Here is a 288358-nt window from a genome sequence, read left to right on the forward strand (position 1 = left end):
TCTTGACCTGGGAAATGACATGATGCTTTATATACAAAAATATTAAGAGAGGATTATGTCACTGGTAAAAATGTGCTGAAATGAGGCCTTTCCCTTTTGCAAGCCTTTAAAGGAGCTTTCCAAGCTTACCAAAACTGTGCAGTCATGCTGCTGACAGGCAGCCAAGTTCACATAAGAACGATTACAAGGGCACCTTCAAAGCCAGCACACTGATGGACCTCTCATATAAACTGCAAGGTGTGTCAGACTTCATATTACCAACTCAAAGCCCAGAAAGAATTATCATCCTTCATTCTTGTATTGCAAGGTGAATCTCAAAATAGCTATAAACCAGGACTCCAGGAAACGTGGAGATGATTAGAGAAAGTGAAGCCATCAAGAAAAGGCACTGGACGAAGATCAACAAGATATAGGCCAAGATCCACATAGGTATTTAGATTCCTATCATTCATCTGTTTCCCAGTGAGCATTGGTGCCTGAAAAAGAGTTACAGTCTTAAATTCTTTTATAGATTTTTGCCCTCTGTTTTATTCCCAGGCTTATTCAGCTGACAAAACAATTCACCTCTCAGTGGAGAGTTCACATTTCCTAACTTGCAAAACATGTGCATAGCACATATGTATCAAAAGTGTATTTTCACAGACTCAGTGTCATGATGAGAAGGATGACAGAATATCCCCAGGCAAAAAACCATTTTGGTCCAACAATTGAATACTTGTTTTGCTCATGCTGCAGGAAGTATTAATGTTTCATCGGGTTCTTCCAATGAAACAAGGTACCAGAGTTTTCAGTTCAACTGCAGCTGTAAGTGATAGATGAGACAGGGAACCTTACTTAAGAGGAGGATAAATTTATTTGAATACTATCTCTTTGGAGATATTCCTTTCATCCCTCTATACAGCAAACACCTAACTTAAATTGATTCTGCGTTATTCAGAGTTCCTGGGTAGAATCTTTATCACCTGAGATCTTAGGACGACAAAAAAAAACCCAAAAACAAACAAACCACCAAACAAAAACAACAAATAAAAACCTACTGAAACCATTGTATATTAAAAATGTGGTGACCCTAAAAGGAGTAAAGAATGACAAATAAAAAATGAAAAATTTATAATCCTCTTCAGCTTTGCAGTTTGTTTCTGCAGAGTAATTTATTAATTATTTTAAGTTTTAGGAATGTCTTACCTAAAGCACGCTCAGAGCCAAAAGACAGTGCTATTTTTAGAGTGATATTTCTCAGCTTGTTTTGGCAGGGTAAAACCAATGTATCTGAAAGACTTGCATCCTCCAAGATTATAAACTTTGAGAACACACAGGTCAGACCCTGTCTTCAGGCGAGTTTGGCAGACATCTACTCACAAGACAAAGCTTTCCAGAGGGAAACTTAGTAGAATAACATATTTGCTATGAATGGAGTAAGTATCCAGGACAAAGGGATACTCACCATTGCTCAGGGTTCTGTAAAACAGGCCATTAGTATAGCATCTTCTAGATTACTCCATCCTTTTCAGTGCTTCCTGAGTCAGTTGCTAGAGCAACCCATCCCCTTAGACATTAAAACAAATAATGTTGGAGATCTATTTTCTTCCACTAGTACCACAGAACTCTTTCTGGATCTCAACAGGAACTGTAAAAATCTGCTCTGGTTTCAAATTCAGTGCAATTGCAGAGGAAGGGATTATTAAGTGAAAAAGGATCTCTCAATCACAGATAATTGTCCCACATACAAACGAGATAGATGGCAACAGGAAATGTTCTTCACTATATATGCTGAAACTGCATCTAGCACATCTTCTCCTACTTCTAGCAGGAGCCATGGGACCATGCAGCGCCCTCAGCATGAAGATTAGAAGCACCCATTGGGACATAATTCCCACCTTCATTTGTAATCAGAAATCACCTAGTCACATTAGAAGCCACCCAGCCTTCTACAGGGCCTTTGCTTCCACGCACTGCTTTGTGGTAGTTGGCAAATCTTTGAGTCCACTTAGGAGTTCAGAGAGTAACAAGGGATGAAGTGGCTTAGTCAGTGTGGCAGCTAGCAGACCTTTGTTTTTAAGAAGCAGAATTCTAATCCTGATTTTACTGTGAACTGTACTAGAACAACAAAACTTTTGTTTTGATTTTTTTTTTTTTAATACTAGAAGAGACATTTTCTAAAACAAACATAGCTGCAGACAGGAATCTGGACAAGGTATGGTAGAATTACACAAGCAGATTGACTTACTCTACATCAAACTTACAGAACTGCTCCCAAAATGTGTACACACCCATTATGCTTGAAAGTGCTGGACATTGATCTCCACTTCAATTTAAACCACAGCCAGGGTCTAATTTCCCTTTCTTCACATTTTACATTTTCAAAACCAACTCAGCAAGTTCTCATCCACCCTCGCACCTGGGGAGAAAAAAGCCAAAAAGGCAAGAGAACCAGCCAAAGGGAAACAGGAGTGTTCCTGGGCTGCTAAATGACCTTGCTCCAATGGGGGATGAAAAGGTTCACCTACCCCTAGAAGGTGCTGCCACTCCAACTCCCACTTACTTTCATATGTTTAGGATGCTAAGCTGAGAATTAATACCCTCTGAGAGTACAACATGCTGACATGGACATGCTATATAGTCCTTTGTTAGTGAGGATCTGACAGAATACTCTTTTTAATATCTTGGGATGTCTTCACATGCAACTCTTCTTGGCCACATAGTAGAGGGTCCTCTGACCAACCATGCCCTTTTGGAGTTCTTAAGCTTGTTATGAATCTCATAAAATAAGTTTTTGAAACATTATTAGAAGAAATACTCACACTGTTTCTTTGCTTTTATTGTTGTTTATTCAATTTCAGAATTTGCATTTTTAACATACAAAGAAATAGGAAATAGCTAGAGATGGGTGCAGCCTTTTGTGTGTCTGTTCCATGACTCCAAAACAGATATAAACCAGATGTAGTCTGGGAGTTGAGCAATTTCAGAAGTACAGGAGTAAATTCAAACCAGCATATCAGCTGGTAACGTTAATTACCTTTAGGTCAGCCTAGTATTAATGCAGTCAAAGCTTCCTTTAGTTTTGTATATATTCTTCTCTTCAGAGTACTCAGACAGGATAAAGACTCTTAATCTTAGCTGTAGTTTCCAAAGATTTTATTGCATCTCCATTTTATCAAAGCAGAATATGCTAAAGGATGTTCATGAAATGAAGGTTTGGCTATTGCACTTGCCAACTTCAAAGGCAAAAACTGGGCAAATTTTACTTAATTTAATGAATTGCCAATTAAAAGAAATTTTCAATCACTGATGCAGTTATCAAAAAAAAAAAGGGATAACATAAACAATTAAACACTCAAGTAAACATCTTTTCCTCTCATTCCTCAGTCTCACCTTAAGTCAAACACCTATCCTCCTTAATTCTTAGTCTCAATTTCCCTTATTCTTGCTGCAGGATATACTCAGTCCACCCCAATTCCTGCAGTGAAGCAGTGGGTGGTCCTGGAAGTTGGATTGTGTTCATAACATCTGCTGCCTGTTGCTCTGTGCTCTTTGCTTCTTTCTTCTCCATGGTGCTTCTCACTGTTTTTCTCCAATTGTGCTGATGCTTCTTACTGGTTTTCCAGGATCACCTCCTCCAATATCAAGAACCGCCCATTCTGAAATGAAAGAAATCATGAAAGTTGACAGGAGGCCTGGATGGATGAACAAGAATATCCTGATCAGCCTCAAATATAAGAAGAGAGCAAATATAAAAGAGGTCAAGGCAGGGAGAGGTGACACAGAGGGAGCACAGAGACATTGCTGTATTGTTCAGGGATGGGATTTGTAAAGCCAAAGCCCACCTGGAGTTGATTGTGGTGAGAGGCATGAAGACAACAAAAAAACACTATGGAAAATGTGGATCTGCTGTTGAATATGACACCTGCCCTTTGCTGAATGACACAGAAAAGTGTCTTGACACATAGTGTTCAGGTCTTCTTCACTTTGGTCTTTACTGGTAAAAGCAGCCTTCAGGAATCCCAGGCTCCTGAGATCAGTGAGAAAGTCTACTGCAAAGAAGACTTCCCCTTGGAGGACGAGGATCAAATCATGGAACTTCTAAACAAACTGGATAAGTGTAACTCCACAGAACCTAACAGGATACACCCACAAATGCTGAGGGAGCTATGCAGAGTCAATGCACGGGTACTTGCCCTTTACAGATCTTGGTGACTAGGGAAGGTTTCTCATGATTAGAGGAAAGGATATTTCAATTTTATCATGTCTCTGAGTGGCATATCACTCCAGGGGAGTCTTCTTTGGCCTGGGTCTGGAAGAGCTTCCTTTATTGATTTTATTAAAAAAAAAAAAAAGAAAATATATACATATATATATAGATATATGTATATATAATGTATATAAAGAAGAAGCTGATGGGCTGGAGTCCCAGTGATTAGACTCCAATCAGGACCTGAGCTTCAATGCAGTTGTGGATTGTTGGAAGGCTAAGAGTGTTGCCTGCTCTCTGTTGCATAACTGAACTGTGTGAACAACAGTCTTGCACTCTCTACAAAGAATCAGAGTAAGAATTGTCTTTTCTTTCTCCAGAATAAATCTAGTCTGAAAAGTCAGTAAATTGCACAAAGTGGAAGCAGCATCTGTCACTTTTGTAATCCTTATCAAGTTTCCACCTGAATCACAGATGGAGGAAAAGGAATAAACATTTACTTGGAAATTTGTGTAAACTTTTCAGTAAAACCATTTCAATTGATCATGAAAAGAATATATGGAATTAAAATAGTTAAGGACTGAGGAAAATCACATTTGTTTCACATAAAATGAAATTAGCAAATGGGGTAGGAAGACATTTCTTAACACTATAAGAATGCTATTACGACTGACTACCCACATTTAGAAGTGGTAAACACTGTAGAGTGAGAAGAATTGCATATAACTGCAAGCAATGTTATGACATTGAGCAATGCACAATGTTGGCTACATATCTGGAAAACAACCCTCTTCATCAGAAAATCTGCTGGAGAGCAGCAGACCTAACTCCACCTTAGTTTTCTGTATGTGTTCCAGTGTCAGGCTAAAGAGAGTTTTGGGTGATGTGCCATACCCAGGATACACTACTGGCAGAAGGATATTCTTGTTCCTGAGGACTAGCAATGTCACCTGTTCAATGTCTGTATAATTGATCCCTGTCTCCTGATACTGCATACATCTAACCATACAATTCCATTCAGCAAGATGTGTCTTAAAACCAGTTTGGTTCCTTGCTCCAGACTCATCATAGTCTGCTAAAACTTTGCAGTACTGCCAGTTCTTTCAGTTTCTAACCCAGAGTGATTCAGAGTCATATTAAAAAAAAAAAAATCAGTGCAACATGGTCTTTAATCTCAGAGTGTTCTTTCCCCTGCTTTCCTTTACTCACCAATGTACCTAGGAAGTGTAACCCATGCTTTCATTCACTGTCCTTCTCAGTCTCTACCTTGCAAGACAGAACTGTCATCCACTGGCTATTTCAATCATCCTCTCCACATGCTTTGTTTAAATAAACTTTGCTGAACAAACTGCATTAGGAAAGGTATTTAACCAGTGGTTAAATTCCCAGTGATGCTTTGGACTCATCTCCATTCTATGCTGAAAATATCATATCTGATAAATCTTAGGATGACGTGTGACTTGTTCAGGACTGGTCCTGTCTGTGTTTCACAGTCATCCACTGACTGGCTAATACCTTAATCTGCTGTAGCATACACTGTATTTTGATTTGCAACAAATGAACCCCCAGTTTCCAATGGAAAATTTTACCATATACTTCTAGGTGTTTAACTCCTGCACTTTGATGATTTAAATTCAGGACAGAGATCTAAATAACCTAATAAACAGAACTCTACTGCTGGTATATTTCTCTCCTCCTTGAGAATGGTTAGTTCTTTCCTTTTTATGGAGAAAAATAACGACCTAAACAGAAATACAAAGCATTGCATGTGTGCATGACTTCACCCTAGTCTCGTCTCTTTGGAAAGTACCCTACACTTGACATGCATTCCAAGTATACACTGCTTTGCAAATGTTTTTTTATTCCCTCTTCCCAGAACTTATTTTAAGCCACTAGTTCATAAACAAAGGTCACAACCTTACTTTTATGCACAAGCTTGCCAGTATAATTGAAAGTGGGGTCATGACCCCAGAAGTGGGTCTTGACAGACAGATGTTCTGAGATTCAAAACCCCTTCTGACCTCTTTTAACATCATTAAAGTCTCTAGTAGTGTGAAGCACATCATGAATGCAATGGAAGAAGATGAACCTCCACTTACCATTACTCGAGCAGTTCTGATGAACTCTGAAGCTCTCAGCCTGAGAGTAGTCATTTTGCTGGGCTCAAGACATAACTCCTAAGTGCTTGCCCAATGTGCAATTAAAAATAAAATCTTCTTTGTTTCCATACAGGGTGTTTTTAAGCAAGTGCAATGAAAATAACATAGGAAAGCTCTCAGTAATACACACGCATCTCATAAGTCTATTCTAGGCCCGTCTACTTATGCTGTGAAATTATTCTGACATGCTGATAAAAGTCTTTCCAGGTTTCCATTGGGATCACATACATAATTCCTCTCAGATAAATTTCACTCAGTTATTCCTGTGAGCTAAAATAGTTTGGTTTAATTACAGAACTGCTCATGTCCAGATAGTGCTCTGGAAGGAATTCAGGAGCCAACATAGCCATTTTCCATTGAAAAGGGGCAGAAGAAAAATAGATGCAGACAAAGACCTGCTGCCACAAACATTAAGTAGGTCTAGGACTGGCACAAAATGAAGAAATACCTTCTAATATAAGAAGTCACTCTAATAAGAGTGACTGTGACCAATGATGAAATGTGTGCCAGAGCACTCTAGTCCCACAGTTGTCTGGATAGTCAGTCACCCTTCTCACTTGTGTACTCAAGTCTCCTTCCCAAGAGTGTGAAATTGGCTTTCTCTCACTTCAGAACATCATTGGGAGGCAAAGGAACCTGTATCCAGATCAGAGTTGAGAAGCTCCCTGGAGTAAACAACTTCAGACAGTGAGGCTATGCCTGTGTTAGCAAATTACACAGTGCCCAGAACAGTCCTGTACACTGCAATGCAATTGTCTCTACAGCTCCTCTTAGAGGGCTCCCAGGTATGCTTTAGGTCTCTGCCAGCCAGCACCCCCAAATAATTCCTAGATACAATCTGTGGTCTGAACATTCCTAGGATCATTCTCAGTGGGGACTTTGCATGCAAATCCTCTATTTTGCCATCTGAAAGAGTTTATTAGAATGGAGATAGACTATCCAATCCAGTAAACTGGTTTCAATGATATATGTAGAATGTTTAATGTTCCATCAGCATCAGTAAAGTTATTCATGTTCTGAAATCCTCTGAGCAAGAAGCAAGACTGTGAACCACTTTCAGTGGACCTGAAGGAGGCAGAAGTATTCACTTTGCTCTTTTTCTTGTTGTGTATATGCTCATCATCAATCCTATCTGCTCCAGAGCACAGAGACAGAGGCAGCAGTAGTGCTTGGGGGAGGATATGCCAGCCAAAAGCATAAACTCCTGCTGGTGGTGGATCCTCTGTGACAAGTGGCACCCACAGTGCAGCTTAGCCCTTTCTCTGTTCTGACTGGCAAAGGCAGTAACCATCACGTCCACTGGTCTCAGCCAGAAGTTTAGCAGACTAATGCTTCAATGTAATAAGAAATTTTCCATCTCTGTGACTAAAGTCTCCACTTTAAGTGTCAATACTTCCTTTCATTCCATCATTTATTTTATTTCTTTCCTGCAGAATGGCTTATGCCCAATAGATACTTTCTTCTGTCATGATGATACTACCTGTTTTTCTTTTTTCTCCTTATGAACATTTTTCTCCTTATGAAAGGATACCCTTTCTTTCTTTTGATGCTGTATTCTTCTCTTTTAGTCTAGGCCTATGTTTTATCTCAGTGGTCCTTCTGAATTTCAAGTAGTTTTGCCACAGTTCCTGCTTATTGTCCCAAATTTGCCAAAAGGAAACCAGCATGCCTCCAGAGGCTAATACTTACATCTTTACTTGCATCTTTTGATACTTAACATCTTTAAATAATTGTGCAAATGTCTACGTTCAGGACTTAAGAAAAATAAATCATCCTCTGCTCTGATACTGATATTTTGAGGTCTGTGGCTCCAAGCCCAGGTGTTTTGTTGTATCCAAACCCCAGAAGAGAGCAGGCAAGACTATGCATCAGCAACCAGTTTAAATACAGCAACCTTGCCATTGCTGTATTTAAACTTCTCTAGACACTGGGCACATTTGCTAGTATTTTTTCCACTGAGCTTCAGCACATATGTTCAGCTACAAAAAGTTCTTGAACAATGGGAGTCTTTTGTAGTTGTTTCTGAATTTATTAAAATCTAGATAACAGTGCATAATGTGTGCTGCCCCAGGCTTTTTCAGTCAAAATGACTGAAAAAACACCTTCTCAGGTGGCACAAGTTTTCACTACAGCTTTTATCACCTTAAAAAAAAAAAAAAAAAAAAAAACCAAAATCAAGAAAGCTGATAATGAATATTCATGACCACTTGAGTATACAGGTCTGGTGGCAAGAGGTACACTTGTAATCATATGGAGAGAGCTTAGATAGTGGGTCACAAAAACAGCACACACCTCTGACAAGGCCTGTATGACTATGCAGTGGAATATAGAGATTGGGTCATATGAGAACTAGAACTCCAGGATCCTTCCTAGTGCATTTTACAAGCCAGTCCAGACTCCTAGGGAGATCTGCCACCTCTGCATGCCTCCCTAGCCTGCTCCTAGCTTCTGGTCACACCTGCGTCCCAGAGGCAGCATGGAACCCCAGCTCTGCTGTGGCTTTGCATGTGCACCCACTCCCCAGTCCAAATCTTCAGGATCCAAAGCTTTGTACAAAGGTCCCAAATACTGGAGTCGCTGTGATGGCAACAGTCCAAAAAGTCTGCTTTGTAAGAAGGGAAAAGTTTAGCAAAGTTCTTTTTCCTTAGCCAGCCTGGAGACCCCATGAACTCTCCCCAATGCCCACAGAGCGGCCTGCACCATTAGCAAGGAGCAGCCAACCCAATTAGTTCCTTCTCTTTCAAAAAGGACACAGACCCTCGAGCCATGCCAGACGCGAGACACTGGGCCCTGTAAGAGCTGGAGCATAGACAGGTCCAAGATGGCTTGCTTCCTTTTAATTACTTACAGTTATAAATCTGAGAGTATAAACTCTGCAAGGCTAAACAATATCTTTTCCCATGACTTATTAAAGTTGAATGGCATGCAGCCTTGTTCTTTTGCCATGCTGTTTCACAGAGCTCCGTCTCAGACCGGCTGGCGAAAACTCACTTTAAGATGAAAAGCTTTTGGAAAGAGAACAGCACACTCTGAGCACATAACAAGTACTCTGAGAAAGAAAAGTTTCTCTTATTTTAAAAGATAAGCTCATTAGGGATTGGGCTTTTGTTTTGTAAGTGATGTTGTAATGGCAACAAACTGGCTCCTTAAACCTCCTAGATGAAAAAGACTCACCTTCTCACATCTCCTGCATGCTTCTCTCCCTGCCCAGACACTCTGCTCCTCTTACCTTCCAACCCACTGAAAAAAATGCAGGTTATGCATTCTCCTTTACTCTGCCTAGGAGAGTTGTGTTTGACTGATTGGCTGATGACTGTGGGCCACTTCTAGTCTCTCTCACTGAATGTAAGATGGTCTTTTGCTGAAGCAAAGAAGCAAATAAATCATGTTCTAGAAGCTGTTTGCAGCTGCATCCTACATATCTGCAGCTGTGTTTCTCATAATCTCTGCTTCCACTGCTTTCTAGTACTGAAACATTCTGGTTCACAAAAAGCAAAACCATTAAGAAAAAATCTGATCATATTCTGTCTACTGGATTTCCTTCTTTTCCTGCAGCAGGATAACAGTTCTTGTCCTTTTCTCCAAGGCCAACCCTCCTGCATCACAAGTCACAGCTTTACTATTTGCCCACTTCAGGTTAATCACTCTCCCTTCCCCAAAGCACTTCTTAAAATCCACAGATCTCATCTTCTTCCGACTTCTCAAGTCTGACATTTGTCTCAAACCCTAGGAAAGAACAAGCAGATCATGACAACTTCACAAGGGTGAGTAAAGTCATATCAAATCATCTTGGGCCCCCTTGAAAGAAATAGTACAAGTGACCATTGTGTGATGCATGTTGTCAGTCCTTGTTTTCCTGCTTCACTTCAAAGGTGCAGTTTTGAGAGTGCGTCTGCTCCAGCATTTCTGGGTAGATCCCAAGATGAACACTGGAGGCTTTTCTCCAGCAGTAGTATTTTCTCTGAATTGTTTCACCTTGTTCTGCTATTTCCATGCAGAATGACAACTGTAACACTGTTATGGTCTGCATTACATTTGTACATAGTTAATTGCTACTTGTGTATTTTCCAGTGAAATGGGGGAGTCTCCCCCCTTATTATAGTAAATAAAAAGAAATGATAGAGTAATTTGACAACTTTGTCTTCTTTCTCTCAGACAGAGGGCTAGCTTTCACAAAAACTTTCACAGAGGGCTAGTTTTACAAAAACTCAAGTTTTTTTGGTCATTAAACTCACAAAGCATATGAGGAGCCAATTGCTTTTCTTGACCTTGGTGTCTGAGATGTAGCTTTTCAAAGCTCTTCTTTGGCTGCATCATCACAACTTTTACAAGGCTGTGAATAATAATGATAAAAATATAGAGTATTATTAGGGGAAAATACTGACTGAGGTGTCAAAAGGGATATTAACTTTGGACCCAAAAGGGACATTGACTGTGTCATCATAAGAAAAACATTCTTAAACATTGTGTTCCAAGCAAGAAAAATTAAGAAATCTTGGCTTGAACTGATGGTAAATACTGTCTTGCTGAAGCAATTTGGTTTTGTCCATGCTACTGTTAATTATGTGTATTTATACATGCCTATATAAATGTTCCCATGAGAATTTTTTTTTCTAATGACAAAGTAGTAGCATCATATTTCATTCCAGATTAAAATATTTTACATTATCCAGATCAAAGTAAAAATTTCAATAACAACTGACAAATTATTTCCTTCAGTTGGGCAGAAGAGAATGAGAAGAAAAACAAAAAAGGGAAGAAGAAAGCCACAGAGACAATTAAAAGTAGAAGAGGAGCAGGAGGCAGCCAAAACAGAGCACAGATTTTATCAGATGGGCATACAGAGAAGCTGGCTGGCATGACAGTGCATTAGAGGCTGGAGAACAAAAGTGATGCTGTGAACACTCTGCTTTGCTTTGATGCAGTGACTAGCCTCATACCTAAGATGAGAAAAGACACTGTGTACAAGTGCCACACCATTTTATGAGCACTTGACTTATGACATTAATCATTTTTCCTCACCAGAAGCAGCTTGCCAAGTATTGTTCTCTGTTCTGGGAGTGCATTCAATGAGCACTGCACCTACCTAATAGAGACTGAAAGCTGGCCTAGAGTTTCACTTTGAAGGTATTTTGCAGGAGCTTTCCTGTCATAATGCATTCATTTCTATAGGATTCAAAATCTTTAGCTCTTTAAGAGCTGCATGGGGACACAGGTATGTGGGGGTCACTTCATGCAGTTCAAGTGTCCTGATTCCAACAGACTCCATTTACCATCACTCTGGGGAAAGATGGAAACCACCCAGACAACGGCATAAAGCTCTCGTGGTGGGAAATGCCTTCCTGGTTCCTGTGGAGATCAGCATGTGCCCTGAAGCATGAGATTTGATTACCTTACTCCAGAACATAAAACTTTTAATGCTATTAGAAAGCCTTTAGGCTCTTAGACATTTTCTTGCAATACAGCTACCATGTCTAGCTTGATGACCCCCTACAGAACAGGCCATGTGCCTGGCATTTCCTTCTACTAATCATCAATCATTAATATCATCACATGAGCCCTGTACATAACTTTGCTTTTCAAGAAGCTAAAGGCCACCTGGTCTTAGATTCCACCAGAAAACAAAAAAGTCAGTCTCAAATTCAGGGCGAATAGGACGACTTGCTTACAAGGTCTATTCCTCTACTTCCCATGAGCAGCTGTACACACACACCACTTGGAGAGCCCAGACCTTCCCTGTAACAGGGACGGCCTCAGAGGAAGCCCACATCTGTGCAAAGCAGGTTCAGCCTGACCATTAGCATTTTGCCCAGAGGCTTACTCTCAGCCTTGTGCTACACCTGCTGTTTGGCCCAGGGGCTTGGGTAAAACAACACCTTGTGAAGTAACCATGGTTTGGAGAACCTCAGGTCTGAGCTATTCGGGAAGGAAAGGAAAAAGAAAGAAAGGCAAAGTGAGGTAGTTTACTGTAGCTAAACCTGTGATCCTCTGCAGTAAAACTGACAGGCAAAAAAATGTTATGTCGTTTTCTTGATCTGCAACATAACTACAGATGACTGCAAATAGTCTAGGGGAAAATTTGGCTTGTTATTTTTTTGTCTCTAGCCCCACATCCCACATATCATTCAGCTGTGGAGAGTTCTTACGTTCCCCTAGATGAGAAAAAAAATGCTCTTCTTTAGACCTGTTGATACCCAAAAGTTTGCTGGAAGGAAGAGCCCTGCATCTCACCTGAAAAGGTATACCTGGTAGCATCACTAGCAAAATCCTTGCTGCCTTAAAGGAAACCAGGAACTCATTCCCTGGCTTTACAAAAGCTCCAGGTTCTGCAATTTCTTTACAATAATACCCATGATTCTCAGAAAGCTTAGCTTTAGGGTTACCCTCTAGGCACTTTTCTACCAGTATCTTAACAGGTTTTACAGGCAGTACAGTCAGATGGATTATACCAAATCCTGCCAGAGCAACTCACACAGTGGCCCTTCCAGCAGACTCCTCTTTACCTTCATGAAGCTCTTTAATAGCACAGTGGTGTGCAGAATGCTCTGACCTTCCCCTCCTACAGGGATCAAGGGACATAGATACAAAGATATTTATATATCTAAAGTCACTGAAATATATGAAAATGAAAACAAAAAGTATTACTTCCATATTGAATACCTGTATAGATCATACAGAAGAGATGACAGAAGACAATATAGCAATAATTGCCTTCCAATATATACCATATAGCAATTACCTTATTACAATATAGCAATAATTACCTTCCTCTCTATTTAGACATATAGCTGACTAGGGATTGAAAGCCTTCCAATTGCCAGGAAGAATATGACATATCTATAAAGTTATGCTGGAAGGTGTCAATATATAAATATATTTGAAATAATAAAAGTACAGCCGAACATATATTGCTCTACATAAATATCTCACATTTTCAGAAAAAGCATAAATAATTGAGATTGAAATGACCAGCATTGCATGGGTGATTCACTGGTATGAGAGTGAGAGAGGGAAAAGTCCATCTCACAAAATGACTGGAATTAGAATAAGGGAAGGATAGCTTTTCTTCCAAGGCTTTTGTTGACTAAATTCTTTATGTTATCAAATCTTAATTTGATTTTAATTTTGTTTTAAAATAAAGGCAAGAACTCAAAATTAAATTAAGCTAGAATGGCAAGTTTTTATTTTAAAATGACATCACCTGTTTTTACAGGGCTTCTACCTGAAAGCACTTTTCACCCATGACTTAGAAAACGAAGAAGGTTGACTGAGCTACAAAACTGAGATCTGGAGTTTTAAATTTCCTTTTGTCTTCAAATTTCAAGAAAATTTGTAGCAAGACTTGTTTTGACACAACCAATTTAAATGGCTGCAGTTTTTTGTGAGTCCTTGAATGAATCTGCACTAGAACATTTTCCCTGACATGACACTAGACAAATTTTGATCTGCCTCCAGTCTTTGGAAAGGCCACTCTGAACCTTTTAGGCCTCAATCAGCTGTAACTAGTCTCAGGGTAGAATTTTGTCTTTCAGAAAACTTGTATCTGTTCACATGCAGTTGCTCTCTGTACGAACCACAGAGGTGCACCTTTTTTTTCTGACTTTTTTTTTTCCTGACACCTTATTTATGCAGTTTCTATATTAAACTGGGGCAATCTGTGAGAAAGTAATATCTGCTAAGAGGAGATCTGGAAAAAGCCAAATTAGAAACATTTCTTATGCCTATGTAATAATCGGTTTTTCATTGAATTAGAGAAGAAAGTACAGGATAAGCAGGGAAATTATAGTACTTTAAAATAAGCATCTTATGAGGATTCTGTGACTTGAATTCCTGGCTATACATACAGAGTGAACTGACTGATTGTTGAAGGCATGTTTGTTTGAGGATTAGCCTACATGTAAAGGATGCATGCTTCCTAAGCCTCAGAAAATCTGTTTTTAATGTTCAACTGGCATAAAACAAACCAAGAATAATGAACCCTTAAAATCTATATTGAAAGTGTATTGGAGACTTTTGTTTCAAACTGTCACTAAAATATTTCTTAACTAATGGCATCAACATTTTATTTCAGAAATACAGAAATAATCACAGGCTCTCATTTTTATTGCTTTTCACTGAAGAAGGCATGATTTGGGTAATTAAGTATGCCATTTTAGATTAATCCCTTCTGTTTCTTAAAAGATGAGAAAGGGTTCCTCCCCACATTTGCATACATTAAAACCTGTAACTATTGTCTACGGTTCATGCCAGCATTCTAATGACTTCCTAAATTGAACAACATTAAGGCTTGGGAAGAAAATCATTGATTAAAATAACTCTCATAAGTTTTCTTACTGCAGTAGCTCAGTAAAAACTTTGCAGGTGGCATTGGTGAGTGGGAAATAGGCATCACTCTGAAGCTGTCACCACTGCAAAAGGGTTCATTGCTGCACTGCACTGACAAAACTGAGAATTACTTTTTTAAGGCAAGCAACTGAAGATTAACTTGTCCTCTTGAAATATTATTTCTCTTTGCAGAGGATGTTGCAGAGCTTGGGTCAAGCCATGGGAAATTTGGAGTGGGTTCTGTTCCGCTGTTCACACTCTGTTGGTGCTGGCCTCTGTAGCCCTTACCTTCAGCCCTAGATCACAGACAACAGTCCCACAACAGCAGTGCACTTATATTACATAATTTCCAGCTGATCCTTGTGCTGGTTCACTCAAAAAGACCTCTGACCTCAGTTCTTGGGTATGTTTGGTTATTTGTAAAAGTGCACTGTCTTAACTCTGACTACAGGCAATCATTTTCTTTCCTACCTCAGTGGGCCCAGGATTGAGACTTTTATTTATCAGTTTCTTGATAGATTTGGATAGGTACTTGGCAAGAAGAAAGTAAAATAATTGTATAAATAAAATAAACTGTTTATCATTCTCATGTATTTTAAATTATATTTCATATCAATAGACTCTAAATCACACAAAACAAACAAAACTAGTCAGAAAATTATCATTGGTGAATTCTTGGGGCAATAAATATACTTCCACAGGCATGTCACATAATGTTAATAGATACTTCATTAGTCTTCTGTGCTAACTAATGTGTAGATTCTTTTTTTTTTTTTTAAGATTCTGCAGCTCTTTGCTTCCTGAGAAACAATAGAGTCTTGGATTGCTCAACAGGAAACCATATTTTTTTCAAAAGAAAAAAAATATTTCAGCCATTCTTTTACACTTATTCTTCTGGAAAACTCACCAGAGGAGCAGTTTCTCCCAAAAAGGTTGCAAGGGTTTGTTCATCTGTTCCCGATGAAGAAATCCTCTTCTGCAGTTCCACAACATTTATTTTTAAGCTTCCTCATGATGAGAATAAACAAATAGGTAAAAGCAAGTCCTCTTGTTATATATCTTAATTATCCCTTTCAAAATCCTTAGTTTAAAAAGCAATGTGGCACCATGACAGCAAATACTCAGAAACTCCACAATCAGAATTTAAATAAGCTCATGCTACAGAAATCCTATGCTTCATGTTTGACAGATGTGAAATTGAAGTACAGAGTTTGAGGAAAACTAAGTCTGTTGTGGCCCAGTGACTTGTCAAAGATAACACAAGAAGTATGTGACAGAGATTTTAATTTAGGTTTCCTAAATTTGTGGCTATCATCCTAACCATCATCCTACCTTTTTCCTCTCCTCAGTATTATCACCACAGTGATCTTTACCAAGCATCAAACACATATTTTGAGAGGAAGTGGGAGGTAGCTGCTAAGGCTAAAAAGAAAGTCTATGTTTTAGAAAGAAAACAAGCCCTGTACTTGCCAGCTGGCATCCACAGTTAGAAAATGAGCTTTGCTTTCTGTTCTGGGTGCAATTATAAATGCTCTTCCTTGTGGACATGTGCAAAATATGCAAAGAGGAGAACTGCCACAAGTTGGGCAATAAAGTAACCAAGCAGCCAACACCACTGACACTTCAATACCCTGAGAACTGCTTTCTCTGTGGAAAATGTCTGAGGAAGTCTGAGATCATTCCCACTGCTGTCAATTCTCTCCTTTTTTCTCTGTGCACAAAGGAGAAGGCCTTGCTCTGGTCCTGGTCTTGAGACTTAACTGAGAGAGAAACCATCCTTGTGTAAGTGGCATTATGACTGGTCTTCAGAACATAAAGCTTTCTGCATAAAACATCCATATTAACTTTATAACAGAGAATTGCTGTGGAGAAGCATCCTGAGATTGGAAGTTGTGCTTATGAAGTAGCCTCACATTCCTGTGCATCTCTGGCATGCCATATCCCTAGGAAGTCTGCTGCCTCCAGCAAAAGAAGGCTTCTTTAATAGAAAAGGCTTTTAGCCATGACTGCAGCTGAGGGTCTGTTATGGAGTAAGCCTAAGCATGGGCCACATCCATCCACAGAACACAGGAGAGTTTATCCTCTTTATTATCTCCTCCAGAGAGAAGGAAAGCATGTGAGAAGGTAAAACTGTACAGTCACCACTGATAAATATACAGTAAAGGGGAAAGTCTGTTGTAAAACTGCATTTCTTCTCAGCGGTGGAATTAAATAGTGAGATAAGTCTGAGAAAAGTAATTCTCTGAAACTTTTTAGGAAGTGATTGTTGGGTATTTTTGTTGTCACACAGAGATGACTTTGCCAGAACCGTGAGAATTCAAGTGAACTCAGTGTCCCCATTTGGGCTGAAAACGGCCATAACAAACAACTGGAGGGTGCTGATAGCTTATTATCCTACATTAATTCTCCACAATATCCTTGCACTGTTCATTTTAAAAGAAGAAAAACATTTCCTGCCTGGATACATTACAGCAGAGGGCAAATGCTCTGGAATGACCCGAGACAAAGGCAGGGTTTTGTTTTGTTTTCTTTTGTTTTAATGAGACTCAGAGAATAATAATTCCTCAAGATATCAACAAATAGACCAATTGGGCTTTTGCTCTAGTTCTCAGAAGGAAGAAAAACAACCTCCCTGGACTGCAGACAATTTTTCCTTATATTTATCTTACATCTCATCCAGGAAGGTGTCCTAATTATGGGAGGCTGGTATTGCTTGTGTTAGACTGTACATTAAAAGGCTTTCAAGTATTCAAATTTCTTCCTTATATTAAGGGTGATACAGCTGCTTTTTCTCAAGTTGTTTCTCTTCCATTGCTGTAGTTGTAGCAGCAATGATAATGACTATTAGTAGCCAGATATAGAACTGACTCATTCATCAGCACTGAAACAAACACAGAAATGGAAAAATACTCCTTATACTCATATTTTTTCTAATAATTTTTAATAATTTCACAGAAGAAGCTAACCAGAATTTAAAGATGGACTATTTATTCAACTAATGTACTTTAAAATATCTTAACATATTAAGTCCCTAAAGTCAGAATCAGAGAAAGACAAGACTTGGAGAATCTGATTCATTTTCCCATCAGAAGCAAGACATATGGGTTTGAACTTTGACTGGTGTTTTCATTACTTTTGCTCATCTGGCTTGCAGAGAACCCTTAACACTACTGTTTAATGCAATAGGATCCAGGGCCAATGTTTTGATTACATTCAAAAATAATTTCTTGTGTAACAGAAGAATATATACAAAGATATTCAACTCCTGCTTCTCAGCCCATCCTTCTGTAAGGTATAATATCAACACTCACAAGAAGTTTCCACTTTCCTCAGCTCTTAGTTCAAAGGAGAAGTAAAAGAGGCACATGTGGATGATTCTGCTTTCACATCACTGAAAATCAGGACAAGATCCAGAAAGATCAAGTGAGCTGTACTAGCACAATGTTACCACAAGCAGGAATAGAAGTGATATGCAATACTGCTGTAACTGCTGGCAGACAGAGTTCTGCCCTCTTGTGTATTTGTTCTTGTCATTTTGATTCTCTGCCTAGAACCTTTTCACATGCTGAATTTTATAGTTATGCTAGCCCCTGTTTATTTCTTTTTCCCTGGTGACACCCACTCTCAGACATTTTCTTTGAAGCTCTCCTGATAAGGTTAGGAAATCTTGGTAGATCATGAACTTTGAATAGGGTTTTAATGCTGAAAGAAGACTAACATTAGTTCTTTTTTTAAGCCAGAATTGCAATCTTTGCTATAAATCTATGGATTATTTAATTTTAAAAGTCTTGATAAACCAATTTGAATTCTAAGAGTAATTTGTTTTTCTCATTTCAACTCTCTACTTAAATTGTCAGGAGTCTCTTTGCTCCTCACCTTTTTATAGCACAGAGAGCACTTAGCAAAGTGTTCATTATTAGCAACAGCTAATATATTATAACTGGCAGCTTTAGGTATGCCCCCTCTTTCTTATAAATGGAATTGGTAACATGCAGCATTATCTTTTCCCTCAAGCCTTTTTGCATCATTGCATCTCTAATATATTTGACTATGAATATACCTGAATATGTGCACTTGTTAATATAAATGCTAATAATGGAGTAGGACTCAAATCACATAACCATCACAAAGTTATGCTGTGTGGTCAAGTCAGTTCCTCTGGATCCTTCTGTAGTTAAAGGAGAGAAACCATTACTTCTAGACACCAGTCTTTCCACCTTCAGATCAGTGAACTGAATTGCCTCACTCCAGTCAGAGCCCTACCCTAGAGAGACAGCATGGACTAGATGTCAGCTTTCAAGTGGCAGTGTCTAAGTGAGGTGAATATAAATTCTGGTTACAGGAGATGACATCCCTAAGCACACAGTGAATGGAAAAGGATAAGACAAGAAATAGTGTTTTCAACATGAGAGATGACAAATTTCATCTCTCCAGATTCTTACCATACTGTTTGAAAATGTTAGCGTGATAAGACTGAGGGCAGCAGAAGTTTTATTAAAACATCTTTTCCCAATGTAGACAGGCAAGATTCTGAATTTAATGTGTACAGGTAAAGTCACTCGTATAGGTATAATGACCAATATTCTAGGGAAGGTGAAGTACAAGAAAACTTCTCAAAAGATCAGGAGTGCTAAAAATTTACACAGAAGGTAAGTTAGGCTGGTATAATTGGTTTGGCAAGACAATGAAGAAGGGTATTTTTCCCTTTCTACAAATACAATGCAGGGGGAAAAAAACCAACACAAGGAAGTTTTAAATGAAAGCACAGCACTGAGAGAAGACTAGGTGGGAACACAGAGACCGCAGACACGAGATGGTTGTCAGGATGGAGCAGTGCAGCAGCATGTCTTTCTGGATGTGTGATTAATTTTGGCTTTCTGTGTGACCCCAGGAGAGAGGCTGAGAGCCCTCCATTCAACAGAAATGGAGAGTGCCAGGTCTTTTGAAAGAGATATAGCAGATGCTTCCATTTACAAAGGACTCAAGCCCTTCTGTGGTGCTGACAAAACACATATCACTGCTAAAAACAGATTTCTTACAATAGTTAAAGGGGTGGGAAAAAATACTGTTTGTCCTTCTGTACTCTATGGTTCCTTCTTTTTAAAGTGAACATTTTGCTAGCTGCTTCCACATGTCATTTTAATACATGAACACATGTCTCAGAAAAGTACCTAAAAAATATTAACAGTTATTTTAGTTTTCAATTTAAATCCAATATCACTCTTCCAAGATAGGAAAAGACACTTTCACAACAACCTTCTGCTCAAACTACTGTTATGAAGGTTATAACCCCTTGAAAAAGATGTGTGAAACTGAAAATACTGGCAACCAGTTCAGCAGAAGATCCCCATTCTACACTGCTATAAGAAGGATTTGGAAAGAATGACACTTATGACATCAGCTATCACTTTCTTCAAGAGCTTACAATTTTTTCTATAAAGTTTTTTTTACCATCTTACCAATGTTGTAAAAAATGTTGTTGCATCCCTAAATGTGGGCCAGATTAGGCAGTCACAAAAGGAATTAAATTACCATTACTTTAAACAGAACTTGCTGGTGCAAGTAACGACTTTTTTGATGCAGCCAGTGCTGTGGACTCTAACCCAGGTATTAATAGACACTAGTAAAATGGTCTCCAGTTACAACCTTATGATCAGTTTAGAATAAACTGCACTAATGAGGAATGGTTTTAAGTATACAAATGCTGTGGAGAAGTGTTTATTCTGCACCAGTGCCCCAGGACCAAAACTACATTTGGTACTAGTAGATATTTTACCCTTCAAGTGACAACTTAAGGGGAAGAGACCTTAGAGAGAATTACAAATTCTGTAAAAAAGGAAAAGACATTTTGATACAGAACTCAGTTCAGCCAAAAATATTTGTGTGCTAAAGGCTATAGGCCTAAATAAAAATAATCCTGTAAGGGAGCAAGCGTCGAAAGGTTGGAGATAAAGAAATACACACAGATGAATACTAAGACACAGGACACATGCAGTGTGCATGGATCAGAGTGGACATTAGATACAAAAGCAAAATGAAGGTTTTGAAGTACAGGTATTGTTGCAACACTAGATTTTTCTGGCTGTGCTCAAAAACTTACATCTCCAGTTTCCTTTCACTAGGCCTCAGCAGAACCAGGCACCTAAGAACTGAACACCAAACCATGTGTTCACCATCACTCACAGCTGCCTAGAGCAAGTCAGATGGTGCAGGCTGAGCTTTGGTACCTGCTTTCCTCAAGATTTTGCTTGATGCCAAAAGAAGAGTGAGTCACTTTTTGCAAACATTGGGTAAAATATAGAAACTGAATCCTGCTAACCCTTCAGTGTCATGCTCCCTCTCCCTCTCCCTCTCTTTCTGGCCCAGTGAGTGCTGGATTCCTCATTGCATAAGGTTTCCCCTTTAACAGAAGCTGTGGAAAACAAGTTTTCCAAAAGCCAGATGATTAAGAAATTCTTCAAGGACATCTGAAAGCAGACTTCCCACGAACTCGGCAATTCTATTAGGATGAAGTAACTTGTTCAGAACTAGGGCAGGATAAATCTTACCCTAAATGTCCATGAAAGTATAAGCTATGATTTAAAATCAGAACTGAATATCACACTCCTGATACAGAACTAGTTGGCATTCTTCTGAAGCTCAGAAATAACTAGATTTGAAATGCTTTAAATTAGCTACTTGTTTGTTTGTTTGTTTTTATGAACAGTGATCTCTACTCAGGGATCAGGAAAAGTAACAGCACAGCACTTTGAGCCTGCTCACACCCATTCACCACAGGAACAGGTCAATATTTTGTTCTTTTTATAAGACACTTTTTATATTATGTCTTTTTGTATCTGGAGCCTAGAAACAGAGATACTACCTCAGGCCATGAACTGTATATTCCTGTTGAAGAGTCTGTATCCACAGAAAGGCCAAAAGCAAACAAGCAACAGACCCTCACTGCCAAGTTAGCCTCAGTGCTGGGGGCCAACCTGCTGGAAAGTGGTGAAGGACTGTCCATGAGCCAGCAGTGTGCCCTTGTGGCCAAGAAGGCCAACAGAACCTTGGGATGTGTTAGAAAAATCGCTGCCAGCAGGACAAGGGAGGGGATCCTGCCCCTACACTCAGCTCTGTTGAGGCCACATCTGGAGTTCTAGTCTCCACTGTACAAAAGAGGCATGGAGCCCCTGGAGCTGGTCCAGCAGAGGGCAACAAGGATACTTAAGGGTCTGGAACATCTTTCTTGTGAGTGGAGTCTATCCCACTGGAGATTATTCAAGAACTTCCCGGACACAACCCTGTGTCATGTGCTGCAGCATGACCCTGACTGAGCATGGAAGCTGGACAAGATGGCCCACTTCTACTTGAACCTGTGATTCTGGAATCTTTCTACAGGCTACCAGTGAACCCTGGGTGTATTTTCCCTGGGCAGGATGAACTTGCCACCTCAGGAAGCTGTTCTCACAGCCACATGAGGAGCCTTGAGCACCAGATGTAGAAGGGCCGTCCCTTTTTCCTTGGGTATGTCCAAGTTGCAGCCCAAATTTATTTCTTATGGTATCCATCATGCACATGAGGACTCCAAAGATAAGTGTATGCTTGAGAATTTCACATCCTCATGAGTCTCAGGAAGTTAAGTTCCTTAGAACTCAACCCAGCTGTATTCTGGACAACTAGAATTTTCCCATTGGCCCCAGTCAGGACTGAACTGACAGAGATGTTTTCTGCCAAGCAGCTTCTGAGAAAATCCAACACTATATTGATCACACTTTTCCATGGCCTACCCCCTGTCCTGCATTAAGCAAACAAACAAACAGAGAAAGCATCTAGAGCTGCCTCAAGAACTGGGATTGAAGAAGACAGCAAAATTTTTTGACAGAAAATTTGGTGACAAATTAACAAAAAATATAAATATTAAAATACTCCATACCTCACTGAAAACATGGCAACATAATACCAGCATGCTGGGGGCCTTTGTGCTCTTATCTCCCCCTTTAGGCTGAGTTCTCTGGTTAAACACATTTTCCAGGGCACAACACAGCCTTCCTACCTGGGGAGGAGATCTGTTTTATTACAACAGCCAGAGTGTGCCATTTCATCAGGAAATTTGAACACAAACCTACAAGTACACTTCTGCCCCAAAACTAATTTATTCTGACTACTGGCATTCTACCTTTCTACAGCTAGCAATATTCAGAATAGTAGATAAACAGACAAGCACATAGACAGGCAGACAGACAGGCAGATTTTGTACCGAAGACGAGCATTTTCTCATGCACTGTTTGAAAATACAAAGACCTATTAAAAAAACTGATTCTGATAGAATAACCAAACATTGAAATTGGTAGCAATTAAAAGTCAAATTGCAATGTACAGAATCATAAGCCACCTACAGCTCCATGGTTCTGGCATAAAGAGACATCTGTCTCTTTATGATGAAATTAGGAAATGCACTGTAAGCTCAAGTCATGGTCCTGCAAGGCTAAGAAGAAGCTGGATGTTGTTTTCCACAGAAGTGGCAGACGTGCCTGAATTCATAGTCCTCAATTTGATATGGAAAGTCTTGCTATGGAAAAGTTTTTCTGATCCACACTAACAATAAAAAAAATGGTGTGCCACATGCCATTCTCCTTGGCTAATTGCACTGATAGTTGAGTCCTATTGTGACATTTTCACAGGACATGTTTGAACACTATATTACATTGTCATCATGTCTTTACAGTTTTTAGATCAGAAATGGCTGGGCAGCTTGGAGGAGTGAAACTAGTAGTCATTCAACCTGTACCCATTTAGAAAGTGAAGCCCTTGAAAAATTCGCCATATCATTCCTGGATGTTTTATGCAGGCAACCTCTGAAGTGACGCAGAATAAATTATGTGGAAAGAAAGGATAATTTCACTTCAGAGCTCAAACTCTCAGCTAATGGGAATAAGTCCTTTTTTTCTTGTCTCTTTAATTTGTATTTTGAAAATGTAGTTATTGTCTGGGAAATCTGACTCCCGTTAGCCACCTGCCAAGTACTGACTCACATCTGTGTACAGGATGTTCCCAGCTCTTGTGCATGTATTTTTATCTATTTGCAAAATGTATCCCATTGGCCACTTTCTAAAGGCACAGAAAGAAATGGAAAAGGACCCCCAGCATAACCAAAAGGTCAGCTTCTGGGGGCTGGGGGTTCTTTCCCTCTTACTTGCTCCTGTTTACTTCTTTCCACTTTTGATGTCTTTTGACAGAACTGCTCTATATGGCTCAGAAGCAATCATGGACTCTCAAGCACCGCTAAGAAAGGGCAAATCTCCTGTCCCTGTTTTTTAATAAGATGCTGATGAGCTAGTCTACAGTGAATATATGGTATCTTGATAACAAGCTGGCTAAAATGGTTTAATTCCCATTCCTGAATTACCAGGTTAGAGCATTTCTCTAATGATGGCAGCATTCAAATGCAGTATCAGCCTTGCATTGATGCCATTTTCCAGCACCTTCAGTGACATTTGGGCACTCCTGAAATTAATTTCAGCTCTTCCACATATGTGTGTGAGTGTGTGTGTGTGTACATACTAAGAAATAGGAAGAAAGTGAGACTTGCTCGTTTACAATGTGTATGGGTCCTGAAAAGTCTTTACTGCTAATAAGCACTAAGTATCACTTATAATCAATCACCTAGACAGTCATTGCACTCAAATTTGGTTCAATCTCCCATCAAGACATTTAATGTTGGAGGGATACACTAAGGGGAAGAGAAGCGTTGCAGGCAGAGGAGCACTCTTGGGTGCAAATGGAGCAGGTCAGTCATTGCACCCAGAACCTTGACATCTACCAATGGATACCAGTCCAGCAACTGCTCTTTAATGCTACACTAGTGCATCAGTAATTTATGCAGCCTAGGAAAGAAATTACAGTAGGAGTTGCAATTTATTTCCTGTTAGTCTGTTGCTGACTTCCTGCAGGCTGTTCTTGCAGTACAGCACTCAAGGAAACCTGAAGTCACACTGTCAAGACTTGCAGCCTTCAATCTGGTGAGCTGCAAAAGAGCCTGGAATTTTTGTAAGCTGGAAATAGCTGGAAACTTGTATTAAGACAGTCTGGGACAGCACCTCTGATCTCCCTGAAGTGAACTGGTACCCATCTGGATGTTCATCAGAAATGTACTGGGACAATACGGTTGTGACTCTGTTGAAAAAGCAATTGCTATGTAAATAAGATTGTCCAAATCACTCAATGAATACAGCCATTGGTTCTCAATATCCCTCTTCAAAATGGTACAGACCAACAGGATGAACCCAAGTGCTGCTGAAAAAAAGACTAAAGTCCCTTCTGCTAAATTCTACTAAGTCCTGTAGGTTTGATGTTTTGGGGTGACTCAAAGGAGGTTTCTTCAGAGTAATGCAGTATGGTAGCAAACATAGGGTGTACTCAGGTAGGTAGGTTTGCTCTCAAGGAGAAGTAGATGCACCCATCTCCCTGTCATTCTTCCTTGTCCCGTGGTGGCCAACTGTGCCTGAGGGAAAGTACAAGGACAAGATATGCAGAGTGATGCATTCATCTGGAAGAAATGGCTGCTGTTTCCTAGCTATAGGTCAGCATTGCCTAACTTTCTCAACGAGTATTTGGTTTTGAAATTCAGACTTCTTAAATGATTCAAAGGATGGAATGCTGAAAGCAGAAAAGAATGGAAAAATCAGAGAAAACAAAATCTGCTGTCTCCTGAAGAGCAACTTGAGACTCTGGCTGTCACTTCAGCCACTGAATCCATTTGGCAGAAGTCAACCACATAATATCTCCACAGCACATGCAACCGCTTCAAAGCACCTTCCGGTTGCTCCCATGCTGTGTTCTACAGAGTGCAGAGTGTATTCTTTACTGTCTTCTATCCTGACCACCTTCAACCATAGCTATTTCTTTAGGAGAAATACAGAAAATAATCAAAAGCCTTCCTGCCAACAAACAAAATAAATTCCTATTAAGTAAAGAGTAACATATAGACTTTGCTTCCATAAAACAAAACAACTTTGTTTAGGCATCTGTATCTGAAAGGGGTGTGCTAGGACTGGGCAAAAAAAAAAAGTTAAATGTGAAATTTTCCACAGTAAATAATGTCACAGGTACAAAGCTCCAGTGAACTTTCTACCTGTGACAGCTTTGTGAGACTGACAAACATTATCAACCAAGATAATGATGCCTTAAATGATGTATCATTATAATGACAGCAATAGTATTATTTGTTGGGGTTTTCTTGGATTCCTGAGTACGACTGACATGACCTCAGGGAACTACTCCAGGATGTCAGTAATCATCTCATTGCCTTCTGGAACAGTTTGAACTTACCATGCAAGTGTTGCAGTACCAATCATCAGCAGTTCCAGACTTACCACATTGGCCAGCCAGATTTCGGCAGCAGCTGCAGGGGCAACATGGCTGGAACTGCTCCTGTGTGCCTTGAAGATAAAAAAAGAACACCCTATCTGACTCACTGAGTTAATACCTATCAGCTCTGCCAACACTGTGTTCAGTGTCTGGGAAGCTGATATAGTAAATTTCTGCCCATATTGGTAATGGCAGTGATTCACTGAAGCACTTGGAAAGATGTTTAAGATCATGTAACAGGCTTAGGATTTCTCTACCTGGCAAAAGAAAGAGGGATTTAAACTACCATAAATTCTCCCTGAAATATTTTTTTGCATTCATTTTCTTTTCCAATTTTAGCTGGCCTTCTGTTCTCGACCACATTCTTTTTCTCTTTCTTTCTTTCTTTCTTTCTTTCTTTCTTTCTTTCTTTCTTTCTTTCTTTTCCTTCCTTCCTTCCTTCCTTCCTGCCTGCCTTCCTGCCTGCCTGCCTGCCTGCCTGCCTTCCTGCTTTCCTTTCCTCTCTCTCTCTCTCTCTGTATTTCTTTTTTTTCCTTCCCTTTTTCATGCTCTATTTTTGTCCACCCTCAAAAGTGTATATGTGGGCAGCCCAGGAGTAACTGTTACAGCTCAGATATAAAATTCATGTGCTTCTTCATAATATTTCTCAGATCTTTATTTTTTCTTGTTGCAAATGAAAGGTTTGTGTTTCAATTTTAGAAGAATGGGCTGAGTTACAAGAAACATATTGATTATACCAAAGTGTATGGTCTTGCATTATAATCTGTTGATACTGATTATTGCTGTGAGCCTGAGGTTTGGCCAACACAACTGTACAGAAAGTTTGGATCCTGAAGTTTCCATAGGACATACCTAAACCCATTCCCCTCCTACGAATTCATATTAATTTGCCAATGACTGATTTAACACACCAGGAGAATTACTGGTGTATAGAAATACGGTATTAGATGAGAAGAAACAAGAAGAGAGACTCTAAAGTGTTAAAGGTGAAGGTCAGGGAAAGAAAGTTGCAAGGTTCAGAATAACAAACAAACACAGTGGTTTTATTTTGGGAATATGGGAAAATGGCTCTTTGGGAAGGAAGGAGTCTGAAGGGTAGAAGACAATGGAGTTGAACTGAAATTGAATTTAAGTGCTCCAGGGAAGTAGCAGAAGAGCCTCACTGAGCAGCTGCCACAGAATCGGTAGAAACTGAATTCCTGCAACTCTTCATGGGGAAGCTGGACTTTCAAGGAGGAAAACTTATCCTTTACCAGTCATTTCTTCCTCTGTCCTCCTCACTCCCAGGAACAGCTCTGGATATCAAGTATGGTAGGATATTGAAGTACACAGAGGCCCAGGGATGAGTTGTCAGTGAAGTCTATCTAGCATTCATTAACTTCCAGTAACTTTGTTAGTTCTGTCTTCAGCAGAACCTCTGAAAAGAGTACTATATTTGGCAGGGCCTAAACAAAACCCTGGCTTATTCTGGTGCAAATTAGCACAAGTCAAATTTTACTGATTTAGGTGAGACATGAGACTCTGCCTAGGACTTATTTTTGTCAAGTGAAAACCCAAACCTAAATGTTCTTAAGGACCTAGCAGTGGGGGAAAGAAAGGGGGATTAGTTGTTTTCTTGGCTGGTTAGGTTTTTATAAAAATCAGGTGGAAAGAACCAAAACAAAGTATGCAGCTCAGTTCATTTGAGGTGGGATGAGAGCAACAGACAAGACTGATGCCTCACAACAGCATACCAGCTTGGAGAGTACTCAGTACATAGCATTCTTCAAATATTGAAACAGAACAGTGTTTAGAACCTGAGTTTGCTCAAAAACACTGGAATGAGAAAAATACTAAAAGAAAATAGTTGGCTACCACTTACATGGCTTCTGTTTCCTTGGAGTTGGCAGAAAATATGTTGCTAGAAGCAGTAATTAGTGAAATTATAGAAAGGGACAAACTGAGGTCTAGGTTAGTTAGACATACCTATTGCCTGCCAGCTGTAAGGAAAAATGAAAAGGTGTACTTTTCTGGTTTGCTGGTTTTTTGTGTTGGTTTTTTGTTTTGGTTTGGTTTTTTTTGGTTTTTCCTTTTGCAAAAAGTACCCTGTGGCTTCACTGAGGAACTAGAAAACCCCCTCATATTGGCACATCCATGGCATATGGTGCTCCATGTTTTTTCCCATGTGTCTTACTTAGACTTTTGACCATGTAATCAAATCTTGTAAACCTAAAAAAAGAAAGGAAACAAAACCCAAGATCTATGGGCAAAATGTAGTACCAAATAATATTTGAGGCTGATGTGGTAGAAGAAGAAAATGGATCAACAATTTGTGAATTATAGCTTTGACACTAATGGGGGAAAATGCTGTAACACACTTCACACCCTAAAATATTTGCTGTTTTCCTGTCTTTGCATGGGTCCAAGTTCTTCAGCTCCTGTATGCACCTACTCATTATAGTTCAACAGCATCAAATGCCAGTGTAGAATGACATTGACCAGTTCCCTTTTAAGTCACTTTACAGGGAAATGAGACTATTTGCACATTAACTGGAGGCTAATCATTGAACTTCCTTAGTGAAAGAGAAAACTTGGGTCACATTTTCCTTTTTTGACTTTTTTTCTTTTTCTTTTTTTGGGGGGCAGGGGGATGGGAGGGAGATTGAAAACATTTGATTTGGCCTGAAGTAAAAGTGCATACTTCACACATATTTCTAACCAACCCCCAAAAACAGTCTCTGGCTTTGAACGTGTTGAACAGGAAGCCATTTAGTGTTGGAATGCTTGCTTTGCTGGTCCAAGAAACACACGTACTTATTACTCCTGGGCTATCTAAAAAGTTTGAGGGTGAAAAAGTCCAATTTATATGTAGAAACTTGTTTCCTGTTTTGTTTTTTCCCCTTGTGTGCCAAGTCTGTTTTTTAAACTCTGTGATAGGAAACACATTTCCCTTTTTCTCCCTCTCGTCCCACTTTATTTACCCAGCTGTATAATTCACTTCAATTTATAGCTCATACTCTTCCCTGGACCAAAGTCCAAAGACACAGTCAGAGAGAGGAAAAGATGGATGTTGTGTTTTCATGGTTACTGAGGAAAGGGAAGAATCTGGGTGGATGTGAAGCTGCCTTTATATCAATATCAAGGGAGTGGTGGTGGGAGACTTCTCTTTCAGGATGTGCCACAGCATATGTTGAAGAAAGGTGAGGAAAAGGGCACAAGGAAAGCTGTGCCAATGTAGAATGTCCCATGATTATTGAACCAAGCTATGCATATTTTAAGTCTACTTACTTTCTCTGAATGAGATACCCATCTCAGCAACTTTACTCACTTTGGAAGTACTTACAGGTAGAAGCATGAGCAGCTAAAAATAAAATTAAATAAAACAATATAACAATAATTAATAGTAGTAGTAGTGAAAAAAACAAACAACCCATTCGCAGATCTTGAAGTACACAGAAGTGTTTATGCATGAACTCTGCAAAGGAATTAGTTGCTCAAAAAGGAAGAAAAGCCTTTCTGAACAAAAGCTGTAAGATCTTATAATAAAATTTTGCATATTAAACTAAGATTTCTACAATTAAAACAAAACTGGGGAGTGGTTGTAGAATTGTTTTTTATTATCATTAATTTAGGGTCATTATTGCAACCAGACTTTTAGTAAATGGAGGGGCTTTGTGGAGGTAAAATGATGGCTAACAATATCCATTGTACTCAAAATTATAAATGTCTATCACAGCTAAAGAGAACTGCCAAACACAATACTTTATTTACTTTAGGAATTAAATTTATAAGACTATAACAGCCTATGGAACAGTTTCAGTCTTTTTTTTTTCCTGTCTCAGCATTTCAATATTATCCATTACAACAACAACAAAAAAAACTTTCCAAGCTAGTAAGCAGAGCAATTGCACCAAGAAGAAATCTGACATGATTCTCCTTGTGTACTCTCCTGGGAGTGAAGGCATGCAAAAAAACTATTTTTCTCTTTTGCACTGCCCTTCTTATACAGGTCAAATGCTGTATGTAAATAGCCTCCAAATAAGTTTAGAGCAAATGCACATGATTTCTTCTGTAACTGCAACAGATCCTTTAGTTCCTTATACCTCTATTGCTAAGAAAGAAGTCAATAAAATAGTGAGTACACCCACTAATCCTGCCCAAACCAATCCCCTTTCCTTCCAGACTATGTGACTGAGGCAGACAGGTTGCCAAGCACCATTACCTGCAAACACCACATCGCCTCCACATGGGTTGCTAGAAGACCACGCATGGGACTGAAGAGATTTCACATTTCTGCCAATATTCCTGGCCAGACTGCCTGCCACACTCCAGCTGATGCTGAAGCAGGATTGTCAAATTTCTCTGGGAAGCAGAAATTCTTGAAAAAGACCATCGCATTTGTAGCACATTCTTCATTTTCACATAGGTTGCTTCCTATAATTGGTGGCATATCCAAGATGGTGGCATATGTGCTGGACGCACATAAAGTTCAAGATCTTTCATCTCCTGGTACATGTCTTTTCCTGAATAGAAGGTTCAACAACAGAAAGAATAATTGTTCTTCATTTCTGCCACAGTCCTTCCTACAGTGTCTCTGAAGCAAAGCCTCATGCTGGCTTGAGGAACTGTTCTGCCTCTTCTCTCTCCAAGGATCTGGGATATGGGAAGGAAGGAGGGCTGAGCCTTCAGTGCACATCACCCTGCTCAAGGAGAAAAGATGCTGCATTTAACACTCAAGTGTTCAGATGCCAAATGTTCTACAAGGGACTCACCCAACCGCTGGACAGCAAAATAAAGAAAGCCTTCCTTGGTCTGTCAGAATACTTGCAAAACAAAGTTAAATTATGACTTTTTCTGACTAAATAATATAAAAATGAGGCACTTAGTGCACCATTTCAAAGGCTGGCTGCTAACCACCAGCAATAAATATATTTCAATGGTAAGTGAATGCAGGAATTATGGTAGAGCACATCTCTATTTGGGGCCTGGTTGAGGCATATTACAATGAAGAATTGGCAGAAGTACAATGAGCTTCTTTGCAACTGGTGTGCTTTTCATTCATCATCCCTTTGATTGTCTGAATAGATTGTAAATATTTTTTCTCTTAAGATCTTACTAATTCATCTGAGGATCCTTTAAAATTCCTCTCTTCCTTCCCTGGCTAAGGAACTCTCAATTTTATCTCCGTGGCAATAGCTACAGCCATATTACTAGACTTCCCCTCAGGGAGCAATCCTACACCAGGTGGCACAGGGTGACTCACATCCATACTACTCAGGGTTATGCTCACCTACTGTCTCCCCTGGAGTCCACAGGAAGCCCCCACAGCCTAAGACATAATTATTTTATTTTGTGACCTTTCAGAACATTTCAGCCTGCTGCAGTGGTGTCTTTATAGCTTGATGTGTAAGTAATGCGCACCATGGAGCATGTTATGAGTTAGTGAGGGGGTAGTCAAAAGAATGACCTTGCTAGAATTACACAGAAAAACTGCATAGAGCTAAACAAGCTGAACTAGTGTTTTCTGAAAATAAATTATCCCCAAAATAATTAGTGGATTTCATCCTAGGGAAAACTTGATTTCTTCCAAAGGGCAGCTCAAACCTCTGGTTTCCATGGGAGAAAATGAACAGAGGTCAGAGTATGAAAGCAGGGTTAGCACCTGAACTACAGTGTAGACTTATCCATAGCCTCTGACATTTCTAACTAACAGCTAGCTTCTCAACTCCTCTTCCTAATTAGCTATAGGTGGTCCTGTAAATGACAACTGAGCACATCCCTGTCTGCTGAAGAGCTCTGCATGATTTCTGAAAGTTTCCAAAAGGTTGACTGGTTCAGAATATTCTCCTTACCAACACAAAAATGAAAACTTTTCATTTTTCCATAGATTTAAAAAAAGAGCTGATCAGAATTTGGTGTGACAATGAGCTCCTGCCTTTAGTTTTTGTTTGATCCCAGTAGGTTATTCCAATCTTGGTCATTAGTCTGCAAGCAAGTCTAGGTACCTGCTCTGGTGAGAGGGAGTTGGAAGTCCAGGAACAATGTTCTGACAGGTCTTCAGCTACCTCTGCCACTCTTGGCCTGATGGTTTCAAAACTCCTAGTGCCTGACTATTCTCAGCAAAGTTGGTACTAACTGTCCCATTGATTTCCACATTGTCTTGATCTGTGTCAAAGTACACACTTCATCAGGAAGTTACTGGTGGGTTGTGAAAAAAATTATTTAGAGAAACAGTGCCCAAAACCAGGTTTCTGGAGATTCCTTAAATCAGCCTTGTGAAAGACGTATTAAAACTTAAGTTTTCCCTGGCTGCACTGAAAGTGGGAAAAGGCAGTCACACAGGGCTTTTGGAAATCAGCTCAGGTGTAAAGCCTAAACACATACTCAGGAGTAGGCATTTGTTGATAAAGCCTAGAGAAGCAAAATTTTTAGTTAAGTGTCATGAGTTTTCCATGCCGATATTAGAAAACTTACTGATAAGGATGTAAAAAAACTGGTAAACACTCTGCAAACTTCCTAGGCCAAATACTTCAAGCTAAGTCTCATCATCTTCTCTATTCTGTTGGTACTAGCCTTAGAAATGGTGCCTTTATACCCATTTTTATGAAAGTCTGCAAATGTATCAATGCATAAACACACGCTGTCTGATCTGTGATTCTTGACACACAGCCTGCCGCTTCCAGAATCTACATCTCTTATCTAACCCCCTGAGTAGTAGTGGTCCACTGAAAAACAAAATACACCTTTCCAAAGCCTTTCCAGTAGGCCTTCCTTCAAGCAGAATATATAATACCAGCAGGAAAAAAAAGAAGAATGTTCTCATTCTGCATAGCTCTCAGTGACTGGAAGTGTTCTTCAGCCTTATATATACTATATAAAGAAAGATACAGTTTATATTTCCTTTTTCAAGTTAGGCAGAAATGGAATGCCTGAGTTCTACTGGTATTTAATGAAAATCATGTGGAATTTTTTAATGCGTTTTATTATTTCCTGCCAACATTGTGGGAAGTGTAAGAAATATAAGCATTCCAGGTCATTCACTTCAGCTTTCTCAAATCCCACATCAAACCTTATTGATTCTACTAAAATTATCTTCACTTTTCAAATCTTGCTTTATCTCTATATTTGGTGACTCCCTCACCAGTGTATTAAAAAAAAAAAAAGTAATTATACTATTACCATAAATACATTAGGATGTATACAAGGAAAATAGACTTTTGTTAATCCTGTGTCTCTGGAGAGAAGCCTAATGAAACTTTTTGCATTACCCCTTTATCGGTTGTAATTTACTTTGAAGATTAGAAATGGAAACATTTACATTTTATAGGAAGTAGATTCTGGGGAAAAGAAAGTGTCTTTTGCATTGAATCCAAAGAACTTAGAAGCATCTCCATTAGTGTTGGGTGAACTGTCAAAAATAATCTTGAGGAAAATTAAGAATCAAAATATGTAATTCCCTCAGCATCCTCAAACACTTCAGGCTGATATTTTTCAACTTCAATTTAACAAGAGTCACCTTTCTACTATATATGATAATGAGGTCACATTTTTTAGTGAAGATTTTATGTTTTGGGTGAGTGAGCAAGAATACATAGATATTCATGTGGACAATTTCTTACATGTAGTTTTACACTATGTTTCTGTCTGAAAGGCTGTATTTTATGAATAATTTTATCTCTAGAAAATGTTATCTGAGTGGTTTTGTGCCTTTCTTGGACCTAACTCAGTCTCTTAAGAAACTCTAGTTGTGAACCCAAGAAACCAGTCCCTTTCTGTAAAACCTTTGACTGTTTCCTGTTTGTAGTATTTTGGGAAATGGAACTCGATAAACATTTTCATTTTCTCTGTGTTTTGCATGCATATATGAGTATATCAAGGACTTCATTGTTTATTAAGGGAAAAAAATCAACCAATCCATGTATTAATTATCTTGTTTGTTCCTACTCCTTTTTGACTTGTGATCCTGGTGGGACTTGGGTTTCTTTACTGTTTTATTTATAAATTATGTAAACATTACAATTTTCATTGTATTTGCACCAACTCTGCAGAAGCCCTGTAAGTCCCAAAATAAATAGTTTTCTTTGTGTTGTCAAAGCACCATTTAAAGCTAGGTTGGAATTTAAAAGTAGCTCACATTTACTGTCTCTCAGTGACTTCCCATCACTTTTCCTCAGTTTAAAAGCAAAAGGTGGTTTTAGCTGTCAGGTCATTGAGTTCTTTCTTGGTTTGAAAATAAGGAGCCCTTCCTGGCTCATGTATCATCACCTCTAAACCAGTCCTAGTTGCAGTAAAATATTAATGTAGAGAAGTGGGGAGATCTTTAGAAGCCCAAATAGCAGGAAAGCACCACAAGGTGACAATCATTTATAACAATGAGGTAAGTTATTTGTGGTTGGGAAGGCAATAGTGAGCAGGGATAAGATACTAGCTTCTACTTATCAACCATACTCATAGCCCATAGGATTGAAAGAAAAACAATATTTAATGATATTTTTATCTATAAATGCATTAAATATTTTTAAGACAGAAGGAAAAAAAAAGCATGGCTTAGATGAGCATTTTCACAGAAACACTTCAGTAGACAGAACTCAGTGTATCCATAAATACATTGGTCAGAGAGAAGGGCTCCTCTCATTCCCCATGAGTATCTACCACTATAAAATTCATTATCCTTGATAATACAGTTGACCATTATTTTCCATTTGCTAATACATATTCCATTAGACATCATTATATGTGTCTTTGTTCATCTAAGAGGTCTGCCTTTCAATATCTTGAAATTTCCTGACCAATGCTGAGGTGAAGAAGGGAAAAGTAGTTGAAGCAAAATTAAAGGTCTTTGTTTATTCTTAGAGTCACTACTGCCTAAAGCTTGCCTCACTTCCTAAAATGTTGGTCTTTTTTTACAAATGTTGGTCTTTTTTTACAAATGTTGGTCTTTTTCTACAAGTGTTTTGGACTTCCTCTCTTCCAGATATGGGTTAGACAGGGAAATAAATGCCAATATTACAAAATAAAAACTAAAACTGTGGTAGTGGCAACTGGGACCAGAAATATTGGAAACTTGTCCTAGAATTCTTATATTCAAATAGCTTCCTCTCCAATCTTGAATATCAAGACATTTGACTTATTTAGATAAGGTCTGCATAAGAGGCTAGGCTCTCCTGCATGTGAAACTAAACTGAAAGTGAACTGGAAGTTCCCACCTTTGGGACAAAAATATTTGGGCACTAGTTCAATTTAAATATTATAGGAAGAGTATTCTAAAAGCTCCAGTAGCCATCTGCTGTACAAAACACTGATTATTTGAAATCTCATTGTCGGTCAACTTTGTGTTAAATGGTGGAATAAAACCTGAATATGAAAAAGAATCTCATTAACTAGGTCCCTGTACCTACTCTGGGAGCAACTACTGAAATATTAGTAGTAAATTAGGGGTAAAAGATCTGCTCAGAGCATAAGGGGGATAGAATGAAGCTTAGCTAGGAGTCTTCCTCGTGAGCTTGCTGAATTTTGGATCAGCCTCTAAGATGTCAGGTTATGTCATGTTATTCCTTTGGAAAAGGAATGCTATATAAATGCATGTGTACACTATGCCTTGTGATCTGCTAAAGCACAAATCAAAAATATGAGACAAATCTGATGGTAATTAGGTCATATGAAACAAATCTATTTTGTAGCTACAGTTAAGAGCTGTTAAGCAAATGGTGGTTACATATTTTCATCTTTGTCCCAGGGAAATGCAAGTATTTTATAGTGTTGGAAAACAACCTTTATAAACCATATTGTCAAAGTATGAGCAATCAATTTTTACTTTATTTTTCCCAAGATTCTGTCTTTTCACAGTAACATAATGGTTCTTTGGGCAGGGGGGGAGGGGGATGGAAAGGGGTTTAGATTGTTCAGCTAATAATGATAGTTTAGATATAAAATAATGCTTCATAATTATAGACAGAGAATGCAGTTCCTATGTTAACTTACTTTGTGAAGTCAACAAAACTATCAACATTAAGTTCAAGGAAATAAACTGAAGCCAGAACTTTGAAAAACTGGGTTTTGTAAATTAATCTCTCTTATTATTTGCTAGTTCATGATAAATCTAATGCACATCCCTATTACTACTGTTGTTTCAAATACCAGCTTTCAAGATCTTATATTCTGTTAGTTAAAACTGTGTCAAATTGAAGTTTTGCATATGGCATATCTTCCTCAAGATGAATGTTTCTGAAATGTTTCGGCCAAATCTATAGGGATATTCCTGGGAATGTGTAAGAAAACAGAGATTCAGTGCTTTGTTTTCCTGACCAAACTCATTTCACAACTTGGTCATGCTCTAGCTGGAAGTAGCTATGACTGCCCAGCTCAGTGCTGTGGGCATGTGCTAACCATACTAAGCTCTAGCTTAAAATATTGCTTCCTCAGAAGACAGGCACAGATTGCTCAGACAGCAACATGTCTCCATCCTACCTTAGATGACATTTAATTCCTTTTTTTGCATCTGAGATGTGAATAAAGATGTGCAATAAACAAATATCAAATTGTTTCTTCTTTAGTGAGCACCAGTCAATCTATGCCTCAAATGGAACAGGACCTCTGTTGCATGACAGCATGTGAATGTGGGCTGCATCAAAATGTGAACATGACAAGGTGCTGAACTTAAAAAGAGTGTCTGGATACTTAGTGTCATGGCCTCAACTTTGCAACTTTTGCATAATAACAAATTGTCACATTGTTGGTGTTTCTGGGGTGGTTGATGTCACAATTCACTTCCTTGTTTAATCTTTTCTGTGCTATTTTGCTTTAAATAATAGGAAAGTCTACAGTTATACCATAATTACTTGATAGAACATGAAATGAAAGTAAACAAACTGAATTGTCAGCGTTGTGTGTCCTTTCTTTGAATGCAGTGAGGGCAGCAACCTTTCTGTCAGACTGAGTAGAAAGTAGGCAAATCATCTTTCCCTTGCACTGCTGTAAATTATCTCAACAACTTGAAGCTTATTCACAGAGATTGGCTGAAATGTGAGGCATGTGTTGAACACCTGAAGATACAGCTAGGTCTGATTATCAACCTGCCTCTGTTCTGAGTAAAAGCATATTAATATCAGCATCAAGTCTGTTGAACAAACTGCAAAAGGGTTCTAGGACACATCTCTCCTTTCATGAACAGTTCTAAGACCTTTGTTACGACCCTAGGAACTGCAGGAACTGCATCAGGTATAAAAAGACATATTACACCCATCAGGTCCTGTATTATCCTGTTACAGTCCATGAATTGCCGCTTTACAATTGTCAAGCAATTCCGATAACTTGAGTCATTTAGAAAGAAAAATATTCCAGAAAATGCTTACTTTCTTTTCCCTACATGCAGCAAACTGTACCCATGTTAGAGTCATATGAATATCCTGCAAAAACAAGTTGTCTTCAGCATGCAGCAAGTCTCTGACACACCAACATAAGCAGAAAGGTGATCTGGCATTTCACTTTTTGTTAGACTTCAGTTTTAAAAAGAAGCCCTTTACTCTTCTCCCAATTAATTATTTCTTCTTCCAATTAATGTCTCTCACTAGGAAAATGTGATGACTCACCTACATCTTCCCTTTTGCTACAGTAAGATAAAAGAGGTTGGCAAGCAGCTGCAGAGCAAGATGAAGTCGAGGAGAAGCCCATTCTCCCATCCTATCACAGGCAGCATCTAGCAACTGCTGTCTCTGCAGACCTTTTCTTCAGGTGATTCAATCTCTCAAATTGACTGTGATCCTGGAAAAAGGGCTCATGCCAAATAACCATCTGGATAATGCTGCAAATTCCAAGCTAATCAGAGAAATTGCCTATTCACTTGAACAACAGTCACAGGCCTGGGAGGCGCCAGTCTCCAACTGCAGTCATGCCTTGGCTCATTAGTCCTATGTGCCCCCGAAACCAAACTGTCAAAGGGGTGTTGAGTGCACAAAGACTGGGCAGCAGCTGAATTAAATTCCTGTGCAGAACCAAAAATAGAACACTTTGAGCCCCTTCTCTGTTGTGAAGAAAAAAATTCCTTGACAAAAAAAAATGCTTTTCTTGGTATTATTTAGTGTGTTTTTCTGTCTAAAAAGCTAAAGATTTTTGGCCTCAAGGGGTGCTAGCCTGTTACCTTAGAGACTGTTTCTTTTAGAGGCAGTGGAGTGGCAGAGGGCATGCCTTTGTTGCTTACCTTGGCAACCATGAATTGCTAAATGCTGTTCCCATGAATGCAAGCCTTTCACTGCCATTAGTGCCTGCCCACAGGTATAAACATTCCTTCATGAAAAGGTCCAGGGGAATGTACACTACCTCGATAAAAATCAAGACGACAAACAAAAGCATATTATATAACACAGCAGTTATATAAAATTAGATTTTAAAATAAGATGTGTCTTTAATGACATTGATCCTGGATGCGGTCAAATTTCCTGTTCCATTTATATTCCCTACAGTCATACCAAGCGGTGGCAGTGGGGAAGGGAGGAAAGTGAGAAAGCTTGTCAGGATATTCTTGTTTCTGTAATTGCAAAATGGAAGACCACTCTGTCTGTACTCAGAATAAACCTGCTGGAGAGTTTCAGAGGAATAGGACAACTCTGGCAGTTTCCCTCCCTGGCAGTAGGGCAGGTAGAGGCAGGAGGAAAGTAGAGGCTGCCAGGGCTGGGCAATGGCACTAGATCCCTTCTGCTACCAGGAATTCTTTATGGTCTAGCTGGGCAAACACTACAGGCAGCATTCTCAACATGTTTACCTGTATAAAGGCCTTGTGCTGCAAAAACAAGAGATTTGTTGTATTCTTCCTGTAAATGAGCCTGTTGAGTGTGGAGGAATTAAGTTCTAAACTTAATTCTCCCCTCCCTCCCTGCTCAACGGTCTCCATTTTGTAAACTGATTTTTTAAAAATACAACAAGATTTTCATTCGATTATCAAGTCAATTCACTTTCTTAGATCTGATAGTCAGTACGTCTGAGAAAATCTTGGCCCATCTGGATTTTTAGATTGTAATGTGGCATATTTAGGAGAACAATCTCTTGGGAAAAGCGATCCACTACAAGATATGTCTCTACATGTCTGTCAAAGGGGATCAGAAAGAAACTCGTGGCTCATGTGGACTGAAAAGCTCAGACAACAGCAAGGGGACTATGGTCTTGAACTGCCATACAAGAGCAACTTTGTACAATGAGATTGGGGTAAAAGCCTGTAGGAGGTTTGTTGGGCCAGGAGAAGATCTCTCTTGCCTTGAGAAAATCCATGTGGTAATGGTGCTTGGCACTTCCCATGTAACCCTCCCTGAGTGGGTTGGCCTTGCATCCACCATGCCAGGACACCCAGCAGTCAAATAAGCTCTTGAAAGCTGAGCCAAATGCAAGGGCAGTGTTGCAGACCTTCAGCTGATGGCCATATAGCTGCACCCAGTTATCCAGGTGTGCACACAGACAGACAGATGCCTGCCCCTGAAACATTCACATGCACCCAGGAGATGACAGTGAAACAGGAGCCCTTATAAATCTTGTGGTAAAGCATATGCGTGGTCCAAACCCCTGAAGAACCCTACTAAAACCAGAAGAATGACCAAACTATCCGTGTGGCCCCTATTTGCACAAAGGGGAAGTGCTCATTGCTAAAAAAAATTTAAAATGTGAGCATGGCCAGCAGGTCAAGAGAGGTGACTCTGGCCCTCTGCTCCATTCTGATGAGACTCTACCTGGAGTACTGCATCCAGCTCTGAAGTCTTCAGCACAGGAAATATATTGAGCCAAGCCCAGAGGAAGACCATAAAGATGATCAGAGGGCTGGAGTACCTCTCCTGTGAAGAGAATTGGGGCTGTTCAGCCTGGGGAAGAGAAGACTCTGGGGAAACATTGTTGCTGCTTTCCAGTACCTAAAGGGTGTAAACAAGAAACGTGGGCACAGATTTTTGGTAGGTCTGTAGTGATAGGACAATGGGTAATGATTTCAAATTAAAAGAGGGTGAATTCAGAGTAGATATAGGGAAGAAATTCTCTTATGATGAGGGTGGTAAAACACTGGAAAACACAGACTTCCCGGTGAGGTGGTGGTTGCCCCATCCCTGGAAGCATTCAAGGTCAGGCTGGATGGGGCTCTGAGCAACATAATCTAGCTGAAATTGTCTCTGCTTATGGCAGGGGGGTTGGAACTAGACGACCTTTAAAGGTCCCTTCCAACCCAAACTATTTGACAATTCTATAAAAACAAGGAGAACATTTCAGCCGGCATTAGCAAGGGCCACACACCAGGCAAGCACACAGAGGGACAGCTGTGATCAGAAGAACCTGGCCTGTTGGCCATGCTCTGCCCTTCCTGGCTCCCAACAGGGGAGCTGGAGACCAAGCAGAGAGAACACGCAGAACAGGAGACCCAAGCCTGACCTGGAAACCTGAGTGGCCTTTTCTCTTACTCCTGAAACCTCTGGGTTTGACTTTTCTCTCTCAAAAGAAGAAATGTTATACTGACAGGAAAAATATTTACAGATTTCACTTTTTAAGATACTTCTTTCTTTCCCCTCTTGAGCTCCAATCCAGTGATTCTCAATCTTTGCTAGTAAAGCAGCAAAATTTTTATTTCCCTCATGTTGTAGCACTGTGAGAAGGTGAAGAATGTGGTAGAGGCCTAGTGAGGTTAACCAGCCATCCCTGGAGGTCCTCCTCAGCATCTCCTCTCGCTCTCCAACTTTCCTATTTCCCCTCATGAGGTCTGACAGCTGCAACTGAGCCATGGATGCTCCCAGCACTCGACAACTCAGTATCCTCGCCCATAGCTGCTGTGGCACAAGCTTCATGCCTTCTGACCAGCTACTGCTATCACTTTGGGCTCGTGCTGGTGTCACTGGGGGAGCAGCTTTGTGCTTCTTTCTGATAATCACAATGCTCATCACACCATCACTGTTGCCTTGTAGGAATGGGGTTTTACAGACTTATACTATGTTCTTCTGTTCTAAACACACCTTTGTTAACTTTTCCACTCCTAGTGCAACATCAGGAGAATGACAAATCTTCTGGTTTGTTGCAATGGGCAGTGCCTATGGGATGCACAGCCTTAGGGATGTGGAAAAGGTTTAAATACCTCACTGTTAGAGGTTTCCTCCAGGAAGGAAACAAAAAAAAACTTGCAGAGTGCAGAACTCACTCCTGCTCCTGCTAGATTTCAAATTTTATGAAAGATTACCAGTCTCTGTCTCTATGTATGCAAAAATACCATGAAACAAAGAACAGGGTAAGTCCACCAGGAAAAAATAGGCATTAAAAAGGATAAAAAAATATGCACACTTCGGTGCCCAAAAGAGTGAATGTTCTTTTCAGGAGCACTAAATCCTAAAACAACAACAAAAAATTAGATCTGTCCTTGGTTTCTTGATCAAAACAACCTTCTGTCATGAAACAAATAGTATCGCTTTTCTGGTGTTTGTCAAGCTAGAGACAATGGTAATTATGGGACATTTCAAAAGACATTTGATATATGATACATGAGATAATTATAAAGCAATACATCTGTGAAATCCATTAAGGCAAACATCTTAAAAGGAATGTTAAAACACTGGGAACATGCAGAGGAAGTTCAGCAAGCTTCTAAGCTTTACACACTTAGAATGTTTGCTGTGTAAAGTTGTGCATTGCAAAAAACCAAAAAATATTTCTTCATGATATCTTTTCCTTGTTTTTCCTTATCATCTAAGTATGCCAAAATGTTCCAAGAAGCAGGATATTTGCTTTGCACAGTTCAAAGTAGCAGAATATATATGCAAATTGAAGAGATTAAGTAAACTAAGTCATAAACAATTCTGAACTCAATATGCACTTCACAAAAATATGCTGTCTTACAGTTCTGTGTTCAAAAACTGTTGCTTGAGTTTATTTCTGAAGTTCTTACTGTATTGAGGTGACATAAATTCTGGCATCTCCTTCAGGAAAAATGAAAAAAAGGAAGGAAAACGACCAGGAGGGCTGGAGGATCTGTGAGCATCCACCATCTGTTGGCTGGTAACAAGAAGACTTTAGTATTTAGAGGCAATTAAATTAGAATCCCATTTCCTTTCAAAGGATGGATGGTCCAAACTTAGAGTCCCTTCCTTCCTCTACCCCAGAGGAACCCTCACCTCCCTTCTTTGGCTGACTCTGTTATGGAAGTGCAGGCCAATGGCTGCCACTCTTTCTTTCCTGGCATGGACTAACAATAACCACTTACATCAATGAAACATAAATCCGGGAGCATAATGGCATTACATATCAATCAAAACAAGCCAGATACTGAACAAACCTGAAGACTGATAGGGGAATAAAGACAGGATCAAAGGCTACGGTTCTCAACTCAATGCAAGCTTTTCCACTGCTTCCCACTTGTGCTATTACTGCTCAACCAAATGACAACACACCACTGCATTTCAGTTATCAAAGAAAATTCCACTATAGGAAACACACAGAATAAGGTCAGATACTTCATTATTTTAGTTTTCCAGTAGCCATATCAGGTCACATTTAGATTTGGTCAGCTGAATTTCCTGCATCTGAACTGTAAATTCTTGACATATTTAGCAGTTCCTCCGTAACGACAGCTCCCAGAAGAAATTATTCTTGCCTTGCCTTGCCTTGCTTTCCTTCTCTTCCCACAAAAACTCTCCTCCTTCTCAAAGGCTTTGGTGTGTCTTGGTCACCAAGTTTTGTCACTTCAGGTTATGGAGGGTGGCTTTCCCCAGTCCACCCTGACCTCAGCCCCTGTGCAGCCAGCCAGCAGGTGAGCCTGGAGTGCAGCACAGCCCCAGCCTTGACCCAAGATCTATGTGATCACTGGGTCTGGTATCCCTCCCAGTGACATATAGAGTATGTCCAGGGTGAAATCACATAAACTGATATAATTTCAGGGGAAGCAAGTAGCAGTGGTTTTGGTTCACTACACTGAATGTGTTAAAGGCCAAGAGTTGCAAGGAAAAGGAGCATGCAAATTAAGGGATATTTTTTTCTGTAACATGGGGGGTCAAAGAAAAGCTAAAGTTAGTATTCTAATACTAGCCTCACATGTCCCAGCTCTGCCACTACTGAATAAATGTGCTGAAATGTGAGGGGACTTACTTCTGTCAGGGAGCTCTGGAATGCTCTGATTATGAAGAAGTAGTGGAAAGTTTCCTGGAATTATCTAGTGAACATGTCTCAGGCTGTTTCAATTCATACCTGAACTCATAGCTACTGTGAGCATACCAAGAAAGGAGTGCTCACCTCTCCTTCTCCAGATTTTGCCTGTGGGTTGGATAGTGCTGATCATTCTCTTCCTCTGCTTACAGCAAACACGCTGAAATTCACTCACCAATGTAACTTCTGTTGTAAAACAGTGGTCACAGTTTGAGGTACCAGTACACATGGCCCACAGGGACCCTCCTATATTGCTGTACCAAAGTCACCACAAAATATTCCTCGTTTCAAAGCAACCAGCTTATGACATTAATCAGCTAATTATATTGCTGATTAATGTCATAAGTTATTGTACTTCCTCGTCAGGGTTAAAAACACCTTCATCTGGAAGATTTGGATTAACAAGTATTTTGGATGGTAAATTCCATGAGAATATGCTCCTAATTTTGTTTATCTGGTGTCTTACTTCAATCACTGCCTTCATATACGAAGTCACTGCTGGGATGGTGGACAGCAAATATTTAACAGTAGTCGATAATGCTATGCAAAAGTGTAGGGAAAAAACTAAGGAGGAACACCATATCCAATTGAAGTGGCAGAGGAATGCAGTAGGCAGAATGTAATTACTTGTGTGAGAATTTGCCTAGGAAACTGAAGCAAATGCCTCTGCTCCTTTGAAAAATGTACTTTTTAGCATATAATGATCTGCCTCTACTAGGTGAACATTGCATTATTAAAGTGCTGGCAAAAAAAGTGAAAAAGTAAGTACAACATGGTGTACTTAAATGGTGCTTGAATGTTCATTAATTTTAATATGATATAAGGAAAAAATGACATAACTGCTTAAGAAAAGCAAAATGGAAATCAAGGGTTAGTATGGCTAGTTTTAAGCTTCACACATCTAGAAGCCAGGGACAGAGGCAGAAAGAATAAGAGTATTTCAGACCCAGGAAATGTTAAACTTCATATAAATGCTTTTTTTCCCCCATAGGATTTAAGACCTGGAGCTACACTTACATTTGGAAACTTTTGAAAATGGTTTGGCAATTTATTATGGTTTTGATGACAGCCCTCAAATCTTTTTTAAAAAGGCCTGGGATCTTTTGAATGCTTTCAAGTTTTGCAAGGAAGATCCAAAGTCTATGCTCATTAGTAAAAGCAAAAGTCTACACCCAGAAAGTGATCCAAAGGTGGGATGCAAGAATATGTTTGGAAAAACAGCACCCAGCCTGGTGATTCTGGAGATGGCTACGGGGAATCCACTCCATGCACTGCTGAGAATCTGAGCAAAGAGTTCTCCAGCAGCAAATGGGGAAACTTTGAGGACAGGCACAGATTTTTAACTCCACCCTCAAGGCATCATGTGTTGTACTCAGTGTTATTGGAAGGTGCTGTCCTCCCTTCAAGTCAAAGTCTCAGTCTGTAGAAAAACTGCCTAAATTATAGCACAAAGCAGAGGTGTCCAGCCATGTTTTGGAAAAATGACCTCAGCACAGTGTACAGTGGCCTAGTTGACATCTGTGGTTCCATGGGAAGTGGCTGACTGCTACTCCCTCTGGTCCTCCAAAACTGTGAGAAATCCCATTCCTTTGGAAAGCTCCCAAACCAGCCAGTAACAGGCATGTGCCCTCCTGCCTGCTCAGACATCCTGTGCAACAGAAGGACAGATGCTCTCAGACAAAGTGAGTGCAAGTGGCAACTTAAACACTGCACAGAGGAAGAAAAGGGGTAGCTTTTCATATCACCCTTAATCCCCTGAGCCCTGCCCTGCAACCAGCACAGATGGAAAATCTGATTAGTTGAAGCACAGCACCATGCAGAGGAAGCAGTATTCCCTCTCATCCAAAAGCTAACTTGGGTGAGCAGGGTCTATGTGTGTGCTGTACACTGAGAGAGAGGTGACAGGAATACTTATCACTCCTTCAGTCACTGCTCTGGTCATCAGTTTGTTATGATGTCTGATTTTCCACAGGTGATAAAAATGGGATATTCTGTTATCTCTGCATGTTAAAGACAAACATTATCCATTGAAACAGCTGCAGCAAGAGAGAACAGAAGAGACTGGGGAGAAAAACTTCAAGTATAAAATTCAATTTAGTAGCATATCATATTTTTAGGCCAGCGTCCTTCACAATGTTCCACAAAACCAGTTTTACAGAGACATTTACAAGCATGGAGTATAGATTTGGAAGAAGTTAAGACTCCTTTTATTCCAGGAAATTGAGAGAAACTTTCCATGCAAACATACACACCCGTGCAATCAAAAAATCTTCTCGAGTGTAACTTTAAGAGACACAGCAGATTTGCTAGTCAGATCAGCCAGAACCACTTCAGTTTGACTGAAGAGAGGAAAAACAACAACAGTAAAACCACTGGGTTCAAGATTTTAGGCCAAGTCCTAAAAATAGAACTGCTTTCTTATGGAAAGGGATAAAAAAATAGAAAAAAAAATCTAAAACAAAACAAAAGCAAAAAAAATCAAAACAAAAAAAACCCACCACCCTCCAGAAGGTCTGAAATGTTCTCAAAATTGTCTGAATTTGGTGCCAAGCACACAGGGGCAGCCTAATGCTTAAGAGGCTGCCTGTGCCAGCTCTGAATCCCTCCAGTAACTAGAGACTGTATATCCAAGACTGGGAAGTGACGATGGAAAAAAAGACCCTGTTTTCTAGTGGGCAAGCTGTCCAGCCATTTAACCCTTGCCTGAATATTTGCCTTGAGACCTCATGATGCACAGTTTCCTCAGCCAGCAAGACACTGCAGTGGGACCAGTCTTGGTGACCCATTCTCCAGCAGTGCCTGGGGTGAAACAGCAGCTTTGTTTCTGTGAGGAAAGGGCTCAGCCCTGCTGGAGAGGATGGCAGCTCCAGCCTTCCTGCTGCCCAGTGTGGTTCCCTGGTCTGCCCCAGGTTCCAACCAGCCTGCTCCTGCGCAGACTCACCCCCTCCATGACCCCTGGGCAAAGAGCAGCCCTGCAGCTGCCTCCTAGCAGGGAACAGAGCGCCACTGGCAGAGGATGGATCTTCTTTTGCACAAAAAAATCACTACTCTGAATGAGTTACCTGAAATTATCATCTTGGAGCAAGTCCTTGCAGTGCTGTACAAACTCAGAAGTATCTGTGTAGAACTGGAAAGGCACAAGGGGAATGTGCTGTTCCTTTCATGCAAAATAACTGAAGAGGAAAGGCAGTTTTCTGTTTGCCTGCCTGCACCTTTCAGAAAGGGCAAAACATAAAAAATAATGTTAAGAAAATAAGTAACAAAGCAGCTTACGTTTATCCCCTGTGAGACTCCCTATTATCTTACTAAGAACAAGGCAGAAATACAGCTCCTCATGATTTTGCTTTCATGCTTTGCCCAATCTCAAAATGTACAGTACTAAGACAATGTATCCCCTTCAGGGACAGAATAAAGGAATAAACACTTTCTGCGTATTGTACTGGCAAGAAATACTGGTCTTCTTTATACACAAAGAAAGGCAGGATTCTGGATTTTCACAAATCAACTGAGAGCTTCAAGCTAAAAAAACTGAAATGTCAGTATCAACATCTGACAAAAGAGTTGTCAAGAGTTATCAAAACTTTCTGTCTAGACCAATGGCCTAACAGCTGTTTGTCCAGAACACCTGAAGATGCTGCTTGAAAAGACTCTGGGAGGGCAACTCCACCACCTCCCTCTAAAATGCTCCTCAGACCCTGCTGCTTCTATGAAGAACTTCACTGGTATTCCAAGGCAATCTTTGTATTTTTACTTTTGCCTATGGTATAAAAAGTTATTTTTAAATATTATATAAAAGATTTTTAGTATTTAAAAATTTAGCTAATCCTCATCAGTTTAACTGTTGCTAAGCAGGTTCCAGTGTAGCTCCATCAGTTTTCACATAAACTCCAGACCCTGCCCTTGCTTCAGTTTCCTGAAAACCTTAGCTAAAGTGGCAGGATAAGCTAGTTTCTTCCTTTCCACACGGCTGAAATTGGCATAAGGACCAAGAGAGGTCAGGAAATTTAAGGAAGAAAGGTCACTTTTCATGCAAAAAGGGTTTTTAAGAAGCCAGGGTCACAGCTGAATTTTCATATGCCAACTTCAAGAAATATAATATGACAGAAACAGAAGTGCTATTTTGGGTCGCATAAGTATCATATTCTGAATAATCCTTTTATTAGCAGGCTGCCCTTTCCTACCTCATCTTTCTTGCCAGCAGTTACAGACCTCAGGCTCATACATTTCCATCAATGCTATGAGAAGGGCATTTATCAAATTCCTGTTGCTCAAAAAATACAACTAAATCTGAAATTGAACTTACTAAGAAGCACATAACAAAGCACAGAGCAGCAGCTCTCAAAGTTGTTCAAAAATGTGTTTTCAAGGAGAAGGTCAATATTTTTTATATGATATTTATCTTCTTTCTAAATGTCTGACCCAAATAAGTAATCAAAGAGAATGAAAGCCTAAAGCAATCAGTTTAAATTCCGTCATGTGATTCTGGCCTGGTGTGTAAGAAAACACTCTTTGAATTTAACAAACAAAGTGTGCATAGGGAATATTATTCTAAGCATTTAATGGAGTTGCACAACTCTTGTGTGTTTGCTAAAGATAGCAAAAATAGTCAAGAAACATTTTTTCAATAAAAAAATGCCCTTTTATTTAAAAAAAAAAGTTGTTTATGCTTTATACAGACATTTAGTATCAAAGTGCATCTAATAAACATTTATCAAGGCTCTGGGTGACATGTTTAACAAAAATACTCACAGAGAATAGTTATCTTTTAACATGCTAAAGTCAGAATTGAAATTTTTTTGTGCAAACATTTGCTTTGCAAACAGCTATCACGAATACTTATACTTCGGAGTACAGTGTGGTTAAATTGTTTATTCAAGATGATTATGTTTCAATATGAAACATTGGTGCATTTTCTCCCATCCTGTTTTTTTAAAAGTTTAACATTAAGTATAAGTTTTAAAGCTTTCATATGATTTGGACAATTACAGAAGCCCCTGGGAACCAAAGCTCTGCCTGTAGTAGGCATGCTCCGAGGCCAACTGAGGGAGTCCAGGAGCATTTTTAATTACAGCACCACCCTATGCATTTATGATTACTTAAGTGTACTTGACCCCACCAGTTGTCTAATCCTTCCTTTTAACTTCTCCACGGTCTATTAAACATCCCCATTTACAAGACTCTCTGCTGGAATCAAACCCTTGATGGCTGCAATGTCTGCCTTTCCTGCTTACAGCGTTCTGACAGCCCTAAACATATTCCAGTCCAGATCTGACCTCTCAAGGGAATGTGTCTAAATTGAATCGATCTCATTGACAAAGATCAAACCACTACTTAAAAAGTCTCGTGGCTGGATTTCCTTCCCAGCAGACCCACAACTCCAAGCTGAAGCAAACATGAAAGGCTGCATGCAGCTGCAAGCAGTATTAGGTAGGAGAACAGTGCAAGCCTCACATGATCTGAGCAGCAAGTGCTCCTGCGGCAGCAGTACAGGGAGAAGGGAGGGGAAACGGGCAACAGGCTCCTGACCCTTGAGTAAATCCATGCCTAGAAAGCATGATGGGGATACTCATCCATGCACAACAGGGATACTCACTCACTGCACACTACCCATGCACAATGACGATACAGTCAGCGCTGGATAAATGACTTCTCTGAGTAGAAATGAAAGATTTTATGCTATTTCCCTTCTTTGTAGTGTTGCTTGATTCATTTATACTTATGGCTCAGAACTTTTCACAAACACCATCTGGAAAACCAGCTTTCCTACAAGTCCAGGCAATCCAGCAATACAATATACAGTATAGGCATTTTGCATGGAAAAAAGAATTGCTGCTCTCAAGTACATAGAGTAATTTATGAATGCTGTTCTTAAGGTGATCACCAGCTCATATCAAAATAGAATAGAAAATACAATTCCTATTATTTTCCACTGACGAGTCACAATGTAGACAAAATCATTGTTTTTGCAGGAAGATGAAGAGGCTAAGCAAAGAGCTATAGCATCTTCAGTTTTACCTGTGATTTAATTATTTACTTTCAACCCAGGCATTTCATTTTCCCTTTAAGTTACAACCTTTTTGGACAAGTATTCTAGCAAGGAGTAAGAAGAAAGGTCTTGATTTAAATTTCTTGAAACGGCTATTTTGCCACTAATAAACGGGAACCAGGCAACAACTATGTTCCTGCAGGCCCACAGAAACAGAACTGGTACAGAAAAAAAAGGGGGTTGAACTAATGCCAATGTAAAAGAAAGTCATGTTCTGGCCAGACAAGTTCTTCAGGTCAAGTACAGCCAGAAGGTGCACTTTGAAAAAGAGAATGTGTTTTCCAGAAAATAATGTCCTTTGGAAAGAATTCCATTCTCCTAGAAATTGGTCTGTGAAGTTTATGTTCTGGCTATATAGGTGGAGGAACACAGATCCAGGAAATATACTTACAATTCTCAGTTTATTGGAAACGTTAATGCCTGTCTTACACAAATCTTTCAACTTTCCTTGATCCTCTCCTTAGCTTCTTACCCATCATTTTCTAGCAATGTCCTATAGTAACACTGACCTCACTGAATGCAAATTTCTTTATCTCTATCGCATTCTTAAAGAAATGCATTCCAAACCTTCTTCTAATCAGACCAAACACCCACGAAAACAAAAGCAGAGTGCTTGATAAGATCTCACTCTGTGATTGTGAGAGGTTGAGACAACTAAGGAAAAAGATATGTCTTATTGTTCTGGCAATGGAAGGGAGAAATCAGTTAAACTGGAGGTCTCAGAAAGCAACCCACACAGATTACTTCAGATTTTGTGCTTATAAAGCAAAAATTAAACAAAGAAATTAACAACATACCAACTATCCTGGGGTAAATTGGTGGATAATTGATCAGTACTATATCTTAGCAGTGAGAAAACCACTATTTTATTTCAAAACTATGTATGTAGGGAAGAGCAACTGACATCATCTACTTAGACATTTGACACTGTCCTGAACAACATGGATTCGACATAGGAACCACTCGATGGATAAGAAATTTTCTGCATAGTCACACTGTGAGAGTTGTGGTCAATGGTTCAATGTCCCAGTGGAAGCCAGTGAGGAGTGGCCTTCCTCAGGGTCAGCACAGGGACCAGCACTGCTGGACATTTTGTCAGTGACATGGACAGCAGGATCAAGGCGCCCTCAGCAAGTTTGCCAATGACACCAAGCTGTGTGGTGCCATCAACTGGAGGGAAGGGATTGCCATCCAGAGGGGCCTGGGCAAGCTTGAGAGGTGGGACTGTGCAAAGGCCAAGTGGGTGCTCCTGCAGGAGGGTCAGGACAATCCCAAGCACAAATATAGACTGGGCAGAGAATTGTTTGAGAGTCCTCTCTCCCTGCAGGGAAGGACTTGGGGGTGCTGGTAGATGAAAAGCTGGGCACAGGCTGTTAATGTGCACTCACAGCCCAGAAGGCCAACTGCATCCTGGGCTGTATTAAAAACAGCATGACCAGTAGGGCAAGGGAGGTGATTCTACTGCACCTTTCTGAGATCCCAGCTGGAGTGCTGCATCCAGCTCTGGGGGCCTCAAAATAAGAAGGATGTGGACTTCTTGGAGTGAGTCCAGAGAATGGCCAAGCAAATCTCCTGTGAAGACAGGCTGAGAGAGTTGAGGTTGTTTACCCTGAAGAAAAGAAAGCTCCAGAGACACCTTACAGCAGCCTTCCTGTACAAAGGAGTCCTCCAAGAGAACTTGAGAGAGAGGTTTTAGCAGGAGCACGTAGTAACAGGACAAGGTTAATGGCTTTAAAGTGGAAGAGGGCAGGTTTAGTTTAGATATCAGGAAGAAATCCTTTACTGTGAGGGTGGTGAGGGACTGGAAAAGGTTGCTCTGAGTTGTGGCTGCCCCACTCCTGGAAGCATTCAAGGCCAGGTTGGATAAGCAACCTGGTCTACTGCAAGGTGACCCTTCCCATGGCAGAAGGGTGGGAATGAAATGATTTTTTGGGTCCCTTCCAATCCAAATGATTCTACAGTTCTGTGGTATGTAGCTATATATAGTAACCACTGGTATTTTATAGTCCCTAGGAAATATTTCCTAGTTTACATATTATACAACAGACTGAAGAGTTTTAATTATACCCTCCCAACTTTGTACTTGTTCTCCTCCCTGCCAGGAGGAAAAACCTTGCAGTGTTTCAATTCCACTCTGCAGCTGAGCATTCTCAGTACACACTGCATGTTTCTTATCTTGAGATAGCAAAACAAATTTGTTAATTTGGTTGTTAATTCAGGTGGAGAGGAGTAGAGCTTCTGGGCTTCTTCATAATTCTCAGTCCCTTAACTATGTCTGGTTTTCTTCCAAATATACTGCAGAGTTTGGAATTTGTAGTAAAAATAAGAAATTATTCTAGGATTTGCTTTCCCATTTAAAAGATATTTAAATTAAGGTATCTGGGTAGAAATTATTACTTAGAGAACAGCTTCTTGATAAATCCTGTGTTGCACCTGGTGCAATACCCTCAGTCACTGTGCCAAAGGAAAGTGAGAGTACTCCTGGGGATTCCACATTTCGACAGCGTCTTTCCAACCTGCTATAAGATGGCACAGGGTTTAATGAGAGTTAGCACTTCCCTTTCCCACATGATTAAAGGTGATGGCATCTCTCTATAAGAACACACATAAAACCCCTGGAATTGCCTATTATGAAACATTTGAGGCAAGATGTCTGATAACTGTAGTATGGGAATATTATGCTCTAAAACTAAATGCAGAATAGGTTAAGGGTATCTAAAACGCTTAATAGCTCAGAATCTAGGCAGATGTGAATGCACATGCAAAGATTTCTTTGAACCAAGTATGACTGAGTCTTTGACTAATTTAAGCATTTGATGTGTATCTCATAATTCCAGGAACACAGCAAGCCTTTTGCTGCTTGGATGTTTTAAGTGGTGAATCTTGTAGGCCAGGTAAGCATCTGCTTTCATTATGGTTGTTCTGCTTCCTAAGAAACAAAGCACTCTGGCTTTTAAAGTTTCCTCTAGTTCCTTTTCAATTCTATTATCAAAACTTGTGGAATATATTTCATTTGAATAAAAATATCGCATACATTTTTCTGCAACTTATTCCTGGGATCATTATTTTTTGTTTTTTGCAAAAGCAAAACATTTCTAAATCACAGTACTAACACAAACTGTCAACAATAACCAGTCAGGCTCTGATCTGACCTGCTGTCAAAAACAGGACAAAAATGTAAAACTCCACTACTGAACTGATTTTCAGGTACTTCATTAATTCTTTACTGGGCTCCTGGATAAGAAATAAATAATAATTAATACCCATCACAAGAGATGCTTTAATTGTTTTGACAGTTAGACCCAATGAGGGTGAGGTTTTCTGACTTGAACTTACAGATCTTATCTGAGCCTGCTTTATCGCATTTGTAGACTGAAGAATCTTCATGAATCCATGAAGCAAGACCTTCATTGACTGAAGTTTTCTTAATTCCTCCCATAGATCTTACCTCTTATAATAAAGTGTTTATGGAAATCTCTATTCAATACCTTTCTGTTCCTCTTATTAAATGAGCATTCAGGTAGTTGATCAGAGTTGAAAACAGAAATTACATAGAACAGTACAAAAGCTTACTACTTTCTATTTAGATAAATATTATACATATTCCTTGCAGAAAAAGAATATTGTAAAATTTCCAGGGCCTTTGGCCAATTCAATTTGCTGTCATTAAACTCTCTGATGACATTATTTGTCTTCTCTCCTTCCAGCCTTTTTGTTCTGTTTCAGGGGCCTGTGCTGTTTTGCTTCAATAATGTTCTCCTCTGAGGAACTCAGTTTTACCACAGCTGCTGAAGCACAAATCAAGACAACAAAAAATTTTTCTTGGTTGCTTCATATTTTCTTCCCATTCTCCTAATTTTCTCTTCAAGACTCTTCCTCCATATCAAAACAACTGAACTATTCTCTTTTCCATGTCACAGACCCCAAGAAACCCTTTTTCTTCCAAAACCCCTTCTCCAAGTCCCTAAATACCTTCTTTCTTTTGGTACAATATTCTCCTTGAGCCTCCTGTCTATCTGTTCTTTACTGAGACTGGCAACCAAAGTTGCATTCTGCTCAACTCTGTGGTGTCTTCTGCTCCAGCAGAGGTCCTACTCAGCTCCAGTAGTGTCTCCCCACCAAAAATGTTCCGTTTAACTCTTTGGCCAGAAAAAATCCCTAGTATATTACCAGGCATTTTTCCTTCAGGGCTCCATTTCAGCACAAAAGCATTGAGGAATCACCAGTCCTGCCTGAAGGATGAACCTCCAATATCCACATTTTTACTGGAACTTTCTTTCATTTTGCAAGTATTTTTTTAAACATTTTCCTATTTTCATGTCTGTCTAGGTTTCAAGTTTAGGATTTCACTGAAATAAAGTAGATTCAATTAATGAAGAATTTGCTACCATGTGTCTCACAGTCATTCTCAAAAAACCAAATAAAAAATCTCTCAAACTTCTGTCAGCATGTTCTCTGTAGACATAAGAAAGTAATTTGGACTAGGTGATTCACTGTTTGTTCCTTTCCAGATGTAGTTTTCACTAAGAAAAAAATAAATTTCTTTGTTTTAAATGCCCTGAAAAACAACAGTAGCTGTTTTCACAGACTAAATTCTCTACTCCTTAGGAAATATTGATAAAGGAATCAAATTACCGAGACTCTTGTATCTCAGCTTCTTGTATCACATGCACAAAACTTTAGTAAGTTCAAAGTTCACCATTTGAATACAGAACAGTATTTAAAATGAGGCACATGCAAAAGGAGCTCAACTGACTAAGTCTGCAGTTTTGAAGAACAGCCCTGCTTTAATGGAGACTGCCTCTCTCTTTCCTAATTATTGCTAAACAATTAATTGCTGCAGCTTGTAAGATAAAAGCAGAACATTAAGTCAAAACATGATCATATTACATTTACAAATCTCAGGCACCACCCTGACTTTCTTATTTCCAGTTTCACAGGACCTTGGTTGTTTTTGGTAATCCTGATATATCTATACCTGACTTCAGAAGTGACCCTTACTGGACAGCTTCTCAGGGAAGACCTTAGCGGGAAGAATGCAACACTAAAATATCCAAAAAAAGGTTTCTCACTTCAAGTAGGGTTGTTACATGAGACTTTCTTCTGGGATGGGATACAGATCTAAAGCAGTCTGGTTCTTAACAGCCAGGCTAATCTAAGAACAGTACAAACCATGGTATTTAAATTAAGTAAACAGCAATTCTGAGTCATGCTGTTGCTCCCTTCTAACATGCTGTATATTGTGGCTGAACCATCCAACATCTGGACTGTGAATATAATACTGCCAAAGCTGTACTCTGTGGTTGCCAAACTGTTGAGCCCACGTGTGGCTTCACAGCTTGATATCCAGGGGGCCCAACTATGATTCAAATTCTGAAAAATCACCAGGTCTATGGTTGAAATATGATTCAGCAGTTTGGAGGCCAGCCTTCTTAAGTTAAAAAAAGAAAAAAAAAAAAAAAAAACAGCAGCAAAAAACCCCACAGCTGACTATATATGGCATACAACTCCTAGCCAAGAAGTAAACTTCTTGAACACCTTCACTTCACAACAGAGCTCCATACCTGGACTGGATGGTACAAAATATGGCTTATCACAAGCACTGGGCTAAATTCTGCCCCCTTAACAACTGTGTAAACTCAGATGAACTCCACTAATTTCAGCTGTTTTGCAGAAACAGCCTGTTTAAATATGAATGTACAGGAGTTCCTCCTGTACATGCCTCTTGCTGGCGCTCTTTGAAATAACCTTGAAGTCATTAACTAGGTAGAGAGTAGCATCCTTACAGAAGAAAGCCTCCAGTGGTATTCTATGAATGTAGCTACAGAGGTAGACTCATTCCCTACCACAAAGATATACTTGATTTGTAAATGAATTAAGCCTTGTGAATTGACCAGAAACAAAAGCCAGGTTATGCACACATAGAGTATACACTGGGAACACCAGTTCTTACACTGATTGCTCTGAGTCCTCCAGGATCATTTACACACACACCTAAAAGATGACCATATCTTGCCAAAATGAGGTGTCTACTAGCCTGGTACATGGAGGAGCTTAGCTGCTGATTCACATTACAAAGTCTATTTCTCAAACTTATATCCTTGCCTTCTAGCAGATATAAATAGATAAAACATTAATTTTTTTCTTCATTTATTGATTATTTGGGCAGACCAGCACTGCACCAAGGCATGAGAGTGACAGTCCTCAACCCTCATCCTGTGCTGCTCAGCCCTGCCTAGTCAGACAGATGACACACCGTCCTTCCATGTGTACTGCCCTCACTTCTTCTGGCATTGATGCTTACTCTTGCTTTGCCAAGCAAAGTGGCTTAACTAATATCCTCTACTGCCTGCAAAATACATGCTCAGTCATTTGGGAAACTGAAAAAAAAAAGGTGAAATAAATGCTGCTCCATTTGAAGTTGAATGATTTGTTCAACAGTACAAAAAGTTGCTTTAAGAAAGCTCCCTTTTAATATAGTAAATGAGACAAATGGAGTCCCCTTTTTTCTCATTCCCTTCTCTTTAATAGCAATTGAATGAAGTGGAGATTGTGAGGTAAAACCAAGCACATCTGGGTCAATTAGCATGGAAAGTCAATTCTTTAAAACCTGATGGATGCCTCTGGGAATCGCGCACTTCTCAGCACGAATCTCAGCGCAGCGCTGCACTCTCAGCAACTCAACTCAATTAAGCCATTACGTGGTTCTTTAAATCTGGGGATGTGGGGGAATTGCTTAATTGTCTGCTTGTCATAGTTCCTCCTCAGGGAGCATGTAAACGTCTTCTGTTTCTCCTATAGATGTGTGGTGCACATAAGAACAATCCATTTTAGCTGACTTATTCAAAGCTTATTTCTCCCGTGGGAAAATTAATCTTCCACCTCAAACACAGAACAAAGCTCTCCAGTGGAAACAAACCATGCCATCAGTGTGGAATAGGTATTCAATGACTACAGTCAAGTTAATATTTCCTTTTCCTTACCAGGCTCAACTATTTCTCCCTGCTTTCACTTGTTCCTAACTTTCACAACCAAACTGCTCAGGCCTGTAATAGAGTTTCACCATTCTCTGCAGCTATGGGCAGCTCTGGCACACCTAATGCACCGTAAGTCGCCCACTGACTTTACAGTCAACAGAGCCCAAGCAAGCCATCTAAACATTTATGAAGTGCTTAATTCTATGGATAGGGCTGAGCACCTCCAGAGGATAACTCATCCCACATCCAGAGAGGTGGGCAGGATGGTACATGAGGGGATGCTCATCTGTCCTGATTGAGAGCTGTTCCAGATTCACTGAACTAAGGGATCTACTAAAGAGATCTTGAACAGCCAGCAGGCTGTTCAAGGCAGACATTCCACTTTTAGACAACAAAATTTGCAAGCTTAATCCCACCTACATCTCCCCACTGCTGTGACTGTGACAACCACTCAGGAAAGACAGACTGCTGTCCCTGTTTTACCACACCACATCAGTGAGTTCCACCTCATGTGCACACAAGCAGCTGCTTTCACTCTTCTTTAGCTCCATGTTTCAGACTGCTGAACACCCAAAATCTCTAGCTGGTCTCAGCAGGAGACAGTTGCTGGGTGCTCAGGATTATGGAAACAAGTCATCCCATTTAGCCCCTAAATATGGATTTAGAAGGCTAACTTTAGCTTCAGATTTTTTTAAACTTGGCATGGTATTAAAATGCATCCATGGGGTGAGTTAATTTTTTACCATCAAAGAGTAGTAAAACAACTTCTCCAAGGTCATACAGCAGGACGACTAGGATTAGAATGCCACAAATTCCATGTGCTATAACCAGAAAATTATTCTGTTTCCTAAATGTAACATAATTGGGACACAGTCTGATAAATGGAGACTGAGTAAGCCACACTAAATCTACTGATGTGTTCTGCAATGTCTGGATGCATCCCCAACCCTAGCTATGAAAGGAAATGTAATTATGGTAATGAGAAAGTACAGTCCACCCATCATTAGGGTTACCACACGCATACGTAACCAATTCCAAATATAGAACTGCAGTAACTTCTCCTACACTCTTATCTCCCATTGGATCCCTTTTCCTTAAGTTACACACTTGCCATCTTTTCCTCTGACAGGAGAAACAACCTATTTTGGTGCGTGCACAGCAGCCAAAGGACTATCACGTCTGTCAGGACACGGAGAACAGCTGCTGGATGTTCACCAGAGTGCTGACACTGGGGGCAGACGCCGTCCCTGGCCCACACAGATGTAACCAGGGTGTTTGCTAAGGAGCAATGCTGGGGTCGAAGGAGGGAAACTAAGTCTGAGGAAGAATGTTCAAGGAGGAGAGGAAGATCAAGAAGCCAGAAATTTTTATAAAGCACCCTTGTGTGTTGGAATCTATGCCAATTTTAAAAATGAGGTATAAGTCTCTTAGTGCAGTCTTAAGCCATGAATGCAAGGCAGTGTAGCGATTCAGAAGCCTTATTTAAACACCCTAGTTTGGTTCCAGAGAAGCAGAACAGCATAGCACACAGTCCAGGCTAACTTACACAGCTCTGCCATGGCAGTTTAGACCAGTCAGTGCCTTGGGTGTATAAAGGTCTCTGTGCAGCAGTGACCTCAGCATGCATCACTCACTTGGTTTACATCATCTGGAGGACACGTCTTCACGCTGGTGCAATGTGTGTGTGGAACTTAAAAATTTCAGCTGTGGCTCCAGAGTACGTGCAAGGGATCCTGATGACAAACATTCTGTCTCTCCTGCCTGTCTGCAATCCAAAGACACAATGCCAGACACTTTTCTTCCTGCGGTGGACTGGTATGCAATTATTTTTGTGCACCTCAGCTTGTCTTGGTTACAAAAAAGAGAGGAAATATTTTAGTAACTTTCATCTGCTAAACCAGAGTGTGGCAGATAGCTAGACTTCCAGTTTCACCAAGTTTCTGCAGGCAAAGGAGAAATGGGTCATTGACAGGTGTTTATAAAGGTATTCAGTGGTATCCAAAGCTGAAAAAGAGTTCTGAGTCTAACCTGAAAATGTTAGCACTTTAGGCTGTCATGTCTAGACATTTACCATGAGTTACAGGAGTAGAATCAGCTATAGGAGAGGCAGCAGTATTAGAGAAGTGGATTGTGACCTGCACATCCCCACATTAGGCTTCTTGGAAGTGCCTTGGTTTTGTGCTGAACAACAGTATGCCACAGCAAAGGAATCCCAGACACAGCAGGGGCAGCCAGTTACAGTGCCTTGGTTACAGCTCCTTCAGTGCTTTTGGGCAGTCACACATCAGGGCTTCCATTGAAGGGACTCTCTGTCCTCTGTACACTCAGAATGTAAGCACCACCACAGCTCTGTTCTCAGTAAAGTAACACTAAATGTATGTGCATCTGGACCAGCTGTCAGGGTGTTGTAAATTCAAGAGACTTCAATTTCTGGTTTAGAAAACAAAGGAAGAGAAAAATCAGCAGACTACCTTCTATACCCTCTGTCTTCTTTATTGCCTGGAATTAACAAAGATTATGCCTGATGAGGCATGGATGGAAGATGAAAAATAGAGAAGGACTAGAGCAATCCCAGTAAATTCATTCCAACCAAATCAACAGCAGCTCTAAGGCTTTCTGGATGCTCCACAACCCACATGCAAGAGTTCCTCCAGTCCACCTTCTGCTACAAATGTATCTGCATCCCAAAATTAATACACACAGAGGCCAGTAGCAGCTGAATTGCTTCCTGACATAAGGTAGCATAGCCTCTACAGTTGAGTATACACCCTATACATGCTGAGGAAAGGATTAAATATTGAATGGAAACTGCATGCAGAGTAACCAGGGCCTGACTGCCCTGCATGTCCTTTGCTGTAACCTGCTATCATGGTTCAGAGATTATGTGAGATGCTGCTACCATGTTTATGTTGGCTTCACTTTGATGCAAGGGACTACATTAAATGTCACACACCCACACCCCAAAGACAGGCCTTCTTCCAGAGCTGTCAGCAGCATCTTTGAAAAAAAAAAGCAAGCCATGTTGAAGAACTTTTTCTTACCTTTCTTCAGAAACAGCTCTAGCAGCCTCCAACACTCAGGCTAGCACAAAACCTAGTATGTTCATGTTGGTATTTCAAGCACATACACAGACATGTACATCATACATATACCTATGCAGACCCAAAACTCCTTCCCCAGGAACATGGCCTTCCCTTTTCAGGTACATACCAGTAGGAATGCACACACTGAAGAAACAGAGGAAGAAAAAACCTGTTTTTCACACAGCCGTTTTATTCTGCTTGCAGGAGTTCCTTTTCTAGCCACAGGCAAGGGGTGAATCCAAAGAAACCAAAGGCAGTTGAGGTGGGATGTAAATGAGACCACACCTTCCAGACACATTCCAATCATAAGGGAAGAGCATGGATGTAAATAAAACCACACCTTTGCTGGACTAGCCATCTCTTCTTAGGTAAAACAGTTTCCAAATAAGGCCACTCCCTCAGATGGGTACCTATTTCCATTTGTGATCAGAGGCATATAGGCAAGGCCAAGCCCTTTCACAAACTCATAGGGAAAACTTTGAGAGGATTGTAAGTTTTACCCTTCTCTGGCTCAGAGAAGACTAGTTCCTTCTTTGGAAAGCACTCAATTGCTCTGCATGGGATCTGATGAGCCAGCACATATCTTTCCTCAGTCTTCCTGTCAGGCACTGAAGATTGCTTTATGCAAAACTGCTCATAGAACATGGACACACATTTTAACATGCAACTTTTACCTTGCACTGACAAGCCTTTACACTGACATCAGATGGGTGCCTTCCTTTCAGCTGGGCAGAATTAAAAAATACAACAATGGAAATATGAGATCGTTCTGAATTTTCTCCATTTGCTCTTATATCCTTCTTTCCACATGCACATCCAAATCTGATTTTGAGATTTCCAACCCAGATCAAATGCAAAAGGCTTGTCCCAAAAGGTAAAGAACTAAACTGCAGTATAACTTTTTCCAGATGTTAGAGCTCACTTAGAATCATGATCAATTTTGGTTTGGGTCAACAAACAACATAAGTATCAGTAAAACCTTGCTATCACTGAGAGTCTTTAACTACTTGGAAACACTTCACATGTCTAGGTTAGGAAGACAAACAACTTGAAGGCATTCTGAGAGAAAAAAAAAACACAGTTCTCATCTCTACTTCTCACATGAAGAAAGTCCTGGAGGAATGAAAAAAGCAGACTTAGTTTCCTAGAACAAGATACATGAGGCAGAGTGAAAGTGCATACAATGACACACACTTTATCCAAAAAAGGTGTTTTTTAATAAAATTGGGAATTCTGTGCATTCCCATAGAATTAGGATGTTCACAAATGTTACCCAAGTTTAGGAGAACAAAATTGTCCACATTTTTGATGTTTGCACCAAAGGAAAAAATGCTGCTTTGAGCATTTGATGAAAGACAGCTAGAGGAAATCAATATTATTGTGGCAATTGTACCAGTGATACAAGAGGCCAGGAACTGTCAACATTTTCCTTATAAATCTGTATTTCAGGAGAGTCTAAATATGCTTTAAATGACTATAGTTGGGACCAAAATTTGGATTGTGAGATCCCTGGAAACAAATCTGCAACAAGCAGCTTACAGAACTTAGAGAGACCATGAGAGCAGAAGAGGGATAATTTTTAGTGGTTAAAGGTATCTATCTTGTTTGTGCTGCTAATCAGTGATCAGAAACTGAACAGGATGTTTGGAATCAGGGCTGATGAACACACAGAAGTCTGCATGCACATTTAGCTGTCTCCTCCCAGCATTTTCTTCTTCAACACAGAGCTGCCACACAACACAGGCTGTCTTGTGATATATCTGGAGCTCACATTTCCAGAGACATCCTGGACAAAACTCAGCAAGAACCACAGCAGGAAAAGAAAGATTCACAAACAATCTTGATTTTTAGAAAGATATTATTTCATGTCCAGGCTTAAAACTAAGCTATGTCTAAAACACAGTTATTATAATTATTATAATAGTTTAATGAGCCAGTTCATTAGGCTTAAAGGGTAACACTCAAACCAAACCATAGATGCAGTTTTCCTTTTCTGAGGCAGTCCCCCAAAAGTTCCCACCTACCCCAGAGCTGTACACTTTAATGAGAGACAGAAAGGAAGTAAAATGAGAAACAGAGTTATAGAACAGGTCTGATTTGGCAGATTTTTAATTTAATGGACTGATTATACCAGTTTCCATCCACTTTTCCTGCCTCTTTGCACTGTTCAGCGGCCCCGGCCCTCTCACACACTTGTAGCACATTCCAGCTATTTGCTTCTACAGCTTCCTTCCACACTTCAGGTTACATAGCTGTAAAAATGAAAAAAAGTCAATGGTGAAGTTCATTAATGTTTTGCTTTACCAGGCTAATTAGGTGTTGGGCAGAACAGCAATGGGTTCTGGTGCAAAACCCACCATGTTCTACTCTTTCAGTAACTCCTCCATGTTTTTCTGCTCTACAGTTTGTTGAACTTCCCCCTCAACATTTTACTTTCTTGCTCTTTCTGGTCCAGTTTATGCCATGTACCTCTTCTTCCTCAGTCTTCCTTTCCACTGCAACAGCCCTAAAGCAAACCACCTTACCTGCACCCTGGGAAAACACTCATCATATGTTATTGGTTCTCCCCTGTTTTACCACATCTTACAAGCTCTTTTGCACAAACCTGCTCTTAATCTGTGCAGCATAATTGGCAAAATCTGGACCCAATAATGGCCTCTTCACACAGAAGCTGTTTTACTGTGCATTCCTGAAACACTGCACACAACTGGTATCCTTTGCCCATTAGTCTACTAATAAAAATGTCTTACCCCATCAACTATGTCTCAAACCTACCAGTTCAACAAATTTTATAAATTCCTTATATTTTAATTAGCTTATTAGCTAGATCTTTTAGGAAGACGGTCTCTTAAGCTCCTAGGCTTACCACAGAAATATTTTGTGAACCAAATCTATATAACAGTATCTGAGAGAAACTTTGAAACAAACTATTACAAGACAGAAACTTCAGTTGGTGAGAGACCAATAAACACACTGTAAATTCTGAGGGTTTTCACAAGAAACACTGAGTCGTGAATGACTATTCCAGAAATGGAAAAATAGAAAGTCTCTTGACATCTGAATAGGGTGAGCAGGCAGTGGTCCAACAAACAAACCAGAAGTGGAAAGAGAAAAAAATGTCTTTTTGGATCCAAATAGTTTCAAAAACGAAAACAAGGATTAAAAAACAAGAATTAAAACATGGGAAGCTGAAGTCTGTTCCCATATTTTATTGCACCACTTAAAAGAAAGCTAAATGCAGGCTCTGTCCTGATGAAAAGCAACATCCTCTGTTTCTCTGCCAATTTTAGATAAGACTCACTGTCAAAAATGGGGTTTAAAATAGAATGAGATTTAAATCAGTGGACAGATAGAGATGTCATGCTACTTCTTCTTTCTTTAAATGCAGGGGTGAATTTCCTAGCCTGTGTACTCTAGAGGTGGCAGACCAGGTAGATAAGGCTCTCCCCTCAGCTCTTCCCCATGCCACTCTGCAAAGCAGGTAGTCCACAAAGGCAGCTGCTGGTCCCACTGACAAGTGCTGAATGCTGCTGCCTTGGCTGTGAAAGGCAGGAAAACCCCTGAAGGAATAACCTGCACCAGCCCTCTGCCCTGCAGGCACTGGCAACACAGTCCATAATTGAGCCCTCTGAAAGTGTCCCTGGCACATCGCCCTTCTGGGACATGCTTGAGGGCTTAGGGCAAAAACCCAACTACTACTAGGGTGGAGAGCTGTTCTGAGTTAGAGGACCTAGACTAAACTCAAGAAACACAAAATGTTCCTGAAGCAGCTGTGAGGGGAGATAAGGTCCTTGTGTGCAAGTGTCATCAGAGAAAAGTTTGGTACCCTCAGGTCTCCAAAGAAGATCTCACAGCTCAATCCCTGCAGCTGTGCCTCAGAAACTCCCCCCGCAACTCCAGCAGAGAAAAAGCATGACAAACAGCTACCATTTCTTTATATGTAGCAAAGCTTCCACCCACACTCCCAGCTATACTGCACACTCAAGCACAGGCTCACACAAAAGCAGAGAAAATGCAGAATGATGGCTGAAGGTCTCCAAGGTCTTCATCAGTGAGTGATCCCTACCTGCCAGACTCACTGGCCTATACCCAACATTGACCTTTTAACCACCTAACCCAAGGCTCCATACCACAGACACTCAAAATGGGATTTGGTTTAGGAACAACTACAGTGACAGAAAATGGCAAAACTGCATTGCCAAATTTGCTTTTACATAACAGGCTTTCATGACTCTAAACAAATCATAGGATGTTTTTAAGTGTTCCCTGATGTGAACCAGAAAATGTTTTTTCTTCTCTTTGAAGAAGACTGGGTTTCCAAACATGACATCAGCTCTGCTTACAGTGATAGACATTAAAAAAATGTCACTCAAAGTGAAAATTTTAAAAGTGTTTTTCAGGACAATCAAGACCAGTAGGTCCTTGACACAAAGAGGACTTGAAATAAATTCCTCCAGCATTTCTCTCTTTCAAAATCAAACCAAATCATTGACATGTTTCAGAACAAAAGAATTCCAATTTTTTTCTCAGCTTCATTTTGCTGAAAATCAACACAAGCAATGCACAGGGTCTATTTCATCAGGATTTCTCTTTCTAATGAAAAAAAATCTTCAGTCAAAGGTCTCCAGTTGTCCTAGAAATTTAGGAAAAAAGACTAGAAATGTTCCTGGTGTCTTTGTCTCTCAGTTGAAAAAATATAGGCTCTATAAAAAGCAGAAGACAGATTAACAGATAGGCAAGCAGATGCTCACAACTTTGAAGACACACCAAAAAAACAGTCCTGGAATTCTGAAGGGGATTTTCATAGCTTGTCTGTAGCTCTGACTGGTTCCCCAGCAGGAAAACAAATATATAATTGCTTTATATACTCTTAGGAAAAAAAAAATACCTGTCATAATTTTAAAGTGTGTTGATCACAGTTTATTTTTAGATCTGACAAACCACAGAAACATCTCCAAAAATATTCTAAAGAAGCAGTGACCTTTCCAGCTTGGAAAGCAGAGTTGTTTTAAAAACATCCTCCAAGCTACAGGCTAAACAAATCTATAAGACCCCTCAATGGCCTTCCCAAAAGCCTTCCACATTCACCTATATATTGTTTTATAAAACCTTCTCACCTAGGCTAGCAAAGGTAGTCTTACTGTCAACTCATACTCAGAAGCAAACCAAGGAGTCACCTCCTGAGAAGGAGAGCATTGCTCTGAAGACAGAAAGGGCTACTTGTGGGAACGTGGGCAGCAGTGGTGAGGAGCAACAGCAGCTTCATCTCTGTGCTAGAGAAGATACAGTTCACTGAAGACACAAGGGAAATGAGGAAAGGTGGTGAAAAGTGGGGAAAAGGTGGGAGTCCAGGAAAATGATGGTTAGGAAAAGGAGAAAGCTTCCAAAAGGAAGAAGGATTTGATGCACAAATGATGCAAAAGTGAATATTTTGCAAGGTGCAAAGGGCAAAGGCAGGCAAGGAAGAAAGTTTTACCCCTCATGCTCTGGGGATGACATGCTACAGCTGGTGAGGCAGAGCGTCACCACTGCCCCATGGTCAAGCTGCTGAAGCTACCTACAGCTGGGTACTCTATGATGGCTAACAATTATCTCACACTTACAAATTCAAAACTTCCTTCCAAGCAAGAGGAGTCATTAAGCAAAAGGATCACCCTGGGTCTATTCTCATCAGAAGTATCCCAGTATCAAATCTGCACAAAAATTCTGGGCACTCTACTGTCTTAATCTTGTGAGATGTTTTTCTCTACAGCTTTCCTGTTATTCCCATCTTAGTTCTCCCCAAAATTCTAATGCATTTGTTCAGTTAGTTCAGGATTATCAAATATGTTTTGAGTCCTGCAATTATGTTCCTGCTCGGCTCTCTTGGTAAATATCTGTAGAGGAGAACTTCTTGTTACCTTGGTGGGGTTTTTCTGTTTTCTTTTTTTTTCACTTATAGGATTAAATAATGAGAATGTACTGTTCTGTGTTGGTCTGAAGCAAAAGCAGGAAAAATTAAGGAATTTTGAGTAAAAACATAACTTTGGCAAGATTTGCTCTGGTGGCCTTCAAGAAATAAAAATTAGACGCCTCATTTATTCAACTAATTTGACTTGAAATACAGCATATGCGTTTTTCTTGCTGCAATTACATAATAAAATGTCAAAAGTGCATAGGGAATCAGCTCTGGACACAATGTAAAACCAAGTCTCTGCAGGAACAAACCTGTGACCTCTAGCAACAGAAACACACATCTATACCTTTTCAAGGAGAAGAATGATTCAATTACACTACAGTAACTATGCTGCCCATTCATCCTCAGCTATGATGAAGAGTCTAAACAGAAAGGCTGACACATAAAGTAAAAGTGTTGGACTCAAAAACGATTGCTGCAATTTCCCTCAGACTTACTCTCTTTTTCTTTTCCTTCCTGAAAAGAGTAAAGTGATGAAAATGGAAAACCCAAAGAAACTGGAATTACAAACGATGTAATGCTGGTTTTGCTCTTGGTGTTGATTTTGTACATGTATTGATTCTTCAAATGTTAGGAAAGATTTGTAACAAAACATTTTATGTCCAGAATTAATATCTTCATCCTGTGCTTCTTTGTAAAAGCACTCCAGCAGGGTCTAGGTATTGTGACAGTGTGACACTGACGCAGGTCAGCATGCTCTAGGGCTTTATCATGGCAAGAGTTCAGGTGAGTACAGTAAACTGTGGTACAAGCTTCACTATGCTTCTGACTTTAACCTCATCTATAATTTATGTACAACTACAACTAAGGAAAAAATTAAAAGTTGCTCTGAATGTATTTAATTTTATTGTTTTCTGTTTGTATTTTTATGTTCGGTTAACTTCCTGAATTTGCAACAACCACCCTAATTAAGAAACCTGAGGTTTAGGCACAAGTTTGAAAAATGTATATGTATTTTTTTAATCTTAGATGTTTACTGTGGAGCTAAACCAGCCTTGCATTCCTTGAGAATTTCTTTATACTTAACAAAGTTCCATTCAAACTTAGGTATATTACCTCCCAAAAGCATAAACAAATTCCTTATGTCTTATTTGGAAATTGGACCAATAATTCTCTCTTTTTTGTGTCTGTTAAGAACAAGGTTGTGCAGCAAGAACTGAATTTATCAATGTGCTAAACATAAAGAATGTGGATTTTGCCCAGGCTCCTTTTGATGATAGTTCAAAAGTCCAGGAATCACAGATATACAAAATGCATAAACAAATGCTACCCAAAGAATGGTTTTCCTTCCCAGTCTTCCCAATCAATTTTCACCATTAAAACCAAAAGCAAAGACTTACCTGCCACATTCTCCTCTGCATTCTAAAATAACACATTTAGCCATTGTTATTGTTATTTCTCATTATAGGTAACAGAAGCATAAATGTGTTTTTCCTTTAATTCTTCCTTTATTCTCACCTACTCTAACTCATTACAGATCTGTGCAATCAGATCTTGAGGACTTAGAAAATGATCCTGATTCACTCCTTTCAGTTGTTTTCCTGATCATTAACAAGTTCCTAAAAATTATTTCATTCTTTCCCAAAAATTGTTGACTAGGTTGTCCAGTGATAAAATTCCCTAATGCAGACCCAAAAAGTGAGAAACTTGTAGTATCTCCACTGTGCACCTCAATGCAGCTTGTTCCTGAGTGCAGCAGAGCAAGAGAAAACAGAGACTGGCTACCAAAGGTGTGGAGAAGAGGAACACCCAAACTTTGCCGCAGACACCTCTCTCTTCTCCTGGCAAGTGAGTTTTCCCATGGTTGAACTGACCTGAGCACAATTTCTTGGTGGTGAAATGCTGTGAAGGCAGTGGGAAGGAAGCTGCCAAGCCCACCTCATCCTTGGCTGGCTCACCTACACCACTCTCCTCACACACCAATTTCTCCACTTCCTCCATTCCACCCCACTGCACCGCAACCCTTCCCACACAAACACATATGTGCACCTTTCTCTCCAGCCCTGTTTAGCCTTTCCCACTCAGGACCTTGGCTGCTTTTCTCTGGGAACATGCTCAAATAGGGCACATGGGTGGGAAGCTAACAGGAGGGGTAAGTCCCTTTTCCACCCTCTTGTCATACTGCACCACTTCAAAATCTGAGCCCAGTCCTTCAACATCCACTCTAACAACCTCTTCTGTGCCCACATGCCTCCTCTGCAGCAAACCCAGTGGCAGGGCAGGATGGTGGCTGACAGCCACACTGCTGCTTCAGACCGTGCCTTGCAAGAGAAGTTGTGGTCACAGAAGGGACGAGACAGCAACCTCACAGCCAGGGCCAAGGCGTGAGGAACGCGTCCTGCCTGCCTAGGACCCACAGAGTCCAGTTACTCATCGTGAAGCAGACAGCGTGGATTTCACCAACACTAACAGTCCCACAAAAACAACCCTTTTCTATCAAGTTAGCAAAACTTTTCCTCTCTGTGTCCTCTGCCTTGCCTCTGCCTAGCATTTTTTCTTCATTAGCCAATAGCACTAATGTGGGAAAAGCCTTTTGTCAGACAGGCAGGGATTTTGCAAGTGCTTTACAACTCCCACATGTCATCTTCCCTCCTGAGGCAGGAAAACAATTCAGTCACATTCTCCTTACATCTGGACAGAAAAGCTAGTAGGAATGAATAAGAAAAACAGTGTGGTTTTGCAAAGCAGTGAACCATTCAGCTTGTTCCAGCTGTAGAAACCCCCCGGCTCCTTTCTCCGACCAACCTTTTCATTCCTAGAACACCCACTCCTCTTTTGCCCTCGCTTTTCTCTCCGTGAGAGACTGGCCGGGGTACACACAAATACAGCACTTGCCTCGGCGACTTTTTGGGAAGCACAGTCCTTTCCAAACTTCTACTCCCCCCTGTGGCAGCTTGACGGCAAAAAAGAAATAGAAAGTGCACTTCCCAAGTCATGCACTCTACCGGCACTCTTTGCAAGCCATTTACCAAGAAAAATAAAGATATGTGAAGGCCTGGGTGAGTTATCACTGAATTTGAGAAGATAAAATGAGAAAACTGTTCCCAAGGAATTTGAAAATCAACCCTCAGTATCTTGTAAGTGACAGAAGGAGAAAGGTCAGTTTTAGAACTCACCTGAAATTTTTATTGCACAGTTTGTAACTCACACAGGAACACTGTTAGGACAGATTTAAGATTTTCAAATACCTTGTAAAGCTTAGGCAATACAAAAAGGCAGTTGATGAACTGTCTTTTCATCCTATGTCATAATTGAATCTCAAATAATCATACAGATCTACCATGCTATTAAGGTTACACTTTTCCACAAGATCCATCACGGATAACTTCCCCACAAGAAATGCACCACAAATAACTTCTTAGGCTCAATCTTCACAAAAACCCCGTTGTCCAAAATGGTCAAAACAAACACCATACAGTAAAACCTAACCTTGATTTCTATTTAAAACCTATTAATAAAAGGGTTATAAATGGATTAATATGCTCAGGATTAATATGTGCTGTTAGTGAGAGTCCTGCCACTTTTACAACATCATGCTTATTACTTAAAAGCCACCCATCAATAAGACATCTGTAGCAACATGGTTGTAAACACTGGACCTGAGAGCATTGATGTTTAAAACAACTAGGTTTCTTCAATTAGTTCCTGCAGGAAATCAAAATACTTTAAACATGTCTCCACTTCCCTAACAATGCACATTTCTTGGAGTATCTGCCTTTTTCGTCTCCATGTAAAAAATGGTCTGACAGAGAATTTCCCACCAACACCAGAGGGATCAGCAGTCTGAGATGTTTTTCAGACCTGGCCCAGTAGTTGCTAAATTTCACACACATCCGTGGGTCAATAAGGAAGCCACCTTGGCCGTTGTAGGTTACATCCCGGTTTCCCTGCCTGCGTCACTTGTACAGATGTATTTACACAGGTCACATACCACACATCACTTGCTGAAAAAACAGACAGCCAAGCTGGCACCTGAACCATGGGGAACATAGATCAAATTCTATTATTTTTTCCTGAAAAATCAGAATCTCTAGATTCTGGTGCCAATGCATCAAGGATAGTATGTTCTTTTGCAGGTCAGCTGATGCAGTGTGCTTATGAAGCCCTCCAGACACATTACAGACCTATACAATAAGCCAACTCCTCCACTTCCTCTGGAAGGACTGTATAAACAGAAAAGCCCACTACACCAAGGTCAGTGAACTAAGGTTGTATCAAAAATGGGGGAGACATTTCTCTCTTTTCATTTATGCTCAAAGAAACCATGCTGTCACCCACACATGTACTATCCTATCAGACAGCATGGAAAATGTATCCCACAGGATTCTCCCCAGGCCTCTACTCCACAGCAGCTACAATATAAATTAAGATAGCCCATAGTTTATGGCAAAGAAAATTGCATTTGTTAATGGAAGTCCTTAATTTCGTCAAATATTAATTAAACACTGGTGTCTCAGCTTGGGGGAAAAAAAAAGCCCACAAACCCTCAAAACTTACCCTAACAGTTCCTGAAAGAAGCAGGTTGAAAAACTGAAAACAAGATCACATGCATTGTAGACTAAGCAGATCTGATTCTTTCCTGCCCACATAATCCATGACAGAGTGGGAGGAAGTGTTCATCCAGCTGTTTTCCACGTGGTTCCTCTGAGAATCTCAAAAGGATTTCTGGTGTATGTTCTGAGTCAATCCCTGGCCACATTTCCTCTCCAGCCAGCAACAGCAACTTTTTATGAATTGTTAACCATTTATGGGACAATTGTCAAAGGAATGGTTAGTGACAAACTGCAGCCCTACACTGGTTGACTTCCTACAGCAAGAGGTTGCAAATCTCAGTCAAACCTGAGAAATAAACTGAGAGCCTCTCCCTCCTTACTCACCTTTGCAAGCCGTGGAAGGACTCTACACTTCCCCAGAAAAACCCAGGACACAGCCAGCACCCTCACAGAAGTAGTGAATGCTGCTCCTACAGTGCTTCTAAGACCAGATCTGTGGCAAATTTTTCAGAATAAAATAAGATAAATTGAATCTAAGGCTGAGTAGGTAAAAGACATTTAGCTTCACAGTACTCATAATCTCACTTTTGTACAAATAGTTTACATGTGCTTTGAATACCCATTTAGATTACTCTATTTCCAGTAATCACTTTGCTGGTTTAAGACCACACACATTCACAAAAACTCCAGTTACTTTTTAAGAATAAAGCCAAGAGCTTAAAGCAGCATTCTCAGGGACTCTAGAAATAACAAAATATTTGCATGTTAACACATAAAGAATGACATTATGGAAAACAACAAAAATCAGGTCTGCTAATGGGAATTGCACCTGATGATTTTGCTTTAGCCCAATGGACTTGGACTTTTTAAATCCCAATATTTCGATAGCCAACAGCGCATTTAGTGAACTACCCAACTGATGCTAGCAGAGAATCTGAACCAGTATCTTGAGGAATTTGGACTAGATCCACCATTTCAGCCACAAACATGTCCATAGCCTATGCCATCCACTGCCCTTCCCTGCCTTCTAATTCTGGTTCACTTTGGAGAAGAGCTAATGGCTCTCATTAGTAAGATTAGCTGATGTGAATTGTCATAGCTACAAGGTAAAAGGCTTTGTACCACTAACCACTCTACAAATTGCACCACACAGATAAGTTGCTTGATAGATCCTGGGAAATGTGGTCTTTTCTTTGCCTTTGTTGCTTGATGAGATCAAACATCTCCCCAGAAAAGGATGAGTAAAAGTTCAGCAAGTGATCTACTTCAGAGCCCTTTCTATGCCTACAGATACATAGAATAAGCTACCAGATGACTTCTAAGAAAGAGAAATACCAGGCAACCACATTCATGATGGAATAAATCTCTTTATTTTTACTCTGTGTCTATTTCTGAGCTAGCAGAGTAAGTCTTTCTTGGAATCTGCCTTTTAAGCAAAAGCCTACTAACGTAACTTTAACCAGACCTCTCTGAATTTTGAGATGCATTTATTACAATTTTAGCGAAATATCCTGGTGAGCATTTTGGGAAAGGAACTAATTGGCACACTAAACCTGAGGCAAGCCAGAAATGTCTGAAGCCAGCTACAAGCCTATCGTGATGATAAACAGCTCAGGGTCCAGATGTCCATATATGGCAAGACTTCCTATAAGACTGACAGTACTGTATGTGCATTGCGTATGGTTGTTGGATCAGATTCACATTCCTCGGGTATGTTTCTCTGGGAGCTTTTGATTTCCGCTTTGAGGGCTGGCTCAGACCTCCAATTGCTCTTATAAAAAAATATCTGTGACTGAAAGTTGAAAATGTGCAAGATTCTTTCTTTAAGTACACAAACACTCCAAGTCTAGCCACTTTCCTGTAGTCTTGCCAGGTTTTCACTATGTCTGATACCCGATCAAGTGACTTTTTGGGGGGAAGCAGGGAAAAAAAAAAAAAAAGAAGGAAAAACACAAGAGAGGAATGTAGCAATCCACACCTGTACATTTTACAAGACTTCACCAACTGAAGCTGATGTAGACACACACATACCGTATATAGCTGTGTAAACACGTCTGCAAGGCTGGTGTAGTGAATTCCTAGTTTCAGCAGAAAAAATATACTATCTTAAAAGCATGTGCTGTATAAACACCTGCATGGAAGTCAAAATTAGTGCATTTTAACCATTTTATGCATCAATTCCAGGATGTACTTGTCCAACCTGTGGCATACTCAAGAGGCACTTGGATGTGGCATCCAGGGATACTGTTTAGGGGTGATTATGGTGGGGTGACATTGCTGGCTGGACTAAATGATCTTGAAGGTCTCTTCCAACCTTGAGGATTCCGTGGTTGCCATCAGAAAGGATAGGCTGAAGACAGACTGGAGTCTGCAGGAACTGCCTTTGCTTCCAAGTTCCCTTTGCCCCTGTATGTACATACACACGCACCAATGAGGTACCCATTGTTAGACACATCTAACAACATGGAAACCAAGATGACCAAAAGGCACCCCTGGGGACTCTGATTCTAACCTACCTGCATGTGCTGATACAACTTGTAATTTAGTGAGCTAATGCCTGATCCACAGTGGTGCAAAACCAGAATTAGTTCTGAATTCAAGTAACTATTCAAGCCATTTTTCTCAGGGCAGCAAGTGTATGGGGCTTGCTGTACTTGGCCTGCAGTGGGAGGACTTAGGACAGATTTATCCTTTAATTTTGGATTTCCTGGCTTTCTGGTAGTTTGTTACTTTTAAACATACTTTTTCTGTCAGTGAGATTCTTAGGTTTTGTTTAATAAAATTGTATCTCTGAAAAAACCTCTTACATGGAAAGTTATAAAACATGTCTAGAGCCTCTCTCTCTCTCTCTGATGTTCTACCATATTTAGGCATTTAAAAAAGGCATTCTGTTTACCTGGTTACATTTGCATTTTGGTATGCATGTCATACATATTTTGGTACACATACTATTTACCCAGCACTGAGGCCACTGGAGTCCTTCAAGTAAATACAGATTTTAGGAGACTTCATGGTTTTGGGAACATACATTATTTACCATAACTGTTCCTCTGGGGTCCATTTTTTCTTTCAAAGACAATCTAATTTCTTTTAATGGAGAATTTCAAGAAGAAGAAATGACATCCAAATGACTTTACCAGACGCAGTACAATGCTGGCAGAATATAAGTAGCAGTTTTACAGCACAATAGTCCTATTGGGGCATTACATGGAAGACCTTCTTTTCCCTCATGAATCTTGTTTTATTATCACAGCATCATAGCATGGAAGTAAGCCTACATATGGAGGGATGGAAAGAAGTGGGGAGCAAGGGAGAAGGGCAGTGGGGGAAAGCCTGCATACAAAAGATGAAATCTCTTAAGGTACGACCAGATTTTAGATTGCTTATTGCAATGCATTAAGCTGGTCTCTCTTACTAAACACTAACATACTTCCACAGGTCAAAAGCCAAAACATTGGCATTCCTTGCGTTAAAGCAGAGGTCAAACAACATGACATCACTGAATATTCAAATTATACACAGGAGGCGGGGGAAGAGCCATCCTCCTGGTTAAAAAAAGAAAAAAAAAGAAACACAACAATAATCATAGCAGTTATCTGCAATGACTTAATACAAGCCACAATGCTTACGTCCTGGGTTCAGTCAAATACGAACCACAGGGCTAAGGTTTTGGCTGAATGAGGTGGCATGCCATTCTCTTCTTGTTGTAATCCTGGGGCGGACCATCAGGAAGGCTGGAAGCAGGGATGTACGAGGAACGAGGAACGTGTTGCTCAGAAATGACAGCTGCACACAGGCAGTGGGAAAATAATAGCCACTTCTTCCATGCTTCAGACTCCACTCACTGTGCCAAGTATTTCAGAGTAAATAGGCACTCTCTCTATTCATAGAGAGCATCTATTAGGGAAGGAGCACATTACAAATATTCAGTATGATTCAGTGGTACGCAGAGTCAATTTATACCCGGTAGCGTAATTATACCTTTTTTCGGTGGTACCAAAGCCCCGGACCGTTCGCCGCCGGACACCGGGTACCCCGCGCCACCCCCGATCCACCCGCCCCACGTCCCCTGTGCCCGGGGGAGGGACGAGGGACGAGCGTGGAGCACAAGGGAAGGGAAATAGCGGATTCCCCCGAACGCCCCTGGCAACCGCCCCGCCGCCCCTTCCCGCCGGACCCTCCGCCCGCCTCGAAATAACGCGCTGCCGGGGGCGGGGGGGCGGCCGGGAGCGCTGGCAGCGATGGGGACTCACACTTAAAACACATCAGGACGAAAAATAAAAAACCGTGATTGGGGGGGGGGGGTAAGAATGTGCGCTGGGGGGGCGCAGCCGGAGGAATGCGGGAGTCAGGGGTCAGGGCCGCTCCGGGGCGGCGGCGGCGGCGCGGGGCGGGGCGGGCGGCGCGGCGCGGCGCGCAGGAATGCGCGGAATGTCGCTGTTTGTCCGCGGCCCCATTCAGCCCATTGGCGAGGCCGCGCCGCCGCCGCCTATAAAGGGGCGTCCGTCCCGGCACTCAGCAGTCACACAGCCACTCTCCCGCCGCACTCGGACGGAGCGGAGCGGAGGAGAGCGGAGCCCAGCAACAGCCGGCAGCAGCCACCCTCCGGCACAGCGCCCACGGCCCGCCGCAGCCCCGTCCGCGCCGCCGAGGAGATCCGCCCTGCGGGAAGCTCTCGGTTTACCTCGGCTCCCCTCGCCGTCCGGCAGCCCGACGCCGACGCCGCCGCCTCGTCACCCACAAGCCGCTGACCGCTGCAGGATGGTCCCCAACACCCTCGCCCCGTTCGCCCTAGCGCTGCTGCTCGCCCTCCTCAGCCCGGTAAGTGCTGTCGCCCGCGGCGCCGCCGCGCCTGCCCCGTCCGGCCGGTCCCGGCGGCGGCTCTGACGCTCCCCCTTTCTCTCTCTCTCTGTCCCCCCCGGCAATTTCAGGAGGCTCAGGGCCAGGAGTGCAGCGGGCAGTGCCAGTGCGGAGCCAGTCCCACCTGCCCCGCCGGCGTCTCCCTGGTGCTCGACGGCTGCGGCTGCTGCCGCGTGTGCGCCAAGCAGCTGGGCGAGCTCTGCACCGAGCGCGACCCCTGCGACCACCACAAGGGGCTCTTCTGCGATTTCGGCTCCCCCGCCAACCGCAGAATCGGCGTCTGCACCGGTGAGTGGGGGCCAGGGCTGCCGCGGGAACGGGAACAGGGTCCTGCCGGGCAGGGAGTGAGGAAAGTGGGAACCTCCGCGACTCACGCTCTGCCTCCTGCCCCTCGCAGCTCGGGACGGCGCCCCGTGCGTGTTCAGCGGCATGGTGTACCGGAGCGGAGAGTCCTTCCAGAGCAGCTGCAAGTACCAGTGCACCTGCCTGGACGGCGCCGTGGGCTGCGTGCCCCTCTGCAGCATGGACGTCCGTCTGCCCAGCCCCGACTGCCCCTACCCGCGCCGGGTGAAGCTCCCTGGAAAGTGCTGCGAGGAGTGGGTCTGCGATGAGGCCAAGGAGCAGACTGCCGTGGGACCCGCACTTGCCGGTGAGTGGGGGGCTCTCTGCAGATGGCAGCCGGGGGAGGGGGCACCCTGCATGATGGAGGCAGTGGACTAGATGGACACAGGCAGAGGCTGGAGGGCTGCAGTTAGTGGAATCACCCCACGTATTTTAGCTGCCTGAATTTCTCAAGGAAAAGGAAGGAGCATTTAGAGGGCTGAGGTTAGGCATTGGTCTCATTTTGGTTTTCTGTCTCCTGCAGCTTACAGACTGGAAGACACTTATGGTCCAGACCCAACAATGATGCGTGCCAACTGCCTGGTACAGACCACGGAATGGAGTGCTTGCTCCAAGACCTGTGGCATGGGTATCTCTACCAGGGTCACCAATGATAATGCCTTCTGCAGACTGGAGAAACAGAGTAGACTCTGCATGGTCAGACCTTGTGAAGCAGACCTGGAGGAGAACATCAAGGTAAATATTACTATCTTTATGTATGCTGCACTAGGTTGCTTCCATCCACTAGCAAAAGGACAGTGACCAAAAGTGCAGAGCTGACAGGTAGTCAGTTTCAAGTGGTTTACTTGGAAATTTGAGTTTTACCCTAGTGGTGATCACTATTTACAGTTAAATGTCCTTAGTTTTCTCTCATGCTGTGTTATGGCACTATATAAGACAATCTTGCCTAATGATAACACAGTAGAATTAGCACGGCTGCTCACCACTAACTTGCAAGCTTAGTGTGCTTTGTGAAAGCCTACCTTCTAAACATCTTGTATTCACTTCTATCCTGACAGAAAGGCAAAAAGTGCATTCGCACCCCCAAAATCTCCAAGCCTGTCAAGTTTGAGCTGTCTGGCTGCACCAGCGTGAAGACCTACAGAGCTAAGTTCTGTGGTGTTTGCACTGACGGGCGCTGCTGCACACCCCACAGAACAGCCACCCTCCCTGTGGAGTTCAAGTGCCCTGATGGGGAGATCATGAAAAGGAAAATGATGTTCATCAAGACCTGCGCGTGCCACTACAACTGCCCTGGAGACAATGACATCTTTGAGTCTCTGTACTACAGGAAGATGTATGGAGACATGGCATAAAGCCAGAAGGAGACGCTAAATGCATTCTCAACTTGAACTGATTTGCATCTCATTTTGTAAACATGATTCAATAGCACAAGGTATTTAAATCAGTTTTTTTTTTAATTTCAACAAACTGCTCCATGTGACTTAAGACAATTTTTCTACTGACCCCAAATGGTGATTTGAAGAAGAACGTAAAATGGACAGTGGGACCACAGCGAGACACAGCTTCAGAACATGTTCCTGAGGTGGTGTGATGGGGTTAAGGGAAACAGGCAGGAAAAGCAGATTCAAGCAAATGTTCCCTTAATGTGGTACAGCGTGCTTCATCTAGTAGTGCAATTGAGAAGAGACCATTAGCATGTTTGCTGGCGCTGGCTTAGAGACAGCAACAGCTGGAATGCAAACACCCAGCAAAGTGCTAAGTAGAAGGTGTTCTGTTAGTCAGGACAGTAATGTTTCAGCTCTGACACTCTGATTCAGATGGCTTGGCCAACAAGAATCAGAATCATGTCAATTAGACTGGACAGCTTGTGGCAGTTAATTTACCTGTAACAAGCTACTTTTTATGAATATTGTAAATACTGTGTGTATATATATTTGTACAGTTATCTAAATTAATTTAAAATTTTGTGCTTTTGTTTAATGCTTTGAAAGTTCAATGATAGCCTTCTTTTTTGGAACAAGATAGGTAAGATTTAAAGCTTGTTTGACAATGCATTCAAAGCATGAAATAGATACTCTAGTGGAAATTGTTCAGATAGGGCCAAATGGTGAGTTGAAGTCAAGATGAAGCTGAGGTGCCTGTAATGTTACAAAGCATTCGTCTGGCAAAATATGTTTACTTACTACTTTATTAGACAAGTGGCTTTAAGAGAAATGGCTGTTCTGTAGCTCATCAGTCTTTCCACTTGAGCATTTGTTTCTTTCTTTGACTATGGCTCTTTTTGGACAGTTTATTTGTTGAGAAGTGTGACCAAAAGTTACATGTTTGCACCTTTTTAGTTGAAAATAAAGTATTTATATTTTTTATATAAATGGCTTGGTATTTCATTTACCTTTAGTCTCCACTATTCCTTTTCATGTTTCTAAAAGGGTTGCCTTTTCGCTATATGAAAATGAAGTAATGTGTGGTGGGTTCTTCAGAATCACATACACTTGGGAATAAGCTAAAGATTTACTTATTCTGTTACTAGTGAACCAACTGTAACTGTTTGTTACTCTTCTGAATTTAGAATTCTGAATTTTGGGAAGGGCCAGGCTTGCTTTGCCAAGCCCAGTATGGCATGAGACTGGAAGCAGGTATCCTCATGCATCACATGTAGTTTGAAAGGAGTCACCATGGTATTCAGCGGCTGCTGTAATACACCACACAACATGCTTAATTTCATTGAGGTGTTCCACTGGTTAAGATTTGTTTTCAACTAAGGCAAGGAAAATATTTTTAATTGCTAAAAGCATTGAAGTGGTTCTTGACTCTAGACTCAAATGCAGAAGTCCAAAACTTGGTGCAATTCTCGGGGAATAGCTAATGAGTTGTATCATAAAAATCACAGAATACGACAGGCTGGAAGGGACCTCTAAAAAACTTCTAGTTTAACCTTCATGCAGTGTAAGGCTAATTTAGATGTTGCTTTACTTGAATTAACACCTAAGTGTGGTATGATAGAGCACTGGACTCTGGTGGCAGTTATGCAGATTATATTCCTTCTTGCTGACAAGGCCAAACTATTACATGTGACAGTTCTGTGCAGAGTGTCCATGGGTTCAAACTCCTGCAGGGCCACAGATGAGAAGTATTGTAAGAGCTACACATCTGAAAATGGTCCAAACATTCATCTTAGATAAGCAAGAACTATTTGTGAGGACAGTTGTGAGTCAACTCCCTCATCCTCCTGAAGCTAAAAGAAAAGCTTCAGTCCTGTGCTTGGACCTACATCAATAACAGACTTTTTTCATCCCTTTATTAAGACAAGGGGATTCTTTGAATTCAAAATTAACCTTTGCACTAGAAGCATTAGTTCTTGTTTTCAGAAAAAAACATGCTCTCCAACAAGAATCCTTTTCAGGCAAACAAGTTCAATCTGGAATTTCCTGGTGCTGAAAGAGTGTTAGCTTACAAAAATGTCCATCCTTCCTGAGCACCTTCCAATCCCATTGATTTCAGCTAGCATTAGCAGCAAATCAGTGTAACACCAGCTTTGACTAATGATGAACAACAGAGCCCTAAACTAATGGGAAGTCAATGGGAGTCTTGCCAATGGCTTCACCAGGCTTTGCTCAAGGACATAGAAGCATTTTTCCTTCCTCTGAAAAATAAAAGGAATTTTCCTGGCATGAGGAAGTGGCTTTCTATGTCCCATACAAAATACTTTTGGGTAGCCTCTGGCTCTTATGCTCCCTGAGACTCTCCGGCATTTTTTCACAATGTTTTTTTTTCAGATTATGAATATTGTGCAGCCATTCAGCTCACCCTGGAAACGCTTCAAACACTCGTACAACCCTGAGGACTGGTTGCCTGACCGCTACTGTGGCTCCACCCCCAAATAAGAAGAAAACTCTCATTTCTAGTTCCAGAAAGGACAGGATGTACATGGACTTCATTCATAACCATCACTATAGAAGCTCTCAGGATTAGCAGAACAGAAAGAAGCACAATGTACCTGGCAGGTTGGGATTAATTCCTGTGAGAAATGGGGTGCTTATGACACTGCTTAAGCGCTTTGATGAACAGCTCTGCTCTGCAGTCTTTTGTCAGTTAGTATCAGATATTATAATGAATGACATTTCCTAATACCATCATTCCCATGAGCCTCACAACCACAAGAGTCGCTCATGTTCTGCTCCCAGCTCTCTGCAGTGTGGGCTGTATCTCCAACACCTAATCCACACTGTGGCCTCCCCTGGCACTGTCGTCCAGCTGTGCCTGGCAAACAAGGCTGGAGGGTCAGAGAGCAGCAGCAGGGCTCTGGTTGAGGAAGGGTTGTCTGAAAGACACCTGCAATGGGGTTCCCCCAAAGCAGCCCAGGACCACTACCTGTCCTTTCCCAGATTGTGTGATGATGAAACTGCCTTGCCTTCCATCTGCCACATTATTGCACTGTTTCACAGGGCAGCAGAGAACAGAAGAGGCCTGTCAGAATATTTTGGTAGTGGGTTGCTGTTGCCACTGTGAATTAAAATAAGGGAGTATGCTACATATGCAAATCTGTTAAGCATTGTTGCTCTCCCCTGAGCATATCAGGGATCATAAATCTCAGGTATGCATTATAATGAATTGCACTCCTTTTTTCCAGAAATGTGTGTAGTCTTCTGACAGAAGCATACATTTACACCATTTCACAGGTGTTAGACCTCTGAAGGTTTTATCTCTGAAGGTAAAGAAATTAAAATATTTTGTTGTAAGCTCTCCTAGAGGTATAGGTAGGCATCATACTGTTTGCAAGGCTTTCTTTCAAAGGTATCCCAGGAAAAAGGAGCCCTTGTGTGGAATTTATGGCATCTTAAATGATGGCTACAATGTGGGCCTTTCAACCGTAAAGAAGTTTCCTGATTTCATTCTTTGTGCCTAAGATGCATAGATGGAAGAATAAAAACCTGAGTTCAAAAGTCCAAAGTCACTTACATGGGGGAGAATATTGGTTCATGTTCCTTTCAAAATACCTTGTTTTGAAAGTCTGCTTTTGGTTGCTTGCATCCTTAGAAAATCCTACTGAGCAAGTTTGCTACTGTACTTTAAAAATATTTTATTCATATATGAAAGCATATTCATTCTAATTACTACCTCCTTTAAATGGATCTCCAGCTATATTAATAATACAGTTGGTAAAGAATCTCTGTAAAGTCAATACTAATTTGATAAAAGATATTCAATTAAATATTAAACAGAAATTCAAGGTGGCTGTAGACCAGAGTATCAAATACTTTGAAATAGTTCTAAACCATTGTATTTCAGATTTTTGTACCATAACACTTTTGCATGGATTTGCAGCTTAGCTTTCTAACACAATACAGATGTGAACAACAGACAGGGATTATAGCCCTTTCATATGAAATAGGCTCTACTCTCCAGATGGAAATTTGTCAGATTCCTCAGAGCTGAGACACATCCAAAAGACACTAGTTAAAAAAGTCCTCAAGAATGAGCCACTTTTAATGATCTGCAACCACACAGGAACAAATAAGTCTTTGAACAGTATCCAGTTGTTTGTCTCACAAAGACGAGGACTCAGCTGAGAAAACTGACTTTTGGACACCACTAGAAATAGCATATTTTTTACTAGATCATTTGTATTTTTCTCATGTAGCATAGTTTTTCAGACCTCGCACTTGAAGAAAGCTTTCATTTCATTATACTGAAAAGGACATTAAATATAAGAAGGAACAGTAATATTTTTACCTGAATATATAATAATTCAACCATTCTGACTTTGTATCCTACCACCAAAAACCCAAGTTCTTTAAAAACAGTGCTTAAATGTGGCTTTAACTGATGTTATACTATGCCTACATATGGAAGTAGTTAGCAAGGAGAAGCTGGGATGAAATACCACTGTAAGGCTTTGCCCAAAACCCAAGAAGAATCTGAGAGAGGAAGTAGTTCAGTTAACTTATTTTTCCTCTCACTTTCCACTTTTTTTCCTCCCTGCAGTTCCTTTGATTCATGTCCATAAATGGACATACCAAAAGCCACTACATTCTCACAGTGTTTTTCAGCCTGCCTGGAACCAGGAAATACCAGGAATTTCTTCAAGGAACCTGTTCCCAAACTGTACTAAAGCCTTCAACACATTTAGTGTTTGAACAGAGTTTAGAAGCATGACTAAGGTCCCATCTCCACTGCACGATTCAGCATTGCTGCTGCATCAGAGAAGAGCTGTTTACAGTCCTTAGTGCTTGCCCTGGCTTTTTCAGCTCTTCTCTGTTCTACTCCAAGCCCACATCCCCAGAGTAGTGAACATGGGCCCATTCTGAAATGTCCCACCCTGAAACATCTGGCTGCATATTGTGGCAGCATTCCTCAGCTCCTGTCTGTTATTGGGGCAGTGCCAATTGCAGGACTGTGTACATTTGTTTAATGGTAAGTAAATTCAACCCTGGTAGGAGTATAATGGTGTTTATGTTGTGAGGAACAAAGCATTTTACAGCCTCCTGAGCAGGACCAAAAGGCTGCTAACACAGTACTGCAGTGCTAATACAATCCAGTGGTGCCTCCATTCATTACTCAGCCCCGTTAATTGAGCCACTGAAAGAAATGTGCAATCCAAATAAATGTTTGTTGGTTTAAATTAGACCTATTAAAAGCAGGTATTTAGCGGCTTTCAGCAGCTACAAAATATGTTTTCCTGCTCCTGAGCTGAATGCTAAGAACCAGCTTTTCAGCCAGTTTTCAGGACTCTGGTCAGCCTAGCTAACCAACATAACTGCAGTCAGACTGGTTTGGACTACCTGTGACCCAAAATCCTAAGGCTGTACAATTTTAGGGGAACTGCATGGGACTGTATGCCTTGGAGGTCTCCTGGGAGGACACAGGCTGGCTCCTGTGGCATTTGCTGGGCAATAAGCACTTCCAGCACCACAAACTGCACAAAATAGTGTTCTGCAAACAGCTAAAATTACAACCTAGTATCAACCTACTAGGGAAGTGATAAGCCAGTGAATCTGGTAAATGAAAGAGAAAGACAAGGATTCAAATTAGATCTGAAATATTATTCAAACTTTAGACAATGTAACATGTGGGAAGGTACTTGATATAATCTTAATACACTGTGATATGGTGTTATGTATGCTTTTTTAATTAACAGAGCAATGGAAATAAGTAAGAAGTCATATTTGGCCTTTTCCATTCATACATGCTGTTCTAATTCTAAGCTTGTTGTGAGGTTAGAAAGTCCAAGATAGTAAGCTAATCAAGATTCTGAAATCTAATGTGCTAGGAGTTAATGAAAAAAGCCAGCTCATCTTACCTTGGGAGCTGCCACAAGTGTCTCTCAGTGGGCTTCCCCATCAGCCTCTTAGCTGCAGTTACTCATCTGGGGGAATCTTCTCAGCTGAGGTTTTTCTTCATCTGTGACTCAAAGGATTTTCATATGATGACAAAGAAATTAAGTATGTCTTTCCTTCCATTGATTCTTCCAGCCACAGCTCCATAGCCACTAAGTAGTCACCTTGGAAAGAACTGCATAGATAAGAATATGCCCTAGCCAGTGATCTTGAATGGATCCCAGCATGGCTAATGCCTGTGAGAAGTCACCTGGGATCAGTATTTTCAAGGGAAAGCAACATTTGTTTTTTCTTTCAATAAGCATTGCTGCTTATCCTTATGATCCACAGAAGTCCTAAAGAGCACTCTAGAAAGTGCCATTTTACAGTCATTTTTATTACAGACACCAGGAAATGCTGTTAGAGAAGAATTGGCAATGCCATCCCACTTCACAAGAAGGTGCCTGACTTATCTCTAAGTCCACATGGAAAACACCTTGAGTAAGGATATTCTGTGAAGTTTAACCTTACACACGCACAAGCACTTACAAATGCAGACATCCCCATTGTAGCTGCCTGTATCATCTAGCTATTCTCATGAAGATGCAGTTATAATATAAATGTGTCACCTTATGCAATATTCTACTCTACAGATGTGAGTATGCTTGTGTTATCCTTTGGATAACTGGATGCAATGGGGATTTTTAGTTCTGGCTTTTCTGACTTCTACAAGCATATAATAAGCATGGCAAATCTTGTAAGTACAACCAGCCTTAAGAGTGCAAGGATTATCTGGGTAAAAGCTTGGGTTTTGTGTGAAGAAAAAGTGGACTTTCTACATGCAGAAATGAAGCAAGACTCTTCTGTCCTTATGAGTGCTTTAATTTTAAACAGTTGAAAAGCAAATTAGACGCTATTTATGTAATGTTTTCTTTGGCTTCTCTCTGTCATTCTCCACAGACCTTATCATAAAACAATTTATTAGAAACAATATGTATATTTGTTAACAACCACACACAGACAAATACAATGGCCCTCTCAACACAAGTCAGAGAAAAACAAGCAAAAGGCTGATAAAATCTCTTTGTGCTGTATGGTTACTTCTGATTGTGAGAGGCAGCAGGATCCTCTTCCAAAAATAGTTTACAGTTATGCCTAAAATCTTTCTAAGATTATTTATTAGACTTCATTAAACCAGTCTTCAAATATTTTTTGCTCTGTACATCCACACCAGGACAAGTTGTGGGCTAGTAGGATTGCACAAAAACATCCTGTCCTTTAGACAGAAGATAAAGAAACACCGGCACCTGTATTTTGTCTGTCTGCTTTCCCAAAACAAGGAATAGACAAAAGTTGGTCGATCATTTTATTTCATGCATTCATTCAGATAAAAGTGGCTTCATTGATGAGGCGACTATGAAGCATATGATTTCTGGTAGATTATGCTGTTTATGGATAGTGTAGGGGGTACAGCAATATATTCCATATTTTTCCTAGCTAGCACTTAATACCCCACGTGAGCCCCTATCAGACTATCAACTCCCGAAACAGCAAATTACTACAAACACCCTGTCAGGTCCTGGTCTCTCCAGACTCCAGGCCGGAGCAGAGGAACGAGACCGGGCTCTTTCTCTGCATCACACTGACACCGCGTGGCAGCTCTGCGGCCGCCTTTTGCTCCGGCTACAAACTTTGCCTCCCTGCGAATGAAGCTAAACGAGCTCCTGCTCTTTTTGGTGGAAGGTATTTGATTACTCACTTGAAACAATTCGTGCTATTTTGTTACGAGGGATGATGTAAACATAGACTTGTTTGAAATACAGGAAATCTTTCTCATTTTCTCAAAGTGAATTAAAGTGACAGCTACACAGTTCTGCCCAAGCACCATGCTGTACTTAGATATCATTGCAGCATTGTTATCTATATTGAAAATATAGAAAATTAAACCCCCAGAGTGCATGCCACCCACCCTGAAGGAACAAATCACTACAATATGCCACAACACATCACAATAGTTTTCACTAGCAGGTACCTGGAAAAATACACAGAAAAAGGGGTTTATTTATTAAAGGTTATATTAAAGGAGAGTATGTTTTAATTGTCTTGCTTTTTATCTTGCATGCTTCTTAAAAACTAATCCAAGGTTCAACTTTTAGGATGAGCAGGACTTGCTTCTCCTCCTTAGGCAGATACAGATTCACATGTAGGCTTTGGGTATCTGTCAGAGAATCATAAAATTATCTTATGTAATTACATCTCCTTTTTTCCAGATGACTAATTATGTTACAATAAGTTTTTGAGTTAAATTGTTGAAAGGGAAAATTTCCCTCCTGACTTTTTCAACATGCATAGACAATGAATCACATCCATTTTGTGCAGATTTGGTCTGCTAAATAGGTCTTTGACTCTGATGCTCTGGATCTAACCCAAACCTACTGTAAAAAAAAACTCTGATCCAGCTCCCTACTAGAGACCCATTAATATGAAATGGATTTGGACATACAAATGGGCCAGAGGGCTGCTGTGCCTTTTTCTCTGGATTGTGTCTGCTGCAGCTGTCAACTGCCCAACAGAATGGAGCAGGGTCTGACACACGGACTGCTACACTACTGAGACTGTGGTAAGAAATGTGTATGTTTTTAAGGCCCATAATCTTCCTTCAGAAGTTAATATGTTTGGTACAACTCCTTTGAATAACAACTTTAGTCAATAGTAACAGTGATGGACTGGCCATTCTTAGTCACTCAGAACCAGAGATTCACCTGAGATTTACTTTCCTTACTCTGCTCCTTAACAGCACTCTGCATTTCATCTGCATGAGCAAAGAACTGAGGCTTTCCTCAGATCATCTTCCCCAGGTGAAAAACTTTTAACAAGAGGTCTTCTTCAGACCTTTTTCAATGCTTTTTTCAACTAACCTGACTGTAAATGTTCAGTGAATCTCAGGCCCAGCACAGAAGACAGAGACCTTGAGGTATAGAGACCTTGAGGTATCAGTACCACTCAGTCAGGCAGATGTAGAAAAATCTCTTCAGTCTCCTAGAGTCACCCCCCTCCTTGGAAAGGAGGCAGTCTTATGGATAGCCCAATTTTGTGCTCACCATCAGCCTGCTCCTAACTGACCCATTTCTTCAGCTTCTAAATCCCTACCAAGAGTTACATCCCATAACTACCTGTGCACAAGTACTGCTGTCATGTTCCTGCTTTGAGAACCCAGGTTGGGCAAACATTTGCTTACACAGTTTGCTTTACACAGAAATCCTTCTGCTTCTTTTTTTATATAAAAGGTAGTGACTCAGCCAAACAGGTCTAAGAACATATTCACGTTCACTTCTCTTCTGAGGACTACATTCCCCATATATGTATTTTGCATTGTGATTCAGTATTAACACTGATGTTCTAGTTGTTTTCAGGATGATTTTGAAATTTTTATTATACACACCCTCCAACAAAATCATTATCTTCATGAAGTGTCACGTCTTATACCATCAAAATATGCTATCTATTATGTATCTGAAAAAAAAACATCTTCTGAGGAGAAGGCTAAAATCAATGCATGTCTTGTTTCTAAGGTAAGGCCTTAGGAAAGTGTTTGCCATCAACCAACTCAAAATTTCTCTTATTAACAGTGGAAATTGTTTCTGTCACATGTTTATCTAAGTCCTCTGGGCCAAAACAGCCTTTTGGTTATTGCTTTTTCTCTTTAAGGAAGCTGTAGGCTTGTTCTTTTTGATAGACCTATTCCCTCCAACACCCAAACATTGCCCTTTTTTGATATCCTTTTAGTAATGGAGCATTTGCACTCTTGCTGAAATAACTATAGCTCTGTAATTTTTGTGGACTCTGATACTAAATTCCACATGGCTTCTTCTTGCATGTAGGGGTTCTTCTTGTAATACTTCAGTTTCAACATCATGTTTTTCATAACAAAATTCTTCATTTTTCCTAAGCTTTATTTTGGTATGGACTATCCTTTGGCAAATTATCATTGTGAAGGAGTCATTATGGATGTTGTGGGAATCCCCATACTTTCTGTATTTAAGGAAGCTACATGTCAAGGAAGTACATAAAACCTAGTGCTGAATTTGAAAAGACATCAATATGTTCTGAGCTTGCAGCATATGGGGGCTGGGAGTCTGAGGTCGTGCTTTAGTCTTCTTGGGTTGTTTTTGTTTGGCTTATTTTTGGTTACTTGGGGGTTTTTGAAAGCTGTGGACAACCTGGTTTATAATACATAATCTCCAAGATGAAATCCATTTCTGCAAGACTTCACAAGAATAATTGAAATTAAGAAATTAAATGGTTGATACACAGTCACAATCCACTTCTGCTCTGTTGAAGCCAGCAGTGGGAGATGGCAACACACAATTTAAGTGATTTTAGTTCACTTGTACAAGGAAGTTCCACTGGCATGTTCCATAAACAGGATATACAGTAATTTATATGAAAATAAAAACTTCCTCGGTTATGGGAAATGATAGCATAACCTTCTTCTGCAGAATTTTGATTATTTGCACCTTAGTAATTCAAGCTTCCCCATGCTCTCATCTCTAAAAATTCTACTAGTTGTGTTAGCTAATTACAAGAATGAAAGTACCTCATAAAGAGCCTATTATTTTCAGGTGGTTTGCCTGGATTTCTACTGTCCTGGGGCCATGTTTCCTTGGAAAATTACACTGAGTGTTAACAGATCATTTCCCAGTTATTCCAGATCAGGCCAGAAGAGGGCCAGATATCACCAGCAAATGATCTGTGTTCACTATTCATTCAAAGTATAATGTATCTATATGTCCATAAACAATTTATTTTGAACAACAGAATCAATTCCTTACATCATTTCCTTCTCCATGTAAAGGGACTAAATACAGTTTTAGACCTAGTTACAGGACTGTGACAAAGAGCATAATTAATTTTTATAGTAGACTTTGCCATCTTCTGCAGCCAGCAGAAGACTTAGAAGTCAAGCCACAAGACTTAAAAATTAATTCATTGCCCTCAAGCAGTGTGCTTTCTGCCACAGAGAAATTCAAAGCTCTGGCATAGATGCAGGATGGCAGAGGTGAGGCCTCCAGAAGAGACATTTGAAGAGACATAAAGAAATTCCCTGTCAAGTTTCAGACTGAGGCTGGAGCTAAAGCATGGCTTTGCCAGAGTGCCACAAATGCAGAGACTCATAACAACTTGATGGGAAGTTAACAAATGTGACATACATCTGCAAGAAGGGCTGGAAGGTGATCTGGGGAACTACACATCCATCTGACCTTGGTTCCAGGGAAGGTCATGGAGCAGATCATCTTGAATGCAATGACATGACATGTACAAGAAAACCAAGGGATCATCCCAATCAGCATGAGCTTTAAAAAGGCAGATCCTGCTTGACCAGTCTCCCTTTATGAAAGGTGTGGATGTTGTGTACCTAGACTTTAGTAAAGCCTTTGACACCATTTCCCACAGCATTCTCCCAGAAAACCTGGCTGCTCATGGCTTGGGTGGGTGGGTGCATAGTTTGCTGGGTAAGAAAGTGTGTGGATGGCTGAGTCCAGAGAGTGGTGGTGAATGGATTTACATCCAGCTGGTGGCTAGTCATTAATGGTGTTCCCCAAGACTTAGTACTGGGACCATTCTGTTTAACATCTTCACTGATAACTTGCATGAGGGGATCAAGTGCACCCTCAGTCAGTTCACAGATGACACCAAGTTAGGTGGGAATGTTGATCTGCTGTAGGGGCAGGAAGGCTCTGCAGAGGGATCTGAATGGGCTGGATTGATGGACCAAGGCCAATAACAATACAGTGAAGTTCTGAATCTGGCACCTGGGTCACAGCAACCCCATGTAACCCTTCAGGTTTAGGGCAGGGTGCCTGGGAAGATGCCTGATGGAAAGCACCTGGGGGTGCTGGTCAACAGCAGCTGAACATGAGCCAGCTGTGCCCAGGTAGCCAAGAAGGCTGATGGCATCCTGGCCTCTATCAGCCATAGTGTGGCCAGGAGGACCAGGGCAGGGATCATCTCCCCTGTGCTCAGAAGGGCCCTGACTCAAATCCTGTGTTCAGTTCTGGGCCACTCACTACAAGAAAGAGACTGAGATGCAAGAGCAAGTTTAGAGAAGGGCAACTAAGCTGGTGAAGGGTATAGAACACAAGTCCTGTGAGGAGTGGCTGAGTGAGCTGGGGTTGTTTAACCTGGAGAAAAGGAGGCTCAAGGGTGACCTTATCACTCTCTACAACTGCCTGAAAGAAGGGTGTAGCCAAGTGAGGGTCAGCCTTTTCCCCCAGGTAACAAGTGAAAGGATGAGAGGGAAACAGCATGAAGTTGCACCAGGGGAGTTTTTGGGTATTAGAAAAATACCCAAAATATCCTCACCAAAAGGTTTGTGAAGCACCAGAATAGGCTGCTCAGGGAAGTGGTTACTGTCCTTGGAAGGATTTAGGCGATGTGTGGATGTGGCACTTAGTGACATGGTTTCATGGTGGACTTGGCAGTGCTGGGTTAATGGCTGGACTCAATGATCTTAGAGGTCTTATCCAACCAGAATAATTCTGATTCTATGACTGTCAGCCTATGTGCCTTATGGATATGAACAAAAGGCAATTCTGCTGTCTTCTGATCAGTAGAGCAGTCTGGAGTTTTGGAGTGATTCAAAACTCTTTCATCTCACTATATTTGTTTTATTTCAGTAAATTAAAAATAGAGAGAACTAAACACGCAATAAATGGCAACATAAATTTGACAAGTGTTGTGGCTAAGGAGGAATACAATAATTTGCAATGGTATCCTCTAAAATCTGTTTCCAGGCTTCCATAATTATTCCAAGTTTGTCCATGGTCTCCATAGCAGCCTTTCCTGAGGCTCAAGCCTGGTGTGGTGAGTCACAGTGGTTCAGCAAAGGACTCAACTCCTTTCCAGGGAGTCTGAGTCACAGGATGCCAAACCTGGACTGGTTTCCTGTAATATAGAGGTTCCTGAGCTATGGCAGACATACCACACATGGTACACAAGCCACCTCAGCATGGTGCTCCAACACCTCCCAGACATCGCCGCAAGGTATGCGAGGGTAAGTAGGAGATGTTGCTGCTGCTGGCAAACAAACACAAATATTTGGAAACTTGTATTTTAATAAGTTGCTGGACTCTTACTGACTCTGCCCCTGAACTCCTCAGAAGAGCAAAAACAGTTTACCACAGCCCAGCAGTAAAAGTGCTGAATATAGAGCTCACCATGAGCCCTGGGCTGGTTTCCCAAGCTCATTAGTGGTGCTGATGTGGGCACAGAGTGTTACAGCAGCTGCCCTGTGACCCTGCAGCACTAGAAGTTCCTCATGGTGCTCTTATTCCTGAGGGTCCACTCTGGAATGGTACATTGGGCAACTCCTTCTGGCACAGGAACCTCCTCAGCAACAAGCTTGGGCTTTGCAGCAGACTTTGAAAAAAGGGAGGTGAGAAATTAGATCTTTGCCTCTTAGATTAGCATCCTAACCACAGAGTCACAGATTGAGGCTTTCTTTTATATTTCTTTCTGACTTCTGATCCCCATGAATCTCATTTTCCTGGAAAAGTGGGTGCCCTCCCATGCAGCAGATGGGTAGCTCCTTCCAACTTGCTGAGTATGGTTTATAACCTTGTATTTAAAGGGATAATTTTGTACTTTGAATCTACTCAGTCTAAGGAAAGGCAGGAGCCCAGGCCACCCACTCACCGGATGACACAGGGCAGCCTCTGGCAGGTGCTTTTAGCAGACAGCTGTTGTGCACTAGGCTGGACACAGTGGTTTAGTGTATTTGGGAAGCGTTGAGAAGAGATTTACAAGAACAGTTCTGTCTGAAATACAGACAGTTAGATATTGGTTTATTTTCTTTAAACATGGTAGATCCTGAGGTTAACAACAGCAAGAAACTCCAACATATTAGTCAAGCAAATTACCTCTCAGTTACTGACAGTAGCAACCAGTGATACAAGTCTGTACCACCTAAAAATCTCTCAAGGCACAACTCTACTTGTCTTGTGACACGTTTCACTTCTTGGCACATCCAGACCCATGAGCTGAAGTCTGCTCTTCCTCTGCCTTTTTCACTTGAAAGAAGGCCACACTACACAGCAAAGAAGCAGTTACATTGAGTAACACTGACACCCATGTCACCTTTCAGCTTTATCTACTGAAAATGCCTAGTGGAATGCTGTCATGGTTTAGGAATGGTATTCCCCAATTTAGTGTTCCCCCTGAAACACTCCAAACCACATGCCACTCGCTCATTCCCCGATCCCCTCTCCCCTCATCCTTGCAGCAGGATGGAGAGGAGAATTAGATTGCAGGTTGAGATAAGAACAATTTGCTGATGAGATAAACAACAAGATAAGTAAACAAACAGTAACAACAACAATATTAGTAACAGACTGCAGAAGACAGGCGAGTGATTCCACAGGTGAGTGCTCCCCACCACCAGACAGCCGGAACGAACCCAACCTCCCTCCCACCCCCTGTGTATGGTGTGAGGTGCTATAGAATAACCTCACAGTCCTGGTCATGCCTCTCCTGGCTACTGCAAAAATTAACCCTGTCCTGGATGGAACCAGGACAAGCTCTGACACCATACACCAGCTGAAACAGAAAAAGTTTTACATCCAGGCAAATGAAGCTGTAAAGTTTTTCTGAACAGAGTTTGCTGGCGACTGTAGGATGCTCCTTGGGTCCCATCAGGCTTCAAAAGGACAACCTAGTTTCTGTCATCCTGGGGTAGGACTAGCCCCAGGACACCAGGACTAGCACCAGCATTTATTCGTATGCTCTGACAACACCATTACAAATGTCTTTAAAAATCAAAGAAGAAATTAAATAAGCAGAAATATTTACACTTAACATTAAATGAGAATAACTCTCTTCATTGTCAATTTGACTTGTCAATTTCTGGCAAAGGCACATTCCAAACCTCACTTAGCTCCTGCCCTGTCTTGATGACCATAATAGCTTTCACAACTGCTCTCCATTCCAAAATCAAAGGTCAAACCAGAAGTCACATGCTTGAAGACACACTGGTTCCATTTTTATCCAGGAGCTAGGCTGGCCCTGCCTCTGAATGGAAACTGGCATCACCTTAAGGTGTCAACATATCTATTTGTATTCAGGAGACAGTACCAGTTGTAAAAAACAACAACAAAAACACCTTAATACCTTGACCATCTTTCTTCCTACCTTCCTCTCCTAATAATAAATGTAACTAATGTTACAGATGGAGAAATTATCTTCAATTTATGGAGCAAAGAATGAAGCAACTCCCATTCCCTCTGCCCCCCGAAAAAAGTGAAATTGTGCTCTATAACTGCACCAGTTGGTAGCATTTGGTACAGAAAGGGTCACAAGCAGCATAGTACTTCTGATGGGTTTATTGGTCACAGGCAACATTACAAAGCAGTTACACTGAATAATGCTGTCACAGTTCTATGGTAATGTGAGGTTGCTACAACACATTTAGATTTCACACAGTGAAACTACTTGAGAAAAAAAAAAAATTCATGCTTGTAACATAAGATCAAGAAAATACGCTTGGTTAAAAGAAAAAATGGTCCCAGAACTTCAGCCCACTCAAACTGAAGTTAATGGAAAAGCTTCCTCTGACTTCAGCAGGCTCTGAATCCAGCCTTCAACATGTCCTGGCCAAGCTATAAGGTCAAATGCCTCTCTGCTCAGTTACAGGCTCTTAATTCTTCTGACATACTTGTGCGTGATGTATTTTCTCCTTTTTAAATGAGAAGACCATAAATGTGAAATTGGCCATGCTGAATGTTATACATAACAGAGCCAATTTTGGGTCATCCGCTTTAGAGAGTGGGAGAATTACAAAGGTGATAATACGTGTACTGGAAAAGGAGGGAGTTCCTACATGCCTGAGTGCCTGTAGCAGCTGTTTTGTGTAGCCTGAAAGCTTCCAAGAAAGGTCATTACATGCTTCTTCAAAATTTGCATCTCTGACAGCATCTGCATTCAAAAATGGGATTTCAAAACCACAGCTGACAAAAACATGTACTAAACAGAGAAACACATCTTTACTTCAATAATGCAAAATTTTTCATCAAATCTAAGTTTAGCTTGAAGTAAGATAATTACTTTTGGGAGCTCAAACATATTCCTGATGTAAATTCTTCTCATTTTAAGGTGACTTGATGCATCCTACATCCACCTGTTCCAAGGATGCATGTACAACACGTGAACTGTGCATCCAATTCTCTGTCAGTGTTGGAGCCATCAGAGGGCAGCAACATGCTGAGGCTTCCCAGCCCACGGAACTCCTGTAGCCAGGCATCTCTTCCACGTGGGGGAAGGTTTAATTACTGGTCCTGCTGACCCCAGTATAGCTTCTTACACCACAACGCTGCATTGTTTTATGACACCCAAAGCTCAGAGTGCAATTCACACTTCAAGGAAAACTGGAGTGAGAAGAGTGTTGTTGTTTAGATTTCAATGGTCACCAAGACTGTAGTTCTTTCCCAGAATGGTATTTGCTAATTGCCTGCATTTTGAAAGTAGAATGCTGATCATAAACTATGCTTTATAAAATTCTCCCTCTCCAGTGCATATCAAAGATAACATTTGTGTTCGTGTCTATGACTATGATGACCAAATGATCTTAGCATGATAATGGACATGGTTCCACCACATCCAAGTGGGAATGACAGGCGCTGCCATCCTGTGTCACAAGCATAGTCCATCAGGAGTCCCTGAGATACAAATATGGCACCCACTCTCCTCTCTACTGGCAATTTGGTCAAGAGTTCTCAATAAAAGTTCCAGCTTATTTTTTAAAAAAAGGTTTTGGTAATTAAAAAAATGTCTATTTACAAATCAGTTGTGACATGAATAAAAACATTCCATAGGAAAAATCAGACTGTCTCAAAAGTTGGCAAATATGTTTTTAACTGTAAAATGTCAGATATTGGCTGTTTTCCGTCTTGATAGAAGCTGAGCCCAGTAATTAATTCTATATCTCTGATCCGAGCTGTATGAAACTTCATTCTCTCTTCAACCCACATGGACTCAGACTTGCCATCCTATTGGGACACAGGAGGAAAAAAAAAAAAGGGGCTGTAAAACTTCTTTTTTTCTCCTGAGATGCATTTAATCTACTAAAAAAAGACATTTTGATGTTTTATAAAGGCAGAAATCAATAACTGTTGGCAAGCATCTAACAAACAGAGCAGGCAAGGATTATACATAGTTAGAAGCTTGTCTGAATTTAGTTCTTGCTGTTCCCACCTCAAGTATACAAAACCTGTAGCTGCACCAGTTGGTGATAATGGGGAATGACAATTTATCTACCATCAGTATGATAAAAATATTCTGAGAACTGTGTCTGGCTCTAATTCCTTGCTGCAGGATTGGTCTACACACTTTCCACACTTTTTTTCTGGCGTATATGGAGTGTAGTTATGTGTGTTCTCACCACAATGCCAAGGTACCTGAACTAGAAGCAACCAGTGCTCTTCAGAAACATCTGTGTTTTCTCCTTCTGGGAATGCATTTGGCCTTAGCACTGACCTTTTATTCTGGGTGACTCCTCTTAGAAGCTCTTAATCCTTCTCAGCTCTAGACTGAATAGCTGCATTACAGAAGTCTCTGTAGGTATCACATTCATGCTCTCTGCATACTCTGACCCCACTTTGCTAGCTCTAAGCTTTGTTCTTTGAACAGATCTATTTTCCCATTTGATGATATTCACAGACTTTGACATAATTCTGTTTGCAAAAATATTGTCTTCTCTCTCAAGATGGGCATGTAGACTGTACCATTTTCAAAGGCTTTAACCAGTTAATTACTGATATCCAACAAAACAAACTCCAGCCTGACTTCAGAAGTTTATGAGGGCCAAACAGACTACTTACTGCACAGCTTTCACTGTTGTCTTCTCTGTGAGGTACAATGAAAGACAAGGCATCTAGAGAACCTTCACACTCCAGAGGAGTTTCAGAAGTATTTTTACAGCTAGTCAGCACAATGAAGAAGTGAGTTGGAACTAGAACTTCTGAATTAACACGGTATCTGAAATACAAAAGATCTCTCTGTAAATCCACCAAATCATACTTGCACAAAGATCAAATTGCAACATTCAGCTATATTCAATTTTATCAATTCACCTATTTTGTCCAAGGAAAACTTAGGTCTGGAAGGAAAATTCCAAACCACTATTTTTGAAAATCAAGTTTGGCTTTTAGACTAAATAACAAGTTTGATGAGGTATAACAAATTGATTTGCCATAAAAATGTGTAAAACTCCAGAGGTGATGAAGAGTTCAGCCCAAGTCCAGGAACCTCTCTGCCTGCTATCTTGAGCCAATTTTGCTAATTGGTGTAACCCACAACTTGTAGTAGAACACTGCCAGCTCAAGGAGTATCAACCATGCCAGCAGGGATAAGCCCTTCCTTGCCTTGTCCTCTCCTAGGGGCAATGGCAGTGTCCTAAGTTTTCAGGCTGGTAGACATCATTCCACACACAACAGCTTCTCTTAAACTCTACCTTTAGTTTTAGGATGACACATTTTGAAGGTGCATTTATCTCTTCAGGCTTGTTACTTCTTTCTGAACTTTTGCGTGTCTTTCTGAAGAAGGATAATTACTAACAGACCAGTATTGGAGGAAAGAAACAAAGAATTCGAATGTGAAAGGTTCTCACCTTTTCAACTTTTCTGGGGTATCATAGAGCCCATCAGAGTCATAATCAAACACTGGACCACTGACTACATTGACACCATTCCTGGCTGCAGCATATTCAGGCAGGAGGTGTTGATGAAAGTAGTTCCATAACACTGAAACACAGTAATGGAATCAGGAAACAATCTTCACAATAGAAGCTGCTAATACAACTCTGCAGAGTATTCAGTGGAGTATAGACAGACATGATGAGCTAGGAAAACAAATTCTACAGGTGCTTGCTGTTGTTAAAAGTTGTATATAAGTGGCAGCAGCATCCACTGCACCATGTCCTGACATATCTAATCTATATAATATTTTAAATTACAATTAAGAATTGAACAGTACTCCATTACAAAACAGGATATCTCCTATTTTCCAGGAGAAGTACCACAGTTATCCTTCTTTTTCACCAGGAATATGTTTATTTTCTCTCAGCCAACCATCTCATGTTCCCTCTCTCCCAGGAACCAGGGGTCATATACATGGTTTAGAAGCCAGCACAACACCAGCAGTCTTCTATTCAACTATGGACATAAAATAGGCATACAAATAAAATACCTTTAAATTCAGGATACATTGGCACAATGTTGCTGGTAAGCAAGGCATCGTAGTGAGGTTTCTTTGCATCTGTCATAAAATCTGAAACAAAAAAAGGTCAATTAATTTCACGGATTTTTTACTTTAAACTTGCATTTTCATGCTTTTAGTGATCAGTGTATTAACATTGAGATGGAGCTGACCTAACTTCATTTTCCAAAACTGGTGTGGGTGTAAGTGTTGACTTTCAGTACCTTCCAGACTCCACCTAAAATAAATAAATTTAGTAGCAGCAGCAATTACACTTGTCAGATATACAGTTGGCAAATTTCATGAGATTTAAAAATATCAGGACAGGCTTCTGAATTGTGGCAAGAGAAATAAAATTCATGAATGTCAGGCCAACTTTCCCTGACTGCAGAATCTAGGCTTAAATGTAGGATTCTGTTGAAACTTTGCAAACTATGTTTGATGTGGATGTTTAAATAACCTGCTACTTGGTATTCAATGAGTAGAGTAAATAAAATACTTCCATATCAGGTCAGCAACAGTTCACAAACAATTTATCCATGTATACAGAGTGAATTTGCATTTTACCAGCTTGCTGGACTTTACTCAATGTCTACATGTCCTTCCCAGTTTCTTCTGTGAGATGCCACTTTAGAAGCATGATAAGTGCTTCAAAACTTCAGGGAAGTACTAAGTGACCTTGGACAACCCACCAACTGCTGAAGCATCTAAAGTGTTTTCCTTTCTCCTATGCTGAAGTGAACTTCAACAATTCAGCAACTACTGCTTTAATTCTGATTAGGTATCAAGAACACCCACAAAAAACTACACCTGCTACATTACAAACCATGTACATCAGACATGCTTTACAATGAAGACAAAGTACTTACTTGGAGGAGCAAGAAATCCGTAAGTTAGGCGAGGATGATTGTCGTAAAACAAACAGGTCTGGTTATGATTCTGTGAAATACGAACATCTTTATGTAAACAGTTGGAGGCAGCTCCTGTAGAAGAAATCCATTTGTCCTATTGAACAAGAAGAAAGTATCGTTGTGAAAGCTTACAATAAGTATCATTGTGAAAGCTCACAACTTACAATAATTCTCTTGGTATGAGGGACTGCAGAATTCTAAATATTTGGCTGCAGCTGCCTTTAAGAGTGTGAAGGACTTAATTAAGATGCAAGAATTGTTCCTCTTATACCAGTGGAAAACAAGCCCTCCCATCACTTCATATACCTTAGAAATGAACAGAACTGCAGCATTTTATTCAATTATTACATCTTCTAAAAGATAATCTAGAGGCCCTCATTTAAGACAACCTGATTTACTGACAGATAGACAGCCTCACATAATTGACAGATAGATGTGTGGGCCACTTGTTAAAGTAACTTGTTGCTTCATGCCACTACCCTCAAAATATTTAGGATCAAATAAATTTTCCCAAAGTTTAGCTAAATTTAATTATAAGTCATTATCTAAAACCTATGATTCCCAGATAATAATTTAAAATTATTCTCTACTATCCTAATTCCTTTTAAGCATGATCTGGCTTCTAAATTTTCTGTGAATGGGAAAGGCCAAATTGAAAAATCTTTCATTCATCAGATCAGTGCTCTACTCTGAATAGGTATATCTTAAGCATAGGGTTCAGGACCACAAAGACCAGCTTTATTTTCACTGATCTCTTTTTTTCCCCAATCAGGATTATATTCTGAGAAAAGGATCATATCAGGGCATGAACGGTTCAAGATGGTCCTGAGATTACTTTTTTAAAAGGATCCTGCCACATTACAAACAGCTTTAAGAATATGAAACCCACATTGAGGCCAGTTTTAAGGACAGCACTGCTGTAGCACTGCTGTAGACTGCTATAGCAGAACTATGCTACCAGTGCATTCTCCTATATAGGTTTCTATACCAATGGCAATGGACTCCTCACTTCCTGATGGATCTGCTCAATCTGGGGGCAAAACTGTTTCATTCTGAGAAATGGAATAGTCAAAGCCAATCCTTATTGACATAGCCAACCTCACACAAATTTCCACTTTATATCTTATGTGGTTCAGCTTAGTTCCCTGGGAGATAATATCACAGACGCATTTCAACTGGAAAAAGACCTCTAAGATAATTGAGTCCAGTCATTGACTCACCATCGCCTTGTCAACTAGACTATGGCACTAAGTGCCAAACCCAGTCCTTTCCTGAACACCTCTGCAGATGGTGAATCCACCACCATGGTGACTCTTATCATGAGCAGATATAAGAAGATTTCAGGAATAACTGACACTCTAGATTTTTACTTTTCAAGGCTGCTTCTAATCTTTCTTATACTTACATCTCTGCCAACAGTGTACGTGCTCCACAGAGCCATCCTGTAGTCCCTGCTGTACCCGCTCACGTAGCGGTATTGGTAAAGGAGGCAGTAATTATGTTTTTTCTGCAGAACTCTGGGCCGTCCGTAGGGTAAATTAAGTTTCTCTGTCTTCTTAACTGCAACAAAAATGGTGCTTATTGCTTTTCAATTAATACTAGTTGTTAAATACCCTCCTCTTTTATACACCTAAGGCTGGCTTAATTTTCAATTGCCAAGCAAACAGAAGTCACAGAAATGGGACAAAAAATTTTCATTATTATAATCAAAGGCATAGTTTCTATACTAAACAATAATGAAGTGATGAAGCCAGTAAAAATTATTTAAACCTGTACTACAAAACATGTGCAAATGTAGCTTATGTACAAATTAAGCTTCTATTTGAACCAAAACCTTTTGCTGTTAAAAACAGAAGATAAATTCAAGTCACAAGGTTAAAGTCTTTGCTGATTTTATGTTTCAATTTAAAAACGTGGAATCTGCTTTTATGTAAACAGTTAGATGGGAGAGAAACCAATTCTGGTGATTTGAAATTATTATTTCAGTAGATACCACATTGTTGTATGTAAAAATGCATTTAAATGACTAGGAAATACAGAGGTCTAAGTAAACAATACAGTGACATATTGGATTGGATTTTCACCTTTGCAAGGGCTCACTATTTGCCTTTGAAAATTCAAGTATTTTCAATCATTACATGACTAAAATTATAAAGACGGTGTCAAAGTATATCATCCATTAAATAGGTCCTCACCATCCACAAATAATTATGCAGTTTTAAGGCAAGTGTATTACATGGGAAAAGAAATTGAGCAATAATGTGCAGGGTTTTTTCCACAGTACCAAAAAATGTGAAGATTATGACAGTTACTTCTCCACCCACAAGGGAAAAACAATTCATATTTTTTTCATTAAAGTAAAAATGCAGTTATAATTTTTTGTCCTTACAAACTGTCAAGTTGCAACAATCATGAGAGAACATGCAAACTGAAGTAACTAATAAACTCTATACAGTCTTAAGGCACTTCTAGGCTGTTTACTAGAATTCTTTCATCTGTGAAATGCTTTAATATCTGATTAGTTCTTAATCAATACAATTCATAATGAAATTATCACTGTTAAAACAGGGCTATACCAGGTCTCACTGATAATTCAAGACAAAATCCTACTGCTTCAAAAATGTAGGTTTAGAGCCTTAAGTTCCTATTTCTACAAAAGAAAACTGAAATATGTTATTGTGTCTGGCCTTGTCAAGTTTCTTCAAAGCCAGGTAAACAAAGTCCTCAGAGATACTCAGAGTCTGTTTCAGCAAAACCCCTGGCACACTTTGGAGAAAACACATTGTACCATTATAACTGGATTTTATTTTGCTGCTCTCATGAGTGTTACAATACTGAAAGACTTACTTTAAAAGGGTTCTGGGACATGTTTTAAAATTATGACCTGTCATTAGTGGAAAAGATTCAAGAAAGCTCTATCCACTCTTTGTTTCAGGACAAACTACACAAATCAACAGAAGCCTTGAATTAGCTCTGGATAAGCAGCAAATACTGGACCCTGCCAGTAAGTGGCATTTATGTCCAGTTCTCAACAATAGTGAGCTATAGTGTGGTGTTGCCAAATATAGAAAATAGATTTCATGAACACACACACACACACAAGGCAAGGTCTCTATCAGCCTATTTCTGGCAGCCTAATACTCTTGATATCATCTATCAAGGCATTAGCACCTGGGACTAGGTTCCATTTTGAGTTACAGTTTTCATTATTTATGTGCTGTTTTACCTGTTTCTGTTACTTGTTTCAAAATAGTTTATTTTGTTTTATGACTCATGAGCACACCTACAGCCTTGCAAACTGCAGCTTAAACATGGCACGTGTATGTCCAATGAATGGAAATAAAGCATAAGTAAGAGAAGTAACAACTCAAGACCACATAACAAACATGTAAAATACTCCTTATGCGTCATTAAAAGTATGCTGCCATTACAGGTATCATTATTTGCATTGATTTGCTATCAGGTAACAACACTTTTGTTTCCCATTCTGGAATGCTCATACAACACTTTTGCTTCCCATTCTGGAATGCTCATTACTTCAGTACTAGAGAAGTCATAAGTAACAGATAACACATATGCCATAAAGACACACATGTAAGGATACACATTTACCTGAGAACAAATGGTTCAGGAGGACTGTATTCAAAAACATGAGAATCATAGAATGGTACGGGCTGTAAGAGACCAAAAAGACCATCTAGTTTCAACCACCCGGTCAAGACCAGGGAAATCTTCCTCTAGACCAGGTTGTTCAAAGCCCCATCCAACCTAGCCTTTAACACTTCCAGGGGTGAGGCATCCACAAATTCTCCAGGCAGGGCTATAGTTCCAGCAAGTATTTCAAAGAATTTTCACATCATTTACTTGAGAGTTGCTCAGAAGTTTAAAAACATAAAATGTTTTATGACTAACAAGTTTTTGTTGTTGTTAGCTTTTTAATTTTATATTATTATTTGAAATTCTTACCTTCTGTATCAGTAAGATTTAAACGCTGATGAAAATCCCTTATTGGCAAGCCCTATAATTACAAAGGAAAAGCAGTGAGATTCTACAAAGCACATTATGAATTGGTACCACCCTTAAATGTAACTTCTGCCTTGCAAGTTATACATACACAGAACACACGTACTGGAGAGGAACTACAGGGAATTTCCAGTAACAAATTGGTTTTGCCACAAGCAAATCTACAGGCTTGAAAATCACAGTCCAAACATAATATTCACAGAACAGAAATTTCAGCATAATTAAGTGAGGCAAGCAAAAACTGAATGCTTTCCCCATCAAGCTTCTGTGGGTTTTTCCAGGCTCTTCAGAGATTAATGTGACTTAACATAAGCAATCTGCAAAAAATTAATACACAAATACAGGATAGCACTCATTAACCCCAAGCAAGAGTTGATTTTGAAACCAATAGTAAGGGACTGTAAAACTATCTGGAGAATGCAAAGTTTCAGTCTTTAAATACAACAGACTTCTGCCTCCACAACTTTAACCATTTTAGTGCTTACCCCTGTCCTGCAGGAGCAGCCAAGGCTCACTGAAAAGGCTCTTTCTCCCACCACAGAGCATTCAGAAGGATGACTGGTTTCTTTGGGATGGTGCGGGGTGTAAACAGGGTGCTTTAATAGATGGTTTAGGCGTCCATGAGTTCCATTGTTTGGGGCTGGCTTCACACCAAGCAAATCTATGAAAGAATTCAAGTGATATTAACAGGAGGAGAAAGATTGTAATACACAGCTGATTATATTGTGCTTACCAGTATGGATGAGTCAAAGCTTCACGGCTTACTGCTTATAACACCCAAGAAGAAAAGCAATGTAACCTCTTTAAAAGGGGCCACACACATTCTTAGCTAGTGTTCAGGATGGTACTAGTCTTCTTGCAATGTTGAGCAAGTCGCTTGAATACAGCCACCAATCTCAAGCATTTGCAGTACTCTTAAGTATTTTCTGGATCAAACTCTTTGGTATACTTTTCTTCTCCCAGAAGCAGTATAGTTTCAAACCAGACAGGGAAGTAGGCAGGAAATAATGGAAAACAGGTGAGGACCTCAAGGGGAAAAAATGAACAGAAAGTGGTAGATCTAGTGACAGACTTTTGGAGAAACCATGAAATACAGAATGAAGAATGGAGACAGGAATAAGGAGTCACAGTAACATTGTGTTTGAAAGAGGAAGGAAAGGAGGTTTCTGTTCATGATGATAGAGACATTCTGAAGTAGCTATTTTTAGTAGTGGTCAAGCTCTGGTGCTCAAGTGAGCACCAGCTCTGGAAAAGCCAGAGGAATACACAGTGGGAATAGACAAGGTAGCCAGACCAGTAGATCCTAAACTGCTGTTAGTCATTTAGAGATGGCCCTTTCTCAGAAAAACAAACAGCTGATTTGTGAAAATAGCAGCAACTCTTAAGGATGAGTTTCTGAGGACACTTAGCAATCTGTTATTAGAAGATTTACAATGCCCAAAAGATATTATACTTTACTGAACAAAACTGACGCCCATCCTTTGTACTTACCACACATTAAATTGTATACTTCAATGTTTTCAAATGGATCAACTTGAGTACCAAACTTGAATCCTGGTCCAAAACCAATAAAGATAGCCTAGGATTTACAGAGAAAAGTATAGTGGAATTCTGTTTAAGACAAATTGAAATGAAAATTATCTTTATATTCAGAGGGCATTTTCTTCCAACAACTTAATCTTGGAATCTTAAGCTTTTTACCAACACAGTATATATCAAGTCAAAAGCATGTGTTTTTCTTTTTTGAAAAAAGTAGATGTACAAGAATAATTTTTAAAAATAGTAGAAGAGTACTAGGAAACCCAATTCTATCTCATTGTTGCCTTTGGCCATTTATGATGTCCCTTGCTCTTCTCTGCTTTTGAAGAAATTAAAAGGTATTTTCTTAAATGCTTTAAAAGAGTTAATGGAAATGTTGATCCAAAGTAACCATCACATATCACATCCTGTAAACAATTTGGAAGCTTTTAACATGGGGCTCTAAAAACATCTGTTGGTAGCAATGCTTTAAGTGGTTCAAGCAATGGTAGGATCGTAGGCTTCCATGCCTGGTTTGCAGCTGTTCCTTCTTGCACCACTTCCCAAGCTGTACTGGACCTGATCCAGGAATGCTGCCAGCTCAAAAACCTTTCCTTTTTTTTTTCCTGCTGGCTCTTTTCCTTCTGGCTTAATTCCCCAACCTACTTTACACTGCAGCCACACAAATGTTACACCAGCATACTGCAGGGTTTGCAGCATGAACAAAGAGGAAAGGGCAACAAATGCTTAAGCTCAACTGCTGCCAAAAACATTGTTTTAAAACTTGTCCTCAGTTATTCAGCTTATTTTTAATGAAGATAAACAGATTGCACACATCTGTGGTATCAAGATACCAAATGAGTGATGGATGTTTTACACTGTATAGCACATCCCTGGACAAGATCTCCAAGCTCTTTGTGAACAATGCAATTGTCTCAGATTTCATAGCTGTGTGGCAAAAACAGAGGCTAAAACTCAACTCTTAAGTCCTTTCTTTGAGATCAAAGCATAACACAGGCATTATTTTGCAACTGTTGATACTAGAATCTGCAGGCTATTAATGTACTCAACCAGCCTAATTTGAACCAGATGAGGCAGGGACACGCTACCTCCTTTCTGTTGTTTTTGGTTACAGAGTATGAAATACTGTTATGCTGCTATAATGGTAGCTACAAAAAGGATAAATTATATCTGGTTTAGGACTTGTTAGGGGTGCTATGAACTGACAATCCCAAGTGTGGCAAAAAAGTTTGAATAGAGTCAGTCTACTGAAAAAAATTTACACAGTCAAAATGCATCAGAGAGAGATGGAGTACATATGGCATCACGTGGCTTGCTGATTGCAACCCATTACTAGAAACACTATCAGCAGGTTTTCCATAGTCAAATCAGGGAAGAAATATAAAGGGTAAATCGATGCGTAGGAAGGGTAAATTGATGCAAGATTAAGACTTTTTTAAAAACAGTTTGGTGCCAACATTACATAACTCTACAACACATGAAAAAAAAAAGGCTTTTATGAAAGAAAATGATTGAAAACAAGTTTCATGAGAAGACCTACAAAGTCCATGTAATACATGGATTTGTCTTTTAAAAGTGTTTACACATATTCACTGTAATAGTTCCCAGTACCTCACAATGGTTTGTGGATTTTAATCCTGAAAACAGCATTTTGAAATCAAGAATATTGGCTTTCGTTTTATTGATAGCAGAAACTAAAGCAGAGGATAGGTTAAGTGACTTTCCCAAATTAGATGAAACTGAGGATCAGATTTCATGTTTTCCTATGATCTCTTCCCATTTCTCATTAAAGAGAAGTTCAAGACTCTCCTTATTTTTATGGGTTATCTAGCACATGACAGTATCAGTCCTATAAATGTTTTATTTCTTGAACTGCAGATGGAATAATATCACAGATCTTAAATCATTTAAACAAACCAACAAACGAACCTCAACACCCAGCAAACACAGCATTTGGAAACAGAGGGAACTAAAAATAAGAGCTAACATAAGTTTAAACCTTACCTGCATATTGGGGAAGCGATTGTCTGAGCCATGGAATCCACCTTTGCAGCTTTTAATCTCAAGTGGTTTTCTATTAAAAATACACAGTTTATATAACTCACAAATCACATCAGCATAAAGTACATTCAGTGATGACATATTTATTTCTCTGTTAAAAGATATTTAGGATTATCCATAGAGAATGAGAAGCCTTTAGTGCTTGGGAAGAGAGTACCTTTAAAATCAGAATAGTAATTTTCTCTGCAAATGTTATCCCTTTGGAATTTTCATGTGTCTATCAGAGTCATTTAAAGTCAAAGCACATGACATATGAAAAAAAAATTTCATTTCAGGCTAACAGATTTTCATTTCACTGCCACTTGAGTAACAACTTTACAGTACTTTAAGTATATTCTCAATATTTTTATAATAAAAACAGTAATCTAATTTAGACCATTCAGATGAGAATCTTACAGTCTAATAAAAACAAACATCCAACCTGTTCTAGGTCCATACACACTATGTAAACACGCAGTTCTATCAACCCAAACCTGATTTGCACAACTTGCACATATCTATAGTGTTACACAAAAAGATTTATTGAAGAGGTGCACTGAAAAATTCTTCCATGATGAAAGCCCTGAAGTATAACTGTGGTGCTCAAAATTAATACCATTACAACAGATACCACTGTTCTTGTAAATTCTTTAATCGAAACACGTAAAGTAATGGAGTCAGTAAGTTCAATGACAAGACTGATTTAACCTAGAAATTATTTACATGCTCAGCTTTCATTAACTCACTTTGGAAATTCCAACAGCATAGCAAGATGTGCTCAAGCATCTGAGAGTGAGGACTTTAGTTTCTAACCTGCCACTACCTCCATACCCAGCAGGCAGAATATGAATAGCTGCAGGTTTAGAATTTAGCCTCTCCAGGCCAGCAAAACCTGCAGAAAAAAGCATGCATTGTTCCTTTGCAATGTCCTTTTGTTACAACAAATAAGAATATCACACTCTAACAGCTATCAGTGAACTCTAAGCACTTGGAAGAGAAAACAATAAATTATTTGTTGTTCGCTTGGGTACTGAGAACTGAAACTTACCGAGCAAGCTGCCACTGGGAGTCTAAATAAAAGTGCAGCGGTTCAATCCGGTCATTATAGGAATAATGGAAACGCTTGGGCAGCAGCTGCTTCATATAAGCTTTGAAAGGCTGGTTTGGTTTTATGCACTGCAATGTTTAAATTAAAACGTAAGGAAATTTTGGTGAAATGCGTATTTTATGTCATGCACAGTTCTTAAAAAGCACATCAATTGAAAATGATCTGCAATAGCTTCCACTAAGAACAATGTAACTCCACCAGGTTTGGAGTCATAAGATCTGAGACATATGAATGAATACTTAAATCACAAATACTGACTGGATTTGGATTCAATAGCTATTAAAAGATATTTAATATTGCATTATGGACAAAACTTGCTTTTTTTTTCTTACAGCCTACAGTTGTATAGAACCAAACTGTACTGCATAGAATTAATAATGAATTACACTAAGACATGAACATCATGATACTTTCACAAGTTATAAGAGATTGTCCAGTGCAAAAAGTCTACAGCTCTGTAATAGAGAAGGTAACAGATATTTAGGATTTTTAGGCTGATCACACAGGGACAAATAACCTTTTTTATGAACCAAGATCCATTAATGATTTTAAAAAGGAAAAAAAACCAAAATCTCTACCATAACATTGGAAATTTTCAATGAAGTCATCTATACAAACAGCATTGCTCTCACCAACAGCAGTGTTTGCACAAATGAGAGGCAAACAGATTACAGTGCAGGGATGAGAACAGAAGCCAGGGACAGAGCAAAAAAGCAAATTCATTACACTGCAACTGACATCCCCCCCCAGAAAAATAAAATTCAATATCCTCTCTCAAAGCTGTTTATCAAAAAGGTGTGAGCAAGAAAATCCTGCGTGTATCCTGGCAAGAGAGCTGAGCTTTACACCGACGTGGTCCTCAGCTAGTATGGTCCAGATACACAAGTTCTCCAGTTGGAAGAAAAACACAATACACATAATACAATACGGGGAAATGAACACAGAGCTTTAGTTAATGCACAACCCAATAGCTGCATGTCACCTTATTCAAATTTCACCTTCCCCTGTGTGGAACTACTTTTGTTATTGTTGCTGTTTACCAAAGGTCACACACAAAATCAGTTAGGTTGGGAAAGACCTCTGAGATCATCAAGTACAACTATGACTAAACATCACCCTGTCGACTAGAAAAAATTCTTCCAGATGTCCAACCTAAACCTCCCTGGTGCAGTATGAGATTATGTCCCCTCATCCTGTCACTGAATCAAAGTACATATAGTATGTAAGTTGCCCAGCAAACAGCTAATGCTATAAAATACTTGTAAATGTCAACAGAAATTAAGCTAGAGCAACAAATAAAATAACACTTACCGTGAGGTTTCTGACAATGCCTTCATAATTAACTGGAAGAATCATATGTAAGTATTAGTCACCTAAGTTTAAAAAGATCAGATGTAAAATGAAAACATTCCCATCATGTAATACAAATTATAAGTTTCAATAAATTTCTGGGCGTAAGAAATTATTTTTTCAGAGTGAAAACCATATAGAGAAAGATAATTCCTAAACTGTCAAGCTATTGCTTTTATAAAATTTCAGTTCACCCTCTCTTCCCTTTGATTACTTATTTACAGCTTTAAGTTGAAACTATATTAGTTAAACTTTAGTTAAATTTATGAGTTAAAAGTTAAGTATACTTGCATTTAAACTATATTAGCCGCAGTTAGAAAAATAAACCAAGAAGTAAGTTTTCAGAAAAAAAGCAACTAAAGGCTGTGTTAATCAAGGTGAATTTTTCTTTGCTAATAAGCCTTTAAACGAAAAGACACAAATGCAACTACCAGGACAGCGGTTTTGTTTAGCAGCTATCCTTAGAAAGAAAGCCAAGCACCAGCTGGCTAAGTTTCAGATGCTTAGGCTCAAGCCAAAAGGGACCATTACATCATGTAGCTTGGCATTTTGTGTAACACAGGACCAACTACATTTCACAGTTACTCTGTCCTGACTCTGATCTCCAACACTTGACTCAAGTACCTAAAGGATTACCCTGGCAGTAGAACCATTCATAATTCCTGCACAGATACACGCCGTGCTACAAAGACAGCTATGCTCCTTCATTGTAACAGAGCACATGTCCAAAGGAGGAGATGCGCCACTTCTCTTCTTCCTGAACTTCTCCAGGGAGAACCTGACACTGCATTTAACTCCCATGTTCTCCAAGTAAACATTTAAAACAGTTTAGAACAGCATCAAGCAGCGAAGTAAATAGGACAAAGTCACTGGGGTTGAGGTCTACAAGTCTTAAAGGGCACAGAGAACAATAATCTCAACAGAAAAAACCCAACCTCCCCTCAAAAAAATGCTATGAAACATGAAGAAAGCTCCTGCACTCAACATTAAAAAGTACTAAAAATTGTAGGGATTAAATGTTTGCCTAAAATAAGACTGCTTAACAAATCAGGGTTTAAAATCTGTAAGTATTCATTGATTTTTTTACTCCATTTTATTATTTATGTTTACTTGCAGTTTACCCAATTACTGAGTCAGGCCATTAGGCCAATTTTTTATAACTAGGAAACATAATACTCAAAATAATATATAAATGATAGTAACAATTTAACATTTCTCTAAGACAGAAATTTTGCACATTTATGCAAAACTTAATAAATTAGGAAATGAGGTGAGACATGCAGGAAGGATTTTTGGGCTGTCTTGTGCACGGGTGATCTTATTCGAAGGAATGCCATTCACAAGGCAGGAGGGATTTTCAGTTGGTAACTCTGAGGCAGCCCATAAAATGTTTTCATGTATTTGAATGTGGAATTCAAATATACTTTCAGACTTGGAAAGTCAAATGGTCTTGAAAAACACAAGTGCACACGCTACTCAGTATTTCCTCTTTATCATTGTCCAGACTGTAGCTAAGTGGCATGCACTCAGGTTTACTAATGGAATATGCGGATCCTATGCTTGTATTTGAAAAGTACAAAAACATATAACCCAATAACAAAAGTTAGTTTAGCAACTACATACAAGAGAAATACTCATCTGGAACATTATTAGGTCTTAGGCGAGCTGCAGGACCGGGTACAACTATGAAATCTTGGACATCGTCGAGATAGCTGTTCAGATATGCTGTTTTTCTGCAGCTCCCTACTTCCATCCCTGTAAAGGAAATACATTTTCTTTGAAAATGGGAATATCAGTGTAGAGTCACCTTGCTAAGGAGACATGTAACTTTAGTTGTAGAATTCAGAAATGTAATTTCTCTGGTGTTTTTATCAGCAATCCCAAAGCATCTGACCCAAGAAGACCATAATACTCATGCATAGAAGATAAAAACCCAAGCACAGATAAACACTATCAGCCAATTCCTCAGCTGAGAAAGACTCTCCAATTTAATAAATAGACAAACTTTCTTCTCTAAAGGGAAAAAAACTCTTATGAGCCTAAGAACAGGAGTAATGGTCAGACCAAATAATTCAGCCCAGTATCCTACCTAATAATGTTCAGTACCTATCTAAAGAAATAACCAATAGGCACAGAATTATTGACTGGTCTTTCTCCCTGTGCTCTTTATCAATTTTCAGAAAGGGGCTTCGAGTTGTTTATTGCATTGAAACTCCTACTTTAAATAATTCCTGGCAGGTTTACGCTCGATTAATGTCATAATTTTTATAAGCCTGTACAGATATTTGCCTTGCATCATTCCCTGTGGCAAAGAGCTTTGCAAGTCAATTTTGTGCTGCATGAAAGAGTGGTTATATTTCATTTGTCAAGAAAAGAAGTAGAAAAAAATGCTTAAATATGTAACTTAATAGAAATAATTCCAGATATACAGAAAAGCTAGACAAATAAATCAGAGTTTCATATTCACAGTCTTCTAATAACGTATAAAGGAACTGATAATAAAAAGGAAGATACAGGTTGTCTTTTCAGTTCCTCAGTAATTTGTAAACTGTTGCTGTGCAGTGTAGTTAAAAGACAGAAGAAAATTAAATCCATTTTTTTACAGTTCACATTTTTTATTCTATTTCTTTTATCATCTGGTAATAGTCACAAAAGGAATTAGAAATAAAATATGAAAATTACTTAATTCCTTCCTATGTCCTCCACTTCTTTACCCCTTCATAAAATAGTCTGACTCTCTCGCACACTGATTATCTGTCATATCATCTTGATAATATAAAACATATTTTATAGGTATTACTTGCTTTGTTAACCTTGCCAGAAACATATAAGTATAAATTCAGAATATTACTTTATAAAGACAGTTCTTCAAAGTTCTGATATATTTTATAAAGTCAAATTTACCATGATCTGATATAAAAATAATGTTCAGGCATTTATGCAAGTTCATTTGCTTTAGACCATCCATCAGCATCCCTACTATTTTGTCCACTCTCTGTAATGCCATAATGACCTGCAGGACAAAAATAGGAATGTAAAGTAAGTGTTAAAATTACTGTTAAATATATCTAAACAAAAAAGAGAGCCTGCAGACTGCACATTACCTGCACTGTTCAGAGTTACCTCTGCCTACAGAAGATTGGCTATATCTACACTATACAGCACTTAGCCAAATTTTTTTTCTGCATACTGCACCATGACACAGCTACACATTTCTTTGTGCTATTTCAGTTGCAGATGCTTTAAAAAAGAAAGGAAAAAAAAAACCCAAACAAAAGCATCAAACAAAAAACACCTCACAGATTATAACCAGTGAGGGTGGTTTTAAAGTATGAAATTGAGGATGCTTGTTGCATTGTGCTTGGGCACAACCAAGGACAGCAGGGAATGACAAAGAATGCAGATATTGATGTACCGGATAGAATAGAGGAAGCCAAGCCTGCAATACCCTTCCTCAAAATGCCTGTTGGGAATTGGAGCAAACTATCCTTGAAGTTGTGCTCTGAGACTAATATCCAGTCAAACTACTTTAAAGAAACTGAAAAAGCTAAACAATGAACTACACTGTCTAGCAGTGTACACAGTCTACACAGTCTAGCAGTATACACAGTCTACACTGTCTACACAGTCTAGCACTGCTTGTGATCAGGGGTCTGGGGCCCTAGAGATACAGCACTGGAGCTACTTTTGAATACTTGCGAGGTTAAAAAAAAAGCGTTTTCCAATGAAGTGATTCTGTCACCTCTCTAAATTACTAGTACAAGCTGTCTTGCTTTGTATCATAGAAGAAGAGATGCTTCTGCAGAGACTATATGCAAATCCTCAGGCTTCTTCTCTCCAGAGCATTCCTGACATACAGAACTTTAGATCCACTCATTAAGCAAAGAAAAAGGTAACCAATTTAATCATGTTCCCATACTGCAGTTCTAATTATGTCTGCTACTTCCTTACACCAATAGCAACTACCCACAGCTCAAGAGGAATTGGCAAGAGCTTTTTTACTCTTGTCACCAATGAGGCTAAATACTTACTTATGATGCCTAAACTCCCTGACTGTTCAAGATGGGATAAATTTACAAAGGTCCTGAATTTCCAAGAACTTTTTCCTTTCAATTTTTCACTTTCGTATTTTAAAATGTAAAGTTATTCAGTACTTTTTAAGACAGTAGCAGTCCCAAAGACTTCTTACTTATATAATAAATCACAGACTGTGATGAGGCCAGTGTTCCTTTTACCTGTCTCTGTCTGAGAAGGCATAAATTATAACTGCAGGGAGATAAAGCCAAAATCCACCTAACCTTAGTTTAGAGACTGGGGGAAAATTAATGACAATTGTACACAAATACGTCACCACACAACTTGGACATTGTTATGCAAACCTCTGTTCTTGCTAAATTGAAATTATACAAATATTCTGTTCCCATTCCCCTCCCCTGCCAAAAATCAACATGAACCATTAGTAAGTAGGAGCAGATAAAAGAACATACAAGACATACCCAAACATACATTGGTAATTTAAAAGTTAGTGAAATAAAGAAAATAAAAATGAGGCATACTAAATAGGCTATTATATGCTTTATGTCAATGTTAATCATGGATGGACTGTCTATTTGCAATTTTTTTTCCTAAAAAGCATACTTCACATGATCTCAGTTAACCTAACATGAATTATGGAACTTACAGAGTCAGAGCAAAGTGTCAAGCTTTAAAAAAAAAAAAAATAAGAAACTACAAAACTACTTACTCCACTGCTTACTGGTCCAAACTTATGGCCCGAGGAATCTGGTTCTTCTAAATACAGAGTGTAAAAGTGTGGTCTATATCAAACGGTACCAAAAATGTAATATTTTACATACATGTTGAGACAGTTTGAAGAGATTATATTTCAACAATGGAGATCACATATTGGAAACAACGTTGTCATTCAGAGGAAAAATACATTAAACTGAAAGATGCAACTTAACTTAAAAAGTCTTCAGTCATAGAAACAAGTTTGCCCTAAATAATATTTTAACATTTTTAAAATAAAGCAAAAGATATTGTTTAAAACAGAAATTGTGTTTACAAAGTAACTCCTTGCAGTACCACTCAAACAGGAATTCACACTCACAAATGTATACCTACCTTTCATCTTCAGGTAGCTGCAGCCAGCGAAGGACAGTCACCACTCTTTCTTCAAAGGGGATTGAGCTGCATCAAAATAATGCAATATCAACTAACCATGTGTTTCCAAGAGCTAAATCTTTTAGCCATACATTACCAAAAAATCACTGTACTTTAGCAGAAAAAAAAAATCATTACAGACTTTTTAGTAGGATACAAATTTATCTATCTTAATTGCCTGACTCTACAGGAGTTTATGGCCTGATCTGAATCTCCCTTAAATACTGATTAGAATAATGCTTATTCTAGTAGTGCTTATCCTTATTATACAAAGCAAATAATTGGCTTCAAGGTGCAAAGTCACATGGAGGCTTTTATTTCTATATTATGTTTTGAAAAATTGCTAGTTTAGGATAGGGTTGGGTTGAATAAAAGTTTTTCATACTATGTTGCAAAGTAGATCTTTGCATCAATTACTGAAGTAAACCAACAATAAGCACGTTGACTTTTAACAACATGAGGCAACCACAAAGTAAGTATTCGGTGTTTAACACAAGTTCAAGTAACAGTGCATCATCAGTTCCTAGGGAAGAAAACATAGGCAGCAAATCAAGAATCAAAAATTCCATCCTGTTGGAAGGGTGTAAGAAGAGAAAATTATCTTAAGATAGAAATGAAAAGCCTGATTTCTTGGGCAAGATTTGAGATTATTAAATAAATGGTGATAAACATTTTCATTAAGCAGAAAATGTTTAATTGCAGTGAAGAGCAATCACTGACAAAAATATGAGTGCCTTAATATTTTCAAATCTGCAACGAAAATAATTTTTAATTGGAACAGCTTACCACAGTCAACAGTAAAACTTTAGTTTCCGTTGACAATATCACATCAAAGCCTGATCCATTCACTCATGAGAAGTTTGGATTGAAATATTCTACATCAGCCACAAAAGGTTTGTATAAATAGAAAGAGTAAAGCACTAGAGCTTAAAAGCTGGTTATGCTTAAAGTTGATTTTTACACATCTTACCATTAAAACATTTCTTGAAGAATGAAAAGATAATTAAACAAAGGTTCTACATTATACTGAAACAAAGTTAATTGGATCCTAGCCTTTTTTCCCCATTGTACAAAATTATTTAGAAAAGTAGGGGAAAAAAGTATGTTTTCTCTGGCATCTGTCCCACTGCAATCGTTAAAGTCAAATATTCCTCCAAGAGAAAGGCATTTACATACCTATTGTATATTTCATACAGGTTTGGAAAGGTTCCATTCACTGCTACATCAGACCCAGGCCAGAAGAAGGTCCCTGCTTTCAGCCCTTGGTACATGGCTGTGAGCCAAATCTGCCGGAGAACATTCACCATGGTTAGCACCCATCACCGAACCAGCTGAGAGCCTGCCAGGCCCATGGCCCCTCACCAACTCCACACCCTTCAGCGAGATCAGAACCCAATCATTCCACAGAGCACTCCAGTCCATCCTGCCTGTCATCACTATCTCCAGCCCATCTACACCTTGTGGGCTGATTCCTTGTGGCAAACACTCACATCCCCAGTGCTGCAATGCCACGGAGAGCCAGGACAGAGGTAGGAACCATTAGCAGAAATGCAATGGTGGAACCATGGCTGAACACCAGGAAGGGGAAATGTCTCAGAAAACAGTGACAAAAGAAGGGGTGGGAATATTCCAAGGACCTATTACCCACACACTCTTGACATACAGAAACAGCATTTTGGTCAGTTCTTTGATTTTACTGCTGCTCTCATGGTTTACAGATTTATGCCTTCTGCATCTTTCCTGCCTAACTCATACATCACTCTATTCTCAGTGGACTGCAAGTTCTACACCTGTGTGCTCTCTCCTCAAGGAAAAAAAGAACAACCAAATGAAACCAAACAAACAAAACAAGCAACAACAATAAACCAAACAACAACAACAAAAAAACCCAGTCTTCCCCACACACTAAATATTTACATCTCGTCCCTTGCTATTCTTTAGGTAGCGCTCACTAAAATTTTTCCATGCCACTTCATTTTCATGGTGATGTCATCAGTTTTGCCATAGGTGTATGATTGAGCTGAGACGATTTCTTTTAAAACCACATCTTTGGACTTAGAAGAAATTTAAGCAGACCATAAACCTTTACTAGTGCTTCTTATTACTCAATCTTATTGGTCTGTTGATTTCCTCACAGAAGTTTAACTGCAAGCCCACTCATAAAAACAGATGAAAATCTGGTAGCTATATTAGCTATTTTAAGTCAGAATTCTCCTTAGGGAAAATTCCGTTAAGTTCAACAAAAGCTGTTACATTTTGTTTCATTTGTTATTTTTTGGCTCTAGTACGGCAATTCCTAGTGGTGCTGAGTAACGCTTCTTGGCTGACTTAGAATTACCCCCTGTCCTCTTTCAACATCACTATGCATCCAAGCCATATTAAGTAACATAACAGGATGATGTACATTCTCAGAAGGGTGTTAATACTTACAGGCTGGCCTTGGTACCACTGTGGGTTAAACTTCTCCTCACTTTTAAGGGTGAAGGATGCGTTTCTTTTGGGGTCATACATCTTGTTATCAATTATACCATGAGATTCAGGATACAGCCCCTGTAATTGAGAGTATGCCTTGTTGCAATGCTCTAAAGAAAAAGAACCTTCCAGCTACTCAGACATATCCTTTAGACAAATATATCCATTGAATAGTCACTCTGCTGGTGACTTCTACTCCACCAGTAGCTCAGGACCCAAATTTAGCAGCATCATCTCTCATTGCGTCCAAGCCCTCCCTTCCAATCCTTATTTGCTTCTCAGTGAGATTTAAAAAATATTGGGCACTGTCCTTTGGGATCAAACTGAAAGACACTGCTTGAATTCACACATTTGTTGTGTCTTTAGTACCAAAGATAAAGCAATTACCTACGCTAAACCTCAATCACGTGAGCAAAAGCTCTAGTTCTAGAAAATCATTACATGAGCAGTCCAAGAAGTGCAGGCACCAGGTCTTGGGTAGTTTTAGCAGACTTTGTGCTCTGTCTTTAATCAGACGAGCTCCTTTTTACATTTATAAGGGATAAAACACCACCACCATTAGGACCTTGCTACTTTTCACAAGAATGAGGAGTGGAGATAAACCTCTGCACTGTACACCTCACATGGCTGCTGGGCATGGTCAACGACTGTTAGCTGCATATTCAGTCATGGACATTTGTGAGGATTACACAATTAAGCACCTCATTCCTGACCTTGTGCTCCTACCAAAGGTCTTGACAAACTGGGAAGATAAGAAAGTGCAGATCCTAGTATTTGATAGAATTTTAGTTGTGGCATGATGAAACTAAAAAGGATGTCCTGGATTCCAACCCTGCATTTGTGTTGAAAACCTCAATTTTTCTTTTTCCTTCTACATGCAAGAGGTGTCAAATTTACAAGATCAGCTTTGTGACATTTCTATGCAGGCTTAGGTACAGTCCATCACACAGAGCCAATATCAGCATGATGCTCAAATCTTTCCTCTCATTTCATACCCTTCTTTTCATCATGCCAGGCTACCTTAATGAAGTGGAATAAGGTCGGCAACTTAAAGCAGTTAGGCTGCTCCCACTCCAAGAGAGTGGAAACCACAATTTATTGCAAATATTTACACAAATGAGGAGTTGTAAAGTGATGTGAAGTTTTGGCTATATGGGATTTTTCACAGCTACTCTTGGAAGGACTGGATTTACTAACATTAGATCTGGCCACTTAGTTGCAGTGTTATATAATAGCTGTTAACCTAAGTTACATAAATATAATACATCATTTTTCCTATTCTGAAGGGAAAGCAAATTATTTTAATAACACATCAAAATGTACTATTCCCTTGGAGAAAACTTGATAATGAACAGTAGTGGAAACATATTATACAAGAATTCTTACTGTGACAATGGAGTAATGGTTGGGAAAGGTTTTTGAAGGATACACTGGTCTCAGACTGGAAGTGTATGTTCCACATTTCTCTAGAGGAAGTAACAAAGAAAGTTCAGCAAAATTACTGAAAAAAATAACTTGCAAGTTTCTCTCAATGTATAGCTATTAAAAAAAAAACCCAAAACCATAATATATTTCCAGAAAGTTTTCACTCTTCAAAATTGTGGACTTGATACTTAAGTTTTCTTCCCATATTAATTTGCAACCTGACTAAAAGCCTATTAACACAAATTTTATCTATGTCTAATGTCTGACTGCAATGGTCACATGAGCAAAACCTACAGCCTTTGTGAAAAGCATGTACAGATAAGAATCAAAAATGAAAGAAATCACACTCTCCAAAGTTGCTCTGGTATGCAGTAAATGCAGTCTGCAGCTTGAGACCAACCAGACACTTAACCCTGGGTGTTCCCAGAGGAGAGGTGAAGCGGCCACTGACACAGTGGTGCCTGGCTCTCTATGCCATCTGTCAAATGATTGCTTGTTTTGCAGTCTTCCTTTCTTGTTTGTGGGGCTTTTAAAATATAAAAAATAAGCTCTTATTCTAGGATGAATGTCAAAGTTTTCTTTATCTCAATATACAAATCATATGGCTTTAGGGAGATTAGTATACAGTATTTGCTAGTATGAAGAGGCACTAGCAAGGCCAAAGCAACTGGGCAAGCCTTATTTAAGGGGTCTAAATTTTCATCAGCAAATGTGTGGGCCCCAATTTTCAGAAAGAAAAAAATGCTTTCATGACAACTTAAAAAATAGCAAAACTGTTTCAACAGATGCTAAAGAACCAAAACTAATGACCCTATAAGAAGAACATCACTGCATCATCTTTACGGACTCTGGGTAATTATATATAATATAAATAGAATAGAAATTAAAGGCTTCATAACATAGGAAGTGTTGCATCAAGACACTTTGAACTCATTGGATTGGGGCTTCAATTAGATTTCAGTTGAAATAGTATATTTCAGCTAATCAGGATAAAAGAAGCCAGGCCAGAAAAATATATCCTTTCAAGTCATACAGGCACCACCTCCCACACTTGTGTTCTGTAAGTAACTAATAATCACTTGCATCTTCTTTTATTACTGGAAAACACCTAGCACATTTCAACTACTTCCAAATCTGTTGTTGAGACTGTTTCCCAAAATCTTAGTTTTTTGATGTGGCTGTCTGGGGAGGTTGTTTTCTTTTCTTTTGTTTTGTTTTCCCTTGCTTTTTAAAGTAATAGAGAAACACTCTTAAAAAGTTTTGCCAAAAATCCAAGGGAGTTTTTGCTAGGACTTTCCATCAGAGATATCATTATTCTTTTTGGCTCGTTGGCTTTGTTAAAGATGTTTTAAGACAAAAGAATCATTTATCTAAAAGTTAAAATATCACTGCATAATTGTATATGAAAATGTCTTCTCTGAACACCACATGCTCACAGCAAGACTATGCCTTGCTTCACTAAAATCCCTCAGTTCCATGCTGAATTGTTCATCTTTCAAATAGCAGGGAGAGCAAACATATAACAAAACATGATAGAAGTGAAATTATGATAGTCTTACAGGCATCTACTCTGACAGATTTCTCCAAGGAGACACCAGAATATCGCTGTAAGCATGGCTGAATTAACAGGACCAAATAATGGCAATATTTTTATCTACTGGAATTCTGCACTTATCATCAAATGCTTTAAAGAGGAAAATCCAGGCATTTAGCATGGTCCTAATTTAACACAGAATCAGGCAGTCCCATGAATGTGAGTAGTGAATGTGAGTAGCTGTTCACTGCTTTGTAAATGCTGTCATTCTTAAACTCTTTTTGAAAATTTAATAGTCCTATAAATGGACAGCTATGAACTCCAAAATTATTTAATACAATTTTTCAGCAATAGTCAAGCAATTTATTCACTATTGTTACCTGCCTACACAGAGGAATAGATTTCATTACCCTTTTCTGACCAGTGAAGTCTTACAGGAGTATTTACTCACTCATAGAGAAGTTTATTTTTACAATATGACTGCCATGACCATTTTTGGACACATGGAACATAGAGCACATAAGAGATTTGAAGCCACAGGCCCTCAGAGTGGATGTACACCTCAGTGACACCAAGTTTCACTGATGAGAATATTTTTCTCTTACTAAAGAAAATTTGCTTTATCTGAGTATTTCACCAATTTTTTACTATGAGGGAAAAAAGAAGAAAACTGAAGATCCCATAGCACATTGTATAGCAAAGCCCTCCTAGCATATTACCAAAAAATGATCCAGAGTACTTTAGAACCGTAAGCATAATGCAGAATTAATACTTGCCCCCAGACTGGGGCAAGTATTTTGTTGGATATAAAACATGTATTATTAGGCATTCTGGTATAAGAATCTGTTAAAAATACACGGTTTGACCATCAAAAACCTTGTTGCTGTGGAGACGTGAAATGACTTTGATGAAATACAAATATATTTGTATTTCTTAGTGGTCAGAATTTGTCATGGGCTCAGTGCAAAGAGAGCAAGTTAATTATAGAAGTCAATGAGAGAAGTCCCACTGAAATCTATCCAGACCAAAGAATGAAGAAACTTTATATGTGTAAGTGGATACTGCAGACTGGAAGTCCTACACATGCTTTGTGACACTTCTATCTTGTATCTCAGGCAGAGCTAGAATAATTTGTACTAGCCAGCCTCTCCTAGAAATGTCCCAGAAATTTTCTCCAGTTTATATTTTTTTATAACTGCAGCTAATGAAAACTTTGCAAATGTCTCATTTTATTCTAGCATGGAACAAAACTAAAAAGAACCCAAAACCTCAGATACATCTGCGAATTGTTATCCTCTGGAATGCTTCAAGTTGTACCAACCACTGTGTAAAAAAGCAAGTATTTTTACTGATTTATTTTTAGTCAAACTGAAACCAGGCACCCCAGGTAGTAATTTCTGAATGTCAAGAAGATTGGCATATTTTTCAGACAAGAAATACCATCAGTTCTCTACAGACCACAGCCAAAACAGAAACAGGAAAAGTAAAATTATTTAGACACCACCAAATCAAGACACTAAAAAAGCTGAGGAATATTTCTTCAGGAAATGTTCGTTAAATTAAGGTTTTCTTGGATTCATTTCATTTTTACCAGCCCTCCTATATCATCTCCTCTTAGTCTATTCCTTCTATGTCTTCTTTTTCCAAATATATTCAAATGCTTTTAATTTTCCAAAACCATTCCACCTAAATATGAGATAATATGCATTACAGAGTAAAAAGAATCTACTTCTATTTTGAATAAATAACCTCACAGCACAAAAAACCCCATCTCCTAAATATAAAAGGGGCTATAACTTATAAGATTTCACTAAAAATCAATAAGGCCCTTTCCTCAAGCCCTCTCTTTCTTTCCCTTCCACTCTCCAACACTAGAAGTTCTTTGTGCAAGGGTGTTCTTTAGGGCAACAACTTCCATAATAATGGCAGAAGAGTGAGGATTTTAAAGAGTGAGGAAAGCTGCATTTGTGTTTTTTTTTCAGGTAAGACATCATAATAGTTCTTAGACAAAGAAACTACTCACGTAATTTGCTAATAACAGGTAGAAGTCCACCCCAAGTCTGCAAATATTCCGCTCTGAAGCCATCCAATGAAAATAGTAACACTGGAGACTTGGTAAATCTGAACAAACAGAAATTGAGTATTAAAAGACAGACTCTGAGAAACAGTTTCCTATCACTAATTTCAAGAAAGTTTCCCCAGACAGTGGAAATGTTCATTATGGGGCTATAAGCCAGGGCAAGGAAATCCTCCTCAGCAGAAGTTTTGCTGGCACAGTGGTGAGCAAACTGCTCCAGTCCCTCTGCTCAAAGGTGGGCAGAACAATCCGTGCCCCAAGAGGCTGAGGTTTGCAGCAGGGCATGCACAGAAAAGTCATTGCAAGGCCTGATTTCAAGCACACCTTTAAGGTGAACCACCTTTAAGATGCTCAGGTGATCCATCTGGTGGGTTTGGTACTCCTTAGCTTGAAATCAGTCCCCTGAAGCAACACTCAGCCCCTCCAACCCTGTTCTCCCACCACGAGCTAAGAGCAGGGAAAGAAATAAGGCAATGCAAGCCAAACTTTCCTTTATTCACTTTCCTCCTGAACAAGCTGTAACCTAGATGAAAGAAAATGATTATATATATATATATATATATATATATATATATATATGTACAGTGCACAGAACTGTTAACAAGTCTAATGTACAGGGTACGTTAAATCAGCAACTAAAACACATACTTTTCCTCTCGTCTTACGAAGATTATCCAACCAAAAAGAACTTGCTTACTGCTCCAAAAGTCCTACCAATCTCCAAACTCAAAAATGTGGCCCTGGGACTGGAAACACCATAACAGCATTTCTGCTAGGAACTTTACAGATAAATTCAGATACTGATTTCACTGGAACCAACAAAAACAAAATCTCCCCTTCCAGTCTCCACAGGACCTATGTTTTCCAGTCTTGACTTGCTCCCACATTCAGCCCTGTTCAAACAATTTCTCTCCAACTGTAAGTACTTAAAACATTGCATCACAGACAGGAATAGTAACTTCTGTAACATCAGTAACTTCTTCCTTGAAGAAAACATACCCTGTGTTTGACCTATAGACATGAGGGCATGTGAGACTGAAAAAAAATCACTGCTGTGCAGCAATAACTATTGAAAATATGGAATTTCATAAAACAATTTACTATTTATAATATTATAACATTAAAATATCGGTTTATTGCCAGCTCATTTTCCCTTTTTATATTTACTTTTTTTAAAACTTTGTTATACTCTAGTTTCCAAAAATAAAACAGTGAGGATAGAAGAAAAATATTATTTATAAAGTGTTGACAATTTCTTTAGTAATGTACGTCACAAAAAAAATCTGAAGAGCCATTTACAAATGAAAAATTTATAAGCTGTGTGTCAGTCAAACAAATGTAAACTAAGGAATAGTCGGGCAACCAAAACATGTCAATCCTAAGAAAATTTTAATCAACAATTTGGACAACAGTTCAGCCAAAAGGATTTATACTTAGTTCAGAATTATTACGTAGCCTACCCTATACCTCAGGTAGAATAAAACCTTTAGATGCATTTCTAAGATGTATGTTTGTAGCCTGTTTTTTAATTTATTTGGCACAGGTGGGAACAAGAAATGAATAATTTTCAGGTCAAAACTAAAGCCATATGGCAGAACAGAGTAAGGAAGCTTTATGCACTACCTTTGCCCATATTACAAGTATTTTTTGCACCACAAATTCTGATCTCCTCAAGTTTTGCAAATACCTTCTTCATGTCCCTTCTCAATAAATTGATTCACTTCAGTGCAGAGGTCTAAAAATCTTCACTGCAAAGTTCTGTGCAATAAAATGCAAGCTTTGAGGCAAAGTCTGTTCAATTTACTTACCAACAAGTCTAACTTAAAAAAAAAAAAAAAAAACAAAAAAAACCCAAACCAAAACCAGAAAACCCCACCAAACTTAAAACAAGCACTTAGAAAGGGACTTTACGCAACTGTTTCTGGTTTGGCATTTACAAGTAAACCAACTGTTAAATACATGTTTTGGTTGTCTGCAAATCTAGCTACTGACCCCTTCTCACATGTAAAATTAAACTTGGCAAAATAGGCCATTGCCACAATGACAGCAATTGCCCATTTCACTTCTTGTATACTCTACACATGCCAAAACTCATATATTTAGTGATCTGCCCTAGTGCTCAGGGAAGCAAAGCATGACAGACCATGTTAAACCACACTCTCTTTGGAACAGCTCCAGTAAAATCCCCAGACAAACTGACCCAAGCTCCATTCTGAGGTATAGCAGCCACTTCCACGCATTTTTCCTGTCAGTGGCCAAGACTGCGCTTGCTACTGAATGAATGGGCTGTCATGAGCAAGCAAGCCTGGGAGGCTCAAGTTTTGGTCCTGTTGGTGATTCATGCTGGCTGTGTCCAAACAGTAAGACAAGCATGTTTCACAGCTCTTGGATAAATAGGTATCCCACACATCCTGACTCCAAACTGAAGGAAATGCAGTAGCAATTATCCCCTCCTATAAACTGGGTTCTATGGAAACATTATGCAGGCAACACAGGCTTGCTGTGGTCTAGTAGGTTCACCAGTCTTCTGGATGATCAAGAGGCCAGAACCATGGAACACATTGCCAAGTTGACCTACCTCATTGCAGGCAGGTTAGACCATAATTAAAAGAAATAGAAAGAAAACAAAATAGGAAGGAAAAGACAGTTCCCTTGAAAATCTTAATGTAATACACAGAAGACTTGTCATCCCACACACATTCATACTGCCTGTATACAGACATAAAGCACAGGAGGAAAAGCTTTCTTTTCCACTAAATCTACAGAAAGCCTCAGCAGGAGGCATAAGAGCAATTCCCAAATATAAAGAGAGATCAGCAAAGAGGAAAGTAACCGGATGCTCTTACAGCTCATTGAAGATAGGGCAAATAGTAATAGGCCTGAAGCACATGAGGACAAAAAGACAGCAAAAAGTCATCAGTAAAGCCATCTATGTAAGTACTAGGATAACCTGCTTAAGTAGGTTTAAATTGTCTGAGTATGATTTCACTCCTAGAATGGTAGGAATGACTAGATCACTCCTGAGGTCTTACAGCCTATTAACTTTATAATCCTATTAAACAATACAGAACCCAGTTTTGGAAAGACTTAGTTGTGTACTTAATTTTAAGTTGTTGATCAGTGAAATCAGTGAGCAGTTGATCTCACTGAAATCAGTGGGATTTCTCAGATTAAGTACCTCATTGAATGCTGTATCATCTTTTGTCCATTCTGCACCACAGGAACAGCTAAAACCCAGCTAAAACTAAAACAGAATAAAACCAGCATTCTGAACCCACAAAATATGCTGTATTAATATGCACAGAATCAGAATTGATATCCTGAAGTCTCAAAACGAGCACTGCAACTAAATTCACCTGCACTACTGTCTACCACACAGCATAGGAAGAAGTGGATTGTTTACAGAGTTGTTACTTTTGGGAGAGGCTTGTGTGCTAATAGTCCAAGATGAACCTTCAGTCAACACTGTTTGATTCAGCTTTGACCACACATCACCCTTTCCTGGGCTGGGTTTTATTGCAACATTTTGGGGTTTACCAGGATTAAAACAATTTTAGAGGAGTAACTATGTATCCCTTTCATGAGCTGAACAGAAAAAAACAAACAAAAAACCCTAAAAACATGTTAACCAACAGGAGTTGCCCTACAGCATTTACGTCAGTAACTTTGACTGTAGATCTGCACAAGACTCTTTGTTTACCAACCTCTTGGGGGCAACACTTCCTAACCCTGTTAGAGAAATCATCACTCTAGACTCAGTTCTCAGCAAGAAGTCCCAAATGGCTCCTGAACTCAGAACACAATTCAACGACAAAAACTTCAAGAACCGCCCCTTCCTACATAGGGGATTACTGGGGACTTGGACTATAAGCTGGACAGAAGCTCCAGTTTCTGTCCTGATGAAGGTTCTGAAAGTTCAGCAACTGTTAGTGCTCTGAATCAGAGTGAAGGGTACTCAATTGGTATGAAATATTTCACATGGAAATATTTGTATTTTGTTTGACAGTATTATAAGGCCAATGAATAAAAATAGCTTGATTTAAATATCTTAAGTAAAAACTGTAATGACATAAGCACAAAATAAAACGGTTTTACTTTACTAGAAATATCCCATTGGGCTATAATTTCAAAATCAAAATAAAAAGGTGTGTGTTTTTTGATACTACACAGAAAAGAATATAGTTGTCCCATAACATGTCTAGTAAGTATTTACTACAGGAACATAAATCAACCTAGAATTGAAGTCCCTTTTATTGACAGCCTAGATATACAGCCATAGTTTATAGTCAACTTTAACTACAAACTTAGTCAGAAGATCCCACAGCAAAAACAGTTCAAGTAATACAAGATTTTTTTTCCTGGCTGGGAGCTTTGCTGTACTATTCAAGCCTGAGTGCTGATGCCATAAACCACATGAGTCATTCCTCACACACTGTATACATAACTTGCAGGAGCAGGCCCAATGTGGAGCTGAGCCAGAGAATACAAGGATCCCTTGGCACTTTACACCTTTTAAAGAAAGTAATTCAGACAGCTTGCAAATAGTGTTGTCCCACTCCTGGTAGAGCTGGAACACAGATCTGCCCACAATTTGCAGTCCTGAGGCTGGAAAATGCAAGGTATTGGAAAGGTCTTTTAAAGAGACAAGAGAGGGAGACAGGAGTCTAAGATTGCTGGATGGGTCCCAAAATATTTGGAATGATGGATATTGTAGCACACGTAGGTCAATAATATGACTGGCAACCAGGCAGATTTACCCAGGGCACACATATCTGTGAGAAACACCAGGACTGAGGAATAGGCAAATCTTGCAAGTCAAGCAATTGCTGAGATAGAGCAACCTGATGGGTTGGTAAGCACCACCAAATGCTGGCTGAACAGGTGCTCATCTCTGTCTGGCAGCTGCTTTCACTGTGTGTGTAAAAGGCAAGCAGGTCCCAGGAAGGCACAGCAGGGAGCACAATGTCAAAAATGAAATGCAAGCAAAGAGCAGAGCAAAGAGCAAATATAAAATTTCCTCACCCTTTCGGACACTGAGGTTCAGTAATGTTCTCACACTCTTCTTCAACCCAGCTTGCCTCTCCTTAAAACAAATGAATGCAATATATTTTTTAAGACAGTACATTCTTACTGATAGATGCAAGGTTTTTTTCATGTTACCAGATGCTTTTAAAGTCATATTATGTTCTTGCTCCGTTTACACAAATTTAGGTACATATGAAAGAGGGTAGCAATTTGTTGATGATACTTACCTTTACAAACAGCTTGATAATTAACACAGCAATCGTTGTTTTCCACACAATCATCTGAACAGGAACAACGATATTCTAGTCGCCTCTTTTCTCCACACCTGAATTTATTGCAGGTCCATATGTGGGCTAAAAAACAGGTGAGAGAGAAGGACAGCACAATGATTAATACTGCTTTAAGTCCAGAACTAATAAAGCAAGTGTTAAGTTCAGTCTCAAATCTCTACTCACTGAGAAATAGTCCTCAGGTGTAATAGAGATAATGAGTTATCTCATACATGCATAGTATCACAAACTTTAGCACTTCAGGAAGTAGGAACACCCATGAGTAAATATCCAATAGCACAATCATCTGAATACAACTATGCAGCATATGGGTATAAATACCACAGATCAGAAAGAATTCATTTTACAGATCTTCTAAAATATGGTAATTTATGTGGGTTTAATTTGTTAAGCTCATACTATAAAAAAAAGCCCCAAAACTCCACCAGATAAAAAAAAAAATTAGCCTGAATTTGGAATGCCTAGAAAACACTGAGCAGCATTAATTTATTCTGACTTGCATTTGAAGTCACAGTGGATTTTACCAGTCATCATCAGCCACTCCAGCCTCTTTCAGCACCTCTTAGTAATAGGCATCACTGCCACTATTTAAGACTCTATACATAAGCTCACAGGAAGACCTACTGACTTCAGCTCCACTGCTGATTTTATTAGAGAACAATATTGGTTTCTCTGAATGGCATATTCCAATACATTGTATTGTCTGGAGACCTGGATGTTCTGGTTGAACATGAGTCAGCAGTGCCCTGGCAGCCAGGAGAGCCAAGCGTGCCCTGAGGGGCATCAGGCGCAGCATGGCCAGCCAGGCAAGGAAGGGATTGTCCTGTTCTGCTCTGAGCTGGGGCAGCCTCACCTCCAGTGCTGGGGGCATTTTTGGGTGCCACAATGTAAGTGCTAAACTATGAGAAAGTGCCCAAAAAGGAGGGCCATGAGGATGGTGAAGGGTCTGGAGAGGAAACCTTATGAGGAGCAGCTGAGGTCACATTGTTTGTTCAGCCTGGAGAAGAGGACACTGAGGAAAAGCTCCATTATAGTCTTCAACATTCTCAGGAGAGGAAGCAGAGGAGCAGGTATCAAGCTCTTCATTCTCATGACCAGTGAGAGGACTCAGGGAAAGAGCATGAAGTTGCGTCAGGTGAGCTTTAGGTTAAGCATCAGGAAAAGATTTTTCACCCAGAAGGTGGCTGGGCACTGGAAAAAGCTCCTCAGGGAAGTGGTGACAGTGCCAAGCCTCACAGAGTTTAAAAAGCATTTGGAAAACTGTCAGGCACATGGTGTGACTCTTGGCCTGTCCTATGCAGGGTCAGGAGTCAGACTTCATGATCCTGATGGGTCCCTTCCAACAGCATATTCTGTGATTCTATGATTTGTTAGCAGTCATAAACACAAATAAATCCTTTACATCCAGTGAGGATAAACACCAGTGAATTTACCAGCTGAGTGAATACTTAGTGAAGATACAGAAACGTGGAAGCCAAATCTAAATGTTTGAGCAGAAGACACTCAATGATTTTCATACATGACTAGCAATTAGAGATCCCTAAAAGCATTGTCAGGAGATTAATCTCACTTTCAGTAATTCCACTAATATCAAATAGATCTCTATTTCCATGAGAGAGAGAAGAATCTATTATGGTTCGAGTTACATGATACTATTGGGAAATTAGAATTTGATTCTCCATTGATGTTAGGTCTAATTTTAAAAAATCCAAAAACCAGAACCAATGAATTCATTCATATTCCTAGTGCTAAGAAAGACTCTCCAGTTTGTTTCTAAAGAACCTTTATACTCAGGAGGAGGGATGTAAGAAAACAGAGTAAAACCCATGCAATTATATACCTAGATATATCAACTATATATGTGTAACTTGATTTTCAGTAGCAGTCAATTGAAGCAGGGATTTGAGCTCAGTTTAATCATTTGGTTTTCAACATCCACGTCGGAATTTTAAATGTATCTGTGTGGTCTCACCCAGAAATTAATCAAATGTATATAAAGAGGAGTAAGAAGAAAAAAACTTATCTGAAAGAAATGCTGCTTTTGAAGCATAAAGGCAAAACCAAAGGAAAGAAAATAGTTAACTGCTGTATTTGTTGTTCTACCCACACTAACATCTTTCCTTGTAAAATTTCTCTTAGGTATTTTTCACACGTTTGTCTCTTTGACCTTTGCCTTCTGGCAAATCATGGCAGCTGCTTCTCATTTCGCAATCCTTCACCAGTGCAATCTGTTTTGTCATCCTGCCTTGATTCATGCTCATGACCCTTGCTTCACATTCAGGCAGGGGAGTAGCAAGGCTGTGGGCCTGAGCAGCTGGGTAGGGAGAGATGGCAGCTTTCACAGAGCTGCTCTGTCCTTCCCCTTTTTCACTCAGGCGATGACAGACAAATGCAATATGCAGAATGCACTTCTATTCCAGGCTTGCCCAAGAACGTAGGAGTTATCCCTGATGCCAGGGACAATGCGGGTTACTGTTGTCTCACCACCAGCAAACAAAAAGCTGGCTAAGACCTCGAGTTGCCATTGTTCCTCCTCCTTCCAAGGGGGAGGGCAGCAGCACAGTCTGTGGCAGCCTCTCTTCTCACAGGAGAGCTATGGGAAAGCCAGCCTACTGGCTTTGTCAGCTCCTAAGTAGTCCAGCTGGGTGAAATACAACCTTTGCTTGTGTGAAACAGCACCTGTACCAGAGCCCTGATGTTTCCACAGGAGTCCCCAGTACCACCATCATCACTGCAACTCCATCCAGGAATGCAGCACAGTATAAAACGGGGAAGATGAGTGGCATCAGAAACACTCTGCTGCTCAGTAGCCCCATTTTGCATTCACAGCCCATCTGAACTAAGCCCTGACCAGAGCAGTACTCACACGTGCTGAGCTGTCCCCAGTCAAAGAGCAGGAGAGATTGCTCCCTCAGTTTCTTCCATCCTTACCTGGTTGTATACATGTTTCCTGGTAATCTAAGCAGCAGTTTCCAAGCTTGACACAATCTTTATCGCAACGGCAGCTTCCAAAGGTCCTTTCAAAGCAGCGACCTTTGCAGGTTTTCACTGTAATATTGGATAGTGTTAGATATCAGTGGCTGAGCCCAAATCAGTCAACATGCAAAAGAAACTAACACAGCCCACGTGTGAAATGATACAGTTGGTGATTCCAACGTAGCAGCCAAAGGACACACTTGATCCAACCAAATGCTAATTTCCTCTTACTGAACAAAAATAATTTTTCATCATATTGAACAAAAGGTTCTGTTTTCTTTTAGCAGGAACATCGTGTTTCAGTATTGGCAGAAACCAATGAAATAAAAGCTAGTTGTGACTGTCCTCGCCCCTGTGTCACAGGAAGATGTGAGTACAGACCCTCAGAGTATGTAAGGTCTCAAGATGTAAGGATGGTTGTTCCAAAGCAGACACAAGAGATACAAACATGAGTATACTGCTCACAGGTTTATTTTTTGTTCAATTTCAATATCAAAAAAAGACATAGCATTCTTCCACTAGATTGGTGTTGCTGAGAGCAGGGGGATAATCATAAAAAAAATTTAAAAAACAAATCCAAACAAAAAACCCCAAAACCCAACCAAACAGCAACAACAAAACAATAAAAACAAACAAACAACCCTAAAAAACCCCACCACCATCCAACTAGAAATTAGTGATGTGAAGGATTAACAAAAATAAAGGACTTGGTCACACTGTCTAATCCTGAGCAATCACCAGAAGGGAGTGAGAGAAATCCATCATTTGGCTCATCTTCTGAAGAATCTTGAGGTGTGTGATATTAGGAAAATGAGATACTAATGAATCAATATTGCAGAGCTGTAATAAAATGAGAAGAAACCTATGTACATTGTAACAGAAATTGTATAAACTGAACTTCTGTTGAAAATCATTTTATGTTCAGCTTTGAAATTATTCTTCATAGTTGTTCCCAAAGTGAAGCCTAACTTCTTTAAAAAAAAAAATCTTTCGTAACCTTCTACCTGAAGAAACTTCACTATTGATAAAAACCACATATTTTTCAGAACAGAAAACAGACAGAGGAATTCCACCAGGAATGTTTTCAGGCTACAATTCTAACCAGTAAAAAAAATAACCTTTTTTTTTTACCTCCATAATTGACTGGAAAAGATGAAAAACAAATGTTCCAGGACAACATGAAATAGAAGTTGTTGTGTTTTGTTGTTTCATTTTGGTTTTTTTTAATGGTGAACTGAAAAAAGCCAGCCATTCACCACAGTGACAGCTGGGATACATGGAAGTTGCCAGATCAGACACTGAGTACCAGGATCACTTTACCTCTCAAGTGAGTACACACAATCATTGATTACACCTGAGGTTTATTTTCTGGTATTTTTATTCCACTCTTACTGATGCTGCTTCAAGCAATGCATGCAATCCTCCTCCTGCAGCAAGAAGGGGGTAGCATTTTGATAATATGAAAATTAATTCACCAAAAAAAAAGGAATTGTTGAGTAACATTACTAAATAAAAGACATAGTATTTACCATCTTTTGAACAGCTAGGCTTCAGGCCAAATATACATCCTAGGATTGTCGTTAACACACAGACACAGAGTACCTGTGGGACAGGAAGGAAAAGAAATAATATTAAATTACCACTGAATGGTTTTGAAAGTGCTCATTTTGTCTGTTATGCTATACAATTGTACTGAAACTCATAAATATGCTGATTTAGAGGCCGATTTCACTGTTTTCACTTCCACAAGTAGTTATGTTGTTTGCAATTAATTAGCAGTGTGTGAACATGCTCGTCACAACTGGGCCTATGTATATCATTTCTTCTCAAGTCCTTTAGCATAGACATATATCATCATGTCTTCCTTGATTTCTTTGTATCATTCTTTCATGATGATATATTTCTATTTCTTACACATTTTATAGAAAACTTTTTTACTCCACTCCTTCCTTGTATGTTGTTCCAAGAGGGTGAAGTTTTGCCATTAACCATAGATGATAAACACAAGGCATAGCCCTTAAGTGATACCTATAATTTTCTTAGGCAGGAAAACCCTTTCCCACTTCCTAGTATCCAGTTCATACTAGATCTGGGTCCACACAATGGTAAGCAACTGTGGGATGTCACATTAAGGCTGACCACAGTGTCTTGCACTGACCAGAAACTACAGCTGTTTTCATTATGGATTTTGGATGTACTGAAGTTATGGAACAAGCACTGTATTACCCTGGTCCAGCAGGTCACAGCAGGATTTAATGCCTACTCAAATGCAGAAACAGATTTCTTTTAACCTCATTAAGTATTGGTTTTATTCCCATAAACTCTTTGAAAAAGTATGTGTACTATCAGTGCTTAGACAGTAATTAAAGAGAAGTCAAGAATGCAGTTACAACAGCTATTCTATTTAAGTGCAGAATGTAATAACTTTGCCAGAAGTCCTGAAACAGAACATGCTGCAATAATGCAGGCTTTCTTATACGGAAGAATTTGGGGAGATCTCGGTAGGGAACGAGTGTTCATACCACCTTTCCAGTCACTGTTTTCTGCAGAAAAATCACATTGAAGCAATACTTCAATAACTTCACATACCTGGCTACACAATTCTGTCCATTTTTTTCTCCTTTCCCATCAGTAAACTCTGCTGAGTCAGCCTTGAGTAGGATGCCTGAATCATAATGTGATGCAGCAAAAATTCCTTCCATTTTAAAATGCACCTAATTATTTCTCAAGTTTATTCTTTTTAAATACCGTGATACTTCAGTAATTAAAAACTATTTGTGTTGTTTTTAACAACTCTACAGTTTACTATGCAATTTTGTTCACTAAGCAGTTAATAAAGACAGTAAGAAAGCAATTTCTGGAATGTGTAGTATTGGAATTCAGCTATTACTCTGAATTTTTGAAATAAAAATTATCAAAAACCAAACTAATCTATATAAAAATATTTCAAAGTACCATTTATTTTAAAATTGAGCAATAGACTGGATCTGATGAAGCTGTGGCTTCGAATTCTGAATCAGGGAAGTCACTGGAATCTTATTCAACATCACACATAGCAAAGAAATAAGCATTTTTTCAGTTAAATTACAGTCTTTGAATTGACAGGGAAAGAAGCAAAATAATAAAAGACTGAAAAGGAAAAAAATCTAGCATCATCTATTCACCTGCATCTGAAAAAACTTACAGAAATATACAAGTCTCCATTAAACCTAGCTATCAAGAATGAACACAAGTACAGAGCTTTGTACTTTTTTTTGTTGTTTTTGGTTGGTTTTTTGTTTTTTTGTTTTGAAATCAGAATACTAACAGGTGCAGCATCAACACTTTCTGTTACATCAGTATCAACAACATTATCTTCAATGTAAATTGTTCTGGACCTTTCAAATCCCTCATATAAAATATCACCTAGATAAGAGCAGGTGGGCAGGGAGATAGGTGACACTTCAAATGCAAGATGTCAAAGCACAGCAAAATCAGTGGAGAAGGCAAGACCTGTTATTGTCCTTTTAACATTATTATTCTGTTATTGTTACTATTATTAAATTACAAATGGATTAATTTATCTTTTAAAAGCCAGGTTGAGAACATTTTATTTCAGGGTGAAGATTTATTGCTTCTCTGCTCCCAGCAGGCCCTACTACTAAGATCAAGAAGTAGAATGTCCTCTGAGATGTGAACACAAACATGCTTTAAAACAAGCAAAACCCACAGCTACTCTATTTGTAACAGCTTTGTTCCCATATCTTCAAATAGCTACCTAGACCTACGACCTATGGGACTTTGGCCACCTAAGGCATCCCTGTACAGAAAACACATTGCAGGGCCACTAAATGGACTATTAATATTCCCTGATGGAGTTTCAGTGTAGGTAATGCAGGAGTTTAATCACTAATGCAAAAATAAAATCTACATAAAACCCACCCAAAAGCAACAGCATTATAATAACTTCTCAATGTAAAGCTGATAGAACTTCGCTAAAATTCTCCCAAATAATTTCTGTGATTTTGGCACCAAATGTAATAAAATAACAGTTTTATCACAAACATCACAACCTGTCTTATATTCCAGGTGGTCAGTTTTATGCTTCTATGAATTCTATGAATTCTTCTATAATTCCAAGAAGCAAAAACAAAAGGATTATATTCACTGAGGCACATAAGTACTCTTTTGGGTACAAAATACTATAAAATGCAATACTAAATGCATTAAGATCTTGAAAATCTCGACTCACTACATTAAATCCTTTGTTTTCTTAACCTTAGTCCCATTAGCTTAAATTTTTGTCTTAAAAATATTTTACTGCAAAACACTAAAGCTTCCCCCTCCTTTCTGATTTTCTCTTTCTTTCCTTCTTTAACACTTAATAAAGATTTTTTACAAAAACAGTAATTCTACCCATTAAACATCTGACAGTGTTCTAGAACAGCCAAATCTAACCCAGTGGAACCTCATGCAATTGCAGCTTACTGTTTAAGGCTTTGAATTGAAGCTTTATTTTGAGCCTGAATGACTTCAGTCACATGGATATTATCCACACAAATGGCAAAATGTTCTGCTGGAACAGTAATGAGCAGCTAATACTGGCCAGCAGCAGCAGTCCTGACTAGGCACAGTAAGAGGTGTTACACCAGTAGTTGACCTATTGTCAGTGGAAAGGCGCTAAGATTATCAACTCTGTAGATGATGAAGAATATTCAAACTATTTTTAAAGATCCAGATACTCACTGCATCTCACTGCTGCACCCTAAAGATGAACCAGTTTACTTTGCTTCTTTCTATATTGCAACATATCTCTGCTGTCCAGAGAAGTTGTGGACACCTTGGAAGTGTTCCAGGCCAAGTTGGACAGGGCTTTGAGGAACCTAGTAGAAGGTGTCCCTGCCCATGGCAGGGAGGTTGGAACTAGATGATGTTTAAGGCCCCTTCCAACCCAAACCATTCTGTGATTCTATAAGAAAACCTCACCACAGCAAGTAGGTTACTAATTTTACCTGACCTGCTTTACATACAGGTAGGTCAGGTTGGAGATGCTGCAGCCTGCTACATAAAGATTGTATATTTTTTTAATCCATACAAAGACAAGTAGCTGCATGCATGCTTGTTTACTAACAAGGACCTTGTTTAGCAACCTGCAGCAAGCACCAAATTCAAAGCTCTAGCTACTACCACACTGTCAACATAACACCTGCCTTGAAGGTTTAATCTGCCTTTTTAAACCATAGGAAGAAATCTTACCTGTTCTCTCTCAGCCATATTCTTCCACTCAAAAGAGAATGCAAGAATTGAGAACAAGGTGCCATTAAGAAACAATATGGGAATCCAATATTTCATAGGAAAACAAGTAAAATTAAAGAACCTGGCCTTGTAATACACAAAAGTAGAAAATTAAAGTTTTATGATCTGTATCTTATGAGGCTACTAGCACAAACTGTCAGATTCAGTTCTAATGTCGCATCTGAGCAAAGGTTTTTAAAACAACACAGTAACAACTGCAGAGAAGAAAATGTCCTTTTTTGGTTTAAAAATAATTTTTAGAAAGTTTGTTTTGGAATCACAAAAACATTGTCATCTAGGGATGAATCTTTGTCCCATCACTGCTTCCTTTACGTGGGAGGAAGCAATAAAAGCTTTGCTTTGTAAACAATTATAATGGTTGGGAATAGGTGGTTGAAAGTCTGGAACACTGCAATCCCGAGAACATTTCAAAAGCCTTTTATTTCAAAAGCCTTTCATTTTGAGCTGGGTAAATGGAAATATGATAGCATGGTTAGAGAAGAGAATAATTTCCCTCACTCATCTCTAGAGCTGCAGCTGAAGAGAATTTTTCAGCAGTAATTTTGGGGAGCTTCTGGAAGGGCTGGAGTCAGCAAAGCATGCAGGCTGCGAACACCTGATCCCAAAGAGACTCCTCAGCTGTACAGGTCTTACTGACACACAAAGAAATCTCTCACTGGCCTTAGCTACTGCCACCTTTCCTATCACATTTTAGTCCTCCTGTACACAGTTAATACTACTGTCCCTTTCTCTTCATTCTTCTCTAGCTCTGTCCACCTCCCCCATTCCCCTCCTCATTCTGTATTCTGTATTCTGTATTTTCTTTGGCAAAGAATGTACTGATACTTCTTTTAAGGAATTATCATGCTGAATTACATTTATTTCTGTGTTGATCCTCCTCACTCTTTGCCTGCCATGTACCCAGTTGCTTTCTGTCTCCCTTCCTTCATCCGTGGTATTCCATGGCCAACAAAACTTGTCACTCCAAAGTTTAAGATACATCCATTAACAACTATGCAATTATCAAGGAAACCATGCAAAATAATGTTTTTCCATCCTAATCTCCATGATTGGTTCTCTCAGTTGTGTCATACGTATCCATGAAGGGAGAATGTCTAGACAGGGTCTGTAATGCCAGTATTAAGAAAACCCATGGAATTTTCCAAAACCACTGGGATCTGCGAAAGGCATGCTGTGTTTTCACTGTTTTGTGCACCTAGAATAGATGATTACTGACCTGAACCTTAACACTAAAATATCTTCAAGAAAGAATTTCTCCTGCAAAAATGTAAAGAACACAGTAACAAATAATGAATTTCAAGCAAGAACAGTGTCACCTTCTGACAGTTAAAAATGCAGACAGCATACTCTATAAAGGAAAAAAAAACTACACTTATCTACACTTGCCAGGGGCAGCAGAACACTTACTCATGCTTGTAAAAATTATTTTTAAACCAGCATAAACCCCTTGCCAACAGCTCCATTTTATTCAAAAGCAGGGGTTACTTGATAAATTTTAATAAACTGAAAGGAGGTAGATACTTCAGTCACACCAGTGCAGCTACTTAAGTAACACTTTAGTAAATCACCTAAAAAAAAAAGTAAATCAGCACTGAACCAAGTGCACCACCTCCTTCTTGCACCAGTCATCTCTTCTTTCCACATTTGTAAATATTTTTATGGTCTACAAAGACTTGATTCTGTTGATCTACATTCCACTCATAGAGGCCAGCAGGAGGAGAATCGCTGAGGCTCCCAGGTCCTGGCTGTTGTACAACACTGGAAGTGACTAAATAATTCTGAAGTCAGCAGATCAAAATGCTGGAGATAACACCCAAAACGTTTTGAGTGCTAGAACTATTTACCATGAAAATTCATAGGCATTATTGTTTTTCTTCCTCAAAGAGGCACATAGGATGTCTACTCTCATTCTTTCTATTGAATGTTCTCAGGACTGTTATTATGTACTATTGCAACCAAAGGCCATTCAAAGGACAAGAGTGTTTTTAATGTAGATTGAGCCACTGTAAGGTATTATAAAAGCCTTCACACAGCTCACCAAAGAGTGATAACACTTCACTCAGTAGAGAATTATCAGCAGAAGACTATCATCATACTATAGATCTCTAATACCTTCCAAAACTATTCAAGCATCTGCTTTTAACAAAAAGATACCAAAAGACAGAAGAGTCAGCTAGTCAGCTGGAATCTAAAATATTTTTCTTATTTGTTGCTTGCCCAACTGTGAAGGTACATACTCTCCTGGAAGACATTAGCACTTGAGCTGTTGTTATCAAAGCTTTACCCCAGCTGTTACCTTTTCACTGCACTTAAGATCATGGGAGAATTTAGAGAAAAATTAAAGTGCAACAATATGCTAGCCAAGAAGAAGGGGAAATAAAACTTCAATTGACAAAAAGCAGGTAGCAGCTGACTCTACTATTTAATCAGCAAGTAGATTTTTGTAAAAACCTAAGGAAAGAAAACTCATGTTATGAGAAAAAAAGTAAACATTGTACTTTCAAGCACAATTCTTTTATTCAACATAGTAGACTAAGAACACAGAACAAAGCCCACTGCATGTCATCCACTTTAGTGGCAACCACATATGAATGCACAACTGCATAGAAAGGAAAGAAACTGTTAGTAATTATGCCAACTAAAATTTGTTTTGCAAACAACTGGCACTTGACTCATAAATAAAAGCAAAATTGGATCTCAAAATATGGCCTTGAGCCATCTTCATGCCCTTCTGTTCCAGATGTCCCTTTTCAAGAATGAAGCCAAAGCTTTTCCTGTTTAGATTACTGTCATGAGAGTTGTGACAAGAACAGAGTACAGAGGGGGTGGCTTCTACAGGCTACTGATTATACCACAAAATATACCAAGTAAACCTATATTCACATCCATTTTTCTTTGTCAGATACTGTTACAACTGCCACCATGACAGCAATATTAACTTCCACAGGAAGACAAAATGACCTTAAAGAATAAGTGAAGAAATCCTGTAAAACACTAAGATTATTAGGAGTGTCAAATAATTGCAGAACCACAAGCAGTATGAGAAGAATGTAGGACAAATCAGGTTTCATACAATCATTTAGGCTGGAAAAGACCTTTAAGATCAACTCAAACAATTTCAGTTATTCATTATAAGTCTTACTAAGTACACTGATATCGATCAAAGACACATCTTCAGCCCTGAATCCTTTGACCATTTTCCCAAAACAAAGACAAGGGATGATAAAGAGGGCATTATTTACCTCAGCACCTTTTGAATATAGCCCCTCAAAAAACAAAAGGTAGACTATCAAATTTTGATACCTCACAACATGGAAACATATTTGAGCCAGAAGAAGGTTCTAGAACTGGCCCATTTACCAGCGTTAAACAGTGAAGTGAAATGAAATATACATGGCCAGGCTGGATTATTGATCTTCTTGAAGAAGCTATAACAACTCTTTTTGTTATCCTAGGAACAAAAGCAACCAGTGTTTAACACAAACTTGTATCCACAGACTACACCACATTAGAAAGCATTTATATAGGTTGATTTGCCTATATGACATTACACAGCAGAACTGTGACAAGGTTATGCTCACTGACTTTCTTCAGAAATGCAAATTCTACATTTTTTCTTATTACTTCCTTTTCTCCTTAGCTAACCTACTGTGTTAAACAATTAAAATTATTTCATTTGCAAAAAATCCTTACTTATGCTACTTTTCTTTGTCCTCCATCACACCCCATTTACCATGAAAGCCACTGCTGCCTTATAAACCCACTTACAGGTAACTTTTTATACAGGTGACTTGTGCAACATCTATGCAGAAAAGTACTTTTTGCTTTTCAGTACAGAAAGTGTTTTTTGAAAAGAGGTCAGGAAGTATATGAAAACAATGTAAAAATATCATTCCAATATTCAACATTATAAAAAAGCTTTTCTTAAAATCACATCTGCTACTGTTTCATTCAAATGGGACAGTGTTGTGATGAAGCACATTGACAAATTCTGTCATAGGGTATGGTCACGGTGATACTCGCCAATATATTCATTTCTGTTTTCAGCTCCAAGGTGAGAAACTCTTCATACCTTTCATGTTTTTAAAGCCTTTATTTACTCTGCTCCTCCTTTCAGCCGGAAGGAACAATAACATAGCTTCCACTGCAAGTCAAATCAGAACAATTCACTCTGTGTAATTCCAGTGAGACCAGTAAAAAAATGCAAAGGAAAATTTTTGAAGAGCAGGAGTTGGAAGGAAGCCCTGCACAGTTTTTGTATCTTTGGCCTTTACTGAAATCCAAGTTTTAGGGCAGTACCTAAGTTGTTCTGAATTCAAGACAAAATTATTATTACAGAAAGCCTATCCACTTAAACTCTGTTCCTTATTATTTTAGTATCCAAGAGTTTTCCAGAACTATATGAAGGTGTTCAGAACAAAAGCTGCCTCCCTCCTGCCAGGAATTTGGCTGGCAGTGCTTGGGGCCAGTTGTCTGGTACTGGTTCAGTTATCTGCACTATCTGGGAGACCTCAACCAGTCTTGAAGATAGCTCTTCAAAAAAAAAGCTAGAGAAAGCCTCAGAAGAGTCACTCCTTGTTTTAGCCAGCCTTACCTCTGTGGCCTGTCTGGAATTTGGTACAGCCACACTGCAGTCAAGTCCATCCTGGCCATTTATTCTGTTGACCCAAACTCACAGGCCTGCCTTCCCTTACCTTGGACCTCTCTTACCATTACAGACTCACCTGGCAATTTAGACTATTGGCTGAACCTAGTTGGTGTCCCCAAATCCACTGTGCTCACTTGGCTCACACACAGCAAGACTGTCCCTTTCCAATAAGGGCACTGGCTTGTTGCCATGACTGGATAGTTTTACCTTCTCTTCCAGCATGACCTGCCTTCACCTGGTGCCTGACAGGTAGGCAAAGATTTACTGCAAACTTTACTGCAAAAATAAAGAAATTTAATGGAAACCCTAAGTCACAGATTGCATCAGAACTCTGAATGCTGGAGCAGTAAGTATGAGCACACAACACCAATCAAAACCCAATTCACTCATTTTGCCTGAATGGACCAAAGGGTTGAGCCAAGCACATTGTGGCCTAATCTACACTCCCATTCTCCATTCCCTAATTCTACACTCCTATTCCTAGGCCAACGTGCCTGTTTTCAGGCATCCAGCCAGCCAGAAGCATTGACAGATGCATCAGTCACACGGCTGGGTGTGCTTCAGCCTCTCCCAAGATTTGCACTCCAGCTGGAGTCCAGGCAGCCAGAAGCATCCACACACACTGCACTCCAAGGGGTGACTGAAACCTCCTGCATGGCTTAAATCCTCCAATTCAGCTACAGAAGAGACTATTTGGTAGCCTAAACTCTGTGCTGTTTTATTGATGCTAAAAGCCATACCTAAACTACCCAGCTGAAAGAGAGCTGAAGTTTGCTTGGCAAATTTTCAATCACCCCTTTGATTGTGCATCCAAGTCCAACCCAGTAGGGCAATAAAATTTAAACTGAGTTCTGATTACAGTTTTTAACAAAGATGGTCTCTACTCTCCCTTTGTGAAGATTTTTATAAAAGTGGAATTTGAGGAGCTGTTTTTCTCTGTTATGGTTTTGGTTTTGTAGTTGGTGTTGGGTTTTGTTTATCTGTGTTCACTGTTGTTTGATTTGAGTTCTTTTTTTCTAATTCCTTAATTCCTGCAAGTGTTTCTTTGGACAGTATTTTTTTACTTTACATAGCTTCTGCCTTTTAGGATATGTTATGCCAACTCGCTCTATGAAGTGTAAATAAAGCAAGAATACAAATTAACCCTCAAAACTCTTCAGAGCTAAAATTTCTATTTTTTTTTTTTTTTATTGTATAGAGCAAGATTATGACTTTTGTCTTCAATACCCAGCATGAAAATTGCCACTTGAAGGGAAAAAAAGAAATTTTGGGGTTACATTTCCCTGCGTATAATGAGAATTATTTGCAAAGTCTTCCCTAAAAAGTGAGTAGACTGAAGAGAAACATTCAGCTATAATGATTTTTAAATTCAAACCCCAAACTTTCTTTTGATGGCTTAAATTGGATAACAATGTCTTTATTTTTTGTATGTATAGTTACAATTTTATTCTAGTTAATGCATTTAAGCAATATCAAAAGTAACTCAATAAAAAAAATGTTTTGTCAAACACCATGTGTTCAGACTTTAAACCAAGTCACAATGGAAGCTGGAGAGCTCTAACATTGGCAGAAGACAGCTGTAAAGCATCCTTGCTTCCCAACATTGGAAGAGATTTTCCTACAAATTATTAAGATATTGGGAATCAGCCAAGAACTCTTTTAATATTTCTAAACTGAAAGTGTTTCAAAGTCTATTAAAAATATGGCAATCTTGTTACTGTCATTCTTTACTTCATATTTCACCAAGGGATGTTTAATGCCAAAAAAATTGAAATCACCCAACAGTTACTCTAATATTACTGTCGAGCTGTGTGGTGTTTCTTGGATCTCAGAAGTCCCATCTAAACTCAGTCCAGCACTGCCATGGAAGCAAGTAATTTCAGCAAGGACCACCTTTCCCTACTGAAAAATAAAGAAAAAGTTACAAGCCACATAAAGCAAAATACAAAAAAATGATGAAATTGAATGGTTTGCTGAGAGCCAAAAATAGATTAAAGACTGAACATGGCACCTAGGCCTCTCCAATTCAGACAACAGCATCCTTCAATCCAGTGCTTGAGAACTGACTGACACCCATAAAAATACCCACACTGAAGTAAGCTGAAGTCAATAACCACAGTCCAAATTACAAGGTTTGGGTAATTAAATACATATTCTGCATTTTTTATGGAAAAAAGAACATGGATACACATTAATAAATTTGTTTTAAAGTACTAATCTATACAAATGTTTGGGTACCTTCAAACATCTTTAAGAGGAAAACCAACAACCAAACAGGAATACAATCTTCCCAATAATAGTAAAAGAAGGTTGTTCCCACATCTTCATCTAAGGGGAGGAAAAAAAAGAACCAAATAACAAAACCAGACAAACCTACCGTTATCTCCAAGATCCTGAAATAGCACACCCATTATTTTTCCCTGCCTGAGCCTAAAGCCAGCAGCTATGAGCTATTTTCAAATGAAGTGGTGAATACCTTTCAGGACTCATACAGAATATCTTTACATCCAATAGATCTTTTTTCAACACTTAGACTCTTTGCTGACTGCAGCAATGGCAAATATGAACTGGCAACAGGAATTCTCCCTTGGGCAGAGATTGTCTCATTTATTTATGATAAATAGGAGTTTATGATTCATAAAAGCTTAACATAGCAACCAATGAATGACTGAAACCAGATTTATAGAATAATGGAGCAGATGTTCCTGAAAACTACACTAAGGCACATGGAAAATAAGAAGGCGATAGCTATTGTGGCTTCACTAAGGGCCAACTGTGTCTGACAAATTTGGTGGCCTTCTAAAATGGGATTACAGCAGTGGTGGAGGAGGGAATAGAAACAGAAATCATCTACCTGGACCTGTGCAAAGCATTTGGCATGCTCTGCATGAAATCCTGGTCTTTACACTGGAGAGACATGGATTTGACAGAGGGACCTGGAACCGGCTGGATGGTCACACTCATGAGCTATGCTTAGGGGCTTGATGTCCCAGTGGAAGCCAGTGAGGAGTGGCCTTCCTCAGGGTCAGCATAGGGACCAGCACTGCTGGACATTTTGTCAGTGACATGGGCAGCAGGATCAAGGCACCCTCAGCAAGTTTGCCAATGACACCAAGCTGTGTGGTGCCATCAACTGGAGGGAAGAGATGCCATCCAGAGGGGCCTGGGCAAGCTTGAGAGGTGGGACTGTGCAAAGGCCAAGTGTGTGATCCCTCATGACAATCCCAGTACCAGCACAGGCAGGGCAGAGAATGGTTTGAAAGCAACCCTGAGGAGAAAGACTTGGGACTGTTAGTGGATGAGAAGCCCAATGTGACCCAGCACCCCCAGCTGGTCTGCAGATGGCACAAAACTGAGCAGTGCAGTTGACATAACAGAAGAATGGGATGACACCCAGAGGGACCTGGAGAAGCTTGAGAAGTGGGACCACAAGAACCTAATGAAGTTCAACAAAAACAAGGTGCTACACCTGGGTAAGGGAAATCCCTGAGGTGAGTGCAGACTGGGAGAAGGACTCACTAAGAACAGCCCTGCAGGGAAGGACTTGGGGGTGCTGGTAGATGAAAAGCTGGGCACAGGCTGTTAATGTGCACTCACAGCCCAGAAGGCCAACTGCATCCTGGGCTGTACTCACAGAAGTGTGACCGGCAGGTCAAGGGAGAGGATTCTGCCCCTCTACTCCACCCTTGTGAGACTCCACCTGGGGTGCTACATCCAGCTCTGGGCCCTCAGCATAAAAGGAATTCTTAAGACTTCTTGAAGCAAATCCAGAGGAGGGCCACAAAGATACACAGAGAGCTAGACCACCTCTTCAGTAAAGATAGGTGGAGAGAGTTGAGGCTATTCAACCTGAAGAAGAGAAAGCCCTGGGAAAACCTTACATCTTCCACTACCTGCAGGGGCAGGAGAGAGACTTGTTACAGAGCATGTAGTGATCAGACAAGGGGAAATGGCCTTAAACTGAAAGAAGGTATGTTTATATTAGAAATTGAGAAGAAATTATTTATTGTAAGGGTGGCAAGACACTTGAAAAGATTGCCCAGAGTTCTGTGGATACCCCATCCCTGCAAGTGTCCAAGGCCAGAATAGATGAGCTTTGAGCAACCTGGTCTAGTGTAGGTGTCCCTGCCCATGATAGAGGAGTTGAAACTGGCTGATCTTTAAGGATCTCTTCAGACCCAAACCATTCTATGATATGATAAGGCTAGAAGAGACCTGAAGAGGTTTTCAGTTCAATTTCTTGCCCAGTGTTGGAAGTTGGCTAGTTTTTAGGATGTGCCTTAAAAAAAATAAAAAAAGACTGGACAGCCTTAATGAAAAAAGGGGGAAAAAACTTACAGACTATAAAAATATTAAGTGCATTCCACAGCATTTTTTTAAACTTCACAATTTATTATCTTTATGCAATCTGAAATGCTTGAGTTACTCTTTAGATGAGACTAACACACTTCCAATGTCTCAGTCTGGACCTCACCTGGAATTTTTTGTATTTTTTTTCTACTTCGGAATCCTCAGGCTGCAAAACTCCTTAAGAATTTTTCAAACAAAAGCATCAGTTTAAATGAGTTTTCCAGTTCTGACAAAAAGTCTGAAGCTGTTGAAAAGAAACATTCTCTTACATTATTACTTTATTTCTCTCAATGTTTCAGCTGTTTGACTGGCATGGAAAATTTTATTTTAATGGAATGAATGAATCAGACCAAAATGCAATGCCTGAGTTGCTGGCAAATGGGAAAACCTCAAACACAAGCAAAGGTTATGCTGCTCTTGGGCAGCAGCATACTGCTCGCTCACATAACAGCCTGGAGACACTACAGACAGTTCACTGGGCTTTAAAGGAACAGAAATTTGAGCTTAGAAAACTGGCAAGACAGTAAATAAAAAGGTGGCTTTATGTGCTTAGGGAAGCACTATGGGTTAGTAAAATCCACCACTTGTGGAATCCTCCCTCTGCAGCAGCAGCAGCAGCTGCCCTGTCATAGGGTAAGATTGGCTCATGGACAAGAGCTGGGAATGTTAAGGTTCACAAACTGCACAGACATCTGCAAGTGGCAGGTGCTTGTGAAGGAAGAGTAGAATGCAGTCCAGTCTCAGCTTTCCAGAAAAATAAGAAGAGTGATTCAAGTATTCCTTAATCAGCAGAAATGCATTAATGAGGTTTTAGAAAATTTCAACATAAGCTCACTTGAAAGCAGTCATTTGTGGGATTTTTTTATCTACATAAATAAAGGAGGCAATAGCGCATACAGCCAGGATAAATGCAGGCAAATGAGATTTACCTAACATCTGGACACTTTAACAGTTTCACATTACTATAAAACTACAAACACCAAGCAGGTAAGTCTACTCACTTTTTTAGGACATTTGGATATCGTAAATGCTTCATAAATACATTGGTTTCTGAGAAAGAACAAACTAGCATTCCTAACTCCATTTTGCCCCTTTCTGATATGTTTAGGTTAAATACATTCTTGTTTTATTCAAGCCAGTATCACCTGCAGTATTTAGAAAGTTTTCCAAGTTCTCACTGAATATCTTATATCATCTCTGTGTTTGCAGTCACCCCAAAAAAAATAGTGTATGGCCATAAATATTTAGAATTTTTAAATTATTTTTGTATAGATGACATATTTCACTCTGACACTTTCATGAGCACAGGAGGAAATTTTTACCAGTTCTCAATGAATGGCATTTAGAAAATAAGAACTTAATTCAGAAGAATAAGTAACTGCAAACACTAACTTGTGCCCACTCCAGTCTCTAAGTAGCTGTGCATCTCTAAAAATTTTGGTGCACTAGAGCCTAAAAAGCTCAGGACAGCAATACTAGGTTCTAAGGCTGAAAAGAGCTGAGCTGTTTTCACCATCCAACTGCAGTGGCTTTTATGGCACAACCTTAATCTCCCCAGAAGACAACAAAGTAATGAAACGAGCTACTAACAACAACCTTTATTTATGGGGACATTTCATCAGAAACGTCAAAAAAAGTTTTTGCATGGAAGCTACCATAGACCTTTGCATGAATTTTTTTTTCTTATAACATTCTGACAAACTTAGAAACATAATTTACCTCCTGCTATGTCAGAAAGTATGACCAACCTGTAGTCACAATGATATGGGTGGATGAATCATTCGAAAAGGTAGCCAGATTAGAAAGATATCAGTAAATTTGGATAGGTACCTTGACATTTCTGCTTCAATGTATAGAGGACTATTTATGCATACATACATACATAGTGATGTCTACTGCAGTTCCACTAAAGGTTCCTTCCAAGAACACCATAATTCTTTCACCCTGATAATGAATTTAGCCTCATAATGATTACTCCAGGCAGTTTGGAAGGTCTTATTTTCACATCTCTATGGGGAGGATAATTATAATACAGCAGCATGGCTAAAACTGGAAAGTGACCTACCTGCTAACAATGGCTTTGGCTGCTGGGGCTTCTGAACAAGGGCCAAAAGCGCCTCGCAACAGCACTTGGAGACAAACTTTCAACCCACGGTAGCTCGAATTCAGAGAAAGGCAAGTTTTTACACTTCCTCTGTCCTTTTAGCTCTTTAACTCTTTTTAGCTTTTCCAGCCATATTTTCCTATTTTAACTGGGTTTTGTCTTCCCCGGTGTCCCCCCTGCAGCAAACAACTAAAACCGCATGATGAAAGACGAGACAACCATTGACACCACAAAAGAATTTTGAAAGATTCAACGCTGAGGACCGTCAAAAGAGTAAAATAAATCAAGAGTTACGAATCCCTCTCCGAGGCAGGTCGCTGTCTATACGCAAGTGCCACGGTCCTGACTCCCGAAGCGGAGCCGTCCCGTAGCACTGCTGCCCCGGGCATCCCGAGGGCAGTCACCCTCTTCCAAAACCGCCGAGAGGCTTCTGAGGTCCCGCCACGGGCTCGTCTCCCATCTCCCGAAGCCTGGAGACGGGCGAAACACCTGCGCCAGCCGCACAGCTCCCCCGCTCCCACCGGCGCGGTGAGACCCAGCTCCGCCCGCCCGGCCCCGGCTCTTACCAGGGAGAGCACTTTGTAGGTGTTGGGATCCTTGCTCTTGCCGCCCGGAGGCTTCTCCGGCTCCTCGGCCACCTCCATGGCCGGCAGCATGGGCACAGCAGCAGTCTGCAGCCCGCCATCAGCCGCCCCTACCCCGTCTAGGTGGTCCTCATGGCCCTTCCCCGCTTGCTGCCCGTTCCCCTGCATGGTCCCGCGGCTCTGCCCTCCGCCCGCCCGGACACGGCTATTAATAGCCCGGCGGCCCGGTCCCGCCCCGCCCGGAACGCGGACACCGGCGGCCCCCGCTCCCCCGCCGGCAGCGGCGTGGAGGAGGGAGCGGGATGTTCCCGTCCTTCCCTCGGGATGTTCCCGCCTCGCTCGGTCACCCCCGCTCGGCCGCCCCTCGCTTTCCGAACCCCCCCTGCAGGTAAAGGGCGGGCGCGGCCGCCGTCCCTGCGGGCAGGGAGGCGATGCGGGGCCGGAGGACACGGCGCTGCTCCGAAATAGCGTCCGGGGGAGGGCGCCGGGCCGTGTTTACGAGGGAGCGCGGAGAAAGTTTCCGCTGCCCGGTCCCCGGGCGGAGGCGGTGGCGCGGCTTTCCCCGAAGCCGCCCGGCGGCGGTGGCACAGGTGTGCGCGGGGGCGGGGGTCCCGCTCCCGGTGCCGCTCCCGGTGCTGCCAGAGGCAGGCAGCCGGCCCCCGGTGCGCGTTTGCACTCACAGCGCCGCCGGCTGCTGGTCGCCCTCGCAAGGTGCTTCCCTCCGTCCCTGCCTGCAGTTCTTCGCCCCTTCCCGAGGAGGTTTTCCCCTCCCGTCCGTCAGTGCCTGCGGGATGCCCACGGAAACCCCCGCAACGCGGGGCATCAGGCCAGCCGAGAGCCCGCACACCGGGGACGCAGCGCAGCAGGCGGTGTCGTCGCCCGCCCGGGGGACACTGCGACTCCTTTAGGGTGATTTGGTCTGTTCAGCCGGGAGAAGAGGGGACTGAGGGGAGACAGCATCCCAGTTTACAACTTCCTCGTGAGGGGAAGAGGAGAGGCGGGCACTGATCTCTGTGATGACCAGCGACAGGACTCGAGGAAATGGCCTAAAGTTATATCAGGAGACGTTTAGGTTGGTTATTAGGAAAAGGTTCTTCATGCAGGGGGTGGTTGGGCACTGGAACAGGTTCCCCAGGGAAGTGGTCACAGCACCAAGCCTGACAGAGCTCGAGAAGCACTTGGACAATGCCCTCAGGCGCTCGGTGTGACTGTTGAGGATGGTCCTGTGCCAGGTCAGGAGTTGGACTTGATAATCCTTGTGGGTCCCTTCCAGCTCAGCATATTTTCTGATTCTGAGATTTTGGACTCATTGCCCTCAAGCCAGGCCCTGCTCAGAGGGCTGGTGTTGTTGGGGTGAAATCCATGCTTGATGCCCTTCAGAGCTTTTTATTGGGACTGGCACCATCTGGCTCCAAGATGCCACTTCCCAATCATTCCCACTAAATTCAGCCCTGCTTGTTTGGCATGAGAGAGTTGTTTGTACACACCCTGACTGTCCGTGGGGAAAGGCAGTTCACTCCAGGTATGTAGGTAAAACACCAACTGCAGGGCTGGCTCCAGATGTGGGTCATTCCTCCTTTCTGTAATAGATCACTGAGGGTTGAGTACCATCAAGACTTGCAAAGTATGCCTAAGCTTAAAATCACTAAAAGTATATCATTCTCCATAATTTTTTAGGTTTTTTACTTTATACAGTTATGTATGTTGACATTGGGCTTAGTCTTTCAGTTTTAATGGGGGGTGGGTTTGATTTCCTAGGGCTTCAGGAGTCTATATCAGATTTATTTTAACTGTCAATGTACTCAGAAAGGAGTGGCCCTTGCATAGTTTCCAACAAAAATCCATATTTTCTAAAAAATAGCTACACTGAAATGAAAATTTCCTTTGGAAGTGATCTTGATCCCTGTTGAAATGTTGTTGCTCTGCTTTCTATTTCTAGTTGAGTCGCAAGAACAAGCTGTCAGTACAACTTCCCATTAAAAATAATTGCCAGGATGCAGCATGTACATTACTGCTGGTCTGTAGTGCTGCTGCTGCAGCTCACAGCATGCTGAGGGTCACCGAGGGCTGCTCCCACGTGCCTGTTGTCATCTAATGAGGTACCATAGGTGCAGTCTTGAGAATTTCTACCCTAATGTTTCACTTGGTCACATAGGAAAGAGAAAGGCAACAGAAACTGTGATAACTAAGCCCTTGAGCCTACATTAAAAATCTCATTTATTCCATTAATGTGGCATTTCAAACAGCTGTCCAGCTGAGGAGATGACTTTTTTATATGGTCAAGGCTTTTGGCATGTGAAAGTTGCAAATTGAATACTGGTTGTGCAATAATTTTAAAACTCTCATAAAAACTGACATAGTCAAATTGTTTAGGTTTCGGGTTTTTTCAGTGAATGTGGGTTTAATAATTAGCTCAAGTGGCAGTAGGACCCTCACTTTTTTTTTTTTTAATAAAAATGAAAAGATATTGCAATCATGTGTGTAAGTTCAAATCTTTTCTTTTTCATTTCCAGTCACACTGGCAAGAAAGTAAATGCTTTTTCTCAACAAACAACAAAGAAAAGAGAAATTAAAAGTTCACAGGGTTTTTTTATAAATTAAGTTTCATTTTTTATTTCCTTCTTTTTGCATGTAGAAAGATTTTTTAATTGTAATTCAAATACAAATCTTTCTTGTCCAAAGTATCACCCACTCAAAAATTTGAATAGCACATATTGTAAATGATGATTCAATGACAATTATGTATAACTACATTGCAGACAAAAAGGTATATTTCTTTTCCATAGAAAGAAAGGATATTCTGCAACTGGAGCTAACTTCTGAGTTGTTCATTCATTAACCTTTAACTATTCTTTAACACTTACTCTTCTGTGTACAAATATTCATAAAACAGCATAAATTTTGTAAATTTCTTTCTGTGACAGTACAAGTAGTCAAGGTACTTCAGTCTAGGCATGGAAAATAATTAACCAGCATGGAAAATAATTAACCTAACTGTGAGAAGTAAGCTCGTTTCAGCTGACTGACAAGATGTCAAAGTGCTCTAGACAAGCAAATCTGGAAAACCAAAAAGGACTAAGTTTTGGCACTGAATATTTGAAATATATCTGAATAAATCTATTGACTACTGGGGGAAGAGGTAAAATATTCCCAATATTAAACCTTCAAAAATCCACATCTGCTTGGTCTCTTTGGGGTGAAGTTGTTAAATAGCACTCAATACCATTTTAATAAATCTGTGACAAAAGACATCATTGTGCAACAAATTAATAGCAGAGATTACTGAGGTTGCAAATCCAAATTCCAAAAATTGTCTGCAGCCATTTCAACAGAGACTGAGGAAGCTTTTGAGGAAGTGAGGGCAGCTGCCAGCTCCAGCAGTAACTGAATCAAGCTGCCCAACCAAATGTCAAGGGAGAATAGCAGTAACACCAGCTTCATGTTTGCAGGCCTTATCTGTGAAGGGAGTCATCAGAGATTATCAATTTTAATTTGCTCTTCAGCTTTTAGTGGCTGCAGCAAAGATAAACAAACATAAATAATGTAGTAGGAGAAAAAGGTAAACACGGGAAGTTTTCCATGCTGCTGCATGTCACAGCTTGTGATGTTTTCTCCTTGCATTTTTCACCTCGACAAAGTCTCCACCAAATGTCTGTTTTTGGAAAGACCTGAGCAAACACCAAGTTCTCTCATCTAGCCCCTGTGTGTGAGGGGGCTGTGGCCCATTTAGGAGCTGGTAACTTGCACCATGTTGCATGATTGGACTATCCATTTGCACCAGCCAGAGTTTGGAGGCCCTTGCTGCTCTCACAGCAGGGGCACAGACTGAGTTTGCAGGCAGAGGAGCATCATCTTGTGAGGTTGCCAGTGATAATCAGCTCCTGGCTGGCTGAGTCTTGACCCTTGCATTGCAATAAAAACCAGTGGTTGGTGGTTGTGGCAAGTATTTCCTGTTGCATTGCCTCTAATCCGCAGCAAAATTCCTGTAACCATGAAGAAGACCAGGAGCCCTAGGAAAGTCTGAAGCTGCTTGTTCATGACCATTGCTGCTCAGTCTTACACTGGACTCTACCTTATAGGAGCTAATTGAAGCTGTTTCTCAGCCCCTGCTCTGAGGACTTCTCTTGTTGTGTGAGTGTTGCATTGTAAACTAGTCTGGAAATCATTGAAAAATTAGCAGTTACGGTAGTTTCTGAAATATCCTTATGGGTAGTTTTATTTAGCATTCGAAATGTGTCTAAAACTTTATAAAAATGCAAGAAGTCCTTAGTGAAAGGAACAAATGAAACTGGAGGTATATCTCCAAACTCTTATTACTTCTGGGAGTAATGCCTAAGGTGAAGTCAGAAATCCCATAGCATTTATGGGCATATGAAACTGTGTGGACTGAACAGTTTGTGTCTAGGGATGGCACATAACCAAGCAGAGATCCAAGACACAAAGGCAAACTAGAGTTTCAAGGCACATGTTGCAAGTCTCAGATTCTGAACTTAGCATCAAGATGCCTCTTTGTCAGGAAAAATTAATTGGTTCTTTATAACTACTTGCTTCAAAATCTGTTAATTTTACTCCCCAGCATGCCCCTTTTAATAAGTGCAGAAAGAAAATAATTTTTGCAAATAATTACTAATTCTTTGGTTGCTTTGCTGGTCTCAAAAAAAAAATCTCTAGATAACAAGCTGATAACTTAATACTTCCTGTATAATTGAAAAATGGCATAATTGTTCCTCCTTTCAGTCTTAGTTTGGCATATATTACTGGAAATTTAATACCTGTTAACACAACGGTTGTTTGATAGCTGGCAACAGTAGAAGAAAAATATGAAAAGTCCTTTAGCAATAGGAAATAATTGCTTCACAGTGATTTCCTGTCTCTCTAAGGTATATAAAAATGCCTCTATTTGATTTTAGAAAAAATGCCTATACTCCTTTAAACTATAAAATCCTGATATGATGACAACATATTGGCAGGATTTGTTGGGAAGCAGACTATAAGATGCTTGCATACTTTAATGCTAACCAAGCAGACATTCTTTATGCTCTTCTCAGCATAATCTCTCTAGCAAACACAATTTCAATACCTAATCTGCCAACCATATCTAAGTGCTTTGCACAGTCAAGCCTATTATCAGGAAGAATACTTAGTACCTATGCTGGAAAAATTGTAGGATGTTCACAAAAAAAAAAAAAAAAAAAAAAAGGGGGAGGAGGGAGGAAGAATACAGTATTAAACACCTGAGTGGTTTCTTGAAGACCTGAAAGATTAATGCAGTGGTGCTTGTAGTAATATTAAAAGCAGTGCTTATCAATCTGGGAGGAGTCCAGAGCAAAGCAATAGTGTAGGTGCTGCAACATCCACTGCAGCTAGAGGGTGATTTAAAGATTAAATATTCTTTCACAAGTTAAGTGTTGTCTTACAATTTAAGCTAGATATCCCCTTACCTCTCCTTGATTTTTGACATCTTTAAATGAACAAGATTCAACACAAACCAGAATGGGAAGAAAAAAGGCTTTCAAAATAGATAGTTGAAGGCAGAGATTTGAAAAAAATGCATAAGGATTTTAGCAATGGACATCCAGCAGCTCCATACAAACTTATACTCTAGGTCATATGACCAGTTTTGAAATCCACTTTTATTTCATCCCTAGAAGTACAACAACTGCTCTATTTAATTAGTGTAGACAGTGGTCAAAGACCTACAGCTGAGAAGATTTTTGAGCCAGAGGGAAGATCTCCTGCTAAATACTGTTCGAGATAATTTTTCATCATGTCTAACCACTTCTTCAACACATACATATTTTAAGATCTACCCCATCCTGTAGTATAAAATTTTGCATGCTAACTTTCAGTGAAGAAATACCTCCTTAAATTTTAGTATATTGTTGTCACCATGTAAAATATGTAGGTCAATGTAATTTGAGGAAGTTCTATGTCCTGTATAGTTTTATGTCCTATATATAGTTCTATGTCCTATATAGCTTTACCATTCAGATACTGCATGTCTCCTTTTCAACAGCTTACAGGCATTGGCATTCACTACCTTTTTACTGGAAACAAGTGCATGGAATGCCAAGTTTATATTTCACTGCTGGAACACAACCTATTTCATATGAACCTACTAAAATGTCATCAAAACAAGATTCTGGAAGAAATCTTTAATTCTAAAAAATACCTGGAATGATGCTTTAAGTCAGGCTGAATTGAATTAGATGGGGAAAAAAAGTGATTTTCACAATGCAAGTTGTTTCTTCCGGCGTTTCAATAAACAACAAATGATCCAGGAACTTGTTGCACATTTAAGGAAACATCTGGAATTTTCAAATACGGTATTACTCAATACACAAAAATAAAATACTACATGCAGGCATAAGAAGAGTAAAAACATGTGCTCTTAAAGAAAAAAAGAAGGTGTAAGATGGGAATTCAACATTATTAACATCAATATTAACATTATTAACATTAATGTTACACTTGAAAAGTATAATATTAAGGCCAGCTGCAAAACTCAAGAGATAAAACTCAAAGATCTTGAAGAGGGAGGGAGGAGTGGATGGACAGAGGGGAGTACCTGGATGAAAAGAAAGGGGGAAGTTTTATCTTTGTTTTTTAGAAATGTAGGTGTTATTTCTCATCCATCTGAAATTTAGTACGTTGTGTGCAAGCATTTTAACAGATGATCCAATTCAATAGAACAAAACACCTAATGAAAAAATGTTGTTGTTTTGATCAAATTTCCTCTCCATAAAAAGGACATCCATAAAGCTTCCAAGTAATTTGAATAGTTGTGGTGTTTCTGTTCTTCAGAACTGTGACAGCAATAAATACTCCATGTTTCTGAAGATTTGACCATCATAGCCTTTACTGGACAGCTGGTTTTGCAATCCTGAGCAATCCTCTACACAAACACTTTTGAAAGCTTAAACACTGTTTAATAATAACATCTGTAGATAAAATTTGAACAAAACATGAATTTTAGAGCTAATAATCTCTGAGAAAGCTGATTAGAATAATGTTTTCTAAGGGAGACTAATTTTTCCAATGGAATTATCTATCATTCAAGTCTTACATGTTGTTAACTGTCAGAAAAAAATGCTTATCCTTGGACTTCCAAGTCAGTCTATGCCTGAGCTGCTCACTGACACACACCTCTTGCTCACCCCTTCTGCTTCTGTGCTTCTTCTGACATGATGCACATGCAGAAAAATCCACCAAGCAAGTGAACATGGTCTTGTGACAGCAGATGTTCACACTCCCATCTCCAAACAGTGTGAGTGGGAGTGACCATCACCCGAGCTCACAGTACTCCCTCAAACCTGCAGTCTTTAACTCTGTTTTGTCACCCAACTAACCTGTGCTACTTCCTCTTAGGATCTCATGACAAAAAAATAACCAGGCAAATTCCGGGAGAATATTTTTGTATTATTCTTTTGGGCTCCATTATTTGCTTCTTCCATGTTTACAAAAGCCGATACTAGAAATATTTATAAAAGTACAAAAGGATGAAAAATTGTTTCCGGCAAAGCTGCTCCAGAGTTATAAAGTGAAACCATTTTCTGGAACATGTCCCAGGCATAAAGCCCACCAAGGGGAACAACACATCCTTAAATAAATATTTTTGGAGAATCTGCATGAAGTCTCAGCAGGGTGCCTGCTGCTGAATCCCTGCCACCTTATGGCCTGGGCATATTATGCCTGACCCATGCATCATTAAAAGACTGTCTAGAGATTCACTGGAGCTAGGTGTCAGGAAGTACAGCTATTTCCAACTCTGGGGAATACCAGGAAGTGCATTCTTCCAAGTCTGTTACAAGGTCTATGTATCCCAGAATGCCCTACCTTTCAGAAGGCCAGAAGTTCACAAGGGGTAGGGCATTCCTTAAGATGAAGTAAAAATGTGCTTTAACTGAGAGTCAGAAGTCATTGCCCATATTCTTGTTGCCATTGAAACTCAACCCATTGCTCTGCTTTCAGAGCAGAATTTGAGTCTGCTTTTAAGAGTCACAAAGAGAACTGAACTCTACAGGTGATGCTGACAGACCTCATCTAGGGAATCTGTGCTAAACCAGTCCTGAAGGCACACATAGTCAATACTGACAGCACAATTAGTATAAAGGAATACTAAATTTAATTTAGTAAAAAGGAATACTAAAAACATAAACCTTCCAGTCTCTACTATTCTCCTTTCATATCTCCCTGTAGCCCATAGGTGAAGTGGAAGGCAATACTCCTGCATCTATTCAGGATGCAGAATAACAAAAAGCAGGTCATTAATAAACACAGCAGCCAAGCCTCTGCTGACCTGAAGACAGCACTAGCTATTTCAGGCAGCAGGCTCTTGAGCCCATTCACTACTCAATTCACTCTTTGTTTCAGCTAAATTTGCAAATGAATCTTCTGAGGACTAGAGTTAATCATCCCTTATAAAACTCCTAAATCATTTATGTGAAGTGTGTTAACAAACTTTTTTTGCAGATGTCTACATTAAACTAAATCAGTAATTCCCCTATGTGGACATGTCACAGCCAGATTATCTTGAGATGTCAGTGAAAGATTTGCTCATTTCATATTTGCTTCCCTTGGTGAAACTTGTTTGTCCCCAGTTTCTCAGTAGTCCATCACTTATGAGAGAGAAAATCTCAGCTAAACATCACTCACTCTAGGATACGCACTGTAGGTAATGCACAGTGTTGCCTTCTCGTATGAGTTCTTCCTGCGAGGACTTAGAAGCTGGAAAAAAAGGAAAAATATCTCAAAAGGCAGATGTATGAAATTTACCAGACAGACAACTCCTCCAGAGCAAAGCTTAAAAGCCAATTTTTACATTAAGTTTTCTCTTCATATTTTTGTGAGAAGATATGAAGTAAAAAAACCAAACTGATTTTATCATCAGCTTTTGTAGGATTTCTTAAGACTGTCAGTGTTTAAAAACTAACATGTTCAACCCAAACTATGTATTTGACTTTAGGGAGGTTGAATTGACTCAACCAGGATGTTAGTGGTGTCTAAAATCATTTTATCCTCACCCCAGAAAGAAACATGGTGTGTTTTTAGTTAATGTTTATTTTTATCTGGGGTTCCTTTTTCATGGAAAGTTCCAAGAGCTATATATACCAGATATGTTAAAAACATAGTTTACAAGTTCTTGGTAAATCAGTTTGTCTAGGAAGATTTGCTTGTCTTTGGAAGGCATCTTTCTGTAGTTCTTTCAGGGTGTTAGAACTAACTGTGGGGTTGTTGAGCGTAGTTACCCTGAAAGTTACTCTTATCTTCTGAACTGCAGAATAATTTGCAGAGGAATCATAACAACAGTGGTGACTGCTGGCATTTTGAATGTGGCACATCATTTGTGCTAAGGCATTCCCCTGTTAGTTACCCCATTGGAAATGTTTAGTGTTGATAACCACGGTAGCACTCACTGGCAGCAAGTTGGCTCATGTAAGATGCCCTGTAACACACTGTTAGAACTGCTCAACAAAGAGCTAGACAAGAATTTATATTTTGAACTTCGAAATCTGGTTTTAATTTAGCCTATTTAGAAAGAGGTCAAGAGTATATTTTTCATTGCTCTCCATGGAGAAGAGGGATAGGTCAACCAGTTCCTTTAGATGAAGTAACAATGTGCTTTAATTGAGAGTCAGAAGTCATTGCCCATATTCTTCTGGTTTAGCAATCCACCATGCCCCATGGGCTTTCAGCTCATGTACAAAGAATTATGAAACAAGGAAAACTGTGGGCACAGCTCCATGTTCTTCCTGGCATTCTTAGAGAGCAATGGGAGTGTCTAAGAGGATTCAGTAAATGCAGACTTTTTCTCAGAAACAACACAGACAATTTCTCCATGCAGACAAGTCATAGTTTCTTTGCATGATACCTCACAGAGAAATTTCCTCTGGCTCTTTTTGCAGCCCTCTTTACTAGCACAATATATAGTACAGGAGCCCAACACCTCTCACTTTTCATGTCTCTCAGGAGGAAATCCAACTCAACAACCTGAGATCAATCAGGAAGACCGACCTGATAAGGAGACTGACTCACACAAGACCAGCACCTGGAGTTCCCACTGTGACCTGGTCTCTTATCACAACCACCAGTTTCAAAAAAGAGCTAAGCAGGTGGCACCAGGCAATAAGGCGGGATGAATCCCAAACAATAATGGTGAGTCACAGCAGTGCTGTTGCCCTTGTACTCCATCTAACCTGCACTTTGTTTACAAAAGCCTACATGGTAGCAAGTATTTTTATTTTTCAGATTCCCCACTAATTATTGAAAGATAGATATTAATGGAATGAATTTTGAGGAAGCAAGGAAGATATTACTATACTTCTGTATGCCAGCTTAAAGCCTCAAAGCACATGTCACACATCAATCTTTTTACAAGTTTTATATGTGGAACAGAGACAAGTGAGCATTTATTGTGGCCTATGAACTACATAAATAGTGAATCCTTGCATGGTTTACATGAAAAGAATTTGGACCAACATTTTTAATGTTAAAAGCGACAAGGCAGTAAATCTCGTCATTCTTCCCCTTTATGGTATAAAAATCCAAAGCCCCATCCTAGCAGTTTACCTTATGCATCAGCTCAAGCATATAAAAAAATTTTCCTCTGATCTTTTTTCTGAGGTTCTATATCAGCAATTGGTGTTTATCTTATGCATTGGGTATCCACTAGATAAATGAAAGGTGGACAGAAAGGTAGAATATTTTTTTCAACTACTCTGGAACTCTGCAAATGATAAAACAGGCAGGTCAAGCATCCTAGCATAAGAGTTAAGTAGTTTTCTGTCACTAATCAAATAATGATACTGATGAACAGTGATGAACTGCTGCATCCTGCATCCAAAATAACAAAAGGTATGGGGACCAAGCTATTAGGATAGTCACCTTATAGTCACTCACTCATCATATCTCACATCTCGGGTGTTTAATAAGTATAATTGCCTATGGGCTCCTGCAGTTGTTCTCTATCTTCTGACTGTTGTCAGTAGATATAAATAGAAATGACCTGCAAGGCAGATTCTCTGACATTAAAGTTTCTGAGCAGACCACATCCTCCATCATGTGCCTGTTGTCCTTTTAGCCAGGCTGCCTTGCCCAGTCTCTGTATATGTTCCAACAAAAATTCATAGATCGTTTTCTTATGAGGAGTTGGAATAGGATTTTGGCAAGGACAACAGCATGAGTTTTGGATGTGCTGAAGAGGAGAGTCATGGCAGAAATGTTGCACTGGAAAAAATTTCCTGCCCTCAGGGAATTTTTAGGACTTCAAAACCTCTCACATCCTGCACCAGGTCAGAGCTATCTTTCAGGTGTGGGGACCCATCAGACAGAAAAACAACAAAAAAAGTAGCAGGTTGGTTATTAAGACTCAAGTTGTACAAAATCTGGCATCAAGTTCATGCCTGCAAGCTGCTCCAGCTCTGGATTTTGTCACCTCAGCAGGCCATGGAGCAATATGGCTCTCAGCCGGGATTCAGTGACTGCGGGTTGTTTTTCAGCTCTGGAGAAGCCTGAAAGAAAAAGTCACGGAGATGATGTGTTGGCATCTAATCTTGTTCTGAAAATTGTCTGGCTGACACTGTTGTATTAGGACACCACTGAAAGCAAATTCAGACTCTGCAAAATTATTTAATTTCATGGATCTGACTAATTCATTATAAAAAGAAAAAAGAAAAAAAAAAGGAAAAGAAAAAGAAAAAAGAAAAAAAAAACAACACCAAAAAAACCACCAAAACCCAAATAAGTTTTATTAAGCTTTTTCTGACCAACTCTATCCATGCCCTTTTCCTCCTAGCTAGTCAAAAGCACTTTCTGCAGACATTTTCTGGCCCAGCATGACATCTCCTTTCATTCTTCCCAACCTCACAAACACAGCTGGAAGTAAAGCAAGTAAGGAACACAGTTTTCCTATCCACATGTTCAGGAATATGATTCACAAGCAACCAAAGCAGAGCATGAGCTAGGACTGATGAAATGGCAGCACCAGCAGTGCTCATACAAATCCTGGCCACACAGATGCTTTTTATTTAAATTGCGGTAAACCCAGGCAAGTTTCTCCAGTTACTGGTTGGCAAGGGTTTGAGGTGTTAATTAATCTGTTAAACATAGTTAATCACTGTCTCAACTGAACAGGTCTTGCATTATCTTCCTAAAGTAAAAATGCCTTTTTTTCTTTCACTTAATCATTATTCACTGAGGCAAAGAGCACAGGCCCAAGTGAGTCATTGAGGCAGTTGCTTGCTATTGTGGGTAACTGTGTAATTCAGGCTGATTCAGAGGCTGACCAACCTCTTTACTTTAAAGTATTTTTCTTCATCCCTTGCAATTTTCATAGAATAGATGTTCCAGAAGCCTACTGGTGAGAATCTGTCTTCTGATTTCCAGTTGTAATCTACAGCTAGCAAATTTATGTATCGTTCTTATTATTTCATGCTAACATTTTTCTATATCATAAACTACTCTTTTTCTTTTCTTTCTTTCTCTGCTGTTCATCACTATCATCCTAGCAGTACCAGAAAGAGTAGTTCTCCTCTCAGATTCTGGGTTTTCTTTGCTAAGCAAAAAATGTTTTAAAATCTCTTGTTGTTTGTGAAGAGATTAAAGTAGGTAAGCATATAGGAATTTAATTTTCCATATGATATCAGAGTCTTCCTTTGCTTCTGCTCCAAAATGAAATCACCTTACATCTATATGGAATTAGAGGGCTTCCTTTCATTTTGGAGTCTCTTTCTTGTACTAAAAAACAACAAAAATTTATCATCAGTATGTATTTTCCAGCCTTACATGAGCACTACTCTGTTTCTACCTCCAACGACCACCACTGAAAGCCATGTGGATCACTATTTGTCAAGCTGTTTAGCTACTGGCAATCCAGGACAGGAAGTTTCACCAATGGCAATCACACCCTTTTTCAATCTGAAGCAAGTTTTCTGTTACATAAGAGCTTTCTGAAGCCCTGTGTGCACTCTGTACAGGCTTCAGGATGACTGAGATCATGTTACTGGAAGTTTCACTGCCAGTGATGGTCATCCCAGGCCTACACACAATCTTTGTGCCCCCTGGTCTGAGTTGGCCAAACCCATAAGTAGCTACATGTGAAACCATTCAGAATTAATATCTGAAGAAACAAATATGCCATTATTTGTTTTCTCTCCCCTACTTGGCCCTTGGGGCATCACCACAGCTCCTCAGTGCAGCCAAGCCCCCGTGGCCATATAAACACCAATACACATGGAACACCTCATTTACATTCAAAGTAATAAGTACAAGCTGACAGTAGCTCAAAAAGGACACTGAACAGTTAAAAAGCATATGGATTATCAGAGATGAGGAGGAAATCACAGTTTTCTTCAGTTTAACCTCAAACCTCAGTACACAAACCAAGATGCCACACAGGAAAAACCTTGAGCATAAACAGGACACTGATGTGTCATGTCCCATATGTCATTATCCCATGCTATAGCTGTCCAGAATAGCTGTGCAGCTTGGTTGGACAAGAAATAGACTGTGGATTCAGTGATTCATAAAGCAGAAGCTTCAGCCAGAACAAACTTTGTTCACTTCTATTTTACAGTGAAGTTATTCTGCATTAATCACAGTAGAGAAACATGTAAGAGAAAGTAGAAAACCAATTCCTATGAAAAAATATAATCTCTCTTACCATGGGTTTCATAAAGTTCCTGAATTATTCAGATTTCCTTTTGATTTTATGTCATGTATCAATTGTGTTTCAAAAGGTGCCATTTTTTTGCAGCAATCAATTAGCAAATTTGTCAAGTAATATTGCAGCATTATGCCCATGGTTGTTTAGGTTATTCACAGCTGGGAAATACGGAACTTTCCCTAATTGCACTAACAGCGGGTTGCAATTTCTCCCTGCTACTTTGAAATATATGCTGCTTATTATGCGAGATACAAAAATATTTTACTGTATTTTTTCTATATAAAGATTTCACATTGCTTTTATGATTTTTTGGTAATATTTGGTAGCTTTTAATAATGGATAGAACCATTGGCAGTACCACTGACAACATTTCTGCTGGATAATTTCTCTTAAGCATTTGCTCGTGAGGAAGACATTAAAATAAAAATAAATAAACTTCTGTAACATACAGTTTTGCAGCATTTCTCATTCAATGGTGTTTACTTAGAAGTTCTCAAACACAAGTCATTCAGACCAAAAGAAATTTTCTATCTAAGGGTGTTTATACAAGTACATTAAATTAAATCTGTACCTCAGAGAACAGTTATGATGTCATGCAAGTTATCATAAAATGTTAAAGTTTTTTGTGATGGAAAAATGCTTATTTATGGGTTTCCCATAGCTCACTCTACTCCTTTGTCAAAAACTGTGATTTTAATGACTAATTTCATCACTTCTACACTTAGCTTTCTGAACATCCTGAGTTGCAGAAAGAGTATGATTTCTGGTCCAAGAGAGCATGGGTGGCTGTGATCACAGTCCCAAAGACTGAGCATAAAATTAGTTGTCACATTGGCTTTATTCCAAATTATTGGTTTAGGAAGTTGGTTTGCATGTTTGGCACATGAGCCATATGCTAAGGGCCAAGTTGGAGAAAGGAGTTGAGACTTCTTTCCTTGCAAGTGCCAACAGCTGGATAAGACAAAGATCACACTGAGACACAGGTGATGGGGAGAAACACAACTGGGGCTGGTATGAGACAAAGACACACATTAGAGCAAGAAAAATGATGAGCAGGAACCATGGGAAAGATGTCAGACATTAGACACAGCCAGTAACATGCCACACAAAAAACCTCAGGAGGGGTGGTTTCTTCTTCTACCCAATATTGTAGGTCAACTACAAAGAGAAGTCACTGACCAGTCCTTGTGCCCACCACAGCCCATATTTTCCTGAGCAAAAATTACTGATCCTTTTAGAAACTCGCCTCCCTGCCATCGCCCTTCCCATCAGACAGCATCCTCTTTGCTGTCACTCTGTCTGACACTACCTTTAGGAGTCAAGATTACAGGGAATTATTTGCTGCCAAACCACCAAGAACAAGTTTGATACACTGAACAGCACCTGAAAATTGCTGGAAATGTTCACAAATTAAAATTTTCTGAAACAAAAGAAAAATTTAGTGAAACAAATATGAACTTATATCATGTTTCCTCAGCCTATGTAGCTAAACTGTTTCCAAAACTTTGTACTACTCATAAGATTGAGTTGCATACCACATAAAATGTGATCTAACTCGTAACTGAGTAAAGGAAATGAGGCAAGATTTCTCATTCTGTGGAAAGAATTAGAGTAAGCAACAGCTTGAACTCACCTTTCCCATGGGTCTGCAGTTAAGCTTTTAAAAACACAAAGGAACAAAAATTTCAATATTCTGGTTTTTTCTGCATTCAGACAGTGATTTTTTTTTTCCTGAACTTCCTCCTCTTTGTAACTGAAGATTCATTTGTAATGCTTAATGGTGCTAGGGAGATATCCAGCATCTGTAACCTGAACAAAAAATTAAAAAGAATATTAACTAGTGAGATGAAAAGAAGCAGACAATGCCCCTCGGGGAAGAGTGGGAAGGAGGGCAACAAACTCTTGGAATATTCTACTTCATGAAAATGTGTTCGCAGATGCAGAAAAGGCATCCTTTTGCCTAAAATGAAGGAGAAATTAATAATGAGAAATTAAAACTTACCATCATTCCCAAATCATATTTTGCATTCTTGGCTGATGGGGATATCTTTTGGATATTCTAGAGATTATAGAAATGGTATGCACAGATGTAGTTTTGGTAGTTAGACACAATTCCATCAGCTTTTCCCCTGACAACAAATAGGAATGAGGGAAAAGTCCAAACCAGCACAGCTGAATAGAAGGAAATTACATTGACTAGGTTGCCTAAAAATCAAACAGAGCTTTCTTTTTCAAAATACTTTTTCTCAGCAATTTCCTGTAAATCCTCCTTCTTACCTGGGAGAGCTGGTTACTTCTGAAATTTGAGAGAGAATTCTGTGTTATGACCTGTATGTGATATGAAGAGAAAGACAGAAAGATTGTTAGTTCCCATAGTTGTTATGGAATTTTTTTTGGTTGATCAAATTGAGTCTTTATGCTTACAGTTGACTGACACAGTTTTCATCTGTGCTGATGAGTGTTAAGCGGCTCATACAAAAAATCTGACATATCTGAACTGCAGGACTACAAGAAAACTTTAATCCTGCCTACAGAATAACAGGCTTGTATTCTGCCACTAACAAAAAAATCAGAGCAATATATAAAATGCTTCAAACAGCATTCTGAAAGAGCACAAACCTTAGCATTGGACCTTTGATGCATTGCCATTGCTCAGCAGATACTAGAGGTCTATACTGCCTCCACTAGTGCCCTGCCTCTTGGCTTGTAACACCACTCTATTAAGTCCCTCATCTTGTGCAAAACCACTCATCCCTTCAGGGAGTTGTTCCATCTGTTAGGAAGCAATCTGACTCACTGATAAGAGGCAAGCTTGACACCAAACAAAGCTCTGCAATTTCATCTTGCTTTGGAAAGCCTTTGGAAAGCCAAAGTACTCTTCCTCCCACCCGTGCTTCTCTCACATATGGTAAAACCAGGAGAAATGCACTTCTTTGCAGACAGTCTTAGGAACCACTCACTCTCTGTCGTGAACGGCGGAAGAAATGCCTCACACAATATGCGTGAATGGCAAATCTCAAAGTTTATTGAAAGCTCACACATATTTATATTGGTGTTAATGAAGCTTATACATATTGCAAAAGCTGAGCTCATTATTGGTTAAAGCACACTTAGATCAACGACACCTACTTCTAATGCTCTAATGATTATTTTGTTTCTATGTTTGCATTCTTCTAGCTTTTCTACCTAGGATATCTACATTTTCTGGCAAGCGATTTTCTCCCCTGTCTTCCCGTTTCAGCGAAGGTCACTATGACCTTTGTCAGTGATTAGACACTAGTTACATAATCTCCAGCTTGTTTCCCCTATCTTTATCCATCGGTATCACATCAAAATGTCTTTTCTCAGCTAACCAATTATCCAAAAAGCTCTCTACAACTCTCCTTCCAACTCCCAACCATTACAAGCAAAGCAGGCTGTGGCTGATCTTCCTGGTCAGTGGGCAGGTTGGTTTATGGGACGCATGAGTTGCCAAGTCTCCTTAATGTACATTAAAGCAATTGATGTCCTTGGCACTTCTGCTTTAAGTCTGGTTTATGTCAAACCCAAAGCTGTCCAAAGTCCTGGACTCTGACCATACCGATCTGAATTCCACCCAGCACTTTTCATCCTTCATAGGCACTCCTGTTCTTTGGTTCATGCTTCAGGGTCTGGGAAGGATTTGCATTTCTTGCCACTTTCAGACTATGGTAAGGAAAGTCAAGCCAGTAGTGTTCACTTCTCCCTCCCCAGGGAAATTGTGGTGGGATGGGCAAGTGGTGCTCTAAGAGGACAATTCTGAGCCTCCACTTTTCTCAAGACTTTGGCTCCAATCTTTTGCTTAGGCATGATAGGTTTGCTTGCCTTCCTATTGATAGCCTGTCACCCAAAGGTAGTAACTCCCTCACTGCACAGTAAGGACAGGAAAAAAAATCTGTACTTACACACAATTGCACATGAAAAATCCCATCATCCTATGTACAAACATTGCAGGACCAGTGCAGGAGGTAATTTTTTAAAACAGCCCTTTCGATATTTATCCATTGACACTTAAGGGAGGATGTCCAAGGTAAAGGGTATTCTGTGCCACTTCAATGTCTGCACTCAGCTTTGAAACTACTTCAGGGAGGTACTGACAGAAAGCTAGTGGTCTCTATAAAAAATATTAAGTGAACAAAAAAAGGTTTGTTTTATATGGTGACAGTCTCACTTAATAAATATTAAGTGAACAAAAAAGGTTTGTTTTATATGGTGACAGTCTCACAGAGCCAGAGTGTGGTGTTAGGGAAACAGTAGCACTTACTAAAAAAACCCCATCAATTAAGCTTTTCCTTGCTCTGCCTTTTCTGGGGCAGGATAGGCTGTTTCCTTTGCCTAGTTTCTATCATTATTACTCGGCCTTGCTACAGAGAAAAGACTAGATATAGGTAGTGCCAAGTTTCTATATTTGCTTAGAGATTTGGTTCTAATACTCTAAAATTTAAAAGGACCCAAGCATAAGAGAGGGAAGCAGCAAGGTTCTCCAGAACTCAGATTTTCATTGTCTACAGGAGCACTCAGTTTTCTTAGCTTAAATAATGGTCTATGGAAAATCATGTTTTACAGGATTTACATTTTTAATTCTCACATGGAAGGTGGCTCAGAGAGCAGAGACTTGGCAATATCTGCTTTTGCAGTCAGCAGATTAATTTGTGGCTTTTCCACTGCAGCTTTGGGAGTTCCAGAATTGGCTGAAAAACACAGAAACAAAGGGCTTACCAGTTTGGGAAAGCAATACTCACATCCCCTGGGAAACAGACATCTGAAATATCCAGAAACAGCATAATTTCCTAAATCTCAGGACAAAGCAGAATGATTACCAAAGAATGATTATGTTTTTAAATTAAATATTATGTGTTTATTTTGTGTTTTCTATTTGTTGTTACTTTAACTTTTGAATTTTTCAGCATTTCAGAGTAAAATAACCCAAATCTATTTTATACATTTAATCAATATTCTTTTGTCCCACTCTTCTACTGTGAGAGTGTAGATTTTTTTACTTGAGTTTGGGTATGATTTACCACAAAGTGAAAAAAGAGTCATGTTCTTAATTGGGGCAGTTCAGCAGAAGTCTCTGATTTAGATAGGCAGACTTAAGATGTCAAAACATTGTAGGGTGGTGAACTGCAACTCCATGATGGTGTAATGGTTTCACTGAGATAAAAATCTTTATGTTCAGCTTGGTCCCACATCATGATTTTAAGATCAATATTGCTAAACTCTGTCTGGTGTGTGGGCATACACTGATCATCTTGAAGACTTTGGGAAATGTAGCGTCCTGTGGTGGGTTTGGATTCTTGGTGCTGAAGAGTTTGGAAGTTTAAAGTTTCATTCTTTAGGCAGACATAGCTCCTTCAATCCACAGTTAGTTTTATATATTCAAACATGCTTTGACATGTTTCTTTAAAATGCCCTCACTGTGCCTATAAATCAAATCATCAATTTTTTGCTGTATTCATTCATGATTATTTGTAAATGCACTTGGCAAGATTTGTAGTAGGCTAGTTCATCTCAACACTCTATTATGGGTGACATTTTTGTATTAGGATAATCTGGAAATTTCCACTGTCTTGTCCTACTTACCTGTCCTCAGCAATTATTTGTATACAGCACAGTGTTACAAAGTATCTGTTTACAAAGTATCTGTTTACAAAGTCTCTACAGAAAGAATGACTATCTATTTTGGATGTTATTACTAATTTTGTGCTGTAATCTCAAGTTTAACTATTTAAAAATAGACACAAACATTTTGTTATCACCAGGCATTTGGAAATCATTGCAAATACAGGTAAATATCAAGGCAAAATTCTTCTGTGTAGAGAATTTCTTTTACCTCTTCATGTTTAGAATGTTTTAAGATTTCTGAAGGGTACAAGAATATAGCTCATTCATTTCACTTGTTGCTAGCATAATTAATTAACACAAGTGGAAAACGCGGGTGATGATCACTTGCACTGTATACAAACTTTTTGTGAGTCAGACCATGTTTCCATAGGAATTAATAAGTGAGAAAGAGAAATTCAGAATATTTCAGGATGTGCTTGTGTTAGAGAACCATAACCTCTTTGATAAACACAAGGAAAAAAAAACAGACACTCCTCTCAAAGTGTTTTATTTTTCAACTCCATTGTAGAAATATTTTATATGCAATTCACAGTTCTGATGTCTCTGTAGTAAAAAATATGTTCCTTTTGCATTTTTCTCAATCATTACTACTACTACTATTATATATATAATATCACATCTATTATTTCATGTATTTTTAGAGTAATATAAAATATTAGTTTTTTCATAATAAAAATATATTCTGTATTTTGAAAGCCTGGCTCAACAATGATGATTTAATTCACTTTAGAAAGTTTTATGTATCATTTTTATTCAAATTTTATTGGTACAAAACACAACTGAAAAACACAAATTTGAAAAGTACTCCCACATACTTAAGCAAGGAAATCAGTGAAATCACTGAAATTTTCTTTCTTCCAAGCACTGACCCCTTTTCCAAAGATCATCAGATACTTTCAGTCTCAAATATTGGCAAAAATGTCTTTAGCTTCAAGATCTCAGAAACGGAGTCATTTCTTTCCTGGTAAAAGTCAAGCCCAGCTAGCAACTCCACATCCCGAACACGTGCAGAATGAGCCTGAACTCTTTCTTCAACCCATTCGGAAAGTGTCTTGTTTTCCTGTCAAAACAAGCAAGAACAATGTTCAAACACATAAAAGGCCCTCTTGTTTGGTGGCAGTGTTAGGCAATTGCCAGTGTTTGACCTGGTCTGACAGACTAAAAGCCTCCAGTTGGTAAAACTTATTTCAGGCTTTCCAAGGCATCTTTACAGGCTTGCTTTTAGGGATCTCATTTAAATAGAATCAAGCAGATTCTATTTAAATGAGTCTATTCTACTCACCTCTCCACTTCCACAGTGACAGACAAGAAGAATTATGCTGACATAGCAAGTGTGACTTTTAAGTACAAAATGCATGAGCCACATTTCAAACACACACATAAGGATAGTTTTAGTTACAGCACAAATTAGCTGCACTGCTCAGGCCAGTCAAGCAACAGGCACCTGACAACTCACAAAAAGTCCTTACAGCAGCTCACTCTTGATTGCTGGACAGCAAGAATAGTTGCTGGTTAGATGAGGAAAACAATGGAAATATAATCACTAATCAATCCAAAATGTTATTTTCTGTTCTTTCACTACAAGGATTGTTTTGCAAACAGCTGGTAATTTGCTTTTTCATTAACAATATCTGCTTCTGAGGCAAACGATTCATTAAATTTATGTTACTGCCAAACATGATGAATATAAAATGAGAAGATTTGAGGCTTACTGCTAAACTTTAGAAATTACAGTCAATTTCTAAACTATAATGACTAATTCGTTCTAATAATTAGTCAACTCTCAACTTCTAAAAAGATCTCACTGGGAAGTTGTGGATTATCCACTCTACAAATGGGGAGACACAGAAGTTGTTTCCAAGTAGGGCAAGCTTGCACCAGTCTGGAGTTATGAGTTCAAAGTCATAAATAAACTAAAAACTGTCTGTGAAGATCAATTCAAGTCTGTGCAGCTGTACTTGTGCAATATATATTTATAGTTATAGTTATATTTAATGATATAAATAAATATTATATATTATATATAAACACTGAGTTTAGGAACCTTCTGACCCAGAGTTTGTGGAATAGGCACTCAGCTGCCTCAACAATACATATTACACTCAGATAATGTATTTTGTTTGCTACAAGGCATAAGATTCACACTTTTAGTGGTAAGCAGAGATTTCATTTAATTCAAGTATGAATTTTAACTGCAGGACCGTCCATCCAAATGCCTGCTGTCTAATTTCTCATAGAGGTGGAATAAGCAACTGAAGGAATTTTCTATTAACTGAAGGAAATAATACTCAAAGTCTTCTGATACCTCTAAAGTAAGTTTATCCTGCAGTCTTCCAAGAAGATACCTCATCTCCCTGTTGTCTGTGCTGCTGCTCTCAGCCCTTCTCATGTGACAGCATTTCCCAGTCCTCTTACCTTACCTCCCTTTCTTCTTCCTTGCTTCCTATCAGCTCATTAGTTTCCAGCTACCTCTCTGGACTCCTTGCTCTTCTGGTGATTGCTTTATCTCTCAGCTCACTCCCAGCTCATGGGGAATGAGTTAATTCCAGAGACTGATAAAGATTCTCTGGATGACTAAATTCCAATAGGAATCAGTTCCCAAAGTTCGTCGGCACACAGGAACATAGAACTATACTTACAGCACAGCTTTCAGAGTTGTCAGGTCGATGAGGAATGATAAAAGACAAAGCATCCAAGGACCCTGAACAGTTCAGTGGAGTATAGGATGTGTTGTTGCAGCTTGTCAGAATCACATAGTAATGGGTTGGGACAGGGATTTTTGTATTGTTTACATACCTACAAAACAAACATTAGTTAAGGCATTTTTTGAGATATCAAGTATTAACACCACTGATGCAATAAGAAATTTATAGAATTTATCTCAATATATATATTTCAATACTATATGACTTAAATTTCTTTTGTAACTGAAAAAAATACCTGATGGGATACACAACCTTGCCATTTATTTTATGAACATCCAAACATACATGGATTACTCTGTGTGCTACAAGCAGTCTCACTGAAACAGGACTGTTTAATATGGTTAATACTCTATTTTGCCAGAGCCAGAGATCTCTACATCTGGAAGAGTCAGAATAGAGCATCATATTTGCCCTTCATTATATGAAGAATTTCAACCATGTGAATTGGAGGAGAGCGATGAGAAAATTAACTTCTGACTCCTTGCCATTGAGAAATGCCAGAACAGTGATTTGTGGCTGTGTGCTGTAGAAGTCAGTTTAGGATACTCAGTTGAAAATGTCTTTGCTGCTCTTTTCTGACTATTCTGCAAACATGGTCACTCTTGTGTACAAAGAGCTGAATGTTTCCCAGGCTTTTTTGTTGAACAAAACACTATCACTGAAATTATTATACTTCTTCGTATGACTGCCTAACCATGCTGACTAAAACATGCTTATTCCAAACTGGAGGCAGCATTATGTGGTCAACTGGGTATTACAGCATTTTGCTTGGAAGGAAGTTGTAGTCTCTCCTCCCTTCCACCCTCCTACTACGTGGCAGGCTGATTTTCCCATTCTCAAACCATTTTTGTCAGATGTGGTCAAGTCTAGCCTGAGTAAAACATCTCCAGTGATAGATCAGCTGTACAGATTTCCCAGCACCTTTCTACTCCATAAATGCTCTTAGTCTCAGAAGGTATTTTCCCTAATCTAAGTTTTCCTAATTCTGTTTTTATTTCCTTGTATCCTTATTCACTGACATAAATGACTGGTCTTTATAATTTATGTATAAACATGTCAGATGTTGCAGTAAGCTGTGTAAGCCATAGTTATTCAAAGGTACCTCTCAGGAATGTTACATTTTGCATTTCCTGTTATGTGATTCAGTGGAGGCAAACACACAAATCTGACCTTTGGTGAAATACATCAGTTCGAGACAATAGGAAGAAACAACAAACAGGTGAGTGAGCACAACATCAAAGTGAGAAAATCATGTTTAAGTACATCTTCTGCCAGTTTAAAAGTCATATTCTCCCAGCATTTCTGATGCAGAGGCCCAAAATCTAAAATCTAGGCATCATTTTGGGAAACTAATTACTACAGACTAATTACTACTCTGTACCTTTGCTTGTGTACAGAGATACACAAGTAATGTACCTGTGCATGTGTATAGAGATATACATGTAACTACACAGCTTTTTTACTCTTTACTTCAACTTCCATGGGACTGTATCAGTTTGCAAGAGCACTTCCTCTTGTATGAGTAATAGCAGATGTAGGATTATAAAGAGAATACTGCATTCTTCATTATACTTGTTTCTTAGTCTTTCTACATAATAGGGGATTTTTGTGTGGAAACACAGTTGAAATCATATAGAGTTTGACTTCTGGCTTTTCCATGTACTTACTGCTTAATTTCATCAGGGCTATCAAAATGGCCATCATAATTGTAATCAAACACTGGTCCACTGATAACGTTTACCCCATTCCTTTCTCTAGCATACTTCTGAAGAAGCACATTATGGAAATAGTCCCATATGTCTGTCATAAAAAGAAAATAAAAGCAAAATTAATATCAATTTAAAGTCATTTCACCACTGAATAAAAATAGTGTATTTGTGTTTTCACTGAAGATTAATTTTAAAAAGTTCAGAACTAAACTCTTTGTTACACAAAATTTCGATTTAATCAGAAGGGACATACTCCCACTTGCCATTGAAAGAGGTGCTGTAAATCCTATTATAGTCATGCAAGGCAAATTCCACTACTGGAGTGTATATTGATTTGATCTAAAGCTGAAGCTACAAACCTACAGCTGAGAGGTCACTAATTTCTGGCTGATGTGCCTGATCAGTGTTACAAATAGTAGGAACTGACATAATGATTTTGTGAGAGGAATACTCACCACCTGAGTGTTAGTTTAACTGTCTAGAACTCATCACTAGACAATTTGGCTTATTTCACAGACGTCAATCAAGAAAATGCAATTCATAGGATATAAAATAGAGAGATTATTCAAATATTTACAACTGGCATGCATAAAAAACATTATGGGTTTGGAGCATTGAGGGCATCTCCTATTGATTTAGCTGTTGCTTACAGTCTGTAGAAACTTCTTGTTGTTTTCCTTGAAAAATTGGATTTTTCGCAGTCTGTGATTTACTTGGAAGATGAAAGACACTTAGGTCTTCTGGATCTCTGGTTTTTATATGAGTGAATGAATAAATGAAGTCCAAATGTATTAGAAAGGTAGTTACATAATCGGGTTTTTTCCAACTTTTTCCTTACACAATTCCTCTTTTTAAGCATTTTCTAAGAAAATTACCCTAGGCCTAAGAATAAAACAGGATCATAAGCAGTTATAGAAAATTTCTTATCAATGATTACAAACAAATGTGAGTCAGGCTGGATGGGAAGACGTTTTATTATTGCATAATAAAAACACCTGTTATAGAAATGGTATTGCAAAATTAATATTGTTGGGGTTTTCCCTTCAGATTTTGAAAAAAAGAAGTGCCATTTTCATTCACCTAGAGCATATTCCCAAGGGAATAAAAGTTTCATAACAAGCATTTTATGTTAGGATAACCCAGAGGAGACGAAGAGCAAATTCAAAATCAAACAGGTAAACAGGGATAAACAGAATCCAGAGGGCATTATACAAAGAAAAAAAACCCCATGTAATTGTGCTATAAATTTTCAAACATCTATTCCCAAAATGTTTTAGGGATATTTTCACAACATCTGGATATACAGCAGGCCATGCATTAATGATTTAAAATTTTGTGATAGCTTTATTAAATCCAGAACAATAATTATAGAAAATTAAGCATAAATAATCAAAATTTTGCAACCTACCTTTGAAAGCTTTATACATGGGAGCAATATTGCTGGTGAGTAAGGCATCATACTGTTCAAGATCAGATGAATTGTAGTCTATATAAAAAGAGCAAAATATAAGTGAATGGAACACTATACAAAGACCAATTGATTCATATATCACTATAAATTGTAGGTGCACGTAGTTCAAACACATGTTACATTTGAGCATGAGTGTATGATCCTATTGCAAACATATCTCCAAATTTGTTCAAGAAATCTACTCAATAAATAATAACTACTAAATTTGAAAATAGGAAACGAATATTTACGCAGAGGAAGACGGAGAGCCTTTCCCTTCCAACCCTCTACATCATTCCAACCGGTTTTCATCACATTCAAGTTGTTCCATATTTTAAAAAAACCCTTTAAGATTCTAAACCAAAAATATTTAGATACAAGTAGCAGCTACCCTACTTTTGGTCAGTCTGCAAACACTGGAAACCTTTTTCTGCCCAACATGCTGATCCAAAGAAGTTTGTTTTGGTGTTTGGGTATATGTTTAAACATAAACCCACATCCAGCTGATTAAGACTTTCTAAGGTCTATAAAAAGAACCATGCTCACTGGGAGGATAGAGGAAACTGTGGGTCAAGGTCAGCCCTTCTGGGTAGTCAGAACAATTTTGGCTCCAAGCAGCAGGGATTCTAACATCAGGCCGCAGACAGTCTGAAACAGTGGGAGGAAGAGGAGATGTGTTTTCCTGTGAAAAGGAAAAACAAATCTTACACCCACGGCTGTGGCTAAGCCAATGCTTTGTATGGTTTTACTTTCTAGAATGGACTTCATTGAATCTTCTCCTATTTTCATAGTGAATCAGGTCAATGCAAGTAATGGACACTAAGGTTTTCTGGGTAGTGTTTTTCTTCTACTCCTGTTTTTAGGTAATTCAGGGAAATCCGTATGCACTGTGTAAAACTGTAGCAGCAAAATAAAGTTACACCTTAGGCAAAAACAGATTTCACATTTGACTCATTCGTCACTTTTACATATTTCTGGAAACACAAACTCGATGTCACATCCTCCTGGAAAGCAGCTAGTACATAAAAGTGACACTATCACCTCATTTGGCATCTGATGATGCAGTCTCCATAAGAATTTGTGCTGCTGAAGAGTTACAGATAAAGAAATGCACAGTAAATTTGGAACATTTTCCTGGCTTTAGTAACTTCACCAAAATATGCTAACATGCTAAGATCTGGCCAAAAATTATTCTGATGACTATAATTCTTTCTATAACCTTCACTTTTTTTTTCTAGAACCTTTTCTACAAACTTTTTCATAATTTTACAATAACATTAGATCATCTGAATATGCTTTTTTGTGTTTAACTCTTGTTTTCATTCCCCATTACCTGTAACTTATTTTCATTTTGGTAAGACTGGAATATATTTTGCATTATACCCTTATAAATAGAAGATAAACGTCTAATTTAATTTTCAGTACATTGTTTGTTTTGATCAATTAAAACCAAAAAAAAAAAAGCAAAAAAAAAAAAAAAGAACTGTAATGTTCCTCTTCTTTTGCCTCTTTTTACTCCTTGATTTAATTTCTTTAGTTACTTTTATCAGAATTCAAGTAGATGCCATATTATGGTCAGGTTGCATATTAATGGAAAACATATATATACCACATGGAATGAAATATAAAAGACAAAAGTCTTCCTTTGACTCCTGAGCAGATCATGTGTCAAAAAAACCTAACCAAACAAACAAAAACCAAAAAAAACATTCATCACCAATTTGGCTCCTTCTATTTCAGGTCAAAGAACCATATTGTCTCCTGAAGAAAGCAGTTAAAAGTAAAAATTGTCTGTGCCTATCACATCATGAATTGTCCTTTTCAATGCCATTTATTAATTTTTGATGAGCCAGTAATTAATGTCAAGAAGCAAAAGTTATTTGCATTGCATAACAGAATTTGAGCATCTGCTGTGGTCTTCTATGTCAAATGCAGCCCCCTTCAGGTGTGTTTGTCTTTTTGCAAGAAAATGTGCCTTCCTCTCTGGAAGATGAGTATAAAGCCTCGAGAAAACTAATGTCCTTCAATCTTAAATTTCTCTTATTCCCAAGAATAAGAATTAATCAAAATGCTGACATCTTTTATTTAAGATTTGCAAGTGTATGTTATTCAACCAGTTTCAAAACTCCCAAATCATGCAAAAGTCCAGCCTGCATTACCTAGATTAATATTTAAGCACTTCTTTATAGCTACATAATTATGAGATATACCCCAACTTACAAATTGTGTCAAGCATTGCACAGGCTGCATCCAAACATAATTAACCCAGGGTGCAATAAAAATTCTGTAGAAAGGGCAACTTTCTGTCATTCCCAAGTATTGCAGCCAAACCTCACCGTCAAAGGCATTAGCTCTATCCCTCTGTCCTTCCACAGTTGTTATAAATTACAAAGCCTATTCCTCTTGATTAGCACATGTAATAAAAAAATCATAATGTCAGCTTACTGTGCAAGGTAAGTCAGTGTGTGAGCTCACACTCAGAGCTGTTGTGCCTCTGACACTATTACAGATGGAATTTATGATTTCCTATTCTTCCTACAGAAAACATACATCACTGTCTTGGAGTCTGCTGTGACCTATGTCCTCCAATACTTCAGTCTCAGTCATTCACTGCTTCCCACAATGTTGCATAAACTGCTATAAGGTACTCCTGCAAAATATGTATTTCTCTTAAGTTAGATGTTAAGCTGAGCAGGAACTTTTCCAGTATCTGAAGGGAACATACAAGAAAGCCAGAGAGGGACTCTTGGTCAAGAACTGTACTGATAAGACAAGGAGAAATGGGTACAAATTGAAAGAGGGGAAATTTAGGTTAGATATTCGGAAGAATTTTTTTCACATAAGGGTTGTGAGACACTGGAACAAGTTGCCAGGGGAGGTTGTGGATGCCCCAACCCTGGCATTGTTCAAAGCCAGGTTGGATAAGGCCTTGAGCAATCTGGTCTAGTGGGAGATGTCCCTGTCCATGGCAGGGCTGGATTGGAATTAAATTATATTTAAGGTCCATTTCAACCCTTTAAACTTCTATGATTCTTGGCTGAGAATTTGTTTTTCAACAAAGGAAAACATCTGGAAAGTTATGTGGGTTTTGAGCATTTGTTAAGCTCAATATTAAGAAGACTATATCTCTGATGGGACTTTTCAATCTTTTTAAAGCAAAATCAGACAAAAAATATGCCCACCATTTACTAGTTTTCAATTGGGTAATGCACTTTCATTGAAAGGTTTAAGGGCAGATCTTCAAATATGAAGTATAAACAGTTCTTGTTGAAATGGACATTTGTTTAAATGATTTTTAGCCTTCTTAGGATTGGATTCATGATACTTCAACCAAGATAGTGAAGAATCAGTAGAAAGCATGGAGTGAAACTTTCTGAAATACTATCATTTTAGCAGCATACATTTGTTTAAAATAATTTCTTCTTATTTCAGTAAGAAATCACTGAAATAAGAAATCACATAGACATCAATGACAGTCCTCTTCAGACAGAAGATTCAATATAGAAGCTATTTCCTCAAGGCAACTAGAAAAAGGGTCAAATTATAAGGACAAGTAAGCCCATGAATGTCCATTAGTTTACTGACCCTGAAAACTCAAACAATTTATTCTGGATCCACCTACCCTTAAACACTCAGAGGTTCATTCAACCATAACTACATTTCCCAGAAATTATATTGTGTAACAGAGAGCAAAGAACACATATGCACCAGTGCAAACTGTCTTGTAGAGTTGCATAGAGGGTATTTAATAGGAAAAAGGTCATGGTACTCATTGGAAAGCTTAAAACTTCTGATTTGGGAAATCACAGCCTGCTTTTCCCCAGGAACTGACTGACAGGAGAGATGGAGAATTGTCTTGACAGCATATCCCTTTTACAGGACAGGCTTAATAGAACCAGTTTACCAGCAGCTCCTATAATCTTTCGTGTCCCTAACAAAGGGTCATTCCCACTTCTCAAAACTTTATTTTAAGATAGCTAAAAGTTAAATAATATCAAAGACATTTTTTCTGACACAAGTGCCTTAGTCACATGACATCCACCAGCCATTAAACAGGGTTCCTGATGAATGGACCACATTTTTAACCCATTAGATCCCATACTTAAGAGTAGTAGAGATATTTGATAACCTACAGGCTTATTCACAGTGTATGCAGTCCACAGTGGCATCCGGATATCGTAGCTGTACCCACTCACATACCGATGATGGGAAAGGAGGCAGTAGACCTTTTCCTTCTGAAGAACTCTGGGTCTCCCATATGGCAAATGAGATGAGCTTGCCTTCTTTACTAAATTTTAAATAATAATTATTGATTTATTCTTCTATAACATTTTGGATGGCACAAGGGGTTAAGAGAACAGACAAAATTGTTAACTAAAACTTTAGCAAATACAAATAGATCCAACAGTAAACCTAGTTGTGGTTCTTTAGGCTTATAAGTAGAATAAAAATATAGAAAATAGTTTTCATATTATGTTTAATGTACAAAAGTCAATAAAATATATCAGACTTGCAAACTCTTGTTTCTTTGAAGTTTCATACCAATGCAAATATTTTGAATTTATCTTGCCAGTGGAGTAAAATTTACATCTTATTTGACTAGGAGGCATTACAATGCTTCCCAAAATTTCCAGAAACCCCATAAAAATGTAGAAAGAAGTATCTATGGGAATTTTTCATCAGAGAAAGGTAAAGTTATGGATACAGGGTAAGGAACAAGAGTTATGTCACATAGCCTGATAGTGCTCACATTTTCTTCAAGACCATTGAAATCTTGATGGTTTTCTCCAAAATTTTAATGAGGTTCAGATCCTATTCCTATAGATACATGTTGCTGTAACAGAGTCCCTTAGCATTTTTTTAATACACAAAAAGGAAGAATTTTAAAAAAAAGATGCTTCTGACCTGATTTTCCTACTTCACTTTCAATTGTAATTAATGTTGCAAAAATTCCCACTGAAACCAGTGACATAAAATATAAACCAAGTGTGGATTTTAAAATACTGCTGCTCTTTTCATTTTTTGCTACTCACTTTCTTCTGTGGTGAGATTTAACCTCTTGTTTAGCTCTTCTGCTAACTCAACGGGTATCTGTAAAAAGTCAGAGAATTGTTCAAAATGAATCCATTGTTTAGAGAAAAAATGAAGAAAGCAGAACACACTTGACAAAGATGATTAAAAGATGCCAGAAACCCTTATTTACTTGTGTGCAGTTGCATCCCAGTTCATCTGTAGGAATCAGACTGGAAACTGTACATAAAGAGGGAGATGAGACTTCCTTTGGATGTGAAGGATTGTAAAAGGGCTTCTTTAAGAGGTGATTCAAGCTGCCATGTGTTCCATTGTTTTCTGCTGGTGCTATATGCAGCAAATCTGTTGAAACATTTGAAATTTGTAAACATATTTTAAGACTAAAACAGTATTTTAAAAAGATATTATCTGTCCAAATCTACTAATCTCCTAGTAATTTTTAAAGGTAGAAGAAATAGCTTATTCCATTATTTAAACTATTACAGTAACTACTCCCACCAACTTGCAGTTTTCTAGGTCTGAAGGTTCTTTGCTATCTTCCACAGCATCAAGATTTAGTAACTATAAATTTGAGTACCGTTGGTACAGTTTTATACATTGTCACAACATTCACAAGATTAGACAGTTTAATGCAAAGTATAAATGTTATTGCAAGTGCATCACATTGTGAAACCTAGTGACCTATTGCATTTTTGTGTGATGCTTTAATCCATATTTTCTGAGGTTCATGCTTCCTAATTGTGCACTGCTGGGACTACAATGGTTCACCCTAAGTTATGAGCAAGAGCAGATACTCTCTGCAAGATTCTTATCCACAATTCCACAGGCATTAGTTTGACAGCAAACCCACATGGCATGGTGTGGTTCCCTCTGATTCTTTAGTGGAGTTCTTCTGCAATCAGAAAAAACCTTCAAAGCAGAGCACCTTCTGGAAGTCAATTTCTTAGCAGTGTAAAGAAGGCCTAAGAGCATGGCTTCAGTGTTTTGGTTTTGAATGAATTCACTCAATTTTTAGCTATGCTTCTTTTAGCTCTTATAACACTGGTATTTGAAAATACTAGAACTTTATAGTCTAAAGTACTGGATTGTTTCTACTCACCACACATTAGGTTGTAAACCTCAATGTTTTCAAAAGCATCCACTTCTGTTTTCTCTTTAAAGCTTGGGCCATATGCTAAGAATATAGCCTAGATTGTAATAGTAAAAACAAAAAAAAATAGTTACCTAAAGGAAACCAAAGTCAAAACCAATTCAGTTGCACTTTATGAAAACTGGGACAATGAAACAAAATATAGTCTTTTCACAGTCACAGAAGTTAAAAGTACAGGATTATTCTGGTAAGGAAGGCAATTTTCTGCCATTGCACATAATTTGAAGAAAAATGCAAAGCAAAAATTCCCATTTTAAACTATATAATGAGTCTCATTTGGTTTTGGGGTGTTTTTTAATACCTGTTGCACTCTGAAGTCTTTGGGTCACTTAAGAGTCTATGGCCATGGTTAAAGCAAGGAGCAGGGAACTGCAGAGGCCCATTCCAAACTCAGCAAAGACCTGCATCTGTACCACCAATGGCACTGTGCAGTGCTGGGCAGCCCTTCTGCAGCCTGCAAGCCCTGTGGTTGAACACTGATACTATGTACAGACTCACGGGAGTTTTGCTGCTTTGTGAGCCTCCTGAACTGCCTGCCGGGAGATATGGGAAACATGACTAACAGGACAATGATCTGTTCGAAAATAATATTATATGTCCATAACAGAAAAGGAATGTTCAATTTATTATAGAAAGGTGAAATATTGCTCTTTTCTTAAAAAAAAAAAAAAAAAAAACCTAACAAAAAAAGGCATCAGTTGTGGCACCTGTGCAAGGTTATCTATTATTTACCTTTTCTTTCCATACAAACATTCAGTGTAATTCTGATCACTGACATTTGGTTTTAACATAGTTGTAAAGATCTGGAAGGATCTGATTCTTAGGCACAGAATATGGGACTTAGAGTGGCATGCTTGACCTTAGCTAAAGGTTCACATCACAGAAAGTACATGAAACACCAAAAGCTCAAGACCTCAAAATATTTTCACTATAACCAGAAGTGAAAATGAGATGAAACTGTAACATAGGCTATACTAACACACAGTATAGCTAATTAGTTTTTTGCTCTGGTGATATGATTAACTCTTGTAATATAAGGAGAGACAATAAGATTTAGTTTATTTGAGCATACAGGCTTCCAGATGCTCAGATGAACTCCCAGAGCCTATGGAGATTTTTTGGGTATTGCCTCAGTGGAGGAATGAAAGAAAAAAAAGAATTCAGTAGCTAAACATGGCACACTTGGTTTACTGCAGTCTACCTGTCTCCAAGCAGGTAAGGTAAGCCCAGACTGTTTTTACTACAGGACCCCAAAGAAGGCCTTATACACATCAATGAAAGGCACTACAAATATTTGGACCTAGTATGTGTTTACAATTTACATGTCTTGTGGCCAGAAAAGAAAAAGCGCACTGCAAAAACTGTCATTGTTCTGTATTCTGGTGACTTACCTGGCACATGATGATTTTGTACATAAGAAAGTGCAAGAATTAAATAGAATAGAAATCATCTTACCTCCATACTTTTGAATTCATTGTTATAGCCATGGTTACCTCCATCACAAGATGTGTAACTTTTATCCCTTAGGAGAAACCATCACAGAGTGTAAATAAAAATGACACAAATGGAAGCACTTAGTAACAGTCATTGTGGCTCACAGACTCCATCATTCCTTGAGAACTGACTCTGCCATCATATTGCAGCATTTATGGCTCATCATAATATTCATTTCTATGAAGACCTCTTTCTCCTCTAACAGAAATTGGTATGGACAGTAATAAATTATCCTAACTGGCTATGAGTGTACACTGAAACAATATTTTCAAAGCAAGTTGAAAAAATGGCCATTTTTGAACTGAGGCCTTTACCTAGCTACAGGTTGCAGAAGAAGTGTAATCTATTTTGGAAGAATTCCTAGTTATATTCTTTGGCATTTTAACAGAAAGCTTACAATGGGAGAACTGCTGTCAGCCTCTGTGGAATAATATAAATAAGACTGCAAGGGATTTTGCCTTACAAGACAATGCATTTTCGTCATGGATTCTGAAGACTGAAGAGACGTGGATAATGTGGGGATGGGTTATAGAATTAGCAACACAACAGAATACTCTGACATGGTGACTAACACTTATTTTTATCTACCCATTTCTAAGACACATGAAAAAATTAAGAGATAGCAATGCACAGTTGTCCGGTGCAGGTATCCTGTTTTCAGAGGCCCAAGAACATTTGAACACAGTTTAAAATAGGGTGATTATAAGATTTTTTTTTCAGTGCACATTTCTTTTAGTATGTCCCGGACAGTGATTTAGTTTCATCCAAACAATCATGTTTCCTTTTTATGTATAGTATGATTTTAACTGTAAGAAACATGGAAATGTAACAAGTCTAAAGCAAAACAGGAAATGAAGCAGCTGTGAAGGCAATTAAAGGGATGAAAGTGGGATGAAAAAAACAGCATAACAATCATGTTACCTCACAGCCAGCCACTGTCGATCCACCAAAAGATGAACTTTATCAATACGAATGTTGTTAGCATAGTGGAATCGTTTGGGCAAGTCAGGGGTCAGATAGGGCTTGAAGTGCTGAGGGGATCTTCTGCACTGTGCGAGAGAAAGGAGTCCAGTCACGAGTTTCACTCAGTTTCAAACAACCACCTATCATTCAAAATTATCACAAATGTCTTAGTGATAGGAATGCAAGCACAAGCCCATTAATCACAGATAGCTTCTTGCATGACCCGCAGATGTCATTTTTGGCCCCAGAAGCAATGCAAGGAAAAGCGACACATTTGGAACTCTTTGAAAATAGATCACATACAATTTGTATACCGAGCCCACAAATACTGTGGTGAAAGTACATCTAAGGCTTAAAGACACTCAGTAGAACTGTTTAGTTTATATTTCTGTACTAATGCCATTGGCATCGGATTGGTAGGATTACACTTCACAGGAGAAAGTTCCCTGGCAGTTTATTTCTGCCACCTTCTGTCACTTTACCATTCAACAAATAACAAAGCAAGCCAAGCATACACAATTTAGCACAGTCTAGGGTTTTAGCTGCAAGCCTGAACATGTAAATGTCCATTGCTCAGCTGTTAGCGAAAGATCTTAACTTTTACACCCACATTTAGTGTGTTCATATAACTGCTGCATTAGCAGGCATGCCACAGAAGAGCTTGGAATTTTGAGCCTAATGATAACCATACGACATACTGCAAAGACTTAACTATATATGGCTGTTAGAAGCCATTCCAGCTGGCTGCAAGCATCATGGCAAAGTTCCAGTAGTGTTGCTCCAGATCAGGAATCCAGCACTGGGATAACCCAGAATATCTAAAATGCTAAAGGAGGAGCTGCTAGGAAGCTGCGTAGGCCACAGAAGTGGACCTGTTTTACCACACAGGCTGTGCAAACTATACCATGCTTGGAGCCTGTTCTGACATCTTCACTTCTAAATACTAAAACTGTTCGCTCTGCATAGGATACAGACTTTAACATGTGATATGGGAGTAACTGTGCCTCAGTAGCCATCAAAGAAGAACAGAGGAATCCAGGAACATGAAAAATAAGTATTCAGTGTGTTTGCTATCTCGGAAGAAGAGGTCTAATTAAAAGGAAAAATAGAGGAAATCAGCATATGACTTATTCATTAGCAATAAATATAAAACACACAACTACCTTATCTGCAAAAACCCCTTCATTCTAATAACTTGACAGGGACAAAATACACCAACCATTTATGAAGAAGAAAGAAAAGAGGGCACATCCTGGTACCAGACTATTCCCATAAGGCACAAGATGTCACATCTCCGTAACTATTAGCAGTAGCAGTTTCAGCTGAAGTTGAGAACATGCAGGTTGTAATATTCCCCTCATACCAATGCTCTTAGATATGACAGACTCTGCATCATACAGCGAGGCGGTGGATGTAGCACTGAGAAAGCTCCTTCAGCTATTCCCAGCCATTGATACTACTCCCGCAAGTACAACAGGTTAACGGGAGACCTCTAGTGGAGATTTATCGGAAACATATCCATTTGGGAGCCCGGGATTTTGACAAATCGAGAGCATTTTTATAAATGTACCACAACACCTGTCTACTGCTTGGCACAGGACAAGCCACAGAATAGAAAACAAACTGGCAATGAAGAAAACAGGGGGAATTTATGACAGCACACTGAGAGCAAGCAGTTTAAATGTTTATCTCAGTGTAAATTGTAAAAGGAAAGAAATACAAAAAGACAACTGTCCTACAATTTTTTTAGTTTAGCCAGCGCATTCATCCCACATGTATTAATGTATATCTTGAACACTACAAAAAAGTGACAGAGACTGAATTATCTGTCTAAAAAAGCATAAGGAAAGAGGAAAGCACCATGCACTGTCACATCACCCTTTAGTAAAATAGGTTTGGTCTTCCTTTGGTTTGCACTCTGTTCTGCACTTCTTTATTTGAATCCTTCAGAACTCAGCTGTCAAAATGTGCCCACATGGGCGACAGGCAAGCTTGGACCTGCCCTCAAGTGCTAGATCCATTCAGCATAGCTCAGTTCCAAGCAGAATTACCAATACAGAACCCTGTCATGGTGCAGCATATGTAAAAGCACTGCAACTATTTCAGTGATATGTCAAAAGCTCCTAAGACAGTCATACTGCCTGATGCCAAAGGCCTATCTTGCCTAATGCTCTGTTTAAAATCAGACCTCCAAAATTCCTAGAATCAGACACTTAGAGAAAGTGTGAAAGAACAAGCCAAGTATTGAACGAAGTTTCTTTCTCATAACTGCTTAGTTTCTTCTAGGCTTAAGGGACTTTTAAAATCAGATGTTCCTTGTAGATCAGATCTAAAAGCCCTTACAGTGCTGTCCTGCATTAATGTGTCTAAAATCCCCCCCTCCTACTTATATTTCCAGCCTCTACAACACTTTGTGCCAATGTACTCTACAATCTCTTGTGTGGAAAAGTTACTTTGGCCTAGCCTGAGTGCAGCACTTGTGTTCCAGTGCTAACAGATGCCTATTGTCTAAAGCATCTCTGTGCTGTATTCTCTTCTATCATGAAGATATACCCAAGTTTCTGCCCCTGAACTCAGCCTCTTCTCTTTCAAAGTGAACTACAGAGCAATTTTCCCTGAACAGAGATCTCCTATGGCAAACCTTTGTGCATCATCTTTGAACAACTTCCAGAACTGCCTCTCAAGGTAGAGTGGAGTCAGTACAATATTTAAACTGGCACCATAGTCTCATTTTTTTACAAACAGTGATACAAACAGTGGTTTTCCCTCAGATTCTTATTAAGAGTAGCTATGAGTAAAAGTTATGAGAACATTTACTCACTGTGAGGTTTTTAACGATTCCTTCTGAGTCAACTGTCAAAAAGAAAAGATGAGTTAATATCCATTTGAATGGCTGAAGGACAAAGCCTCATGAAAAAAACTTACATATGCTTTTTGTCTATAAAGTTGGTTTTCTTTATTAGCTTGTGAAGGTAGTGGCAACTATCACCTTCCACAGGTAGGAATGTTATGTTTCCAATGGTAACTGTCTGTAAGTGTGCCTATGGAAGTAACTAGAACACCAGAACTTTGGGTACATCAGGACAGACTGTAGAAAACTTCCATGCTGATGACTGCCTACACCTAAAGCTGACAGATCATCAGACCTGAGGTTTTTTTTCTCTTATCTAACCCCTGTTTGAAGTATAACCTTTTTTACATTGAACAAGACCTGGAGAACTTGTCTTGTATTTTGCTTCCAGCAACAGTCACACAGGAAATTTCAGTCTATCTTGGTATTTTCGCCTTGCACATTTTGAAAGACTAGTTTAACCATTTGAGATTAACTTTCTAAAAAGTAAATCTGAGCACTTCATGGAAGAAAAATTCCTACAGAAAATCTAAGAGTATTAGAGGAAATGGGTCAACAATTTTATTGAGATTGAGACACAGAAAAACTATGAGTATTCTTTCCTCAGCTGCTTTGGTATGACTTAAACCAATGGAAGTTTGCTTTATGTCATATAAATATTGTGCCTTCAAATATAAGCACAATTATAAAATATGAATTAAAAGTACAACGGGATCCCAGCTCTTATTTCCAACCTGCAATAACTATCCCTTTTACAATACTTTACAAATTCTTTGAAGTCAATACATAGAGAATTTAAATGATTTTATCTCCATTGTTTTTCCTGATACAGAAAGTTCTGGGATTTTTTTTCCAGTCTGATAGCATGGTATCTATTTCAAGTCAGAGTTAGCTCAAATGGTTTCAATTTTCTGTTCTTTTGAGACACTAGGTATAATGTCTTAACCAAGACTTAGACTCCACTGTGCTAAGGTTCAGACTCTGTAACTTTGTACACACAGAAATATTCATTACTTCCAAAAGACTGACTCTGCCAATGTTGCGCAAGAAACCTGTCAAGAGCAATGCACTTATGAAAGACCTGAATTCCAGTTAAAAAAAAACAAACTACCTTTACTTCATCTTTGAATGTCAAGAAAATACAAATTAGAGTCTGCAACAATCTTTTCTAACCTTCTAATTCATGTAAAGTGGTCATTCTTCCAAAGAAAATTCCCAAACAACTTCCATGGATGTTGAAGCCAAGTTAAGGGAAACAGAAAGCTGCTCACACTGCTGATTACTACTGATTATCCATTTCCTTATTTATTTGTTTGTTTGTTTGTTTGATCAATAGTTTATTTCCTGCTACATTGATTGCTCAATCCCAGGATTGGTCCAGACTTACAGGTAAAATAGTCTTTTGGAACATTCTTTGCTCGAATGCGAGCTGCAGGCCCGGCATACAGGTAGAAATCCACCTTTTTGAAGTAATTAGTCATATATTCTAATTTCTTGCAGTAGGTCTTCTCCATCCCTAAAGGGCAACATAGAAACAGTTCTTTTTCATATGGCAAGGAAGATAAAGTGATTTATAAAATAGATTAACACTACTAAGCCCACATATTTCACACAGGAAGAAAACAGTGACTCAGTAAAGTTAACTTGAAAAAAGAAGTATATACATTACCATGATCAGCTAAAACAATGAGGTTTACACATTTGTGCAGGTTTCTTTGTTTAAGTCCATCCATGAGCATCCCCACTGCTTTATCTGCTGCCTGTAAGGCTTTGATTACCTGTGAGATAAACCAGTTACATCTAAGATCATTAAAGGCTGAACTTTCTGCTTTCATGCAAGTAAAAATGTAATACTTTTGGGTTACAAATTAGGCAACATTGAAGTACAGTGTAAACAACAGCTCTGAGGATTTGCCAGGCCATGTGCTTCTAAATATCACATAGTAATATAATTAAAGTTCAGTCTAAATATAAATATTAATTTTTTTTATTAGTATGATCTGAAATTATTTTCTGCCTGTCTGTTTGGTTAATGGTTCTTTTGATTCACACACAGTATGGGAATCATAACATTAGGCTCAACCACAAGCAAAAGTTCTTAACAAAAAGTCATAAAACAGTCATGGCAATTTTTCATCTACTATCCTTTTCAGGTCTATAAATTGGTTAAGTTCATACTACAACACCATTTTTAGTGCAATTAAGTATAAGAAAAATATAGAAACTACTTACACCAGCACTAACTGGTCCAAATGAATGTCCAGAAGAATCTGGTTGTTCAATATATAAAGTGTATATATCAGGCCTTGAGTTAGAAATAAATAAGAAAAGAACATTATGAGAATTTAGAGGCAGCACCTAAAGAGAACATTTTGATTTGAAAAAAAAGCAATATTAAATGACATTTTAAAAGGAATTATGAGTAACCTCATTAAACCTTGATAACAGTCCATACAGCAAATATAATCATCCAACTTCCTCTGAGTTTTGTAATTAATCAACATGGGCTCTTTGAAGTTACACTTTCAGAAACAATATCCAGTGTCTTAACAGGTAACCAAAAATCACCCTGGAAAAATTCAAGATCTCAGACACCAGAGCAAACAATCCTTTTTGAGATGTAAATTGAACTACCATCTGAAAGAGCTCTTCCTGACTGAGCAGTGAGACTCTAGAGAGCATCTCCTAACTGCAAATACATTAGGATTTTATTAGCAAATTGCCATATAAAATATTTCATTTCTTTACATGTCACAAAGTTAACACCACGATCAGGACTGACATTTACTTTTCTTCCTGAATTACTTACTGCAATTACTTTCATGTATTTAACCTTTCTTGTGCATTAGCCTTCATATAAAATCTTTCATCTACACATTTAGAATAAAACAGAATCAATGTTTCCTACAGGACATGCACCAAGAAAAAAGACAGAACAATCAAATAAAACTCATACAACAGTACATCCTGTTCAGATATATGTTCACTTTTTAATCTTTTGTACCTACAGTCTTATCATAAATATGATAAGATACAGAACAGGCTTAAGTTCAGCAAATAATCATTTAAAATGGTGAGGAAGATTCCATGTTTCACAAACACCAACATAAATTTCAATTGCTAAGCATTAAAACCCTTCTAAGCTATAGTCTCACAAAGCAGGTAGATATTACAAGGTGTTACCTCTCAGATTGGGCATTATCAAACCACTTCAGTATTCCTGAAATTCTCTCTTCATATGGAATAGAACTGAAAAGAAAAAAAAATACATAATAAAAGATATGATGTTAACAAGACTTTCTGACTAGCACTTTTACTTCCTAGATACAGAGAAAGTGTCCATACTCTAGTAATATATCAAAGTCACAGATCTGGAACTAAGAATGATGCATTTTAACAAGGTATAGCAATGAATTTTATTAATCTCCTTTTTAATTGAATATAAGTCACTTTAAGTGGTAAATTAGACAGATCCTGATTTTGCAAACACAAACCTGTGTTGGTGGCACCACTCATATTTAAAAATACATGCAAAAAAAGGTATTTTAAGTTGAGGAAATAAACCTGAAATACAAGGTAGAATAAAAAAAAAAAAACATACAAGAACTAGGATTCAACAGGTGTGTGCACATTATCAAACATGCAAACAAGACCAGAGGAAATTTAGAGCCCCTCTTCTTTCAGTTGCTTCCCTATCCAGCAGTCTCTCTCCAATAATTTCTGTCTCCCATAGCCTCTTGCCATGGCTTCCTAGTTTGTATTTGTTGTCTTAGGGTATAGGTTATCTGTAAGCTTATTCTCAAGTGCAAGTATTTTTAGAGTGCTATATATAACATATGTTGATTTTACGCATGGAAATATCGCAATCATTGGTGCAGCTTAGCAGTGGCTACTAATCATTTCCAGGATGCTCTCCTAGTGTTTTGCATTTGGCTAAGACTTCTAAACTGTCAAGGAGACTAGAATATACAGTACCCTTTGACTTTCTCATTGTGAATCCCCTGAATGGTTTTGAAATTTTCAAGTATTTTTGGTCATTCCATGGCATAACCAGGATAATGTGACATGGTAGTTATCTGTCAGACTTGTTTAAAAATCTTGTATTTCATTTCTTTCAACTGTCAAATAGCAGTTTGGATTTTTGGAGTAATCTGCAGGAATTTAGTACAAGCTGTATCAGATCTTACCCGTTGTATTTGACGTACAGGGTGGGGTATCTTCCCCCAATTGGAACATCAGAGCCTGGCCAAAAGAAGGTGCCTGCTTTCAAATTCTGGGACATTGCTGTCAGCCAGACCTTTGGGTAAAGATACAAACAAATGATTTTTTGTCACCACCGGAGGACTTCAGATCACAAAAGTAGAAATATGTGCTGCAAGCATGCATTTTTCCTTCTCCTTTCAGTTACCTAATGACCATATCTGATATGAAGTTTTGTTTCCTACATGCACATTCTGAAGAAAAACTAGTAGCATGGAAACCATGATGTTGTAATTTCCTGGAGAGTCTCAGCATAGAAAATGACATAGGTATTTCCATAAATGCCAATGGGCAGTGATCCCTTTTCCTGTGGCAAACCCCAGGATCATGAAGATGGAAGAAGCTGCCTTAGGGATATTCAGACTTGTCATTAGGAAACATTTTATTACACATACAACACAGGAACAGGCTTCCTAAAGAGGTTGTTGCTGCCCTATGTCTGTCAGTGTTTATGAGGCATTTGGACAATACCCTTAAAAATGTGATCAAATGTTTGGGCAGCCCAGAGTTGGTCAGGCAGCTGGACTAGATGATAACTGTTAGTCCATTTCAAATGAAATATTCTGTTATGCTAGTTTCATTTTGTTTTGTATCTATTTCAGATATAGACACTAATTGTACGACTTTATTATAAGAGGGCATATTTATGTTAATCCTAAAAAGTGCAGCTCTAATCTAAAAAGTGCAGGTTGTGTTACAAACCTGACAGAATCCTTCAGGAAAAAAAACAGCACCAGAATCTGGATATTTGGTATATTATAAACATTACTACACAGACACACAGACACAGACACAGACACACATATACAAAGGTATATTAAGTAAGTATACTACATATTGCATATATTTAGGGTTTTTTTCAGCATTATTATTAGAGCTTGATATTACTAGGAAATTAATAATATTAATCATAACCATAGGTACAATTAAGGGTTGTTATGAAATGTGTCATATGTTATATATAATTGACATTTTTTTCAGAAATTATGCTTTTTGCTACTCGCTTCCTTGCTTTTAAATGCCTGGACGTTTGCAAATAGATATGTGTAAATAGATGTAACTTGGAAACCAATTTCATTTTGTAGCAAGTCATCAAAAGACAAGCCAAAAAAAAAACAACTCCAAAATCAAATCATACTGAAAATTTACTGTGGCTGCTTGTGGCAAGAAAACCATTCCAGTACTAGATGAAATAGTTCAGGTTTTTTTTTTACTAACTGCCACATGGAGTGAAAATTTTAAGTCTCAGAATTAATATTTTAAGAGTCCTTTCATTTTTCATAACAAGCAAATTATTTTGTAGGCAGCCTATAATATGAAGCCTACAGGTTATCTAGTACTTTCTGCAAATATATTGTGTAGTTTTTAATTTTATTCCCTTTTTGATTTGTTTTATGATAGGACACAAACCACTCTGGGCATAAATACTGTATGACAAACAAACCTACTGGTTGCCCTTTCCACCACGCAGGTTTGAATTTTTCCTCCCCTGAAAGTGAGAAATGCGCATCCAAGCCTACATCATACATGTTGTTATCAATTATACCATGAGATTCTGGATACAATCCCTGTAAAACGAGAATAGACAAATTAAGATGCTTAGTCCTGAAATCAAATGGACCCTAAACTATGTTTCAATGCACACTGCTACAGTGTTGCAATTTTTAAAGAAAGTTTTTCTCTTAGAAGCAGAACGCTTTCCTAATTCGCACAGATCGTCTTCCTGCCAATGAAATCAGAGTGCCCATCAAATTCCCTTTTCCATATTTCCTTCCCAGCCCAGTTAAAGCCGATGTGCTATAGATTAAGAACCATGTGTGTCATGTGGCTGCATGTCAGCTGCCAAACCCACCCTAACAAGCACTATCATCAAAAGGCTGCATCCTCACCCATGCTCACCCATATCCAATTAAACTGACAAGGATCAGGAATAAGCAGCTCACAGACCAGAGCAAGATGTATAGCCACACAGATCATGCCTGTATGTAATATCTCAGCATCTCTATCTCTCTCTGATAACTTAGCATGAGTTCCCACGTCCCACAAAAAGACAGGCACCACAAAATCCTTTCTGTGTAATCCAGATAATGAAAAGGAAAATCAAAAATTCTCACTTACTGTGACAATAGTATAGTGGTTTGGAAAGGTTTTTGTGGGGTAAACAGCTCTCATGTATTTTGAATGTGTGCCACATGTTTCTGCAACAGATCAGGGTATTAATATACATTTTCTTATATTTTTTTAAGTTGAAAACTAACAGTCTTAAAAACAAACAAAAATCACCACTATCAGTTGCTGCAGTTTTAGATGGAGAAATGTCACTCCAAAACAAGACTCATACAATCCTGATGCCTCCTTGTGAGCTAAGCCTACTGTCCCATTGTAGTCAGTGGACCTGGACGCCCAATTCAGCTCCTAAATCCTAGAGGCCTATGGTCCTTTAAGAAATCTTTAATGATCCTGTCTGGCCTTCAGATGCTCCTCCTCCATCCTCCATTTATTTGGATTGGTCTGCCAAGAATATGTCTAAATGCAAATGTTCTGCCCAGGAGAGAATCCCACCCCAGATGTCCTACCTGTATCTCCAAACATTGCATTATTTTTTTATCAATCAAAGGTTCTTAGCACACAAACATCTGTAATGTCTAAATCCACTGTAAGATTCAATTTATTTACCCACAAAACAAATACATGAAGACTGGAAGATGCCTTAATGATGTTTTTACATCTAACTCACATAGACAAAGTTCTATATTAAGCTGTAACCAGATGATTATTTCATTCATGCTAAAACACACTTTTTTCATTGATGTAGAGCATTTCAGCCAAAGAACAGAAGCTGATTTTAACTAAGCAACCAAAACAATGAAAATGTGAATTTTTCCAACAAAACTATTCCAGTGTGATACAGAAAATACCCAAAGGCTTAATAAAGAGCGTTTGAAGAATGCCTGAATAATTGAATAATTGAAAGATATGAGAAAATCAGCAAAATTTTCTATGGATTTCTCTTGCACAACAAAGGATCTATATTCATAATGTACATATTCTATAAGCTTGATTACCTTTACTGAAAGTTCTAGGTTAAAGGAGTTAATAGAGAGGAAAGATTTTATGCTACCAATGAACATTTCATTTTTTCTTTTGTAAAGAAAGAAATTTCCCTTTTCTGCAGATTTCTGAGAAATATAAGCATGAGTGTGCATAAACAATTGCTCAAGTTGACCACAAATATGAGCAATGCTGAATTAAACTGGTTTCAAAGGATTTCTTTGAACAGAGACATAGAACAGAGACATAGAATGGTATTTGCTCCTTTTTCCAGTTTGGCATTCCCTTTTCACCTTGTTTCAAAAGACTGGAACTGACTACTGATTTCAGCATTCATGACTCCTTCACTGATTCAAGTTCCATCCAGTCAGAATGATGTCACAGAATAAGTAATTAGCCAGAGAAGTCAGGTTTGCACATTAGTTCAAGCTCAATTTTCTGGATACTCTCATTATCCTCAAACAAGATTGTTAACTATTCCATAAAATGTACTTCATAACATGCATGTGAAATTTTCAAAGGAGCACAATAGAAACATAATGTAACATACTCAGGACTGATACAAATATCATCAACTTAGACTATTGCTGCTGAGAAGAAATTACTAAATATGGAGACATTTTTTCCAGGTGTCTGGAGATCTGAGTTCCACAATATTCAGGAATTTTAACCAAGTATGCACTAATGGTCTCAGTTTTTAGAGCGCTTTAAAGCACAAGCTAAAGACCTTCAACTTACTCTTCCTCACAATATTCAGAAATGCTGGAAAATGGTTAAGGCTCAAGGTTACTTGAGCCTTACTGCAATAATGTCAACATACTAACATCTTAAAATATCTGACTTGAAAAAAAATTTCCCCATAACGCAATGCATTATACTTCAATGTTCCACTCCTTATCAGCAATTCAGCTACTTTTTAATGCAGTACTGAGGGTGCAGGAAATGCTTATCTGGAACTTTTTCTCAGTTCTAAAAAAGTATTTTAAAGTAAATTTCAAAGTGTGTATTTAATAAAAGCTGTTGACCAATATTAGAGGCCTTGTTAAAAAAAAGTCATGTTTGCTGTGCAAATATAAGAAGCAATGCAGAATATATAAAATAATGAAAATATACAACTAATGAGAGAGGCCTGGTTTGTGATTTTTTTACTGCTGAGCAACCTGTATGCATGACAGTAGCAAAAGGGACCAGAGAGGTTGCATGCAGACTTTGAAAGAAAACAGTCAAAGCACCCTTGGTAACTTACTGAGTTTTTCAATATTTGGCAGCAAAGAACTCCAAGTTTCCAAATATTCTGCTCTAAACCCATCCATTGAAAAAAGGATAAGTGGTGGGAGAGTAAATCTACAAGAAAATATAAATTTATCATTATAAAGAAGTTCGGAGAGTTGGTGACTTATTAAGATTTCTAACAATATAAATTCAGCTTTAATAAGCAGGATCTAGTGTATTCATATGCATCCCAGAATGAATAACACAGTGTGAGATAAAGAAATTGTTCAATATTGAGAGCAAATAATAATAATAATAATCCTTCTGGTAAGAAACCAGAGGAGGAATAAAATACAAGAAATCATTTCAATTATAATACTTTTTAAAAGTTACATATTGCCATCAGGCAGTAATCACTATCCCAGTTTGTTCTTATTAACAGTGGTCTTTCCAAAACACAGAAGCACACTAGCATCAATAGTTTGTACAAAGACAGTCTGCATAAAACAGCTCACTGATTTGAAACTGAAATTTAATGGATCTTTATACTGCAAAGTGGTGTACAGCACTTAAAGAAGCCCCTCTCCACTACTTTCCAAGCTTTAGCCTACAAAACTCTGTTAACTCAATAAGTTATTTGTTAACCTAAAAAGTGTACTTTGATACCTATTTTGGGAGGTGCATGCAGGAACCACAGAGATGTCACAATGCTAATGGTCTTACTGTTATAATTAAACTAAGTTGGAAGTAAAATCAAATAAAATCATGGATAATGTCACAAATACCATAACTGAACCAGAAATTAATTAATCTTTCTTCAAGAACAACTTTTAAATGTTGTTTCTGTCTAGCCTCTACCCACTATTCTGAAATCCTGCACAAATAGCAATATTTTTTCAGCATTTGTAGATATACAGCTACTTCATAGCTGTCTTATCTTCATAGCTACCTTTCTTCCTGCAAATAATTGGAGCAAAAATCCCCTGAATAACTCTGTTGCCTAAAGAATTGCAGTCACAGATTCTATCTGTTATTACAGACTGCATAAGGTGGCTTATCTGAGTTGTCAAAGATACAATATGGTAACATAAAATGGACTATGAACAATTTGTGATAAATGAACCTTGAGATAACTCTAACAATTTTTCCAGGTCTTTGCTGAATTTCAATCTGAATTTGAACTTCTGCACTCTGCCCTAAACTCTAAATGATCAATGAATGGCAAAGGTTTTAAAAAGAACAAACATTCCTAGTCACAAACCATTTCTACAGAATATTCCTCAGGGCAGGGACTTTACTCTCCATAAATATGAAAACCTGTTCCAGAATACTGGAGTATTTCTGACCATTGCAAAGATTTTATTTGCTAAGAGGACAAATTCCTTTATCCTACCCGTCTGGACACTGAGGAGTTTCAACTGACACACATGGTTCTTCTACCCAAGAGGTTTCACCTAAAAGGAAAAAAAAAAGTACTGAGTTAGCACTGAACCCCACCACCACTACCAAAAAAAGCAGCTGCCTGGATGATCTTTTTAAAGCTCTTCCTGTAACATTTTCTGCTTCAACAGAAATCTAGATCTAAAGACACCTTTACTTTAGAAACAATTTGGTGCAACCCATCAAGCCCTCAAACCCTGAAAGGACTAGTGCTCACAACTGCAAGTCAAAAACAAAAGCAAAGAAACAAAATGAAGAAGAAAACACTATGAAAGCTTAGCCTTTTATTGAGTTTTAAATTAAAAATATTTAAACTGTATCCTGTCCACACTGGGCTACTTATTCCTTTTTCCTTTTCTGCATACCACTGACACACTTAGAGACAAGCCCAGGGCTCCCTTTAGTACTTCTTTTCTTTCTGTATGTGTGGTTTAACTTTTTTTAGCTTTAATCTACATTTAGTTAACAACTATAATTTTGCAGGATTTATCTATTAACTATTAACTATTTGTTTATTAACTATAATTTTGCCTTAGATTTATCCCCTTCCACAATGCAAAGGAATTCTGATAACAGATACCATGTCAGCATCATACTCCTCAAGTGTCATTCCTGTAACTGAATTATACCTGCATTATTCTTTATGTGTTTAGCTGGAGCCAGTATCAAGCAATTATCCATGAACAAAAATATTCAAAAATAAGTAAAACGTAAGAAATCCAATCTAAAACCAGATTTGTAATAAAAAGGATGGGAAATTTTAAATTAGAGATGACTACTACAATAGATACTTCATATTGTCTCCATCTATTTTGGAGGGAAAAAAAGAGGAAAAAAAAGAATAAAAGGAAATAATCCAAAGCCCCCACATGGTACACTTCTGCAATATCCAAATCATTCTATCTCATGAATGACATAATTCACAGTGTCCTGCAGAAACAGCATTTTTCACAATGAAAAATACCAAAATCTTCATCTCAAAATATTAATTTTTCAAAATGCCAGTCAGACCCCTGTTTCTTGAGAAACAAATTCATCTACCTTTGTATTTTCAATGTTTGCCCATCTATTTCATGCAAAAATTTATACATAAAACTTTTTGATTTTGATTTACCTTTGCAAATGCTGTAGTAATTTACACAGCAGTCTTTTTTCTGCAAGCAGTCATCTGAACAAGAACAGTGACTTCCAGGTATTCTTGTCTCACCACAACGGAAATTAGTGCACATCCAAGATCGGGCTTAAAATTGGAAGGAAAAAAACTATGATTCAGTTCACCTCATGTGAACTTCTTTGCATGGAAATCCTTCAAACAGGTAAAGAAAAACAAATTGTTATTTATGTGTACTGTTTGAGTTGCTTTAGAAGTTTGCTCTGGAAAGAAAACTCAAAATTTCATTCAATGCAAAAAGACAATTTCTTTGGCCACTGAACAGTAACACAGAGTCATAAAATAATTTATTTTACAAAGGTATCCCCAAAGTCATCTCCCTCAAAGCCTTCCATCTTTCCAAAAAGATCTAGGGAAAAAAACCATACCAAACAAAACAAAACAAAAAAAAACACCACTCCCTATTTTGTTTACAGAGGAGAAAGAGAAGCAAACTGATCTTTTTCATGCTCTTGCACATGAGTTACAGCAGAGAGAAAAAAAAGAGAAGTAAGGGCTGAAGTGGGCAGAAAAAGTAATAGGGATGAGGAAATGTCTGAGCAGCTGCTGGGAAAGCAGAACAGTAACTGGAGAAGAGCCTGGCCTCAATGCAGAACCAGGCTATTCCCCTGGAAGATGAGTGGACTCCTCCCATCCCATGCACCCACCAAGGTCTGCATGAGGCTGGAGAGCACAACTGACTGGGACACACCCCCTTATTTTCAAATGTGCAAGAGGTAGTGGCACAACAGGGCTGCTTCAAGGTCCCTGTTTAAAGATAACCCATTATTTCTGCTCATGCTCATCTTCAGCTTTGTAAGTGCCATGAAATATGCATGGAAAATGCTCTGGTTATCAATAAGGGGCAAAAATACAAGGGTCTGATTTGAGAAAGATGCAGGAAGATTTTGTGTCCTGCCAGGTCACCTAGGTCTCTAGCCACCTGATTACAGAGGCAGCTTGACTCTACCACATCAACCTGAACAGGAAGAATAACTTTACTATGAGGGTGACAGAGCACTGGAAAGGTTACTCAGAGAGGTTGTGGAATCTCCTTTCCTGGAGACATTCAAAAGCCACCTGGACACAAGCCTTATGAGTATGTTCTAGGATCTTGCTTCAGCAGGGAGGTTCAACTAGATTACCTCCAGTGGTCCATTCCAACCTTAACTATTCTGTGATTTTGTGATTTTTGTCACATTTCCCTCCCTAGGAAATGTGACACGACTTCTGTGTATCTGCATAAACATGACAATTACCCATTTTCTATTCCAGTCGCATGAAGAAAAAAATTCAAAATAAAATGGACACCAGTGAGCACTGCCTGGAGAGGAACTTACTTGGCTCTACGCAGGTGTCCTCATAGTCCCAGCAGCAGTCCTGACGCTCCTTGCAGCCGCTGTCACACTGGCAGCCAGGCACATCTTTCCTGTGTGGCTCACTGCACTTGTGTCTGCAGCTGACTGTAGGGAGAAGGCAGTGAGGCTGAGTGCTCAGATAACCCTATCCCCCATCATGGATACAGGCTGCAGAGAGAGGTGTGCTGAATAATTCCCCAAATCTGATTCCCTAGCCATTTTCCAATATGGTCATCAGCACACGGGCCAACAGGGTGGAAGCAAGGCTGTAGGAATCCCTCTGGGAGCTGAAGGTCTGGCAGCTGTTGGGACCATGCTGGCCCAAAGCCTGGGGCAGGGCTGTTTCTGCAACAGGTCTCTGCAGGAGCACTGGCACAGGAGCAATGCCAGGATGTCCCACTTATTGCTGGCTGGGGGCTATGTACAAATCACAACGGGACGGGACTGCTAGGAACGTGCCTTGAGCTGTTTTATTTTCTAGCATCAGTCTCATTACATGGTTATGACAATGGGAAGAAGATGCTATCAGCTCACATCTCAGGCAGCAGACAAAGAACTTAATGTACAACTTACTTGAAAAGTTTTTTACTAATCACACAAAGTAAAAGCATATTGACAGCAGTTTTATCTAACTGCTATAAGCACATGTACCTTCTGTTAAAACAATGCTTGCTTATTTCAAATACCATACCTGCTTCTAAGCCTTAAAACACAATGCACAGAGCTCCATTATTAAGCTTCCTAATATCTTGCTAGATATACTTTTCTGCAACTTAGGTAGTTATTCTAGACAAGTGTTAATACACAGACCATTGTTCTATTTGTCCTTACTTTTCTACTTTTTACATAATTTTTCTACTGACTTATCTCATGGGTACTGCTTAGCTCTAATCACAGTTCTGCTGTCTCTGAGGCCTGCCTTTTGCAGCTTTCCCAAAATCCTCTGATTTTATGGATTCCCACACCACTCTGCCTGCATGAGGAAGGGGAGAGTGGCATCTCCCCTGCTCATTTCTCGGTCTGAAATAAAAGAGGAGGACTGATTCCCACTTTGGATGTTCTGTAATAGACCTGCATGGGACAGAAGCTCCCTCAGGGCAGGGTACCAGAGCCATGGGGGCTCCCCAGGGGCAGCAATCAGGAGCCATCCCACCACTCCAGCCTGGAGCAGGGCAGGTGAGGCAGTACAAGGGCAGCCCCACACCAGGCACTGGCACTTCCATGACAACAGGGACAGGTCAAGGCCAGGTTGTTGGCCCATGGATGGGACTGGATCAGCAGGACTCATGGCTGAGCAGGGCAAGGTTGGGGCAAGCTGGAGCCATCCTTGCTGGGACAGTGCTTGGACAGGGGCAGTGGGGCCCTGGGCAAGGTGGGGACAGCCCAGGGGAATCTCCTTTCCTGGAGACATTCAAAAAGCTTATTGCAGCACTCAGGACTCTGACAATCCATAAAGCTTATTGGAGCACTCAGGACTCTGACAATATCTCTGCTACTTTATCATTATCATGTCCCTTAAAAATCTGTATGTTGAGCTGTTCTAATTAAAACAAAGAAAAGGGTCCAAAATATGGGCCTGGCATTGAAAGTTGAGACAAGTATTCCACAACACATCTCTGACACCTTTGAGCAGGGTGAAGGGACAGCTCTGGGTCTCCTGAGGACACCTGAAGAAAACCCCAAATCTCCAAAGATCACTCGCAGTTCCACACCAGCCTCCACATGGACAAGCCTTGTATCCACATTCTCTGTACTCCACTTTGTAGAGCCAATGCAGAGCTAAAATAATTTTCAAATTATCAAAACCCAATTACGGTTCCATTTCTTCTTATTTGCTAGGGCCCATGCTATTGAAAGTCTTCAGAAGGGTCTAAGACTTGATGAGCTACTAGGAAAACAAATACAATATGTGTTGATTAGCAATGAGAAATGTGCAATGAGAATGTGCTTCCTTGAACTCCTCCAGAAGGTATTACTATTGTCTTGATTCTAAAGGAGGTGTTTTATTTAATTCACAGTGTGCTGCATTTGTTTGTTCTCACCTAGGCTGACCCCCTGACATCAAACATTACTTTTATTTCGTAACTAAAAAATACCATTCCACTGAATCAAGCCACTACCCCCTTTTTACTGTAGCTTTACAGACTCTCAAGTTCTCAAAGAATATTCATAATCTGTTTTAGCATCAGCCCACTGAACTATGACAAATATACTGAAGATGATCCTATGATATTACTTTCATGAAATATTGTTTAAGTAATAATTATATATAATAGGATATATTAATATATAATTATATATAATAGGATAATTGCAATAATTATATATATAAATATATATAATAGGATAACATATCCCAAATTTTCAGGAAGTGATAACTTAATAAAGCTTCCAATGTGCCACGAACTAGGCTTCACACATTTGGAAAGATTCAGCAAGGCAATTGGTGATTTAGGATAGGTTTTTCAAGTATAGATTGTGAGTGTTCAATTTTTATACTATCGAACTGGAAAGAACTTCGCAAGAACTTTATTTTCACAGGTAGTGACTTTTCACAGATCATTTACATTACACTATATAAAAGAGCCTTTGCTGAAAGCCTTTGCCAGATCCAGATCGTTGGTAATTATGCTGAAAGTATCATAAACATACCTTGCTCCTGGTTTCCACGGTTGAGTCCTAGTCCTAAACCTAGCCCCAGGGATACAACCACCAAAGCACACAGCAGAACCTGTCACACAGACACAGGGAAACCAATGTTACAACTGTGATAAATTGTTTTGTTTATTAGAAATTAACTCTTACTAATATTTCTATGAATGCATGATTTAAGAACTAATCATTTCTCTGAAGTCCTTCATCAAAAAATTGAGCCTGAAGATAGGAGAGGCACAATAGTTATAACCTTAGAATCTGAGGTCCTAATGCTGCACTTTTAACCTGTGGCCAGTTGCGATGTTGTAATTGAGGAAAACTTTGCTGGAGAAAAGAAAGCAGGAAGTAATCAGTGTATTTATCTGTTTTGCATAGGCTTTGCCTGTACAAATAAAGGCAATCACTTTTATTTATCTTCTGTATTTACCTGATATGATCACAAGGATTCCTTAAGAAATTTAGCTGGATTGAGGCTGCAAGTGTAAAATTTCACATGCCAGTTTCTTAAAATAAGTCACCTTGTTCGTAAGGTTAGAGGAAATTGGAAGGAGACTAACAGCCCAAGGAAACTCCATAACAGAAAGCAGCATAACTTTTGGGAGACTGGGGGAGAGCTGAGAAAGCCTCTATTCATCAATAGACACAAAGCTCAATAGACCAAAGACAAATGGCAATTCATGCTGGCTGAAAGGTGCAGAGAAAAGTGGCAACCTTCTCAGAGTATTTTGTGATATGTTCACTTTACTCTTCACTAAGATAATCATGGGAAAGAAAATGCATATCACAGAAAAAATCACCATGAAAAAGCCCAGTTTATGTCCCATTTTAGCCTCAGAGCTTTTGTCTTCTGCCATTTCCAGTAATCAAACAGCTGATTCCTGGAACTACTAAGGTTAAAAATAAAGTAGAAATGAGGGAGGATTACTCTCAAGCTCAGTATAATTGTAATGGAGCCTTTTATCTGAGACTACAGCAATTTTCAGGAACTGAGAACAACTGCCCATGCATCCCTTATCTTTGTTGCTGCCTGTCCTGCCTTGCGGGTGCTGGGCCAAAGTGTGGCAGCAGGGAGGGCTGCTCAGTTCTCAGGTGGGTGTACAACTGATTTATTTCTCTGGCAGCACCAAACACTAGCAATGCCATTGTTACTTCCTTCATACTTTCTCCTTCTCAACTTTACTTTCTTCCCGCTACTTACTCACAGGTTTTTGTACAGATGTACCTCAAAAGGAGTGGAAATGGGACTGGTGAGAGAACTGGATGAGAGAGACAGATGGAGTAAGGATGTGTGGAAAGATTACCCAAACTAGCAGAAATGCTGAAGTCCCCTGAAGAGAGACCTCAGGTGTGAAGGCAGCAGTTTAATCCTTCAACCAGTCAGCAGGCTCTGAGAATAAGGGTGTTAGGGTGTTCTTTTGGGCTAGACCAGCAGGCACTCTTTCTGGGCGAGGAGGCTAACACTGCCAAGTGTTTCACTGAGCACAGATAAGCCTAATCACCAGGGCATGTACTTTTCACCTCAAAGACACTGTGGTTTTACCCTTCATTTGACTAAAACTCACATTTGTAATTGAAATAAATTGATCCTACTAAATTGAAGTACAAATTAAAATACAGCTACTATAGCAACAAACATTTCCACTTCTTCAAGTAATAAGACTGCTGAAGTAAAACCCAAAAATTCCTATTGGGTATACAGATAAGATGATGCATTTATTATAACATTTACATAAACACCCTTGATTTTGGGACATTCATTCTTCAGGTGAAATAACTTTGGGAGCACCTATTCAAATCCTCAGGCTTTCCACAGCTAACTTCTATGACCAAATTCAGAATTACAACTACTTATTCTTAGAAAAGTTGTTCCTAGGGCATATGCTCTGTTTGCTGGAGGACTTACAATGTGACTCCTCTGCCTAAAGTTTCAGGAAGAAGTTGCCAAGAAAGTATTTCATGCATTAGATTTAGCAAAAACATAAATTGTGTGGAATATTAACATTTTGCACCTCCAATATGTAGATTGTGAGTTTTGCATAAGCAGGCATTTGAAAACTAGCACATCTGAAAGAATGAATATGTTTTAGGATACTTAAATTTCTCACTTTACTCTTCTAAGTACCTCTTGAAGGTATAATTTACTTTCCTTTATAGTTATGCAGTTTTCCCACATTCTTTCTCATGACTCATTTTTAATTGATGACTTTAGGAAAAATATGTCTGATATTTCATCTTCTTTTTTTTTTCACAGTTTCCAGTATTTCCCTCATATTTTATGCAATCCTTGCACAATGCAGCCTTAAATAGGAAATTGTACTACGTGAAATTGTTCTGATGACATAGAGCTGAAAAGCACAGTAGCTTGACTCTCTTTTTTTATAGGGCTGTTTTCAAAATTAAGTTGCAATTTTTTCTAAAATCAGTATTTGTAGTTCTCTCTAAATTTCAATTTACAAAGGCAAGAGCTTGTGCAAACATATATACATATTTAATCCTTGTTTCTATTGTGGTCACAAACAGAAGATACATGAAAATATTTTAAAAACTTAACAAAAAACCTATACTTCATTGTTTACAAGGCAGCTGCATAGCTCTTAAAGCCTCAGGGAAGAGGTGAAGAGTTGACACGATGTTGGACTGAAAATACTGTACAAAACATTTCATTAGGCTTTTCCCATGCCTTGCTTCCTGAGTGTTTTTTGCCAATGACTTGACTATAGGTTCTGTTTTGTTAATGACAAATATAAAGATGCAAAAGTAAGCAAAAAGAAAGTGTGGTTGCTTTGGCCACAAACACATCTGTTTTGAGACAATATCTAAAACTAAGTATCAAAGCAATGTCTTCACTATGCAAAAGAACTGTCAGGTTAATGAATTACAACAAAAACTCCCAGTAAAAAAAATTGCTTCATAGGTACTAGAAGAACTTTAGAAATGTGCCAGTGAAGCTAGTGCAGTTTCAGTGACACACTCATGCAGTAAAATTTTAACTACCAATTACTAAGCTACCCCAAATGATTATACTGATACAATGAAACTTCAAAAAATCCTGCAGATTTTAGAATTGTTAAAGTGGCAGCCCTGAAGAGCAGCACCTACTTACAGCACAGATGACTTTGTATTTCAAGACGGTTTTTTTCTTCGCATACTCTTTTGATTTTAAAGACATCTCCTCTGGATATTCTCTGTGATCCTCAAGTTCCATTTTGTCGAGTCTGCCACTCGTCTGCGTCTCCTGCTTTCCTCACTCCCCCAGCTGTGTCAGCTGCAAGTGAGAGGCTAGTCCGTCTTCAAGAGTTCTAGTACTTTGCTCATAGGTCTTTTTATGAGATCTCAGCTCTTGCATCCGTGTTAGGCTTGCAGGAAGCCAAAGCAAGCAGGAAAACTACTCTGAAAGGTCAAAGGCTGAAAAACACTCATCTGTGTTTAGGGAACCTGACTGTTCAAGATAAGAACGGCATTAGGCAAACACTTAAGTGAAGATTAGAATTAAGTGTTGCTAAGCAATAAAATGCTAAAATACTCAAGTACTCAACTATTTGGTTAAAAGCTTGTCATCCAGAGAATTTATCCTCAAAGAAAGTGTTAAATATACGAAACCAGTACGAAAGGAGATGGTTTCGCATTTCGTGTTCTGTGTCACGCCTATGTATTCAGATCCCTTTCCTTATTTAGCATCAGAGGATTTCTCCCTGTTAGTTTCAATCCATCTTTGTCTCAACTTCTTTCCCCTTCTTACACCGTTTTATTCCCAGCACTTATAACTGCACTAATTAAAAACAAAATGTATACAGCCAAATAAAATTCAATAAAAAAATAAAAAGGTTTTGTTTAAGTACAATTTAAAATCTATTTGGTTTTCATCTTGGTGGATACTGGAAGGATTGGCTGTTATGAAAATGTACCTTCAAAGCCTACTAGGACTATGATGAATATGTAACTATTCAGATGTTGATCTGATTCCAAATTTGAGCATCACATAAGCTGCAACTTATAATAATCAAATTTATAATGTTTATAATTATATAAAAAAATCCAAAGCTTGAATCTATACAAGCTGGTATGAAGAAAATTAATTCCACTGCAACCCAAATTTGTAATCTTATTCTATACAATTTGTATTATGCTTAAGTCCCACATTATACAGTACCTCCCCATTAATCACACTCACACACACACACATCATCATCATCATCATCATCATCCTTTAATTTAAACAGATATCACTCTCTTACTCTACGAGACGTTTTACCCCTGTTAAACGCCCATATTGAGTTCCCTTCTTCCATGACCAGGGTTCCATGTCTTGTGGTGATTTCTCAGGAATGGAGGTGTGTTGTGAGGAGCTACTGGTTGCCAAAACCTATTCATGTTGGGTAAAACCTGTAGGTTGTGACGCTCACCCTCTGCTCATGCGGCTTCTGCTATAGTGCTTCCCATACAACACACAACTAAAACAATGAGTTACAACACTTAAACATTGTTTCCACTTCAATTTCCACACCTGGGGACCTTGAAGGAGGCTATAAGGTTCCTTAACCAACTCCTCCTCTTACCATACTGGTATGGACTTACTCCCAGGCTGCAGACTTTCCCTTGATTGGAAAGCTGCTCTGCAGAAGAGGACCTTAGGGTACTGGTCAACAGCAGTTGGACATGAGCCAGTGTGTGCCCAGGCAGCCAAGAAGGCCAGTGGCATCCTGGCTGGGATCAGCAATAGAATGGCCAGCAGGACTGGGGCAGGGATCATCCTCCTGTTCTCAGCACTGGTGAGGCCACACCTCCAGTGTCGTGTCCAGTTCTGGGCCCCTCACTGTAAGAAAGACATTGAGGTGCTGGAGTGTGTCCAGGGAAGGGCAGTGGAGCTGGGGAAGGGTCTGGAACACAAGTCTTAGGAGAAATGGCTGAGGGAGCTGGAGGTGTTTAACCTCCAGAAAAGGAGGCTTAAGAAGGAAATTTATCACTCTCTGCAACTACTGAAAGGAGGTTGTAGCCAGGTGGGCCTCTTCTTCCAGGTACCAAGTAACAGGACAAGAGGAAAAGGCCTCAGGTTGCTCTTAGGAAAAATTTCTTCCTCGAAAGTATTGTCAAGCATTGGGGCATGGCTGAGTCACCATCCTTGCAGGTATTTAAGACATGTACATGTGGTGCTTAGGAACATGATTTAATGGTGGACTTAGCAGTCTTTTCCAACCTAAATGATTCTATGATTCTATTATTTAAGGGTTTAACTGCTCCGCTATGGACATATCCACAGCCCCAGACACTTTGGGGTTTACCTGCTCCAGCCTGGTGTTATTCAGAGCTCACTTGAACCCGAGTTCAAACTATAGTTACAACATGCCTACAGCAGTACAGGAACAGCAGTAATGACCAGGCCATCTGTCAGCCCAGGCACGTGGCCAGTGGTGTTATCAAAATGTTCCTAGGCACAGGAAAGAGAAGATAAGGACTACAGCATATGGCAACCACAATCACTCCATTCTAATATAGTGCAAAGCAAGCAAGTCCTCTGGTGAGAGCAGCAGCCTGCCAATAAATAGCTCAAACAGATGTAACAGCTGTAAATCCAGTGGAGCTCATTCCTATCAAATCTCTCATTATCTTCAACCCCTCTGGCCCCACACTGGGTGCCAAAAAGCACACTTGTGGGTTAATCTGAGCAGGCAGCACAGCCCCACACACAGCCATTCACACTGTTTCCTGCTGCAGGAAGCAGGGAAGAACAGGAAGGGTAAAAAAATGAGAAAATTTGTGAGTTGAGACAAAGAGTCACAAAGACAGTTTAATAGGTAAAGCAAAGCCATTCAAATAAACAAAGCAAAATCACTTCATGGCTACTTCACATCAGCAGGCAGGTGTTCAGTCACTTTCAGGAAGGCAGAGTTCCACCACATGTCATAATTACTTGGGAAGGCAGACACCATGGCTCTGACCATTCCCTATGCCTTCCTTTTTTTCCCCCAAAGTTTTATTGCTGAGCACAGCATCATATGGTGTGGGGTGTCTCTTTGGTCAGCTGGGGTCTGTATCCCCTGCCAAGAGGGGGATACAGACCCCAGGGTACAGAGGATATCCCAGAGGATACAGAGGTCTGTATCCTCTTGTGCACCCCATGCTACTCAGAGAGAAGGCTCTCAGTCTGTTTGAGCACTGCTCAGCAACAGCTACAGTGAACAGGATGTGATCTCATATACCTGATTTTGCTACTTTTACCCAACCATTGCTCTAACTTGACATATGTTATTGTTCTCATGATGAATTACAACATTCTAGAACATTTCTCACCAATAAAATCTGATTATGAAACTTAATAAATATTAACCAAGAACCCAAACTTTTCTGTTTCAAGATCAAGGGCCTCATATGTTAAAAATACTTATTTTCATTCCTACCAAAATAAAATTTGCATAAAAAACCCCAAACAATCCATATGATCAGTACATAAGACTAAAAAAACAGCAAGGAAGAAGGAAATAATTATCCTTTTTGCTCTCAATTACTAAATTATAACTTTGAGTGACCATTCTGCATACAGACTGACATGACACTATGCGAATGCAGAGTGAGGGTATGGAAAAACCCATTCCCCCATATTTACACTGCAGTCACTGCAGTCCTCAGTTCATCTGACACTTTCAGAAAGAAGGAGTTTTTAAAGAACACAGGCAGGATATGTCCGCCATATACATGTTAACAAGCATGTCAGGAAAATGGGGAGAGTCGTTTCTGAATAGCACTGTGTTGTAGACACTTTCAATTTTCACTGCTAAGAAGCCACGAGTCTTCCAAGGCCATGAAGAACTAGACAGTCTCGACACACCATGACACTAATTTGTCATCTATCTTCTAAAATGAATGGCACTCACTCAGGAAAAAGAATTTCTAAATTTAACCATTTTTCTCATAAATGTTTCCTGTCACCCACAAGCATAAAATGATTATTTTGATGAAGGTGGTTTTGCTAGAGTAATATGATATTTGCAATAATTTTGAAAAGTGCATTTCTTTTTCGTTGTCTGGGTGAAGAGGGCCATTTCATTCTCACCCAAATGCTGCTCTTCTGCCTTGTTTGGTGAGGTGTGTGGCTCTGTTACTCAGTACAGTGTCTCACAGTGGTTCATGCCTTGGCAGACACACCCGGGTGCAGTCGCTCCAGGGTTAATTAGCTGTACAGTTTCTCCTCCTGGACACTTGGCTCCCTTAGGCAAAGCAGTATGAGCTTTGCTTAGGCCTGACCTGCCCCAGCACCCCTTGCTCCTAGCTCCATCCCAATAACAAGATTCTTTGCCAAAGTGTGACTGAGATAAGTTAGTCAGGTCCTCAAGTGTGCCCTTCCCCATACACACCCCTCTCCTTTACAATTGTGTCCAATGGGAAATATGATTTGTCCTAAGATAAGAATATCAAGTGAGAATGGTACTAAGATAAGAACACCCAGTGAGCATTCCAGGAGGAGCTGTCTGGATGTTCCCATGATGATGAATTTCAGAAACAGAGAGGTGCAATGATTTCAACTGACTTTGGCACACATCAGCCTGCAAAAGTGTTTAAAATACTGCTGGAGACTGGGCCAACTGGGCAAACTGGTCTCCCAGGATTCAGGCAGCTTCCAGGCAGATCCCTCTCTCCTGGAAGGGATGCCTCCAGGGTACATCCAGCCCAAAGAGGAGGAACACTCACTTTTGGGCAGGTGAGTAAAAGCACCAAAATCCAGTCAGATAAAGAGATAAAATCCTAAAGCAGCTCCACAGATGCTTTGATGCTTTGCCATTGTGCATTCTGCAAGGCCAAAGACTGTAAACCTGTACATTTCTAACTGGTTATAATATAAGCTGGTTATAGTATGCTTATATATTATTACATGCTTATATTGTATACTGCTTTGGCAATATTTAGATACTGTATTAGCAATAAATCTAATCATAATCATCTACATAATGTGTCATACTTCTTGTGCCTGACCAAGAGCCTTCTTTCTACTACTCTTCTACACAAAGGAAGGATCATAGGTAGTTCAGTTTTGTTAAAATGAGATCTGGTTAGACAAGATGTTCATTCAGGACAGAAATCACCATTTGAACCTCTATGGGGGTTCAAGGCTATTACATGGTTGAGTGGTTCAGTTTTAAAATTTGAAATTTGCTATAGTATTTGGGACAAGTTGTGAACTAGGACCCTAATTAGGATTAGACCACTGTCTACTAAATATGACCAGCTAGATTTAGGCTTGCATGCTAAGTGCTGTTTAGAATGTATGTTGGCTAATGACTTAAAATCAAGGTAAAGTTGTATTAGGCACAAAGTAGTGGACAGATTGCACATTGGTACGGGTATGTATGTTGGTATTAGGATTGGATAGGAAAGGCTGTTAGCCCAGGAGTGTGACAGAGCAGTAAGGCAGAAAAAAAGTAAGACTAGTAGTCTGGTCCTCAAAATAATAATAAGACATTATGATGAGTAAAACAACTCCTTTTTGGATCAGTTACCAGTCCTCTTATGGGTCACTGTTGGAATGGATTTGGAGCTTGGCACACAATTTGAGTAGACACCCTGTGCATTGTCATTTTAATAAAATATGAGGTGGTCTGTCCAGGATGGACAAGTACTGGGTCTTGACGGGACACACATGGGCATGTCAGATTATTGTGCAACACTCTTTAAATAAACATACAATGAACAGTATAAAGAACAATTCTTACAGAATTGTTCTTGACTTCATGTTAAGACCAAGGGCAACCCAATTCTAAGAGCAAGACAAGCAAGCACAAGCAGACCTTCAATTGCATCCCCTCTATTTTCAATGATCATCTGTTACATGTATATTTAGGTAAATATGTAAGCATTACTTGTTTCCTAACCAGGTATTTCCCATTGCTGAAAAGCAAGCACTGACTTCACAGCATCCTGTGCCTGTTGGCTACAACACACATCTCTGCTAGCTGTGCAAGCATTGATGCCCCATGTATCACTGCCTTCTGTTGTACTTCATAAATTTACTTATAACATTGCTCATTGTTTATGTTATGTATTCTTCCAGGCCTATTTACACAAAAGCTGTTTGCATTTAAAACAAGTAATTGTCTACCCAATTCCATGGGAGTGTTTCCCCCATGAGTACACTCTGCTATTTTCCACTCAACTCCAAGACTGAAAATGTTAATTTTTCACTGCACTGAGGCCTCTAGTTATCAGCTTGATAGTTGGTCAGACAGGGAGTTGATCAACTTTATTTTTCTGTTGAAGACATAAGTTCGTAGCTGTTTACCAGCACTAGCTGGATGTTTGCAGCCAAACATCTACAGACTGCTCAGAAAATACAGTGTCAGCATCAAACACACACACAATTTTATATATATATATATATATAATGCTTTCTGCCAGATAGGAGGCTGTGGAGAGGTGGAGATCAGCCACATCTCCCAGGTAGCAAGTTATAGGACAAAAGGAAATGGCCTCAAGTAGCACCAGGGGAGGTTTAGATTGCATATTGGGAAAAAAATTGTCACTGAAAGGGTATTTAGGCATTGAAACAGACTGCTCAGGGAAGCAGTGGAATCACCATCCCTGGAAGTGCTCAAAAATGTATAGATGTAGATCTTGGGGACATGGTTTGGTGATGGGCTTGACAGTTGGATTAGATGTTCTTAGAGGTCTTTTCCCACCATAACGATTCCGTGATTCTAATGTAATACTATTGTATCCTTTTTTAAATGTAACACTATTGCACTTTACTGTGTCCAGTTCTAGCAAGAGTGACATGGAGCTCCTGGAGTGGGTCCAGTGGAGGGTGCCAAGAAGATGGAGCCAGGCTCTTCTCAGTGGTGCCAAGCAATAGGACAAGAGGCAATGGGCAGAAACTGATGCACGGGAAGTTCCAGCTGAACATGAGGAAGAACTTCTTTACTGTGTGGGTGACCAAGCACCAGAATAGATTGTCCAGGAAGGTTGTGGAGTCTCCCTCACTGGAGATACTCAAGAACTGTCTGGATACAATCTTGTGCTGTGTGCACTGGCAGGACCCTGCTTGAACAGAAGGCTGGAGCAGATGAGCCTGTGAAAAATGCCAATCTCTTGTTTTTGAAAATTTTAAAAGTTTAATAATAATAAAATGGTTATAAAATAGAAATACAATTAGAGTAATAATAATTTGGACAATTTGAATTAGGACAATATGAGACAATAGAAACAAAGAGTTACAGATGTACCTTTTTCTGGGCAGCATAAGCCCCAAAAGGACACCCGTTAACAAATTAACCCTTAAAAACAATAACCTGTTGCATATTCATACACCTCATACATGATACCTAAATTCCATTCAAATACAGGATTCTGTCTGGTCATCGTCAGCTTCTTCCTCTGAATCCTATCGGCGCCTTTGAGGTGGGAAGAAGTTCGTTTCTTCTGATAAGAGGGCAATAAATTCTTTTTCTTTGAAAGATTTAGGTGTGGCTGCTATCTCGCTGTGAGTCCTTTCTTTAAAAAAGAATCTTACATAGCATACTTTTAAAAAGTATCTTACACAGTTTCTACCTTTTTTATAACTGAAAACTATATTTAACACACTACTTAAGAGAATTAATACAGCATTACTTTCTAACACAACACATGTAATATTCATTTTAATATTTGCGAAAAGCCAATCATAAAATACGCATTTTTCACAATCCACTGTGATTCCTTCCAACCCGACCCATTCTGCAGTCTGTGATTCTGTATTCCTGGATATATTTAGATAAACGCATTTTCAGATTGTTCTGTGACTTACTACAGGAATTAATAACTCCACACTAATTACACCAAACTGGGGGCAACTAGAAATAGGGAGAGTGGTGGCTGGAGATTAGCCCTGCAGAGAGGGATCTCATCATAACCTAAGGGGTCCTTGCCGGAAGAACCAGAACCAGCATTTCGCTAAAATATTCTAAGAAAAGATTATTCAAAAACCAAAGAAGCCTAGGCGAATATTTTTGTAAAAAGAAAAACAAAACGAAGCGACTCCCAGATTTTAAGACGCTATTATCTTCCCCCCGCGGCGGGCGGCGCCGCCCGGAACGGCCGGGCCGAGCAGCCGCTTCCCGGGGAGCGGGATCCGGCGCGGAGCTTCCGGCGGGGCGGGAGGAGGAGGAGGCGTGGGCGCCGCCGCCTGCGCCTGACAAAGGGCCCGGCGGGGCCCGGCCGGCCCTATGGCGATCCCCATGGTGCCCATGGAGACGCAGCTGCAAAGCATCTTCGAGGAGGTGGTGGTGAGTCCGTCCCCGGAGCGCCGCCGCTGCCGGAGCCGCGCCCGGGTCCCTGCGGCCCGCCGTGCTCGCTCGGGGGTGGGGCCGTCCTGACGGAGATGAAAAGCAGGTGGGAGAGGTGCTTTTGGTTTTCGTGGCGATGGAGCCCCGCCGCCGTTCCCGGCCGTGTTTGGCGCTGTTCCCGGCGGCGGGGCAGCCGGGAAGGAACAGGGCTGCCGTCTGCCCCCGCTGGGCTTCATAGGAAAGCTGGGACAGAGTAGGACTGGGCGTGAAACAGTTTGCTTGGCCAATACCGAATTACAGAGCGCTGAGTTTGCTGTAAAATAAGCAGTTTAAGGAGTTTTGAAGGAGACTAGAAGAAGATGGATGTCCCAAGCAGGCGAGCCAGCATAATGGCATGATCAGATTGTGGGACTACGCAGGCACGATGCTGCCTGCAAAACGAAGTACAGTTAGCCCAAAGGCCTCCTCCATTTTCCCTACGACATTCCGTCCAACACTTTACCCAGCTTTGCTGCCTATCCATGGATGCATTCAAGGCCCTAGAACTGCTCACACTACTCAAGGTGTGGCTGTACCAAAGCTGAGTGCAGCAGGATAATCACCTCTTTTGTCTGAATGGTTGAACACAGGGTTTGGTGCATCCCAGGATGGGGTTTGCCCTCCTGGCTGCCCAGGCTCTCCCTGCTGGCTCACACTGAGCTGCTGCTGACCAGCACTCCCAGATCCATTTCTGCAGGGCTGGTCTGCAGCCACTCCTCTCCCAGCTTACGCTCGTGCCCAGCATTACTCTGTAACAGGTACAGAATCTGGCATTTGCTAAATTTCCTGCCACTGACTGCTCAGTGCTCCAGTCTATCCACATCCTTTTGCAAGGCCTCTCATCCTTCAAGAGAGTCAACAGCATCTGTCAGTTTAGTAACATCAGGAGATTTGCTAATGGTGCATTCACCCCCTGCAGCATTATATAAATACGTTGAACTCTAGAACTGAGCCCAGAGGAACACCACTGGTGACCCATCACCAGCCAGATGCAGCCCCACTGACTGCACCCTCCAGCCATTTCTTCACCCAGCACACTTATGTGAACCTGCTTATCCCACAGTTCAACAGCTTGTCCAGAAGGATGCTGTGAGGGGTAGTATTAAAAGCATTATCCAGAAAAAGTACTTCCACTGCCTTCTCTTTGTCCTCTCTAGGTGGGTGACCTTATGATAGGAAGATATTAAAATTAGTTAAACAGGACTTTCCCTTTGTGAAGCCAAGTCAGTGGGTTATTAATCACACTTGTGTGGAGCACAAATGAATGAGCTTCTTGATAAATATGAGACATTCATAGTTGAAAACACTGGGCTGACAGGAGCTGATCCTGAATGGGAGCCTGACTGACATTTCAGACAAAAAATAAGCTGATTGAAATGTCTGAAGTGGAAAGAATCCGTAGGTCTCAGAGCAATTGAAAATTATTTCCATGTGATGAATTTCAACCTTTCTGTTTTAAGTTGGCATTATAAAATGCATGATGTACTTTTCTTTGTGTGGTGTTTAGTTGCTTGTAGCATATTAATTGTCTACACATGACTGATTTCTCATTTTGGCATTGCCATTCAGATTATTTTCGCATTTTTAACATTGTCATTTGCCTGTGTTGTCACACTACCTGTTTTTATGCACTGTTATTTGCCTAAAATTCATAAGGAACATCAACAAAATAGCTCCTGAGAAAATTGCTCTGTATTTTTGGAGCCATAACTGATAAAATAGCAACTTACTGCTTTCCCTGCTGCTGGTATGGACTTGGTGGACAGCAACAAACCTTACCTTGCTTTCTGTGCAGATCAGATGAGTGTCAGATTCTGCTTTGCTTCTTGAGTAGCAGTGACAGACAGTTCTGAGCCAAATGATGAAAAAGGAACAACAACAAGTTGATTTTGTTACATGCTTTTATGTCTGTAACATGACAATGAAAATGCATAATGGTCAGTGATAGATCACACCTGAGTATAATATGAAATTCTTACAAAAGGTAGGAAAGGCTTTAGGATAATATTTTCCAGAACCTATTTGCTGAAGTTTTAGAATAATGATGTAGAAGCCTTTGAGCAAAATGAAGTTGAAAAAGGTGGGGGGAGGGGATAAAGCAAGGTCTTACAGGAGATAAATTGAATATTCATGTTTAGTTTTTTACCTAGTACAAGACCATTTCATTATTCAATAAAATTTAAAAAGCAGTAGATCTAAATTTGGATGAGAAAGTAATTGTATTTAGTTGATTTGTGTAACTGAACATAAGAGGGGTAAAAACTTAATGGAATTCAAAAATACTAATTTTTCAAATGCTGAGAAGAGAGCTGTAATAATACAATTGAACAAGTGAGAAATGAAGTAATCTCTAGGTGTTTAGAAGATTAAAAAAAAAAGGCAAAAAAAAAACCCAAAACAAAGAAACAAAGCCTTAATCTGGATCCACAACTTTTATATATCTGTGTGAAAACAAAGCAATCTCATCTTTGGAGTAGTGTGATTTAGCAAAGGCACCTCTTGTTCTCTGGTACAGTCCCATAACAATGTGAATTTGTCTTTTGTGCATCATCCTGGGGCCATGATAGTCATAGAAAACCTTCTAACAGTAGCTCACTTGGGGTTTTTCTCTTACAGAAAACAGAAGTAATTGAAGAAGCTTTTCCTGGGTAAGTGTAATACTGCTTTATTTGTAGAAGGTTTTATGTGTAAATGTATTTTTCTACTTGTTTCACTGGGTACTGCTAATAACTAATGTTCTTGTTTGCATTAGGATGTTTATGGACACTCCTGAAGATGAGAGAACCAAACTGATCAGCTGCCTGGGAGCTTTTAGACAGTTTTGGAGCAGTCTTTCCCAGGTTAACATTTGATTTGTTGCTTATGTCTTTGTACTTTATGTACTTTTTTAATATAAGGATACCTTTTCTAGTAGACAAACACTTAAGCTGTAAGGTCTATGTCCAGTCATTCAGAATCTGGTTTCAGACATGGCATAGTAAAGAATATAGGAAGACTTTGCATGAAAAGAAAGGTAATTTTGATATATGTAAGGTTAAATAGTTGTTCGATAGAGGTTGGTGTGCAGTGCAAATAAAAATAACAAATAGAAGTGTAACAGTAAAGAAATAAACAATAAAAGGTAATTTGTTACAGAATTTTTGATAGAAGTGAATAAGTAGGTAAAAGAGAAAAAAATAAAATATGATGGTTGAGAAGCTAAAAAAATCACCTTTCAAAAGCTAGATACCTTCAGACACTGCTCCATAATTGGAGGCCTATTCATCTTTATTTTCACTGAATTTGATTATAACTGTGAAAGGGAAAAATAATGTAGAACAGTTTTATTTTACTTTAGTCTGTGCCAACTTGTGAAAACAAAAGTTGACTATAGAAATCAGTGGTTAAGCTAGGAAATATTTCCTCTACTGGACAACTGAACTCAACTTCTGCTGGACAAGTGACGTTCATCAAAATAAGATCAAAATACCTGTAGGAAAAACTATAGGTTGGGCAACTGGATCACCTCTACTGATTTATAGTCCTGTTCTTGTGTTAGTTTCATTTTTTCATGGGAGGATACTGTATGAATTTTATAGTTTGTTTCACTACCTGTAAATACATTCTTTCTCCCCCTGTTGTTTTTTCAGGAGTCCCATGAACAGTGTGTTCAGTGGATTGTAAGATTCATACATAGCCAACATAGTCCTAAAAGAATTTCTTTTCTTTATGACTGCCTAGCCATGGCAGTAGAAACTGGACTTTTGCCACCCAGGTGAGCCATGTTGGAGTAATTTATTAGCTATATGGAAGATGTTATATTGGAGGTATTTTTGCAATGGCATTGTACTGTTACTGCTGGAAAACATGTGCTTATTATCTGCCATTCATTCTTGCATTGTCTTCTTCTGCTAGGATGGTGTGTGAATCTCTGATAAACTCCGATACACTCGAGTGGGAAAGGACTCAGCTGTGGGCATTAACATTCAAATTGGTTCGGAAGATTATTGGAGGTGTAGACTACAAGGTCTCTTCCACTCATTCCTTTCTCTTTGCAAACACATGTTATTTGCTACCTTTGTTTTTATGATTTTATCTAAGAGACATCCAATTTTCTTGAAGACTTCTTTTCTTACAAAAGAAAATTCAGTGAGCACTTTTAATGCTTTTTGAACTTTAACCTAAGAGATAATTTTGTGTTTACAGTGTAACTCTTCAGACACTTTTCTGTTACAGTCCCTTTCCTCCATTTTCAGTTACAAGCTAAATAACCCTAATGCAGTTGCAGAAGTGGTAAACCCTGGAAAATAAAAACTATCAAGCATTAAGGCTGGAATGCTGTCATCTGCTTTACCTCTGTTGCTACACAGCAGAAAATCTCCTGAAAGCTGAGTCCTTGGCATGGTACAGCTCCAACAGAAGGAGTAGGAGACCATGCGTGTCTTGCAGAGAATCACCTCACTGCATTGTTGATGATGTTAGAGCAGAAAACACAAAATACAACATTGTGCTCTGGTCAGGCTCAAAAAGGCTTTGTAGGTTGGATGTCTCTGGATGCACATCAAATTACCAACAGTTACTTTCTCTTCTGGAGCATATTAAGACTGAGACATTCCATAAGGAATTTAATGTAATTAGTGTTAAATTTTAATTTATTCAGTATTAATAGTCTCAGTAGCAGTTTGTCATTTGACACTTAGCAGCAAGAACTAATTTTTCTGTCAAAATATTGTCTGAGCATATTGATTGTGTAATCTTCCTCCCAGAAATAAAGAATATCTAGCAACATTAATTTCATGTGCTTTCTTTCAGGGTGTGCGTGATCTGCTGAAAGTGATCCTAGAGAAAATCCTAACAATTCCAAACACTGTGAGCTCAGCTGTTGTACAGCAGCTTTTAGCAGCAAGAGAGGTAACTATATGGATTTTATACTGCTATAGAGGAAGATAGGCCTCATTCTCTTGTTACAAGTGAGTTTCTGATGGTTGGGATAGCTCTGGTTGTTGGTATAGTTCAACAGGAAAGTCTTACACTTTGTGTTCAAATTCTTTACTGCAATTGCAGTTTATGCAGTAAACAAAGTGCTTTTGTGGGATATTGTAAGTAAGTGATAAAATCCCTAATAAGAGAGTCAGGCCCAATATTTATATATTATATAAATATTTTATATATTATAATAAATATAAATTATATATTACAATAAATATATTATAATAAATTATAATATAATATATCCTGTACATCCTAAGGTAAGATGTATAGGATATAATAACAATTAATAGTTTTTCCTTAGTGAATAAAAATAGTAATTTTTTTCTGTACTTCATGGGCAGACATAGAGGTGTGTTCTTAAGACTCAAACAGTCTAACTTATGCTTGTACAATTAAAAACAGGTTTGAGAATTATTGAAGTATTTTTATCAGAATACAACTTAAGAAAAAGTATTTTCTTGTATCTGTTTTAGTGGGCTGTCTCAGACTATTAGACAGATTACACATTCATTTACCCTATCCAGGGTCTTTTACACTGATGTATTTTTTTATTTATAGGTAGTAGCCTACATCTTGGAAAGAAATGCTTGTTTGCTGCCTGCCTACTTTGCAGTCACAGAAATCAGAAAACTATATCCTGAAGGAAAACTTCCCCACTGGGTAATGATATGATATACAATAATGTACCCTGAATTTTGTTGCACACAGCACCTATATTTTAAAACAAAGTTCATGTGAAAATTTAAAATCTGCGGATTTTCTTCAAAAGCTTTGTGTTTAGTCACATAAATGAAGATACAGGTTTGATGTGATTGCAGCAGCAGCTCCCTGTGTTCTTGCATAAAACTTACGACATAATTTTGACCTATGGTCTGATGTTCAAAACTTTTGAAGCACTGAATTGTTGTTGAATACGTTTGCAAATGCAGGTCGTGCATACCTACCACTGTGTGCTTTCTCTATAGCTTCAGGATAAGAAAAATCACTTTAAATAACTGACTAGGGTTTTCTCTGTTTAAACTCAGTTATGCAGAGATATTTGGGGCTCTGGTGGAATGAAAATTGTCATTGTTTCCAAAAAATAACCTAATATTGATCCAGTTTTTAATTTTGCGTTCTGTTAAAATATCTACGTGTTTGGAAAAGGGTAAAATCCCAACTCCCCTGTATTACTGGGAAAATTGTTACTGTCTTTTGAGAGAAGATTTAAAGTAGATTGTATTAATTTGGGTCATTTTTCTATGTGGAATTGTTATTCAGCGGCAGAGATTTGTTATGAACAGAAATTATAGTTCATTTTAAATAATCTGTTTCTAAGTGTTGTGCATTCAAATAACATAGTTTGCATAGGAGACACTTCTTATATAAACTCCTGCTTGAGTGCAAATGGGGAAGAGTTCTTCCTGCGCCTCCTTTCTAATGCCACAGTTTTCATTTTGTAGTTTTATGTTCCAGATGATTTTTCCAACTGTTTGAAATAGGAAGCTAGTTATTTTAGTCAATTTCTGCATATTTTATTAAAGTCCATACATGTATATATTTTTAAGTCTTAAATATTCCTTATTAATGTCTGGAACTTAAACCTTAATTTTTTTCTCCTCTTCTCACCCAGTTACTAGGTAATTTAGTATCAGATTTTGTGGATACCTTCAGACCTACAGCAAGAATAAATTCTATTTGTGGTAAGACAATGACTTAATGAATGACTTTAAAATGAATTAATTTATTTTGAACTGTTTTTTTCTTAGAACCTCTTGGGACCTATATCAACTAAGCAAAATAATTCAGATCTTATGTTTCATATAGTAGCTTTGCCCTTGTTAGTTTGTTCTCAGACTTGGTTCCTTTCAGTTTTTGTTTTGATGGGGAAAATTCACGGATGAGATCAAAATAATTCTTTCTACCTGCTGGTAGGAAGTGTGCTAGTTGTTACATGATCAAATGTTTTGTAACTATGGGTCACTAGTAGAGAAAGGAAATTGTAGGTTTTCTGTGCCCAAGTTAATACATATCCACTGGGATGTTAGTATTGAAATGTTTTGACTTCAGTTTCCATTGAAGCTTTTGTAGCTGCTCACCCTCTTCTCTGTTGTTGCTGGCTTCTGGGTGAACATTTCCTAGTTCAGATGGGTACTCGTTCTACTTTTCTGTGAAAGAAATGCTCATCTTCATTTATTGTTAGAAATCTGGTGATCAAAATTTGGCTTTGTTTTAATATGATTCCTGCTACATTTTTCTTCAAAAGATAAAAATGTCTTTTGTTTGCTTTGAGTAGTTTAATAAGAGCTGCATTAGTTGCATTAGTTCTGAGCAAGGTTTATTGTGATGGAGCTCTTTTAGTGCAGAGATTAAAAATGTAAATTCATCTGTAATGCTCCCAAAGCATTTTGTTTCAGAAGCATCAGAAGTATTGAAAGTGTGGCATAGCTTTTATTTATATGGCTGACAGGGATCACATTTTATTTTTCCAAGTGTTGTATGTGTAGATTACTTGTATAGACAAAGTTGAAGGGAAGAAATAAATATTTATTTACTTCTTGTTTTATCTGATAAAAATATGGCCAGTTTGGATAATAGAAGTCATGGAACTTCAGCTGGAGAGAGGTCAAAATTGAGGCACCTACATTTAGATGCTGACATACAGGTTTGCCTGGGGCTCAGTTCAGATGCTTATGTTTAAGCAACTAAACTAAAGGCTAGTTGTCTAATTTACACTGACTAACAAGTGTAAATTTAGCATACCAAGCACACTTCATGTGTTCTGGTCTCACTGGGCTATGCTGACTGAATTGACTGGATCTTCATTGACTTTAATTGGAATCCACACACTTGTGTTTGACTGCTTTACTAAATGCAATCTTGCCCACAGGGTCAATGAAGGGAAATTGAAAGACTAGATTGTGCTTAGGTTTATAAGGCTATTTTCTTTGTGTAAAGGGTCAGTCTGCCAAAATCAAATCCCTAGGTCAAGCAATGGCAGGGGAACAATATTCTGGTAATATCTAAGATATTAGATATTACTTATAGATTGATATTTGCAAAAACTTTTATTTTGGAGGTACCCGATGTGAATAAATGGGGACTTTACTGCATAGATATTTTATTAGCTGAAAGTTGGTTAGAAAAATAAAATCAATTTGAAGCAATCCTTGTGGTAAAACCTTTAAACAGTGGAAATTAAAAGAGAGCATAAAAGTGGCCGAGGCCAGTTTTTGCATCAAAATGATTAGGGAGTGGGCCAGTTTCACTAAATTCTCCAGTTGAGAATTTATGTTTCATTGCATATAGGTCGCTGCAGTCTCCTTCCTGTGGTAAATAACTCTGGTGCCATGTGTAACTCATGGAAGCTGGATCCTACAACCCTCCGTTTTCCTTTGAAAGGTCTCTTACCATATGATAAGGTACACCTTATTAAACTTCTTAAACCTGTTATATTCAGTAAAACAAAATTTCTGTGTCATTAAAGTGGGGAAAATTTTCAACTGTGAATATCTGTTCCAATTAGGCTAACTTTGAAGGTGTAGATGTTTAATATTTCAGTGATTTCAAGCTATATACAGAGGACTTGGATAGTAGTGTTTGGTATAACTGCTGTCCAGGTTATTGAAGAACTTGAGACATAATTTAATGTTCTTTGTGGGTGTGTGCATGTGAGAGAGCAAGTGAGAGCAGAGAATTGATTGGAAAATTGGCTAGATGGAAGAGAATGGGAAAGTAATTTCTTCTTTTCTGTGCTCTTCATTATTCCACAGGAAAGATAATTTACAATTCAAACTTAAAGTTTGCATATTTAAACTTTAAACTCTGAATGTGAAGTAGTGGTGTATTGAAAGAATTTAAAGGATCAGGACAAAAATCCATGTTGTCCTGCATCCCATTCCCCATACCCTAGATGTCTAAGAAAGGAAATCCAGTATGTCTAGTGCCATGTATAGTGCTTGCAATCTACAGCCATTATAATTTTGCGTGTTTCCTGACACAGATGTGGTTTCTCTGTGTTTAGTAAACCTTCATCTCCCAAATACTTGTTCAGACTCTTCTTGAGCCCCTGTAAGCTTTTAGTATTCTCAACATTCCTTTGACAAGTAATGTCACATTTCAGCTTCATGTTGCATGAGGAATCAGCTCCTTCTGTTTGTTTTGAACCCAACTCCAGCTAACATTTTTATTTAAAATGATTCAGGTTGTGGGAAGATGCAATGAGCAGTTGTTTCATATCTGATTTCTTCACATCAGTCCTGATTTTTATGCATTTTGGTGCATTTCCTCAGTTGTCTTACCTTGTTTCCTTTGAGTTCAAAGCTGTTCCAAGAAGTGTACTGTCCTTCTCTTGGATGAAGAATGTTCTTCTACTTGGACTTCATAAAATCTGCCACTTCTTAAGAACTATGATTATCTCCTCATTTCTTTTAGTTACCAGAGAGGAAGACAATTTCCCAGATGATACATACCTGCATAAATTAAATATTCATTCTTACATTGTTTATTCAGTTAAATGTAAGCTCAGTATTAAACATAACCTTGAGGCAATATATGTTTGTATGTGATTCCTTGTTTCTTTTTCAAGGATCTGTTTGAGCCACAGACTGCTTTGTTGAGATATGTGCTGGAGCAACCGTATTCAAGGGATATGGTCTGCAATATGCTAGGTCTGAATAAGCAGGTACTGTACTGTGCTGTAACATGTGATTTAATTCTGCATAGAATCTGCACTATTCTTTTTCTCTTTTCTTTGCTATAGCTAACTAAGCAAAACAGTTTAGGTACAAAGAGTGATTATTTTTTTATGAGATCATATTAGGTTAATTGGACACTGTTATTCCTATCATTTGTATATTGCTTTACGAATGTTAAATTGAAAAGTAGAGATTTAAAATATGATTTTTTTTTGCATTGCTTTTTTTTCCTATAAGGCCAGCCTCAAGTACACCTTTGACAGACAGTAGGAGACTGGTTGTTGTTCGTTGGTTTTTAAAGCATTGTTGTACTCTGTTGTATTGGAATGTTATAGTACTAGAATAGTTGGAAGCTGGGGTTTGTTTTGTTACTTTTTTTTTTTTTGAAACTTTAGAATGGGGGGGCTTAGTCTGACTTGGGGATCCTTGAGGCTGGCCTCATAGTCACTGTTTTGTCTTTTCTTTTTTTCTTCCTTTATTTTTGTTCTGTCCTGTCTTGTCCTGCCCATCCTCCAATGCTCTAGACCTTGAACATTGCTCAGGTATGTTCACAACCTTACTGTTGTATTGTGACTAACGATACGCTGGCCGCTTTGTAGCCACTGATTCCAGGTAGAGAATACATGTACAGTCAGGGCTTGAAATTGGCAGGACCATTAGTCAAGGGCAAATTTTCACTACAATTCTTTAGAGATACAAGGGATATAGCATAAAGCTGACAGTCAGTGGTCCTTTGATACTAACATTTTTTCTTGGAATGGACTGCTACCACTTCCCTTACCAGTCATAACTTCAACTTTGCTGGAATTTTCAGATGAGGAGAGATTTTTAGTTCAAAATTTCTTTCCTTAATCTGGTGGAAAAAAACATCCACTGGACTTAATTTTAAAAATATAAGGCTAAATACATAATTTAAAAAAAGAAAGGTTTACTAGTGGAATTTTCTTATCATTAGGAAGCTTCTGTAAAGAACTTCCCAACAGGCAATTATAATATTCTCCAATCTAGGTGAAAGAAGAGTAGTGCAGAATACTGCACAAAAAGTAGTTCCTTAAAATTTTGACTACTTGTTTAAATGAATAAACACCTGAGCAAGTCAACCAAGTGGACTTCTGCTTGAAATTTTAAATTATGGGTGTTATAGTTTATCCCTCATTACACTAATAATTGCCACACCTACTTTAAAAAAGCAGTGTTTTAAGATTTATAAAATAGCGTTGCTGTTTGCAATACTATAGTGAAGGTTGTGTCAGTGTTTCCATTTAAGAAACTTTTTTCAGGTTTGTAACTTGACTATAAAATTTACATGATCCTGAAACCTTGTGTACATTTCCCAATGTAATGGAATACACCAGTGCATTTTCTGAACTGGGACAATGTTTTTGAATGCACAGATTCCTACATCTTGGCTAACAGTACTCTGTGTTGTATATAACGATCTTTTGTACCTGAGACTTAAAGCAGCTGAAATGTTAAACCTTGGAATTGAGCTGCTAGGTTTACTGTTTAAATGAGTAGTATTTGTTTGTCTTTCTGTGTCTGCATTGAGTTGATAAACGAAATTATTCTTCTATCCATCTTGTAGCTGGTAAAAAATACAAGATACAGACAAAAATTATGTTGAACCCATTTTATTCTCCTAACTATGGATGGTATGTTCTATCATGTAAAAAAATATCATGTTAAAAATGCTGGGTTTTAACTCCTACTTCACCGTCCTCTAAAAGTAATTGAAGAAATGAAATGTATTAAATTATACTTTTAAAATTTGTTTGCTAGTATAGGAATTCCTACACAAAGTTTCATCCTGGCGTGAACTTTTATGGCCAAGCAACAAACGTGAAGAATGTAGCTTATAAAGGAAATGCTGACAGAACATGAACTATAGCTGTGCTACTACAGTTACACCAGCATAAAGATGTTGAAAATTTGTGAGTTGAAAATATGTGAGTTGAAAATACAGATATAGAGGTGGGTGGTACAGTGGTATAAAACAGGAAATATGTTCCATTTAAACATTATTATACTTTGCATAAAACTGTGGAAAACATTGAAATTTTACTTGTTTTTAGGTACAAATTACCTTTGTGTTACATTTCAATTTGTTAATGTAGCCACCTGACAAAAATAGTAGCATGCTTTTCAGAAATTGTATAACTATATCAATGCTTTCAGTAAAATGGCTGATATTGTTGTATTTTATTATTAGAGAAATTACTTGCAGAAATTGAACTGTCACTATAATAGAAGACACTTAGAAATGCAAATAGTGCCAAGTTTGTTTCAGATTAAGTACAGAAAAACACCTCAACGCAATGATCATTATTTATTTATGATCATTAATTATTTATGTGGAGTTGCTTGTATGCCCTGTCAACTATTTACACAGATCCAGTTGCAGGATTGGAGCCTTCATTTGAATCTTTTGGCATCACAATCTAGGTATGGTTCAGCCAGATTTGTCCTAGTTCTTGAAGATGAGCAACGAAATTTTGTGGTTCAGTCTTAACTAAGCAGATCTGTGTTAGAAAACCATTCACTCAAGCCATCTCTGAGTTGTGTAAAAAATACACAAATCCAGCTCTCCTGTTAACCTTGCAGGGAGAAAAATGAAGGTAAAATATTGTATGTTTAAAGATTCACGCGTTCCTTTCAGGATTCTAAGTTTTCTTGTGGGATGAGGTTTTCCAATAACCTTATCAAGTATATGGTTTTAAGTCCAAATGTAATAATATAGACTTCAAAATGTTTCTTTTGTTGGTGTCTGGGGACTCTGAGCTTTTGCTACTGTGTACTTCTGTGTGGACAGTACATACTCTCGTATATCTGTTTGAATTGGTCTATAGGAAGTAGAGATTTAAATTGTATTTTATCCTGTATATTATTATCATGGTTAGCAGTTGAAATCTTATCTTAAGAGTCTTTTTGCAACCTAAATGACTCAACAATTCTATGTCAATTTATATTCTCCTGCTAGCTGAGGTGTCAATTTCAATTCTTAGTTATTTTTTTAAATAATTTTTTGAACCATGTAACAATTTTGTTTTTTTGGAAAATGATTAACAGTTCAGAGTGTCATAGTGCACTGATACAACATTAAGATTTGGTTTAGGGATCTTATGGTTGTTTCTTAAAACAGGACTAAAGTAATGTCTTAAGAACATGAACTCTCTTTGGAGGTTTTGATTTATATCTTTACCTTCTCTGTATATGCAGTCTTGTGTGAAGAATATAGCATCTTGTTGCAGTCCTCTAATCAATCAAAAACTATTATTTTGGGGAATATTTGAGAGAGGAGGTCATTTTTGGATGTCATGTTTCTGTAATGTAAAAATGTTTAATTAGCAGCTATTGAATTAATGATTTGCTCTTTAAATAGTGTATTTGGCTGGTCACCTTTTAAACCAGCAGTGGTGATCTGCAGCTTATCTGTGCCTTACTCTGTGCAAGTGAATGTGTAGTTGTGTTCTCTGTTAGCTACAAACCAGGATAATTAGCATGGGGAAGCTCTTGTAAGCAGAGCTGTTAAGTGAAAGGAATTATATAATGCAATATTTAAAAATTGACTTTCACTTTTATTTTTAAAATTCTGGTTGATGCTGGGATCTTACTATCCAATTTAACTGGTGATAATGTGGCAAAGTATTTAGTTTAAGGGGGGGTGATTATTTTCTATAGGTTTCTGATTGTAAGGGTGTGCGTTGAGAACACTCCAGTATATGTTCCTTGTATAAATATAAAACTCCTTTTTTTAATGAGGGAAACTTGGGAATGGCTGCCAAACTTGGGAGAGATGATAGAATCAGGTATAATATAAACAATAAGCTTTAAGGTTTTGTGTCCTCATAGCACACAGTTTTTGAAAATGGAAGTGTGGGAGTAGTTCTGTCATGTTTTAACTACTTTAGGCATTTTGAATTGGACTTTTGGAGACACCATTTACTTTTGTAGGGATCTTGGCCTCTGTGATTTGGTCTTCTGAGTCCATTTCTAAAGTGTAGATATCTACTAAATGTTGTTTGTTTAAAATACTGAAAAGCTATCATAGCCATCAGCCAGCCTTACTAACTCCTTAAAATATTTTTCTTTATGGAAATACTTTTAATGCTAGCCATCCCCCTGCCCCACTCTCTGATACCCACCCTGTCTCGACATCCCAAAACAGGAAGGAATTAAAAATTCAAACCCAAATTAGAACAACAAGCCACCATCCAACTGAAGCTCTGATCCACTTAAAGAAATACCACGAGTCCATTAGAGGGCTGGCCTCAAGAAATTGTAGTGTCAAGTTGTCATGGAAGCACATTTTCTCCCTCCTATTTCTTCATGGTTTAATAATGTTTTCAATAAAATTATGTATTTTCAGATCTTTAAATGTTATTCTCATAACAAAATGGAGAATGTGTTTGTACAACCAAATTGTGAAAATTAGAGTCATATTTACTTAAGGAGAAAAAGTACAGTGATCTTGAATGCTACATTTTTTCATATGTAATCCAGAACAGCATTTGGAGGTTCTTTGTTGTTTGTTTTTGTTTTACTTAAACTGTGCCAAAACATGAATTCCTACTTATTTATGAGGGTAATCAGCTCTCACCTATAATTTTATTCATCTCGGTTTATACTGAGCTTTTCTTTCACTTAGGAGCAATTAATAAAACAAGGGCCCAATTCTGCAAATTCCTGTGCAGCACAGTATTTTATTTTCAAGAGTTCCGAAACTACAGACATAAAACCTTTGCAGAAATGTATATTCACTGAAAATGCAGAAAAGAAAAATTGCCAGAAAATTAAATTAATGAGGATAGAATGTGATGTACTGCTATTTTTCTGATTGAAGATAGTTTTTAACACAATGAAAGTGTGGTTTTCAGAATTAAAGCTTGAATTCATTTTTTTAATTTCCTGGCTCTTAAACTTTTCCCAGTCTTAGAATTATTTGGAATAGCAAAAATTCCTACTGGAAATTCTGGCTCTCTTTTTAACAGTAATATTTTTCCTGTTGTATTCTTTGAATAACTTTATTCCAAATTAATATAGCCTAACATGGTTAGGTTTTTAGACATTAACCCAGTGCTTAGCAAACTCTTAAATTTCAAGCCCTGTACATAGTAGTTTTGCATGCTGGATTATCAACTAGTCTGTAGTGTTGTCTGTTGCACCCTGCTCTGCTTCATAATTAGTTGCTTTGGGAGGGGGCAAAAAAGGAGCCACAAAAGCCCCAAGGTGTTCTGAAGGGATGGTGCCAATACTGCTCTCTGTAACCTGTACTGTGGTTGGTCTGTGATAATGACATTGCTGACTGGGAGAAAAGGTATCATCGGTGCTTTCTGTCTTAGCTAGAGGTTTGTGTTAAGCATGCTTCAAGAAAGCACAGCTGGGATTGTAGCTTTCTGCAGTTTTGAGCTGGCAAAGAGCATGCAACAGGGGATGCTGTTCACTGTATTTTGTCAACTTTTCCAATTCTTGCATTCTATTTTTAATCAAAAAGAATCTCTTTTTTTTCATAGCTAAAGAGTACCATCAATGAAGGTAGAACAAGCATCTCCTTTCAGCATCTCTCTTTACTTTTATTATATCTTTATATTAGCCTTCTGTTAGGCTGCCTGGCTAGTAAGTCTAAGAATTCATCTAAGGCATCCCTGAAATGTTTTATGAGTATTGGGGTGATCTTTTAAAACTTTTTTACATACACCTTTTTGCCTCTAGAAAGGGATGGTGCATTTTCATGATTAGTGTTTCAGCAGCTCAGTTCCTTTTGTTTTGTATCATAAAGTAATATTTTTTTCTTTAAGGCTGCATTATGTTACAGGCATCAGGCCAAATCAAAAAATGAATAAATGTGACCATTCCTGAGTACAGATTGCATTGAAACAAACAGGTTAGATTATTTCCAAGGTGCTAATACATTCTGAGATAAGTTAAATTCTCCATGGGATTTTTTCCTTAGTTATAGTACGTTAAATGAGTGTAACAATACAGATGCAGGATAATAGCAAGAAGTTGTTGCACTGAAGATCTTGTAACATGTGACATTATACTTGGTAGTGTTGAACTGCAGATTTATAATCTGAGTTCCAAATTACTGCTAGTGGACCTACTTTATATACATCTGTACTAACAGTATATATCTGAATATATAATGCATTCCTTATTTGATCATTATTAAAAATCATCAGAGATGGTGTGTATTTAAAATTATTTCTGGGTTTGCATAGCTCAGTGTGAAAACTGTGGCATTCTAACATCCAACGGGCTCCTCCCTCTGATGTGTAATTTTGTTCTATTTACAGTATGTAGAACACAGCAGTGATTAATTCTCCAGCTTTTTTGATGTTGTAACCTTTGGTGCTATGTCAATAGGACACCATCTAGTTATAGGGGTATTAACCAGATGTTAATTCTGCTGCTAGTTGCAGGCAGTAGGTGAACCCAATATGAGAGTGAAAAAGAGAATAGTCATCAAATACCTTCATCATGTATTGGGATGCTTGTCTGAATTTGATGGTATAATTGGTACATTTTCTTCATGGTGATCCCTACTTTTGAAATGGACTTAATGGAGAAAAGAAGGAATGAAAAAAAAAAAAACAACAAACCAGCAGAAAACCTCAAACCAAATGAAAGAACCCCTACATGTATGTTTAAAGAATGGACTTTGTTTTCTGTGAGTGTGCAATCAGAGAAATAATTTGGCCTGAATATTCTATGAAACAGCAAAAAAAAAAAATCCAGATGTTATCTGTGTGTTAATGATCTGTGTTTTGGAACTGAGTAGGGGAATTATGGAATATATGATAAAATGTAAAAAATCATTGTGACCTGTAACATAGTGCAGCTTTAATATACTGGCTTATCCTTAACTTAAGTTCAGACTTCATCTCATGCTTCCCAGCCTTCTGTCAAAATACTGTACTGTAACTGCAACTCTGCAAGTTCTAGAGTTAATGGCAAGGCTTTTGGAATACTGTATCTGATCTCTGCCTTACAGCACAAGCAACGTTGCCCTGTGCTGGAGGACCAGCTGGTGGATCTTGTGGTGTATGCCATGGAACGGTCTGAAACTGAAGAGAAGTTTGATGATGGTGGAACCAGTCAGCTTCTGTGGCAGCATCTCTCCAGCCAGCTCATTTTCTTTGTGCTCTTTCAGTTTGCAAGTTTTCCTCATATGGTCCTGTCACTCCATCAAAAGGTAAATTGTTTGTATCGCACCCACATGGTAAGAGGGATTAAAAAGCAAAACCAGTATTTTTGTTAAAAGTGTCACTCATCCCTGCAAGAAGTACTTTATGTGTAAGAATTAGTTAAGTTTTTAATCACTATTCTCTCTAGAAGTCAAATTCTCAAGTTATGGTTCTGTGAGCTAGGTGTGTTTTTAGTGTATTCAGTTACAGGATGTTGCATTTTATTTGGATTCAAAGTGTGCTAATAACTAGAATAAAGAGATAAGCTGGCATAATTCAGAAGATCTAAGTATACTGTGCTGTTGCATGCATCCAGTTTACAAACAAATTTTGAACAGAGTGAATGCCCTGTTCTGTTTGTGGACTAAAAAACTTGCTGTGTAGGAGCTCACTGTTTGTCTAATCAATCTACTCAAGCAATCAAAGGTAATTCGTCCAATTATGGTGATACTGGCAATCACAGTCCCAAGTTATTATTACTTCCTAGTAATAATTCTATTTGAACTGATATGAGTATTTGCCCTTTTCTCTGGTGCTCAGGGTTATGGTTCTAAGGGTGGTGATGCCAGTCCTCCAGAGCTCTTTGCTGAGAGAGCTGTATGCTGTTGATGGTAGGGTGAGGATGTTTTCTCCTTGCTGTAGGATCAGCTTGTGGCTATTTAGATGCAGTTTCCAACATGCACAACACATTGCTCCATCTACATTTGTCTACAGTTCCGTGTTGTGTTCCACTTCTGATGGATTGTAGTTCTCTGCTGTCTTTGTTTTCCCTGAAATTAATTTTACCAGGGCTGTATTCCTGTAATTACTGTTAATAAAACATTGCAACAACAGGCATTATACAACACAATTGTACAAATCTATATAAAACTACAGCAAGTAAGATAAGAGTAGCATATTAGTTATTAGAGAGTTTCTGTTACAGATAAAGAAGTTAATTAACAAAAACCAAAAAACAGGTGAGTCCGGATGAAGCAAACCAAAGTTGTTCTGGCTCAGGGACTTCCTTTGTAGGAGTTTATAAAACCTGTGGCCTGATGCTAGCAATGGCAATACTGTACTTCACTACAGGGCTACAAGGTGACAATTTAAGACCAATATTTAAATGTTGCTAGTTTTTCAAAGCAGTGATCCTCAGGAGTTAAATGCATTTTAAGTCTTACCGTTAATTGTTGTGGTCCTCACATAGTCCGTTCATGTATTACAATTAATGTACCTATTTCTCTTCTACCTGAAAATGATGTATATTTCTGCCTAAGTTTGGCTATAAAATTCTTTGCTGAAACTGTTTTAGTCTGCACTTCTAGTTTCATGAGAATCTTTTTAGTGAATTTCTTCTGCATGCAGTATTTGTCTGTTACTGAGTGTTCTTGACAGTTGGCAGGCCGTGGTCTCATTAAGGGGAGAGACCACCTCATGTGGGTGCTACTCCAGTTCATCTCTGGCAGCATCCAGAAGAATGCACTGGCTGACTTCCTCCCAGTTATGAAGCTGTTTGACCTCCTGTATCCTGAGAAAGAAGTAAGTCTCTGATATTAAAAGTTTTTTTTTTTTAAATTCAACTTGGGACCTTCATATGTCAATACTACTATCCTTCTTGAGTCACTGTTAGAACAGCGTGCTACATAGCTGGGAGGAGATGTTTCATACATTTTTTGGAGGATCCATGTAACCACATTTGTTTTTAGGGGCAAGAAAGACTTGTGTTAACTCCTCTCTTCCTTGGCTTTGGTTTGACTAAGGTTTTGAGCTTATTAAAGCACTGAGGAGACTGTAAAGGAATAATATGTAATTCTATTGTTACATCTGGGCTGAAACAGAATAGTACTTTAAATTCCTTTTGCAGGAGCAAATCGAATCATATCCATGCTTTGTACGTTCCTCTAGAATTAAAGTTCTTGAGGAAGGGGCACTTAGACAAAGTTCTTAAACTTTAATTCCAGCAGCATTGTCAGTGTTAAGTCCTGATTGCTTACTCTAATCATAGTGCTTTTTACTTTGGGTGAATGGATAGAAAACTACAGGTGTGTGATGTATCAAACTCATATGTAACAACTTTTCCCCCTGCTACATTAGTTTTGACCACAGAAATTCTTCAGTACAATTTGTGTCAGAAGATTTCAATTGCTTTTCTCAGCATCAGATATGGAAAGAGGAATAGGATTGCTTACTTCAGCTGTAGTGATGGCTCTAAGTTACACTTATTCAAAGTCTTTGTTTGACTAGTGATTTTTAAGCACTTGTGAAACAGAATCCTAGGAAGCATTTTTTAAGATTCAGTTTCACAAGCACTTAAAATGTTATCTCTGGATGTTGCTCTTAAAAGAATCTGCCTTGCAATCCTGTTGATGATGTATTGGTGCTGTCTCACTTGCACTGTCACTGGTCTTTGTGCAGCAGTAACTGTATCAAAAAGAAAGAAATGTGGATGTTGGCAAAAGGTGAGACCTGGAGTTCCTTTTCCAATGGCAGTACTGTAGCTAAATCTGGATACAAAACTTTTTAATTTTGGGTTGTATCTGTACCCTTTCATGAGAAGTGTATTAATGTTTCAGGTTTAGCTGTGTTGCTGAACAATTCAGATTTTTCAGGAAATATTGTTGAACCACTGAATACCTACTATGGAAGCAGATACAATAACTGGTTTCTGAATAATGTGTAAGTGTGAGGCTGAGAGAAAAAGCATATGCTTTGTAACTATGTATGTCTGGAAACTGTATACTCTTAAGCATGAATTTCCTTTTGCCAGGGTCTTAGACAATTTCTTAAAATTACTGAAAACCCGATCTTGTGAATACCGGCTATCTAAATTGGTTTTCTGCACATTAGTCCATGTGGTATGTCACATTGATGTGTTCTTTCTTTAGTATATTCCTGTACCTGACATTAACAAACCCCAGTCAACTCATGCTTTTGCAATGACCTGCATTTGGATTCATCTGAACCGGAAGGCCCATAGTGACAACTCCAAGTTGCAGATTCCCATTCCTCATTCTCTTAAGCTTCACCATGAGTGAGTGTGGGGGTTTTGTTATGTTTTGATTTATATTTAGGCATAATGAAATTGGCAGTTCCAAGCCTGTATTCAGAATGTATTGTGTGATGGGATGCTGTATAGAGGTTATCAGTAGAGTGACTTCAAAGTCATTCAGAAAGACAGAGCTCAAACTCAAAATATTTCATAAAAAGTGAAATGTTGTTATCCAGCTAGCAGAAATTATATATTTTATCTCAGAATAATCAGTCTTTATTACTGATAGAGAATCTGAAAGTAAATTGACAATTTTGTTTTGTTACACTGTGGTTTGGAAAATGTGAATAAGCAGTACGTTGGGTTAAGTTTATGTCTGGAAAGGTGATTTTTTAACTGTATTTTTTCCTGAGTTGTTTCTCCAATGTAGAAAAATTGTAACACAGTGAAAGTGTGGCATAAGAAGCAGTTATTTTGATGTAGTGCAATTAATAACTATTTTGATTTTTTCTACTATTTTATAATGGGTTTTATAACTGAGATTGGTGTAGTTGTATTCCTGGAATGCATGTGTACTCTTCTTTCTGCTTAATGTTTAATCTTTATGGCACACAGGTTTTTGCAACAGAGCTTAAGGAATAAAAGCTTACAGATGAATGACTACAAAATTGCCTTGTTGTGCAATGCTTACTCAACCAATTCAGAGTGTTTCACTTTGCCAATGGGTGTGCTAGTAGAGACTATTTATGGAAATGGCAACATGAGGACACCTCTTCCAGGGACTAATTGCATGGCATCAGGGTCTATCACCCCATTGCCAATGAACCTCTTGGACTCACTCACAGTTCATGCCAAAATGAGGTACAGTATATGCAGCTAGCTTTTCCTTTTTAACTCATAAATCTGTATGTAGCTAATTATCATCAGAAAGGCTTCCTGTGGCTGGACATGTCATATATAGATCTATTAATTTACTTTAAAAATGTGTTAAATTTCAAGTCCCTGTTTTTGATTCTGAAACACTTTCTATCTTTCCTCAGTCTGATTCACAGCATAGCTACAAGGGTAATTAAGCTGGCTCATGCAAAATCTAGTGTGGCCTTGGCTCCTGCTCTTGTGGAAACCTACAGTCGCCTGTTGGTTTATATGGAAATAGAATCCTTGGGCATCAAAGGCTTTATCAGTAAGAAAGAAAACCTTTTTCCCCCCTTTCTTTCTGTTAAGTAGTATTTGTTTAATGGAAACTGGAGGCTGTAGTAGAACTGAAAATATAATGATGCGGCATGTATAAATTAGTTTAATATAAAAAAACCTGAAAGTTGTCCTAGTACTGCAGTAAATTCCAGACTAGTTGTGCTGCTGTTCCTTTATGCCATCACTTGTATTGCTGGGACCTTTCCAGTTGTGCTGTGTTGTGTAAAAAAGTTCTTAATGGAAAAGCGTGAGCCAAGTTACTTTGAGACACACAGGATACATAATTGCTCTTGTTAAAATAATTGGCATGTCTGCTGTATGTGTATATTCAAAAGATTGTTAAGCTGTATACATTTACAGCATCTTCAGACAGCACTTGCACGTATGCTCTTTGGAGGTAATACAATTTTCAAAACAAATGTCTGTGACTTATAGCCTAATAAAACCAGTGTACTCTGTAGTTATATTTCAAGGTGTGGTTCAGTTGTAAAACTTACCTTTCAAACTTCTTTTCCATAAGGTCAGCTCCTGCCAACAGTGTTCAAATCTCACGCGTGGGGAATTTTGCATACTCTGCTGGAAATGTTTAGCTATCGGATGCATCACATCCAGCCTCATTACAGAGTCCAGCTCCTCAGCCATCTTCATTCCTTGGCTGCTGTGCCACAAACTAATCAGAACCAGCTCCATCTCTGGTGAGTGATGTTTGCCATATTTGTCCATAAACTCAGATTCCTTCTTCTTCTTCTTGTAGAAAGCTTCATGAGAGCTGTTTAAATGGCACTTCCCAGTCTTACTTCTGTGACTGACTTGTTCTGGGGTGTCTCAGCAGGGCGTGTTTCAGCAGTACAGTTGGATGTTAGTAGTAGTGCTCTGCAGAGATGCATGAGGTAGTGTCTTGCACACATGTGGCAGCAGTGTCATGAGTCAGCACACAGGACAGTTCTTGGACAGAACTGTCATATCCAAGAAGTGCTTCTTGCATGGTAGATAAAGGGCAATGCCTGCTACTTGTAATCAGTGCTTGGCTTGTCTGCCAGTGAGACTGTGCTTACTTCCTTCTGTAGAGGAAGATTAATTCCATTACAAGAGTTAAGTTGGTTTCACTTAATTTTTATGTAAGTTTGATTTTCAGTCAGGTCAGAGGGTTAATCTGGTTCACTCTGCATCTGAAAAAGAGTTTCTGCAAAGCAATGGTGACTGTATGTGAACCTGATTGGAGTCCCTCTGATGGTGTGTGTCATGATAGCCTAAAACAGTGGCTAATTTGAATACAAGAAAGGTGGCAAAGCTGGTTAGAGAAGGTCTAGAGAGGTTATGCAGGTAATTCCAGGCAAAAGCTTTGAGTTTACGTTACTGTTAACAAAGTTGAAGAGCATGAGATTCAGTTTCTATGTAGAATCTGGGGCTTGTTGTCAAAAAGTTGGGGGAAATAGTGTGCATTGACTCTTAGAGTACAATAAATCTTGTGGGAGTATGTGAGACAGAGTAACTTCATTATTACCAGTTCATATAGACAAAATCTAATTATGCAGTAAATTCATAGATTCATAGAATGGTTTGGGTTGGAAGGGACCTTAAAGTTCATCTAGTTCCAACTCTTTTGTTGTGGGCAGGGACAACTTCCACTGGATCAGGCTTCTCAATTTCATAGTCCAAATTGAAATTGCCTAGTTGCTTATCCTTTACCAAGCATAAAGAAAACATTAACACAAGTTTCTCCTTAAATTCAAGGCCTTGACATCTTTATTGACCTCAATCTTGTTTTGTCACTTTGTCTGTAAAATACAGATGTTCGTCAATTTTATTGAGCACTGCATTGCAACTAGAATAAACTAAACTATGGCTTTGGCATTTCAAAGACAATGTTATAAAAATCCTTCCAATGACTTCAAACTACCTGATGTGAAAAGTGCTTCCAACTAAAGCAGTGGAAATTAAAGTGCTTTTAATCAAAAGTTATACTTCCTCAGCTTCCTAATTTCTTTAATAAGGACAATTTAGTGCTGTCTACTTGAAGATGGTAGTTAGCTTTGAAGCTTCCTATGTATTATTCATGCCGTTTTATTTTGGTTTTGCATATATTTATTTATATTATCTTCTTTAGATGAAGATGAAGAATGAAAAAATAATAAGGGGACACTAAATTGGAGATACTTGAGGCTCTTTATCAGGGTCTCTGCACTTGGAATTTTTGCTAAATCTACTTTTGAGTGCTTTATTTGAAAATAAGATGCTGACATAGTTGATGTATTAAACAGTAGAAAAAGTGAACTTTTCAAAGGTTAAGAACATAATTTTTAAAACAAAATGTTTCTGTATTATTTGTAATACAGAAATGGAGTAAATGGAGGGAAAAAGTAGGTATTTTTGGAATCCTGGAAGCATCAGCATAAGTATTACTTGCTAACTGGACTGTTTCCTTCTTTCAGTGTTGAGAGTACTGCTCTAAGGCTAATCACAGCTTTGGGCAGCTCAGAAGTCCAACCGCAGTTCACACGCTTCCTCAATGATCCCAAAACAGTTCTTTCAGCAGAATCAGAAGAACTCAACAGGGCTTTGATCTTAACTCTGGCAAGGGCAACACATGTGACAGGTAATAGCAGTACATCCCAGTAAAAGCTGTAGTCAAACCATTTCTCTAAAGTACTGTTCAAAAGAGTGTCATGGTAATGACCTAGTCATAAAACATATCCCATGCACTTCTGGTTTTGAAGAAAAAGTGTAATTTTAATTTCTAACTATTTGTTCTTAGGCAAAAAGCTATTACTGAAGAGACAATGAGATATTCTTAACGTTTATTCAGAGGTACACTGTGACACTAGGGTCTAGAGGTTTTTTAGTGTCTTATTTTGAGTTTCATTATTTTAAATCTAAATGCTTGGAATGATACATGCTATTTAAATAGCATGAAATGCAGCAACGGTGCTGATCATGCAGGAGCCACCCCCTCTATAGCTTGCATTTAAGAAAAAGTAGTCTGAATGTTGAGTTTCTTTTTTGGGGAAGAGAAAAAAGGAAGCTTTCATTGTGTCTTTTGAAGTTTTAACAGTGTGCAGTGACATGGATCAGGTTTTTGTTAGATTTGAAGGAGATGTTTTCTACTTTTTTATGGTTCTAGTCTGCAGACACACTGGAGAGTTAGAGCAACTGAGTCACAAAGACTGGAGGTGGAGGTGATTTGAAAGGGAAAGAACTTCTATGTGTTGATTTCTTTTTTATTTTTTTAACCATTTCCCAACCTTTGATGACATCAGCCCAAGGTCTGGGGGAATGAGGCTTTCATTTCTACAGCTGAATTGGGGCAGGTACTTCTGAGCAGCCTTTTTGAAGCAGTATAAAATGGCATCTGGCAATTTCACCATCATTATCTTCCTCAGAATTTTTTTCTAAAAGTCTAATCAGTTAATCAGCAGAAGCTTGTTTTAGTGACATTACAGGAAATTAAATACAAAATATTAAAATCATGATTGCTTTATTTCTAGCTCAAACCTTATAAATAATTTTCTTATCGTTAATAACATAAGAAAGGTAATATCCAATGTCCTCTGTAGCCAAATAAAGTTAAAGAAAGGGGCTGGGAGAAGTTGGACAAAAAAAGGAAACTTTGGACTAGAAAAGCCTTGATGCATATAATGACAAAAGGAGCAATTCTAATACCATCAATCAATTTTCTAGACTTTTTCACAGGCTCTGATTCAATTCAGGGAACTTGGTGCAAGGACATACTGCAAACTATCATGAGTTTCACACCACATAACTGGGCATCACATACACTAAGCTGTTTTCCAGCTCCTCTGCAGGTAATGGTTTAAACCTGAAGACTTTACAATTGTAAATAACTGTGCATTTATTCTCTTAACAAGATCCTTTGCCTTTTGTGGGTTGGTGAGTGTCTTCCCCTCTCTAGACTGCATTAATCTCAAGTCCCTAAAGAATACAGCATGATTATAATGTTGCTATTTCTTTAGAAATGTGTTAGCTACATTCCCCTAGAGTTTTCTAATGTCAGACTTGGTCAACTGATCAAACTTCTGATGCAAGGTAGATCAGATGGTTTAAAACCTAAAAAAAAAAAAAAAAAAAAAAAAAAGAAGTTGGAAAAGCCATATTTTCTTGTGGCAGTTTGTCATATAGCTTTGTTAGTGACAGAACAGTCACTGAGGTATCACAGTGAAATAGCAACACTCCCTAGTAGGCTGTATGGTACAGGCAAGTAGGAACCCATACAGTGCTAAATCAGGCAAAATTTTCCTGTTCAAGTGTTTTACTGGAGGCTCTCAGTCACTGCAAAGCCTACTTTTTTCAGGTGTTCTTCAAGCAGAACAACGTGCCTCAGGAAAGCCGTTTTAATCTGAAGAAGAATGTGGAAGAAGAATACCGGAAGTGGAAGTCGATGACCAGTGAGAATGAAATAATCACACACTTCTCTGCTCAAGGTTCATCCCCGCTTTTCCTTTGTCTCCTGTGGAAGATGTTGTTAGACACTGATCACATCAATCAAATTGGTTACAGGTGAGCTTAAAAACATGCTATTTCAAAGTTAGTACAGCAGTGCCCTCAGTTCTGAGGACATAATTAATAATTAACAGCTTGTTCTTTTAATTAATTTGGAGCATGCATAGCATGGAAAAAGAGAGGGGAGCTCGGGAGTAGCCAGTGTGCCATAATAATTGTGCAGTGTTCAGGATTGGTTCCACCATGCAGTGGTCTGCAGTGCATGTTTTTCCTGGTGAGAAACAAGGATGTGAGGTGTTTGAATTAAGCAATTTACTTGTAATAGCAGTGTTTAAAGCAAATCTGAAAGAGTAAATAGAAAATAAAAAGCATTAATTTACTTAACATTTATACATGAATAAAGGACAAATATTTCTTTAGAAAAGAAATGTTGGATTAAGATGAAAATTCATTACAGAAGTGGTAATCATCTGATTTTTTAACTTTGTTCCTGATAGAAATAGCATTAGTTTTAGCTGTGAAAAAGAGATTTATTTCTTTTCAGTCCTTCCTAGGTCTGCTGAAACAGTATTTCTGATAGCATCTGTTACTCTAGTGTGCAGTGAGGAAAGAGTTTATAATGCTATGGCTATATTAAAGTGCATAGCATAGGAAAATAAAGTTGAGTTGCAGAAGGTTGTCCTCAGAGGTGTATAAGTACAATTATATAAATAAAGCATGGGTTCTGAGCAGAATACCTCAGAGTAAATTGGTGAACTTGAAGCATTTCTCCTAAATAGTATTTCGACTTAGGAGTTCTCGGTGTGTTTTGCTTTGCTTTGGCTATCACCTCAGTAATTTAATAAAAGGGAGGGAATTTTGTCTTTTTTTTGTTTAAGACAATTGTATTAAAAACTGCTTATTCATATAAGAACTATAAATAGACCAGTTAGGAATGTGTAAGGAACTGTAACAATTTCTTAGTGCCTTTTTTTTTTCTTCCCTACTAGAGTGTTAGAAAGAATTGGGGCCAGAGCGCTGGTGGCACACGTCAGGACATTTGCAGATTTTTTGGTGTATGAATTCTCTACATCTGCAGGAGGACAGCAGCTCAATAAATGTATTGAGATTCTCAATGACATGGTGTGGAAATACAATATTGTAACACTGGATAGGTTGATACTCTGTTTGGTAAGTATCACTTCAGAAGATAAGATGACAGCTCATGCAGTCTGCTTTCTGACTCATTTTTAGGTGCAATCTTTTAAAAATTGATTGGTCTTAAATAGTAACTATTTGCAAAGTTAATAATCAAGAAAATAGTAGATTACTTCTTTAAGTAACACTCTTGCAGTTCTCTGAGTCTTCAGAGAAGCATTTCTTGGTTATTCAATGGCAACCATTGAACTGATATTATTAAATGTTGTGATTGGTGGTTTGAGTCTCTGACCTCAGAGCCATGCAGTTATTTGGGGTCTGCAGAGGGATGTGGACATGCTGCATCAATGGCTAAGGCCAGTCATCTGAAGTTCAGCAAGGCCAGGTGCTGGGTCCTGCACTTGAGTAACAGCCCGTGCAGTGCTACAGGCTGGGCAGTTCTGGGCCTCTCACCACAAGGCAGACATTGAGCATGTCCAGAGAAGGGCAGCAGAGCTGGTGGAGGGTCTGGAGCACAATTCCTGTAAAGAGCAGCTGGGGGTGTTTAACCTGGAGAAGAGGAGGCTCAGAGGAGACCCACTACAGCTGCCTGAAAGGAGGGTGTAGCCAGGTGGGTGTCTGCCTCGTCTCCCATAAGAAGTGACAGGCAATAGGACAAGATGAAACAGCATCAAGTTATGCTGGATTGGATATTAAGAAAAATACCTCCTCTGAAAGAGTTGTAAAGTGTTGGGACAGGCTGCCCAGGGATGTGGGTGAGTCACTATCCTTGGAGATACTTAAAAGATATGTAGGTGCAGCACTTCAGGATATGGTTTAGTGGCACTGCTGAATTAATGGTTGGACTCAATGATCTTAAAGGTCTTTCCTACCCTAAATGATTCTATGGTTGTGTGATTCCTGCAGCCTTAAAAGGTAGATAGGATATGACATGCTATTAATTAATTCACAAGCATATGGAAAATCTTGTACCCATTCGAGTGTGCTTTCTTTTCTTAGAAATCAGCCTCTTTCATCATAGTAAGACAGAAATGGCATTCTCTTGCTTTTCATGTTATCCTATAAAATAAAGCAGTACTCACCTAGAGAGAACTACATTTGCATTAAGTAATTGTCCTCTATATTTAATTTTAAATCTCATCTTAATGTAAAGCTGGTTGTTTGAATTCTAATTTGGTTTTCAGACTGAAGTCAAATCGTGTCAGAATGGCCAGAGGTTAAAAGCAACCTTAACTTCGTTGTCACTTAATTAGTTGTTTTCAGTAAGACAAGTGACAGGTAAGAGTGAGCTAGAATTCCTTCAGAAAGTGCTGTCACTGGGAAGTTTGTAAGACCTTCTGCTCATGGAACAGAAAATGAGATAGGGATTGAACCTGCCTCTTTTTTTATGGCTTCACTTGAAAAAAGACTATATATGCAGTGTGAATTTGTGTGCAGATGTAGCAAATTTGGCTGCCATGTTTTGGGGCTATAGAGCAGACTGCAGTGTCAGCTGTAATTTCATGTTGTCTAATCTGTTTCACTTAAGGCTATGCGTAGTCATGAAGGAAATGAAGCTCAAGTTTGTTACTTCATAATCCAATTACTCTTACTGAAGCCTAATGATTTCAGAAACAGAGTGAGTGATTTTGTGAAGGAGAATTCTCCGGAACACTGGCTGCAGAATGACTGGCATACAAAGCATATGAGTTACCACAAGGTATCACAACTAATAATATTCTTTTATTTCAATAATTTCTGTGGAATTGAGATCAGCCATGATTTACAGGGCAGCGGTATCAATTTTTGGACTTGCCTAATAAGCTGTAATTTGACTGGGCTAGTATGAAAATAATAAATCGCGTATGTAATGACTTCGAAAATATAATGCAGTAATATTAAAAAATAGGAATAGCTTAAGAATTGGGTGGATGATCATTCTTGTTCATCTAAATCAAGCAATTTTATAATCTTGCTTATACTGAAATTCATTTAAAACAGAGTTTTTGTGCACAGGGAGAAGTTATTTTCTGATGTTTTATGACGATACCGATATTACAGTCATAAAATTACAGTATATTATTTTCTGATGTTTTATTACTGTAACCAAATGTTAAACCTACATTTTCTTCTAATTATTAAAACTTCTTCCGTCTTCTGTGTGACTAGAACATGATAGCCTGATGTGTTAGGGAAGAGACTTGCTGAGATTTTAATGCTCCTATAAACATACTGGTTCCTGCTGACTAGAAAAGGATGTGCCAATGAGCTGTTCTGTCAAAAAATAAACAGTGAGATAGAACAGATACAAACAAGCTGTCGTGTAGCTCAATACATGCCATCTAGTTTGATCCAGGAGCTGTTTGGTCTATATTAGCCCTCTGACTTGGCTGTACAATGTTTTGACAGCGCCTAACTAAAAGTGTAAGGGTAGCAGGAAAGCAAATGAGCCTGGGAAGTGCTCTGACATGGCTGCACAGTTACTACACCCAACCTGGCATATAGAAATTTCAGTCACAGGTAAAACATAAGTTCAGCCCTCAGCAGTACCCATCTGTTATTTGAGTACACTACAGTTCTTTCCAAGGGAATTATTACATTATTCCTATTTTTAGTCTTCTAATTCAGCATATGATGCAGAAAGTTCCAGTAGTGCTTATTTCCCCTAGGTTTTCTCTTCAAATTCATGACAAAGGACACTTCAGCACTGGCTGCTTTCAGCTTTGCTTTGGGATTCTTAATATTTTAATATTCTCTTATGCCCATTTTGAGTGGTGGTGACCATTTGTTCTGGTTTTTTTTTTTTTCTTTTTAAGATGTTATCTACTATTTTAATAATCCATTTAAGTCAGAGTTCAGTTTTCTTCAGTAAGTTTACAGTAAGCTTCACTGAATTCAAATGTGATAAAGAGGGTTCTGAAGTGTCTTTTTAAAGCAATGTAAATGCTGAATGCTTAATCCATTACTTATGAAGAAGGAGATTTTGATTTTGGTGGGTTTCTTTCCTTCCAGAAATACCCTGAAAAGCTGTATTTTGAAGGTTTGGCAGAGCAGGTGAATCCCCCAGTTCAGATCCAGCCCCAGTACTTGCCAATTTATTTTGGAAATGTATGCCTGCGCTTTCTGCCAGTGTTTGACATTGTAATTCATAGATTTCTGGAATTGCTTCCAGTGTCCAAATCACTAGAAACTTTATTGGATCATCTGGGAGGTTTATACAAATTCCATGGTAAGTTATCCATGAACACAGTTGGATATATTCCTGTTGTGATCATTATGTCCTCTTCACCTCTTTCATTCATAATGTTCGTGTATTAGCACAGCGTTGTCTTATTCCTTTCCTGTTCTCTAAGCCCTGTGTGCATTTACACAGAGAAGTGCATTTCCTGTTTAGTGAGTTTCAGCTTATTAACAGTGAACTTGTTTTTATTCAGGTATCTCTTGCTAATTCATGCTTCCTTCACACCTTTCCCTTCCATTCCCTTCTAGTAGTAAATACTTAGACCTATGTCCTAACAAACTTTCTCTTAGCAAGACTGAAACAATTGAAAAGCAGTTCCTCTCTCTATCCTTACTTAAGATTCAAATAACTTGACCTGATACTTGAATACTTTTAGAAATGCACTTTAATATCTTTTATAGGTCATTGCTATGTTATGCTCAGACAATTTACAATAGTCTTTTTTTACTGTGACTTCATACCTGTATTCTTCTTATCTAATACCTTGTATATGAAGAGATGATTTAGTCAGTTTACTTACAAATATATTAATATTACCATTAAGTTGTGAACTGTTAGTAATACTGACCCTCTTTGTTCAACTTCTTTTGTTCTGTACAAACACTGAAGTATGTACAAGACAAAGGAAAATTAGTTTTGTAGAGTATGTTGTAATAAAGAATGCGAATCAATTCCATATGTGCTGTTTTTAAATAAATGCAACTTAGTCTTGCAGAGCTCTTGATTTCAGTTTTGCTTGCCACAGATAGTGATGCTGGAAGTTATTTCTGGCTTTTATTGTTTTCCCTTTCTCCTTGGCAGACCGACCAGTGACCTACCTGTACAACACTCTTCACTATTATGAGGGGCATTTGAGAGAGCGCACAAACCTCAAGAGAAAACTTGTTCATGCCATAATTGGCTCTCTCAAAGATAATCGTCCACCAGGCTGGTGTCTGAGTGATACTTACCTCAAATGTGCCATGAATCCCCGAGAAGAGAACCCATGGGTTCCTGATGATGCTTACTATTGCAAGCTTATTGGAAGACTAGTAGACAATATCCTTCTAAAAGTTTACTTTAAGTAAGCTGTGGCAATGTCTTACATCTTCATGTCATCAAAGAATTTCCATTTCTTTAATATTCCGAACAGGGATGTGCTGCCCTAGTAAGCATCTTAAAAAGATATGATGAAAGTGAAGTACAGTACAGCTGTATAAATATTTCACTGTTTAAGCATCACTTAGAAATGCAATTACTGATGTTTATGCTTTCTGAATTGTATTTTGATTGTCAAAAAAATAAGCTTTTTGCAACGTGTGAGTTTTAAAGAAGTTTTCAAAAATGAGATTACTATTACTGTTTTCTAGTGACATTTGTTACTATTACTGAGAATAAAATATTGAGAGCCGTGCCATATTTAAGGTGTGGAAATAGCTGGCAAATTAGAGAATAGGAATCTTCTTCAAGACTTTGGCTTCTTTCTGGAGCAGCTTTACAAGAGTTGACCAATCTTCAGGGTGTTACAAATTCTTTCATTCCTTCTCCTGAACTTCCCTTTCTTAATTGTGTAACTTGAAAGAAGTCTATTTGGTGTCTCCCAAGAAAGCTAAAATTTATATAAACCCCTGCTTTTATGCAAATGTTAATGCTGGAGAACTTTTCTGTATGTATTTCAAATAAATAAGTCTTGTTTGGGGAAGTGGAATATTTTCAGAGACTAAGCAGATACTCCTTTTGCATAAACTGTCTCCCTAGAAGTCTGCTAGAAGGTCTTACAGAGAGGCAAATTAATGGTTTCTGAATATGAGCATAGAAAATTCCTATTATTTATATTTTCCCCTCTTGGAAGCACACAGTGAAGGAGATGGTTGCTGTTTTTTCCACCTCTTAATCAGGAAGGTTTATCCTTTGCACAGTTTTGTGTGTGTAATATATTTATAGCTATGTATTCATGCAGTCCTCCAATGATTATCAGCATCTTATATTCATATTTCTATACGTCTTTCTTTTTAATTAAATGTGATTGTTCAACTTGTTTTCAAAAACTTTCAGTTCAGTTTAGTATGTGGTATATGTATCTATTTTTAATGACTATGCTGCTTATGCTTGTCTGTGTTGGGGCAGCTTTTTTTTCCTTAACCTTTGCTACCTATGGCAGGCAAATCCCCTGGTCCATTTCCAAATTGTGACTGGAGATTCAATGAATTTCCTAACCCAGCTGCCCATGCTCTGCACGTTACCTGTGTTGAGCTCATGGCTCTGGCTGTTCCAGGGAAGGAGGTGGGCAATGCTCTGCTGAATGTTGTGCTGAAGAGGTATGTTGGCTTTCTGAAATGGTTTTCTGCAATATATCATACATAATTAGGGATTGCTAAGGTGGTCTCTGATACTAAATTTCTTATTAAAAAAAAAAAAAGTGTATCTAGGTAACATTTTATATATAAAGTATTTTTGGATGACAAACAAGGTGACAGGGATCAAGCACAAAAATCATGTGTTAGATTCCTGTGTTGTAGTGGATTGTGTGCTTCAGGTACAGTTGACATGGCACAATGCACATAAAAGTTAGAGGGAAGACATCATGCAGGCAAAGGTCTTATCCATTGGGTTCAGCAGGAAAGCCTTGATGAAATCTGTTATTCTTTGAGCTGTGCTGAGAGGAGTACAGTTGATACTACAGCATCTTTGAGTGCAAAGAAAGAGACAGGAATCATTGGCAGGACTCTGAACCTTCCTGATGCTGATGTAGATCAGAGGTACTTTGAAAGAGTGGTGTGCCAAGGCTGACCTTTTATCATGATGCATTGAATTTGACCTGTTGTAGCTGCTTCTTGAGCAACCACTGAAAAAACTGGTCAGAGACAGGACCTGATATTCTTGTAGCCATTCAGTTGATGTCACTGAGCAATGACAAGCTGGAATTGCTTGGATAAATCCTCATTTGGCTTAGTAATATATTATTGTTAGCTCTGTTTGGGGCATATGAAGGTAAGGAGTCAATAAAGGGACAAATAACCCTTAGGCACTAAAGCTTAAGGAAGGAAGTTTGAAGCCTTTGAAAGGAAACCTGCTGCTAATGCAAAACACACCTGCATAGTTTTGCACACAACATCCCAATAGCATTTATACCATCTTTTGGCTCTGTAAATACCTGTGTGTGTCTTTGTAGTTCTCTCAAATTGACAAACATTCTTGGTGTAAGTACACCTGGTCTGTAGGTGCATGAGCAGCACAAATTGCAGTTGAGTACTTTGGAGTTTTAATTTTCTTTTTCTTTGTCTCTAGTCAGCCCCTGGTGCCAAGAGAGAATATCACAGCTTGGATGAATGCAATTGGACTGATTATCACAGCCTTACCAGTGAGTCAATATGTTGTACTTTTAAATAAAAAAATTACTCTTCTATGAAACATTTATCATCTCTAGAATACATTGTAAAAACCTACAGCCAATATCTGTAAATTCCACAGCAAGCTATTCACAAGGCTGCATGCATGTTTGAGAAAAATCTACTCCTCCAGCATAGAAAAATTGATCAGGTGTTTTGTTTTTCTATTATATTTTGAGGCTGGGATGAAAAGAAGTAAATCACTCTTGTTTAACTATTTAGTTAAATGCCTTATGCATGGTATTGAGAACTGGAGCTATATAATAGGAAGATCTATAAAGGTTCTAATGCAAAGTTATTTTTCTATTATTGCTTGCACTTCCACATCCTGTAGTTCTTAACCATGTAAATCTCAGATGTGGCTGAGATTGCAAAAGGAAATGTCTGCAGTACTGCAGTTTGTATATCAGTAGAAACTTTGATCTTCTGAATATCAAGATTCTTGGTACTTGACAAAGACTGCCTGAGTAATTTTGATCTTACCATGTGTTGCTTCTGTGTGTTACAGCTTGTGACCTCTCTTCCCTAAAAAATAGTTCCTCTTCTCAGAGGGAGGCCAACATGAATTTAATCCTTATTATTTTTATAATGCTACTTACTCTTCCTGTTTCATCTCCTTGTTTCCTCATCTATATTCTTTGTCTTTTGTACCTTTTTTATTTCCTGTTTCCATCTCGATTTTTTTGTCTGTTTGTCCCTTCACTCAGAAAACTAGATAATTCTCAGACCTCTTTAACTAAGGCTTTTTGCCTTGTCTTTGCTTCTTTTATAGACCATTATATCAGGCAATTAAATAATTAAATCTGTGACATATGTCTTTATAATGCCACACCCTTGAGTGTGGCCATACCCACTAACATAGATGTTTTCTGTACCATGCATCTTAAATTTTCATCTTCATGGTTATCAACTACCATTTGCATACCATATGACATTTATAACAGTTTCCTATATACATATGCTTATATATTTATATATATACACATTTTAGAAATGCCATTATAGCAGAAAAAGCTAAGGAAGCAGTGTCTTAGGTGATGTTCTTTTTATAAACAATTCTGACTTTTTGGGTTTGTTCTGTTGTTTTGGTTTTTTCCCCCCAGGAACCATACTGGATTGTTCTCCATGATTGCATTGTGAATGTCATCAACAGTCCCAGCTTGACATCAGAGACAGAGTGGGTTGGTTACCCATTCCAACTGTTTGACTTCACAGCGTGTCACCAGTCTTACTCTGAGATGAGTTGTAGCTACACTTTGGCTTTGGCACATGCAGTCTGGCATCATTCCAGCATTGGGCAGCTTTCTCTCATTCCTAAGTAGGTGCAATGATATTTGATAATGTAATTTGTCTTTTAAATTCCACACATAATGTGGATAACAAAGCTCTACCTATAGCACTTATACCAGTGAATAAATATGTACAGGGGAGCTCTACGACTTGCCAGATGGATCATAAGGTTTTTTCCAGCTCCCTCTTCCATCGACATAACTCTGGTTGTCTGTAGGCTTTAGGGCTGTCATGTGGTGTGACTGCCTTTAATAAGCCTTTTTAAATCTAGGTTAGCTTTTATGCTTTTGTTAATTTAATTTTTTCTTCAAGCATGGGTTGTAGTATGTTCCTGAAGCATCTGTAACTGTAACAGTAAATACTATTCCTAATTCTAGAGCTGCCCTATTTCGAATAGCTCGTATTTCCAGAGGCACACTGTTTTATTTCCTGAAATAAAGGTCTAAATCTCTGAGAGAGACTGTTATGTTTTGGCTAGAATTTGGTGGGGGTGAAAGAAATAAAGAACCCCACATAACCAAACAGCTGATGTAGTACATGTCTTGACATACTGCAGGTTCCTCACAGAAGCTTTGATACCCATTGTGAAAACAGAGTTCCAGTTGCTCTATGTTTACCATCTCGTTGGCCCTTTCCTGCAACGGTTCCAGCAGGAGAGGACACGGTGCATGATAGAGGTAAAGTCTGGCTCATGGTTTGCTTTATACTGTATGGATTATTTTACTTTTGCAATTAACTTGTGAATCAGAATGGGATAGAAATCCGTAATAGATATTCAGAATTAAGTTCTATAGAGATTAAACAGTAATTGCAAGGATTTGAGTTGCTGAGTTGGTATTCACCTTACCCTGTTAACTGAAATCCTGTTGGATAAAACACATAGTACATTCCTTTTTAAGCAAAAAAGAAATAAACCCCCAGAAATATCAAGCAATAGATGCTTTCTTTGGCTCTCAAACTACGTGCAAAATATACTGCAGGCTTACTTCCTGGGAGTATGCAAGAGGTGAATTATGAGGATGGAGGAACATGAACTGTTTCATACATTCATTTCAGTGTGGATAAGGTTAAGGGAGGAAAAAAGAGATGGAGCTCATCAGTAGGCAGATTAGCTGAAAAATGTCAGATATCAGAGACCCTGCTAGAAAGAAGAGCTTAACTTCAGAATCATTTGGTCAAGCATAATGGGATGGCTTAGACCTGTCCATTCTTCTGTGTAAGAAAGTAAATTGTTAGGAATCACAGCTACTTAAAAAGCAGCACATATTTCTTATATTGTTAATATAAAGTGTTATAAAACCCGTTTTTATTTGGCTTGCTCTTTGTGTCTGTGTAAACAGATTGGAGTGGCATTTTATGAAATGCTCCTGAATGCAGATCGGTACAGCTCCCACCTGAACTACATGGATCCCATTTGTGATTTCTTGTATCATATGAAATACATGTTTACAGGTGACAGTGTGAAAGACCAAGTAAGTAAACAGTAGATATTGATACTTTAGTTACCTTTCTTCCCATATAATAATTTAATCTTTTTGTGAAATATTTGTCATAGGTAGCAGTACAACAAATTGCTAACAGTTGATTAGTCTCTATATACAAAGTAGGAAGTTGGTGCAAGAAAAGCTTCAGATGGAGTAGATTAGATATCTCAGATTGCAAGACTAATTTATGTAGTCTGAAATTTAAGATACGGCTTCAGGGTGCTTTAAATACTATTATTAGAGCTATTGCAAAAAATACAGCTGTTGGATATTTCATACTTTTTATTCATTTAAATCTATTTCTTTAAAGTTTTACTTAATTTCTGATTCAGTAGTGTAACTTGACATGTGACAAAAGGAAGACTTGATTCATGTTCAGTGAAAAAATCATTCACTCAATTTATCTCTAGTTTATAACAGTATGCACTTTTAAAAGTATCAGTTATGTTACTTGTATTACAAAGCTTTGGTGCACAACTCTTACAACAGGAAGGGGTTTTTTAAGATTGGTTATTGGAAGAGGTCCAAAAGTTAACATTTTTAATTAAATATTTATGAAAACACCTCTATTTACTGTAGCTTTTCCCATTTTCATTGTGCTAGTGTGATATTTGTGTACAGTAGTGGCATGTAAAAATACTCCTGTTTTTTACTGAATGCATTTTTTTCTTTTTTTAAAACAGGTTGAGAAGATAATTTGTAACTTAAGACCAGCTCTGAAACTTCGGCTGCGCTTCATAACACACATCAGCAAAATGGAGCAGGCTGCTGTTTCACAGCAGCCTCTCAGCAATGGGTCCCCAGCACAGCAGCCCAGCCAAGTGCCTGTCAACGTGGCCTTGCCAGTAACCCAGTGAAATGAACTGCTGGGCTGACCTCGGTGGGAGGGCTCCCTCCTCTTCCTGACTGAAGGGAAGCAGCATCTCATCTGAAATCTGGGATGCTTTATGAAAGGACTGAGAACCACACACAGACTTCTGCTTTGATTTTTTTTGCATCATGAAGCTGCCTAGCTCTGTGCATGCCAGTCTTCTTAGCTATTTATGCTAGACACTAGATAAGAGATATGTTGCCTTTCTCTGAAAGCACTGAGTAAAGATACTCTGCAAGCAAATACATGGATTTATGAAGAGTTTAACATATTCTGCTCCCTATTCTGGGTTGAGTCATCTGGATTTTTCCTTTTTTCTGCCTATGATATGAAAAGACACTCATTGTGTGTAAAACAGCCTTTTAAAATTTGGGTTCTGCCTTATTAAAAATTTGTATTTTTTCATCCAACAGAAGAATTTAAATCCTTTTTGTCTTTTGGGAAGACTGTTTAAGCCCTTATACAGAAACACTCCTAGACAGAGAGATTGCATCAATTTTCTTGAGTTAATGATGACATCTTTCCAAAGACTAAGAATGAACCTTTGAAAATATTTGTAAATTTTGTATGTACAGATTTCATTAAACACACCTCAATGGGTTTGATGTAGTGTCAGTTACTACACTGTTGGATTACACCCTGGAGGCTGTCTCCAATGAATCTATTGGAAGTCTGCATATTCACTTCAAGCTGTGCTGGTTCATATTTGATCTTTCCTGTTTGGGAAATGGTATAGTTTTTATTAAATCAATCACATCAATTTTACTGATCTTACTATATTTTGGATTTGTATAATATTCTGCTTTAGGGTTTATCTGTACTGGGCTCAGCAGGTTTTGGTAACAGAATTGAAAGGCTCAATGTTTTGTAAATACTCATCTTTTTGGACAAATTTGTAATTAAAAAAACACCAGAGTTTAAAAGTCTATATTAGTATTGTTAAATTTATTTCTTTTCTATACTCATTACCTTAAAAATAAGAATTGACCATAGAAAGGGTACTTCCATGTCCCAAGTTCTCTATCAGCTTTGCATTAATGACAGTTTTAAAATGTTACAAATAGAGTCCAGATTAATAAACTCAGGTCTGATCTGATTTATATCTCTCTAAAAATTTAACAGTTATGGAAACAAGTTGGTGACTCAGTGGGTGGAAGTTCTTTAGTCTGCTTTTTTGCTGTTCTTGTACTTGGATCCTAAATTCTGCCAAGTGTAATTTGAGCAATAGAATTGTGAGTGCTCTTTAATGAACTTGCAGTCTGACAGAAAACACATTTATGCTGATCCTTGCCAGTCACAGATGATGTTCTCCAGGGCTTATTGTTGGGGCCAGTCCTGCTTGGTGTCTGTATCAGTAATCAGGACAAAGAGATCACAGGTCACAGGTGACACCAAGTTAGGGAGGAATGTTGACCTTCTGGAGGGCAAGATGGCTCTGCAGGGGGGTCTGGACAGGCTGGATCCATGGTCTGAAGCCAGCTGTATGAGGTTCAGTGCAACATCCTGCACTTGGGTCACAACACTGGCTGCTACAGGCTGGAGCAGAGTGGCTGGAAAGCTGCTCTGAAGAAAAGGACCTGGGGGTGCTGGTGACAGCAGCTGAGCATGAGCCAACTGTGACCAGGTGGCCAAGGAGGCCAATGGCATCCTGGCCTGGATCAGGAATAGTGTATCCTGCCCAGGACTCAGCAGGATACTGGGGGATACTACAGTATCAGCAGTACTCGGCACTGGGGAGGGCATAGCTCAAATCCTGTGTTTGATTCTGGGCCCCTCACTACAACACAGACATTGAGGTGCTGGAGTGTTTCCAGAGAAGGGCAGTGGAACTGGTGAAGTGTCTGGAGTCTGGCAAAGAGCAGCTGAGGAAGCTGGGGCTGTTAACTTGGACAAGAGGAGGCTCAGGGGAGACCTCATGGCTCTCTACAACTGCTGGAAAGGAGGCTGTAGTGTGGTGGGGGTTGATCTCCCAAGTAACAAGTGACAAGACAAGAAGAAATGGTCTCAAATTGTGCCAGGAGAGGTTTCAAGTTTCAAATTTGATATTAGGAAAAATTCCTTCACTGGAGGGTTGTTCATGCACTGAAATACACCACTGAAGTGGGATCACCATCACTGGAAGTGTTTTAATAAGCTTATGGATGTGGCACTTGGGGATGTGGTTTAGTGGTGAGCACAGAGGTTCTTGGTCAAAGGTTGGACTTGAAAATCTTAAAGGTCTTTTCTACCCTTAATAATTCTATGATTCAGTGTTGTATTTTATGATTCATCTTGTATTCCATTTCAGATTCAAGTCACTCTAATGCTATTGGGCTCCATTTTGATAACAAGACAAACAAATTGGTCAAATAGTTGGTCTCCAAAAATCCAGTGAACTGTTCTGTGCAGGCTTCCCAAAGGCTTTCTGGGCAGACTCAAGAAGCAACATTTTGGTTCTGGGTTTGCCGACTTTTGTTGGCAGTGAGACTTCTCTTCCTTAAGGACTTTTTCCAGCACGTGAATCAAAAAGCCTGTAGAGTTGTTATGTTGCTTTTCTGTGTTCTAAATGTTCTTCTGAGCATCTTCCTGAATTGTCTTATTTCATATTGAAATAGTTTTTGTGCTTTTTGTGGCACCCAGAGTATCCCTTTAAATATTTCAACTAGCACCTCTTTTCAGTCACAGGGATTTCAGAGAGTATACTGAGGAAGTTGGATAACTCATCAGCAGCAAATCCTGAAAGCTGTTGGAATTCTTTAAATCTCCCTCATTGTGCTCCGTGTCTTTGCCACATGTGCAGTTATGTTAAGCTGACTTTGGAGCGCTGGTCTGGCACTATGGGGGTGGGATGAAAAACCTGGTTTCATCAGTACTGGACTAGATTTTAACTTTTGTCCCAGAGCTTAAAGGCTGTGCATCCTACTAACAGCCTTGTGAACTGGGACCCTTGCTTGCCTAGTAGGATTAGGGATTTACATGTTCTATATGTTGCAAAATGCAAAGGAAGACCATGTGTTCTTCCCAGCATGCACACTTTCTCTCTGCAAAAATCACCAAGTTTCTGAAGGTGTTAACCCTCACTAGTTGGAATAAGGTATCTCTTCTGCAATAGTCTACATTTGCATTTTCAGCAGCAGTACTGGTCTAAAAATCAATTCTTATTGACACTTGCAATTTGAGTTAAACATCTTGCCCTTTAAAGTCCAGGTAACCAATTCCTAAAGTGCTAGCACAGCAAGACAAAATTCTAGTGTTGTTTCAGACATATGTTTGTTATTGATTATGGCTGTCATATGGCTGAGTTTTAAAATTCAAAATATGTAAGGCAAAATTTGTCAGTCTGCTGAACTCAAAGTGGTTGAGATTAGTGAAGAGTAACATAAGTCTGAGGTTTGGGGTTTGACATTTATAATCAATAAAGAAATCATGATTAAGAATGATATTATGGTTATAATGATAAATCTTACAATGATTATAAGAATGGATGGAGAAGCACAGTGGTATCTCTCTGATTATGGCTAACAGCAGGTGCACAAGTGAATAAGTAGTGGGGTTGGATGGGAACCTCTCTATGTTGGCTTTCTGGATCCTGAACCAGAGAAAGAATCCCTACTGTGCTTGTATTTGCTGAAGGAACAAAGGCACGGGGAAAGCCAAAAATATTCACCACCTTTTAGAACTGCAGATACATTACCCCTGTTTGGTTCACCTTCAGAAAAGGCTGCATGATTTTAGGTACAGCCTGCCAAGCCACAGATATCCATTTATTTCCTAAAAAGCCTTCATGCTAAAAATCAAACTCAAATACATGGTTCTTATCTGCTCCTTTTTTTTTTTTGGTCATGAAATCTGGTAGCCATTGAATGAATCAAGTGATTGGCTTTTATGAAAAAAAATCTGGGACAATTCTGAAAGTCTAAAAATCTTTGCATTTTTTTGGAAGATTTTGCAAATCCTATAGCTCTCTGGGGTCCTCTAGCAAGCTTTTGAGGAATATAAATAAAACATATTTCAAATATAAAGGAAAGCAGTGTAATGTGGCCTATATGCTCACAAATCTTAGATAAAAATGTTGGTAGATCCAAGGAAGATCTGAGTGTTCAGAATATGGTACTGTACTCAGAAACAGTTGAACACCAGATTATATTTTTTGAAGAAATCTCCCTCTGGTGGCTAAAAAGGGAATTCAAATTTTTCCTGGCCTAATTTTTCCTGACCTAATTTTTTTTTCAGCCAGTCACATTTTGGATACTTTCAAGTCCTACTTAATCAATACTCTGTGAGTATTATGTCTCTTCCATACTGGCTGCCTGCAATTTGAAATACAAAACAAGGAAGAATTTCCTTTCAGGAAAAGGAATGAGATCTTGGGATTTCAATGAGGATCAATTGGGCAAGCCTTGGGCCATATTCCTGCAATTCAGGTCATCCCATTGGCCTTTCTTGTTTTCACCTCATAGTAGGTTTGGGTTTATTTTTCCTTCTGAAATTTCAATTCTTCTGTTTCTCTTCTGTCTCTTTGTTTCCCTTTCTTTCCTTATTTTAGGTATTTCAAAGAGAATAACTTGGGCAAGTTTTGGTCTTTTCCCTGCACCACATTTCATCTCAGTACAATTGGTTGTAGTCACTCCATTTCAAATTTTCAGGATTTTTCAATTTCATTTTTGATGGACCATGTCTCCTTTCTGGAGTGTTTTTTCAACTCTGTCCTCTGATTTCAAGATTTCATTCCCTTTCCTGAAAGGAAGAATTTCTTATATTGATATAATCATTCTTATAATGTAATTATTCTTCTAATCATTTCAATTTAAAGAAAGGTCTTTGTCAGAGGAGGTGAAGTTGATCTTTTTTTTTTCTCAGTTTATCTTACTTTTTTTTTTCCTTTCCCTCCCCATATATCTGTTCTGTATAAGCTCTCGTGAGCTGTGTTGCTGTTCAGCTCTGGTTCTTGCCCTCGTTAGTGTTTCACACAGAGACTGCTCTATGACTTGGTGTGTGCATCTGATGTCAGATTCAAGAGGAGTGAGTTGTTTCAAAGGTAAGCATCACCTTCCAATATTTTTCTCCTGAAATGTGAGAGAATCCTGTGTCCTGGTGAGAGGAATGCAGTTGGTTGCTCTCAGCCATCAAAGGCAGAGGATCTATAGTTCTGTCCCAACCCTGCCTCAGCCTTGAGAAGGCTCAGGCTGCTTTACAGTTTAATTTTTAATTAAAAAGCTGAAAAGTCCCTTCATCTAATTGCCCCCACATCAGTGCTACATGGGAAGTTCTTAAGCAACCCAGGTACCTTTGAATCAAAAGGCTTCAAAATACTGCACGAAGGAGGAGAGACAGAGGGGGGCCATGCAGGCAAAGGAAAAAAACCCATTATTAAACTATTATTAAATAGTTCCCAGGTATATCATTTACATGTTGTGTGAGGCTCTGATCATATTGTTGTTCTAAAAAGAAATTGAAACTTTGATGTTCCAGATTTAAGGCAGGATTTCATTACTGATTTAGCTCAGCTCGGCCTACAGTGAAATCAGCCTGCACATCCAGAAGAGCCATTGTCACAGTTACTGTCTCTCAGGTGCAATTCCTTCCTCACATGTACAAAAAAACTTTCATGTACTTTATGTTTTTATGGTCCTGCTGATGGGACATAATATCTAGTGAGCTCTAGGGCATGTTAAATACTTCAAAAAAAGCAAGGAGAGGACATGCAAATGTCAATGAGTTATGTCTCACGTCATTATAAACAGATGACAGGTGGCTACAAACAATGAAAAATGAGCAGACAGAAAGCAGTCTAACAGTCCTGCATAACTTTTGTACTGAAGTGGCTTGTTCCATGCTGATTTGAAGGCTGTATCTGTCATGACATCAACAGCAGGTATATTTAAAATTAGTAAAGTTCTACTGAAAGTTGCGTAAAATAAAATTATCATGTTCTATGTGAAATGACAGCATAGCATTATCTGTATGGTCTGTGAGGAGTAGAGAAATTCAGTGGCAATTCCTACTGCAGCTATAACCCAAGGCATGCAATTATTTAGTAAATATGTCAAAGTCAAGAGCACAAAACAAGGTCCTGAATGAGGCAGTCTCTGCCCTGGGGAACTTTCAACCTATAAATGACAGGGTGCAGAAAGAGAAAAATCATATACTTGAGGAAGAAAAACTTTGTTGGGTTTTCCTATTAGAATATAAATTTTCCTGTGAGTGCTGCAAAAGCAGTATCTATGTGTGATACTTTTGAATGAATTTATGGAGGTGTTTGGCAAATGATGAAAGGCCTTAAGAGGTGAGGATGACATAGCCATGGGAATGGAAAACTGTTAATGTTCTCTGAAGAGTTTTAAGGTTAAATTCTCTAAGAAAAATCCTCATAGGTTCTTTCCTTCCTTGATTCTGTTTCTGCTAAGATGTAATTTAGAAGAAAAGCTGGAGCTTATCACATTAGTATCTTTTCTGTTGTGTGCTCATATTATCAAGCCCCAGCTGAATCAGTCTTTAAGGGCCCTGAGAGGAGTAATTCCTCTCTTTTTTGGCTGTCTTTCTTTAAAAGGTTAGATAAAATGATTAGAGTGTAGATTGACTCCATGCATGATAGCAGAGCAGATTCTCATCTGCCTTCAGCAGGCACTGAGCACCTTAAGCAGCAGCAGTGCTCTGACTACAGATAGAAAGAGGAAAGTCAGAGAATGTATCCTCTCTACCACTGCAGAAATAGCATTGTTCTGTAGGTGAAACCATGTTAAACTACATGATAAAAAGAGTTCAGCTGCAGCACTCTCTTCTGCTTCTCCCTTCCCACCTATTCTATTCATTTGTGCCCCCAGTGACTCCTCTCCACCCTAATTGCAGAACTACCCTGTGAAAATTGAGATTGCTTTTCTCTTTTGGGAGTGACTCCTGTCTGGGATCCAGTGTAGGAGAGGCTGGATGAGCACCAGGGCCTGGAGTAAGAACAGCATCATGAGCATCTCCCAGCCTCCATGCTGCAGGAGGTGCAACATGTGATGGAGGTGCTGCTGGAGGACTACACCCTGAGTGGGGACAAGGAATGTTTGGGATACTCAGTAGCTTTAGCAGGGACGGTGGGGGGGAAGCCCTGTGAGGTTGGAAAGGAAGTGTGGGTGCATTGCTGATCTAACTAAGCCACAGCACAGACTGGTGCTGGTGGAATTGCAGAGGACCCGGCCCACGCTGGTAATGGATCCCTCAGCCTGCATGTGCCCACGCTTTGGAAGTGCAGGTCACACATCAGCCATGTCACCTCCTCTTCTTTGATGGCTTTGTGCCTGTTTTCCTTATGAGAGCTTGCCTGGTGAATCAGATTTTTCCAGAGAAATTCTAGGAGAAGCTGTAAACAGAGTCTTTATTGTCTCTTTCCTACCTATGATCTCAGATTGAAACTTGTGATGCCCTTGGAAGTATCACAGCCTTCCCAAGTAGAGGACAGGATGGATTTCACCTCTCCTGCTACCTCCTGGCTGTTGGCCCATGCCCTGCCTGACCCTCAGAGGATGCTGGCTGTAGGTGCAGGGGAGAGGGTGCTGAGGGCTCACATGTTGCAGATCAAGCTGAATTTTGACAGTGCACTACAAAGCCCTTCTGAGCCTTCCACATCTAGAATTAAAGGAGCAACTGAGGGGAGCCTGAACAGCACCCAGATGCTGTCTAGAGTCCTGTGGGCCTCAAATTTAATATGTCAGAAGCACTGTATGCATTGTATCTAGCTGAAGAAGCAGCATAAAATTATATTGTTTTATTATGTTATGGCACACAGCTGTCTATCTCCATTCTTCAAGTGGAGAATGTTAAACTCTCTTTATTCACTAGGATAAGTAAAATTCCCACACTACAGATGGGAGAGAACAGGCACCATAGTAATTTCATTTGAACTTCCCCTTTTTTCTTAATAAAAATGCATTCTCTAATATTTAGAGTCAGTTTTATATATTTTAATAGCTGCTTTTGACCTCTTTGAGGTTTGAGGTTTGGAGAAACAAGGCGAAAGAGAGGAGTGAGATGTGGAGGGGCCCAACTGTCCTGAACACTGGGCAAAACTAACTTCTCATTTTCCCCATTCCCCGCCCTGCCCCCATTTCCCTGTGTTAAGTTCAAAGTTCAAAGCAAAGACAATTGTGAAAGTTCAAAAAATGTCAATCCTGAAAGAAATATTTACAAAAACTCCTTCTCCTCCCACTATAAAAAATGTGGCTGAGAGTTTTCCATATTTTCCATGAAGCTCTGGGGCTTTTTGTGCAAAAGGAATGAACAGCCTTGAAGAAAGGTCACAGCCAGTGGCAACTCAATCATTTGCAGCCTCACACACTCTGAGCAAAAGTGTTTCTATGTTGGTCTGACAGAAGCCAGAGAGGCTGTTTGTCTGTCCCTTGGAAGGAGGAGCTCCAGTTACTCCAGCTCACTGCTTCAACTTGGCACTCATTTTGACACCTGCAACAGAGGTGAAGTTGCTCTAAGAAGGAATGTGGGTTTTTTCCCATCCACAGGAAAAACAAAATCACAAACCCAGCAGCAGCTGTTACTGCTTTCTTGTCCTTGAGCTTTTTTGCTGGGTAGCAATTGTTCTACTCTTTTCTTAGATTGTCTTTTTGCAGTCTGTCATATGACTGAAATGCCACTTTAGCAGATTTTAAAAAGTACATGTTTCCATGACATACAATGCTGGGCAGCACCTCTTGAGTGTCTTTGAAGGAAAAACACATTCACAGATTGTGATTCATGTTGCTATTTATAATTTAGGTCAAGTTTTTTTTTCTCTCGTTTCCTTTATTCTTTTTCCTCTCAACAGCTCCATTTTACAGTTTAGGCGTTTTCTTTAATAAGATGGATAACCCTTGACAGATAACAAGTCTGTCACCCCTGCACTCTAGCAACTCTTTCAGATTCCCTTTGATATTTCTTTGGGGATTTTCCTATCTTTATTTTTTCACTCGGCACTTTCTGTAGGAAAAGATTCACAAAATCAAGGCCAGAGGACTACCATGACTTCCAGCAACTCACAGCATTGCTACATATCAGAGAAAAATTCCTGTGCTTCAGTGTTTGCGAGAAGCTCTGCCCCAGATGTGGGGCACAACTGGGCAAGCACATCTGGGGAGGGCTCTGCAGAGCAGGGACACGTGGCACCTTTCCATGTCTGTCTCCCAGGCTCCCCTGCATTCGGATCCTGCACCCCTGAGCTTTCTCCTCTCTCACCCAGTGAGCAGCTGGAGAGATTACAGACCAGCCCATGAAGTGTGGCCCTATCATGCATGAGCCACTGCAATGCAGTCTCGTGGTTTTCCGCAGCCTCCATGCTGGCATTATCCCATTTCTTTCACTTTTCCAGGCTCCCACTCTCATTGCTGTCATCACAACTTTCCTCTGCAGAACCTCAGTGGCCAGAAACCACAACTTCCCCTGGATTCGACCTCCCCCAGCTCTGAGCTGCTCACCCCTGTGAGCATGGGAATCAGCCAAGAGCTGAGTATACATCTTGCAAATAGTAGTAACCCTTTGAACCCTTGTGAAGACTTGGCACTTTCTGTCTTTAGAAAAGGACAAGAGAAATTATAACAATCAAGAAAATAATAGATTCATTAACTCTAATTTCTCTTTATTATTTTCAGAAAAAATATAAAAATCCCTTGAGAATTCTGGAAAAATGCAATGACCCATATTTGGCACGGAACTTTAATAGAAATTATTTATTTCTTTGTTTTTTTTCCTCTTTCAGTCACTATAATATGCGAGTAGCTACGAACAGGATATTTGCCACCTGGAAAGGAATGTCACTATTTAATCTTATTTTTCATAGTTTTCTGAGAGATGTGCCATCACATGAGCTATGGCAGCAGTCCAACCTCCAGCCTGCAAAGAGTTTTATTGAGCACATTGATGGTGCTCCCACCTCTCTCAGATGCAGTTTCGGCCACTTCTTTCTTCTTTTCAAAAGGAGCACTCTTCACCAAAATGAAAATAACAGGGTGCTGTAATTATACTCTCTTTTTCTCTCAGTGTGTGGAATTAACACTGGAGAAGATGTTGGCTTGAGCACATTTCCAGCCAGTGCGCAAGCAGAAGCTGCAGCACTGCAAGCTGTGAAATACATTTATTTATGAACATTCCTGGTCTGGGCCTTACATTGGAAACTGTATCCAGGGTGTTCAAGTTGTCCTGGTGCAGGAGGCTTTTCTATTGTATCCCAAAATACCAGTACAGCCCCTAGGACAGTCCTTGCTCCAGGCACCTCTCCAATGTTTGGGCTCATGGAAGAAAGTCTTAAAGTGAAGAGATTGATCAGATGTCTGTTCCTTTGGGTCCTCTGTCAAGCTTCAGTGAAGCCCAGGGAAATCCTGTCATCTCTTCACTGGGATCTGGATCTGGGATTTGCCCTTCTCAGACTGGCACACACATCTCAGTCACCAGGTTTGCCTGCTGGGGTTGCTCAGCAGCTACCTGCAACTGAGTGAGGGTCCAAAGCAGGCTATGTGGCATAAATGATTAATTAAAAGTTTTCCAAGTGTGCTTTACATCAGCCTTAAACATTTAACCTGTGTTTCTATAAACTTTTTTTTCCACATTAAGGTGTTGGAATGTACAGTATTCAGCTAACTCAAGGAAAATGCAGGATGGGTTGTTGTATGAATTAAAAACAGAGATGGTCCCCTAGAGCATATGCAATGCTTCTGAAGTAGCATCCTGTGTCAACCCTGTCAGAGGAAAGAAAACCCTTTGAAGTCGATGGGGGACAATAAAAATCCAATTTCTATGATCTGTCAGCAAAATATTTCTTCTACTCCAGTAGATGACACGCTAACAAAGCTTGTTTTAGCAAACATTTCAGCATGCTTAATAAATTATAAAAGGCAGCTTGCAAATGGCACATTTCATTCTCAGTGACATAAATCCCAAACAGATTTTTCAGTAGTGTTACAAATTATATAAAGTGATTTATAGTTTTCCTTGGCATGAGTTGTCTATATTTTTCCCTGAAATTAGACAAACTAAAAGACAGAAAAGTAGGACAGCATTAAAAAAGCATTAGGATGAAACACTACAGAGAGGGAGTATTTGAGAAATTAAAGTATAAAATGCTGACAACCAATGCTCATGGCTGAGGTATGGGAAGGAGTTGGTTTGTCCTCCTTCTCTGACACAGTCTTCCCAAATGATCTTAAACAAAGCTTTGGAATTCACTATTAAAACTTGGCAAATGATGCTTCCCTATGTCCTGGTTGGGCTATGGAGGCTGTAAAATATTCATGTACATAGCAGTAATTCAGGCCATGAGATGGCCATAGGGAAATAACAGGAAAAATCATGAAGTAACTGCTAAGTGCATCCTTCCCCTTGAGCCTGATACTGTCCTTTTAGCTTCTGCAGAGGCTCTCAAACTTGTGCTCCTGTGCTGTCACCACTGTCAGTGTCAGCTGCTGCCCTGGTTCTGCCTGTTAGAGAAAATTTTCAGTTGTCTGTTGTATCTGAAGTCATCCTTAAGTGCCCCACACCAAATCTACCACAATTCAGGTAGGTCAGAAACTAAAATGACCATCAAGATGGAGGTGGGTTTTGTTTCCTCTGAGGAAGGAGAGTAGAAAAAGAAGTTTTGGAGAGGGATGTAAGCATTCAAAGGACAGGATCACATTTCTTCTATGTATTTTGCACACACCCCTTGTTCATAAAAGTGAGTGACATTTTCAACTGAAATCACTATCTACAATCCTATTTATCACCTCCTGGACATGTTCCACCCTCTCCAGCCTCGGGCCATGACAAGGAAGGCCACTCAGCCAGAGGAGAGGCATGATGGCTCCCTCACTCTTGAGCTTTTCATCCTGCAGCCGGTGACAGAGAGAAGACAAAAAAATTAATGACAGTATTTAATGAGAAGATTGTTGACAACCTCTCTACAACCAAACAATTAAATTTATCCCTGCATTAACTTAGTCAAGCCCCTCCAGAAAGAATTTGTCCCGAAAAGGAGTGAGAGCTTGTTTAGAGCAGAGCTTGTTTTGCTCATCCAGGCCGCTGTGTTAGAGTGGTGAAACTCCATAGCTCATGTAGTGGATGATATATGATGCCCCTTGTTAGGCTCTTCCACCTTGCAGCAAGGTTGTTGTCCTTGTCCTTCCACTGTCCTTGTCCTTCCATGTGTTGTGCCAAGATGCTTTTAAGCTTCTTTAACCTCATTGTTTACAAACTGGTAAAGAAGCAGCACAGCTAAAAATGAGGAAAAATTGGACACATAATTTTCTCGGCTCTGTATTAAGCTGCTTTTCCTGTGAACAGCATTTCTGTGTTACTACTAGGAGTCCAGTGAACAGGATGAACAAGCAGGCAGATATGAACTGGGAGCATGAGCAGACTGTGACTAACATTTCTCTGTAGTCTCTGCCTGGTGTCAGGCTGGGGACAGTGTGATGGCTCTGGCTGCTGCCAAGCAAGTCATGACTGGACAACATGGATATCTACTATTCCTTCAACACAATAATAAGATTTTTTTTCATTGATAATAATAGTCCTTGTTTTCTCATGGTGAAGAAGCAGTTCAGGGGAGGATTTCTCCACCTGAGCCTAAGAGGTAGCAGGGATCATGCCTTTGGTTGCACTGTCCCTGTTTCTCAAACCAGAGTTTTTTCTGGGCAAGTATTTCCTAGCTGAGCCCTGGGGAAAAAAAAAAAGTCAAGCCTAACACTTAATTATCCTTTCAAGTGAAAGGTGGGATTAAGACACTTATCTTTCCCCTTTCCCTTATTTTTCTCCTTTTCCTTCCCCTTACTCCTTACACAGGTAGAGCTCATGTTTTCCCACATGCAGATATGCAAGACTATGGTGACTTGAAGAGCATCACTTCTGATCACATGAAGAGCTGAGACTTGATTTCCCCAGACTGTCATCTCACTGTTACCATTTGTTCATAAAATGAATTTGTTGTCAGAAACTCTAGTGCAGAGAAACTTTCTAATCTACCAGCTCTCCCCCTCCCTGTTTCCTCCTCTCCCTTTCATAACAAAGACATTTCCATTACTTTTCTGAACATTCAGAAGAAGAGTTCATTTACAGATTACTGTAAAGCCTTGCCAAAGTTGCAACTTCCAAAACAGCAGCTGCTCATATCAGCAGGTAGTGGAGGGGGAAAAGTTTTGAGCAGTGTCATACAAACATTGTGTGGAGGCTCAGGAGTGTGTGAGGGAAGACAGATAAGAGACTGATGCTTTAGAAGTCCCAGTGGTCACATGGAAATATTATGCTCAGCTTTACTATTCCCCTCAGTTTACAAGTGAGATATTACACTATCTTTTAACTGCAACTCATGCTCATACTAAATGATCATTTTACATTGGCCAAATTCCCTACATATTTAGTGTGTTTGTCCATTGTGTCTCATCATGTATGAGGTCTATAGTTCCCTGGGACAGAAATTCTTTTTCTTATTGCATCTGTTCTCAGTAACTTGCAAAGCAGAGCTTTAATTCCCCTCAGCAAGGCTTTTAGGCAGAGCTATACTGTAGCATTAAGTACTTGAAAACCCAAGACCTTCAAAGATGTAGAAATATGCAGATTCTGACATTTCCCTTTCCTTGAGATGTCTGCACAGCACCTCGCAAAAGCTTTGCTTGTCTTACTGAGAATGCTATGAAATAGTCATCTGCTGTTCACGCTTTTAGCTAGGAGTCTTGAAACCAAGTCAATAAATTGAAATTTAGAAGGATTTTTTTATAGCTTCCAGAAGAGGGGGAACTAAATCCAGGTATTTTTTCTGGCATAGCAGTCTTCATCATAATTATAATGCCTCCACTTCAATAAAAAGCCTGATTTCTAGGGGAAATGGATTTTGCCTCACTAAGAATATTTTTGAAGAATGAAAACTTGGTACATGCTTCATTTCAGAAAGCATGCTCTTTCAAGGTGTTATATCCTTGTCCTATAAACCCCCAGCAAACTATAGATGTCAATTTAGTCATGTTTTCATTTTATATATTCCAAAGATCACTCATCCAGTCTTGGATGTTGGCCTTTATATCAAGTAGTACTGTGGACATAAAAAAATCTTGATGTCATACTGCTTCAAAACCATGTGAAATTGGTTTTAGCAAAGTAGAAATGTTGCAAGTATTCAGTAGGATGGAGAATCGTAAATTTGTGCATTACAGTAAATTTTTTAAAACTTCACAAAAGTTGCAAATGAAAACCTGGAGTTTATTCAAACAGCACAGTTCTCACAGTTTTCCTTCAGAAACGAGAAAAGTCAGACACATGTGTTAAACAGCACTCAAATTGTGACACAAATGCAAATCCCACATTAAGGTAAGGAATATGTGACATGCAAGATTTTATACTCATCAGTTTCTTTTCTTGGGTTTATTTTAGCAATAAAGATCAGAGATGTTCCTTCATTACTTCTCAGCTAGGGAAAGACTATTACAATTTTTCCAACTCATAAACATTGTGATAGCACAGTGGGGGATTCCTGAGTGCTTTGATTAGGACTTAGAATTGCAAGGAAATGAAAAGGAAAGCAGAAGGTAGTTCTTTGTCAGTGTGGTTTAAAACAAAACAGAAAGGAAGATAAGATGTACCACTGTGTTTCCTAGCTCAACAGAGAGTTTTCCTGTGGTGGCTGTGGGTCAGGAGACCAAGGTGAGTAGAGCAAACCCAACAGAGGGATTCTCTGGGATAGTCTGTTGTCACCTGAACACTGGCTGGTCTGCCTGAAGGGTTTCTTGGGCTGAATGGGCTGTTAGTGGGCAGGACCTTGTCTCTGAGCGGCACAGGCAGAGGGACAGGCAGCGCCCACCAGTCTCCCAGGTAAGACAAGCATGGTGAGATGGCTCCAGGAAAACTGGGATGAGAGGCCAAAGAAGAGCCAAGATTGGTGCTGGTGGCCTGTGCTGCTGTTCCTTGCAGCCTAAGCATGGTCACAGGTGGCAGAGCAGGGAGGGCAAACCTGCAATGCAGCAAGCACTGTGGGCATGTCTAGCCACATCCCTGTGACCTGCCACACTTCAGGCCGGTCTGAGACCACAGGGCACATTGCCCAGCACGCCTTACATCTTCCTCATACAAACAAGGAACATTCACCTTTTGCTCTGACAAATGTGATACGGCTTTACCAGGAGCCTCTTCTGCTGCACTGCCTGACACGGCACATTTCCCATTTCTGTAAACACTTCCCTTGTCAATAGAAAAGCTGTGGAAGGCACATTATGGGAAAAGCTATTGGAAGGCAAGAGAAATTTCTGGACATTTCTGGATGGACTTTTTTTTCCTCTACCAACAGATGGGCCCAAGTCAGGGTTTTTAATGTAGGCTTCCATCAGACTGGGGAAAAAAATAATGAACTTAGTAGAACTGAAATCCTGTTAAAATATTTTATATTTGTATTTTAAAAATTCAATAATTGCATATTTAATATGCACTATTTAATACCTCAATGCATGTAATAATAAATCTATAAAAACATAATCTGCAATTTAAGAATTTGCTGCTGAAAGTGGTGTTTATAAGGTCCTGTACAGTAATGATTAATGAATTTTTGTCGAGTTCCTCTAAATCTATTTGCACATCACACACATACAATTTTATATACCCCTCAGTGCTATAGCATACTAGTACCTCAGAAAACTCATGTATGTATTTATATATATATATATATATATATATATATATAGGTCAGTTCTGCTTGTACTTGCTCTACTCACAACATAGACCTGTAAAATCCTTCAACATAAAAAAGGGGGACATGGAAACAAAATATTGGTATGAAAATGTCGAAGTGTTTAATGTTAGGGCTGTTGGACTACAATGGCTTGATGTTTCATTCAAAGCACCAGTTTTTGGTATAGAAAGGAAGCAAAATTAAAAACAAAATTGAAAGGAGTTTAATTGTGCACAACATATTTTGTTTTATTTGAATGAATTGTCAACTTGTTTAGGTTGTTTTCATCTGAGAGGGAAATATTTGTTTTGGTGTATTTAAAGATGTTTGTTACAAAGACTGGGGGAGGACAGTAGTCTCTGCAGTTCACATGTGAACCTAAACCCTTGCATTTATACACCTGACCCACTCTCATTCCTTGTCCTTCCTGAAGAATTCCAAAAAAGTCTGGTTTGGGTCTCCTGGCCCTCTGGATACTCAATACCTCCCTGCACTTTGCCATGCTTTCCCATGAGTCTTTCCTCTCTCCACCCCTTAACTAATGGACCATTAAAAACACCTCAAGTGTCCTTGGACTAATCAATGGTTACTAGCTATGCAGCTTGAGAGCACATTGAAGAGTTTATTTGAACACATTTTTTTGCACAAGACTCATTCTTTAGCAGCGATTTCTGTGTATTTTCTCCCATCAGGATCAGCCCCTCCTAAACCTGCCTGGTGAGATCATTTCACCAAACAACGTCCTCTGTGATGAAACATTTTTTTCAGTGGGGGCTTTGTTTGGCTTTTGACATGGAGAATCAGAACAACAGCAGCACTGCTGCCAATCCGGCTTAAAAAAAATTATAAAAAAGAACAGCCTTATTTTTATCCTTAAATAATTTTGATCACAAATAGAGCAAGTTATGTAACGAGCAGCTACCTAGTGAGTTAATTAGTGGTGAATTTTCTAGTTTGTATTCATCAGCAGTCATATCTCCAGAAGCCAAAGTCAGGAAGAAACCTTTTATGTTATTGTTCTAATACTCACAGCTTGTGCCTTGAGTGAGAGAGAGAAAGAGAGAGAAAGAGAGATAGAGAGAGAGAGAGAGAGAGAGATTGAGGTTGCCTGACTGACCAACTGCACCACAGTCTGATGGTGGAAGAAAACTATGAGGCTTTTATGGCTGCTTGGGAGATGATGACAAATGCTCTGATAGTGTAGTTCCTGTTTGAGCTGGAACATGCAATCATTTCATGCAAAGCTACAGAAAGGCAGATTTCCACCTATTTATTTATAAGGTCCAGCAAAGACAAGTAGCTTTGAAAGTGTGAGTGTGGAAACATGATACATGTTAGGGACATAAAGCTTTCTGGCCCAAATGCTCCCATAGATACTACATCTCAATAAAGAAAAAGGAATTGATGATAGATGTGTCCCACACAATCCTAGTAATAGCTCTTCTTTCTAAATAGATACTTTTGACTGTTCAAAAGGTACCTAATAATGTATAAGACTTGCTTTGTCCCAAGGAGCATATATGTATTTTTAAAGACCAGTCAAAAGGCTCTGCTTGTTCAAGTGAATGCTCTGTCAACAATCTGCTTGGTTGCTTTATTTTTTTGTTTTGCAAGTTTCAATATGAACAAAAAAGATTTTCTGTGAAAGTTCAGATAGAACTGAGTAATAATAAATAGGGCTGTCTTACAAACAATAACTACAAATATATTTGTTTACTTAGTACCCTTGAGATCAGTTGTAAATTGGCTTCTTTACTGATGAATTTTAGTTGCCTGTTGTCTCTGGTTCATGGTAGTCTTTCCACTGGCTCTGGTAGGAGACAATGATTGGAATTAAAAACATCCTCAAAAGTTTCTGTACCCTCCAGTACAGTCCTTACTCATGGAGAATCTGTCTGGCTGCCTCAGCCTGGGGTCAGAGAAGGTGATTTTAATGGAAGAAGACACAAGTCCAGCACAAAGAGTCCAAATTACAGCAATATAGGGTAAAATCTAAAATAAAACCTGAAATAAGCAACTACTAATGAGCAGTACTAATACTCAGAATGGCAAATTCATGGGGGCAATGTAGAAGAGACTGAAATTAATCCAGCCTGGTATAAGATGCAAGGTTGACTTTTCAAGCTATAAAATACTTTTCTAGCTTTAGGGTTCAGTTTCAAATGACTTGGAAAACAAAAGAAAAGGAAAACACTACCAGTCAGCATTTATACCTGGTGTGCTTTGTGAGCACACTGGAAACACACTTGTCTGAAATTCTTGTCCATGTCTTTCTTAGAAGAGCAAAAGCTCTTTTTGTGTATTGTGAGTGTAACTATATATGAGCGTGTTTCTCAGACTGTGTTTATGCCCTCCTTCCAGAGGAACAGCAACTTGGAGTCCTTCCTCTGAGGCACCTCTGAGGTCTGGGGTTGCAAAGACCATGATTCCTGCCCTGAACCTCCCAAACATTCCTCTTCCTTCCACTCCATCTAATCCTTTCCCTTGAAGGGCATAGCACAGAGCTTGGGGAACACAAGGGCAGCATTATGGCCAGCACTTAATTTCATTTTCTCCCTGATGCAGGGTGTCTCTGTACTTTCAGCATTGAATGGGAGTCCTGTTATCAATGATTTCTTGCCAATCTACCTATAGAAGCAATAACAAGAGAGCCAAATGGCAACATTCAGTCCCCTCCTCAATGGTTCATGGCTTTTCTTCATATTTTCTGTCTGCCTTGATAATGAGACAAGGGGTCAGTACTGCCAATTGGCCTCACCATATTCTGCCAGTATTACCCAAGCCTATTGTAATCTGAAATTAGTATTCTTCTCATCTTTATTAAAAATAAATTATTGTAAAAATGGTACCAAAACCACAATAAAAACCTGAGAGTATCAAGTAGATTTTGACAGGGAGCAGAATGGTTGCCTTGTTATCTAGAAGGAGGCAGTCAGAGCTGCTGAGTTGTTTGGATGTTCATCAAGCTATGGCACCAGATGGGATTCACCCCAGGATGGTGAGGGAACTGGCAGATTAGCTGGTGAAGCCACTCTCCATCATTTACCAGCAGTCCTGGCTCACTGGTGAGGTTCCAGATGGCTGGAAGCTGGCCAGTGTGAACACCCATTCACAAAAAGGATGGGAAGGAGGATCCTGGTAATTACAGGCCAGTTAGCCTGACCTCACTACCTGACAAGGTTATGGAACAGTTTATATTGGGTGTCATCATAGAGCACTTACAGGATGGCCATGGTATCAGACCCAGCCAGCAGGGGTTTAGGAGGGGCAGGTTGTATTTGACCAGCCTGGTCTCCTTTTATGACCTGGTGAGCTTCCTGGTGGATGCAGGAAAGGCTGTGGATGCTGTGCAACTGGACTTCAGCAATGCCTTTGACACTGTCTCCCACAGCACACCCCTGGAAAGGCTGGCAGCCCATGGCTTGGACAGGAGCACTCTGTGCTGGGTTAGGAGCTGGCTGGATGGCCAGGCCCAGAGGGTGATGGTGAATGGTGCTGCATCCAGCTGGGCCAGTCACCAGGGGTCTGTGCTGGGGCCAGCTCTGTTCAATATCTTTATTGATAACATGGATGAGGGGATTGAGTCTTTTATCAGTAAATTTGCAGATGACACCAAGCTGGGAGCTTGTGTCAATCTGTTGGAGGGTAGGAGGGCTCTGCAGAGAGACCTGGAATGGTTGGATGGATGGGCAGAGTCCAATAAGATGAAGTTTAATAAATCCAAGTTCCAAGTCCTTAATTTTGACCATAATAACTCCCTACTGGGGGGTGGACAGTGCCCAGGCAGAAAGGGACCTGGGGGTGCTGGTGACAGCTGGCTGAACATGAGCCAGCAGTGTGCCCTGGTGGCCAAGAAGGCCAAGGGCATTCTGGCCTGTGTCAGGAACAGTGTGGCCAGCAGGAACAGGGAGGTCATTCTCCCCTGTACTCGGCACTGGTGTGACCACACCTTGAGTGCTGTGTCCAGTTCTGGCCCCTCAGTTTGGGAAGGATGTTGAGATGCTTGAGCACATCCAGAGGAGGCAACGAGGCTGATGAGGGGCTTGGAACACAAAACCTGTGAGGAACGACTGAGGGAGCTGGGGGTGTTTAGCCTGGAGAAAAGGAGACTCAGAGGTGACCTTATCACTCTCTACAGCTACCTGAAAGGCAGCTGCAGTCAGGTTGGTCGGTCTCTTTCACCAGGCAGCAACAGACAGAATGAGAGGACTCAGCCTTAAGCTGCACCAAGGGAACCATAGGTTGGATATTAGGAAAAAGTTTTTTATGGAAAGAGTGATTAAGTACTGGAATGGTCTGCCCAGGGAGGTGGTGGAGTCACCATCCCTGGATGTGTTTAAAAAAAGATTGGATGTGGCACTTGGTACCATGGTTTAGTTGGTTAGGGCATGGGTTGGACTCGATGATCTTAAAGGTCTCCTCCAATGTGGTAATTCTTTGATTCTGTGATTCTTTGAAGTTCTCTATCCCTAGTTCCAGCTGTCAAAATTTGACAATATCAATATGTAAATGCACAATTCTTCAAAAGTTTATACTGTTGCCTGCTTCCTTGAATGCATTAAAAGATTTTTAGAGAAATTATTCAACTGAAAAATTTTTAATTTCCATTTTAAAGAAGGGTTGACTTCTTTCTATTTGTGTAAATATTTCCCTCTACAGATGAGAAGAAAATGCAGAGGAATTTATTCTTACTGAGAACAAATATTAATAGTTCGGGATGAGTTTGGCTTGATGGTTGCAACAGAAAAGTATCTGGTAAAAGCTACCTTACAATACACGTTTTTTTTGTGGATGTTTCCACTGCTTAACATTCACAGTGTGAATTGTTCTCAATGGGAGATAGGGAGGTTGGTTTCCTTTGACACCGGCAGCGACTGCTAACTCACTGATTAACTAAAAGCAATGGCATTGTTGCTGAGTGAGTCATTAACATCGTCAGTGAAAAGCATTAATGAGGAGGGAAAAAAGCCCCAACTGCTTAGAAAAAAGCACAAAGCACATGATGGAGTATTTTAATTCGTTCAAAAATAGTTTCTGTTCCTCTTCTGGTATAATTAAGGCTTCATTAATTTAGAATGGGAACAGATGAGAACATGAAGCTTTGTGTGTCTGCATCAGCTCAGGCACAGCTCATAAGCTTGAAGAGAGACCACCAGGAACCACAAGCTTTCAGGGGCAAAGGTTCCTTCATGGTACAGGCTGTGGGAGAAATTAATATCAGCCTCCTCTGAACTGACGTCTACTTCTGTATCAGATTTTTGCACATGCCCATATGAACAATGGGCAGACTTCAAAAGTGTGACTGTTTAGTCATGTTCAGTATAATTTATTTTCTGTAGGCTTCCAATAAGAACCTACAAGTGGCATGCAAAAGAAGCAAAATCCTACGCCTCTGCATGTAAATGGCAATGGGCATTGGAGTATAAACAGGACTTCATCCATAATGTACTAATGTTCCAACAACAAATTTAGCATATCTGTGGAAATTACCTCCACAAATTCCTCAGTCAAAAAGCCATTGAAAACTATGATAAACTCATATTTTGGAATTATTGAGGTCTCTATCAGGCTCCAAGTCTCATCTTGGAAATCCAGACTTGGAATCTAATTTAATTTTTTTAACCTTCAAAAAGTCTGGATCAACATTCCACTATTATCTGCAGGAGTACTGCACAGAAATTCAGAAATTAAAATTTTTCTGATTGATTCCACTGAACATATTCAAAGAAAATACAGCATGACCTTGTCTAGATTGTCCACTTGCATGTGTGGACACTGAAAGTGGCATGTGTTCAACACATCAAGGAATCATAGAATCATGGAATGGTTTGGGTTGGAGGGACCTTGAAGATCATCTAGTTTCAACTCCCCTGCCATGGGCAGAGACACCAACTAGACCAGGTTACTCAGAAAGGGATCAAAACAATTCATGACCAAAGAATGAAGGTTTATCCCTGACAGGCTCCACGTGTCAGACTCAGAAAAATCACAGAATAATTTAGGTGGAAAGGCATCTCCTAAGGTCCCTTCTACTCTGACCTTCTGCTTGAGGTCTAGTCAGATTACCTTTTCCAAGGCTTGTGTCCAGACAGGTCATCCAAGGCTGGAGGTTCTCCAATGTCCCCGGGCCCTGTTCCAGTATTGGACCACCCTCATGCCAAAAAATGTTTTACTGATATCTAACAGGAATTTCTCATGTATTCTGTCTTCTCAGATCACACAGTGGCAGACAGCCAGAGTACCTCCCTTGAGCCTTCTCTTCTTCATAGGCTCTTAAAGAAGTACAGTGCACTTGACTCCTACAGATCTGCACTGCTTCCTAATATCAGGCAGAGTTCCTTGCTGTGGGCAGCCAGACTGTGACATTACTCATTTCTACCCACTTTTCTCCTCTGTTTGTACCAGGTACCCTGTCTCTCTCAAAAATGCTATTTTAAGGGAATCATGACTTTAAATCTAGTTGCTGGCACACCTCGCTCTACCCACAGGAAAGCATGGCCACTGAGACAGGCATGGAAAAGCTGTGCCTGCCATTCTCACCCTGCATCCACCTGTGAGAAGGTGTTCCACTCCTGTGCACACAGGGTTAACATCTGCAGAAAGGCCCATCTGAACAGAAGAGGGATTTGAGCCCAGCACTAGGTCCAGATTTAAGAAGCCAAAAATCTCTGTATATTGACTACCATACTGTGTGAATCCAGACATGTTGAAATCTCAGCACTGAGATTTTACAATATTATTTGAGGATACAATACAAAATAAAAGTGAGAGAAAAATGGGAACAACAAAGTATAGATGGAGGCTTGCAACTGTGGAACCTGTTCTTTATTTTGCATTTCTTTACTAAATAGCAGCTGAAAAGAAAAGGTTGGATCACCCAACTATTTCCCCATTTATCTTCAATAGAAATACATTTTTTACTCACTATTATAGAACCATAGAATCTAAGGATGGTAAAGACCTGCAAGATCATCAAGTCCAACCTTTGACCTAAGTTTAATACTTTAATACTGATTTCAAGGAGATATGCAAGTGAGTCCAGGCAGAGGTCATTTTAGGGCCTGTGTAGGCTTTCAAAGGCAGTAGAGTAACATGGCAAATAGGATTCATGCAGAGTCTCCAGGTGGGGCCTTTGAGCAGCATTGCTGATGCTAGGATGACAGACCATCCAAGCATCTGCTCGATGCTTCAGCTCTGGGCCCACACAGCTGGACTGGATGTCTGGTCCATGTGAGTATGGAAGCCACTGGGAAACCTCCAGGCATCACTGCATAGGATAAGTTTGCCTTAGGATCTTGTTCTCAGTGCACATGTTGCAGTTGCATGACAACTAGCTAAACTTAGTGTTGGAGGTTGGACTAGGTGACCTCCACCCTGAATTTTACTGTGATTCTGTGAATGCCAGATTAAATGTTAAGAATTTTCCCTTCACTCTGAGGTTTTCCATAACTTGGTATTGAAAAGGCTGATGATTCAAGGATGTTGAAAAAATGTTTTAGGTCTAAACTTCCCTGCAGTTTTTGAGGCTTTCATGTCTGATCCAACATTCAGATTCACGTGGCCCTTGTGGGGCCATTTGGAAAGCAGCAATATCATGCTTTTAAAAACAGCTCTGTGTAAGAACCCAGATGGAAGTTGGCACCTACAATATTCCTGGACAACAGGACATTGCAATATCTAATTTTTAGTCATGTTTCTCTCTAGACCATTAAAGTCCTGATTGAATTCACTGGGGTGATTGAATATCTAAGATCTAGTTCAAGATAATACAGAAAGGAAGATGTAAAATAGCTAATGAGTGATATTTGCAATTCCTCTCTCCATGCAAAATGGTGCAGTTCAAACCAGAAGGCTTGAGGAGGTCTGGCAAACTGCAGAGTATCTCACAACTGTTATCCACAACTACATAGATGTGGCTCTAAAATGATATAAACAACAAAGAGAATAATCTTGTTCTTCCCATCTCAGGTGAGACTTCTAATAAGTGATTAAGGCAAAAAATAGGACAGGATCCCAGCTGTGCAATTGCTCTTGTTCACCAGATGTGACAGAGTGATTGTACAAACCCCAGCAGGGGCCACAGCAGGAGCAAGGAGGGAAGCAGGATTTGTGGGGCTTTGATTCCCCAGGCAGGAATCCAAGGAGGTTTTTAGAGGGAGTGTCAAAACCCAGGAATGGCTGATGCTTGGAAGGTTGCAGTGATCAAGGTTTTGAAGGTCATATACGTTTTAGCAGGCAGTTAATACACCTATGAAATCAGTCTCCTTGTTTGGAATTGATCCTGTTTATTATATAAATAAATACATAAATAAACAGAATCTTTTTCTTAAATTATACTACATAGCACATAGGACTTCAGGGAAGAAAAGAATCTATTTAATAGTCTTTATATATTGCATAATTTTACTTAAATCATATTTAAAATCCATTAATCATTTCACTTCAAGCTTGTCTTTTAAAATGATGGATATTTTCCAAAATGTAGTAGTTTCATAATATTTTTATACCAAACCCCTCAATCTCAAATACTAAAAGCAATGATTTAAGAGAGTGAAAGAAAAAGAAACATCATCATTTCTCTGATGTTCTACACTGAACAGGAGAGTAGTTCATACTGATTAACACTTTTTTTCTGAAAGTGTTGCAGACTTCTGGTTACCAGGATCCTTGGAAACCCTGTGTATTTGCACTTTAGTTTAGCAAACAGAAGCCTTGCTGTTCCCTTTGTTTAGAAAGGTTTAGATCAGCACTAGCAAGCTGGTAAAATACTTCACTCTAAATTTTTAGCAGGGTCTACGATAGGTCACATTGCTATGTTGTCATGGTGATGAGAAGTGCAGATGTCAAGTAGAAAGGAGAAAGTGGTGGTATTGATGGTTTGATTATTAAAAGACTTGATCAAAGCAGCTTTCAGAGGGCTCAGGTGTTCTCTCTTCCAACAGATTACTCAGACTTCAGTAGCTGGAGGCCCAATCCACCACAGAGACCACCACACCCAGCAACCCTCAGGCTTTTGGTTTCAGTAGACTGTGGATATGGCCATTAGTAAGGTATTGATGTGAAACAAATCCATTAGTTTCCTTTTTGCACAGAGACAAAACTGTCCTACAGACTGAGGTCCTGCAGCTGCTTGAAGTACCTGTAAATTTAATAAGGACTATTTTTAGATGGTTATGTTTGTTACTTGGTAAGCAGAGTGTTACTCTTGGTAAAGCTTCTAAAGGTATTTCAGAATTAAATTAGGATTAAAATTATAATTTATTTAACCAGAATGTGGGGGAAAAATATAAGTTCACACACAAATTGCCAACATATAGTATAAAATATGGCGAGTAGCAATTTAAAAATCAGGCTTGACCCTACTGAAGGGTTCCCTACTGCTGCAGGGGAGTAGTGGCAGTAATCAGGGTCCTTAACAAGAATGAATACACTGAAGCCATTCTTCTCTTTCTGTTCTGCCTTTGTTAATATGTTTAGTACCTTCTTGATATAGCTTTGTGCTCACACCACAGAGAGATGCTCTCACACATGAGTTTGATGCATGTATTTCGTTTGGAACAGGAATATATGTTCTTTGTTTGGGTCAGGAATACATTAGCATGTGACATAGGAGGAGAGGCTGAGAGGGATGGGCCTGTTCAGCCAGGAGAGGAGATGGCTTTGAGGGAGCTGTGGCCTTCAACCAGCCACCTTATGTAGCTTTAGGAGGTAGTGTTAGGGACCCCACAGCCATATTCCTCTTAGAGGTGCACACTGAAAAGACAGGACCCAACCAACACAAACTGCAACAAGAAAAATTATGGTTGAACACAGGAAGAAAGAAGTTTCACAGCAAGTTTGATCAGTCCCTGGGACAGATGCCAGTGGGGCTGTGCATCCTCAGAGATACTGAAACTCATATGGATGCAACCCTGAGATATTCTACTCTAGCTTTAAAGATAGCCTTCCACCAAGTGGAAATCAGGAACAAATTACTTCCAAATTAAGTTATTTTATCATTCAGTGTTTTTCTGATTCAAATTAGAGATACAATCAGTCTTGTTATAAGAGAATCCATATTTCTTCTATGCAATGCAAATGCCCAACATACATCGTGTTTTGCTTTTCTGCATGGATTTAGTGACATTTTTATAGGCCTATTTATGTTGACTGGTCAATAACTCCAAGACCACACTTCACAGCAATGCCAGTGCATTTAGCTTTAGGTATTTCAGCCTGTTCTCCTCTTTATGTCTGTGAAACAGTTGTTGTTCAGCCAGAGACCCCTGAAATCTGCAACACAGACATTTCTGCTATAGATAAGGCCAGAGGCTTCTGTGGGGGACCACTAGCTTTATGATAAATTCATTTTGCACAGCTCAAAACCAGCAGTGGGGAAATGGTGAAAAAGACACTCCTCATTCCCATCCCTTTCCCTCCTCATTCCCATCCCTTTCCCTCCTCCTCAGCTGTTGGCTACTTTCTTTTCCCAGTGGGATCTATCTTGCCAAAAGGCCAAAACCTAGAGGCAGATCCAAGAACAGAAGCAGATATATCTATCTATGTGGCACACAGCTGTGATGATTCTTCAAGCAAGAGTACTTGTCTTCCCCACTCTGCAGCCTATATTCCCTGCCCAAACAAACCATGTTTTCATTCCTTGGCATCAGCTGAAATATCTCCTATCCCTGTTTCTGACTGCAGCCACCATAAGCCTTCTCACATTCCACAAAACCTTTTCTGACTCTTGGATTGTAATTTTCTAGGTACAATAATATTTCCTGGCATCATCTGCTTCAAGTACAGTTAGGATTTTGGGCTGCTCTCATTGTAGCAAGGATGCCACTCAGAGACATCTTACAGGCAAGGAGAGGGACATGTGTGGAGTCACATTAGCATGAGCCGCACTTTTGAGCTCCAGTCTACTGAGGGTTCATCGGGGTATTTTTTGTCCTGCTTAAGAGAAAAGTCCCCATATATGTATACATATATGTGTGTGTGTGTGTATAATATAAATATAAATATATATATATATAATACATATATTTACACAAGTAAATCTGTGTTGCTGGTTGTGTGAACAACGATCCCATAATCAGATCTTATGTATTGACGGACAACCAAACAAGTGTAGTGGTAAGAGAAAGAGGAGTCAAGACCAGAGGGATTTAGCTGAAGTACAAGTTAATGTCTAAGTGTCTAATTAATATTATTATCCTACTGTCCTCAAGATTTCCCAGTGTTTTCAGACCAGTGCTCTTTGGCTGAGAATGCATCCAGTTAGATGAGAGTTCAAAATGATGTGTTCTGGAGGCAGACATTTCCTTCCCCCAATAACAACACTATTTTATGTGGGCTGCAGCACACAGCATGGAGATCTGGGCTTCTTCTCCAGAGCTGTGTTTCCAAAAATAGTGATGCTCACAGAGAATGGAAGAGAGGAAGCATGCATTTCTCAGCAGAAATCTTGGCAGTGAAGAGTGGGGTCGAAAATCTCTTACAACAGACTGCATGAGCCAAAGGAACATGTTCTGCACTAGTCTGTGCAGCTGTGAAAAAAACAAGTAGCCTGACTCTTCCCAGAAGCCCACAGAGACACCTGCAGGGAGAGCCCAGATCCAGCCAGGCTGATGCTTGGACAAAAACCCAGTGACTGAAAATAATCTGATTGGGCGGGTGCACCAAAAGGAACTGAAAAAGGCTTCAGAGGTCAGAGGCAGTAAGTGGAAATCTTATCCATTAATTCAAGTATGTTGACCTCTGCCACATTATTTCCAAATAAGTAGAAATCTGACTCATTTCCAAGATGTAAAATTCATTTGATAGAATAGCAAAGGGAGTTTTCAAAAAGCAGCTTGACTCTGAGCACTCTGAGGACATTATTTAAAATGTAGTTAGCTGACAATCTGAATGAACTCCTCTGTATATGCAATGACATTTTGCTTCATTCAAATTTTACCTTTGGTAACCAGGATTTTTGCCTAGCCCTTTCAGATGGCATTTGTTCAGAAGCCTGAAATGAAACAATGATCACAGGGATTTCAGTTTGAATCATTTCACTGTGTAGGGAATAGTAGTAAAGCTGTAATTATTCATTGGGTGATGCTCAGCTTCTGAAATGAAGGGAAACCACCAACTGAGAGTACAGACACTGCAGCAGAATTAGCAATGATGCATTGTGACCTCCATTTTCTGTAACTGTCACAGCTGCTGTCACAATTAGGATCATTATTCCATCAGGAGGTAATGCTCCCAATATAGAAGGGGGAATGTTTGTTTAATCATTCGGTGATGACTTGTTCAGAGGTCACAAGTTCTGTTGCAGCTTTGATGCTCCTGCTGCTGGGTGAAGATTGCTATTCAACCATCCCTGGCTGTTAATGGTTTGTATGAAAGAGCTGCTGTTCAAAATCTGTTCTACAATAGATTTTTGGATCCATATTTTATGATTCAACACCTTAGTTAGAGGGATTGGCAGAAAGGAAAGCAAAGACATGCTGAGGTTCATACTATGGAAGGTGCAAAAGACTCACTCATATCAATGGATATTTAAAGGAGCAAATCCTTCAATTTAGTTAATTTAAGACATTTGTTCTAAAAAAACAGCTTGATTTTTGCACTTGATGAAGCACAAGAAGAAGAAATCAGTACTTTAGAGCAAGTATTCTACACTGAATAGTAGCATCCAGCTCACCCCTTATGAATTGTTTCATGAACAATAAAAGATAGATCTCAATACTGCACTAGAAAACAGATTAATGTCAAGTTCCTGGGTAACTGAACTAGCAACTCCAGTTGTACGCAATCTCATTTTGAAATGCATATTTCTGCATGTTTTTGGTTTTTTTTTTTAATTTTAAAGTGGCCATTTCACAAGGGGAGGATGCGAAAGCAAGTATCTGTTGTACCTATCAATTACCATCCTCTTAGTGGTAATGGAGGGTAATAGATGCTCTTAGTATGTCTTTTCTCACCTAGTATACACTTCTGCCCACATGGATTAATTTCTGTCTCTTCCACAGAAGTATAATAGTGAAGGCATTCCCTCATTTTCCAGACTTTGGCTCCAAAGGTGTTAATTTTCTTTACTCAGTAACCAATTTATTCGCTTCACTGACTTATTTTTGGCAATCGCCTTTAGGAAGAGTGGCAACATTAGCAGTTAGGTGCCATATGTGTCTGTATCTGCTTGATCTTTGGATGCACATTTAACAAAATCTGCACTGGCAGTGCACAGTAAGAAAAACATCTTCCTGTAGGGTTTTTTTTGCTGTGATGAAGCTTCACCCTGTAACATAGTGAAGGGCAGCACTAGCTCCTCCGAAATAGATGACCATTTGCTTTAGCTTCATGATCAATCTTTCAGTGCACCTGCCAGTGGAATGGATGGGAAGTAATCTTGCAGAAGAAATTTCAACAGAGACCTTCTGTGCCTGTAAATAAGGGCACACAGCATAGATATGAGTGAGAAATATTAACATATAAATTTCAGAGCTTCACCATTCTCCTTTGATCTTTTGATGTTGATCTTTTGTCTCCTTGAGACAGTTTGCTACTTGCCTTCTCTGTAGTGCGTGTTCTGAACAAATTACTGCGTTTCTCTTAGCATGACTTGTGTCAGATCATTTCTGCTTCTTTTACTATCTAGGACAAACAATTTGCATGGCTTTCAACTTTCTTTGTAGCTTGTGCTTTCTAGACTGTTGGTAATTCCTGGATGTTGCTCTTTGGCTGACTTTCTTCCATCAATCAGCTGCTTCCCTGAAGTACCAAAACTGGGATTGGTTCTACAGTCAGGTCTCACCAGTACTGCGAAAAGCAAAGGAATTATTACCTATTACTATAGGTAACAGATACTCCCTTTTTTACATTCTGGGATGAGGTTTCTGTTTTTTCCTAAGGATGATGTTTATTTTTTAACTTGCTCTCACACTGTGATCAACTCTTTTCTGCAGAGCAGCTACTAACTATTGTTCCCTATTCTGTACTTGGGCAATTGGTTTCTTGTGTACAATTTTTCACTTATTAAATTGCACTTTGCTCTGTTTTTCTAGAAATGATCTTAAATTTGTAGAGTTCTTTTCTATTCTCCTTTTGTAGAAGAGGGTGTTTCAGTTCTCAGAATCAGGATTTCTACTCACCTCAAGTTTCCTGTGAGGATGGAGAGCACGTGAGCACCTTGCAGGTATTTGGAAGATACACATGCAGCTGAGTTTTCTGGGAAGAGGTCTGCTTAGCTTTCCACAAATGAAGAAAATTGGTGCAGATACCTACACAGAAAGGTCAGCTTCAGCAGGACAAAGTTTATCACCCTCCTTTCCCATCCATGTTGGGGAAACCAAAATACCCCAAGTGTTTGTCCCTGTCCTCTGAGTGAACCATCAAGGCCATGGGACATTACTTTCCCTGAGATGGAACTGAACTACCTGCCAAGTCCCACATTGTGAGCTGGGTGTCATTTCTAGCCACAAATATCACCAGTAACACCAGCAAGTGTTACTGGTGATATTTGTGGCTAGAAATGTGGTGTGGTGGTTTGACAGGAAATGTGTTTTTTGGGATGCTGTGTTTTTGGCCAATGGATATTCAGGCTTTAATATTGGCATTTAACCTGGCCATTGGGACATGGACACGCCTCTGAGAACACGGGGTTAAAAGCAGGGCTCTCCCCTGGGAGGGTCCTCTTGGGTTTCCGGCGGGAAAGAGTTCGGGTCTCTCCCCTGGCCCAGCTGCTGGCTGGGCAGGGGGAGGGGAAAAGCCATGTGGCCGGGAGAGGTAGGCCTGAGCCCCGGGGTGGAAGGGTGGAAGAGAGAAAGAGACACCGGGAGCCATCAGGCAGCCCCCCCTGAGAGACACAGAGAGAGAGAGAGAGAGAAAGAGCCGCTGCCTGAGACTGTGACCTTGAAGCTTGATAAACATGGGCCTGTGCCGGCAGCACGGCTGGGACGGAGAAGAGGGGGGGGTTCAGCCGGCCACTTGTAGGAGCTTTTAACCCCTTTTTGGAGAATGAGAACTTTACAGATCATTGACCTTTCCTAGAAGATAGAGTGGAAGATGAGGAAGGAAATGGGCCAGTGTGAGAGAGGTCTGGGCAAGTGAGAGATAGTAGAAGAATAGAGAAGAATCCTAGTGGGAAGAGATGATGGAGTGGCTTTTGCTGGACTCTTTTTGTATAGCCATGGACAGACCCATGTTCCTTGTGATACAGAGACTGCATCTAGGGGGAGGCAATGGCCACAGAACCAAGAGGGTTCAGTGTTGATGCCCCTCGGCCCCAGGGGGTGAAAAAATATGGGGGGGACAGGTGTCCCAAAGGAGAGATTGTGGGGACAGGTGTCCCAAAAGGAGAGACTGTGCCTTTTTTGGATCGGGACAGAGCATCCTTAAAAGACAACCCTAGAAGCGGCTCTGGTCCGTGTTCAGTGGTGAGAGCACTGGACATGAAAGGAAGAGGTCACGACGGCAGATGTTCTCCGGGCAGTGCCACAAGTGACACAGGAACACATGAGGCTTCGATTGTGTTTCCAGGGGAAGCCCATGGCACAAGAAGGACTCCTCTCCTCTTGATGAACTGAGGATTGATTGTCTAAAAGGTGCTGCTGGACCGAGAGTTGGTGATTTGAGGAACAAATGTATTGTGTTGGAAATTTGGTGGGGGGAGGAGGAAATGCATTTGTGAGGTTTTCATTTTCCCTGTGTGTGTTCCTTTTTATCTGTAGTTGTAGAGTAGTTAATAAAGTTCTGGTTCTTTTTTCCCTAAGTAGGAGCCTGCTTTGCTTATTCCTGGTCACATCTCACAGCAGAAACCAGGGAGAAGGTATCTTCATGGGGGCACTGGCATTGTGCCAGTGTTAAACCATGACATGTGGTTAAGGAAATAGTTAAATGCAAAGGGACTTGGAGGCTTTACCACAGGAAGAATGCAATGCTCTTTCAGCATGATAGGTTACAAAGCATAGGTTATACTTTCTCCTACCTCCACATGTTATTACTGAAAAACACCAAACTGCCACATTAGATACTTGGAGAAATGCTGGTCTAATGCAGTTCATCAGTTTTACAGAAGGTATCAGAATAGGTGTCTACATCTGCATCATGGCCTTCTGCAGATCATAGTCCATAAGAATCACTCAATTTCCTTTCAAGGAATTCGGAAGCCTGACCTGATACTTCAGACTTTTAAAAATAAAATGGTGTGTGCTAAGCTGGGAGCCAGCTACACCAGATGGCACAAGTGCTCAGAGGCATCTACAGCTGCAGGAATCTGCTGTGTCCAGAGATCCTGACAGAGTGCCACGCTGCAGAGGTTGTGTCAGTCCAATACAGAGAAAAATGTGACACCAGAGCCATTGGCAGCAGTTTGCAGGTAAGGATTTTGTGTATCACTGCATTGAGTCCACACAAAGACTGTCCCTAACAGTCAGTGCATTGACAGTAGAATTGCTGTGTGTGAGTAACACATCTTACCCAGCAGGACATGAGCAGGGAGATCAGAGGCAATAGCAGTCAGATGCCTCTGAAGAAGGTTGCTCCTCTGTCAGAAGTCAATCATTTCTTGAAAGTATCTTGCACTGCATTGATTTCAACAGAAAGACTAGAAATTATTCTCTATATTTTTTCCCCTCTTTCAAAATGAGGTTTTGGTATCATTTTTAAAATATTGTGTACTTGCTAGACAAATTAAAATTGGAATACTTTGTTGAAAACAAAACATAATCACTGATAACCTTATGGGTTTCTCTAATTAATGATTTTTCATCATGATTTTTTCCATAATGATTTTTTTTTGTGGCAGTCTCTTTGAAATGGGAAATTAATTTACAATTCATCATTGAACTGACCAGCTGATCAGGCTTTGTTCCTGATTTGCCTATAAAGCTTAAACTGAGAGCTTCTGTACTTACAAAATTGCATGAATTATATTTCTGAAAGGCAGAACACTGATACAATCCTACTGTTCATTCCTGGTGTGTCTTATATTTGCAAGTCTAAGAAAACCATCTCTTTGGCAAGTCTTTAGTGTAGTTTAAAAATTGCTTCCAAGTAAAAGAAGAAAAATGATGTTACCATGTCATGTATTGATTCCATTTGGATCATGGTGTGAGTGAATCAGATGTCACAATATAATTTTGCTAAAATGTTTAGTGAAGTACCAGAAACTAAGGAAGCATGCAGGTGGGATTTTTAACGTGATTATGCTGTCCTTAGCAATGGTTGTGTTGTGGAGATTGGTCCTTTCCACAATTAACACATACAGGCCAGATCTTTTAAATACAATGGATGCATCTCTGGTTTGAAACCTGTTATTCCTTTTTCCAGAGTGGTAATACCGTGTTTGTTGAATTGATTAGAATTTAGAAGTTAATCTTATTATAACATTATATCTTTCAGAAATGGAATCAAAATGGTGAGATTATCCTGAATTTCCTTGAAAATGGCCAATTTTTTCAAAAGACATGGTGATGTGAACATGCAGTTTGTGCCGTGTACAGAACAGAACACTCAGAGTGTCTTCTAATTTTTCCATGTAGCTCTTCTTTTCCTCTTGAATCTATTTTAGGTGCTTCAGTGCACAGTTCCCACCCCGTGACAGCAAAGGAGTCTTTATGTGGTGTAGGCTAGAACAGACTGCAGTGTGGGAGGATGGTGGATTACTGTAGCTTCATATTACAGGCGAATTTAGCAAGTGCTTTAAAAAGCCAAACTATGAAATAACTTAAACTCATGATCAAAAAAAATCTAGAAATATAAATCTGAGGCTTATTTTATTCTAAGAGCATTTTTAAGTGGAGAGCAAAGGACTGATGATAGGTGGAAGAGCACACTACTACAATAGTAGGAAAGGTCAACCCAGATGAGTGATTTCTTGGCTGACTCACAATCCATTTACATTAATAGTATTATTGATTGATCTTTAACTAAATCCCTTTTTGGCCTTTTATTATTTTAAAATATTTTAAAAGTTTAATGAGTTAACCTATCTAGAGATTAGCTCAGTTGCTTAGAGCATGGTGCTAATAACACCAGTTACTGGTGTTGGCCCATACAGGTTGGACCCCTGTATGGGCCATTCACTTAAGAGTTGGACTTGATAATCCTTCTGGGTCACTTCCAACACAGAATATTCTGTGATTTTGGTAAAAGACAGCAGAGGGAAGACAGTATTCAGACATGGCTACTGAGAGTGTCAGAGTTCTAGGAATGTCTTAAAGATTTGAGAGGGATGTAATCCTTTCTTCTCCCTAATATAATCCAGCAAATTGTAGAGTAGAAATTATTCTCTTTATTAGTTACAGATTAAGTAACTTCCCCATACAGTCTCCAGTACCTGCTGGTTTGTCTGTGAATGAGCAACCTCTACTGAAAGTGTCCAGCTTTGTGTCCCTCCATACAAGACAGGTGCTGGAGCAAGTCCAGAGAAGGGCAGTGGGGCTGCTAAAAAATCTGGAGGACAAGTCTGATGAGGAGTCACTGAGGGAGCTGGGGTTGTTTAGCCTGGAGAAAAGGAGCCTCGGGGGAGATCATCTCGTTCTCTACAACTGCCTGAAAGAAGGGTGAGGGTCAATCTGTGGTGAGGGTCAATCTCCTCTCCCAGGTGACAAGTGACAGGACAAGAGGAAATGGTGTCAAATTGCACTGGGGGAGGCTTTGATTGGATATAAGAAAAGATGTCTTGAAGCGTTGTCAGGCATTGGAAAAGGCTGCCTGGGAAGGTTGAGTCACCATCCCTGGTGGTATTTAAAAGAAGAATAGATGTGGCATTTGGGGACATGGTTTAGTAGTGGGCTTGGCAGTGCTGGGTTAATGGTTGATATCAGTGGTCTTAGTGGTCTTTTCCAATGATCCCATGGAAGAGTTGGAAAAGCAATAACTGCCTTTGTCATTCAGTAGATGGTGCTCTTCCCTTCTCCTGGAGTTATGGCTCACGTTGCTGATGAATTAGGTGTCTCACTTCAGAAGTGATTTAGGTCTACAGTTCTTCTATCCTTTATGCCACCACTCCTTGCTGTATGTTTGCCAAGACTGTTAACCCCTGTGCCAAGTCAGATTTATTCTGTTTACTTAATTTATTTTCTCACCTGACAAGGACAAGATGACAATATATGAGGCTTGTGTCTATCAACATTTTACTGTCAGTCCCCAGGAAAGAAACAATATGTGCCTGGTGAATGGACTTGGTATCTCTCCAGAAGTGGACCTACTGGTTTTCCACTTGGATACAGCATTGTTCTGAAATATCTCTCCCACTCAGGCACCAACACAGACTTTTCTCAGCTCTCTGTCTTTTCAGGACTTATATCTACACTGGTGGACTCCAGAAAGTCCAAAGGGTGAGTGCACGTGTACTGATCAACCTTATTCCTAACCTGTGCTGGAGAAAGAACTGGGCATGATCCAGCCTCCACTTGCTATGCTGTACCTTTGTTCGTAGGATAGAAAAAATAACAATAGGTGTTCCTGCCACGTCCTTGATTTGGATTTGGTAGAAATGCTGAAGGCATAGAGGAGCATGCATCTCATGCTCAAGCTGGAGATGATCTGAGTGATGAGGTTTAAGAAGCTTGAGAAAATATGGACTTATGCTGGAAACGGTTTTCACCATAAGGACAGTCATGCAGGGGTGCAGGTTGCTCAGAGAATGGGCCAAAGACCTCCTGTGGTCCCTTCCAGCCCAATTGTCCTGTGATAGCACAATTCCCTGTTACATTACAGTTTGCTTTAAAAGCAGAAGCAATCCTGAAAGATTAAAAATTACTGTGGTTATTTTATTTCAGATTGATTTTATTTCAGTCTGCTTTGAAGAATCAGGAGATACTCAGAGAAATGTGTACATGAGCGATGTGTTCATTTGCTCCCCTCTGGAGCAGGAAGAGCTTGGAGACTTGCATTTGGGCTGGGGATGAGCCCTACATGAAGAAGAGTGAACCTGAATTACTTTGCTTGGTTCAGGTTGGGCCTGGCTTCATTTACTTGGTTGTCCTACTCATAGATGCAATGAGATCCACCAGTGAATTTCATGAAGCTGGAACTGTTGTGCATCAGGGAAAGGAGAAAGATCAGTCAGGGCTGATGCCAACTTCAGTAGTAGACCTTGGTTTTTCCTTCAAGAAGACATTGCATAGGATGTAGCTGGAAGAAGATCCTGTCATAGAAATTGAAAATAGCTGTAAATATATAAAATGCTAACGAGACACTTCAGCTGTGAGCAAATACTGCTGGCTGTTCATTAAAAAAAAATTAAAATGGCCTCACCATGTTATAAGGAAGGCATTCCTCATGTTCAAATTACAAGTAAAGTTTATAAAGTATGAAGAATCAAGCCTGATTAAAAAAACCCCAAATGTATTCCCACATATCTTCATGTCAGTATAATATAGAGTAATATAAACTGTTTTGGCAGAGTAAAGGGTACTGCTCCATGACACATGGTGATGTACCACCATAAAGCAAGACAGGTGGTTTAATAAGTATTAACTACGTGTTTTAATGGTGTTGCAGGCAAATTAAACTGGTTCTCATACTCATGAAAGTTAAATATACATAAAGTCAACCTTATTTAAAATTACTCAGAGGGAACAAATTTTTTTCCTTCCCACTGGATTTTCCATCTTGCTGCTGACTTCTGCCAGAGTTTCTGCTAGCAGCAACTACTCCCAGCTGGACTTGCAGAAATGTTCCTGACACACACCTGTGTTCTGTCACAATCTCTTTGGGGTTTGCAGAACAACCCAAAGCAGGCCCCTCCAGTCTGCACAGGAGGAAAAAAGCCAGAAAATCTACTGCAATAATTTGGGAGTGATTGCATTGAAAAAGTAATGATGAGATATTTGAACTCTTCTGTCTTTGAGGCACTGCACAACACTGCAATAGAGAAAAATAATGCTGAAGGAGGGATGCCTCCATCACTGCTGCAGTTGAAGCTGGAACTATCCCATCTCAGTCTCTAAAAACATATTTACACACTTATCACTCCCAGAAGATGACAGACGGTGGGTGTAGCTTTCTTGTAGCATAGCACACTCCTAGTGGAAAGGCCACTATGCAAGAAGAGGTGTGGATCTAAGTTTATATGAGGACTAAACCAGAAGATCCCATGGATGCTGAAGTTCAGACTGTCAGGCTGGATGCAGTCAGGGTTCATCCTCTAAATGAGGAGGGATTCAGAGAATGCTCGGAGCAGCAAACACATTTTTTACCAAGTTGGTTTGCTCATCCCTATTCAGAGGATAACATTTAATACAGTTCCTAGTCTAGCAAAAATAGTAAAAGTAGTCATCAAAATCAATATTCATTATGTACTATTTCATACTGAGAACAAAATGCAGACTTGATTTTCAAGTGATTATTTAAAAGAATCAGCTTTTATTTTGATTTTCTCTTTACCTCCTATTTGACATGTGGTCTACCATTCTTTACTAGTTAGATTTAACTGAACAGGATTTTTATAAGCTCTGACTAATCTCTGTATATGGGGAAAAATTCCACTGTGAACAAGGGGAAAGCAGGCAGCACTAATTATCTCTAGCACAGAAGAACTTTATGTCAAAAAAATCTAACCCTTGAAATATATTTTCCTGTCAAAGCCTGGTTTATAATTATGCTCATCAGTCATGTAAATATTCCAAGTATGTGTCATATAATACGACACATATGAATGTGTTGGTGTCATGTGGATGAAATATACAATCCCTTTTATTTATTTTTTTTAATTAAGTGCCTTTTGAGAAGTGTATGTGTGCTGCTGTGTTGTTGTTCCCTCTCCTGGCAAGCCAGCAGGTGGGGGAGGGCTCCCCGTGCACTGCAAGGTTCTGGTCCTCCTAGCAGGAAAACTCAAGCAACCAATAATTTTCTTGATCCTGAGCTTAACACTCAGCAAGGCCTCATGTCATCTGTGTTATCAAAAAGCCTTGACATTGAAATGTTTTTCCTTGTTTTTCTTCCCTTCCCTTGTCTTTTTATGTAAATGTTCAAAAATCAGACACCGTAAACCATCTCAGAAGACCAGTCATTTGAATTTGTATATATTCTGCCAGCTGGGTGCCCCCTCAGGCAGAACCTGTGCTGAGGGCTGCACCAGGACCACCTACATGGTCCCTGAAGGTCACTCACCCACAGATCTCTGGCTTTCATGTCCTATTTCCCTCCCTGCCCCAGACAGGGAGGACTGATGCAGCTGAGGGATGTGAGGGTGGCTAGCAAGCTGTCCCATCACCAGGTGGACAGGCACATGTCCCGTGCACAGTGAAGGGATTAATAACCTCAAGGCCTTGGCAACAGAAAGGTTCTTGGACATCTGGAAGTGCTCTCCCTTAGTTCTGATCTGCTACCAGCACCTCCACAGGCCCACCCCGGGCAGTGCATGCATAGGAAGCCTTCCCCTCTCCATGTAGAGAAGATCAACCAGCCAAGCTCCCACCACCACCAGAAAATGTTTGGGCAGGTGAAGGGCACTGGTTCCTCTTTGAGAGATAAAGGAAAAGAGCAGGTCTGCTTGGTGGCTTTTTAAAGGACACTTCATTTCATGTTCCCTCTTTGCCAGCCCCCATACACAGTGGCTATCTAAATGCTCTGTGTTGGCATCTGGTCAGTTTGAATAAAAAAGGAGGGAGGGCTGATGCCACCATTTGCCTGATGCCACCAAGATTCTCCCAGCTGGTCTTGCGGCAGTAGGTCAGCAAGTGCAATTGGCAAACGTGCCAAACAGGGAGTACAGGTGTGTGTAGCCCAAGTCATGTCTGTGCCAGAGGAAAGAGGGCAGAAGTAGCAGCATATTTTTCCCCTGAAACCTCCTGTCCCCGCAGGACTTCTTTGTGCTTTGCAAGTGAACGTATTTTGCAGAAGAATAAAAAGGGCACATGTAGTTTTCCCATGTTGCGGTGCGATGTAATAGCCTTTTTCAGGTATCCCAGTTCCTTCCCCAGGTGTGCCAACAACCTCTCCCTTCCCCTCCCTTGCCCCCTTGCTGAGAGCTGTCCATCAATCTTGGCATTCCAGAAAGGGCATCGTGTGATTGGCAAAGTTCAAAAGATGCCTCTCAGCCCTGGGGTCATTGGGCCATCCAGGTGTCATTTGTCCCCTGAGACTTCCCCCCCCTTACCTGGTTGGTGGGATCCCTACCCCTTCCCTCCCCCTCTCCTTGAGGTTAAAAGACACTGCAACCACGCGGTTTGGTGGTTCTGTTGGAGCTGTTGCTGCATTCAGAGGCCTGTGTGCCAGGAATAAAGCTCTGGATTGAAACCCTCCAGCAGAACCTGACTCCTTTTTCCTTCACCTTGCCTAAAGCCTTTCCACCAGAGGTAAACCTGAGTTCCTGCATGCCTGGACTTGTCCCAAGTGCCCAGCTGCAGCATCCAGCCAGCCAAAGGTGTCTCTGAGGTGAAACCACCACAGCTGCTGCCTCTGGTCAAGCAGCAAGGCCAGACGAGCCCAGGCACGTTCCATCCGGCAAGATTGGTATTTAATTCCAATATTCCCATACATGCTTTCATGACATCATCGAAAGCTATCTGACAAACTTAGGACAAGATTGCTTGAAATTACATGAGCTTCTGCAGATACTTCAGATTTTGCATAGATTTAGGAATAAGGTGATTAAAATCATGCTCATATAAACAGACATGGTTTAGTCCCTTCTTTTCTGGTTTCTTACAGTGAAGGAGTAATCAATATGGAAAACACTGTGGGTTTTCCTTTTTAACAAATGTGCATCAAACTAGGCTACCTTATTTCAATATTGCTTGCTCTGTCAAGATTTGTAAAATTTTATCACTAGGGAGGAATTTATATCTCTGATGAAAGAAGAAGGCTTGGTGGTTCAGGCCTACATTTTTGTTAACCTATGATTTGTATCTTCTAACTTGCAGCTCCTTGGTTTTAGACTCCATACTCCAGCTAAAGTGGTCCTGGTAAAAATACTGGGGATGTCCGTCTGCATTGCTCTGTGTTCAAGGCCTCAAACCCAAAGCAGACTAATTTGTTGCCCTGACAATTTATTTCTGGCTTAAGGCTTTTTTTGTCCTACTTGCTGTTATAGTTACTCACCAGAATATATATGTGCTTCTTTCACAGAAAACCTGCTGTCTGAAAAGGTATAATTTCCTGTCAAGGGCAGTGTCTACACTGAGAGTAGAAGGGCTTCATGTTTTTAATAAAACACAATTTAAAAATATGTTTTCAGCCACCAAAGGCAGACGTTACAGTACCAATAGACATTTCTGGATTATGGTCACCCCCACAGACCATGTGACTGATGCCCTTTCTAATGTTTTAGGTGGCTAACATCAAAAGCTAAGACAACTTACTTAAAATGCATAAAATTTCATTTCTCTGGTTTAAGCAAACTCTAATCCAATAATACATAAGGCTTCATGTGTAGAACTCTTCTGCCATCACTCCTGGTTCTGAATATACTATTTCCAGGCTACTTGAAGTTGAAATCTTCTCCTGATAGTCAGGCTTTCAAGACAAAACATCATCATCATTAATGTTATTTTTAGCTGGATAAATTATTTACAAGGGACATACTCAAAGATGCACTTCCTCTTCCCACCCAAATTCCTGACTTGTCAGTATTACATGAATCTGGCTGAACATTTTGTTTGAATTAAGAGATTGACATACCCATGCTGTGTATTTTTCACACTTGTCTTTCACATAGTCTTTATTGGGGCCTTCAATAATCCAGCCCTATTTTCTCTGAATTCCCTGGATATGTACAGAAGGCTACCCATTCTCTCACACTTAGACTAAACACTGTCACTGTGGGTCAGGATCCTGGATTGCTTCTTTTATTTATGTCAAATTTTCACTGAACTGAGACCAGTAGCTTGGCTGGGAGGAAAAAGTGGAGAATGTTCTGCCAGCACCACTCAAATGTCAGCCACTGACAAATCTGAGCCCTGGAGTGAGTTGCCCAAAACATCCCAGTGCCCCAGAGAGGACACAGATGTGACCCTGCTGCTCCCTCAGCCAGACTGTGTGCAGGGACCAGGAGGTGATCCCATCCCTCACTGGGATAAGTCCTCACTGCACCACAGTGAGTCAGGAGATGCTGTCAGGTGCTGCTTTGCTGTCCTTGCCACACATGGCACACTGATTTTACCATCATTTGGGCTACTCCAACCTTTAATTACTCCCAGTAATAGGAAGTGGAGGATATTTAGCATTTTGGAATAGAGTTCTCTGAGTCTGGAGCATGGAACAGCTATAAAGAGCACCGGCCCTTAGGAGCAATGAAGTGCCTTAGGTCTCTAGAAATGAAAGGAATTTATGTCTTTATTGATTATTATCTTAAATTTTATAATCAATAAACTAACTGAGCAGAGCCAGTTTGATCTTCCAGTCTTTTATTTCTAATTAGAACTAATGAATAGTCAAGGGAACAAGACAGAGGAGTTATTGACTGAGTCATATAACAGATCTCTAAATAAATAGGCTATTTGCTTTCCTCTGGGAAAGAAGTCAGCAGCATGTCACTCATGGATGGTGTTACACTGACAGGTACAGGGATTGTTTTCTTATGTAATATTTAATCCTAAAAATGTTTCTTAAGGCACTGTCAGAGCAGAAGCTGAAATCTGTGTAATGTTATATTCCCTTTGAATTCAGAGTAAGAAAACTTTTCAGCTCTCTGAGTTTACAATTTGAAGCCTAGGAAGGATAGGCTTTGGTCAAGAAGGATTTATAACTTTTCCACAGAAAGGTATACTGTTTCAGAATATCCCAGAGAAGCTTTGTACTTGTGACTGGTTTGGATGATATAGAGACTGCTTTTGAATTCAGGTTCTTTCATTTGTGGTTTGGGTTTGGGTTGGTTTCTTTTTGATATCCTTTGACTTATGCTCATCTTGCAGAATCCAGTCCCATACTCTACTAAGTTAAACTGCTGATCCTTCAGAAAGAGAAAATGGTATAAATAGCTGTCAAGAAGGCAGGATAGATAAGTGTGCTATCTGGAATCCCACAAATCCAGATGTCAGGCCAATCCTGCAGCACTGATTCAAGGGGGAAAAAAATTCCCATTTATGTCAAAATGATTTTTTACTCAGTCAGGTCCAGTCTGACTTTATTTGCAAATCTGTGACACATGCGTAATGGTCATGAAGGGACAAAAAAAGCAAAACAATAGAGCCCACCCATCTTCAAAGACTGTGAAGTGATAATCAGTTTTATACTTCTCACTCAGATGAAATCCATGGAGGTTTTCATGCAAAGATGTCTTTAACTCTGATCTCTCATGACAAGTTCCTAAACCAGAAGGATTGGAGCCAGAGTAAAGGAGACAACAGTGATGGACTTCAAAGCCAAAGGAGTCCCCTTATCACCATTTCTGCTAGATTGCAACACCCCTGTCCCCCCCAAGGTAATGCAATGTATGTCATGGTACAATTTTAAATTTCTGCCTCATTGTAGCTAAGATGATGGGTTGTGGGGCAAGAGAACCTCTTTAGTACATGTTGGAGTTACTTATATTTCACATTCTCAACCAGTGTTTGATTTGATCTTCAGTGTACAATTCTGCATCAGAAAAGAGGGGAGTTCACTATGAATCGTTGATGATTAGCAGCATGGGGGTTTAGGCACAAGTTCTGCTTGCATTTTCTAATGAGTACAACTGCTAATTAATGCCATCTTTTAAGTGAAATACTGGAAACCTCAATGGAACACACAGCTTTTGCATAGCTAACCCAGAGTCCTTATTTCCTTGGCACAGACATTTTATTCATGGGGTTTTTGTTTTATTTTGGGGGGTTTTTTTTGATGTCATGTGTTCTTTTGTTGTTGTTGGGGGGATTTTATGTGTATTTCAGTTTTTTTGGTTTTTTGGGGTTTTTTTTTTTGGGGGTTTTTTTTTTTTTTTTGGTTTTTTTTTGGTGGTGGTGGTAGTGGGGTTTTTGTATGTTTGGGGGTTTTTTGTTTAGTTGCTGTTATTTCTTTTTGGGGTTTTCCATGAAAGTTTAATAGGTTTCTCTGTGTTAACAATCTCTTAAGAGATCTTTTGGATTTCCTTCCTGCTACATACATTCTCCATCTGCCTTCTTCTCTGCATCTGCTGCTTGTTAATCTTTAGCTTAGCTGTTGCTCTTGGTTCTGGTAAGGAGATTTTGGAAGGGCACCTCCTCATTGTCTTCTACCACAAGTACACAAGGATAGAGGAAATACAAAGGGGAAAAAAAGAAAAGGAAAAGGTGAAATCATCAGATTGGAAGAAGACATGAAAATAAAGAAGAGAAAAATGCTCATTCTCAGGTGGAGGAATCTTAATGCAGTAGAGCATAACACTGTAAGATACCATATGGTATTTTAAGATACTTGTGTCTATTTTAAGATATCTCACCCCCAAAGCATTGACAGCACAGTCATTCCTTAGTACCGAAATGTCCCTCCTACTATACAGCTACAGACATTTAAAGATGACAATACATTTTCACTGCATGTTATCATTAACCAAGACCTTGGTGCATTCGCTACTTGTGGCCATGAGATACCAACATGATACAGCCATGAAAGGGGTTACTAAAGCTGGAGGATGGTGTTGTCACAAGAATATACAGATAGGAACCAGCCATCTATAATTATTACCTTGAATCTAGGTCAAAGCATCTAAGCATCCAAGCTGCGAAGTGCTGCTCTGAATTCCTGCACAGTAGTGAGGGATAAAACTCAAAATTGCTGTTAAAGATGGTACTTGAATACTTTGAGGTGGGCATTGTACAGTAGCAGCAGAAGCTGCACCCCAGGAAGGCCCAGGAAGATCCTTGTGTAATTATACACCTTGGAGAAGGGCAAGAGTACACCAGGGTTGAGGCAAGTTAGAAAATGGACAGCAAACAGAGAGATGAAGAACAGACTTAATGGGCTGTATCTCAGTGCAATTGCTTTTTGGTGTTTCAGTCTAAAAGATTTGACTTTTGATATTTTTGTGTTTCAGTGTCAAAATGTTTCAAAGAAACTTTGGAACCAGTTATCTTTTTCTTTGTCTCCCCCCAGAAAATCTCCACAAAAAAAATAAAAAGAAAGAAAGAAAAAAACCCCTGAGTTTACATGGCTAAAGCCATTCTTCTCCTCCAAGAAGGAAGGTTTTTTTCTCCTGCAAACACCTGCTAAAAATTATCTGTGAAGAATGGTCACAGAAGTGTCTTCAGGACTAATCTCCCCCAACTTTGGCTGTAAATGTAGTCCCTCAGTGTAGCTACCTTCCTGTTTTGAAGCCTGCTCTCCTCCTCTGAAGGAATGCAGAGCAACTGGAAGCAGTGGTGACAATGGCAGTGTCAGACAATTTCCCAGACATCACCCATAATTCCTTAAACAAAAATTTTGCTGTGAGGAAGTCAATGCAGTTTCCTCCTATCCCACTCCTATTTGTTAAAACCCCAGGAGCTGCCTTTGCAGGGCAGCAGTAGGTGACATTTATGGATTCGGTGGTGCAGCAGGTATGGATGCCTGGCACAGGGAGTGCCCGGAAAGCAC

At 39.3% G+C, this 288358-nt stretch overlaps 4 protein-coding genes and 2 long non-coding RNA genes across 9 annotated transcripts; 2 read left to right on the forward strand and 4 right to left on the reverse strand.

The window, feature by feature from the left end:
* Positions 1 to 3118: 3118 nt before the first annotated feature.
* LOC139594403 (uncharacterized) lies at positions 3119 to 25970 on the reverse strand. Of its 3 annotated transcripts, XR_011680630.1 has the most exons (5): positions 22586 to 25970; positions 15581 to 15681; positions 12821 to 12907; positions 10584 to 10681; positions 3119 to 3638 (listed from the first exon to the last, which is right to left on the reverse strand). It is a non-coding gene; the product is annotated as an uncharacterized lncRNA (long non-coding RNA). The 3 variants fall into 3 exon arrangements; XR_011680626.1 differs by lacking the exon at positions 22586 to 25970 and having other exon boundaries at positions 15581 to 22579; XR_011680633.1 differs by lacking the exons at positions 12821 to 12907; positions 22586 to 25970 and having other exon boundaries at positions 15581 to 22579.
* A 411-nt stretch (positions 25971 to 26381) lies between these two features.
* Positions 26382 to 37759, reverse strand: LOC139594414 (uncharacterized). The gene is made up of 3 exons (XR_011680634.1): positions 37587 to 37759; positions 30221 to 30698; positions 26382 to 29359 (listed from the first exon to the last, which is right to left on the reverse strand). It is a non-coding gene; the product is annotated as an uncharacterized lncRNA (long non-coding RNA).
* A 36327-nt stretch (positions 37760 to 74086) lies between these two features.
* CCN2 (cellular communication network factor 2) lies at positions 74087 to 77278 on the forward strand. Its single transcript, XM_071436472.1, has 5 exons — positions 74087 to 74522; positions 74633 to 74849; positions 74959 to 75210; positions 75427 to 75638; positions 75962 to 77278. The coding sequence occupies exons 1-5, from the start codon at positions 74124 to 74126 to the stop codon at positions 76256 to 76258; spliced, it is 1377 nt and encodes a 458-aa protein (XP_071292573.1). The 5' UTR covers positions 74087 to 74123; the 3' UTR covers positions 76259 to 77278.
* A 14305-nt stretch (positions 77279 to 91583) lies between these two features.
* Positions 91584 to 144803, reverse strand: ENPP1 (ectonucleotide pyrophosphatase/phosphodiesterase 1). Its single transcript, XM_071436507.1, has 25 exons — positions 144364 to 144803; positions 128930 to 129002; positions 127356 to 127472; positions 124362 to 124487; positions 124132 to 124192; positions 119056 to 119153; positions 115460 to 115539; positions 114032 to 114151; positions 112778 to 112887; positions 111563 to 111628; positions 111183 to 111255; positions 109343 to 109451; positions 108062 to 108193; positions 106400 to 106431; positions 105029 to 105156; positions 103945 to 104014; positions 101893 to 101980; positions 100887 to 101062; positions 100345 to 100396; positions 97784 to 97938; positions 96337 to 96472; positions 95459 to 95539; positions 94881 to 95013; positions 94093 to 94249; positions 91584 to 93261 (listed from the first exon to the last, which is right to left on the reverse strand). Exons 1-25 carry the CDS (start codon positions 144547 to 144549, stop codon positions 93094 to 93096), a joined length of 2727 nt encoding a protein of 908 aa, XP_071292608.1. The 5' UTR covers positions 144550 to 144803; the 3' UTR covers positions 91584 to 93093.
* Positions 144804 to 164412: 19609 nt separating this feature from the next.
* Positions 164413 to 199537, reverse strand: ENPP3 (ectonucleotide pyrophosphatase/phosphodiesterase 3). Its single transcript, XM_071436522.1, has 25 exons — positions 199270 to 199537; positions 196164 to 196242; positions 193494 to 193616; positions 192118 to 192243; positions 190957 to 191017; positions 189598 to 189695; positions 187419 to 187498; positions 186749 to 186868; positions 185228 to 185337; positions 184224 to 184289; positions 183273 to 183345; positions 182710 to 182818; positions 182428 to 182556; positions 181011 to 181042; positions 178148 to 178275; positions 177188 to 177254; positions 175682 to 175769; positions 174755 to 174924; positions 174585 to 174642; positions 173685 to 173839; positions 170098 to 170233; positions 169510 to 169587; positions 168060 to 168192; positions 166327 to 166483; positions 164413 to 164747 (listed from the first exon to the last, which is right to left on the reverse strand). Exons 1-25 carry the CDS (start codon positions 199369 to 199371, stop codon positions 164574 to 164576), a joined length of 2652 nt encoding a protein of 883 aa, XP_071292623.1. The 5' UTR covers positions 199372 to 199537; the 3' UTR covers positions 164413 to 164573.
* Positions 199538 to 207247: 7710 nt separating this feature from the next.
* On the forward strand, positions 207248 to 245201 carry MED23 (mediator complex subunit 23). Of its 2 annotated transcripts, XM_071436536.1 has the most exons (30): positions 207248 to 207412; positions 210068 to 210099; positions 210204 to 210291; positions 211081 to 211205; positions 211346 to 211457; positions 212243 to 212341; positions 212981 to 213082; positions 214035 to 214104; positions 215711 to 215823; positions 216990 to 217085; positions 217623 to 217640; positions 224090 to 224290; positions 225660 to 225803; positions 227150 to 227295; positions 227869 to 228114; positions 228294 to 228436; positions 228968 to 229142; positions 230880 to 231043; positions 232126 to 232250; positions 232757 to 232962; positions 233895 to 234075; positions 235571 to 235741; positions 237034 to 237250; positions 238064 to 238300; positions 239394 to 239559; positions 240530 to 240602; positions 241734 to 241948; positions 242477 to 242597; positions 243261 to 243392; positions 244088 to 245201. In XM_071436536.1, the coding sequence occupies exons 1-30, from the start codon at positions 207353 to 207355 to the stop codon at positions 244259 to 244261; spliced, it is 4152 nt and encodes a 1383-aa protein (XP_071292637.1). In that variant the 5' UTR covers positions 207248 to 207352; the 3' UTR covers positions 244262 to 245201. The 2 variants fall into 2 exon arrangements, with proteins under 2 accessions (XP_071292637.1, XP_071292648.1); XM_071436547.1 differs by lacking the exon at positions 217623 to 217640.
* Positions 245202 to 288358: the final 43157 nt, after the last annotated feature.

Source organism: Agelaius tricolor, unplaced genomic scaffold, assembly GCF_023055355.1.
Source record: "Agelaius tricolor isolate 1412-34295 unplaced genomic scaffold, bAgeTri1.0.p SCAF_1, whole genome shotgun sequence".
Taxonomy (NCBI): Eukaryota; Metazoa; Chordata; class Aves; order Passeriformes; family Icteridae; genus Agelaius; species Agelaius tricolor.

Excerpts from the sequence above, each read along its gene's own strand:
- CCN2 (XM_071436472.1), top strand. The coding sequence starts at position 74,124 with ATGCGCGGAATGTCGCTGTTTGTCCGCGGCCCCATTCAGCCCATTGGC. Across the intron at positions 74,850-74,958 it reads CAGAATCGGCGTCTGCACCG|CTCGGGACGGCGCCCCGTGC; the intron begins GTGAGTGGGGGC and ends TGCCCCTCGCAG. Across the intron at positions 75,639-75,961 it reads ACCTGGAGGAGAACATCAAG|AAAGGCAAAAAGTGCATTCG; the intron begins GTAAATATTACT and ends CTATCCTGACAG.
- ENPP1 (XM_071436507.1), bottom strand. The coding sequence starts at position 144,549 with ATGCAGGGGAACGGGCAGCAAGCGGGGAAGGGCCATGAGGACCACCTA. Across the intron at positions 111,629-112,777 it reads CTGTATGAAATATACAATAG|CTCAATCCCCTTTGAAGAAA; the intron begins GTATGTAAATGC and ends ATTTTGATGCAG. Across the intron at positions 106,432-108,061 it reads TCCAGATGAGTATTTCTCTT|TTAATTATGAAGGCATTGTC; the intron begins GTATGTAGTTGC and ends TGATTCTTCCAG.
- ENPP3 (XM_071436522.1), bottom strand. The coding sequence starts at position 199,371 with ATGGAACTTGAGGATCACAGAGAATATCCAGAGGAGATGTCTTTAAAA. Across the intron at positions 193,617-196,163 it reads CCGTGGAAACCAGGAGCAAG|TCAGCTGCAGACACAAGTGC; the intron begins GTATGTTTATGA and ends TTCTCCCTACAG. Across the intron at positions 173,840-174,584 it reads AAATCTCACCACAGAAGAAA|TAAAGAAGGCAAGCTCATCT; the intron begins GTGAGTAGCAAA and ends TTTAAAATTTAG.
- MED23 (XM_071436536.1), top strand. The coding sequence starts at position 207,353 with ATGGCGATCCCCATGGTGCCCATGGAGACGCAGCTGCAAAGCATCTTC. Across the intron at positions 207,413-210,067 it reads GCATCTTCGAGGAGGTGGTG|AAAACAGAAGTAATTGAAGA; the intron begins GTGAGTCCGTCC and ends TTTCTCTTACAG. Across the intron at positions 228,115-228,293 it reads ACAGTTCATGCCAAAATGAG|TCTGATTCACAGCATAGCTA; the intron begins GTACAGTATATG and ends ATCTTTCCTCAG.